This window comes from Peromyscus maniculatus, chromosome 1 (assembly GCF_049852395.1).
Source record: "Peromyscus maniculatus bairdii isolate BWxNUB_F1_BW_parent chromosome 1, HU_Pman_BW_mat_3.1, whole genome shotgun sequence".
Taxonomy (NCBI): domain Eukaryota; kingdom Metazoa; phylum Chordata; class Mammalia; order Rodentia; family Cricetidae; genus Peromyscus; species Peromyscus maniculatus.
Window position 1 is genome coordinate 108453549 of NC_134852.1, and position 229349 is coordinate 108682897.

The 229349-nt window shown below is 40.9% G+C and overlaps 2 protein-coding genes and 1 pseudogene across 11 annotated transcripts; 2 read left to right on the plus strand and 1 right to left on the minus strand.

The window, feature by feature from the left end:
• The first annotated feature begins 22456 nt into the window (after positions 1 to 22456).
• Pak1 (p21 (RAC1) activated kinase 1) lies at positions 22457 to 137340 on the plus strand. 8 transcript variants are annotated; one of them, XM_076547524.1, is made up of 16 exons: positions 22874 to 22917; positions 49143 to 49278; positions 90573 to 90786; positions 95374 to 95474; positions 95977 to 96124; positions 101119 to 101156; positions 107741 to 107857; positions 110516 to 110690; positions 112872 to 112935; positions 116832 to 116880; positions 122585 to 122697; positions 124470 to 124587; positions 127911 to 128010; positions 128970 to 129166; positions 132273 to 132410; positions 136037 to 137340. In XM_076547524.1, exons 3-16 carry the CDS (start codon positions 90597 to 90599, stop codon positions 136121 to 136123), a joined length of 1635 nt encoding a protein of 544 aa, XP_076403639.1. In that variant the 5' UTR covers positions 22874 to 22917; positions 49143 to 49278; positions 90573 to 90596; the 3' UTR covers positions 136124 to 137340. The 8 variants fall into 8 exon arrangements, with proteins under 8 accessions (XP_076403648.1, XP_042136140.2, XP_042136147.2 ...); XM_076547533.1 differs by lacking the exons at positions 22874 to 22917; positions 49143 to 49278 and adding an exon at positions 22457 to 22535; XM_042280206.2 differs by lacking the exon at positions 49143 to 49278 and having other exon boundaries at positions 22499 to 22917.
• On the minus strand, positions 61475 to 61703 carry LOC102928419 (UPF0729 protein C18orf32 homolog pseudogene; annotated as a pseudogene).
• A 6830-nt stretch (positions 137341 to 144170) lies between the features above and the next one.
• Positions 144171 to 228147, plus strand: Gdpd4 (glycerophosphodiester phosphodiesterase domain containing 4). Of its 3 annotated transcripts, none has more exons than XM_042280181.2 (18): positions 144171 to 144429; positions 158458 to 158657; positions 163079 to 163182; positions 169693 to 169786; positions 172701 to 172760; positions 175580 to 175678; positions 175749 to 175842; positions 176611 to 176688; positions 177549 to 177694; positions 178032 to 178114; positions 194930 to 195080; positions 203269 to 203490; positions 205179 to 205333; positions 209761 to 209908; positions 211341 to 211423; positions 212450 to 212505; positions 220485 to 220574; positions 227267 to 228147. In XM_042280181.2, exons 2-18 carry the CDS (start codon positions 158469 to 158471, stop codon positions 227302 to 227304), a joined length of 1890 nt encoding a protein of 629 aa, XP_042136115.2. In that variant the 5' UTR covers positions 144171 to 144429; positions 158458 to 158468; the 3' UTR covers positions 227305 to 228147. The 3 variants fall into 3 exon arrangements, with proteins under 3 accessions (XP_042136115.2, XP_042136109.2, XP_042136120.2); XM_042280175.2 differs by having other exon boundaries at positions 144206 to 144429; positions 158455 to 158657; XM_042280186.2 differs by lacking the exon at positions 203269 to 203490 and having other exon boundaries at positions 144206 to 144429; positions 158455 to 158657.
• The last annotated feature ends 1202 nt before the right edge of the window (positions 228148 to 229349 follow it).

Below are 229349 nucleotides of genomic sequence, written 5' to 3' on the forward strand. Positions count from 1 at the left end.
ACCGGGGCCAGGGTCAATGGTCCTGGATGCTGTCCCTAACCTGGAATGACTGGTGGTAACTATATGTAATAGTTATTGTGAACCACAGAATACATCCACCTCAGCCAGGCTTGGTGGCTTATGCCTAGAATCCCAGCACTCCAGAAGATTGGACAGGATTATCATTGTGAGTTAGAGGCCAGCCTGGGACTACACAGTAATGAGTCCCAGGACAAGCTGGACTACAGAGTGAGGAATAAGAAAAAAGGAAACAACAACTCTGTATCATGTATGCCTATGTCTTTATATCTAGTCTCCAACTCAATAAAAATTCAAGGTATCCCCAACTCCTCTTCCCCTTGGCAGGGTGCTTGAAAATTTGTAGTCACTCCAGTGCCATCCGACCTGCAGAATCACTCCAGTGAAAATCAAAAGTGATCTCCATTGACAATGATGCAACGATTTTACCTTTGCAAGATTTCAGAAATGTACGTGGGAACATATGGTCATACAGCCACGTTGATGCAGCCCTTCTAGGTCCAGGAAGGAGCCTGTGCCAGGCTGGCAAGCTTCAGTCAAAGAGGCAGGAGGTGTCAGAGTCACGTTGCTCTGTTTCAGACTGCAGGCCCACAGGTAAGCTACCATAAAATCAGGACAAGACAAGAAGAAAGGCAGCCGGGAGCAATGAGCAGTGAGAATTCTCCTGGATGCTGCCAGAGTGGCTGTCCTCTTCACAGAGTTCTAAACAAACTTGTTTTCTTCAAGAAAGAAAAGTGTGAGTGTGCGTGAATGTGTGTGTGTGTGTGTGTGTGTGTGTGTGTGTGTGTGAGAGAGAGAGAGAGAGAGAGAGAGAGAGAGAGAGAGAGACAGACAGACAGACAGACAGACAGACAGAGAGAGAGAGAGAGAGAGAACAGACTGAGCTATATAGTGAATTCTAGGTCAGCTTGGGCTCCAGAATGAGACTATGTCTCCAACAATAAGCAAACAAACGAATAATAAATATAGATGGTCTTCAACTTACAACAGTTTGAATATTTCAGCTTCATGATGGTGTGAAAGCAAAACACCACCAGAAACAACATTATACTTCAAATTTTGAATTTGGATCTTTCCCAGGACAGCAGAATGCCGTCCAATACTATCTTATAATGCCAGGGCACTACATTTGCTGTTCCATAGTTCCTATTTTGCCAGCAGTTTTGAAATATGGGTATTCAATAAATGACTTGAGATCTTCAGCGCTTTATTATAAATCAGGCCTAGTATTTTGGTGATTGTGCCCAGTTGCAGCTTAAGTTCAAGCTCCAGCCATGTTGGAGGTGGGCAAGTCTAAGCTGGAGTGTTGGGTAGGTTAGGGGTGTCCAGTTCATTTTTCACTTAGGATAGTCCAGTGGGTTGATTGGGATGTCACCATTGTAAGCTGGAGAGCATTTACACAGACTCATAAAGCCCTTGGGACAAAGCCTCACGTAGAAAGCACTCTGCTGTCCTTCCTCCCTGGCACAGAGCTTACCCAGTCTCATGTTCTGATGACTCCAAAATTCAGCATGTGTGTCTAGGCCACTCTTCTCCAAAGGGTCTTGAGAAGAACTGATAATAACATCTGCCTGGCTAGCCTTTACTAACTTAGGAAATTGCTTATAATAATTAAAAAAAAAACTATATTGAAAACAGTAGTCTTGGAATCCTTGTGTACCATAGGTAGGAATTCTAATAGTGTAGCTACTCAGGAAGTTCCTTAACAATAATTAAAAACAGAATCACCACATGAGGCCGGCCTGGTGGCACACACCTATATCCCTAGTGCTTAAGAGGTGAGGGCAGGAAGGGGATGAATGAGCTCAGGGCCAACCTGGGCTACACGGTGAGTCTCACAGCAGTCTGGGGCTACAGAGCTAGACCTTATCTCGAAACAACAACAACAGAACTAACTCTTGGGGCTGGGGTGCAGTGCAGTAGCAGAGCACTTGCCTAACGTGTGTGGGGTTCTGGAGTCCATTTCCACACTGCTCAGGCAAGCAAGCAGAATCACCATACGGTCCTGCGGTCCCAGCTCTGGATTTGGGATGAAGAGTTAAGTTACAGGGTAGCTTAGAAGGTAAAAGCAGCTGCTACCAAGCCGCTCTTGCAGCTTGTCCTCTGACCTCCACGTGCATGCCATGGCACATGTGTACACACAGACACGTGTATACGCAATGTAATAAAACATTTTTTTAAAAGAAGTTGCAAGCCTACAAAATTGTCCAGTTTTGAAAGATTCTACTCTTATTTTCTAGAAAAGATGTGCCTTGGGTGCTTGATAGGTTGTGCTAAGCAATGATATTTGTGGATCTGGTGGAATCTTGGAGAAGCCTTTTGGATTTCCCCGGGCAGGAGACCATGAAGGGGAAAGTGTGGTGGTATTTGTAATCTAAGAAATAAAGCTTGCCTGAAGATCAGAGGACAGAGCCAGCCACAGAGTTAGCCGCAGAGGTCCGGCAGTGGTGGCACACACCTTTAATCCTAGCACTGGGGAGGCAGAGGCGGGTATTCATCTGGATTTCTGTGAGTTCGAGGCCACACTGGGCTACATGAGATTAATGTAGTCTAAAAGAGGAGCAGCCAGGCAGCGGTGGCACATACCTTTAATTCCAGCATTTGGAATCACACACCTTTAATTCCAGCCCTAGGAAGGTTGAGACAGTAAGTGATATGTCTGGACACAAAAGGAACATGAGGCAGGAGGAGCCAGGAATTCACTGTCTTACAGAGCATCTGTCAGGCTGAGGAGGTGGAGAGGTAAGAAGTGGTGGCTGTGGCTAGCTCTGCTTCCCTGATCTTTCAGCTTTCACTCTGATATCTGGCTCCGGGTTTTTATTATAAGACCATTTAGGATTCGTGCAACAGGAAAGCAGTAATGATCATTTACTTTGTTCCAGGTATATTGTTACCTCAATGAATCCTTAAAACACCAGTGTATGATGGGTAGGATTTTTGCTTTATTTAAACCTTAAAAAACTAAAACAGAGGCATCTCCCCTCAGATCACATAGTGTGATCAATGATCATACAAGGGATCACTGTAATTCTAGAGCACATGTCTTCAACTATAGCATGTCACTTCCTGCTTGGTGGGTGGAAATTTTCTTGTTTCCACATATAAGGATATCAGTGTGTTAGTGCACATATAGGTGAACTCACCATTTTATCATTCTGCAATGGCAGAACATGTAATATCATGGAAATGAATTATAAATAATGTTGTGAGTTAACTAGCACTACTGTCCTGGTAGCTACAAACATCACCACAAAAGTGTTACCACACAAACAGGATTTAGAGAGATAATATTTACACTGATCTCCACAGCAGGGTACAGCTGAGTCACAGCTGAGCTGGTGTGTGCTTGCTTCTCTGAGAGTTTACTTATTAGAAAATGAAGGGACAGAATGCTACTGCTGAAAACATGTGTCACAGTGGGTTCTGTAAAATATAACAAACTGAACCAAAAAAAGAAGCCAGTCCAACAGTAACTAAAAATCAAACAAGAAGAATATTATCAATTTAAAGTCATAATGAAAGCTGGGTGTGTTAGCTCACACAGATCACCTTAACATTTAGAGGCAGAGACAGGAAGATCTTATTGGGGAAAATTATAAAGGCCACTCCACGTAGTTAAAAGGAAGATTTATTTAGTGGATGACTTACAAATGAAGGAATGGATAGGTTGCGGGGGTCTGGGGAAGATGTATCGCAATCCAGCGGTGTTCTCTGGAGCTCTGCACAGTCAATCTCCACCATCCAGGGTCCAGGCGCAGAGAGCGCGCACGAGAGAGCGCTCGCCCATCCAGCTCTTGGGTTTCCAGCACCTCCCCTCGCCCCGCCTCGTAGGCGTGACAGTTGCCAGAGTCTCAATGGGGGTTGGAACTTCCAGATCCAAGCTGGAATGGCTACCCACTACAAGATCTCTTTGAGTTTGAGGCCAGCCTGGTCTATATAGTGAGTTCCAGACTAACCTGGGCTACAATGTGAGACTCCGTCTCAAAGAAAGAAAGGTAAATCAAAGAAAAAAAAAAAAAGTAAAATCACAACAAACCAAGACAGTAGCCAGGATGTGATGCTCTGTTAGCTGAGTCTGCTCCTCAAGTGAAGGCCATTCCTGCTCTGCATCTAAGCAGCAGGAGGTAATTGGAGTTGCCAGGACTGCCCTGGCTCAAAGGCTTCTTAGTGGAATCGCTGAAACTGGACATTGGTAAACGAAGTCCAGTGACATCTCACTCTTTGTTTATGAATGTCACAATTCAGTAGTAGCCACAGTCATCAACTGAGAACTAGTGAAAATGGAAGTTTAAAAACTTATGAGTTTTAGGATCTGATTGATGTAAGATTGAGACTGTTCCATAGATAGCAGTTAATTAAAATCATTTGTTTTTGACAGGGTCTCTCATATATCCCTAGCTGGTCTTGAACTTGCTGTGAAGCCAACAATGACCTTCAACTCCTAATCTGTCTCCCTCCATCTCCCCAGGTCTAGGAATATAGACATGCATCATCATGCCCAGTTTATGAGGTGCTGGGATTTGAACCTAGGGCCTCCTGCACACTAGGTGAAACTCTGTCAACTGAGCTATATCCCTAGCCTGCACACTCATCCATAAAGAACTATTTTTACCTGGTGTCTTAGTCAATGTTCTATTGCTGTGAAGAGACACCATGTCCATGGCAACTTTTATAAAAGAAAGCATTTAATTAGGGCTTGCTTACAGTTCAGAGGGTTAGTACATCATCACCATGGTAGGAAGCATGACAGTGTAAAGGCAGACATGGTGCTGGAGAAGGAGCTGAGAGGTCTACATCTGGATCCGCAGGCAGCAGGAAGACAGAGAGAGCCACTGGGCCTGATTTGGGCGCCTGAAATCTCAAAGCCCACCTCCGTGACACAATTCCTCCAACAAGGTCATGCCTCCAAATCCTCTCAAACAGTGCCACTCCCTGGTGACAAAGCATTCAAATATATGAGCCTACGGCCCCGTTCTGTTAAAACCCCCACACCTGGGAAGAAACAGAGACAAGGCGGTGTTAAGCCATCACCTACCTTTAGATCGTGAACAAGAACCTTAGCTTCTCCCAGGTTTAGTGTGTGAATCAGTCACTCAGCAGTGTGTTATCGATGTTGGAGAGCAAACTGCTAAATTTTCTGCAACCCTACAGGCCAGTTATTAAACTCCTGAACCTCTGGCACCAACCATAGTAGAAGAATTTATTCTGAAAGAATTAATAAATTCTACAAATGAGGGAACTTACCTCCCTAGAGAACACATTTAGTAGTACACAGCCGCAACATGCCCATTCTTTTCCAGTGCACCACCAACTCCTGTGAAGGGGCAGAACGATGCCCCTGTAAGGATGAATGGCTTTGGTACTGAAGCAAACAAAGCCAGGCAATCAATAAGCATTCACTTTATAAGGTGGCCGTGTGGCATCGTCACATTTGTTTGTGGTGACAGCCTTTTTGAGATAGGTGCCGTCACTCCCAAGGATAATCGCCCGTTTCACATACACACAGCATCTAGAATGATCACAAAGTGTAAACCAGAACTGCCTACTTTCTGCCAACAGCTGTCCAGTGGTCCTGCCACATGAGAGTTCAAACCCCTCCTCTTGTCCTCAGGCAGAGTATTGATGGGCAATAGCTGCTGAAACCTGAGCTCAAGTCCCAATTTCCTAGCATGACTTTGGACAAGGTGCTTTAGCCTCTCTGTGCCTTAACTTTCTTATCTCTAAAATGGGGAGAATAATAGTACCAACCTCACATCGTTACTGGGATTAAATTTATTGCTTCATTTGAACCACTGAGAGCCGTGTCTGTCTCTCAGTATACACACAGGACGTGCTCATTTTTATCTGCTCTAGGGTTGGAGTAATGTTTAAATGAATTACGCTCACCGAGGCCTGAGAGTGTGGCAGTGGTAGAATGTGGGCCTAGCCTATTTGAAGCCCTGGGTTCAATGCAGGGCCTCGCATAACTGTTCTGCACTGCCAGATCCTGGCTGCTCCTCTACCTCCTGTATGGCCCTTTCCTCCCTAGACCTGAAGGGAACATGGCTGGGCTCCCCACCCACCCCCCACCCCCCCCCACCCCCCGCGCGCGCAGACCTTGACACTTGACTTGCTCCATTGCTACCACCCTGTTCTAGAGTCTCCGCTTGGGCAACAGGTCTCGCAGCCCTGTCAAGGTCGGCCTGGTTCTCCTGCCTTTGCTCTGTCCCCTCAGAACTGCGTTTACTTCTACCACAGCACTTTATTGTTAAGATTTGATTTTTTAATTTTTTTTGTTTTTAGAGACAGGGTTTCTCTGTGTAGTTTTGGTGCCTGTCCTGGATCTCGCTCTGTAGACCAGGCTGGCCTCAAACTCACAGAGATCCGCCTGCCTCTGCCTCCCGAGTGCTGGGATTAAAGGCATGCACCACCACCGCCCGGCTGATTTTTTAATTTTTAAAAATCATGTGATGTAGGGGTATGTATGTATGTACACATAATTGCAAGTGCCCGTGAGATCCAGAAGAAGGTATCATATCCCCCGGAGCTGGAGTTACAGGCAGTTGTGAGCAGCTGGTCCAGGGTCCTGGGAACCAAACTCAGGTCCTCTGCAAGAGCAGTAGAAAGCCTTGCTCTGGGCAGCTGAACGGCCACTCCGGCCCCATCACAACATGTTCCGTATTCTTATCTCTGATTATTTCAAGTATGGAAACACTCCCATCAACAGATGAATGGATAGACAAGACAGGAACAGGCATACAGCAATTTCCACCCTTACAGGGAGGAAACTGCATCACGTGCTACCACACAATGACTCTCACATAGGAACAAGGCAGTTGCAGCAGCAGAGTTGCGGACTACCAAGAATACCTTAATGCAACTGAGAAGTCTGTTTAAAAGGGTTGCTGATGCGTGTTGTACCACAGTAACAAGCTGGTAACCCAGCCAGTGGGGAGACTGAGGCAGGAAGGCTGAGAGCCTCCTGCCAGCCTGGGCTACATGGAAGGCTCCTATCACAACACCACCACTGATAAAGCAACCAAACCAACAATACAGTCCAAAACCCTCTCCCTCTGCCAAGTCTTAGTGAAGTGTTAAAAGAATAGCCACACTTGTCTGGAAAGGCCGTTAAAATACCCCTTCCTTTTCCAGCTCCACATAAAAGGATGCATTTTCTCTTTCATTAGACTTGCAACAGGCCAAGTGTGGAGGCAGATGTAAGGATGCAGCTGCAAGTTCACAGTCCAGACAGAGAAAAGGTCTCAGAGTACAGGTAATTCTACTGGCTGTTTTTCTCTTTCTTTTTGGTTTAGAAAATGGTTACTTTTCACGAACATACAAAACCTACTTCAAATTAGTAATTATAAAGGATGTAGTAGGAGATTTATTTTATTTTATTTTTGTTTGTTTGTTTCTTTCTTTATTTTAATTTTTTCGAGACAAGGTTTCTCTGTGTAGTTTTGGTACCTGTCCTGGATCTCACTCTGTAGACCAGGCTGGCCTTGAACTCACAGAGATCTGGCTGGCTCTGCCTCCCGAGTGGTAGGATTAAAGGCGTGCACCACTGCCGCTCCGCATAGGAGATTTTTTTTTTTTAATAAGTTAATAACTATGTAAAATCTTTTTTGGCTTGAACTTTTAATACAGTGACTCCTGAATGCTAGAACCCACACGGACACTTCGGGGTTTGTAGTGTAGAGGAGTCCTGGGGTCAGAGTCTGAGAACCGCTTCCCTGCTTTCTACATGAGTCACCACAGTCCCTTTCAGGACAGGGGCCTCCAGTGTGCACCATGACACTTCTGAGATAGAGCGGTCACTCCTGGAGCAGATGAGTTGTCTTTGGTCCACCATGACCGGTAAGAAATTCTGGTTGTGAGTCAACAATATGTCTCTTGGACAGTGGTCCCCAGCAACTGGTTTTAGAACCCACTTTTCAGATTGGAAGATAACATCCATTGCCCTTGCTAGCATCCCTAGAGAGAATCAATAATCCCCTCTTTCAGTGACTCAGGAGCAGATTCATTCTGAGTCAGCCAGGAATTTGTAGGCAGTATTACAGAGCCAGAGAACTCGCAGCTGCTTTTCCAGGAACCAGATAATCCCCAGCCTCACACCAAATCTGAGAAACCCATGTTGTTGTTTTCCGCAGTAAGTTAACCTTTTTCTGTGATAAATCGCACATGCTTATTTAAAAAGTTAAAGGAAAGTTAAAAAAAGAAGTACTTTGAAAAGAAAACTTGGTCAGGATTAGTCCTGACTTTCTTATCTTGGCAGCTCTCCCTTTTAAAGTGACCCTGCATACTCTCTCTTTCCAGAAGGTCCCAGCAAGCACTCTGCTCTGGTCTTGGGGGTTAATTGGTCCCTGCATGTCAGAGCAAGGCAGTTACTGGTCAGTCTAAAGGCCAGTTAGGACAGCTAAGGAGGGACGCTGGGAAGAAATAGGAGGGTGTATGGTTCAGTTATCAGAAGATATGTGAAGCCTCTTCCAGCTGCTGTCCAAGTGGTCAGAGAGGACACACAGTCTCCTAAGGTAGGGGGTGATAAATTTCTTCCTGTATTTTCTTTATGGTAAAATCTGAAATTCCTTTAGAAATTTTACTGCCAAGAATCGGTCCTAAGGAAATGATGAGATGTTTAGACAGCCTGATGTGTCTACCATTATTCATGAAACCTGGAAACAAACTAAGTGTTCATGATAAAAGGTTCATTTCAAAACTCTGTGGTTGTATATTCTATGCTGGCTAAGAAGAATAGGCATTTATGAAGTCTTTAATGACACAGGAAAATCTTTGATGTAGAGTACTGGTAGTCAACTATATACTTAGCATAAATATTTGTTGGCTGAAAACTAAAAAAACATAAGAATAAGAAATTGTACCTATATATACTACATTCTGCTGTGGCATGTTCTGTATGGAAAATGTGTTGCTCTGATTGGTCAATAAACAAAATACTGATTGGCCAGTGGCTAGGCAGGAAGTATAGGCGGGACTAACAGAGAGGAGAAAAGAAAGAACAGGAAGGCAGAAGGACTCACTGCCAGCCGCCGCCAGGACAAGCAGCATGTGAAGATGCCGGTAAGCCACAAGCCACGTGGTAAGGTATAGATTTATGGAAATGAATTAATTTAAGCTATAAGAAAAGTTAGCAAGAAGCCTGCCATGGCCATACAATTTGTATGCAATATAAGTCTGTGTTTACTTGGTTGGGTCTGAGCAGCTGTGGGATTGGCGGGTGACAAAGATTTGTCCTGACTGTGGGCAAGGCAGGAAAACTCTAGCTACAACATTCTTCATTATGTAAATATTTTTGTGACAAAGTAAAGAAAACTTAATCTTTAAAAAATTTTTTCATTTATTTTTATTTTATGTGTATGGGTGTTTTACCTGCATATATGTCTACATACTTAGTACTTGGTTGGTGCCCTCAGAGGCCAGACGGGGGAGTTGTACTCTCAGGAACTTGAGTTAGGGATGGTTGTGAGCCATCATGTGGGTGCTGGGAACTGAACCCTGGTCCTCTGGAAGAGCATCCAGCACTATTAACCACTGAGCTATCTCCGCAACCCTGAAAACTTTATCTTGATGGTTGGCGCCAATGTATGTCACCAGGAGAAAGCTGTCTTTATGAAGACACTGAGAAATGATCAGGTGAAGATTTAGCGGATAGACACCAAGAGGGCTGGAAACTGCTTTGCATGAAGCAAAGACGGGAATTTGGTTTAGTGCTTCTGGAAGCAGGGGTAAGAGGGACTCTACGATTCAAGGCTCTCTCAAAATTGCCAGTTTCAAAGTTTAACCCAATCTGGAAAAACCAAGAAGACCTGGGTACCTGGTTAGACATACTTGGATCCAGATACATTGGCGTCCTTATTTGAGCTCTGCCCTTCCCATCCCATCCCTTCCCTTCCCTTCCCTTCCCTTCCCTTCCCTTCCCTTCCCTTCCCTTCCCTTCCCTTCCCTTCCCTTCCCTTCCCTTCCCTTCCCTTCCCTTTCTCTCTCTCTCTCTCTCTCTCTCTCTCTCTCTCTCTCTCTCTCTCTCTCTCTCTCTTTTAAGACAGGGTCTTCTCACTTAACACTGTGGCAAAAGTAACAACTGAGTTTTTAAACTTTATTTACTTCTCCATGTGTGAATGTGTGTACGAGCATACTTTAACGCCATGGTACACATGTGGAGGTTAGAGGACAACTTTTAGTAGGGTGTTCTCTCCCCAGCATGTGGGTCCTGGGGATCAAACTCAGATTGGACTTGGGATCAGGCACCTTTACCCACTGGACTGTCTTGATGGCTCAGGGCATGCTGGACATGTGCTCTACCACTGAGCTCTGTCTCCAGATGCCCAGAGTGGCATTGAACTCCTGGACTCAGGTGAACTCCAGTCTCTGCTCCAACAGCTGATGTTCTTGGGCTACAGAACACAGGAAGGTGCTGGTTCTCTTCCCATCTCTTGACTCTTTTTTCCTTTATTGGACTTCATTAAAAAAAATCAACCAATCTTGGAGCTGGAGATGGCTCAGCAGTTAAGAGCACTGACTGCTCTTCCAGAGGGCCCAGGTTCAAATCCCAGCACCTATATGGCATCTCACAACCATCTGTAACTCCAGAGGATCCCATACCCTCATACAGACATATGTGTGGGCAAAACACCAATGCACATGAAATAAAAATAAATAAATCATTTAAAAATTAAAATCTCCCTCTCTCTCTCTCTCTCTCTCTCTCTCTCTCTCTCTCTCTCTCTCTCTCTCCCCCCCCCACTCCTCTCTCGCTGTGGGTGTGTATGTCTGATGTCTGTGGTGACAACATAGGACGACTCGGTGTTTCAAAGAGAAGTACGGGCTCAGGATTCACGGCAACTCACTGAAACTTGTTCTTGCTCCTATTATATATATGCAGATGTTATTCCTGAAAAAAGACAGCAGGAAAAATGAAAGCAGGGGACACGGTAACATATCTGTCATCCCAGCACTTGGGAGCTGAGACAGGAAGGGCTAGAGTTTAAGGCTAGCCAAGGCTACACAGCAAGACTTTGTCTCAAAACCCAATCAGACAAAAAACTATTCTTTCCATTATGAAGATGAATATTCTGGTGGAAAACCAGAGTGCGCACTCACACAAAGTCAGAGAGTCAAATGTAACGTGGGACATGGGACAAGGAGGAACCCAGGAGGGAGCAAGCGAGAGTCCTGTTTGCTCTCCCCGTGCTGATGTCCTGAACGGCTCTGCCCTTTGCAGTGGATCTACACACTGATGAGCAGAATTCTTGGCTCCAGCTGCCGTATTGGACACATCACAGGGTAGAAATGACACACAGGGCCGCAAAGCCTCTGATCCAGCTGCTACTACCTTCCCAGTTCCTCTCCTAGTCCCAGCTGTGGCTGCTGTTGGTCAAGTGCAGTTGGTAGAAGCACCTGGGTCTTGGTGTCCTGCCTTGCATGGTTCCCTCGTAGATCAGAGAGGGAAAGTGGGCTGTACAGACCACGTAAGAAGGGTTGGTCCCAATTCTCATTGGCTCTCAGCTCCACAGGGAGTGAAGGGCTGGAACCGAGGCATAGAGAAAATAGCATACAACCCACAGAGCAATAATGCCAATGAGAACTGGGACCAATCCTTCTTTTGTGGTCTGTAAAGCCCGACTTCCCCTCTCCCACTTGGTTCTATGAAGAACCAGGCAAGGCAGGTGCAGGATCTGGTTCTGGGTTCAAACCATCCATTTCAGTCTTTATTCTTACTTTTAGAGTATATGTTAAACTTAAAATTAATGTTTTTATTTTTCTACTCTTGCAAAATCCATATGGCTTGTTTACATATTTATTTAGTGTGTGAAATGTACATGTGGGCACATGTATGTGCAGATGCATACACCCATGTGTATACATGTGGAGGCCAGAAGGTGTCCCTAAGGTAGCCCCTTCACTGGTCAACAAGCCCACCAGAATCCCTTGTTTCCAACTCATTAACTCTGGGGTTACGAATGTGCCAGGGCTGGAAGATGACTCATAGGTTAGAAGTGCACACTGCTCTTGCAGAGGACCTGAGTTTGGTTCCCAGAACCCATGTCAGGCAGCTCATTAACAGCCTGTAACTCCAGCTCCAGGGGGAGTCAACATGTCTGGCCTTCATGAGCATCTGCATTCATGTGCGTTGTGATGGCTTGAATGAGAATGGCCCCCATAGGCTCATATGTTTGAACACTTGGTCCCAAATATTGGTAGACTGTTTGCTAAGGATTAGTAGATGTGGCCTTGTTGGAGGAGGTGTGTCACGGAGGTGGGGGGGGGGGTAGCTTTGAGGTTTCAAAAGCCGAGGCATTCCCAGTGTTCTCTTTCTACCTTCTACTTGTTTATCGAGATGTGATCTCTCAGCTATTTCTGCCACCATGGACTGTGACCCTCTGAAACAGTAAGCTCAGTCAAACGTTCCTTTATGAGTTGCCTTGGTCATGGTGCTTTGTCACAGCAACAGAAAAGTCACTAAGACATGCACATACTCCTCATACACATGCTTTAAATTAAGTAAATATTAACACCACAGCTGTATACCACTACCCTTTGCTTTTATGTGGATGCTGGAGATTTGAACTCAGATCTTCACACTTGTGCAGCAAGCAATTTTATTGAGCCCTTTGCCCCAGCCCCAGTCTAGTGTATTTTAACCACCCTTTTCACCAAAATTATTTCTAGTTTAAAAATAGACACTAACTTTAAAGAAAGTTTAGAGACTTGAAAGATGGCTCAGAGGTTAAGAGCAAGTAGGGGACCTGAATTCAGTTGCCAGTATCCACCGTGGCTCACAGTCCTCTCTAACTTTAGCTCCAGGGGATCCCACATCCTCTTCTAGAGGCTGTAGGCACTGTACTCACATTTGCATATTCACACACAAACACACATAATTAAAAAATAATAAAATATTTTTTAAAGTTTAAAAGACACAAATACTAGCTGAGCATGGTGGTGCATGCCTTTAATTCCAGCACTCAGGAGGATCTCTGTGAGTTTGAGGCTAGCCTGGTCTACATAGAGAGTTTCAGGACAGCCAGGGCTACATAGAGAGGCCCTGTCTCAAAAAACAAACAAACAACAACCAACAAAAGCAAAAAAAGAGAGAGAGAAAGAAAGATCAATAAAACAACAACAAGATGTTATCTGGGCTGTGGTGGTGCATGCCTTTAATCCCTGCACTTGGAAGATAGAGGCAGGGGGATCTTTGTGAATTCAAGCCCAGCCTGGTCTACAGAGTGAGTTCTAGGATAGCCAAGGCTACACAGAGGAACCCTGTCTTGAAAAACAAAACAAACAAAACCCAAAAACCTCAGGCTGTTGGGCTAGGGCACTGGCTCCCTGTGAGATTGCTTGCCTAGCGAGAAGCTCCGGATTTGGTTCTCAGCAATGACAATAAAAACAGCAATCGACACTTTGACCTACCCTGCTTTGTTCCCAGGGCCTGCTTCCAGCTGTTGAGGTTCCAGGCCAGCCTGAGAGGGGATGTCATGCACAAGCCAGGTGCCTGGGCTCCTGTACTGTCTTCTCTTCCTTCCTGGTCTACTGGCCTGCGGGAGGGCAGTGCCTTGGTGCAGTCATTTATCCCAAACCTCTCTAAGAAACCTGTTCTCAGGAAAGACCTTATAGACTCAAAACAGACAACTGTAGTAAAACACAAGGAAGATAAAACGTACACCTTACTGGTTCCAGCATCCAGCTCTGTGATATCAAGTGCATCCGTATTGAGACAGAGCCACACCACTCACAGGTGGAGGTTCTATTACCTTTAACACTGAAACTGTGTATCCATTAAAGCTCCCTATCTCCTTATATCTGGCTGTCCACCATTCTCCTGTCCCTAGGACTCTGACCACTTTACCTTGCATCAGTGAAATCATGTGGAATTTATCTTTTTGGGGGCTGTCTTATTTCACATAGTATAATATTGCCAAGGTTCATTTATATTGTAGCATGTGTCAGGATTTCCTTCCCTTAAAAATTATTAAAAAATGTTTTTTACATTTATTTATTTGTTTGTTTTGCATGTATGTGTGTAGGGGGGACACTGTGCATGCCACAGCACATATGTGGAAGTCAGAGGACAACTTTTGGGAGCCAAGATTTCCTCTTTCCACCATGTGGGTCCTGAGGATCAAACTCAGGTTGCCCAGCCTGATGGAGAGCACTTTTTCCCACAAAGCTATCTTGCCACCCTTCCTTTGTAAGGCTGAGTAATAAATATTCTAGAGTGTGTTATAGGGCGTGTTGCTTCTTCAGTCATCCTTTGATGGATACTTGGGCAGATACTTTGGATGGATACTGTCTTAGTTACTGTTTGACTGCCGTGAAGAGACACCATGACCAAGGCGACATATAAAAGACAGCGTTTGATGGAGGGGGTGTTGCTCATAGTTTCAGAGGGCGAGTCTAGCACCATAGTGGGGCATGGCAGGCAGCAGGCAAGCAGGCATGGTGCTGGAGCTTACATCTTATCCACAAGTTTGAGGCAGAGAGAGAGAGGCTGGACCTGGCATGGGCTTTGAAGTTTCAAAGTGACACACCTCCTCCAACAAGGCCACACCTCCTAATCCTTCCCAAACAGTTCCACTAACTGGGGCCCACCATTCAAACACAGGGGCCTATGGGGGCCATTCTCATTCAAACCACTACAGACATCTTTGGGTTACTGTGAGTAGAGCTGCTAGGAACACGGGCATACAGATGTCATCCTCTCTGTGACTCTGCTTGCAGCTCCTAGAAGTAGAATGCCTAGGTCATATGGTAATCTTATTTAAAAATTTTGTTTTAAGACAGGGTCTAATATTGCAGCCTACATTGGCCTAGAACATGCTATGTACCGAGGCTGCCCTCACATTGATTCTACTACCCCAGTCTCCTAAGTAATGGAATTTAAAGTAGAGGGCCACCACAGTTCATTATTTTTAAAAGTTTTTTTTTGTGGGTGTGTGTTCACATATATGAGGGTACATGTGAACATGTGTGTGCATGCACACATATGTGCATGGAAGCCGGGGGTTGACACTGGGTATCTTCAGTATTGTTCCCTACATTATATTTTGAGGCAGAGTCTTTTACTGAATCCAGAGCATGAGGTTTTGGCTTTAGTGTAGATAAGCAGCTTGCTCTGAGCATGTTCTGGACTTGAGACCTTCTGCGAGAGCAGTATGTGTTGTTTACCCCTGAGCCATCTCTCCAACCCCAATCCAGCCTCATTTAAAAAAAAAAATTTTTTTTTTTTTGAGACAGGGTTTCTTTATGTTGCTGTGGCTGTCCTGGAACTAGCCCTATAGACCAAGCTGGCCTCAAACTCACAGAAATCCACCTGCCTCTGCCTCCTGAGTGCTGGGATTAAAGGTGTGCGCCACCACTGTCCGGCTTCATTTTTAATTTTTGAAGGAAACATTCCTGTAGTTTTCCACAGTGGTGACACCATTTCACAGTTTTGTGGCTTTCCCGAGGGGGGAGTAAAAGAAACAACCATCCATCCTAAACACGGATGACCAAAACAAGTCCAGCCTGGTGGACAAATGAGTTGAAGCCTTGGCGCCTCTCAGGCAGCGGCATCACGGGAAAAGTCCCAGCCCTCTGTTTGCTCCCTCATTTAAGGGAGAATAAGTGCACGTCTAAGAAGAATAAGTGCAGCAGGGCCAGAGGGCGTGGTGATTGGAATCCAGGGAAGGGGCCTGTGAGTTTCTTGTGACCCTCTTACTCCATCTCCTCGAGTGAATATTAACAGTCCCATGATGGTGGATCTAGCAGGGTACTGGCCACGTTCCGGGAGTAGCAGTGAACGAAGCTGTCAAAATCGAACAAAGTGAAGCCCACACTGGAAACTCTCAGAACACACTGTACCACTGAAGAACAGCACCCGACTACAAGTAACAAGGTCCTGAGAAACCACAGCTCACAAACGCCAAGACCGAACTAACCTGCTGCCTCTCTTTCCCTTCACAGGACAGCTGGAGGCAGGTGGCGGCTGATCTAGGGTTGATGACTCAACATTCAGTTGAAGATCTTTGTGATTTTCTTGGCCTTTTCCTCATAGTTTGAGGATGGCTGCTTCAGCTCCAGATCCCACATCTGCCTTTATGGAAAGAGGAAGGAGGAAGAAAGGGAAGACACTATTAGGAAGTTCTTCCCTCCCTGCTCTCCAGTGTAGCTTCTGTTAGTTACAAACCACCACAAACGCAGCTTGAGACACGTTCCTCATGGTTTCTGTGGGTCAGGGCTTGGGTGATGGCGTCAGTAGATTCCTTTTCACGAGTCCCATACGCTGCACTGTCTTCACAGGGTTCCGAGCTCCCTCAGGTTGTTGCAGAAACCCTTGCAGCCTCAGGACCCACAGAAGCATGCTTCTTAAAGACCAGAGTGACTGTAGTTTTAGTTATTTATTTATTTTGGTGTGCATGTGAGTGTGGGTACACTTCCCACAGCACACATGTGGAGGTCAGGGAACAGCTTTCGGGAGTTGATTCTCTCCTTTCCCCATGTGGGTTCTAGAATCGAACTCAGGTTGTCAGGCTTGGCGGCAAGTGCCCTTATCAGCCTAGCCATCTGGCCGGACCCTGGGTGGTCCACAGAGAAGACCCAGGAACAGCTGTATCCTTTATAATGAGCTCACCTGGGCTTTGATAAGAAAACACCATTCTTCACTGAAAAGCATCAGAGCCTTTTCAAGAAATGGCAGTTTAAGCAGCGGGTCACAGGAAGTAGAGGAAGAGCAGAGGCTGGGACATCTCCCACCCGAAAGCAAGGAAGTCCTCAAAGAATGACGGGAATCCATCAAAAGCGCACTAAATTCTACCAGTTTGAAGACCAGTGTGGCTTGTAAAGTTAAGTAGGTGCTTATCCTACAACATGCCTATACTACTTTTAGGGGTTTACCCAATAAACTGTAGGACATATGTACTTGAAAAATCATGGTAGCTTCACTGTAGCCAAATATTTGAGATGTCTATTGAGAGCTAAGTGGATGAACAGATTGTGATAAATATGTAGAATGGAATACTGTTCAGCAGTACAAAGGGGAGCGTAACTGGCAGAGCACGGGTCATCTCAAAAACACAAAGGCTAGTGACGTAGTTCGTGGTAGAGTGCTTGCCTGCAATGCACAAGGCCCTGTGTTCAAGCCCCCACATGGCAAACATGTTATGAAAGAACCGGGTGCAAAGAAATCTTTACAAAATGAAATTTTAGAGCCGGCACAACTGACTCACAGTAACAGTAAACTGATCTTCCATTGCAGGGGTGGGGGGTGGGAGGTTAGGAGATTGACTGCAAAAAGGCATAAGGGAACTTTCTGAGCCAGATGGGCTTTGTGGGGGTTTATGAAGATAAACATTTGTCACTCACAAGGCAAAACATTTAAAATGCATGTACTTTGTTTTATGCAAGTTCTATCTCAATACTGGTAGTTTAAAAAATTTGAACCAAAGATTCAAATAGATACTTTACTAAGGAGTATACCCCACCCGGGCACGGTGGAGGCAGGAAGACCAGGAGTTCAATGTCAGCTTCAACTACATAGTAAGTCTGAGGTCAGCCTGGGCTTCATGAAACCCAGCTTCAAAAAATAGTCAAGTACGGTAGTGCACATCTTTGATCCCAGCACTTGAGAGGCAGAGGCAGGTGGATCTTTGCGTTCAAAGCCAGCTTGTATAGAGAGCAAATTCCTGGCCAGCCAGATCTCAAAGTGAGACCCTACCTCAAATCCAATCAGTCAAATAGCCAATCAAACAACCATCAAAAAGCATACCCAAGGGGCTGGAGAGATGGCTCAGAGGTTAAGAGCACCGACTGCTCTTCCAGAGGTCCTAATTTCAATTCCCAGCACCCATGTGGTGGCTCACAACCATCTGTAATGAGATCTGGCAGCCTCCTCTATGTACATAATAAATAAATCTTAAAAAGAAAAAAGAAAGAAAGAAAAAAGAAAAATACAGGCCAGGGAGTAGTGGCGCACACCTTTGATCTCAGCACTCGGGAGGCAGAGCCAGGCGAATCTCTGTGAGTTCGAGGCTAGCCTGGTCTATAGAGAAAGATCCAGGACAGGCACCAAAACTACACAGAGAAACCCTGTCTCAAAAAACAAAACAACAAAAAACAAAACAAACAAAAAAGCATAACCAAACAGCCATAAACTTATGCACAGATGTTCAGCTACCTTAGCAATCAAAAATACATAAATAAATAAATTAAAGCAAGAACACACAATCACACTATGTACTGCCTATAGTAAATAATATAGTAAAGATTGCTAATCCCAAGTTGTTGAGGTTGTGGAGTAATTAAAATTCACACACCTTCCAGATAGGAGTGTAAATGAGTTTGGCATTATCTACAAAACTTGGTTTATAAGATGAACCTATTAATGAAACCTAAGCAGTTTTCGGCAGACACTTCCTGTATGGCAGTCCCTGAGCCCATGTCTGATTTCAGCTGCAGCCTTGGACAGTTCCCACTCTCTCTTCACTGTGACGTTGACCTGATGTCCACCACACACCTGCCTCACTCTCCTGCAGGGACTTCTCTGATAGCAGATTGTAGGATGGACCTGCAAACAAAGCTGTTAAGTCTAGGGGCATCAACAGCCTGGGGCCAGCCCTCATGTGATGAGGAATTCCTGCCTTAGATAAGGTTCCTCTTTCAAGTGGTCTCTTCCAGGAAGTCCTCTGCATGCTTCTCCAAGGTTCCCATACACTCCCCATTGGCTTTCCCTCTTTCCCACAGCACTCCCGTTTTCTGGGATCACCTCCTAAGTGAATAGCGTTGTTTCCAAGTATTTATCGCAGGCTCTGGTATTTTGGAAACCCAAGCTTAGATAATTGATAGCCAAAATGACTCTACTCTTAGGATGCAATTCTGGAACTTAACAGTCACTGATCAGATGGCAATAAGGGTCTCGTTGTTGATAGCTGAGTAGTGATAAAGCCCCTGGCACACTGTCATCATAAGGGCTAAGGCTCTTTGCCTGATGCCAGACTGGAAGTACAAGTGGAAGGAAGAATTGAATCATGTCACAGGTATTGACAAGATGGTATGGTGGGGAAACCTGCTTGCCACCAAGCCTGATGACCTGAATTGTTGTATGGAAGCCACATGGTAGAAGGAGAGAACTGACTCCTGAAAGTTGTCCTCTGGCTTCCACACACGCATATGACATATGTGACTCCCCCCCCCCCCATAAATAAGTAAATGTTATAAAAAGGAAAAAGAAGTCCTGTCATAGCCCTAGCCTAACACGGGAATTCTCAATCTTCTATTCATTTGTCCTTTTAAGAAGAAAGAATTAAAGCTGTCCTAGTTAGGGTTCCTACTACTGTGATGAAATACAAGGACCAAAAGCAAGTTGAGGAGGAAAAGGTAGCTTACACTTCCACATCATAGTCCATCACTGAAGGAAGTCAGGGCAGGAACCTGGAGCAGGAGCTGATACAGAGGCCATGGAGGGGTGCTGCTTACGGACTTGAGCCCCATGGCTTGCTCAGCCTGCCTGGATCACTAATTAAGAAAATGCCCTACTTACAGCCAGATCTTCTGGAGGCATTTTCTCAACTGTTTTTTCCCTCCTCTCAAATGATTCCAGTTATGTCAAGTTGACATAAGACTAGCCAGCACAAACGCTTTCCTACTCAGATAAATTAAATATTAAATAATAGAGTTTTAATCACACAGTACTGAGCTCCACAGGCCACACACCATTACAATATCTAAAATCTTCTGCCTATGTATGGACCAGATTTCCATAGAGAAATCTCAGCCCTGCTGAGAAAGAGTGCTCTAGTCCTTGAGTGATATAGGGACAGTGTCACAAATCACCTAGTTGGTTATGTTTTGTTAGCAATCTTGAGAGTCTTGAAGAAATTTCAGGTTCAGGTCATTCACTCACCCATTAATTCAGGACATAATGTGAAGTCCAGAAAATTTCCATGGAAGACTGAAAAACAACAACCCCCCCTTTTTTTGGCTGCTGGGAGAGCAGACTATGTTAAAAGTTAAGTCCTGAATGAAGAGCTGCGTGTGAAGTGCCATGCCTGTAGTCCCAGAACTCAGTGTGCTGAGGCAGGAGGATCTTGACTTTGGGGCTCTGAGCTGTATACCAAGACCCTGTCTCAAAAACAAACAACGAAACACAGTGCAATAGGGTGCTAGAGATGTCTTGACTATTTGCTTCAGCAGGGTTTTAGGGACCACACAGCAAGGGGTATCTAACAATTGGGGTAGACGCATTAGGGTGTGTGTCTACCTCTAGCAACCACCTCTTCCACTTTACTAACATAGATGAGCCCTACTCTTGATGGGAGATTAATTTCTTCTGACTGGGGAACAAATTAGTCCTTGTGAAGTGGCCTAAAACAATACACACTCGCTATTTCACAGCGATGTAGTTCAGAAGTGCAAAATGGATGTGTGTGGGTTGAAACCGAGGTGCAGGGAGGGCTGAGTTCCTTTCTGGAGGATCCAAAGGGAGACTTGTTTTCTCGTATATTTTGAAATCTGCTTTCAGAAGCAGAGCATTTCCTATCTCAAAATCCTTATTTACTCACATCTGCAAAGCACTTTGTCATGGAGGGAATGACGTACTGTTCCCAGCGGACAGAGTGTTAACAGTTTGGAAGAGCTCCTGTTTGCGACAGTGCAGAGATAGTGTAGGATAAATTTCCTGGGTTGTGATCCCAGGATAAATTATGCTCTGTGCATATGCTTCAGTTTCTCCATCAAAGGGCAAGGGGAACAGTATGAAACCTCAAAGGGCTGCTAGAAGTTTGTTTGAGGAGATAGTGTTAATGAAGTGCTCAGAAGTAGCACACAGTAAGCAGTTATTAAATACATTTTTTTTTTGATATAGGGTCTCTGGATCTCAGAGATTTGCCTGCCCCTGCCTTTTGAATGCTAGGATTAAATGTCTCTGCCACCCCAGGCCACTAAATATATTTTTAACAGGTCAACTGATGCTATGTAACAAGCACTGCTCCAAGCACTGCGGGGAGGAAGAAGAAAATAGATATGTGTGGAAGGCTTTTGATATTGTTAAGTTCAGGGAACCTTAGAAATATTCGTCAAGTTCCTAAATGGATGTGATATTGGAGTTTCACTTTGTAGAATGAATATGTCATTCAGTCAGATAAGGAAGAACTCCTTGATAGGAAGAAGAAAGTTGAAAAAAATGTTAGTGTTCTGATGTGGCCGGAGCAAAGGTGGAATGCAAGATGAAGCTAGAGAGGGTAATAGCAGCCAGTCTGTATGTGCTGTGTTGAAGTTTGGACTTTATCCTAGAAGCAATAAAGTCTCTCAGACTGTTTAAACAGGGGAAGGAGAGCATTGGTTTTGAAGCTTTATAAAGCTGCTCTGGAAACCAGAGAGCGTAATGGGTTAAATGTTGAGAGACTAAAGGTTGCTTCTGTTGCCTAGGTGACGGTGGTGCATAAGAAGGGCAAGGGCTTGACAACTTTTTTGCAGTTTATAAGCCGGAAGCACAATTTGAAATGAATGCTGAGAATGAGGATCTGGCTTAGAGGGCTGCTGGATGGTGCTTCATTTGCTGGGAACAGGAACGGAAAAGGATACCAGAAATACCCATTATTTTCAAGGATAATGCGTGATAAAATGCAGCTATTATTATTACTATTACTGCTATTATTATTATTGTAAAGCTGAAGCTTAGGGAGGCCAAGTTAGGATAGCCAGGTATTATTTATTATGAAGAAATTATAGGTTAGGAATTTAAAGTCTTAACTTGAACATCTGGGGTGTGAAATAAGGCTCTGAGTTTCAGCTCAAGAGTAATACGGTCTTGGTTTTGGACGTACCGAATCTGAGGTACAGCAGGGGTATGCAAGTAAAGAATGCTGTTTTACAAGTATTGAGAAATACAGAATTCGAGCTCCGGAGAAAGGTTTGCGTCAAAAGTAGCCTCAGTGATGGGAGAAAAGCGGGGAAAAAGAGCCTATTTTTTCCCCATGTGAATTCAATATAGCTCAAACATCTCCGCTATTTCTTCTCCCACCCTTGCCCTGCTTAGACTTCCAACCCCAAGACAGACAGAAAAGTAGATGTCTGGCTCGGAGCTAACCCGAGATCCGACAGTTTTCACACATTCAGCTCTTGGAGAGCTCGGAGATGCGGTGGTGCTTTGTAACCAAGGGGCTACCCGCGTTCCACCCTGACTACACCCTAACCATCTTATACAGCACCCCAAAATTTCAAGGAAAAACGCCGGTCTCAAAGCGGGAGACCGTCCGGGCTCCTGGCCGAAACCCGGCCCCAATGACGTCACATGGCAGCCAGGTGATCCTCGGCCTTTGGCGTCAAGCGCTGATGACGTCATCCCAGCGCTGGGCCTCTCCCCCCCGGCCCTGTTGGCCCGGTTCACGTGGGTCTGTACGGCGCTCCCGCCCCCTCCCACCTGCGGGGAGCGGAGGCCGGACGGAGGGGGCGGGGCTGAGCCGAAGGAGGCGGGGCCTGGGCGGGGCTGCAGGGCGCGGCGGCAGCCAGCCGGGCTGCATACAATAGCTAGGCTGCGGCTGGGGCCGAAGGTACGGCCGCACGGTGGGCGCCCCTCACCGCTCGCCCACACCCTCCCGTCCCACTTCACCCTCAGGCTGCACGGGGTCCCCTCCGCGATCACCGGCCCTTCGCAGTCGCGCCTGCCCCCCTCAGAGCCCGCGCTCGCCACAGTCTCCTCCGAGAACGCTCCCCTCAGCGAGCGCACCCCGCCCCCTCGCAGTCCCGGCGCGCCTCCTGCTCCCCGCGGTCCCGCAGCGGCCCGCCCTCCGGACCCCGGGCCTGGGGGAACCCGGCGGGAGCGGTGTGAGGAGAACGCGGGGCGGCCGCCCGCGCACACTCCCGCGCTCTCTCCGGGCTCGGCCGCCGCCAGGAGGAGGAGGAGGAGGAGGAGGAGCGGAGCGAGCGCAGAAGGTGAGAGCCGCCCCCCCACCCCCCGCCCGGTGCTCCCCGCATCGCGGCGTCCGGCCGAGGGCGCGGGGCTGGGGAAGACGCGGGGGCAGGGGCGCCAGGTGAGCAGAGGCGGGCTCCGCCCCGCGAGGCCGACCGACCGCTCCCTTCGGGCCAACAAAGGCCCCCTGTGCCAGCTCCAGTGCGACCGCGGGTTCCCGCAGTCGGGACACTGGGGGACCCCGAGGGCGAGCACTGGCCGGGGAGGGCCCACAGGTCCGGGTGCCGGACTGATTCCCTCCGGAACTTCGGGGTCCTGGGACGCTAAAACTGGCCCGCGACGCAGACGTTTAGTAAAGCAGTGCCGTCTTAGTCTCCGTGATCGGTCCCGGCTTGGGAATCACTTTTCGGGTTCATGGTCTTGAAAAATAAAGGCTGGTAGTAAATGACTTGTGCCGCCCTTCCCCCACCCCAGGAGTCCCCCGTAACTTGGGAAGTTCCGCATAGACTTGGAAAGGAGAATGAGAATCATAGTTTTTTTCACGCCATTATTCCATTTCAAAAAGCAGAATTACCCCAACCATCACTGTCTTGGGATCTTTTAACGGTAAACAATACTGTGAGTGTTTTGGAAGGATACTCGACAATTATTGGGTGACTTTAAAAAAAAAATTGTAATCTAGTTTCCTTATGTTAAACCCCTTGGATAATTATCTTACCCTTTACAATATTTCTAGAAAAGGTTAATAATCAAATTACTGCTTTTAAGAATTGTTCTTGCGAAGAACTTTTGTCCCTATGTTTAAGGGTCGCTCAACCCTGCCAGGAGGAAAACAGCAGTACAGAGATCCGTCGTTAGGCATCACCTCCTCCTGTGTGACCTTGAACAGGTCACTTCCAGCCTTAAAGTGCCTAGAGTTTGCTATTAGTTTTCAGAAATAAGAAGCTAGCTAGCAGTCATCTCCTCAGCTTTCGAGATTCCACTGAAGAATACTCCCCACTGTGAAGCCTTTGCTGGCATCCATTCTGCCTCCTTCCCGGTAGAACAGACTTCTTCCCGTTGGGGCTCCTAGAGGTCCACAGAGATGTCTTCCGTCTGTACTTGTAACACATTCTATTTGGAAACCCTAAATCAGGTACACTCGAACACAACCCACCTCAACTAGAAGCTACTTTTCAAAAAGTTTTGGCAACTCTGACCCTGCAACATTCCCTGAAGCTTATTCATACTCTTACCTACCACATGAACTCATGGCTTGACCTGATCAATTTGCTTATTTATTCATCTGTTTATCCAACATTACTACTAGGATCTGGAGTGCTACAATGTTTCAAATTGCCTGCTAGGGTCTGTGGATTTCAAGTGCATCAATACCATCAGTCTTTGCTCACCAGACCAAGAGCTCCAAGTTTAGTGGATGAGGTAGACATGTAAACAATGAAAGCCCTCTGGGGGACTCCAGTCGTGCAGTGATTGAGGTTGCTGGACCTGTCTTACAAGTCTTGTCCTGGCCAAAGCGAGTCCTTAGGGAAAGTGACTGGCCCCTTATCTATGCGTGCACTTGATACAAAGCTTATCCAGTTCAATATATATTTTCTGAGTGCCTGCTCTGAGGCCTTGTCCGAGGTTTGCAGGAAGCTGTGCACCTTGAGGGGTCTTTGTAAAACAAAACTGGTCGGATCAGTGCTTCCTACTCCCCACCCCTCCTCTCTTTTCACAGCTGAAGGATCAGACTTTTTAGGATGAAATAAGAAACTCCTGGAGTCCAGACCATTACCTGCTTTTGCAGCCTTAAACTCTTTGTATGGTGTCCCCCAGCCCCTTTTCTGATTTCTTTTCTGTGTGCTGCTTGGCCTGGAGTGCTGCTTTCTACCCCTTACTTGCCTGTGGAAGAGTTCTTTGTTGAATCTCTGAGAAATAGTCCCTCTTCTCTCCTTTTCTTCTTTTGGAATAAGCTGCTCTTCTGTAGGCCTCTTGGTAATCAGTTGCAATTGGAGTCTGCACCTTTTCGCTTTAGCTTCTCCTTTCTCTTTGCTGTCCTTTCTCCCCCTTCCCCCCTCTCTTTCTGTGGCACTAGCGATCAAGTGTTCTACTGCTCAGCTACCTACCCAACCCCTCTCACACTGAACATTTTAGAATTTTGAGACAGGACTGGCCTTAGACTCATTCTGTAGCTCAGGCAATGAACTTGTGATTCTCCCTTCTTAGCTTCCTAACTGGGAGACCACTAGGTTCAGCTGCTTGGGAATCTTTTTTTTTTTTTTTTCTTTTTTCTTTTTCAAGACAGGGTTTCTCTGTGTGTAGCTCTGACTGTCCTGGAACTCGATCTGTACACCAGACCAGACTGGCCTCAAACTCACCAAGGGTTTGCCTGCCTCTGTCTCCCAAGTGCTGGAATGAAAGGCGTGGGCCACCACTACCCTTTGAATGAATCTTTTTTTTTTTAAATCTATTTATTTATATTTATTTATTTATTTATTTATTTATTTATTTATTTATTTATTTATTGTGTTATGAGTGCATGCATGCAAAGGTATGGCTTGTATGAAGATCAGAGGGCAACTTTTGGGAATTGGTTCTCTTCTTCCTGGGGATCAAATTCAAATTCAATTTATCAGGCTTGGAGGCATGCACCCTTTCTTGATGAACTGTCTTGTCAGCTATATATATATATATATATATATGTATATATATATATATATATATATATATAATTTTTTTCTTAAAGATGTATTTATTTTTTATGTACATAGTGTTCTGTCTGCATGTATGTCTGCAGGCCAGAAGAGAGCACCAGATCTTATTACAGATGGTTGTCAGCCACCATGTGGTTGCTGGGAATTGAACTCAGGACCTCTGGAAGAACAGCCAGTGCTCTTAACTGCTGAGCCATCCCTATAGCCCCAGCCCTGTATATTTTGAAATTTTATTTATTGTTATTTTGTGGAGGTCAGAGGACAACTTTAAGGAACTGATTTAGTCTCTCTTTTCACAGTGGGTTTCAGGGGCTAAACTTCAGGCATACTCATTAAAGCAGTGACTTTTTTTTAACCTGTTGATCCATCTCATTGGCTCTACATTTTATTTTGAGACAGGACCAAGACAGGACCTACCTAAGTTGCTCAGACTGGCCTTTGAACTTCATGTATAGCTTAGGCAGTCCTTGAACTTGGAATCCTGCTTCTAATTTCTGAGTAGCTGGGTTTAGAGGCCTGTCTACTAGGCCTGTCTCTGTCTGTGAATTATTTGAGGTCAGGATATATTTAGATTTAGTGTCTAGAAATATTCCTGGTACTTTGAATAAGTGTTTGAATGAGTAACTATGTGAATGAATGAAAGAAACAAGTCCTGTAAGGCTCATGAGCTAGGTTACCTCATCTTTTGGATGGAACAGTTAGTTGTCAAGAGTATGGTCCCTGGACCAGCAGTGTCAGCATAATCTGAGAATTTGTCAGTATATTAGTGAGTCTCATCCCAGACCTACAAAATAAAAAAAATCAGGGTTGGAGCCCAGAAATATCTGCTTTATTAGGCTCTCCACATGACCCTGATGCTTAGTAAGGTTGAGAAATCACTACAGAGTTTAAAGATCTGTTTTTTGGTAAAACCAGCATGGTGTCCATTGGAAGGAGGACACCTCCCTCTCTCTTTTTCTTCCTTATAGTATTTAGACCCTGACAGTTCCTTCTGTTTACACCTCCTGCCTCCAATCTATCTCTTGCCACTAGAATGAAAGCTTCTTGAGGGCTGGAAGTTTTTTCTGTTCAAGTTCATTGCTTTAGCTCAGTGCCTAGAAGAGTGACTAACCACAGCTAGCACAGACACTCAGATATTTGTTGGATGAATAATATGATTTAGTCCTGCTATTTGCTGCCAGCTGCTACATTGGGGTTTTGTTGAAGCATAGTTTGAGTGAAGAGTAATCACATTTCAGTGTGCAAATCCAGAAGAATCTTAACACTTTGGGGCATTCATTTTAGCTTTGGCCACCCTAGTTACCTTCCTCCCCTCCCTGTGTTTTGTTGTTTTTAATGTTTAGTATTACATGAAACGGGTCTGGCTATGTAGCCCAGACTGGCTGTAAACTTGTGCCAGCCTTCCTGTCTCACCTTCTTGAGTGCTGAGTTTACAGGCATATGCCTGACTTTGCCGCCTTTCTACAACAGGAAAAACCTACAGGGTTTTTTTTCCCACTTAGAATATTGTTTTAGCCACGACCTGAAAGCTTTTGAAATATCCTAAGCCAGGATTCTTTCTTGAGAATTTGCAACTTGGTTTTGCAAGTCTAACATGAGCTCTCGAACTTTTGAGTCTGAACTTGAACTGTCTCAAGTGGTTTTTGCCTTTGTCTAGTGTGTTTAAAACTGTATAAAGGCTTACTTGATTCCACACAACAATTTCTCTTCCTTATGAAGCTCTAGAAGTGTTGTGTTTCACTTTCTTTTTGTGTGTGTGTGTATGTATGTATTAGTGTCTTGTATGTTTGTCGGTATGTGTGTGCATTGTGGAGCCACAAGTCTGCTGAGCGTCTTCCTCAATTGCCCCTCTACTGTATTCTTTGAGACGTGGGTCTCTCACTGACTTGAAGCTTAAGAATTCAGTTAGACTGGCTGGCCAGCAAACCCTGGGCATCCTTTTGACTGACTCCCCCGTGCTGGGATTATAGGTATCCCACTGCTCCCAGTGTGTTACATAGGTGCGGGAATCCCAGGTCAAGTCCTCATGCTTGTGTGGAAAGCACTTTACTGAGTTATCTCGTCAGCCCAGTGTTCTCGTCACTGTCTTCTTAGCCTAACACAGGATACCCAGTTTTCCCCTTTCCTAACACCCCTCTGGGAAGGGTGGCTTCATGTATTCATCCTTTACCTTATAAACAGTAATTGGGTTCAACTCTATCATTTCCTGGGGTAGATATTCAGCTATATATAGGGTATAACCCAAGCCCTTAGGGAAATATTGAAATGAATGGATAAATAGAGGGATTTGATGGTAAAGGTCAGTGAAAGCTGCCTTGTGCCCCCCCTCAATTTACAGATAGGTTATTAAGCAAGTGTCATTTTAATAAACATACTTCAGAAATCATTTTGAAGCTGGGAGTGGTGGCCAGTATTTTTAAATTATAGCAAGTGGGAAAGTGGGTTTTTTTTTTTCCCCAGCCCTCAGAATAACCATGTATGATTAATATTGCTGGTATCTCAGAGATAAAGAAGCAGAGGGCTTGTAGTGGTAAAGGAACAAACTCGTTCAAAGGTTTGCTGCATGTAAATGACAAGCCTCAATTCCAGTCCACATCCACCTGACCCCAGCAGCCATGGGCTATTTTCAGTTTCCAGGCTGCTTGAAGTTTTATGCATGGGGGTATAGGAATATTTTACAAGTATATTGCTGCTGTTAGAGTTAAAATAAAAATTTCTTCATTTAGCCTGCCTTTTTTTGTGCATTAGGAAGATTGATAAAGACAGATTTACATCATTCACAGTTAATCATTCATGTGGGAAAAGGATTTTCCTGGGTGTCATTTTCTTCAGTTTTCACAGTAGCCCTGTATTTCCATTTTCTGAGTTAGGAGGCTGAGGATCATGGAAATGTTGGTGTGCTTAAAAAGCACATCATCAGCAAATGCCTGAATATTGATGTGAAGCACATTTTGAAATGCTAGGTATAGTACCTTACTTTTGCCACCATGGTATTGACTTTTGAACTCTATCCATCTAGACTCTGGGACACTAGGAACATCCTTTTAGGTTGCTTCCTGGTTTCAATTTCTTACCCTTAAGAAAATACTAACCAAAGAACACAGTTTGAGCTAGAGAAAAAAAATTGCTGAAAATTTTATGATAGCATACATTTTATGAAATAGAAAAAAAATTTGTTAGCAGCTTGAATATAGCATTTCTTCTCCCGTCTCATATATTTATTAATGTTATGCACTGCCCTTGTCTTAAGCCTTTTGTCAGAAATAACTTTCTCTTCTTTCTTAGAACCCCTCTTTTTTTTAAAAATAATTTTTCATGTTTCTGTTTTTGATGCCATGCATGTTTTATGATCCTCTAGGTTATGCTTTGTGGGCTGGCATGTACTCAGTTGGTAGAGTGCTTGCCTAGCACATGTGAAAACCTGGGTTTGATCCCCAGTGCCATACAGAGCCAGGTATGATGCTGTATGCCTGTAATTTCAGCACTTCAGAGTGGGAGAGGATCAGAAGTTCAGGGTCATCTTTGGCTACATAATGAGTTTGAGGTCAGCCTGGTGACAAGAGACCCTGTCACAGCCAACCAACCAGATTATTCCTAGTCAAGGATCTTGAAGTAATAAGTCTAGGAAGAACTAGAGGTTCTTTAATTCCTCATTACTATGATTTATTATTTTTAAAAGGCAAATCAGTGTTTTTAAATAGTTTTTTCTTTGTTTTAACAATATTTATTTTTAGGGTGGTGGTGGTGGTGGGCAAACACCTTTAATCCCAGTACTCGGGAGGCAGAGCCAGGCAGATCTCTGTGAGTTCAGGGCCAGCCTGGTCTACAGAGCGAGATCCAGGACAAGGACCAAAACTATGTAGAGAAACCCTGTCTCGAAAAACCAGAAGAAATTATTTTTATTTTACATTTATAAGTGTTTTGCCTGCCTGTGCACCCCAGGTGTGCCTGGTGCCTGAAAAAGGCCAGAAGAGGGATTCCGATTGCCTAGAAGTCGAGTGCAGCCTGCTGTGAGCTCCTGTGGGGGTGCTCGGAACCGAACCCAGGTTAAGTTCTCTTAACCTGAGCAGTCTCTCCAGCCCCTCATTAATATGATTTTGTGTGGTATTGATTAATTGTCTAAAATTGATCCGAGTCTGAAGTTATAAAAGTGCATTATGTCTTGGCTCTTGTTCATGGAGTCAGGGTTAAGTAATTTGCATATAGCCTTGGGAAACCATTCTTATTTATGGAGCTGTTTTCATTCTTCCCGTTCTGCTACAGCTCTGTCAAGTTTCCCTTTCCCTTTCAGGCTGAGTAAGTTCCAAGAAGGGGGGGTGACAAGAATGTTTGTTCTCTGTATAGAATCTGCCTTTTCAGTCTTTTGTTATGATAAACGATGATGCCAGTGTCTGTGTGCTTCCACCGTCTTCTGTCTGTACAGACTGGATCTTCAGGCTCAGATTTCCTTTTTCCCGCCCTGTTCCCACAGAGCTGAGGCTGTGTCTTCCTGATTTACACCTTTGTCTCCGTAGTTCTTTGTGTGTTACCACAACATCTGTCGCTTCATAGGAAGGAATTGGATAGAAAAAGGAGGAGAGCACCAGATCTGAAGTTACACAAAAGGCAACTTAGATACTTATTTAAATCTCTAGGTCTTCATTTAGGAAAGAGAAGAAACTCTTAGCTTACATAGTTGTTATGAAAGTTAAATTAATGTTTGTGCAAATCAATTGCAAGATTTTGATCTGTAAGATATTAGGGTAATGTACTTAGAATTTATGTGTAGGTAAAGGTTTTTAATTTTGATTATGTTTGAATTACTTCTCAAGATTAATAAAAACACATCGGTCTGTCTTAAGTTTTTACTCTAACTCTCTTGGTGTGTGTGTGCATGTGTGCGTGCGTGTGTGTGTGTGTGTGTGTGTGTGTGTGTGTGTGTGTGTGTTTTAAAGATGGGGTCTAATGTGGCCCATGGTGGATTCTAGCTGGGTAGCAGAGATGGCTTTGAATTTCTGATCCTTATGCCTCTACCTAGTGATTGTGTTAATATACCTTAGTTAACTCTATTTTAAATGTTTATAGATGATTCTAATATGCAAACCTGGTCGCAAATATAATATATTATTATCTGCTGTAAATGTCTTAAGTACCTGTTACATAAAAAGGAGTGATTTATTGCTATTTGAAGTTCACTCATTTGCTAATCACATTCTGTATTAGGCATTGTCTAGGGGAAAACAGACCAGTGTATAGACAGTTACCTTCTATTGAGACAAAAAACGACACATTAAGATATGTGCAGGTGCTATGTGACATGGGAAGGGAATCTGCTCCACTTGAAATGGGGAGGCTTGTCAACCTGTGTTAAAGGAGTGACACTGTAGATGAGGTCTGCACTGTGAGCAGAGGTTAGTAGTACAGAAATTGTGGAAAGGGGAGAAAGAGAGAAAAGAGTTAGGAGGGTCAGAAAACTAAAAAGCTTTTTTGGTGAGTCCTGGGTAGTTTAATATGTGTGGAAGATAGAGCCGTAGATGGGGAATGGCGAGGGCAGTGAGAGAGGACCCAGATGATGAAATGCCTTTTGTGTGATACACCGTGTTCCTTTACAGTTCTCTGGATTAGTTAGGACAGGTGCTGTTCATCCTTATTTTATAGAAGAGAAAACAGGCAGGTTGATTGAGTTGCCTGTAGCTACATATGGCCTAGCTAAACTTTGAAGCCAGATCAGTCTGGCTTTTGAGCGCTTGCCTTTTTCATTGTACTGTAGCTGGTTTACAGCTTTACAGAGCTCGAGGACAGGCAAGCACCATGAGTATGTGCAGTTTGTAAGCTACAGAGGGCTTGGCTGGTATTGGCTCTTATTTGGGAGTTTGTGGTTGGAGCTTTTATTTTTCCATAAAAATATTAAATGATTTTATACTTATATTTTACTTTATTTTGAGACAGGGTTTCATGTATCCACAATCTTCTTGCTTTATCTCTCAAGTGCCGGGATTATTGGCATGGGCTATCACACTCGGCTAAGTTCCTTTGTCTCATAGTCTGTGGGCATTTCTTAGAATTCTCCTTAATCTCCAAGCTCTCCCCTCCCCCATTGGAGTTGTTAACCAGGATCCAATAAGCTAAAATATTGTCAGCTAATTACTCTTCCAATTTTAGTGTCTTTACCTAAGTCCCCTTTGTTTTCGTTTTATGAATATTTATTTTATTTATTTGTTAAATTTATTTGCTTCTTTTTTTGAGCATTTGGGAAGCAAAGACAAGTGGGTATCGGTGAATTTAAGGACAGCTTGGTATACAAGTTCCAGACCAACTAGGGCTACACAGAGAGATCCTGTGTTTAAAAAAAAAAGAGAAAACAAAACAAACTGGAAAAAAAAATTCAGATTGGGGCGTAGGTGTTGAGGTATTTGGTATAATTGGACAAATTCTTGATTCTTCCTGTCACTTGGAGAATCACTATTTTGTTCTCTATATTTTTTTCATTTAATGTCTCCCTGGAATTAGATTAGCCCAGAATCTGAGGGGTTTGTCTTGTGACCAGTAATTTTCTTTAGTTCAGGTAATTGGGCCCAGGGCTTCAAGTGCTTGCTCTACCACTCGGCTGTACTCTCAGCTCTTCAGAATAGACTTTGCTTGAATAACTGAAGATGTTACCTGTTCGGTGTTAACATAAAAGTAAATAAAAAGCCAGGTAGACACAGTGGAAAAATCCATAATGATATACTTTTGAAAGTCGAGGTTTCTTCAGCAGTGTAGAGATTTTACTCACACACATGGACTTGTAAAGGCGTACATATGTGTATATTCATGTATACATATGTTCACGAGCTCCTGTTGTGTGACACAAAACTTTTCCTGGGGAGACACAACATGTTTCCTCACCTTAGATAGGGATTCCACAGAGAACAAAGTACAGATACCACTAAAGTCCAACTTGATTATCCAGTGAATTTTATTGGTGTTCCTGTAGGGTAAAGGGCCAAGGAAAGAACACCCTGCCCCCGACTTCACCCCAAGCACCTGGGCCAAGGAAAGAACACTCTCCCCCTGCCTTGACCCCAAACCTAAGACCTAGGCCAAAGGAAAAATACCCTGCCGCTGGCTTGACCCAGAGCCTCCTATTGTTCAGTACTTTCCTATTAAGCTCACTGTATATGTTCCAAAAACCCTATAAAAGCCTTTCCCTCCATCCAGCCCTCAGTTGTCCCTGTTCCCAGTCAGAGGCAGCAGCCATTCTGGGTTTCTCTCCAATAAATCTCGTGTGAGGTTTGTTTCTTGTGGTGTGACTGTGGTATTCTTTGGCTCCTGACTGCCAAGATGCTGTTGTGTTGGGAAAACCCTTATAATTACTTACAGCAGTGTGGAGAGGGTGGACTTACAGGAGCAGACATGACTCAAAGACCCCAGCATCACCAAGGCCCACCCAGCATGGGTGACAGCTCACAAAGCTGGGAACCTGGAACACACTGCACAGTCTGCAGGCAGCTCAACAGGTTGGAGAGTGTCATTTCCAAGAGACTCTGGTCTGAACCTCTTCCCTCAGCTTGGCTGGTTTCCGCTTCTTCCAGGCAGCTGGTCTGATCTCAGAGTCTTCTTTACAGCTCAGATTCCTTTTGCTGCTCAGCTTCCTTTTGTCTGAGGGGTCTCTCAGCTTTTATTGCTTCCTCTGGCAGGGAGGGACCTAATGAATCTGGTTAGTTTCAGGGACTTCCTGAAGCTATTTTGAGTAGTTTACCTTCTGGTTTAAGGAGCTTCTTGCAGGATGGAATGTTTCAATCTTAGAGGAAACTGTTACATACAGCTCCTATATATCTAACCTATTACTTAAATTCTATGATATTTCACTGTATTTGCCTACTGCATGCCTGTCCATCTCCCAAACTATTCATATCTATGTTATTTTGAAGCATTTTAAAATAAGTTATAAACATTAGTATTTTACCATTAGACATTTTTAGGATTCATATCATTTGTTTTCACAGAACATACTCATATGCTATTCTGTGGTTTTATTTGATTAATGGCTGTCTGCCCTGCTGGAACCTAAGCTCCAGGGATTCAGTCTATTTTTTTTTTCCTCGAGACAGGGTTTCTCTGTGTAGCTTTGCGCCTTTCCTGGAACTCACTCTGTAGACCAGGCTGGCCTCGAACTCACAGAGATCCGCCTGCCTCTGCCTCCCGAGTTCTGAGATTAAAGGTGTGCGCCACCACCGCCTGGTGCCTGGGACTCAGTCTCTTTAAAACATGACTATTTAAAAGAGAATGAAGTAGGGCTTTTTTTTTTTTTTTTTTTTTTTTTTTTTTTTTTTTTGTTGTTGTTGTTGTTTATATGTTTGTTTTTTCGAGACAGGGTCTTGTGTAGCTTAGGCTGCCTTGAACTGCCTGTGTAGCCAAAGGTGACCGTGAACTCCTTGATCCTTCTGTCTTTACCTCTCAAGTGCTGAGTTACAGCAGGCACTTGACATTTCCTGAAAATGAAAGTAGGATTCCTTTTCTGTTAACCGTTGTTGTACTGGAGCCTGGCGTAGAGTCGGTGTTTAATACCATGTTGTGACTGAGTAAATGAAAGTGGAAGCGGCACACACTGGAGCCCATGTGACTTCTTGAGTAAGAACATGGGTGTAATTTTTCTCCAGTTCAACAAACACCAAAGAATTCTTGTGTATTTCTCCTTTGGAGCTTCTCCCGCGCTTGGGAGTTCTTTCTTACTTCTTAATCTGTGTTCACACTGCTTTAAAAAAATATTTAATATTTGTCTAAAAGATGATAGAGGTTGCTAAATAGATAACTGTTTGGTACAAATACCTCTGACATGAGTAAAAGTTGAAGACTTCCTGATGACATCTGGGAGTAAAAATACTTCAAGGCCACCAAGTTGAGGAGTTAACATATTGAGGCCTTTGTAGTTGTCGGCGTGATGACCTTCTAGGTGGCAGTTTGTTTGGTTTGGTTTGGTTGCACACACGCTAGATATGAACCTTACAGCTGCATTTGCGGTTCTATTCTGAGGGCCAGGCCTTTTATCCCAAGGCAGGACTTCAAAATTGGAAGTTCTTTTATATTAGTATTGGGGTGTTTGTTTCTTTAAAGTACTTTACTCCCCCCCCCCTTTTTTTTTTTGCCAAGGTATCTGTGTTTCCATTTGGCTTTACAACTTTACAATCTAGATCCTCCTGCCTTAGCTTCCAGAATGCTGGGATTATAGCCAGGTACTACCACACCTGGCTTAATGTTATTAACTTTCTTCTGTTAAAAGTAACAGATGGCTCAGCCGGTGAGAGCATTGACTGCTCTTGCAGAGGACCAGGGTTCAATTCCTAGCACCCTAGCACAACTGTCTGTAATTCAAGTTTCAGTGGATCCAACTCCCTCATACAGATACACATGCAGGCCAAACACCAATGTACATACAAAACAAAACAAAACAAAAGGAAAAGATCTGGGGCTGGGGCCCTGGCATAAGTAGAATGCCAAGTTCAGTCCCCAGCACCACAAAAAAACCAACCAAACCAAAACAAATTCCTAAATCCTGTTTTAGCAGCACTATAAAAAAAAAAAACCCAGAACTCTATTTTCCAAACTATATCTTGTTACTACTAAAAATTTAAATAGTTTGAATAAAAATCTAGAGAACGAGATGGGTGTGGTAATAGATGCCATTAATCCCAGCACTGGAGAGGCAGAGGCCAGCCTGTTTTACATAGTGAGACCCTGTCTCGACCTCCCTCCCCCCCTAAAAAAAAATCCAGATAATGTTTGCATGATGTTTTTATCTTCTTGATGTGTCATAATTTCTAAGTTTCCCTTTGTGTTAGTTCCTTTTCTGTTGCTGTGATGAAACACTATTAACAAGGCAAATTATAGAAGAAAGTTTATTTGGGCTTATGGTTCCAGAGGTTTAGAGTCCACGATGGTGCATTGGAGGCCCCAGGCATGCAAGCAGGAGCAAGAAGCTGAGAACTCTTTTTAGAACTGCAAGCTTGAAGCAAATGAGCAAACTAGAAGTCACAAGAGTCTTTGAACTCTCAAAGCCTGCTTCAGTGACACACCTCCTCCAAGAAGGCCACACCTCTTAAGAGTCACCAAACACCACCAAGTGGGGACCAAGCACTCAAATGGGGGACATTTTTCATTCACATCATTATAACCCTCAACCTCTTTCACCACCCTTTCAGTTTATTTGTTGAAGAAACCACATTATTCTGTAGGTTATTCACTGCAGATTTTGTATCCTATTGTTAAAACAACTTCCTTGGTCCTATATATTTATTTATTTTTAAAAATTATTTTAATTTAATTTTATGTATGTAGTTTGCTTGTATGTATGTCTGTATACCACCTGTGTGTCTAGTACCAGAGGAGGTCAGAAGAAGGCATCAGGTCTCCTGGCACTGGAGTTACAGATGATTATGAGCTTCTGTGTGGGGCCTGGGAATTAAAGCTGGGTGCTCTGGAAGAGTAGCCAGTGCTCTTAACTGTTGAGCCATCGCTCTGGCACCCCGTTTGTATTTCTTACCAATGCATAGCTGGGTTTAGAAGCCCAACTCTGCCCTCTACTCCTTTCCCTCTTTCCTCTTCCACCCTCTTCTCCTTCTCTAACCAGGACCTCACACATACATTTAGACAAGAGCTGTAGCACTGAGTCACATCCCCAGAAACTTGGTGAGATTCACATTCATGTTCTTTGTTTGGAAGTAGTGCTACGTCATTGTTATTGGTGTGTTCTTTCATCAAGAGGATTGAGATTCCTGGATGTCTCTCTTTCTGAGATGCTAATAGCTGTAGAATGTTCTTTTTGTTCTTAGATTGCTGGACCTCTCAACCTTTGCCATTCTTGTTGAGTTCCTTCTTTTAAAAAGTCTCCTGGGTTAGCCAAATGACTCAGTACTTAGAGATGCTTCCTGTCAAGCCTGAAGACACACACACATACATATACACAAAATAAGTAAATAAAATACAATTTTAAATAGTCTTCCTTTCCTGGGTGTTATGGCATATATGCACTTAATAGTCCCAGATACTTGAAAGAGACAGGAGGATTGCTTGAGCCCAAAAGTTGGAGGCCTGTGTTAGCATTATTGTTAGATATATAGAATAATTCAATTGTTTAAAAAAAAATCAGCATCCATGCATTCCTTTCTGCTCATCATTAGGTCTGCTCTCACTCCTTTTGTTAGTATGTGCTTTTTTAATGGCAATATATTAGAAGTATATTAATATATATAATATATAATAATATATAATATATCATCTAATAATATGGCAGATTCTAAAATGGAAATTGAAGAATTTTGTGAAGCTGAAATATAGTAATTCTGGAAGATGGCTTGAGCCACACACAGAAACCCTTGACAGGTGAGAATTAGATAAGGTTAGACCACTTTAAAGTTGAAGAGATTGTGTACGGTTAGTATGTTTAAGCTAAAAATTTAAATACAACTTGAAGGAAGGTTAATGTGGGCAATAAGACAACAGGAGATTCAGAAGACATCATCTATTTAAGTAACAAAGGATTAAGAGGAACCTGGGAGAAAATGGTGAAGCTCTTAAATATTTTTACAAAATTGATCTTATCTACATATTTTGGAAATTAAATGTGAAATGACAGATGTTCTTTAAGATTTTTTTTGTTAGTGGCAATTATAACTTAAATTTTAGTAATGGTGATGAAAAATTGATTTTGATTTATTTTGACAGATTATTAAAACCCCTTTCTTCCAATCAATTTACTTTTCTTTTTTTCTTTCTATCTTTCTTCTTCTTTTTCTTTCCTTCTTTCTTTTTTTTTGGGGTCGGGGAGGGAGGTATACTAGAAATTCTGGTTAACTTTTAAGTGATTTTTTTGGGTACTGGTTATCCTTGGATAACAAGAAGCCCTCTAGAGTTTGATGGTTCTGTTAGGTATAGTTCTCTGAGACTGGGATATTCTTTATTGGTTATATTCCTGTGATGCCTGATAAGTGCATAGTGATCAAGGAAGAAGTGAGAAACAACTGATTTGGTACTATATGGTCCAGGGCGTGTATGGCAGAAGTATGGTAGACTTTGGCTGTTAAATGTTGTTAGGTCCAAATGGAGAACCTCTTATTCTTCCTTTTGTTCCTGCCTAGTATGTGCTTTAATATTCAGAATCTGTTCTCTGCTTTAGTAGCTCTTGGTCTCATTGTAATTCTTGCTTGAGATTGAGATGGAAATGAGAAAGGCTTTGGGCTGCTGCCTGGATAGCCACATTCATGAGAATTTAGCAATGCAAAGGGACCAAATGCCTTGACTGACCCAGCCGGTGCCAGGTCAGCCAATCATTGCTTTCCTGCTCTCCCTTTGTTCTCTGTGCCGTTGGCCTTTTATCTGCTGGAGGTTTGTGCTACAGCTGTTTCTACCAATTAATGTAATGCTAATGTGCCCCTTAATGAAGCCATGGACACACATGGTCCCAGTCGGTGGGTAAGAGCTCCATAGCTTTCAGAATATCTTTTCGCTAACAGTTGGACTAGACACCTGAAAATATTTTCATATTCTTTTTGAAACCATAGAAACCATAAGCTGAACATGCTGTTTAGATCTGGGATCTTAACTCCTCATTTTTTTAAGAAGAAAGATAAGAAAACACAACAAAACAAGAAATCAAAAAGGGCTCCTGCCCAATTTATTTCATTGTCTCATACTTTAGCAAAGATGTCTGATTTAAATTTTATCCTCTCTGTATTGTATAGCAGTTAATCTTCTCCCCCTTACCTAACCTGTAAGGCTGTGATGCTGCCATTTCCTGCTAAGTGTTATGGGAGTGCTAAATTCAGTAGTTTCGGTTTCTTTACCCTTAAAATTGTACTGACCATACCTGCTTATAGGTTTGCATTAGGATTACATGACGTAGTAATTATATTATATAACCCTTAGCAGATTTTGACACATAACAAATGCTCAACAGATGCTTGGCCATCATTCCAGTTAAAGAAGCAGCTGGAATGATCTTAAACAACAGTGCCTAATTTATTAGCTATGTGCTTGAAACCTTTCTTCTTAATTCTTCAGTTAGGATTCAAGCCTTGTGAAATCCAGGACCTTTTCTGCTTGCTACCCTGAAGTATCCTTAGCACCTAGAAAAAATAATTTTTTTTGAGACAATAGTTTCATATAGCCTGGGCCATCCTTGAACTCACTGTGTAAGTAGCCAAGGATCTTCCTGCCTTTAACTTCAAATGCTGAGATTACAGGTAAGTAACACTATGCTCAGGTTTTATGATTCTGGAGATGAAAACCAGGGCCTCATGCATGCTAGGCAGGCCTTCTACCAACTCAGTTATATCGCTATCATTTTATAGAACAGTTTTTAATGTAATCATAGATGTTTAATACATACTTATTTTTTTCTTTCTCTCCTCCCTCCTCCTTTTTCTTTGAGACAAAAGTCTCAAAGAAAATCCTTTGTTGGCCTTGAACTCATAGAGATCCCACCTGCCTCTGTTTCCCAAGTTCTAGGATTAAAGGCTTATGCCACCATGCCCAGCTCAGTGAATTTTTTTGAATGAGTGTTTTCTAAATAACATTAAGGTTTAGATACTGCATTGTCATTGGTGCTGTGTTTTTTTTCTTTTCTTTACAGTTCTTTATATGAGTTTGTACTTTTTAAAAAGGTTTGGGCTGGAGAGATGGCTCAATGGGTACTTGCTGCCAACCCCCACAACTGAGTTTATCCCCAGGATCCACATGAGAGAACCAGCTCCCATGACTTGTCCTTCAACTTCCATGTGTATGCTGTGGCACCTGTGTGCCCACATACATACATGTGCACACAAAATAAATTATGTTATGTCTGATCATTTCATGTATCATTCTTAGCCTTCAAGAATGAGGCGGTAGTGCACACTTCTAATCCCAGTACTTTGGACGTGGAGGCAGGAGAATCAGGAGTTCAGAGTCATCTTTAACTACATAGTGAGTTCCAGGCCAGCTAGGGCTACTTGAGTCTCTGTTTCAAAAAAACAAAAACAACCAACACCCCCACAGTCTATCCCTCAAAAAAAATGAAAAACTGTCATCTTTGTTGTAAGAATCTTCCCCATAGCTCATAGTATGGTATTTTTTGTGTAATTTTGAAGATTTAGTAAATATTAACAATTAGTTATAAAGATCATTTGGATTCAACATTAATTTATTAAGCAAAAACTAGTATATGCTGTGGAATCATTCCAAACTCTAAAAGTGAATTTGTAGATGTAATCCTCAGTGGCATGGGGTGCCTTATTGCCTTTATGAAGGTGGTTCTTTTTTTTGTTTTTGTTTTTGTTTTTTTGAGACAGGGTTTCTCTGTGTAGTTTTGGTGCCTGTCCTGGATCTTGCTCTGTAGACCAGGCTGGCCTCGAACTCACAGAGATCTGCCTGGCTCTACCTCCCCAGTTCTGGGATTAAAGGCGTGTGTCACTACCGGCCCGGCAGAGTGCCCGGTTGTTCTTTATACCCGAGCTAACCTTACTTCCTGTCTCTCCTCTGCACAGTGACACTTGTCATTTCTTCAGTACTCTCACTTTTTCCAAGTCTCTTTTCTTCTTTTTCCTCTGTGAGTGCTTTCCTTTCATGTAGGTTGGCTGATTACGAGGGAGGACATTATACTAAAGAGTTGATGCAAAGATATGGGCTAGGTATTATGGGAATATTATAATATGTATTGAATGTTATTTTTAATGTGGGGCTGTTTATCAGAGTCCTTACAAATTAGTAGAGGCAGTAACAGTATCAATTTTAGCAACTTTAAGCAACATGGATTCATTACAGGTTATGAGAGGAGGGCTAAAACCTCCTTGTGATGGCTAGGGATGCAGCTCAGTGATAGAGCATGTGCCTGGCATACTCAAGGCCCCGAGTTTAATTGTCAGCTCTGAAGAAAGAAGTCTGAAGAAAAGTGTCCAGGTTGAATTTATTTGAACCAGCTCTTCAGATTGCATTAAAGAACTGAGCTCCCAAGGATGGCAGTTTTTGCTGGAAGCTGTTGCTATGACAGCTGGATCTAGGATTGTGCTGTCTCTGCTGCAGTTTGTTCCCACAAAAGGATGTTCTGCATTCAATCTTACCCTTTATCTAATCTAGTTTGAAGTTGGGATCTAGTTTGAGAGTATCTACTTGGCAAAACCTAAATCATACTTATAAGAGAATGTAGATAATCTAATTTTATTTTCCCAACTATGTAGTACCTAGAAGGAGATTGAAATAGATTTGAGAAAACTAGTTTACAGATTGGTTATAGAGAGTATTCAGGTGCTAGTGCATTTTTCTAGTACCAAATCTGAAATTCTATTAGTACAAAATTTAAATTTTTTATAAATCATGTTGAAATTTATATCATCATGCTTATGTTACCTTTGTCCCTATGTTGGTGTAGTAAACTGGCTGATGGAGCTATTGGGAAGATGACTTGTTTTGTTCACTAATGGATGTGTGTGAGAGAGGAGGGGAGGAGGGGAGAGAGAGTGAGTATGTAGAGATGATGAATATTTGCAGTCTAGCCACTAATTGGGTCTGGTGCTGGGAATTGAACTGGGAACCTCTGTAAGAAGTGCTCTTAACTACTGAGCCATCTCTTCAGCCTCCTAAAGCTCCCCTCCCCATCTTCTAAAGAGTCAAAGTGTACCTGCCTATCTCTGAATTATAAATTTCCAGGGACACAGCACATGCTGATTGGTTAAACCTAATCACTATTGAGGAACTAACTCCTGCTACCCCTGCCTCTGGAGTGTTTTAATTATAAATGTGGTCCATCGTGCTTGGCAAATTACAAATTTTTGAACCACATCCCAGACCTAAGTAAAAAACTCTAAATGAGCCGGATGGTGGTGGCGCATGCCTTTAATCCCAGCACTTAGGAGGCAGAGATAGGTGAATCTCTTTGGGTTCGAGGCTAGCCTGGTTTATAAAGTGAGTTCCAGGACAGACAGGACTGTTACACAGAGAAACCTTGTCTTTAAAAAACAAAACAAAACAAAACAAAACCCCAAAAAACAAAAAACAAAAACAAAAAAAACCCTCTAAATGTGGGGCCTAATTTTTTTTTTTTTAATCAATTTTCCAAGTGATTCAGATTATATGCTTACTATTTTTGAGGGATGATAAAACATGAGGACCTTCACTTAAGAAGAAGGAAGACAGGTGTAGCTGCTAGGTAGTTTCAAAATTGTAATGTAGATAAGGGACCAATTCATGAGGGATCTTGAATGTGAACTTTATAAAGTTGTGAAATATAAAGTGGATAGTGAATATCTGAGGACTTGTTTGATGAAGGAGACAGAATATAATAGGGGTAAGGCTGAACTCAAGATTTTGGAGGCATGAGATCAGATTTTCATCCTGGCCTCTTTCTCTCATTCAGCTTTAAACTCTCTTTCTATAAACAGAATATGGCCATTAGGATGTTGGGAGAGGAAAAAAAGGCATGCAATTAAGTGGGTAATTTCCTGTAGTAATAGTAAAATGTAGTGCTGAGCACATCACTTTATACTGTAAGTAAAATTACTATTGTTATTTTCCTTTTAGAATGTAACTTTATGTGGAAAGGAAACCAAATAAACTGCTTCTTGTAAACTTATTGGTACTAATTAAAACTTAGATTTCCAGACTTTGGGGGCTAACTAATCAAACATTAATTTTATGGATGAAAAAACTAGGGCTAAGAGAAGAAAAACTATTGACTTACTGTTACATAAGAAGTTGGGCTTAAGACCACATTTTGGTACTTGTGCCTCCTTGTTGAGTACATTTCTACTAGACTCCTTCAAGGCATGGTATAAGAGGATATGTGAGCGAGAGCAGAAAGAGCACAGATTTGAAGATCTGTCTGCATGTAAGTCATAGTTCTGCCGCTTACTGATTTGTTTGAGGCAGTAGTATTACTTCTTTCCCAGTTTCCTCAATTGTAAAATGGGAGTATGCTGCTCCCTCTTGAAACTGCCCCACAAGGCTGTTACTGCATTACAGTGTGAAGTGGAGGTGGTCAGTTTGTTAATACATTTCAACTTGCTCCCCATTTACTGTCTGATTTTGAGAATGTCTCCTAATTTTTTTCGAACTTGGTTTTTCCTCCAAGTTCTCTTTGAACAATAGTACCTGTCTTATAAGATCATTTTTAGGACATGAGTAAATGTAGGGAAAAGCAATGTATTTTCTTCCTATTGCTGGGTTCATAGAGAAGCTTCCATAAAAAAAGGCAGATCAATACAAGAAAATCATATAGACTTTAGTACAAGTTTTAGGTGATATGAACCATTAGAAGGAAATGAAGATCCCTCAAAATAGGTACACTTGTATATTTTTTTTTTTGTTTTTTTTGTTTTGTTTTGTTTTGTTTTTTGAGACAGGGTTTCTCTTGTGTAGCTTTGCGTCTTTCCTGGAACTCACTTGGTAGCCCAGGCTGGCCTCAAACTCACAGAGATCCACCTGCCTCTGCCTCCCGAGTGCTGGGATTAAAGGCGTGCGCCACCACCGCCCGGCTACACTTGTATATTTTTATATTTAGGTTTGTTGAAGAGGTGAGTAAGGGCGAATTATTGGACAAAGTATATGATCTAATAGAAGTGAATTAGGGGAAACTTTGCAAAGATTATTTGTTTGGGTTCTTCTTTATATCCATGTGTCTTCAGAGATGAAGAGGTTCTTTCCTTTGGGAATTCTATGTGGGGATTACTTCTTGAATTAGGATCTTAGAAGAAGATAAAGAAAGGTTTGTCTGACCTTCTTGATTATGCTGTCTTCTCAAATGACAAAAATACCATATTTTGGGAGTAATATTTTATTAAATCTATAAAAAAGCATTTAAAATGATACCTGGCATGTGGTAGTATTGGAGAACGTCTTAGGAGACAGTTCTGTTTTCTCAGAATTACTCTTTTAAAATCTTAAAGTATTTGTTTTTCTATGGTTTTATATTGTTTATTTGTGTTATTTTTTGGGGGGTAGGAGTGCATGTGCATTGAATTCAGAGAGATAAGATGACTTGTGGAGCTGATTTTCAGCCTCTATCTTGTTTGAAAGAAGGCCCCTTGTTTTTACGGCTGTATTGCCATACACTGGGCTAGCTAGCCTCTAAGTTTCTGGATGATTCTCCTATTTTGCTGTAGGAGTGCTGGGGTTATAAATGCCTGCCTCAACATCCAGCTTTTACCAAACTCAGGCTGTCAGGTATGCATGCTGAGTGACTTTGTCTCCTGAGCTGTCTCCCTGACCTTTGATTAGTTTTTACAGTGCTGAGGATCAAAGCCAAGACCTTGTCCATGCTATTCAAGCATTTTATCACTGATAACCACTGCACTCCTATAATTTTGTTGAGCATAGTTCTGGAGTGGCAGTACAAGGAGTAAGGATGCGTTTGGCTGTTAGGTTTCTATTCTAAACTCTAGTGGCCTATAGTCAGGGCTCTTGTTCTGTGAGAAGGGCCATTAGATAATGTTTTCCTTTGGAGTAGGGTGGGTTGGGGTGGGAGAATTTGTAGCTCACATTGGCTTGAACTCACTATGTAGCTGAAGTTGGCTTTAAATTCACAATGACTCTACCTCCCAAATCCTGGGATTATGGTGTGAACAAATACACTCAACTGTAATGATAGGTTTTATGGTACATGGATTGAGAAAGAGGGAGCATTATTTTAGGAGCTGATAAACTTGGGAAGGAGAATAGAAAAGGGAAAAGTATTGCTTCTTTGTGTTATTTCTGTCTGTGGCTCACTGAAGAGCTCATGTCAGGACTTTAGTGGAGAAATCTTTGTGAATTGAAATGAAATCAAATGAAAAGCATTGTGACTGTAAATGTCTCAAAAGTTGGAACCAGGGCTGGAGAGATGGCTCAGAGGTTAAGAGTACCAACTGCTCTTCCAGAGGTCCTGAGTTCAATTCCCAGCACCCACATGGTGGCTCACAACCATCTGTAATGAGATCTGGTGCCCTCTTCTGTATCTGTGTACATAATAAATAAATAAATCTTTAAAAAAAAAAAAGTTGGAACCATATCTATGTCCTTTGTCAAATACCTGTCCCACAGTGGATATGCTGGTATATTTTTATTGTTTTTGTTTTTTTTTGGAAGTTATGTCTGAAGTAGAGAACATCTAGGACCTGAGGGTTTCATTAATCCTAGTGGGGCCCTAATCTCTCACCCTCCATGTTGCATAGATATTTGTGTTTAATCAGGCTTTCATAGTCTTCAACCTGAAGAAATACAGGGTTTGGGGTCTTGGGTTTTTGGCTTAATTCTGATGGCCATTTTCCATTGCTATCCTAGCTAGGCCATATAGCTCTTTACTTCATTCATAGTCACTGTATGTGACCTGCCAGGTTCCTCTTTCTGTTTGTTAACCCTAGGGAAGAGTTTGTGGTTCTAATGCGTGAGAGCTTCAGAACATGAAATCTCACTTTCAGGCAAACAACTTTTCCTTGGAGGGTCCTTGATGATGAGAAAACACAATGCTGAGATGCTGTTCTTCTCTTCTCCCTTCCCAAGATAGTCTCATGTAAGCCATCAGTTGAGTAAATATGTATGTACTACACATTATGGATCAGACTTTTGGGGGGTATGTATGTATGGTGGGGCATCAAACATGGAGTCTTATACTTATTAGTTAGATCTCCAGCCTTTGGAGTTGACATTCTCATGGGTGATTTAAATATATTATTCCCTCAATTACTTACAAATAACATTTTAAGTTAGATTGATCATATTCATGTCATATTGATTCAGTTTCACAAATGAGGAGTCTGGAATTTAAATAAAAGCAATTATTTACTTTAGTTTGTAAAGGGTAAATGCGGGATTTGAACCACTTCTTAGGACTAATTTAAAAAATTTTGTGTATATGCTTGTGTGAGTATATGCCATGTGTGTATGGGTGCCAGAGATGGCCAGAAGAGGGTATTGGATTCACCTGCACCTAGAGTTATAGGCAGTTATGAGCCATTCCACATGGCTGTTGGGAACTGAACTTGGATCATTTAGAAGACCAGCAAATGCTTTTCCAGTTCCTGAATCCATTTTGTTATGACTGCTTGCCTATGAATCTTACCAGAATGGGCACTTGTGAAGTCAGGAATTTTGTCTGGTTCAAATTTGTGTTTGCTCTTCTCAGGATAGAGGTTGATACATAGTATTTTTTATTGGATGATTAATACATTGACGAGTCAAAGACTTAAAAGAGTAGTGCATTTAGGATGAGAATATTGACAGTTGCCTAATTGTTCTAGGTTGATATTTAGTGCTGTGTAAACACCATGACCAAGAACTACTTGGCAGAAAATGGTTTATTTCATTTTACAGTTTACAGTCCATCACGAAGGGAAGTCAAGGCAGGAAACTGGAGGCAGGAGCTGAAGCAGAGGCCATCAAGGAATTCTTACTGGCTTGCTCTCCACAGCTTTCTCAGTTTGCTTCCTTCCTCTTTTTTCCTTTCCTTTCCTCTCCTTTTTTCCTTTTCTTTTTCTTTCCCCCTTCCCTTCTCCTTCGTTCCTTCCTTTGTTCCTTTGTTCCTTCGTTCCTTCCTTCGTTCCTTCCTTCGTTCCTTCCTTCGTTCCTTCCTTCGTTCCTTCGTTCCTTCCTTCCTTCCTTCCTTCCTTCCTTCCTTCCTTCCTTCCTTCCTTCCTTCCTTCCTTCCTTCCTTCCTTCCTTCCTTCCTTCCTCTCTTTGTTTTTGTTTTTGCTTTTGTTTTTCAATACAGGGTTTCTCTGTGTAGTCCTGGCTGTCTGAAAATTCAGAGATCTACCTGCCTTGCCTCTTCCTGAGTGTGGTATAAAGGCATTCACCACCACCACCTGGCTGAGCTTCCTTTCTTATAGTATCCAGGGCCACTTGTCCCAGGGATGGCACTGTTCACAGTGATCTGTCCCATCAATCATTAATCAAGAAAATATCCCACAGACTGGCCTACAGTCCAGGTTGATGGAGGCATTTTCTCAATTGAGGTCTCCTCTTTCCAGATAACTCTAGCTGTGTCAAGTTGACAAAAGCTGTTAAGTACACTAGTCCACACTATTTACCTGGGGAAGCGTAAGTCTTCACCATGAATTTTTGTTTATTTGGAGACAGGATCTCATATAGCTCAGGCTGGCCTCTATCTCACTGATTCTTCTGTCTCAATCTCTCTAGCGTTAGGATTACAGGCATGTACCACCAATTAGTTTATGGAATGTTGAGCTTTGTAATTCTAGGCAGTCACTGCCAACTGAGCTACATTCTTTGCTCCTTAGGGTGAACTGTCTGTCTATCATCTATCTCTATCATCTCTATCTCTATCTATCTATCTATCTATCTATCTATCTATCTATCTATCTATCTATCTATCTATCTATCTATCTATCTATCTACTATCTTCTGTATCGGTCTGCTTGTCTATCATCTATCTCTATGTATGTATGTATGTATGTAGCCTATCTAATCTATCTATCATCTATATCTGTCTGCCTGTCTATCCTCTATCTCTATGTATGTATGTATGTATGTATGTATGTATGTATGTATGTATGTAGCCTATCTAATCTATCTGTCTCTATCATCTATTAATATAAACTATGGTACCAGAAAGGAAAGCATTATTTACTCCAGAAAATCTACAATGATAACTAGCATAAACATCACAAACATACACTTTAAAGATCTTAGCTAGGGGCCAGGAAGACGGCTCAGTGGAATCATATCTAACTAAGCCTGATGACCTGAGTTCATTTCTGGATCCTGGATCTCATGTAAGAAGATAGGTACCATCTGTAATTCCAGCACTCCTGTTTCAAGATGGGAGGTAGAAACAGGAGGATCAACTGGAAGCTCATGGGCCAGCTAGCATGGAGTATACACTTTAGCAATAGAAAGAAGAGAAACCGTCTCAACTAGGTGGAAGAGAGAATTAATTCCTGAAAGTTGTTCTCTGATCTCTAATGCAGGCTGTGGCATATGTGTACACACACACACACACACACACACACACACACACACACTCTTAAATGATTAAGAAAAAAATTTTATCTGGGCAAAGTGATGCATACTTATAGTCCCACCTACTCAGGAGGCTGAGGCAAGAGGTTTGATGGACCTTAGGAGTTTCAAGCCAGTCTGGGCAATTTAGTAAGATCAGTCTCAAAGGAGAGGGTATAGCTTCAGGGTTGATCCCGTGGGTAGTCTGGCAAGTGCTTTATAGCCGCCACTACCACCATCACCACTTCTCACAGAAAAAGTTTCGTTAGGAAAAATAATACTTCTTTTATTGAATAATCTTCCAAAAATTCAAGATGAAAAAGAGCCTATCTGAACTGTGAAGTGTCCTATTGTTTCAGGTCCGTTCTTCTCTGCTCAGTGCCCTCTCTGGCTTCATTCTTCTTATGTATATAAATGATAACTGGATGTTCTCTTTGGCCTTGAGAACTCAGATAATTAGATAATGCTCTTGCTTACTTCCTCTGTTACCATGGTAACAGAGATGTTCTACAGATCCTTTGCCTCGCTTTTGCGCACTGTTTAGTTTGCTTTCAAGTTCATTGCCTGCTTTGTTTTTTTATTTACTCATTTTATTTATTTACTTTTTAACTGTTTCTGTGTACACTTGTGTTCCCTTTTGAGGTTGAGTTTTGTAAGGCCCCAGGAAGTGAAGCACCTTCCTCAAACCTGGTTGCACCAAAGCCCATCAAGTCAAGTCTTGTCCCCAAAGAGGAAGAGAAAGCCAAAGCTTCTTACCATAGAATAAGAGCTTCTCTTTTGAGCTCCCTGGGTTAATTTCTCCACTAACAGAAGGGACGTTTCCTCTTAAGTGACAGCATTTATTGTACTGTGTGTTTTTACTCCACTCTCTTGTAATCATTCTCATACCCTGTCTGCCCCTAAACATTTTCTTACAACCATCAATCCTTCTAAGGTTAGAGGTACTACTGTGTACCAGGAGCTCAATAATGAGGAAATACCATATGCTGAGAGCCTTATTGCTGGTAAGCTCCCAATAAATATTTTCATTTAATATTCACAATGGTCTCTGACATGAATGTTATATCCCTTTTACATATGATGTCACTGAAGCCCAGAAAGATAAAAGTGATTTACAACATCATAACGGATAAACTGAGTTTGCTGACTCCATGCTTGAACTGTAATTAGAACTTTCCTTGTGATTCCCAATCCAGCCTTCTTCCCATGGATACCACAAATACAGAAATTGAGTGTATAGTTTTATTTAATGCAGTGATAGACAGGAGTTCAAATGGGAGCAAGTTGGAATGGAGGGACACATAGGCACAGCACACACTTAATAGCCATATTAAGAAATTGCCCTGGAATATTTATAATGTCCTAATTGGAATTGTGGGCGATCCTATAATTTGGCATTTTGAAATGATTGTTTAGCTGATTAGCAGATATAACACTGCTAACCTTTGAGCATGTTCTGTTCTACAAAGATGAAAAGCTGCTTCTCACTACCAAGGGCAAGGTAGATGAGCTCAACTTTGACTTGAAATAGTATGTAATTCTGTTTTGCCCCTAAACCTTCTCTCTCTCTCTCTCTCTCTCTCTCTCTCTCTCTCTCTCTCTCTCTCTCTCTCTCTCTCTCTCTCTCTCAGTCAGGTGTCAATAACCTGCATTTTCAGTGCTGTAGAATCATCAGACAGTTGGAACACGGGGCTCTTATCCCAGCAGCTTGAGTTCTCACCAAAGAGTCCAGATGTTAAGCACCTTTGTGAAACTGGTTGTTAAAAGGTAGGCCTTGAGACACAGCTCTGCCCCCTTGTTTTGTGGCATGGGTTATTGATTCAGTCTGCAGTCTCTTAAGAGGACTAAGTAATGTTGTATAGAAAGGTAAGAAAAATAACATCTGGGCTCACTCTGTGAGTTTGAACAAATGCTTTCTACTTTCTAGGCCCTTTCCTTCTGTTTTCTAGGCCTTTTTCTTCATGTGTTTTAATGTAGTGATTCTAGGTTACGTATTCCCATTGTCTGTGCAGGGAGAGACTCTGCAGCTTAGAGACCTGATAATATTCTAGACTATAACTTCAATTGTTCTTGAGTCATAACTCCTCCATTTATTATCTGTACTCTAAATATTTGCTGACGTCCCTTACTGTCTGATGTTGTCATCATTGAGGTTTTTACCTTATGTATATTTTAAGCTGTCATTTTAGCATGACTTTGGGAGGAAGCATGGGTAAATACATTTCTAATCTGCAAACTTGAATTAGAAGCAAACTTCAAAAGAAGTTAAAGGAAAGATGAATTTGGATTTGTATCCAGAGTTGCAAAAGATTCACCATGAAAAGGAATGAGATGATAGTAAATGAAGCTGGTTTCCCTAAGGAAGGGATCTGAAAGAGAAGAGAACAATCGAGACAGAAGCCCAGTGCCTGTTATCATCTAGCTTTGGCAGTGGCATGCCATCACTTCGTTTTTATTGTAGTCACACAGGCCAACCTTTTCTGGGTGGGTGAAGAATTCCTTTTGACATTGAGACCCAGGCTATCTACAACATTTATGAAGGAGTGAGCCTTTATAAGCAAGTACCAATTCTGTTCCATTTTCTAGGCTTGGTAGATATGAAGAGAATTCCCATATGTCTTTAAGAGATGGTTTCTGGGGATGAAAGGAGCAGGGACTCCTTCAGAAGCCTCCTGGGTCTCATTTATCTACTAAGGATCTTTCTTAGTTAATAACACAGTTATGCCTCTTTCTACAAACAACAAACAGGACACTAGTGAGAGTTGGGAGTACCAAGGATTTCTTTGCTCTTTGGTACTGTCTGGTGAAATAATTTGTACGAGTATTTTAACCTTTTTTTGACTGTAGAGAAAATTAGCTGAGGGAACTGTACTTTTCTTCAGTAATTGGTATTTTTAAAAACTGGTTTCATTCATCATCTTCTGATCATCCTAAAGGAGAAGTGTGAGGAGATGGAGACTGACTGACCTTGAAGTCAGTGTGGGTTTGCATTGCAGTTTGGCATTGATTCACAGTGTGAGTCTAAGTCACATTCTCTCTCTGACTTCAGGACATTAAGCTAGAGCGCCAGGGCTTTGCAGTAGACTCTCACAGGTTACTGGGTAAATTTGGGAAGTGGGAAGAAGCTGGGGAAGTGGACTTACCCATCTCCATTTCTGACACAGTAGTTCTACTTTTGCTTGTTTAAATGTTGAGGTTATTGTAAGATCTGATTAGAAAGAAAGTTTGAGGCTTTAAAAAAAAGCTTGGAAATGGATTGCTGTAGTGACTAACAGTCTTCAAGTTCTCAGGAGAAAGGGATTGGTTTTTTGATGCCATGGGCAAAGAGCCTAAAGGATGTCCGGGTACCCTCTTTTCTGTATTTTTGAAGATACAGTAATAGAACAATGCACCTAGATGACTCCTAAGAAACCTAAACTTTTAAAAAATGTATTTTAAACAGTGTTTGTTGATACAGGCATTAGTTGCCAATGGATGTATCTCCTGCCCCTAAAGTGATACAGCTTCTTCAGGGAATCTAGGTCTTGAGGGATAAAGACCTTCTTGGAAAGACAGAGGACATGGAACAGGCCTTCCAGGTGGAGTAGGGGAGGGGAGGGCAAAAGAGGGAGGAATTCAGTTGACACTTGCTTTTAACTGTTTAGATCTCTTTTTTCTTTTCTTTTTTTGGGGGGTGGAGGTTTGAGACAGGCTTTCTCTGTAGCACCCTGGCTGTCCTGAAACTAGCTCTATAGACCAGGCTGTTCTTGAACTCAGAGATACACCTAGCTCTGCTGGGATTAATGGGATTAAAGGTGTGTACCACCACTGCCCCCAGCTGAGATCTCTTATTTTTTATGGCTCTGGTGCTTACTGTTATTTCCTTTACTATAGAAAACAGCTGAGTAAAACTAAGATGTTATCCCTTCCCCCTTCTGTTTTCTTACTTTCCAGGTAAACATTCTGTCTGGAATAATGTTATGCCAGCATCATGAGAACCCCCACCCCAGACCATCAGGAGTCTGAGTTCTTATGCAAAAGCAAAGAGCCTTTATTGCAAGCTTGCACTTGGGCTCTCCATCTGTTCTAACAGAGCGGTTGGATCAGGTAGAGCCTTGAGATTAGTGGAGGTAGGGTTTTTAAGGAGTAAAGGTTGGGGGTATAGGGGGATTCTGGATTCAGATGGGGGTTGAACTCCTGATTGGCCAGGAGTGGGGCAACAGAATTCTTGTCAAACAGGGATTGGTACTGGCGTTGTTGGGAGGAAATTGGCAACCTATATACAAGTGATACAAGCTATCCTTTATGTCCTAGAGCATTTAGTACTTGTTTGTCTCAATTCTGATTGGTCCTCTGCAGGGTAGAGTTTGTAGCTTTTCCTGGTTATTGTAATGGTGAGGCCTAATCCCAGTATTGTTAGTCTGTAGTCTGTCATGGCTGCACTAATGTGAAGTTAGGCCTCTTCATTAGAAGCCTAGAAAATACTAGTTTGGTGGAAGGAGGATTGGACTTAGAATCAGTAGAGCTAGGAGAAATTCCATGTCTTCTGTTTATCTGTGTAACTTGGAGAAGTTTGTTGAGTTTGTAACCTGGGAATTGCTGTGAAGATTAAAGGTGGAAATGAGGTACTGCACTGCACTTCTTCCCACACTAAGTGCTTACTGGGTGTAAAATATTTGCTATTTTCATTCATATATCGTTGAGACTTTTGGATACATGCTAATTAAAAATTTAAAGATAGTTTATGCTGGAGTAGCAAAATTAGTACTTGATAAAATTTAGTCTTGTCAGATACATTCATTTACAGTTTGAATTGGCAGTTTGTTTTTGAAATTGTTCAGGCTCTGAGTGAATGGCTCAAGGTCTTCTAGTAGAGGCGCAGGCAGCTCAGCTGATAATCCCTCCTTCTCCAGTGACTGGGGTAGATAGAGCAGTGTGGGTGTCGGGAGCTAGTAAATATCCACACTAGGTTCCTGACTTCTGTTTTGAGGGTTAGTCATCTGTGGATCCTAGAGGCCAGTGGCTGCCTACTGTATATACTCCTACTCTGTTTAGATGTTTTCTCTGGTGTGGCTCTAGGTACTTACCTGCAGATATACCTGGCTCTTTTCCTTGACAGTTTAACCCTCTTTTCCTATAATTTAAGAAAAAGAGCCCTGAAAAGAGAAGACAAGTATAACCATGATGCCCTGGGAGTACAAAAGAGAGAGGAATGCAAAGGATCAGAAAACTCTTTAGGTCTTTCCCTATCTCCAGCATAGTCTATTAAAGGCTAGTCCTTCAATTATTGTGTGGAGAATTTTGAAACTCCCAATTAGGCATTTGGCACAGCCTTTACCGTATGTTGGGATTGCTTTTTGTAGGATACTTACCACATTGTTCCCAGCATCTGTTTACATTCTCCACAGAGAACTGTACTGTGATTGGTGGTCATTTTCATGGCTGGGAATTTTGTCTCTGTCCTGAATATGAAAGTTCATACCACCATGGCTTCTGATCACTGGCTTCTCACATGAGAACACAGGCTCAGACAGATGAACTGATGCTTGTGAAGCAGGCCATTGCTTGAGACTTTTCCATTCTGCCTCCAGCTGAAAGTATCATGCAATGTAGAGATCAAGAAGTTTAGTTCTAGAACCTCAGATCATCCTTGTCTTGGCACAGATTGTTTTACCTAAATTTATTTTTTCATGTTTTCCCCCCTCAACTTAATAATAAAGACACTCACTGATTATGTAGTTTTACTACTGTTTTGTAGATGAATAACTCAAGGCCATACAGAAATTCTCTCATATAACGGCTAGAATTCTGGTTGACAGTAGCAATTCTTGGATTTCTTTCCTTGGACAGTTCTTGTAGAGAAACTGTCTTTCAGCACCATGTGGCCTGTGTGCCTTGAGACTTCTATTAGGAATGAACAACAAGTTCTATTAAAACACAACAGGGCTGGGGATATAGCTCAGAGCACTTGTTTAGCATGTGTAAGTTCCTGAGTTCAATTCCCAGTACTGCAAAACAGCAGAATAAAGCAAAACAAAACAGCACCACCAAAACAGAACACCATCTAAGGTAGATTTCATCCTAAAAGTGTCAAGCTGTTTTTCAACTTTAGGAGAGAAGGTTAAGAATTTCACCCACAAGCATTTATGGATCACAATAGAGTTTCTAAACTGCTTTAGACATAAACAAAATACTGTATTTTAACTTCTGCAAAAACATGGGCACTTCCCAGTCATGTCAGGGAACTTTGCTTTTCCCCGTCACTTCACTTCTTTCCCCCTTTGTCCCCTTATCCACCCGCCCCCCCCCCCAGGGTTTCTCTATGTGGCCTATAGACCAGGCTCGCCTCAAACTCACAGAGATCTGCCTGCTTCTGCCTCCGATGTGCTGGGATTAAAGGTGTGTGCCACTACTGTCCGGCTTACTTTTTTATCTCTCATGGAAGTGTGCCTCATTATAGAAATTACTACATGCATTGGCACTGTGCTGTACTGAAAGAATTTTGACATTTGATCTGAGCAGCAGACCTGGCTTGGATCTTGGATTGGAACAGAATACTAGACATACAGTTCTTGAAATTCTAACTCCTATTGTAATTAGTTTTATTGTTGTTCATGCCTTTTCATCTTTTTTGATCTGTGAGTTTCTCAAGGTTAGTGTTGTTTCAAACTATTAAATATAACTGTTAAATTGTAGATTTAAAGTGCTAGGTTGGTTTTAAGAACCCATCAGGTATGTATGTATACATATACATATACATATACATATACATATACATATACATATACATATACATGTATGGCTCTGCAGGTAAAGTTGCTTGCTGCCAAGCCTAGTGACTTGAGTTGTCCTCTGACCTCTGCATGTAGGCTGTATTTCCCTTCCCCCGCTGTATTGAGATCCTATCATCTTTTATATTTTTGGTTGTGAGCCTAGCCTTTAACGGCTGAGCCATCTCTCCAGCCCTAGAGATCCTATCATCTTTATAAAGACTAAAACTTCCCACATTAAGTTTATCCTAATAACCCAGGAGAAAGTGCTTTTTCCTTTTTCTTTAAGATGTTAGAGATTCTCATTAAAAGTGGGAAGAGCTGAGGCTAAGTAGCTCTCATAACTCTGTAACCTTGATCACATGGCAGACCTAAGTGAATCAATGCATAAGTAAGGTTAAGATTTTTGGTAACATTAAATTTTAAGGATTTGGGAGATGATCAGAAACAAGTATATAAGAATTATATGTTAGATAGCCATATATGAGGAAATATTAGAATGAAACTTCAAATAAGCCTATGTAAGGCCAGATTGTTGCTTAAAACTATGCATTAAAAATTTTCCAGTGGAAATCAAGAGTGGTGGCACACACCTTTAATCTCAGCACCTGGGAAGAACAGGCAAACATTTCTGAATTTGAGGCCAGTCTGGTCTATATAGTGAGTTCCAGGACAGCCAGGGCTATACAGAGAGACCCTGTCTCCAGAAACAACAGCAACAAAAAGTTCCCAGAGAAACCAAAAGATTTTATTATAAATAAATGAAAAACACTCCACTAGGTATACCTATGGTCCCAAGCACTCAAGAGGCTGAGACAGGAGGATTTTGGTGAGTTTGAGGTCAGCCTGAGCTTCATAGTAAACTCTAGACCATCCTGGATACATAGTGAGATATGTCTCAGAAAAAATAAAACACCCCCTTCAATAGTTCAGGAAAGTAGTTGAAAGATGTATTAGTGGACGTTCTGTCTCAAATCTTTATTATAAGGCTTTGACTCTTGCAATTATGGTGGATGCTATTTTCAATCTAGAAACGTATGAAAAGCCGACATTTATGTCTGAGTCTGAAGGCCTGTGAATTAAGGCAGCTGATGTAAATCCTTTTCTGAGACCTAGAAGAAGAGACGACACATCTTTCAGGCTGGCAGGCAGGAAACAAAAGGGGTGAGTTCCCCTTCATTCACCTTTTGTTCCCTGCAGGCCCTGAAAGGATTGGACAGTGCCAATCCACCGTGCAGAGGGCACTGTGCTGAGCCCAGTGATTCAGATGTTAATGTCATCTTGAAACACCCACATACACACCAGTAATATAATGTTTAATCTGGGCAGCCTGTGGCCAGTCAGGTTGGCACATGAAATTAATTACCACAGCAGCCTACCTTTCTGGTGCCTAAAAAGTATAGGAATACATTTCACCTGCAACTTACTGTATGCGTGACCTAAGGCAAGTTAACTACCTCCCTAACCCTCACTGGCTTCATCTCTGAAATTCGGGTAAATATACCTCAGAAACTGCTGTGAATATTGAGTTGAGTAAGCTGTGACCGTGGCTGGCACATAATGAGCACTTGCTTAATAGCCCCCCCCCCCCCCCTGTAGTGAGGCATTTGTTCTTGAAATACTGGTATGAACTAGATGTGAGAAATACCTGTTTATGTTGGTTGATTACTCTCTAAAGCCCATTCTCCATATTTTCTCTAAAGCCCATTCTCCATATTTTCTCTCCCTAAGATACCCACAGTCTTTTTTTTTTTTTTCTCTTCAAAGCCACTTCCTGGGGAGAAAGTCCAAAGTAAGCTGTTACAACTTGCCTTTGGCCCCTCCCTGAGCCCAGTTCATTCCTGTAAGCTGGGAAAAGGAAATGAGTTCACATTGTCCAACCCAAGCTAAACTTTTCAAGCAAAATATCTGCCTAACCTTGAGAAGGAATAGCAGTCGGTGTAGCTCCGCATGAAATCGACCCCTGGGCAAGGTAAGTAGGGAAGCTTTTCTGGTCCACAGCCCAGACTGCAGCTCAAGGGCAACACCGAATATGAGGAAAAGAGGCCACTAGTGCCTGCCCTTTGATGATGGAACTAGATCTTGATTTTAAACCTGTGCAGTGGTGGAGACAGGAGGAGGGGGAAGAGAAGAGAGAATATTCGCAAGGTATCTGAGACACATCTTGGTGTTAGCTCCTGGAAAAAGCAAAAGCCTGGCACAGGAGAAAAGAATAGCTGTTTTCCCACTGGTCTCTGTTCTTTTGTAAATTTCATGCCCATTCTGAGTTTTGGTAAAGGCAGCTCTAAAATGTTTATGCCCATTTAATAAGGTCTAGAAGAAAGATTCATGTGTTAAAACAGTTCACAGATGTTCAGCAGATAGAACTTCTGTTTGACTTATTTTATATATAGACCTTGAACTCATGATTCGTCTGTCTTCTGAGTGCTGGGTTTTACAGTTGTGTTTAACTATATTCATTTCTCAGCCTCAGGATTTGTTATTTCAGCTAATAGAATTCTCTGTTGGGTGAATGTGGCACAGTCTTACTAATATAAAAATCGTGTGCGTGTATGTATGTTTCTGTGTGTGTGTGTATGTGGTAGATTCTGTGTGTGCATAGGTGTCCTTATTGTGTGTGTGTACGTGGAGGCCCGTGGTCAACTTCGGCTATCTTCCTCCATTGCTCTCCCTTCTTTTTATTAAAAAACCAAAACCCCAAAACAGACAAACAAAAACTTACGGTGTTTTATTTGCTTGCCTGTATGTTTACCAGGTGTGTGTGTCTTTGTTGGAACCCCTGGATTGGGGTTATGGATGGTTGTGCTGGGAATATGTGTGTGCTGGGAATTGAACCTGGAACCTCCGCAAGAGCCACAAGTACTCATAGTGGCTGAACTATCTCTCCAGCCTCACCCATCTTATTTTTTGAGACAAGGCCTTTCACTGAACCTAGAACCAGTAAAGCATAGGGGTTTCTCTGTCTATGTTTACCCAGTTCTGGGGTTACAGGTTTGTGCCACTATGTCTGGCCCTTGCCTCGGTGTTGGGGATCTGAACTTAGGTCCTTGTACTGGTGTGGAAAGCTCTTTTCACAGTGAGCCATCACCCCAGTTCTGTTATAAGATGTTTAGCAGTGCCCTTGTCATCTGTCTACTAGAAGCTAATACACTCCTTACCCCACAAAGTCACCCTAATCGGAAATGTCTAGATAACGCTAAATGTCATTGTGGGGGAAAAATCAACTGTAACTGAGACTCAGTACTCTTTGTATATAAGTTATGAGGATAGCTAGAAGATAAGCTAATATTGATATGATCTCCTATAATATTCTATATAATATAAAATGTGCCATAGACAGCCACTGTTCTAAGCCTAAAGTATAATAGCTTGTTTTAATAACTTTGAGTTAAGTACTGTTATCGCAGTTTTATAGATCAGAAAATGGAGGGAAAGAAAGGTTAAATGAATTAATAGGTGCTAATGTTGTTACAAGTGTATGTTGTTAGGGACTTCTCTAAGTCCCTTACCTGTATATTATTTGATTTAACCCTTACACTGTTTAACTACTGTGAGGTAGTTCTGATATTGTTATGGGTTTATAGATTTTGTTGGATATCTGTTGCTAAGAATTGATAACACACTGGGGTAAAGGCTTGATTTCTTTCTTTTTAAGGCTTTAGTCTTGTTTACCTAATAAAACATTTTACTTTTCAGAATACTTTTCTCCATTTTTTTTAAAAAAACTCCAAACAGTACTGGGAAGTATCAGTATTATCTCCATTTTGTGGTTTAAGAAAGTGAGAAAAAAGTGGGAGATTATGGCATATGCCTTTAATTCCAGCACTCTGGATTAAAGTGCTGATCTCTGAGTTCGAGGCCAGCCTGGTTTACAGATTGAGTTCCAGGAAAGTCAGGGTTCCACAGAGAAACCTTGTCTCAGAAAAACAAAACAAAGCAGAAACAGAAAAGAGGGCTGTGTAGGTACATGGCAACTGCTGGAGCTGTCTTGTCTGTCTTGTCTATTAAGGATCGGCCATAATGCCTTCAGCTGAACTGGGTAGTAAGGTGTCAAAGAAATACCGAGCCCCTGTGTGTGTGAGAAGGTGAGCTGAGAGAAGCTACTTCTGGTTTGTAATCTGGGATTTGTTGGTAAAATTTCTACATCTTACCGATTTGCATTGGCTGTGGAACACAGGTTGCAATTATATTATAATTGGAGTGTTTATTTTATTTTTTAAAATATCCAGCTTGAGTATTCTGTCTTGTAAAGTCCATGAGCATAGAGATGGTTTTGTTAAACATAGACTTGCATACAGTAGTTGTCTTATTTGTGAAAATACTGAATTGTCAGTAAGCACATGGGAAGGAAAGTGATTGACAGGTTGATTTAGTCAAGATTTTGATAGTAGTTTAGGACAAGTTCTGATTTTTTTTCTGTCCTCAGGCCCTGAATTCTTTATAAACCGCATGCTGCTTGTTTTTTGTATACTTGTCATGACTAGGGCTAAATGATTTCGTGCTGTTGGCTTATTAAGTTCCTTAGTTTTCTTCCTTTAACAAAAGTGCTAAACAGCTGTTCTTTTTCTCTTTTCCATTTTTGTTTGCTCATAAATAATGTCCTTTTATATAGTCTGTGACCACTGAATAAATGTCTCTGAAGGACCAGGGTGGCTGTGCTGTCTCTGCCAACCCAGAACTGGAAGTCATGTTACAGCTACTATTCTTGACAACTGCTTCCTATTTCAGTGATGACATGGTGGTCAAAGCTTGCCAGCTAAAATAGAAAGTTAGTTTATAGGGAAGAAGGCTTTAAAAAAAAAAGATAGACGTGTACCCTTGGCTGGTCTAGAACTTGCCATGTTGACCAGGCTAGCCTCTAACTCACAAAGACCTGCCTGCCTCCATCCTCTAAATGCTGGGATTAAAGACACTCACCACCACGCCTGGGTAACCTTTTTTGTTGGCAAAGGGGAATGTGGTTAGGGCTGAGTACCTCTATATATACACTTAAAGCTTTCTTACCCTTCAGAGTAAATTTGGAGAGCTGCCCGTTTTCTCTAGCTTATGGAGAAAAATCACAAAGCTACTTAAGTAAAATAAGGAAAATGTTTTTGTCTGTTAGTTTCAGTGGTTTTGGTTATTGATACTAGTGGCAAGGAGTGCCTATCAAGAAAAATAAGTGTCTCAGATAATTTAACTGTATGTAAAGTATTTTCATGTTTGTTTTTTTGTTTGACCCAATCATCTAGCTATTTTGTAAAGGTATGAGTTCCTATTATATCCATATTTTACAGATAAAGAAGCTGACGTCCAATGAGAAGTCATGATTGTATAGGCAGTAAGTGGTAGAGTCAGGGTTTTTAACGGAGGCCTACCTCTTAAGTCCAGTAGGTGTTTTGCTTCTTTACCACAGCTTTGTCAGTGTTATGTTAAATAGCTTTATTTTATTTTTGTTTATTTTTTGAGATAGGGTCTCCTAGAGTCCAGGGTGGCCTCAACTCTCTAGACCAGAATGACTTTGAGTTTCTGATCCTCTTGCCTCTACTTTGCAAGTGCTGGGATTTTAAGAATATGTCATCAAGTATGGTTTTGTGCAGTTCTGAGGATGGAACCCAGGATTTCATTCATGTATGTAGCATGAATTGTTAGAAGGTCTTGTTAATAAAAACAAACCCAAGCTAGGTATTGGGGTCAACGTTGGAAGATCAGAGAGACAGAATAGGCCACAGCTACCTCACCTTGCCAGTTCCTCAGCTGATCCTGTTTCCTCAGACTGGAAGCCTTTGAGTCCTCATCCAAATGGATCTCTGCTGAACTGCTGCTAAAAGCCTAAAAGCTTAACCAGCTCTAGTTCCTTTTCCTCACGCCTTAAATACCTTTCTGCTTCTGGCCATCACTTCCTGGGATTAAAGGCTCTTGTTACCACGCCTCGCTATTTCCAGTGTGGCTTTGAACTCACAGAGATCCAGAAGAATCTCTGCCTCTGGAATGCTAGGATTAAAGGCATTTGTGACACCATTTTCTGGCCTCTATATCTAGTGGCTGTTCTGTTCTCTGACCCCAGATAAGTTTATTAGGGTACACAATATTTTGGGGAACACAATATCACCACACATGTATGCTAGGCAAGTAAGTACTCTACCAACTGAGCCATATCCCCAACCTCTAACAGCTTTATTAAATAGAATTCACATACCATAAAATTCATATAAAGCATATACAATTCAGTGTTATTTTAGTTTATTCAGAGTTGTTAGTACAACCAGTACTACAACCTAGTTTTAGAATATTTGGCCATCTTATGAGAAACCCATTAGCATTCACTCTCAGTCTCTTTTATTTTTGTAGATTTAATTTACTTTTGACATTGCCTGTAAGTGAAGTCATACAATATGTAATCTTTGTTTGTGTTACAGGTGTACATATGTAGGTGCATGCATGGAGGCCAAATGAGGATGTCAGATACCCTTTTTTGCTCTGCTATATTCCTATGGGACAAGGACTGTAGTAGGGCCTTTTTTGTCCCACCAGCCGGCTCCCAAATAACCACATGGAGACTTCTTATTGTTTATGAAAGCTCAGACCATAGCTTAGACTTGTTACTAACTAGCTCTTACAACTTAACCCATATCTTTTTTTTAACAAGTTAAACTGAATGTTTAATGCATTTGTAGGAATAGAAGTACAGCAGAATTAGAATTTATTTGATTGACATTGATGTTGATGTTACATTTTTCAGAGAAGCTTCCCCTAGTTCCTTCTTTTCCAGTTAACTTGGAGCAATAACTATTCCTAAGGACCAGCTCTCCACTATGCTGGACAGTAATTACATCTTTCACACTTCATTCCATCGACTGTACCGTTTTATAGTAAGACTCATCCCACTTAAGTCACAAGAGCCCACAGGAAATGAAAACAGAAGTCAGAATCATGCGAATCGATGCAAAGGCCCAAGGACTTCAGGTTCTAGGTGTCTGCTCACATAAATCTTCTATTTATTCATATTAGTAAAATGGAATAACAGAAATGAAAGCTACCTTAATGAAACAGAAACTCAGGGTGAGGTCATTAAATATAACTACTTACACTTTAAATATAAAGACCATGTCTAGATAAGCTAGCTAAACTGCTTATCTAGAATCCTGGTCTCAGAGAAAAAAGGCAAGAGACAAAGAAGGTGCTTCATATTATTGGGTCCATTTGAAACAGACAGGGGCTTTCAGAAAACCACCCTAGTCTTTATTTTTATCAGAGACCTCTGTTGGTCCTTTTGTGGGTAATCCAATGGTATCTGCACCCTTGCAGTCTACTTTGCCTGTATTTTTAGCATTGGATTCATGTATAGCTTTTTAGGACATATACTGCTGACAACAGGGGAAACCAGAGGGTATATGTATGACTCCAGGAATTTTTTGAAGATCCAGAGCAGAACTGGAATGACAATACAATAATGCACATCATCGTCCCAGGCTTGAGTTCCTAAATGTATGGTTCCAAAGATGAGAACCAAACCACTGCCACTGAAGGGAGGAAGGAAGACACCGAGGTCGATGGACGAAGACTGGTGCCCAGATGTGTGGCAAGGGCAGGCTACTGGCGCACCACACAGCAGTGCTGGACACAGCCACCGGACAGTGTCGCTGACAGAGACCCGACTCCACCAAAAGCTTACGCTAACCCATATCTTTACTCTAAAGGTTCAGTTCCCTTTACTCTCTACTGCCCTGCTGCTTCCTCTTCATCTGCTGGTGACTCCTGGCGTCTTTGCCCTTCTTCCCAGTGTCCTAGGCCTCCAAAATCCTGCCTAGCTATTGGCTCTTCAGCTTTTTATTAAACCAATCTGAGTGGCAAATCTTCACAGTGTACAAAAAGACTATTCCACAACAAAGGACTCTTACTAAACCTGAGGCTACCCGGTTTTTGTTTTTGTTTCTGGCTAGGCTACTGGCCAGAAAGCCCCAGCAATCTTTCTTCCTTTCTCCCTTTATCACTGGAGTTATAGGTACATGTAACTACACCTGCCTCCTTATGTGGGAACTGGGGATTTGAATATTTCAGATCTTCACTGTATTCTTCATATTTTAAACATTATTTTTTTGGACACTTCACAATAGTGATTTATCCTCATTTGATAGACTAAAATGTCCAGATCAGAGAAACACATAACCAGCTCAAAGGACAGAGTCAAGAATCAAAACTGGATTCAACTTCAAAGTCTGTGTTTTTTCTATTTTATTTTATTTCCTTTTGGTAAAGAGATCTTTCCTCTGGTGCGCTCTCCCTTTGAAAAAAGGTCTTGACATTGTGGGTAATATGGGTCCTTTTTAAGGAAGAATAAAATTTGCTCTTGTTGACAGTTCTAGGTTGTCTCCACAGCCGAAACATTTCCGAACACTGGAGGAGACGGTAGGTCTCAGACTAATTTAGTCACTCATTGTTTGGACACTCAAAGGACTGGACTGAAATGAGAACAAGGATCTTTAGAATGACAGAGCTATGTCCCAGTGTAGAAGGGAAATTTAGGGTCATCAGGCTTTGTACCTAATTAGGTGAATCTTTTTTCTACTGAAGTAGGAGAATCTCTTGCTAAGTTCTTCCTCACCAAATGCCAAAAGAAACTAGTATCTTGTAAACCTCACCAAAAAACTAGTTTAGAAGATTCTTTGACTCTGTTGAAGCTGTATCACCTTCTCTTTTCTTTTGTATAACCCTGATGTTTATCAGTACCAGATGTATAAGCTTATCGTCTTTACAAAAGGATTTTTCTTGGTATCCCATAAGCTCTATATAGCATAAAGGGAATAAGCAGTGATTCTCAACCTTCCTAATGCTTTGACTCTTTAATATAGCTCCTCATGTTTGTGGTGACCCCAACCATAAAATTATTTTTGTTGCTACTTCATAACTGTAATTTTGCTACTGTTATGAATTGTAATGTAAATATCTGTGTTTTCTGATGGGCTTAGGCAACCTCTGTGAAAGAGTCGTTTGACCCCCAAAGGGATTGCAGCCCACAGGTTTAGAACCATTGGAATAAGGAGCTTAGAGTCTAGCCTCAGTCTTACTCTTAACATTATTATGTGGCTGTGTGATCCTAGAGTAATGGCTCATTCACTATCCCACAGCAACTACTGTGCTTCAGATCCTCATCACTTTTATTTTTCATCAAACTTTTCTTTGAAATTATCACAGACTATTTTGTCTGGCTAATCTGAACCTTAGTACCACAAGGAGGATATTCTGAGGGGAAGGAGATACTTGATAAAACCTTTCTGCTTTTCATAGTCAGAATTAATGTCCTGTTTCACATGTGTGCTGAAGCACTTTCTACATTCTTCATGTTTTTGTGATTAATTCTGCACATCTGTGTTGCCTCTGACTACTTGGCTGTTCCTTCAGTGTGCTCAATACAGGCACTGCATCCAGCAGATGCTTTCATTTGAAAACCATTCTTATCCCTCACCAAGCTATGAGAGGCTCTAAGTACAGGAACAGGTTTAGACCCTGGGCACCACAGGGTCTAAATGTCTATCTTGTGCCAGAGATCCTTCTGAGATTACATGTTCACACTCTTCTCTGCCTTTGTAAATTCTAAATGCATCCTTTACACCACCCCCCCTCCCACACTATCATCCTAAAGAAGAGAATTCCTGGCCACAAGCATATGGGTATTTTAAGCTGCAAAACCAGGTATGTCACTCTATCAAAAAGTCTGTCCCAGTTTGCCTGAAGGTGCGCATTATGTCACCATGTGACACCTGAAAGCATGTCTACCATCCAGTCTGTCTGCAGAGGCATTAAGGCAAAGGAGGGCTTCAGACTTTCCCAGTGACTTAGTGGCATTGTTCTGGTTTGTGTGGGACCTGTATGGAGAAAGGAAACAATCTAGGCTGAGTTTCTTGCAGGCTGGTGGAGTTGTCTGGGAAAAAAGATAGAGAGAACTGCGTTTTTTAGGGTTTATTGGTTTACTCACTTGTTGAAACCATAGCAGCATGTTGAACCTCTCTGATTTGTGAATCCATTCCTTTAGGCCTTTATCTTTTCCATCCCAAGTTGGAACCTTTTGGATCTGTCTATTAGTTGATGTTTTGTGATAATAGCAGTGATTAGTAAAGAATGGATTGTGCTCTCTGAGCTCAAGTCCAGCCTGGTCTACAAAGTGAGTTCCTTGTTTAGTCAGCAAGGACTAAACAGAGAAAACCTGTCTTGAAAAACAAAACAAACAACAACAACAACAACAACAAAAAGGATTATTCACATTTGTATTACCACTTGTTTTTTTTTTTTTTTTTTTTTTTTTTTTTTTTGCGGGGGACAGGGTCTCACTCCTGGCTGGTCTGGAACTTACTGTGTAAACAAAACTGGCTTTAAACTCACAGAGATCCACCTGCCTCTTCCTCCCAAGTGCTGAGATTAAAGGCATACATCATGATGCCTGGCCTCTCAGTCAAGTTTTTATTATTATTATTGTTATTATTATTACTAAATAATTTTTAAAATTGAGATTAGGAAATTTCTGTCTCCACAGGAATGGAGTCAAGATGTTTATATTTACTATATGGCTAGCTTTTTATTATGATTCATCCTAAGGAACAAGAATATGGCTGCCTGGTGATATTTGAATGTAAAGAGGAATAAAGCTTAGTTTTAGAAATTGGGAAGTAGCATGGAAATCTATATAAGATGATGGAGTGGATTCTATTTCAAGCTGTGGTGTTATTGGGTTTATTGTCTTTTGTCAAGTGTTAAGCTTTCTGTGTCTTGTTTTTCTCATTTGTAAAGTGGAGATAATAAAGCTAATGTGTGTGTATGCGCCCGTACATTTGTGTGTATAAATGGACATGTGCTTGAGTGAGTGTGGAGGTCAGAGGTTGTTGTTGAATCTCCCTTAATTGGTGTCTATCTTAAATAGACTATCTCCCACTTAAGGTAGAGCTCTTCATTTGACTAGATTGATTGGCCAGTGAGCTCCAGGGATCTACCAGTCTCTGTCCCTCCCCAGCCTCTAGTGCTATGATTACAGATGCATATGTGGTGCTGCATTTGTGTTTTACATCAACACTTTACTGAGTCAGCTTACCAGCCCCTAAAGTGGAGTTTTTAATTTTAAAAATATATGTTCATTTATTCATTTGTGTGTGTGTGTGTGTGTGTGTGTGTGTGTGTGTGTGTGTGTGTAGTGACCTAGGTTTTATTAGTATAATATGCCTACACCACACATTTAGAACTTGAAGACCTAAGTGAGAAAGTAATGGGTGCTAAATTTCTTCTAGGGGTTGAGGCAGGAGCATTACTTGGAAGGCTACATTTCTGGCATCAGTGCTTGTGGCTGTGGTAGTGAAGGTGAAGCTGTGGAACCAATTCTGACATCTGGTGAGCTGAAGGAGCTGCAGCAATTTCTTCACTGGACTAGTTCTTCAGTGTAGCTTTGTGCTTTGTCCTGAAAGTTTAGCCTCAAGCCCTTTTCTCCATTTCTGTAGCTTGTGAGCCACCCAATATAAGTAAGTTCGTTTTCTACTTATCATCTAGACTAGTACTTAAAGAATCCTTGGCTGCTGCTTCTGGGACACATCTGACATGTTTCCTGGTTTTGTAGTAAAAGTTTTATTGAATCACAGCTACATTGTTCATTTATATATTGTCTGTGGCTACCTTTATGCTAAGAAAGTATAGTTGAGTAGTTGAGACAGAGATGATATATCCTTCAAAGCCTAAAATATTTGACCTTTTGCAAAACAATCCCCAGCTCCTGCTTTAGTGTTGTCTCTTAACAGAACACTGTTTGCTTTATCAAACAGTGAGTGTTTGGCTTGACTTCCGGTCTCTTCAGAGAATTTGGCCCTGAATTGTAATGGCTGGTTTTAGCATGGGATGTTGGTAGTATGCTACAGTTTTTTTTTTATTACCTGAGTAATATGTTATATTGTTACATATAAATATGTTATATGTATTTTATATGCATAAATATCCTGAAAGTCATTTTAAAAATAGGTGTTAATGTTTATTTTTCTGAAATTTTTTTAAAGGACTTATTGGGAGTATAAAAAATTGTAAAGTATGTTTATTAGTTACAATTCAATTATAAACCAAGCTGGCTTTGGAGATGTAATTGGCTCACTCCTTCTCTAAACCCAAGGATATTGCTAAAAGAAAAGGTTGAGAGATTCTTCAGTCCCATATCAAAAGAGCCCTCTGGTGTGGGACAGAAGGAAACCAATAAAAAGGGACCATTGTCTTCAAGATTCTAATTCTCTCCATGCTCACCCTTGATTTCTCGGAATCCTTTCTTATATATTATGTCCTCTTTATATCCAAACTTTCCATTTTGATAAAAAATAAGTTTTTCCAATAGCAATCTCTGAAGTCTCCAGAAGTAAGATGGGGCCCCAACAACAATACTACCCAATCCAGAATGATGCCATGGTAATCATCATCATCCTACACTTCTTGCTAGAATTTCAGACAATTTTACCCATTACTCTAAGACTTGCTACAGAATCTACAGTTAGTCTAACTGAGATTCAACTATCTGAGCTTTCTCACAATACCCAATAGAGATACCATCACCCCCAAAACAGCAGGAAACAATTCTAAGAAAACGTTGCCCCTTCTCCCTAAAGTTTCATATTTCTCAGGGTTATGGATGATGGTTATAGGGTTGGGGGTGGAAAAAAATATTAAACTCAGTATTCTCCTAAAAAAAAAAAAAGGGAAAAGAAGAAATGGAATGGATAGGTATAAAATATTATGATAGATTATTGTATATACTAGTAAACAAATTTAGTAAAATAGCAGCCTTAGATAATTTACACTGTAATTTGCACTGTTATGGATTCTTATATGTTGATACAAATGTAAACTATTTTTATATTTCCTGTTTAAGATAATTTGTATATTGATATAAATACAGAACTATATTTGTTATAATGTACATGTATTTCTACTCTTATTTGAAATATTTGTATATTGATACAAATGTAAATTTATATCTGTCATACTTTATGTTCTACTTCTGTTTAGGATATTCTGTATATTGATATATATTTAAGATTATTGTCATATTGCATATTGCACTGTATATTCCTACCTCTGTTATAAATATCTTGTATATAGTCACAATTTTGAAGTCATCATTCTTTACCATACATTTGCTTATAGACTGTTTACCTTGTTTATATGAAGCCTTAGTCCTTAGGTTATTTCAGTAGATAAGACATAGATTTATAGTCACCTATGCTTGTCATCTCTACAGTTACATTAGTTAGGTTATCCAGATTTACAGATACATAGGTCAGATGGACAAGTAATCTTCAAACACTTCATAGACCTAAAAAATATGGCATTTAAATAACTTAGAATTCTGTTGACGTGAGACACAATTGCTCCTGGCTGCACCATTTGATCCCGAGAGAATGTTGGGCTTCTAAGACATTTCCATTTGGAAGTTTATCTTCTTGGCACAAAATGGCCTACTGAGCAAAGAACTGCCCTTGCCTCGACTGCTGACAGTATGAATGCAGTGCTGTCCTTTCTGGATAAGCGGGACACAAGGAAAGCGACCACTGTACTCTGCCAAGACAGGGTAAGATGGTCTTTCAGAATTCCTGCTTCTAAAAATGGTCTGTCAGATACTTTAGGCCTGTAGCCAATTTGAATGCACCAATAATGCTGAGAAACATTAGGTGACTATCCAGGCTGCCAGCTGTCTCGGTCTACTCTTACAAAATTCCTGAAAGTTGCTTGCATCCATCTACCATTTCTCAGGTACCATTATGTTCCTTTATGTACCATTATGTTCTCAGGTCTTTGATGGGATTGAAGACTAACAGTTATAGTTAAAGCTTAGTATATATATAAAATATCTTAGAACATATTAATTATTAGATTCAGGTTCTTTAGGATAGGATACTTTTTGGAATGATCTTTGTAACATACCATTTACCTACACTCTAGACTTCTCTGGATTTTAGTATGTATTTCTTGCTTGATATTGTTCTCATTGATTGTAGTTCCATCTTATCTAGGTCATTTTCTGTCATTACTCCTGGACAATATTTGATAATCATTCCTTTATATATAATCTTGTATCAAGTTAGAACCTTCTTATTTAGACAAAAGGAGGAGATGTAGTGGGTAGCCATTCCAGCTTTGGTCTGGAAGTTCCAACCCCTTTTGAGGCTTTGGTAATTATCATGCCTATAAGGTGGGGCCAAGAGAGGGCCCTGAAGACCTGAGATTTGGATGCGCTGCCCTTTCTTGTTTCCTGGTCCCTGGACACTAGAGGTAGACCAAGGAGAGTTCTCCAGAGAACACCGCCAGACTGCGCTGTGTCTTTCCCAGTACCCGGAACCTACCTATCCCTTCATTTGTAAGTTATGCCACTAAATAAATCTCCCTTTTAACTATGTGGAGTGGCCTTAATAATTTCATCAATAATTAGTCCTTTCATATTTACTCTGTAATTTACAGAAATAACTTCTGTAAATCTAATGGTAATAAGAAGAATTCACAGGGGTTGGGGATTTAGCTCAGTGGTAGAGCGCTTGCCCTGGGTTCGGTCCTCAGCCCTGAAAAAAAAAAGAATAATTCACTTATGGTTAGGGACCAGTGGTGACAAACAATAATAATAACAGTAATAAGTGAGGGACAGATGGTTAATAAGAAATTGGCGTTTCTGACTACTAAGAATAATTTTTCCTCATGATTTTTCTGTATTTTGCTGTATTTTACATCAGCAGTATTTTCAGCTGTATGTAGTAGGAAACCTAACAGTAATCTGAAATGTAAAAATTAAATTTCTTTACTCGAGGAATATGATTGATGGCTGGAATGGGTTCAGATCTGCCTGCACTTGGGAAACAGGTGTTTTGTCTTTCTGTACTTCGCTGACTGGGGAGTATTTGTTTTAGGCCTTGTGCTGTGACATCTTGGGACTCCACGAAGCGTGTTTGAGGAAGGAAGAACTAAAAGAGGCAGAATGAGGCAAAGGAGGAACTAGCACCACTTCTATGTCCTGTTTTACAATGAAAAGTAACCATTTCCTGTGAATTCTTAAAAAGCTTCCTGGCCAGAACTGTGTCATAGGAGCACATTAGACCTTAAGGGAGGCTGGGAAAGTGGATAGATGCTCTTCAACTTAAAGTGAAGGGCATATGTAGCCATAAAGCCATCAAATTGTATTTTTTTATTTCAGATCTTTTTGGTGTGTGTGTGTGTGTGTGTGTGTGTGTGTGTGTGTGTGTGTGCGCGCGCGCGCGCGCACTGCTGCATACTGTGGAGGTCAGAGGACAACCTCAATTGTCAGTCCCCATTTCACTTTGTTTTGAGACATGGCCTCTCTTGTTTACTGTTGGACAGGACAGGTCACTTGGCTAGTGAGCTTCTAGGAATTCCTTTTCCTCTGTATCTCGTTTTCCCTGTTGGGGCATCCTGGGATTACAGATGTGTATGCTACTGCATCCATATTTTCTCATGTGAGTTCTGGGAATCTGAACTCAGGTTCTCAGGCTTGCAAAGCAGGAGCCATCTGCTGAGTTCCTTCCCTCCCTCTTTCCCTTTCTTCGTCTTTGCTTTTTTTTTTTTTTTTTTTTTGGGGGGGGTGGGGCAGGGCATCATGTAATCTAAAAAGTTCTCAAACTCATGTAGCCAAGGATGACTCTGAACTCCTGAGTATTGGACTTATTTACAGGCTTGCTCCACCATAAAGCCATTTTAAATAGAAAACATTGTAAATTAAAAGTACATTTAGCCAAGTGGTGGTGGCACACACCTTTAGTCCCAGCACTTGGGAGGCAGAGGCAGGGGGATCTCTGTGAGTTTGAGGCCAGCCTGGTTTACAAATCAAGTTCCAGGACAGCCGGAACTGTTACAGAATGAAACCCTTTCTTGAAAACCAAAACCAAACCAAACCAACAACAACAAAAACCTCCAAAAACATATTAATGCATCAAACTTACTGAACATAATAGATTAGCATCACAGTGCACACTGTACAATATCAGTTGTTTATTCCTGTGATCACATGTTGCCTTGGACAGCACAAGATGTCATGCTACATAATAACCTGTGAAAGATCAAAATTAAAAATGTGAAGGGCATGTTCTGATGATGCATTACTGTTTTGCCAGCTGTGGTGGAGCATGCCTGTAATCTCAGCACCTGAGGAGTGGAGGGTTGAGAGTTTAAGGTCAGCTTGGGTTACATAACAAGAACCTAGGTGGTAGTGTGAATGAAAATGGCTCCCATGGATTCATAGGGAGTGGCATTATCGAAGATGTGGTCTTGTTGAAGTAGGTGTGACCTTGTTGGAAGAAGTTTGTCACTGGGGTGGGCTTTGAGATTTCAGAAGCTCAAGCCAGACTTAGTAGCTCACTTTCTCTTCCTGCTGCCTGCTGATCCAGATGTAGAACTCTCAGCTACCTCACCAGAACCTTGCCACCATACTTCTGACCATAATGATAATGGACTAAACCTCTGAATTGTAAGCTAGCTCCAAGTAAACGTTTTCCTTTATAAGAGTTGCTGTGTACATGGTATCTATTTACAGCAGTGAAACCCTAAGACAACCTGCTTGAGGAAAAAAAAGTATTTGTAGTCTGTATCATTCCATAGTAATGCATGGTAGTGTCTGTGTTTTACTGGCGCTCCAAATTCTGGGCCGGGGGTAGAATATTAAATGAAGAGATGAAGTGTCTTTTTAACCTAGAGATGAGAAAAAGTATTAACAAGACATTTAGTAAGTCAGAATGATTCCTTGGGTAGACTTTTCTAAGGACCATAAATAGAAGTAACTGTTCTGTTTGAGGGATTCTGGGAAGCCATCATAGAGGTAATGATGATATTTCAGTTGTGCCTAAGAACAGGCCAAGTGGACAGTAATAGGTCGGAAAGCATTTTGTTGCTGCATCTTTCCTGATGGTTATAACCTCAGAGACTTTCAATTTCATTACTTGATCCTGTGATTATTGCAATAGTTTTGCAGAATTCTCCATTCCCTTATCCCTCACCTTCTGCTCTTTGGTAAGAGGGCACAAGGTGATTTCTATGACACAATGAGGAAAAAAAAAACACTTATGACATTTTTTGCACAATTCTTTCTTAGTCCAGTTTTCTTTAGGCTCTTCTTGACAAAAAATACAACCTGCTCAGTCTGTTTAATGTTACCTATATGTATGTTTTCAGGGCCCACCAATTAATGTGCTCTTCCCCAAGGAAGACTGTTTCTTCTGTTCTCAGCATTAGTTGATAGGGTTGGATTTTATATAGTAAACATGGGGTCAAAGATGAATCAGACTTTTGGATTAGTAACTTCATGAATTGAATATGAAATATTTCTCATAGCCTCAGTGAACCCTTGGTTCTCAGCTGGTAGCACTGTTTTGGGAGGTTGTGGAACCTTTAAGAGATGAGGCCTAGCTGAGATAGGTCACTAGGGGCAGGCTTACAGTTTATAGCCTGGCTCTGGTTTTAGCCTTATGATCCTCTTCCCCCCACCTCTTCAGCAAATTATACTACCAGTATGCTCTTCCACAAGGTTTACTGCTTCCTGTTTGCTGCTGCAATGTGACTGTTCTCTGAGATGTGACCAGCTGCAAGCTGACAACCAAGGCTGGAGCCCTAGCTTCCATGCCACCTGCATTTTGAAACTGTGAGCTAAAATAAGGCCTTCCTCCTCTAAGTTGCTTCTTGTCAGGTATTTGGTTGCAGCAATGAGCACATCAACATAGTAACTAAAAGAACAAAAATGCCACTTATTGCAGTAGGGAAATAACTGAAAGAGGAAGAGACTTTGGACATGGTATACCTGATGACACTGTTTTGTCTCCTGTCCTAACAGTTATTTGCTGCTGGAGAGTAAGAACTAGGTCTTGTTATCTTTGCATACATAGCAGTGTATCTGGTGTGTAGAACATATTCTTGAATGGTGGCTGAATGATGAGACTATTGTTTCCATGAATGATCAGACTATTTCCTAAACAGGTCATGCTCTTCTCTTTGGGTCCTTATAGATAGTCTCAGTACCTTTGTCTATGAAAATTCTACCTCTTCATTTATTCTGGATGGTCAGCTTTCCTTTAACATATACATGAATAATTCTAAATAATTTCTAAAGAGAAAAGTTTATCTTGGCTTAGAGTTTTGAAGTTTTGTTCCTTTTGGACCTGTGGTGAGGGAGCACACCATTCCAGGGAGTGCATTGTAGAGCAAAGCCATTCTCTTCATGGCTAGGAAGCATAAGCGAGGAAGAAAAAATGGGCTGGGATTCCATTATCTCCTTGAAGAGCACATCTCTCATGCCATTAAGAGATCCTACTAGGTCCTACCTTTTCAAAGTCTCACCACTTCCCAATAGCACCAAGCTGGGGACCAGGCCTCTAACACAGGGACCGTTGGGTAAATTCTAGATCCAAACTGTGATAAACACTCAGCCAAAATACTGCCTTTTTCATGAGGCTTTCCCTCATTCTCCAGATGTAATTTGTGTTTCCCTTCTCTGTTCTTCTTGGCTTTGTTGTTAATTTATGTAACTCTGTGACTGGCTGCTGCCAAATAGATTTTACTTTTTTCATTGGTCTCCTTTTGCTTGTTTATTTATTGATGGTTTCTTGAATCCGAGGCTGACCCCAAACCTACTGTATAGCCAGGGATGTCCTTGATGGTCCTCCTGCCTCCACCTTCCATGTGTTGGGATTATGGTTGTGTGCCACCACACAGCTTCCTGATTGCTGGGATTATAGGCGTGTGTCATCATACAAAATTTTATAATGTAGTTTTAAAGTTGGTAGCATGATGCCTCCAGTTTGTGTGGTTTTTGGTCTTGTGCTTCCATACTGCTTAAAGTATTTTGAAAGCCATTATTTATTTTATACTCTGCCTCATTTCAGAAAGTGTCCTTAGTAGGCCTTGCCATCTAATTACTCTAAGAAAGAATTGCACATTACATGGTTATTTTATACCAGAATTACCATTGTTAACTGACTTTCTCATACATTTAGTCGTGGTTTCAGAAGATTACAATTTCCATTCAGCAAATGTTGAAAATTGTTTGTGGTTGCAAAAGCAAACCAATTCAAACCCTGTGCTGTTCCAGTCATAGTAAGCACTAGGTAAGTACATAAACAGGAAAATGGAAAGCTTTGCTTTCTAAACAAAACCAATTTTTCTAATTGGCATTATTGATCGTTTGCTTTTATAATAGAGGTAGCAGGTGGTACATGCTCATATGCCTACATAGGCCAGGTGTGTGACCTAAAAGGGCCTAGCTAGGTCTAAGAAGACTTCACAGACAAAATATTGCTGTCCAAGGTCCACAGTTTATAATTTGTCAATTATTTACTTTGTAAATCAACGGGCTATATAATAAATGTAAGGAAGTTACTACACAGAACTAACTCATGTAGATTTCAGTAAGTCATATGGTAGCTTGTTGATTTAATTTCTTTTTTCAAATATATAGCCTTATCTCTAAATTCCCTTCTCCTCCTTCAGTTCTGCCTTTTCCCCTTCCTTTCTTCCTTATTTTAGAGACAGGATGTCACTCTGTATCACTGACTGGCCTCGGTCTTGCAGTGATTCACCTGTCTGTGCATCCTGAGTGCTAGAATTGTAGGTGTGCACCACCACACCTGGCATCTCTTTCCATCTTTGATCATAGCTGTTGTTAGTCTTCAGTAGTAAGTAGAGCCATTGTACTCATCAGCATGCCTCAATTCCACAAGTTTGTGCGTCAGAGGGAGCCAAGTTTTTCTTTAAAGGGTCAATAAATATTGTATTTTTTTCTTATCTTTAAAAATTAAAATGTAATTACATAATTTCCCCTTTCTTCCTACCCTTTATGGGAAGGGAGCCAGTTTCTTATATCAGTACTGAAAGTGAGAGGGGACAATGATGACATTTGATTGCCTGTGCTGGTTATCTATAAAAATAGTGTGTTTTATCAATAATTTTTCAGAATTGGCGGCTGAACAGAAGATACCTGAATTTGGTCTTTCCATACTATGTGATAGACTTTTGTTTCTTCTACTTCATTCTACATGTTTGGTTGTCTAGTATATCACTTTTTGGTCTGTTTGTATGCTTGTGGGTACTTTTGTTTTTGTTTTGTTAAGATCTCACTCTGTAGCTGTGTAGTCCTGGCTGACCTGAAACTCATACTGCTGGATTAAATTGTATCTTACCATGCCTGGCCTTCTTGTGTCTTTTTTTTTTTTTAAGATAGGGCCTTATGTAATTTCTTCATCGTTTTTAATCTCTAAAATCTAGTACATGCAAGAGCACTTGATGGACTTGGGCATAGTGCTTCAGGCATATAATCCTAGCTACTGGGAAGGTTGAGGTAGGAAAACCACAAGTTTTCGAGGCTTGCCTGAGTTACAGAGTGAATTCAAAGATAGCCTGGACAACTTAGTGTCATTCTGTCTGAAAAAGTAAGAAGACAGAAAAAAAGGAAGAAAAGTAAAAGAAGGCATAGGGGTGTATTTCATTGCTAAAAGGTTTGTCTGGCATTGGGTCTGAGAGCCCTGAGTTCATTTCCCAGTACTGCAGAGAGACAAAAAAGAGTTCATTATGACTGTTTAATAAATATATCAAAAAACTGCATAATTAATATTTTTGTAGATTTGCAGATGGTAATGACTAGAAGAGAAAGCCACTGTGCTAAATGACAGACTGAATAGATGCCCTGAAGCTGACAAGACGAAATTTAAGAGAAAGACTGTTAAATTCTGCATTTAAGTCTCAACGAATTGGGCTGAAGGAGACTTAACATGATGCTATTCTTATGAGAATGGTGGTTTGAGCTACCTAAGTTCAATGTCATCCAAAGGCATTGCAGTGGCTAACACTTCAATGTAGCTTTTGAATTATTAGAAGTACTAAGTATAGTTAAAGGAGGTAATAGTAGATTGTATTTAAGAGTAATTCCTTGGGGTTTTTGCAAACAGCTCTGTGTTTAGTGGAAGTTGCCCTAGAATGCCACCACTCAAAGTATAGTTTGCACTTTTGACAGTCTGTAGTGAGATAAGTAGAGAAATTGAGAGGTATTTAGATACTTACAGCAATTGACAGCCATTTTCTGTCTAATGAGTTTTGTTTAAAAAAAAAGTGCACATCTTATCCATGTCTTTGTTTTTTCTTAGTATTTTTTCTCTTATAATCATTTTCAGTGCAGTTACAGATTTATTAAAAAATTGAGCAGAATATTCATTGAGCCCTCTCCAGCTTTTAGTTTCCTTTATTATGAGAATTTTACAATACAATTGGTTGAACCAGTATTGAATACATTATTATTGACTGAAGTCTGTAGTTTGAATTAGTTTGCTCTTTCTGTTGTATAGTTTTGTAGGTTTTGAAAAATGCATAATACCATGTATTTATTATTACAGTAGTGTGAGACTCTTTACTCTAAAAATGTCCAATGCTTTACTTATGTATTTGTTAAGCTTTCTCTTCCCACACTTTTACTGTTTTTGTAGTTTGCCTTTTCTAGGATATCAAGTAGTTGGAATCATGCAGTGCTTTTTCTGAATGGCTTCTTTCACTTAGCAACCTGCGTTTAAGGTTTTTCCATGTCCATTTGTAGCTTGATAGTTTCCTTTTTGCGTATGCTATTGTATGGACTTATCATAGTTTACTCATTTAGTAAGAATGTCTTGATTGTTTCCAGTTTGGGGCTCTTGTATGAACTAGGGAGACTTTTTTTGGGTGGGCTGCAATCAATTTTCATTTGGGTAAATACCTAACTGTTCAATTGCTGAATTGCTTAGTAAGTCTATATTTAGCTTTGTAAGAAACTGCCAAGTTGTCTTCTAAAATAATTGACCATTTTGTATTTGAGCAGCAATAAGAGTTGCTGTTGTTTCACATCATCTTCAGCATTGTCAGTATTTGTGACTTTAGTATTGTCTTAGGTAGGAATTAACAGTAGTATCACATCATTGTTTAAATTTGCAGTTCCCTAATGACTTACTATGTTGAGTATCTTTTTGTATGATTGTTGTCTTTGGTAAACCTTTTGTTCAGATCTTTTGCCTCTACCTGCTTTTTAAGATAGGGTCTTACCATGTAGCCTGGAACTCATTGTGCTGGAACTCATGATCCCCTGCTTCAGCTTCCTAAGTACTCTACCAGTATGCAAATAACCCCAGCCATTGTGTTCTCATTTATTGATTTTTTTTTTATCTATATACCTATTTATTTGTTTGTTTATTTTGTGGTGTGGTATGCACATGTCATGTCATGCATGTGGAAGTCAGAGGACAGTTTTGTGGAGTCAGTTCTCTCTTTCTACATTTAAGTAGGTTCTGGGGATTGAACTTTGGTCATCAGGCTTCTGAAGCCAGTGTTTTTACCCACTGAGGCATCTCACTGGTGCTAAAATATTGCCAGTGCCACCTTAGCTCCATAGTTGGTGGATCTCCACCCCACTCACCCCTCATCGTGCGATCGAACCTAAGGCCTTGTGCATTTCAGTCAAGTGTTTTAATGTTGAGCTACAGTCCCCAGCTGCTCCCCCAATTTTTTTAATTGAATTGTTTTCTTACTGCTAAATTTAAAGATTTCCTTGTGTATTTTGGGTACAAATCCTTTATATACTTTGAATATGTACATAAAGTACATTGTGTACATATACTTTGCAAATGTCTTTTTCTTGTCTGTGTCTTGTCTTTTCATTTTTGTTTTGTTTTGTTTTTGATATTCAAGACAGGGTTTCTCTGTGTAGCTTTGGAGCCTTTCCTGGAACTCATTCTGTAGCCCAGGCTGGCCTTGAACTCACAGAGATCTACCTGCCTCTGCCTCCTGAGTGCTGGGATTAAAGGCATGTGTCACTGCTGCCCAGTGTCTTTTCATTTTTTAACATTGTTTTTTGAAGAACAGTTTCATGTTTCAATCAAGTTCAACTTGTGTAGTGTTTCTTAAATGGATTGTGTCTTTGATGATGCATCTAAAAAACCATTGCTAAATCAAGATCAAGTGTTGTGGAATATTAGTTTAAGATGTATTACATTTGTTTATGCTGTGGAATATTTGTTTAATGATGCAATGATGTGTTGTAGTCTTTTATGTTGCCTAAAACACCTGATTGGTCTAATTAAGAGCTGAATGGCCAATAGGTAAGCAGGTGAGAGAAATAGGTGGGGCAGCCAGGCAGAGAGAATAAATAGAGGAGAAATCTAGGGAGACAAAATATTAAAGTTAAAGAGAAATGGGATAATTTAAGTTAGAAAAGCTGGCTAGAAACAAGCCAAGCTAAGGCCGGGCATTCATAAGTAAGCATAAGTCTCCATGTATTTATTTGGGAGCTGGGTTGTGGGCCCCCAAAGGGCAAAAATCAAACAACTACAGTCAAGATTTTCTACTGCATTATACTATAGACATTTTTATAGTCTTGAATTTAGATCTATGATCCATTTTGAATTGTGTGTGTGTGTGTGCGTGTGTGTGTGTGTGTGTGTGTGTGTGAAAACTATAAAGACCATGTCAGATTCTTTCTCTTTTTCTCTCCTTTTCTGTCATTCATCCTATATACATTAGAATGGACAGAGTATGAAGGTGAATGACCATCTTGAAACTACTTTAAGTCTGGGCAGTGATTACATAACTATAATTCCAGCACTTAGGAGGCTGAGACAGAATTATCAGGAGTTCAGGGTCCTCCTAGGGTCCATAAATGAGTTCTAAACCAGCCTGGGTTGACACATTGTTTCATAGAACTAAACCAAATTAAACAAACAAACAAAATGTAACAACAACAAAGAATCTGATTTGAGGAGGTCTAGGAAAGACTCCCTCAGTACCTGACTGCAAACTAAAGCACCGAGGACCTCTGGTTTTCTTCTTGACTCTGGTGCACAGGAGGACTCTGGCGGCTCCAGAAGACCTGCCTGGCACCTCTTGTTGGAGCCTGAGTTGGGAGAACAGCAGAGACAACCAGAACGGTGGGAATGTAGCTGTTTCCCGCCCCTCAGCGCCTCTTCAGAAAGAAGGGGGCGGGATGAGTGCTCTCCCCGCCCCTTCCCCTCCCTTTCTCTGTTCCTCCCTCCCTCCCCGCCCCTTCACTGAGCCACTCTGTCTTTGCTGCCGCCCTACGAGGGCTTGAGTGTGCTGCTCCTCGGGAGCTGGGTAGCTGCGCCGCTGCGCCGGCCGAATCCAGCTTGTCGGGCTGGTTCAGCCTGGGCTTTGTCCCAACTGCTGAGCAGGGAAAGGTGCGGCTCTGCGACAGATACACAAGATCATCAGAGATGCTGGGCCCCATACTCCCCGCCAGGTAATGCTGGCCTTTCCTGGGCCTGGTATAGCTAGGCTTAGCAAGGGTAGGAGGAGGGGGTGTCTTGCTGCCCTCCGGGGTAGAATGGGAAGAACATTACATTCCACTTACCTTAAGGGACTCTTAATGAGGGAAGGGGCCTGAGGGTGGAACCTTGAGATAAGCCCATTCAGAGCTAGGCCTGTGCTGGAATTAGAGATCTGGCTAGGGAAGGTTATGAAGGGGAAGCTGGATTTTTGGGGAACTGTGAGCCTCAGGGGCCCCCTCTCCTTTGTAAGCATGCTTCTGCTTGATGGCCTGGGCGATGCTTTTCTGTTGCCTTGGTTTAGCTGCCAGCTTCCTGGGACCAGAGGTACTGTTCCCTGGTGGGGATGCAGGGAAGATAGGAGCCCCCTGGAGCTGCTCCTGCTTAGGCAGCAGCCTCTGGGAGCCTCAGTTTCCTTATTTGTGGAGAAGGGTTTAACGTTGTTTGTAACTGTGGCTTCCCTAGGCTGCCAGGTTACCTTGCAAAGGTGAGCTAGATAGAGACAGGAGCCAGCCTTCTGTGTATATTTTGCCGGTCTGTTCAGAGCCAGTGACTTCAGGGCAAGACAGGCTGAAATGCTGATGCTCATGTTGGGGGCAAGTGTAGGTGTGCTGACTGTAAGGTGGGGTTGAGAGGAAACAGGTGAGAGTCTGTTACTGTTTTTCTCTGAACTGGTCAATTCTTTGGTACTTAGACCGTTGCTGTAAACTAGGCTGTCTTCTCTGGAGCCCTGTTGTTGATCTACTAAGTAAATGACAGAGCTTGAGATTGTGTAATGTCTTAATCACTGTAATTCCTCATTGTTTGGCACCAAGAAATACAAATACTAACGTACCTTGATTATTTTAGACCTTCTTTCTCATTTCAGTTTCAAAAAAGCTATGCATTTCCTCTGGCAGACCTTCCTCTCCTTCCTCCTCCTGGTCCTTTTTCCTTGCCTGCCCCTCACCCGTTTTTCCACCTCACTGTTTTCCTTTCTTCCTTTCCTTGTCCTCATGCTTTCCACTTCTTGTCTCTTCCCCCTGCATAACCAGTTGTTTTTGTTTTTTGTCTTTTCTTTTCTCCCCTGGATCCTCTCCCTCCTGGTTAGGCTCTCTTCTTTTCCTTTAGAATCTTTGATTGTGCTTTCTCACTGGGAGTAGGTTGCTGGTTTGGGACCTTTGCTGTGATGTTTGTAAGGTCCAAGCATTCTAGTGTCCTTGTTTTTCCCTTAAACTCTATTTTCTGTAAGTGCCAAGCTCTCTCCTCACTGCCCTCAAGCTGTGTTTGGTGCCTCCCAATACGCAATCGTTCTTCCTGGTTCTGTCCCCCATCTTTTCCCTTTAGCCATGGCAGAACGTGGGCCGTAGGGAAAAGCACAGTAGAAAGTCAAGAGCTTGAAGGCTGGAGCTGGAGAACAAGTACAAATACAGCTAGATAAGAAACTTGACCTAGAGTCCCTCATTTAGATGAGGGGCCGGGGATAGCCAGTTACCAGTTGGCAGCCCAGAGGTCTGCTGATTGGAAGAAAAGGAGGTTGTTGACGTGTGTGTGTGTGTGTGTGTGTGTGTGTGTGTGTGTGTGTGTGTGTGAGAGAGAGAGAGAGAGAGAGAGAGAGAGAGAGAGAGAGAGAGGGAGAGGGAGAGAGGGAGAGGAACAGATAGCGCAGTGGGAGGAAGAGGAGAAGGTGGAGTCTTGGGGCAAGAGAGTGTTCTTTTGAAGAGGAAGGTGGCTTTGACATCAAGATAGTGGTTATTTAGGGTGTGGAGGGAAAGGTTATAGGATGTGTAACAGGATCATATAGGCTAATTCTTTTCTCTTCTGACTTAGGGCTCTTCAGAGTGGTTTATTTTTGCTCTGTATTTTCCCCCCCTTGGACAGGGCCTTAAAGTGGGAGAATAAGAGGGGAACAGAGATGAGAATGACAGGGTTATTGTTTCATCAACACTATCTAGAAAATGCAATGTGTGTGTGTGTATGTGTGTGTGTGTGTATGCACATATATACAAAAGATTTCAATGTGGTTTCCATCCATTATTAATTGTTCTTTCTGGCTGGTGAGATGGTTCAGCAGGTAAGGGTGCTTGCCGCCAAGCGTGATGACCTGAGTTCTATTCCCAGGTCCCATGTGGTGGAAGGGGAGAACCAGCTCGTACAAGTCGTCTAGATACTTGAGCCATGGCATGCACTCACCACTACCCCAGCACACACACATAAATAAACAGATGTGATTTTAAGAAGAATTTTTTTCTCAGTCATCTCTATCATGTTAGTTAGGGTGTTGGTTGCTGGGTAAAACTGTGGGATTTAGATTCATTTGCTGCCTTCCGTTGCAGGTAAGGGACGTGGACCCTCATGTGGTAGTGTAGAGGGAAGCACAGGGAGCTATGATGATGCAGTGGAGGAAGACTAAGGTGCAACAGATCAGTGGCAGGGCTGGATTGTAAACTCAAGTCTTCTATAATGGTGATAGGAATTTGCTTAGACCGTGTTATCTCGTGACATTATGTGCATGTGGTGTATAAAGAGTTTTCTTGTTTTTTCTGTCTTTGGGACTAGAGTGTAGATATTACTGACATAGAAAATGAATTTACATGTGGTAGGATTGTGCCATGGCAAAACAAATTCTCAGTACCTTGGAAGGAAACAAACTTTGTCCCTGTTCATTGCTGGCTCCAGGCCATTTAAGTGACTCGCTGCTGAGTACCCTTCCCCTTTGTCTTCCCCGTTTTCTTCAATTCAATTTCTGGCACAAGATAGAGTCCGGAGACCAGATAGGTAGATGTTACATCACTCACTCGTGTAAACTAGAACTGTAACACCGTGTAGGGTTGATGAGGCTCTAATGAAGCAATGAGTGCAGGAGAAGATTCTGTGCCATGATAGACCCATATTATTTCTGTTGTTCCTGGATGCACTCTTAAAACACTGAGAAGATGCTCAGATTCTGTAGCCCAGAAGCCTAAGGATGCCACTGAGTAGTCTCACATTTGAGTCTCATTCTTGGTGAATACAAGAAAAAGAGGGAATACATAGAAAAGGCTTTCAGGATTGATAGTTGAACTCCATGCTCAAAATGGAGGCCAACTGGTAATCAGGTCCTTTATTTAGATCAGAGAGATGGTAGGAGGCCCATATAAAAGATTGTATTTTTAGTGACTCTTTGTGATAAGCAAATTCTTTATTTTAGTAATTACTGGTTATTTGCTTGTTAATCTAAGTTTCATATATAAAGTGAATTTTATATTTTCAGTATTAATACTGAAAAGTTTATTGTAAAGCTTAAATGTATTTTTTTATTAAGAAAAATAAAAAATACAGGGCTGGAGAGATGGCACAGTAATTAAACACATTGGCTTATCTTCCAAAAGATCTGAGTTCAATTCCTAGCACCCACATGGCAGCTCACAACTGTCTGTAACTCCAGTTCCAGGGGATCTGGCATCCTCATGCAGATATACTTGCAGGCAAAACACCAATGCACATCAAAATAAATAAATTTTTAAAAATAAAAATTACGCCGGGCGGTGGTGGCGCACGCCTTTAATCCCAGCACTCGGGAGGCTGAGGCAGGCGGATCTCTGTGAGTTCGAAGCCAGCCTGGACTACAGAGTTAGTTTCAGGAAAGGTGCAGAGCTACATAGAGAAACCCTGTCTTGAAAAACCAAAAAATAAAAAATAAAAATAAATAAAAATTACACAGTTGATAATAGTTATTCATATCCTGCAAAAATAAACTCTAAAGTCACCTCTTAAGAAAGTCTTCCTTGACCGTTAGGGCCTCTCTTCTGGATCTGTGCAGCATGCATTCAATGGTGGTACTTGTCCTTGCATTGCTATGTTAATTTTGCACATTCTCCTCCCATTAGACTGCATTCATTTGAGCGCAGAGTCAGAGTCAGAGTCTAGTACATCTAAAAGTCAGCTAAGTACCTGTTAGTTACTATGTATATGTTAGTAAATAACATATTTAGTTGCTACTGATTATTAAGGAGATGTATACTAAATGAATATAATTAAAATTTGTGATAGTTGCTGTGATAACCAAGAATACCGTTTGGTCATGTTAACTTTAATAGTCTGTGACTCTCTGCAATTTTTACCAGTACCTGCAACTTACCAGAAGTGTAGGTAGAATTGACTGCCTGATAAAGTTATTAATCTGACAGAGAGCTGTTTGGTTAAAAGGTAAAACTTGGGTGTCATGAACAATAAGAGTGTTTATGTAAGGCTTTTGGGCTTAGTGATGTCGTCTTTTGGAGAGTGTTATGTATGAATAAAGGGCCTGGAGTCTTGGACATGTGAAAGATACGGAAGGGAGAAGAGAGGGGAGAAGAGAGGGCAGAAAGATAGAAGGGAAAGAGAATCCAAGAAAGTAGAGTATTTAAAAGAGAACTGAGGTTAATTATATTGACTGCTGATGAGAAGTTGAGCAAGGATGGGACAGAAAAATGATCATTTGATTTTTCAAGATGGAAATGATTGGCAATCTTGACAAGGATACTTTTGGTGAAATAGGAAGGATGCCACTTGGCACAAAAGGGAAGGTAGTAGAGATAGTGCTTTAATATAAATAGACAGTTCTTTAATTCTTTTGAGAAGCTCTGCTTCTGAGGGCAAGCAGAAACACAAGTGGTGTTTGGAGGAGGATGTTGGTGTCAGGAGAGCATGTGCGCACACGTAGGATGCTGTATGGTTTTGTATATGTAGCCATGAGTAGTGTTTGTATATGTAACCATGAGTTCTTACCTTGATTTTTGTAACTTCTTAATGGTTTCTCCTTTATTCTCCCTGTAATCTGTTCTACTCTGACTAGATTATACATCAGATCACTGCTTTAAAACCCAGTGCTTTCCTCCAGTTGCTGTACTATCCAGATTCTTATTGTGGCTTATGAGGCCCTGCACAATCTGACTATATCGCTGATCTTACTGTTTCTCTGCCTCTGTCTCCATCTCCCCGCTCTTTCTGTCTGGTGTTGGGGCCCAAACCCAGGGCTGTGAACAAACTAGGCAATCACTCCATCACAGAATTTGTAGCCTTAATCACTCAATTTCAGTGTCTTGACCTATTTTTTTCTTATTTATTAATTAAACTTTAATCTTGTTGGTCCTTTTGCTGTTTTGGTGCCCAGTATATATAGTTCCATATTCTATATTTGTATTTATGGTTCTATCTGCTTAGAATGGTCGTCTTCTGGGTGTTACTAAAACCTGTCATCTCATTTCTTTCTCTCTCTTTTCCTTCCTTCTTCCCTCCCTCCCTCCTTCCCTCCCTCCCTCCCTCCCTCCCTCCCTCCCTCCCTCCCTCCCTTCCTCCCTTCCTCCCTTTCTCCCTTCCTCCCTTCCTCATTCATTTATTCATTCATTCCTCCCCCTCCCCAACAGAGCTTCTCTGAGTAGCTCTGACTGTCCTGGAACTACCCTGTAGACCAGGGTGGTCTTGAACTCAGAGATCCACCTGCCTCTGCCTCCTGAGTGCTGGAATTAAAATCCTGTACCACCACCACCTGGCTGTCATCTCATTTCTTAACCATTGAGCCATTCAAGGCTTAAGTGTTTCTTCCTCAACAATTCTGTCCTGACCAACCCTGCCCCCATACACGCACATTTATACTTGGCACTGTTTTATTGAATTGCTTATTTTTTGTCTGCATTTCTTACTAGACACATAATTTCCACGAACATAGGAATTTTGTTTTACCTAACTAGATTAGTACCAATACATTGTAAATGCAAAATCAATTATTTGTTACATAACAGCATATCAAATGACTGACTATATCATACAGAAAGCTTGGTATAATTGAAAGGTCATTCTAGGGAAAAAGTCTGGCAAGTAAAGAGTATATGGAAAAGAAAATCATTTTTGAGGGAAGGAATGACATCATGACTTCAGTGTAACTGGAAGCAAGAAGAATATGGTTGCATGTGTAAGGAGGCATGTAGTTTTGGGGGTGGAAAATAGTTTTCCTGTGGAGATTTCTGTTTTATTAAAAATAAGATCATCCACTTAGAGAGGAGTGGGGAATCATATAGTGTCATACAGGAAAATAATCATAACTTTGAAATGAAAGCAGCTAACCAGATTTTATAGTGTTCTTAGACATTGCTACTTCAGTCTAGAGACGTTTGGGAGAGAGTTGAATTCAACTATCTGAACTGGAATTTTGGAAAGGGAGGGAAAGGCAGGCAGGTAGGGGTGTGTGTGTGCGTGTGTGTGTGCGCGTGCGTGTGTGTGTGTGTGTGTGTGTGTGTGTGTGTGCGTGTGTGTGTGTGTGTGTCTAAGTACATAAGTACAGGGCAAGACTAAGTGAAGTCAGTCTTACTCTCAAGTCTTTTCCATTTCCACATCTTTGTTGCCTTTCGTATTCCTCTTAACTTTGGGAAGCCTCTCAGTATAGCACTGTGTCTCAAATTATAATTAGTGTCTAAAGAATACTTTTAAGAGAATCAAAATAATTAAGAAATTAGTCATGCCCATGTCAGTATTTAATTTAGTAAGCTTAGGTATATTATATACCCTGATAGGTTTCAGATTCCCTTTGGTTTGGAATTGGCTGACCCTTCAGAAGCCTTCCAGTTTCTGTATGTTTTCCACCAAGCCAGATTGCCTTAGGAAGTGGGCTGTTGCTCATTACCTGAGGTATTCCATGGCTGTGCTGGGTAGAGGCCTAGAGACAAAGAGATTCATCATAGTTTTGTCCTTCGAGTCGTTCCTTGCCTAGTGACCACAAGCAGTGCAGGTGAAACTTCGACATTGCTTCATCAAAGTATGTATAAAATGCAATTAAAGTTTGAGGGAAGAGGCAAGTTTCTTAGAGGAAGTGAGTTCAGTTATTCCTTGAGGAATGAGCAGGAGTTTGCTAGGCAGACTCACTGAGACATCTTAGCAGATAGAACACAGCATAGGTAAAGGTGGGGACATGAAAATGTATTGATAGAAGGATGGGTTTGGGGAATGGTATAGGTGAAACTGGAAAATGGATGAGGAAGAAACAGGTGTATTTGTGGGACATCTTTTTGTGCCAGGCAGCTGCGAGGCACCGTCTCTTTTAAACAGCTTCTGTGTTTTAGTTCTGAACTCTGAACTAGGTAGTCTTGTTTGTATTTTACTCAAGAGTTGGTGGTGGCAGAGGGTCAGAAATTCAAGTAGCTTTCCTAACAGCTCAAAAGCACCTACAGTTTTCTTCCTGCTGCCCAGCAGTTGCTGTCTTGTTGCCGTACTAGAGCAAGTGGCTGGCGGAAGGCCGCAGAGGGGGAGTGCCTCTGACGCATTAAAGGACATCCCTCAGCAAATTCACGGCTGCGGCATTCCAGGGTCCTGCCAAAGCAAACCTCTTGGCACGATTTAATTAAAGATCAGATTCTAATAAGCAGGCACCAAGGGCATACAGTATTCCTCAGGCCTGCGTGTTGGCCATGCCAGTGTGCAGCTGCTCTGGGTTGTTCAAAGTTAGAAATGTAGTTAGTGTGTGGAGTAGGCTTTATTTCTTCTTCCTGTCCTTCCTTCATTTTGTTGAATAATTTATTGTAAACACCTAACAATTTTTCTTTTTCTTTTTTGCACAGTGGTAGGAATTGAACTCAGCACTTTCATGCTATTCTGCTACTGAGCAACATCTCGCCACCCTCCTTTTTTATTTTAAATTATGATCTGAGGGATTATCTGGGAAATATATTAGAAGATGGGCAAGATGTCTCAGTGGGGAAAGGCCCTTCTCGAGCTGATGCTGCTCTGGGTTTAATTCCCAGAGTTTAATTTCACATGGTGAAAGAGAGAACTGACTCCTACACCTTCCCTCGGACCTCCCCACGCATACAGTGCATGAGCATGCGAACACATAATAAATAAATGTGATGAAGTTGTTTTAAAAGTTAAAGCGAATTAGACGTTGTGTAGTTTATCCCTTTGCTTCTAGAGGTAACAGTGTGGTACAGTGATCACACAAACATTTTCTTCAGGTCCCTGCCTCTTGTGTCCACTATGTGGTATTGTGGGGTGACTGGCAACATCTCCAAAACTATGCTTCTTTGGATTTATTCACTGTTCTATTTCCAGTACGTAACAGAGCTTAGAATGAGAAAAGTGATACCTAGCAAGTAGGTTTCCAAGATTTTATAAATTCTGAAGTATGATCTGATGTTAGTGATTATTAAAATACTTGTTCCAAATAATGGCTGAAATATTATGTATAAAAGTAATTAAACCAGCTGGTTCTCTAGGGAAACTGTTTCATAGGATTTCAGCAACTCAGCTGGGAAATGTAAAGGACTGTCCCAAACCCCAGGTCCCATGTTGTGAACTTAAGACATCCCAGATTTCTCAGTGCAGATGGATAACAGCTGGCTCTTCCTTTAGGAAACACCTCTTTTCTTATTGTAGAATCAACAATGTTTTTTTTTTTTAAATTAATTTTAACATGGGGAATTTACTGTCCAGATCTAAAAACTGCTCAGAAAAGGCCATTTTTCTGCCTATGTGTGAGACAGAACATAGCAGGCCTACAGTGTTCTGCTATGTCCCACTTTAGTTATTTTTTTCTTTAAAAAAAAAAAAAAGACTATATTTTCAATTAATATTCCCTCTCTCTTCCCTCCCTTCCTTTCTTTGTGATAGAGTCTTGCTATGTAACATAGTCTGACCTCAGACCTTCAGTTCTCTTGTTTCTGTGCTGGGATTACAGGTGTATGCATGTGTGTGTATACATGTTCTTATGTGTGGTGACACATGTATGCAAGTACATACACATGTGGAAGCCAGAGGTTGACCTTGAGTTTTTTCCTTGGTCATTCTTGACTTTATTACTGAGGTCTCTCCATAAGTCTGGAGCTCACCATTCTAGCTAGTCTAGTTAGCAGGTTTCCCCTGGGAGATCTCCTCCTCACCTCCCAGATGCCGGAAGTGGCTATAAAGACAGATTAGACTTGTGGAGAAATAGTAGGAAAGGGCTGATTGGAGGGCTGCAGGGAAACTGGAAAGGACTGCCAAAACCTAAGCCCAAGTAAGCTCAGAGGGCAGTGGTCAAGAAAGCAGAGTTTTTGTGAATGAATATAGTTTGAAGGGACTAGGAATGTTCAGCTTTGAGAAGAAAGTTTTGAATGTTTTGAAAGGTTATTTCAAATACTTAAAATTCTGTCTGGGGAAAAGGTTTTCTGAATAGCTCTAAAAGATGATATTCAAGTGTAGAAAGGAATAATTATTGTTGTTTATTTTACTTGATCTTATATTTGTTCATTCTTATGTTCACTATCCCTTTTTTCTTTTATTTTTATTTATTTTTATTGTTTAAAATTAATTAATTTTTCTATTATCAGCTTGATACAGTATGTATTATTATCTTAATAGTGAGATGTTTCATTAAGGCTTGCTCAGTAATTGAGTAAAACCGAAATCTATTATAAGCCACAGTCGTCCTAGGGACCTCCATGCTATATATATAGCCTCCATTATTCTGTGGGTTGTAGTCTGATTGTTCTTTATTTTATATATAGAATCCACTTATGAGTGAGTACATACCAGGTTTGACTTTCTGGGATTGGGTTACCTCACTCAGGATGATTTTTTCTAGTTCCATCCATTTGCCTGCAAATTTCATGCTTTCATTGTTTTTCTCTGCTGAGTAGTACTCCATTGTGTATATGTACCACATTTTCTTCACCCATTCTTCAGTTGACAGGCATCTAGGTTGTTTCCAGGTTCTGGCTATCACAAATAGTGCTGCTATGAACATAGTTGAGCATGTATCTTTATGGTATGAATCAGCATTCCTTGGGTATATGCCCAAGAGTGGGATGGCTGGATCTTGAGGTAGTTCGATTCCTAGTTTTCTGAGAAACCGCCATACTGATTTCCACGGTGGTTGTACAAGCTTGCATTCCCACCAACAGTGGAGGAGTGTTCCCTTTGCTCCACATCCTCTCCAACATTGACTGTCATTGGTTTTTGATCGTAGCCATTCTGACAGGTGTAAGGTGGTATCTCAGAGTCGTTTTGACTTGCATTTCTCTGATGATTAAGTCACTATCCCTTTTTTAATTACCCATTTTTGCCAGGAATGGAGTAAGGGACTGAAAAATATGTAAGATATGAACTTTGTTCTTAAGGGGTCCATAGTGTCAAGTCTAGCTGAGGGTGGTGAAGGGGGAGGCAAGTGTGCAAACAAATAATTGTAGTGCAGAATGAGAGAGACAGAACTAACGTGGGAACTCTTTAAATGGGTGAACAAAGGTAGACTAGGCTGCCTTTTGAGATTATAGATACCCTACTGCTGAAGGTTTCCAGTATAGGCAGGATGACCCAAGCTGGCATCATGCAGTACAAGGTTTTGAACATTAGATTCCAATAGAGTTTTGGTTAATCTACCTGCTCAGAATTCTCCTAAACATGATAAAATGACTAAAAATGAAGAAAAGTATATATCAAGATGGTTGGTGACGCTTTCCTGTCATAATCCTGGCCTATGGCCTAAATGGGAGTTACATTAAATGAAGCTGCTGGTTGAAAGTCTGGGAGGCCAGGGAGAGCCTGTTTTGGGTAGTAGGTAGCTGTGGGAGTATAATTTTGGAACTGGCAGCCTGGAGTAGGAGGGCATTGCCAACTATGACACTGGATGCTTTCTTGGAAGAGTTGAGGAACCTGAGTTAGAGCTGGAAGAGAAGGCAAAAGCAGTCATATCTGGGAAGTGAAAATAGAAGAAATACATAAAAAAAAAATAGTCAGTTTGGATTAACAGAAGTATCCTTACTTATTTTGATATTGTTTGTTCGAAAAGGACCAAAGGTTGGTCAAGATGAATTTTAAAAAAATCCAGTTGAGTTTGACTTTAAAAAGTTAAATAAGATTTTAATTAATCAAGAGAGAAATCATTGACACAGAGCCTGACATCTCCCTGTTCCTTGCTCCTTTTCTCTCTCTCTTCAGTGTGTGTAAGAATATTTGGTGAGGGCCAGATGTGGTAGAGCGCACCCTTAATCCCAGCACTCAGAAGGCAGAGGCAGTTGGATCTCTTGTGAGTTTGAGGTCAGCCTGGTTTACAGAGCGAGATCCAGGACAGCCAGAGCTACATAGTGAGACCCTGTCTCAAAAAAAAAAAACAAAAAACAAAACAAAAAAGAATGTTTGGTGAGCTAGCAGGCAGTATAGACTGGGCTGATGAATGGGCCTGCTCAAATAAGAGCAGGCCTCCTGAAGACGCTAAAGAGCATTAGCTTTTATTCTGGCATGTCAGTGAAGGAGTTTAAAATACACAATAGTAGGTTTCTTTGGATGGAAGAAATCAGATTTTCCATTTACTAGAGAATATTAAAAAGAGTATTACAGAATTTTATAAATTCATGAAAACCATTACTTTTACTGAATATAGTATACTATCAAAGTTCTTTCTATGTCTTAATCTTTTTAATTTTTAGAATGGCAAATTTATTGCATTTTAAAGAATTGATTTCTGAAGCAGTGGTATGCAAATCTGGCTGACATTGAGGCTATTTATTTTCAAAATGCAGAATTCTAGTCTTAACCCAGGCATACTAAATCAAGGCTTATGGGTGTTAGGCCCTGACAATCAATTTCTAAAAGTGACTGGTGATTTTTATGTTTTTTTGGGGGGAAGCTTTTAATTTTTAAAGCACTGTTGCATCTTACTCCAAGGAGACTATATTCTAAGTAGTTGTGATTGAAGATACAATTTCTACCATTACATGCATTAATAAGGAGACAATATAAACTCTGGACACATTCATATCTATCGTTTGTCAAGGACTAGAACATATTTTAAGGTAATAATACTTGTTTTCATTAAAACCCCTTGTTGGCATATCATTGGAGATTTTCCTCTTTTAAATTTTACTCTTTTCCAAAAGCATAGGAAAATGCTAGTAAATTAAGCAGTGTTTGGCTCACAGTAGGGATTTACATCTGGGTTACTGACTAAATAGGCCAGCAGTGTTCATGGCTAGTAGTAGAAGGGCTGTATAATTTGAAATTTAAAACATTGGAAATAGGTATTTCCTTGCGCTAATAAATATTAAGAGTGTTATTATGTTCTTTCTTTTGATTCCAGTAGCTGCTGCTGGTGGTGGTGACAATGTCAAATAACGGCTTAGACATCCAGGACAAACCCCCAGCCCCTCCCATGAGAAACACCAGCACTATGATTGGAGCTGGCAGCAAAGACACTGGGACCCTGAACCACGGCTCCAAACCTCTGCCTCCAAACCCAGAGGAGAAGAAAAAGAAGGACCGATTTTACCGATCCATCTTACCTGGAGATAAAAGTACAGTACCTAATTTACTTTCATAATTTTTGTGCTTTAGGAAGAAAAGGCAAAGCAGAGCATCTTTTCCCCTCCTAATAGTCTAGATGAAAGATCTGACCTTTCCTAACTTAATTCTCCTTCAGTACCTTTTATTTTCTTGTTAACTATTCCCCAAGTCTTTCCTTCCTAAAGTGGCTAAAGCCAAATGAAAATTTGATTTATTGTTTAGTATTATATTTGAACAAAATTCTAAGAATAATTTTGTTCTTGCCAGCTATCAGACAAATTGTAGACATTTGTATGTATCTGTTTCTCTTCTTTTTAACTTTTTAAAATGTTTATGAAATCATAAAACCTAAGGACTTTTGAAATACCTTTGTTTGGAATTTTCTTTTTCGCAGATTGCTTATGTATCAATAGAGCTGGTGCATGTGTGTGGCGTATATGAGTGTGTGTGCTGTATATGCATATGTGGATAGTATGCTCATGCACCTGTCTCATCAGAGGAGGACATCCTAATCAATCACACTCCACCTTATTCCCTTTAAGCAAGATTCTTTGCTGAACTTGGAGCTAGGCAGGCAGTCAGCAAGCCCCAGCAATCATCCTGTTTCTGTCCCCGCAACCTCCCCCCAACAATGATGGGATTACAGATGCACACGGGCATACCTTGCTTTTGACATGGGTTCTAGGCATTTTAACTCAGCTCCTCATTCTTACATAGCCAGCACTCTTATCCACTGAGCTGCCACCCCAGCCCCTTTTGTTTGTTTTTAAAGAAGATTCCCATCTAGAACAACAGGATAGAAACAGCACCGTCATACATCATTGCAACTGAAGGAGTAGTTTTATGTGCCAAGAATCTAGATACCTGGGTTGTAGTCTTGCTTCTTCCACAAGCTGCCTGTCATGTTTGTGTCAGTGACTTCTCTGTAGATGTCAGTGCTTCCATGTAAAAAAACGAGAGCGCCAGAGCCAGTTTCTTTTAGCTCTGCAACTCTATATTTATATAGATGAGATATTGCAAAATGCCATTGGATCAGGCTTGTCTATGTAGGTAGTAAGAAACCAGGCCATTGTGAGCTATTTTTATTGGTGGTAGAGCTGTAGACCTGGAGGTTCTTCTGGAAATCTGACTGAGTACCCTTAGGCCAGATTTGGTCTGAAAATAAATCTTATCCCCAAGATCAAGTCTGCATCTTTGTCAGTTGAAAGCCTAGAGGTTGAAAGCAGTTACAGGAAGTTCTTGCAAGATGACCAAATAGCCTGCATTTTATTTTCTAGCTGTGGGTTTTCTGTAGATTCCCTTAGCACATTGGTTTTACTCCTGCTTTAAGACCCTTGTTAGCTGTTATTAATATATACATTAAGATAAAGAATGGCCGAGTTTCTTCTGTTTAGTTTGGAATGTTCAGTTAGCAATCTATTACTCAACTGCAGGATCTATGACAGTGCTAGCAGTCTTTGCCATGCTCTGCCTTCATATAGCATTTGAAAATTGATACAAGCTGCATAGAGAATTATTCTAGAAATGAACTCCCAATAACCTGTATTGAGGTCTGCTCCCACATTAACTCTATCATTTATTATTTTAAATATCTTAATTATAGAGTCATCTGCAAAATGGGAGTAACATAATTCATGCTCATCTTATGTCAGTAGTAAGCACTTGTATACCACTCTATGTCATGACTGTAAAAGTATTTTCTAAACTATAAAACCATACAGATAAGAGGCTAACTTATTTTAATAAAATCTCATTCATTCTTTTGGTTGATGCCCATATCCAATACCCACAACTTATTTCTAATAAGAAAGCTGAACCCTAAAGAATAGTAAACAGTGACCAAGCTTCCACTGGTGGAAGGTGAGAGGAATATGTATAGAACTAAAGTCTTCCTAAGTGTCTATTGCATCATACTACTGTTAGTTGTCTCAACACTGATTGCGTATTGGACTCATACATGGTGCTTCTAAGAAATGTATATCTGCTCCTACCCAGATGTTGGAGGCAGAATTTCTAGAGATGCAGTGTTGTGTCTCTCAGGGAAACAAGAATGAAATGTTCTTTACATTACAGTAGTGGTTTAGATTAGAGCTGGCAGTGAGTGGTGTCTGTGGTCATTACCTAATGCTGACCTCCAGAATGGCCTCAGTTTACGCTTGATGGATGCATAAATGATTGGAAGGAGAAGCTATAATTGAAGGCTTGTAATAGGTAGTGCTGAGTTGCAGGATTCCATGTGGGAAAGCCTGGTTCCTGTGGTTAGGATTTGGAGCCTTTGGTTTATTCTAAGAAGTCTTATGGCATTTAGTTTGCAATCTCTTTCTGGCTGCATTTTTATGAACAAAGTGAAATTCTCTGAGCTTGGGAAGAGGTTAGTAAAGTTAACTACATCAGGGTTTGTCTTTCTTAAGTTTGGAATGTTTTACTGCCTTTTGCTCAGATTAGTTCAGTTGAGCCAATGAGAGGTGCTGTTTAAAAATAATTTAAAAATAGATCTAATGGCCCTTGCTAAAACTTTAATGTCTGTGGTAAAACATGGAATTTTGTGGTCAGCTGCTTTCCTAAGCCCAGGTTGGACTAAACCAGAGATAGGAGGATGGGTGAGGTTACAAGCTCTTTTTCTACGTAATTTCCTCAAACCTAAGATCTCTACTTACATGAAATCAAGGTAGGTTGGTCTTCTTTCTGTCTTTAGTCATATTTAAATTCTCTATCTTCATCATCTTATTGAGAAATCTTCTTTGGTAGTTGCTAGTATTAATGATAACTCATGTTTTTAAGGTTCTTTACTTTATAAAACCATGTATTTTAATTGATTCACATAATAGTAAGAAAATTAAATTCTCTTGGGTTTCTTTCTTTGCTTTTTTTTTTATGCTTCTTTTCATCGTTTTTATTACTAAATTGTACAGTCTGATACCTTCACTACTGTGTTGATGGGAACCACCCTCATTTTGTTCTTAATTCCAGAGGAGAGGAATCCAATATTTTATACCCTGTATTAAGTAGCTACTAGCTAAGTGGAGACAGGGAAGGACATTCCAGAAACAAACAGAATAAGCAGAGGCCTAGGGGAGTCAACAGTGTGCTCAGGATTTTTCCTGCTTTACACTTACCAGGAAGCCAACCAACTGTGATAATCTCTTACTAGATATATACTATGATTTTGGGATTGAGGAACAAAACATCAGATAAAGAAAATATATGCTTCTGGGGGTCCAACAGCCCAAGGCCACAAACCTCACCTCTCTACTTACTGTAGAAGAAAAAGTGAGCAACAAGTAGGAGGTGGGAGCTTGTGAGGTGTATTCAGAGGCTGCAGGTAGAGAAAAGAGTGGCTGGCAGAGGTAGAGCTAATTTCAGAATTAACCCTGCCCTCCTTATGAGTTACATGGTTTCATTTCTCTGGCACTCTTTTCTATAAACTGCTTGTTCTGCGAGCTCCCTTCCTCGGGATCCTTGCTACCATAATTCCTTCTGGACTTAACAGCCATGTCTGTGATGTTATATTATATACTTTATTAATATACAGTGGAAATAATTTATAAATCATAATATGTATAAATATTACATGTTCAGATCTAAATAGAACGATATAATTGTATTTCTCTAGAACCTTCTAAGGGATTATCTTAGAAGGAATTTAGAAACAGAAAGCCATTTGACACAAAGCACTTCCAAAGCCCTGCCACATGTCCTATACATTCTAGCTTTGAGTAGACAAATGCAGTTATGTCATAAGTGACTGTTCATTCGGGGCCATGGTATAACCCTTAGCCTTCTCCTTCTCAAAGCAGCTGCTCTAGAAGGGAAATTGCCAAGTATATAAATAGTCTAACCCTTAGCAACTGGCATGTAGACAAGACATTCTTATGAAGTTACTGAAGAAAACAATCTTTAGGACAGACCTGCATTCAAATCCCACCCCTTGCTAGTTATATTGATAAATTACTCTGTGTTCTGATCTATAAGCAGGTGGTAGCAGTAGTATTTAGTTTATAAAATTGTAACAATAAAGGAAAACTATGTATAGTGTATATACATGGTAAGTTCTTGATGTTATTTCTCATTATATCTGAGTACATTTTCTTAAATCAATTTGCAGTTCTTCAGCAGTAGTAGAGTAGAAGAATGTAAGGACCTTGGCTTTTATTTCACTTTCATAATGACTAGACTAGGCAGGTCTGTGCCACAATCTCCTAGTCTACAAATGAAAGTTGACTCTCAGGCTTGTAATTATGTGAGATAATGTATATGAAATACCTATTAAAACAGTCTAGTTACAGTGCTTTGAGAGTGCTTATCTTCCTTGTTACATAGACTGTTGTGAAATGTAGAGGCTAGATAGGCCCTTAAGATCATCTTGTCCATCTCATCATTTCGATGAGAAAGCAAAGATCCAGAACTATATATTTTGGTGAGAGGAAGAGGCAACAATGACATGGATTCTAGCTCTTTTACCATCTCCCCACTTTATAGGCTTTTGGGCTCTTTAAATATATATGCATACTATATAGAACTTCACAGGCACTTACTGAAAAGCTAAAATAAGCCTAGAAACTGAATACTATCCCTCTTTTTTAAATTTTATTTTGTAGCAAATAAAAAGAAGGAGAAGGAGCGGCCAGAGATTTCTCTTCCTTCAGATTTTGAACATACAATTCATGTTGGTTTTGATGCTGTCACGGGGGAGTTTACGGTAAGTCCTTGTCTTAGAGTTTGGACTGTATGCTAGTAGGTTCAGTCCTTTCTTGTCTTCCTAAAGCTTCTTTCTCTGCTAGAGACTTTTCAAGAACACTTTCCTAATCTCAGATTTCTCTTAATTTTCTTGGTTTGTGTGTTTGTTTGCAGTATTTGGGATTGAAAACAAGGCCCTGCACATGCTGTGCAAAGGCTTTACCACTGAGCTACATCAACCAACCCAAACAAACCTCTCTTAAGAGGCCCCATGACAGCAAGCTCTAGGTGGGGCACTAAATGCAGGAGTAAATCAGACTTGGTCCCTGCTCTGAAGGAGGTAAAGCCTGGTAATGGAGTAGACCTCTTAAGGAAGATACATAAAAGGAGCTTGTGTAAATCTTGAGGGACTAGGGAAAGGGATAACTAATAGGCTTATTTTTATCTGCTAGCAGACATCGAGGTTTGACATCAGGGTCCCAGTATCCATGTCTCCCTGAAAACTTTTAATGTCTTTTTCTTAGGGGATGCCAGAACAGTGGGCCCGCTTGCTTCAAACATCAAATATCACCAAATCAGAGCAGAAGAAAAACCCACAGGCTGTTCTGGATGTGTTGGAATTTTATAACTCTAAGAAGACCTCCAATAGTCAGAAGTACATGAGTTTTACAGGTATGAAGATTGTGTCCATGGTGATCACAGCAAGAGAAGCTCCCATATGCCTGTTAGTTAGCAAGAAAAAAGAAAGTGCCAACAGTATGATGTGTTTGGAAATGACAACTGAGATGAAGACTTCTGTCTTAGTTGTTTTATTGCTGTGAAGAGACACCGTGACCACAACAACTCTTAAAAAGGAAAAACATTTAATTGGGGCTTGCTTACAATTTTAGAGGTTTAGTCCATTATCATGATGGTGTGACTTAGTGGCATGCAGGCAGACATGATGCTGGAGTAGGAGCTGAGAGTTCTACATCTTGATCCACAGGTAGCAGAAGGAGACTGTGTCACATTGGGTATAGCTTGAGCATAGGAGACCTCAAAGCCCGCTCCCACAGTGGAAGCACACTTCCTTCCAACAAGGCCACACCTACAACAAGGTCACACCTCCTAATAGTGCCACTCCCTATGGGCCAAGCATTCAAACACATGAGTCTATAGGGGCCATACCTAATCAAACCACCACAACTTCTTTTTCTTTTTTTTCCTGAAGTTACATATGTTATTTTTACATTATGTATTTTGTGTGGGATGGGGGCATGTATGCCATGGTGAGCATATGGAGATCAAAAGACAAAAGACAACTTTCAGGAGTCAGCTCTCTCTTTACACTTGAGTAAATTCTTGAGTTTGAACACAGGTCGTCAGACTTGGTGGCAAGTGTCTTTACCCACAAAGTTATCTCACCAGACCCTGTATATGTTAGTTTTAAAAAAAGCAGGGAATTATATAAAAGGAACATAGACTTCTATATAGTTATAAAGCATTTATAGCATGGGCATATATAGCATGGGCATTTAGTTGTCATTGTCATTATTTCTGATATCATTACTTAATAACACTAATGAGTATCTTTTAAGTTGCAAGCCCAGTTTCTTCTTTAAGAAACTCCTTTTGAGCTAGCTCTGGCTGGTTTGGGCTTAGAACTCATGATAATCCTTTAGCATCAGCCTTCAGAGTGCTGGGATTACAGATATGAGCCATCATATCCTGTATAAGGGACTAAATTTTATCATTTGAATGGAAATCGGGTCAGTAGTAATTATATTCTATATATGTACTTTCTGTGTAAGGGATTATGTTTTTTAGGTGTTTTTAGTGGTGGAATTGGGATTAGAACCCAGGTTTTCTCACTCCTAGCCCCATGTCTTTTGAATTACTAGTTGCCTCTAGTAATTTTATTTGGAGTATGCCCTTCCATAGCAGAGATATTTTTCTTTTTCTAGGCTAACTTATAAAAAGCTTGTATTTCTGGAAACTTTTCTTCTTCTCTTTTAAAGATTTATTTATTTATTCATGTATTTGTGTGATCTGTCTTTATGCACACAAGAAGAGGCAGTCAGATCCTATTATGGAGGCTTGTGAGCCACCATGTGGTTGCTGGGAATTGAACTCAGGACCTCTGGAAGAACAGTCAAGTGCTCTTAACGACTGAGCCATCTCTCCAGCCCTCAAAACTTGTCTTCTTTATAGCATCTTAAGAGTGTTGAAAGCAAAGCTGGGCATTGTGATGCATTTTTGTAATCCCAGGTAGATGTGATACAGGAGGATTAGGAATTAAATGTCATTCTTTGCTACTTAGCAAGTTCAAGGCCAACCTTGGCTGTGTGGCAACTTTGTCTCAAAAATCAAATAAACCATAAAAATACAACACAGCAAAAACAAGGGGAAAAATAGAATATTAGACTAAGAAGCATATATATACACCAATTCCTCACTGTTTGCAGATATGAAACACAGAGAAGGTCTTCGTAGTGTGCCTAAATTAGTGCCAGGCCTAGTCTTCTTAGTCTGGTGCTCTTTGTTTCTGCAGCCTCCTTCAAAAGCAGAATTGTTGGAGAAGGTAGAGTCAGGATGAGCTAGCTGACTTTGAAGGACGATTTCCCCAGCTAGTGTCTGGCTCCCATCAAAGGGTACAGATGGTCGGATGATGGACTGCAGCTTCACTCACGCTGCCACAGTAGTACTCAGGAGAAGCCATGCGTCTTCCCAGCAGCATTTCCTTCTCTCATATGTCCCCACTGGGTCTGTCTGTCTTCTTCCATTGAAGAATTAGATCATTCTGAGGAGGAACTGGGGTGAGAGGTTGCTGAGTAGTCAGGAAATTAGAACTTATGTTTAAGGAGTTTATTACAGAGATATCATATTGGAAGCTGTTTTCTATGTCCTTATATATAGACATAAGGAAGCTGCATGTATGCATATGGATCATTGCCGCTGTGGACTTGTATATGGTTGAAATTATAGTCCCTTTAAATATTTACAAGTGAATATGTGTATAGCTATACACCTTCAGGTAATTTCATATACAGTCATCTATGCATGCATATTTATATTATAGTTACTCTATTCCATAGATAAATGTACATACTTTTACTTTTGTGCATTAACATAGACACGTGTGTATGTGCACTCATGTAGGATTTTAAATTTTCTGGTTGTTAAAGACAAGGGCCAACTCTAGGCAAAATTTTATATTTGACACAGTTTGTTTTTAATATGATCTATTTCTTTTTCCTGTTTCCTCTTCTCCCATATTGTTAATTGAGCTGATACCATATCAATTTGTGTATGCTCTCCTGTAACTTATCTCCTGTGATTCTTATGTGGCATATAGGGATTGTCAGGGCAAAGACTTATTAACCCCGTTTTATAGACTCAAGTTAATTAGCTTTAAAGAATTACAACTTGCTCATTATGATGCAAGTGATATGTTTCTTAGTTTTATTTTAGTTAATTTTTTTTTGAGACAGGGTCTCATTATATAGTCATTGCTGGCTTCAACTTCAGAGAGAGTCCCCTGCCTCTACCTCCTGAGTGCTTTGGAAATGTGTTTTTAAATTAGGCCTCTAAACACTCTGCTCTCAATAATCCACACTTTAGTCCCTTTTATTATTTTGGTTAAGTTTTCTGTGACATTTGATTTTCTATACTAGTTAATGTTAGGGAGAAAGTAGACTAAATTAATATCCCACCCAAGGTTTAGCTCTACTTTGACACAAACTTATATGACCTTGAACCAGTATCTTTGTGTTTTTGAAATATAGTTCCCTCATTTGTAAAGTAAAGGGTTTGGAAATACTTTCTATTCTTTTCATTCTGTGCTTTAAAATTCAATTTTGATCTATAGAAATTATACAAATTTTCTGTTTGTTTGTTTGTTTTTTCAAGACAGGGTTTCTTTGTGTTGCTTTGGAGCCTGTACAGATTTTTTAAAAGGAGAGATGTTTACTTAAAATATTATTCATACGTGTGCATGCATACAGGTTTGCATGCCTTAGCACAAGTGTGATCAGAGGCTAACTTACAGTTCATTCTCTCCTACCATGTGGGTTCTATGAATTGAACTCAGGTCATCAGGTTTGAGTGTGTCTTTACCTGCTGAACCATCAGGCCAACCCAGTTACTTGTTTTTACATGGTATCAGAGGCATTTTATAACCACGTTCCTAGTTCTCAAAAGAGCTAGGAGTATTTAAGGTTGGAGGTAGTACAGTTATAGTTTTGTTCTGCTCGGCTGATACCATTTTGTTTTCTGGAACAGCAAAGCAAATTGTTTAAATTATGCCTTGGATTGATTTCTCCAGAGTTTAGCCATTTAGGTTTTTTTTTTTTGTTACTGTTATTGTTATGTTTATAGATAAAATTTTATTTTATATGTGTGAGTTTTGCTATATATTTGTACACCATATTCATGTGTGGTGCCTGGAGAGGCTAGATATCCAGATCCCCTGGAACTGGAGTTAAAGCTGGTTGTGAACCACCTTGGGGTACTGGGAACTAAACCTGGGTCGTCTGCAAGAGTAGAAATACTTTTAATTGCTGAGCAGTCTCTCCAGCGAACAAGGTTTGCTTTAAGAACATATTGTCATAGATTGATTTACTTTCTACTTTATGGATTCTTTATTTGCTGTAGAGCCAAAGAGCCTTACTGGGCCATTTTTATGTGATAGAATTGGGATCTTGGATGTTCTTTATTCTGGGTTCTTGATGACAAATATGTCAGATTTGTTAGAATGTTTTCTTGATCCCATTGGTGATGAACTGGCAAGTAAATTCTTAGGATTTAAAGAAACAACAAAGACAACCCTGGTCTTTATATTTCTTCTTTTCTTTTTGTTAAAATTTCTTATGGGTCTCTGTTTCATCAAGTCTGAGATATCATTGGTTATAAGATGACAGTTGTTTTATATACCACTCAAAGTCCATCAGACTGTGAAATGTCTTGAATGAATGCTGATCCTATGTTACACAAATGTACTTGTGCACAGGACAACCTTGGGTATCATTCTTCAGGTACTCTCTCTGTGTTTTTGAGACAAGGTCTCTCTCTGACCTGGAATTCATCTAGTAGATTGGCAGGGACCTGCCAGTCTCTGTTTCTCCAGTACTAGGATTATGATCATGTATTGTCACACTCAGTTTTGTTTGTTTACATCCTTGCATTTGCACAGCAAGCACCTTACTGACTGAGCTAGTTCCTAGCCTCTGAAAGATCCTTCCTGAATGCTGAAGCTGTAGATTGGTCATGATTTTATGTGAATGACTCAGGAACATAGCATGGATTCCTTGCCTTTATCTCAGACTGTAGGACAGTTTCTTGGCCATTGAAAACTCATGTTGTGGATACTAGAGCATGGTATTTAGAATTAGATCAGAATTCAGGTTTGAATCATCTGTTTAACCTGTGTGTACACTGGGCAAATTACTTAACTTCTCTCAATTATAAAGTCTATTAAAGTGAATATAATAATAATACCTAGAGCCATAGTGAAGGTTAAAGGAGACCTGTTAGGTATATATGCTTGCCATGGCTTCTGCTCATAGGACAAGTTATACTACTACCATTCTGTGGACCTGGCAAGTGCTTGGCCAGATCGTTTCCTTAGCACTCAGAAAAGGATTAACTATACTTGTTTACTAAGTCTCTTGTCTCTCTTCTTTGTACAGATAAGTCAGCTGAAGATTATAATTCTTCTAACACTTTGGTAAGTTTGTGTTTCCTCCATTCTGCCATAAGTGGGTATGGAAGTGAGGTTCAAGATAGTGTGGTAGAGACAGAGCCTGGCCTTGGAGACACTCACTGCCATGACTTAGATTCTCTTTCTGCAGTAAAGGAACTGGAATGATGAACAGTGTTGCCCCTATTTGACAGTATAGCTCTTCCAGCTTTACAGTGGTATAGAAATTCTAACCTTGAAACCAGAAGATGTAGCTTTTAGGCTGTTTCATTTGCAGAACTGAACATTGGGAAACCCAGTATGTCTTTCTGTGGTTCAGATTTTTCAACAGTAAAATGAGAGTGATACATTTTTTCATTAACTTTCCTTTCCTAACTGGATGTGTTTTGAAAAGGATCTCTTCTCTTTCATCAGTAAGGCCTACTAACTGGAGGGAACAGATTCTGTTTATTTAAGTGCGTCATTCTCCCCTCTGAGGTTGTAGTGGTGTTCTATAACTTAAAGGATTGTGAAAGGAATCACTGAAGAATTGGCTGGGAAGCATACCTAGTTGACCTTAAAAAGTACCTCTATGTCCCTCATTTTAAAAGTTGCATTTTTCATGGCAGTTATGAATTTAAAAAATGAAATGCTTATATCTTTGTCATATAAAGAATAATAATATTTGGTCATATAAATAATAAGCTGTGAGACATATAAGAGAATACTATTCTTTATATGGGGTGTTATCTCTTATAGAAAACTGTTTATAGCCAGGGTTGGTGGCCAAGCCTTTTAATCCCAGCTACTTGACAGACTGAGGCAGAAGAATTGAAAGTTTAAGTCCAGCTTGGGCTGTAGAATGAGTTCAAGGCCTGCCTGAGCTACTTACAGAAATGCTATTTCAAAGAAAAAACTTAAAAGATGGCTGGGGATATAGATGAATGGTAGAGTACTTGCTTATCATGTGAGAGGCTGTAGATTCAATCCCCCAGAACTGCAGGAAATAAAACAAAGGTGCTCATGCCATATCGATTTATTAAACATTTATAGAAGCCTCTATTCTCTGCCAGGTCGTGTGTGGAGCAGTCAGACGTTGTCCTAAACTTACACCTCCTAGTCTTATAGAGGATATGAAGGCACATGCAGTTACAGTACAATATGCTATAAACCTCATGAGGTCAGAAGCTATGTCTGTCTTATTAATTGCTTTGTCTTTGGTACTCAGCAAGTTCTGACATTTGTTAAACATTTATTGAATGAAAGATTGGATGTGTCAGTGAAAGCATCTCAATGCTAAAGTCTATGCTGAATGAATTATTTAGAGTAAGGATTAGAGAGATGAAGATATTTCAGACAGAAAATTACATGCACAGAGAAAGAGGTTCACAAGGTATGTGTATTCTGGGAACTGCTAGTAGTTTGATATGTCTGGAATGTAAAAATGTGCCGGAAGAGAGGTTGGCGGTGAGGAGGCATGGTAAAATAGGCCAAGTCATGTAGGAGTTTGGCTTTGTGTAAAAGGTAAATGAAAAGCTTAAAGAATTTTAAAGAGGAGAATAATAATATATAACACAGTACTGAGCCCCTGTCAGACCTTGCTGCCAGCAATCAGAGTCATTTATACTGTTAGCAATTATAGGAAGAAGAGTTTGCCAGTCTGGTGCTTGGCAGTGTGTTGGGTCCTTTCTTATTCACTCTTTTATTTTTCACAGCAGTGTAATGAAGCAGATTATAATCCTTGCTTTATAGTTGATAAACTGAAACAGAGAAAGGCTCATTGTGATACACATTGGATTCCTACTCTGTCTGCCCTGCTTTCCTCTCCATCCATGCTGCTTTGCAGCAAATGGAAGAGATATGATTAAAAGACAGGAAAAGTATTTGCAAATGAATTATTGATCAGTAAATTATTGAAGAAAGGGCCTAAACAAAGTGGAGCTGTAACCCGTGGGTCAAATGTCTATGCTTTTGTAAGAAAAGTGGCTGTTATCTATTATTGAGTGGCTGCTCTGTGCCAGACACTGTGTTAAAATCTTCCTCTTTAGCATAATTAATCCTTACAATTGCCATGGGAAGGAGGTACTGTTGTCCTCATTTCCTGGGCAGAAAAGCAAACCTTCCTGAAGACTCTTTAATAATAAGAACCATATTAGAAACAAGTTGTAGTATAAGCCTATAATCCCAGCACTTGGGAGGTAGAGGCAGGAGGACCAGAAGTTCAGGGTTATCCTTGGCTACACGGTAATTAGACTGGCCTAAGTGACATGAGACCCTGTGTCAAAAAACAAACATATAAAACTATATAAGAACTAGAACCCAAGGTAGTGGTGCACTTTAATCCCAGCACTTGGGAGACAGAGGCGGGCAGATCTCTGTGAGTTCCAGGACAGCCTGGATTCAGAGTGAGTTTTCAGGACAGCCAAGGCTACACAGAGAAAGCCTGTCTAAAAAAAAAAAAAAAGAAAGAAAGAAAGAAAAATAAAAGATAAAAGAAAGAAAAACTAGAACTCTTGTATCTCACTACTCCAGGCCTTTTTTTTTTCCTGTGTCAGGGAACAGAAAGACATAAGAAGGTCTTATAAAGGTGACTGCAGTGAAGCAGCAGCCATGTTGTTAGTGTGGGAGAAGAGCCCTGTGGCTCGTGCCATATGGCTGAGAGGATAACACCTGCTTGGTTTAGTATCTACAATTAGAACCGCTCAGACTGTCAAGGGCATTGCCTTGTTATTGAGAGCATTTCCTCTATAACTCGCTGTTCTATATTTCCTTATTAGTTGCACATTAGTTGAGGATATGATTTTATCATGGTAGCATATTGATTTCTATATTGGTTTTGTATACATTGTTTCATTTCATTTATGAAATAATCAAGCAGAATTACTCTCCATGTTATAGTTTAAGAAAATGTGGCACAGAAAGATTATGAATTCCTTCCTACTGTTGAGTTAGTATAAGTCAGTAAAAAAAAAAAAATTCCATTCTCCTGAACATTCATGCATTTACTCATTTCATAAGTATTTCCTCAGCATTTTCTTTGTGCCAAAGCACAGGCTGCACAAAACTGAATGTGAACCATGCTAGACCTTGAGAAAATCTTAATGGCAAACTGAGGAGGAGATAGGAGCCAAAGGAAAGGGTTGCAAGAACACTGTGCATTGTGCTCATGTTGGATTTGTGACGTGTTCTTTCTCATAGTCGAGGGAAATGTACACGCTAGGTCCTAAAGGTTTGCTCCTTTGACAAACATGATCTTGTAGATCTCTTTCAGCTTGAAACATTCGTATCAAGATGTTATGATATATTTATCATAAAATATATTTAAGACTGATTCTTATTTATAGAATTCATACCAGCCAGGTGTGGTGGTGCATATCTGTAATCTTGCAGGAGGCTGAAGCAGGAGGGTCATAAGTTCCAAGCTAGTGTGGGCTACATAGCCTGACCCCATCTTAAACAAGAGAATATGTATTGTGTGATAGATTCTTTGAGTGCTGAGAAGTTAAGGGCTGGTAAGGAAGGGCTTTGCTCTTAGTCTCACAAGTTAGTGATAAATCAGAACATACAAAAAGGATTTATAACATAATGCCAGCTAAACCTAGGTAGTAAGAAATGGGCAGTGCTTTCCTGTCCGAGGGATAGTGTAACAAAAGTCTGTTCATTAAGGGTTTATCAAAGGTCCAGTATATAAAGCAAGAGAAATTTGAGTTTGTGCTAGAATTAAGTAACTACTTTAAATAAAAGATATGTATAGTTGGATGTGCATTTTAGTCTAAGCCATGTCTTAGAAATATTTCTCTAAAATAAGCTCGGGGAGGGGGGGATGAACTGAATTTAACTAAAAAAAAAAAAAAAGAAAAGAAAAGAAGAAGAAGAACTAAATTCATGTTCTCACCTCTTGTTAGCCTGAAGATATATTTGAAAAGGAACAGTATTCCAAAACAAAAAGCAGGTCATAACTTAGCCACTGTAAAAATTCATAAAAGATGCCAAGCCTGTTAGGAGGAGATCAGAAGCAGCCACAGCATCAAGTAATTAGAAGGCAGGTACATGACACTTGCCTGAAATCCCAGGACAGAGATGAGGCAGGAAGAGCAAAAGCTCCAGCCAGCCTTGGTTCCACAGACCTAGTTAGGGAGTAAGAGAGAGAACCCCTAGGAAGAGAAAAGGAGCTGGAGGGGAAAGTGTGGGGTGAGGGGTTGAGGGGATAGTCCTGGGTCATTTAAAAAGTAAACAAGGGTAGCTTCCCTCTTACCTTTGTGTCTAGGTTAAAATTAGGTATTTTCTAAAAAAAAAAAGCAGACATTTAACTTAAGAAAAACTGCTGTGGCTAGGGAGCCTGAGAGAGAACACACAATCCTAGTCGGAAGATTGCTGCCATGGATATGAAGAGGAACATAGCTCGACAATTGGTGAAAATACTTGTTACTTTATTAAATATATTTTATTTATTTATTGACAATTTCATTTTGTATACAATATGTCATGACTATACTCACCCTCAATTCCTCCTTCCTAGTGCCACCCCAATACCTCCCAACAGGTCCACTTCCCATTTTTATATCATTTCCTTTTTTTTTTTCAACCCACTAAGAGCCATTTAGTGCGGCTTGGTGGGGTGTTTGATGGATCTTGTTGGCTCTGCCTTGTGCAGATCTTGTGTTGGTAACTACAGCTGCAGTGAGCTCATGAACGCAAGTGCCATGTCATATTAAGAAGACAGCATTTCCCAGCATTCCTTCCCATCCTCTGGCTATTACATTCTTTCTACCTCCTCTCTTCTGCTATGTTCCTTGAGCCTTGGGTAGTGTAGAAGGTTGATGTAGATGTCCCATTTAGGGCTGAGCACTCTGACCAGTTATGAGTCTCTGCATTAACTGTCACCCACTGCAGAGAGAAGCGTCTCTGGTCATGGTCAAGAGTAATACTAATCCATCAGTATGCACATAAATATTTAGGAGGCAGTTTGACAGCATAGCCATTTATCAAAACAATGGTAGTAGTCTACTATGGTCTGTGACCTTCTGAATCATGGGGCTTGTGACCAGGTTTACAGTGCCAGGCATCATGAGTTCCTTCCTGTGAAGAAAATATTTTTAAATTCCTGCATCCCAAGAGTAGGTTTCTTATAATACCCAGGAGGAGAAGAACTTCTACCTCATATGCTTTTACACACACACACACACACACACACACACACACACACACACACACACACCTCTAAATATCCTAAAGAAAAATTTGCTAGTAAAACCATTTCTCTGAGCCAGGCAGTGGTGGCGCATACCTTTAATCTCAGCACTCGGGAGGCAGAGCCAGGTGGATCTTTGTTAGTCAGCCTGGTCTACAGAGCAAGATTCAGGACAGGCATCAAAGCTACACAGAGAAACCCTGTCTAGGGAAAAAAAAACAAAAAACAAAAAAAACAAAACAACAACAACAACAAAACCCATTTCTCTGTAATTCACATTTTATCAGACCTGCCATAACTATATTGTTGTTGGAGTGATCAAAGGTTAAAAGAATTCTTAAAATTTAAAAATGTAATAAACCAACAAAGATTAAAGAGCAGTTACACATAATTTTTTTTTTTAATGTTTTTTCAAGACAGGGTTTCTCTGTGTAGCTTTGCGCCTTTCATGGATCTCACTCTGTAGACCAGGCTGTCCTCGGACTCACAGAGATCCGCCTGCCTCTGCCTCCCAAGTGCTAGGATTAAAGGTGTGCGCCACCAATGCCTGGCCAGTTACACATAAATTTTATGCCTTTGATTTTAATGGAATCCATCACAGTATTCTAGGGACTCTGAAAATGTCTGAAATTATTTATGTCAGTATCTGAAAATTCCTGTTGCCTTTCTGGTCCTACCTAATACTAAAACCAGCAATAACAACAAAACAACAACGTGTGTTTTAGATCCACTTATCTTGAGTCTGGTACTTTGTCTAGCTCTATTCCAGTTTGCATGGGAAAATCAAGTTGCTACAGATCATTAGCAAATCTAGTTAGTAGTACTAGTGGAGTTCATTCTGGGACAGGACAGAAGCTCAGTGATAAAGAGAGCATCCACCCTGGCAAGAAACTCATTGTCCTTTTTAGAATGAAAGATCCTCGTGTACCTTATTGAGGCAGGGCCTCCCACATTCACACTGTAGGACATAACAGGGTCAGGAATGTGAAAGAAGGAAAGTGGGAGGGGTGGCTGTTTAGACTTCTAGTTACTGCATTAGGAAGAGCAGGGGATTACAAAGATAAAGCATAGAAAATGAAAACTTTCTTCTCCACATTTATTTTCTGCTCATTATAAAGAGTAAAATTCATAGACTAAGAAGAAATTGAACTTCTCTTCACGTATTTGATTATAGGGGCAGGCAGGGAAGCTGTCAGCTGGCATGCTGTTCCACAGTTAGGCTTTAGGTGAGAAAAGGAAGCACCCAGAGGGGTGGAAAGTGACGGCTGAAAGAAAAGGAAGCTGACTGAGTAGGGCTGCTGACTGCAGGGAAGTGGACAGTCCTGAGGCCGATGAGGCTTTCATAAGGGGAGTCAGAATCGAGTTCCTTCTAGAGAACCAGCAGGCCTGGGATCTGAAGTTCTAGATCTACTGGACAAGATAAATTGTCTTTTCTGCATAGAATGTGAAGACTGTGTCTGAGACCCCAGCAGTGCCACCAGTGTCAGAAGATGAAGATGATGATGATGATGCTACTCCACCTCCAGTGATTGCTCCACGCCCAGAACACACAAAATCTGTGAGTCCTGTAGTCTGGAAGGATATATGATTCATTCAAATAAGGGTGACAGAGAATGGGGAGATGGTGGTATTAAGGCCAGGAGTCCAATATAGGGGTCCGTAGACTTTGGAGCTGGTACAGTCATTGTACGACTTTTTTTCCTCTCATGTTTTGAGACAGGGTCTCACTATGTAGTCCAGGCTGGCCTTGATTCATAGTGTTCCTCCTACCTCACTCACCCAAGTGCTAAGATCACAGGCATGTGCTGCTGTGCCCAACTGAACCACCTGTTTTGAAGGTATTTTCTACATGATTAAAGAGAAGTAGTATATTTGTTATTTCGGCTATTCCTAAAATTCCCTAGGTAATTGATAATTATAGCAATCTAACCTTGGTTTACTTATCTTATTCTTTACAGATATGACAGGAAGGTATATAGAATTGACACATTTTACTTCCAGAATTACATAGAAAGCAGCAAATTATCTGACAAAGATTTTTTCTTTTGTGTTAAATATGTAGTGTTCAGCCTCTCCAGCATCTTTGATGATGCTGAAAGACCCAAGGGAGTTTATAAATACATTAGTGCTATTAATATGCTGGACATTAGGAGTGCATTTTGATGCCGGATATTGGTAGTGATTTCTCGTTTAACTTCCTTTGAGGTTCCTGCATTTCAGAATAGCCACAGTCTCTCCTCCTGCACTTTGCAGAGTCTGTACTTTTGCCTTTTATTTGATTTAGTATCATTGAGCAGTGATTTCCCATCAGATGATACTCTGAAACACTCTACTAATGTTTGTTTCAGCTTTTTATTATGAGGAGAACTCCATAATGAAAGAACCATCTAGGACTTAAGCTCTGTGTTGATTGAATGACTAATGGAAGATGCTGTGGAGGAAATTCAATTAGATGACCTACCTCTTAGCCTAAGAACTTACAAATAGAATCTGTTAGGTTCCTTGTCTATAGGTCACAAATTTACCTTAAGAAAATAGCCTAAATCAGTGAGCTGTCAGTATTTTCCCATTGATGTGTCCTGTTTGTGGTTTGCAGCATATTTATTTAAAACGGTTTTCTCTCTAAACCTATAATGCCTCTAAAGTAGAGGACATCTGTCTGTCTGTCTATCATGTTATCTGTCTTTTAAGTGCCTAATATAGTTTTTGGCACAGGGATCATAGAGAAGGCAGTAAATATTGAATGAAAGAATAGATTGATAAATTTGCTTTTCTTAACATTCTTCTCTGAAAAGTATATAGCTAATTTCTAATTTATGGAAGAACCAGATGGGATATGGTGAGGTAAGTTGATTTATCTACAGTCACTTAGTAAGCAAAAGCCAGGGTTTGAAAGCAGATAATTAAACCAAGTCCAGGTTACATTTCACAGTAGCACACATAGCACATTTTGTGTGTATAACCTACACTGGGAGCCAGTTAAGGATAATGGTATAGAGGGAACAGATAGGATCTCTTTCTCAAGGAACCATAGAGAGAGAAGTGGAGAAGGCTTAAGGTTTATATACCTGGGATCTAATTGTTCTGCAGGTACAAGAGTGAAAATGGAGGAATTATTTTACTGGAGTAGTCAGAAAGTCAGTCTAATTGAAAGAGCTGATCCAGTTACTACTTGGTTCTGGAGAAACACTTTCTGAACGCTCGTTTCTTACTAGGTGAGTAGTCAGTTAGAGGACTCAAGGAGGAATGTCTCAATAGACTCTATAGATGATCAAAAATGATTAGGACTTCTTTAATGATAAAAATCTGATAAATACTGAAAGCATCTCCTGGAAAAGGAAGTACAAACTGGGGGTACTTTCTTCTTAACCTTAGTAGTATGTAGTGGCTCCTTTCTTGATAGCATTTCTCTCTTTTGAATTGTAGCAATTACTTTCTCACTTCCTTCTTCAGAATGAGTAGGGCAGTATTTTGTACAGAGCTAGGCTTACCATAGATTCTCAGCAAATATTTGTTAAACTAGTGAACAGGAAAAACATTGTCTTTAAAAGCTAAAGTTTAAAGGCTTAATATCTGCTGTGCATGGCTCTGTTCATTCACACATGTTGATCTGTTGCTGAATAAGGTAGGTATTACCACCATTTTATAGACAAGGAAACTGGAGCCCAGAGAAGTGAAATAACCTGACTGAAGTCATTCAGGTAGTAATGAGAGCTGAGATTTGAGCCCAGGCTGTTAAGTTCCCAAGTTTGTTTTAAATTACTCGACCCTATTGCCTCTTGAAGTATAAGAGTTCTTAGTAAGAGCTCAACAGCTCATTAACTCCATAGAAAATAATGTTGGAAAGTATTCAAGGGCTACACAAAAGAGTTCATTTCATCTTAGAAAGACAGAGTATCATGGGTGAGGGAGGTTTACATCTAATGATAGAATCTCCTCCTCCAAATTTTTATGAGAGTTGTCTAGCCCTTTTGGAGTGATTTTGGCGCTAAGGCCGTCACTAACCCTTCTTGTACTGTGATAGCAAGGAAGGTCATTTTACCCAAGGCAGATGGGCTGGGGCTCAGAGGAAGAACAATACAGATTTTGACATATAAGAGAAAGACTGAGCTGGGAAGGGGGAAGTTCCTGGGGATGTTCTAACTAGAACATTTAGAAAAGGTTCCATTATGCTAACAAAAGGCTTTGTTTCCAAAATTTCCCACTGATTATGCAGGTATATACACGATCTGTGATTGAACCACTTCCTGTTACCCCAACTCGGGATGTGGCTACATCTCCCATTTCACCTACTGAGAATAATACCGCTCCACCAGATGCTTTGACCCGAAACACTGAGAAGCAGAAGAAGAAGCCTAAAATGTCTGATGAGGAGATCTTGGAGAAATTACGTAAGCACTCTATAGCTTTTTTGAACCTTCCTTTGGTCTGTGACTGGTCAGTCATTGAGGTGGAATGCTACTGCAAAGATCCGGATCTTAGGTTTAGGCTGTGTGCCTGGTTGGCTCTGTGTTGTACCAGAACTATGGGCTGTACTGCTCATCATCTGAACTTTCACCCCTTCTATGTTTCACCAGTTCTGGGTGTACGCTACCTTAGGATAGGGACATAACAAGAGAGAATGTGGACAGCTCACTTTGTGGCTTATAGATATGACAAATAGATGCTGTTTAGTGAGTACTACACGGAGAAAGATTGAGGTATTGATTATACTTGGTGGAAAAGAGTGCTCTTGTTGATGCTTGCTATTGACTTAGGAGAAGACAGTTCTGCCATCGTGGATGTAGAAAAATTAGGAAAGAGAAACCATGTTTTATGAGCCTGCACCATGTAAAAAATGACAAGCAAAAAAGATACTTTCTTGAATTTTTAAATTTTATAATAGTAACTCTGTGAAGATACCCATGGTAATCTTCATTTCTGCAGTTCAGGCTTTTAAGACCCTAAGATTCTAAATACCCTGTCCCAGATCGTCGAGCTGCAAAGAGGTGCAGCTGAGGTTAGATGAAGCTGTGATTTTGTAAATAGAGCGGATTGCCTCCTGCAGTCAGGTATAGGTTGATTTTCCCCCCTTGGAGGAATCATTGAGAAGGGGATTGTCACGACTGCTTTGATCAAGCCTGAACGCTCACGCTGCTTTCTAAAGCTGAGGCTTCTGGCTCTTGAGTTGAGCAACTTCTATTTCTTCCTAATAATTTTCCTAATTTTTGTTTGACTTTTTAAAAATTTGTTTATTTGTTTAGTTCACTGTCTTAAGAATTGCCTTGCAAGGGCCCTCCTATGATGAAGTAAAAGCTACTTTCTGGCATCTGTTTAATCCTATGTTCTCTTGTTCCCTAAACCAGAATGTCCCCTCATAGTAATACAGTGAGTTATAGAAAGCAGACTGCCTAGACAATTTCCTGCTATTCTTTAAGCCTCCTTCCCCTTCACACCTTTTAAATAGTGATACTTATACCTGCTTTTTTAAAAAAATTTATTTTATGTGCATTCGTGTGAGGGTGTCGCATCCCCTGAACCTGGAGCCACAGACAGTTGTGAGCTGCCATGTAGGCTCTGGGAATTGAACCTGGGTCCTCTGGAAGAGCAGCCAGTGCTCTTAACCACAGAGCCATCTCTTCAGCTCCCCCTGATTTGTTTTAAATTAAAGGACATAATAATGTATGTGAATAGTACCAGATCCTAGTGGTTGAGATATTGGTGGAAAAGCTAATTGGATTGAGAGACTAAAAACCAAACTCTGAATCTTAGCTCTGACACCAGTTTACCATATGACTTTGAGGAAGTATCTTCCTCTGTGGGCTGCAGTTCCCTGCCTCTAGAATACTGCCGTGAGACCCATGGGCTCTCTCATCCTTCTGCGTTTTTTATTTAAACTGTCTCCTGCTACAGAACTCTCCTGGCTTTCTTAACCTAGCTGAGTTGTACTTATAAAAATTAGCTTAGACAGGGCCTTTGTGAAGCCTTTGCAGTCTGTTTCTCTGCCTCTTCCTCTATTCCCTGTCCTTACAGCAATGCTACTTGAGAGGAGTGACTGTCTTAAGTGTACCTCATCTTCCTCTTTATTTCTAGCACTCAGCATTTAGTCTGGTATGTAATAAATGAATAAATGTTTAATGAGTTCATTTTAAAATGAATGAGTGGCTCTTAGAAGTTTAGAAATGGAGTAAATTACTATGAATAAACACAATCAAGGATATAAAACTTTTGGTTGTAGCCAGGCAGTGGTGGTGCATGCCTTTAATCTCAACACTCAGGAGGTTGAGGCAAGCAGATCTCTGTGAGTTTGAGGCCAGCCAGGTCTACAAAGGGAGTTCTAGGATAGTCAGGGCTACACAGAGAAATCCTGTCTCAAAAAAAAAAAAAAACCAAAAAACAGATAGAAGGAATAAATAAAACTTTTGGTTGAGATTTCCTGAGGGAAAGTTAATGCCTGGTTAGGATGCTTTGAGGGGAACTGGACACAGTAATGTAAAATTTGTCAACTTAGGGGTTAAAGAAGATCATGGGTTCTCTTGTGCATCTTGATCTGGAACAAAAATGATTCACGGTCTCTCCTGTTTCTTTCAAAGGGAGCATAGTGAGTGTGGGCGATCCTAAGAAGAAGTATACACGGTTTGAGAAGATTGGACAAGGGTTAGTAGGGGCATTCTGTTTCCTTGGAGAAATGACTTAAAATTGTATGTACTGGCATATATGAATTTACTTGTTTTTTTTTTTTTTTTTTGCCTCTCATCAACCTTGTTTTCTTTCTTTACTTTGCCTCACCTATCTGTTATATTAGAATGACTTCCAGATTTTGCAGAATTATGCTTTATATGAGAGATGTGCTATTATCTGGCCATACTAAAGTACCCCTGCCTCAAGAATAAATGAGTTACCTATTTTCTTAGCATGAAAACAGCTTCCCAAACTATAACTGATTTTCCATATTAACCCTGTTTGCCCTAGTTCTGAGACCTATAATCCCTAATATGAAATTTAAAACTCAGTTCTACAGACTTTCAAATAATGGCATGGGACCTATTTTTCTAGGTGGATGACAAAATTTATGAGTTTTACTCTCTATTTCATCTCTACAACCGTATGCTGTCCTCTCGGTGTATTGAACTCAGCAAATCTTTAACTGAGTTTTGTTGTGTGTTGAGGAGTGTGAATATGGCTATGAATCAGGCACAATCTCTGCCTTCAAGGATCTCAAGTTAGCTAGAGATAGAAAGACACAAAAGAATTATAGTGTAGAAGTCACCTTTCGTCTGGGGGGAGGTCAAGTGGGACAAAGAAAGAGGGAATGTTGAGGCCGGAGAGATGGCTCGGGTTAAGAGTACTGACTGCTCTTCCAGAGGGCCCGGGTTCAATTCCTAGCGCCCACATGGCAGCTAGCAACTGTCTGTAACTCCAGTTCCAAGAGACCCAGCACCAATGGCAAAACATCAGTGCACATGAAAAAAAAAATCGTTGAAAGAGCGAATGCTGCAAGAAGCTTAGTGGTGAACCTGAGTTGTGTACATCAAGTTGTGTAAAAATCAAATTATACACACATAACTTAATGCAGAACAAATTCGGTAAATTGTACCTCTATATGAAAAGTGAAAATAAGGAGGTTTCTATGAATGTGCCAAAAAAACCACATGAAATTTAAAAGAAACTGAAAAAAATTAAGTTTGGCTCATAGTTGGCCCTCAGTGGAACAAAAGCATTGTTACTAATTAATTGAAATTTTTGTCTTAGTTTTCTTAGGCTAACAGAAATTTCTGAAAATATGTTAAAGAATTGTAAAATATGGGGATGGGGTGACATGTTATAGTTTGTTATTTACATTGAGTTTCAGTTTGATCCTCAAAGCAACTTTTGGCTGAGCAGATGCCATTTTTCCTGATCCCAGTGGCTTTCCCGCTGATATAATGCCTTTGTGAGTCCAAGCTGGTAGAACAAGATAGCTTACATATTGTGAAGAAATTATTTTGCTTACCTCAGTAATATAGATGGCATTTTTGTTTTTAGGTGATTAAATTGAGTTATTAAGAATGTAGCGCCTGGCGGTGGTGATGCACGCCTTTAATCCCAGCACTTGGGAGGCAGAGGCAGAGGCAGAGGCAGGCGGATCTCTGTGAGTTTGAGGCCACCTTGTATACAGAGTAAGTCCCAGGACAGGCTCCAAAGCTACGCAGAGAAACCCTCTCTCGAAAAAACCAAAAAGACAAAAAAAAAAAAAAAAAAAAAAAAAAAAAAAAAAAAAAAAAAAAAAAAAAGAAAAAGTAGCAAAAAGGGTACACGATCAAGTTTCAGCTAGTTGGATTCCTCTGGGTTTGAGCTTCTTTATTTGTAAATTTGGAGGATTGTGGATTAAGGGCATTTCTCCTCTGAAACATGCCTTTAAAAAAGTAGATGTATAACATCTAGGAAATGTTCTTTGCTTTATTTTGCAGGCCTGCTAAGGTTAAGGCAAGAATGAAATATTTATTAAGCACCTTTGTTAATGTTGTATTTCATAATTTAAAAATATCACACCAGTTTGATGCATTGGTTGGTACTGTTATAATTTAAGCTTGCTTCCTTTTTAGGACCTGAAGATCGTTAAGTGTCTGATCTTATATCTGCTCATGTAGCTTTCTAAAACTTTGTAAACATGAAAGATATAATCTCAAATGTTTAGTCTCTGAGACTTGAACATGTTTGTCCTTTAAGGATGGTGTATATATGGTAGCTAGAGAGATAGCTCAGTTGCCAAGAGTATTTTTGTTTTTGTAGAAGACCTAGGCTTGGTTCCTAACACATACAAGGTAGCTTACACCCAGCCATAATTCTAGTTGCAGGGAATCCCATTTCCATTTCTGACTTCCCCAGGCACCAGGCACACATGCAGTGCACATACACACATGTAGGCAAAATAAAAATACAGATAAAATCTAAACATTATTTTTTAAAAAGAGTGGTGTAAATTGGCAGGAATACAGAGGGCTAGGGTCAGGAAAATAGACACACATTCTGTAACTAAAGATCTCTAGGCAAAGATGGTTAGGCAATGAAGAAATAGCTACAGTGAACATATCTAGTCCTCATTTGAGAGCCAATATCTTATAATTACACTTTACATGCATGTAGCTAGGCTGTCAAGGGGTGGTGGTTAGGGAGCTGGTGACCATAGTTTCTAGCTGGAGGCATACGTCCAGCTGTCTTTTCTTCTTGAATTAACGTGACTTTTATGGGAAGTATAACTTCAGGATTTGCTGGGAACATCTTATAAAAGACCAGAATTAAAAATGTCTACAAATTGCACTTTATATATGTGACATATGTTGTATATACCTACAAATATGTGTTGCAAACTACTTAGGCATATACAGGATTTGTGGTTTTAGGCACAAGATGAGGGCTTTAGTTATTTTATAGAGATAGCATCATGTAGCATTATTTTCAGCATCTCTTTCACTTAACTCCATCTCTTTGTTTGAGCGTGTATATAAATACCTACATGTTCATATGTCTTTTGTGGAGCTAGTCTTACTTTGAGGGTGAGGTAGAAATAATCCCAGATTTTCTGGAAGTATATATATTTGGAAAAGTATGTGCAGTATCATTTTATTTTTGAAAAAAACTAAAAATGCATTTCATTTCAACCATAGAATATGAAACCCTTTTGATCAGTTGTGATTGAAAAGTGTGATTTTAAAAGTGTCAAGGTATCCTATAATAAGGAGAGGAAGGATACTTCAAGATTATTTCAGGCTATTCAGTGTGAGTTGACCAAGTTTTTATAGTTTTTAAAAATCAGTTATACTTTTTAAAGATTAACTGTGGAATAGAATCTTAGAAGCTGAATATCATTCCTTGCAGCCCTTTGCTACCACTTTTTTTTTAGTGTCTTGTCCATCCTTCTCCCTTGGTTGACTGAGTTACAGAATTGCAGGCAGATGTCACCAAAAACAAGCTCTAATTGTAGTTTTTAATATAAATTTTAAGAGAAGATAACACGCATAAGTATATTGCTCAATTAATTTTTAAAAAGTACATACATGAACGTAAGATGCATCCAGGTCAACAAAGAGAACATTACTGATACTCTAAAAGTCTATATTTTAATAAATATATATAAGCCATCCCCCCCCCCCGTTTCATTCTGAACTTCTCCTTGGTCTCCCTTTCCCATCCTGTCACTCCCAGTTGAAAGTATAAGAAATGAAAGCAAGTTCTCAAGGGGAGCAGAGAAGAGGAGAGCAAGCAGGTTTAAGAAATGAATGTCTTTGAACACTTTTGCGTTTTATGGACTAAACTCTGACATATGTGTCTAAGTAAAGCTCAGAGTCCTAAGTTGCTTGAGATGAGACAAAGTAGAAATTCCAGATTGGTTAAGGCCCTCCTTCTTGACTACCACACACTGCCTTTCAGATGTGAGGGGGGGTTGCAGAGGAAGGGGTTACCTTGGCTGCTTTTGCTCACATAGTTCCAGGTTGTGTGCGAAGCTGCATGGACAAACACTACCTCACTGACCATCTGTGTTTATTCTCCTTCCTCCCTTATCTTTCTTTCAGTGCTTCAGGCACAGTGTATACTGCAATGGACGTAGCCACAGGGCAGGAGGTAAGTACTCATCACCAGCTGTTGGACTTCTACTCCTAAAGTGTTTGTTTTTAATTCCATTTGCAGTTAATTTTATCCCCCCATCCCTCCCTTTCTCTCCCTCTCTCTCACTTATCTCTCTCTCACACTCATCTCTCTCTCTCTCACTCATCTCTCTCTCTCACTCATCTCTCTCTCTCACTCATCTCTCTCTCTCTCTCTCTCTCTCTCTCTCTCTCTCTCTCTCTCTCTCTCTCTCTGGCACAGCGGGACATTTCTGTTTTTTTTTCTGTACCATGGTAGGCTCAAATAGGAGATGAATATGAGACTTACAACTTTTGCAAAAGCTACCAAAGATCAGGATGGAGAGCAGGTCAGAGGAGGAAGGATGGACCATGTAAGCCAGGAGATGGTTTTATAATTCCCCATGAGAGATGTAGCTGTAGAAGTAAGTAGAGTTGAGAAATAGTTAGCAGGTAAATTGACAGAACTTAGTGATAGAATGTGAGAACAACTTCCAGATGGCAATATTGTTCAAGGAGAAAGAATAAAGTCAGAGGTATAAGATCAAGAAGGTGGATAGCTGGAAAGCTCTTACTGAACTGCCTAGTTATGGGAGATTTAAACCTGTGGCTGTCAGCTTCTAATCTAGTAACTTCCAGCTTTATGCTTCTGATCCCACTGGACATTGGAGGCTTGTTTATTTGGAGGTTCCTCTTGGCCCTTATGTTATTGAGTCATCAGAATGCTGACCTTGTTGCTAAAGCCCACTGATCCAAGATCAGCAAGAGGAATCCATGAAGGGAATATCAAGTAATTGGAGGTTCCTTGTAGACTACCCTTGATTGTCTACAAAGCAGGAATGCTGACAGGTGGGTTGCAGTTAGTAGCTGCCTGGGAGAAATTCTTAGTTATAAAAAGTATTGGAACTCAGAAAATGAGAGAGGAACTTCTTTCAGTGAAAATAAAAATTTGCTTCTCTGAGAGAGGCTGCTTTGATCTACTTATATATTTTTGGTTATCAAAATCTGGTATCTTTGAGGGATAGTACAGGTTTTATTGGGTTCTAGTTAACTTTTTAGAGGTATAAAAGCCAAATACTGATGTTGTGTGAGAGTAAATCAATTTTTTAAATTACCAGTATGGAAACTGGAGAGATGGCGCAGTAGTTAAGAGCACTCGCTGTTTTTGCAAAAGACTCAAGTTCAGTTCCCAGTACCCTCAGTTGGGTGGCTTACAAGGGCCTGAACCTCCATGAATAGGGTATCCAACACCCTCCTCTGGCCTCAGCAAGCACTACACTCATGTGTACAAATCCACACACAGACACAAACATAATACACATGATTAAAAATAAAATCTTAAAAAATAAATAAAATCATTATTATAGTTAATAATTGAAAATTTAAAGACATGGATGCATGCCTGAAGTTATTTCTGCTACCTTGGGTGAACCATTTGATCTCTTTCTGTCAGGGGTCTGAGTTAGAATTAAATCCTGTGTATTTTAGGCTGTAGAGTCACAGCAGAGGAGCTAAGGTTAGGTATTAGGGCCCTCCTTTTACCATGTTTCTGTCCTCTTAGGCCTTGTAACCTTTCATGGGAGACAGACAGGTGATTGTGTTCCTGGAATTCTTGGAGATGCCTATGTGAGAAGCAGGCCACAGGAAAGAGAAACTTGACTTTGCTGTGTGCTTGTCTTGTGGTTAAAAAACTATGAATGGAAGCAAATCCATTAGAGAGGCTAATGCAGTGTGGTCAGGAAGGCCTCATTTCCTGCCCAAGGGAATATAAATCTGTAGTGAGGCTAGAGTGATGCTCTTAGTCATTGTGAATGATTGTGGGGGTGTTATCCAGCTGGAAGAGGGGAGCTTTTGTCTGTCACATATAGACAGGTTAGCATGTTAGTGCTGGGAAATCTCCCTGTTAGAGATCAGTCATTTTTCAAGCTTGTTTTTAAAGTTAATGTGTATAATAGAAAGAACATATTAGAAGAGCTTTTGGAGTTATACTGGTCTGTGAGCATTGATTATGATCATAGGCAGTTTTCTTTCAAGCCTTAGCTTCAGCATCTGTACCTAAAAATGCAGCACATTACTTTGAAGGGTTGTTAGGTTTGGCTTAGGTAGGTAAGTACAGCAGGAAGCACAGTCATCATTCCTGCTGTTCTGGGCCAGGTACTTGTCAGATGTGTGACTACTATGCTTATCATATTCATTGCTGGCTTCCTTTATTACTTAAATCTTTTACTTACGTGTGAGTGACATGTCTGTTTTTTTAGTACTCAAAACATATTTTGAGTAGGTGAATCATGGTTGAGTTATTATTTTCAATATATTTATAAAGAGATTTAGGGTCATAAAACTGGTGATTAGTCAAATTCAGAAGTTGATAGTCAAGCCTAAAGCTTAGAGCTTTTAGGTTCCAGTCCAGTTTTTTTCTTTTATAGTAGTGTCCTGGATGGACAGGGTTTTATTAGGTCAAGGCATTTGGCCAGAGCTCTAGAGCTCATCAGTAGTGACTAAAAGGGACTCTCAGTGTCTTATCCTAGCCTCTGCTTGCCTTCTGCCTTGCTGCTGCTTCTGATGACCACTGGGAGGTTCACAGGCACCAGCTCATCCTCGAGGATGGCCTAAGGAGCTTCAAGGGACCTTTAAGGCCCCAGTTCTAGTTGTAAAGCCGTACTTCATATCTACAGTAGATTAATGTGTCTCTATCCAGCCCTTAGGAAAAGGTACTCCTCAGCCATTATGGAAAGATGCAGTAAGACCTAAGGCCTGACCTGCTAGGAAACCCATTTCCACACAATTCATTTAGAGTTAGAAATGGAAGAGGTCAAAATGCTTAACAAAATCATTAAAAAAATTTTTTTTATTAAATACTTATGTGTGTGTAAGAGAGAATGTGAGTGTATGTGTGGGTGGGGTGGGTAGGAATGCATGCACATGACCATGATGACCATGTCCTTCATGGCACATGTGAGGATGTCAGAGGATAGCTTAAGGGAGTTTGTTCTTTCCTTCTGTCATGTGGGTCCCAGGAATCAAACATAGGTTGCCAGATTTGGCTGCAAGAACCTTGATCCACTGACCCATCTTGATGGCCCATATGAATTATTTTTATTCTTAATAATTAACTGAGCCTCTTCAGAAGATTTTATTGACCTTGAAGTAGTATTTGACTTCGAAATGTTTGCATCATTCATTTTTTTTAAAGTTTTACTTATTTTTATATGTATAGGTGTTTATCCGGCACGTGTGTCCATACACCTTGTGTGTGAACAAGGAGCTCAGAAGGCAGTGGGTCCCTTGAAACTGGAACTAGATAATTATGAGCTGCCATGTGGCTGCTGGGAATTGAACCGGGTCTTCAGTGATCTTAACCCCTGAGCCAATACTCCAGCCTGCATCCTTCATTCTTACTGCTGCTTCTAAAAAGAAGTTCTATTAGATGGGCATATTCTTGTCTACTAAGCAAGAAAAAAGAAACTATCTCTAGGGAATGAATATTTAGCAAACAGTGTAACCCTATGGAATGTAGTAGTAGTAGTGGTGTGTGTGTGTGTGTGTGTGTGTGTGTGTGTGTGTGTGTTCAAAACAAAGAACTTATTGCTTCTCTTTCTCTCTAAGAACCAGCTATATTTGTTGATCCCTGTGCTTGACATTGGAGTTTTGAGGCTTTTAGTTAAGCTCTGAAATGTCTAGATACATTCATGCACACACATATATACCTGATTCTTCATACAAAGTAATAGGAATAACATGATCTTACAGGGCTTTCTAAAAAGGGGAAAACACACACACACACACACACACACACACACACACACACACGGTTTGAGGATGAAGTTTCCTTTGCCATGATATAAAGCTTCTGACTGTGTAAAATTGGTATGGCCTCTTCTAGACAGAGGTGATCTTAAACAGAGGCAGGAAAAACATGGAACATGTAGTAGAGTGCAGTGGGAAATAACATTGAGAAACTTGGATGTCAAGCTGAGGAATATTTCTAGGCAAATGAGCCATTTTTGCTTTCAAATGGGAAGAGTGTTACCCAGTGTGTGTAACTAGTGGGGGACTAGTCTGTATTAGCAGTATAAATAAAAACCAAGTACCTTTTATGTGTATGTGTATGTGTACATGCCTCAGCACGTGTGTAGGTCAGAGGAAAACTTGCAGGAATTGCTTCTTTCCATCTGCTAAATGGATCCCATTACCTGCTGACCTGTATCACTGACCCAAATGAAATAGCCTTTGAAGAGTCTATTTCTGATTTTACTACTGAATTACTGTGCGTGCAAGTCACGGATCCTCTCTGAATCACAATTTCCTCATTTGTTGAAAAAGTTATATACAAGATACCTCAGATTAAATGAGATAGCAAATTTGGCTAGGTGTGGTGACACAAGCCTTTTAAGTTTAGCAGTTGGGAGAGTTTGAGGCCAGCATGGTCTACATAATGAGTTCTAGGCAAGTCAGATTCAGGACTACACAGTGAGACCCTGTCTCCAAAAAAATAAAAGAAAGAAAGAAAGGTAACAAATTTATGAACACTTTAGAAGAATACCTAATACCTAGGGATCTAAAGTATACCTTATTATTTGTATTAAGTGGTTAAGTGGGATTTTGTTTTATTTATATCAACAAAGAACCCATGAAGCTCTTTTTCGCATGGAAGCATTAGGAATCTTGTCCCCTTTCTTAATATTTCTTAACCTGGTAATCCCTGATTTATCTTTCCATGCCATATGTGTATGTGAGTGGCGGTGGTGGTGGTGGTGGTGGTGGTGGTGGTGGTGGTGGTGGTGGTGGTGGTGTAATGTGCATATAACTACAGGTGCCTGCAGAGGTCAGAATAGGACATCAGATCCCCTGGAACTGGAGTTATAGGTGGTTGTGAGCTGCCTAATGTGAATGCTTGGAGAACCCTGTAAGAGCAGAACATGCTCTTAACTGCTAAGACATCTCTCCAGTCCCATATTCAGAACATATTATTATTTTATTTTTTAATAAACTTCTTTGAACTTCTCATAGCTTCTTTTGTTTTTTTAGTACCATTTTTAAAAAGACAGTTTAACTGTGAAGCCAGGCTGGTCACCAATGTACAGTTCTCCTATCTTAGCCTTCTGGGTGCTGGGATAATAGGTAGTACCAACTCTCTATCTAGTGATCCTTTAAATTTTTTTTTTTTTTTCCGAGACAGGGTTTCTCTGTGTAGCTTTGCGCCTTTCCTGGAACTCACTTGGTAGCCCAGGCTGGCCTCAAACTCAAAGAGATCCGCCTGTCTCTGCCTCCCAAGTGCTGGGATTAAAGGCGTGCGCCGCCGCCGCCGCCGCCGCCGCCGCCGCCGCCGCCGCCGCCGCCGCCGCCGCCGCCGCCACCACTACTACTACTACTACCCGGCTAAAATATTTTTTTATATTGAGATATCAAATTTTGATATGTCAGAATAGCACAGGGGCTTATTAAAACGTATTTCAGTAAGTTTGTAGTGGTACCTGAGAACATTTTTTTCCAACAGTCTTTGAGATTATGTTAAATGCTACCGGTTGAGAGAATTCCCTTTGAAAACCATTTGTTTAACATTGATAAGTTATTAATTACTTTAAGGCTAAGGCCATGTCTTACTCTTCATTGTTTCCTTAGTACTTAAGGTGTAGTGCTGAATGTATGCTTAGTAAATGTTGTGTGACCCTTGGTGTACATTGAATGTACTGGTATTTCAGGTGGCCATTAAACAGATGAATCTTCAGCAGCAGCCGAAGAAAGAGCTGATTATTAATGAGATCCTGGTCATGAGGGAAAACAAAAACCCCAATATTGTCAACTATCTGGACAGGTATGGAGTGGGTGGGTCCTATCAGAAGTTTCAGGCCTTTGAGACTGATGTGTTAGAGGAGAAAATGAAGCCAGCACTTGGAACTGCTTCCATCTAAGTATTTTCTGTGCTGAGCTCCTTGATTGCTGGAAAATCCTCCTGGGTGATGGCTAACCCCACCACCCCTAGCTTCTAACAACTGATTCTTTTACTGTGCTTTCTGATTTAGGGAAGTTCGCCTCTTCAGTCCTCCTGCCTGATGTCTTTATTTCATTCTATATTCCAAACATGTCTTCATCCTGCTCACCCTCCTGAATAACTCCTTGTTGTCTATAAACTCTTAAAACGTGATGCTCACTCCAGCCTTGGTGGTGTTTTGAAATCTGACCACCATGGAAAAAATGGGACTCTGTTTTCTAAATTTAACAAAAGTGCATCCATTTGTTGCCCCCCCCCCACACACCACCCCCATGCCTGTTGTTTCATTGTTAGCTACTAGTAAGTTTGTGGTTAACTGAAATTTATTCCCCCCCTTATATCAACTTGCATTAAACTGAAAACACAGAACATTTTCACTTACCAGCCTCTACCTCCTGATTGCTAGGATTAAGACATGCACCGCCATTTTTAACTTGTCCTATTTATTCTTCACCACCTTAAAAAAAAAATCACCATTGGGTGGAGATGTGGCCCAGTGATAGAAGGATGCTTGGCCAGCATGTGTGAGGCTCTGAGTTTGCTTCCCAGCATCACCAGAAGAAAGTTACAGAAGAACAGGACTGAAGTTATATCTTTGTTTGAGATAAGTCTTAAAATCTTTCAAGTTTTCCCATCTACCAAGTAAGAGGATTACCAGGATGAAGAAAAGATGACAAATCTCATAACTTAAGCCAACACGTGTTTTTTCCAGCATAGTTTCTTTGCAGAAGGTTAATGCAAGTCATTTAGCCTCTTTTCATTTGTCTACAGTGAGTTGACCAGATGGATTAAGTTACCTTTTTATTTATCATGTAATGGGTCTGAGAGATCTGTTCTCTGAGTCAAATTCAGTTCCAACTAAGGTCAGTTTATAACGTGCCAGGCTACCAAACCACAGCTTTGGTTTATTAGAAGAGGCTGGAATCCTAGAAACTCAACATAAAAGTCATTGTCAGCCTAGTAACCTTGTGTACATTTTACAGCTTTTGAAGACCTATCACCACCCTTTCACTTAATATATATATTATAATAATATACGTTTAACATATGTATTATCTTACTCATGGATTTATTCAGTAAATATTGGTATCTACTGTGCTGGACCCTGGGGCTAGGCTCTTGAACCACACCCAGTTTACCTTGTGGATCTCAGATCTAGTAGAACTCTCAAGGAGATCCTGTAGCCCTCTTTTGATGATAGTATGGCTTCCAAATCCCATCCTTTTCGCATGTGTGGATACTGCCTGAATACTTTTATAGCTGTGGGAATAATGCTAGTCTTTCTAATTTTAGGAGGTGTCCTTTGGTATTGCAATGAAATATGATTTTATATTTCAGCATGGTATTCTTAGTTTTAGTGTTTGGGACTTCACAAACCATGTATGTTTTGTTTTTTCCCAGGTGTATCTTCAGGTGATTTAAAATTACTGATTCTGTCCTCCAAATTTTGATTTTTTTTCCTGGAGTAAGGGACCCTAGACTCTTAATCTGCCTGAAGTAGTTTCCTTTATATCCTAGTTCCTTGGTTTTGAAACCCTGCAGTGGCTTAATATATTCTAACTAGTTCTTCTTGCCCTTTATCCGTTTTCCTGCAGTTACCTTGTGGGAGATGAGCTATGGGTTGTCATGGAATACTTGGCTGGAGGCTCTTTGACAGATGTGGTAACAGAAACCTGTATGGATGAAGGCCAGATAGCAGCTGTATGCCGGGAGGTAAGGCCAAGGGTCAAACAGGAAGTGACTTCATATTATTGTCCTTGAAAGTTCACACAATAAAGAGGCTTCAGTCTGGGCTCTGTTGAAATGGGAGAAGTTAGTTCTGGCACTTATCATTCATATTGTATGGTTGTATTTTATAATTTCTGTAATTATGTTCTTTAAAGCTAACTGTTCCAATCATGATAGAAAAACTACAAGTACATACTAAAACAGTCATTTATACTTTGAATCTGTGATTATAGTTGTTCTAACACATAATATTTCTCTTCATCTCTTTTATTTGAACGTACATTTGAACCATTTTTTCCTGCCTCCCTGCTTTGTGTACTGTGAAGGAAATAAAGCTGGTAAGAAGGTAAATGACATGCTTCAGATAGGTAGTCAGAGAAGGTTCCACCTTGGTTTGAATATGCATCTGAATGACATGAAGACATAAGCCAGCAGAATTCTAGAATAAACGGACTCCAGGCCGAAAACCTGAGATGGTGACATTTGTCTGTAATCCCAGCACTGGGGAGGTAGAGGTGAGAAGATCAGATGTTTAAGATCATCTCTGGTTACATAGCAAGTTCCAGGCCAGCTTCGGATACAAGAGACCCTGTCTCAAGCAGACCAAAAGCAATCATAACTCCAGACAAAACAAGCCAGAAAAGGAAAGGCCTAAATAGATATTCTCCTTCCTTGTTGCAGTTAAATATCTAGGGGTCTATAATGCTGTAATAAGCTTTCCAGAAGGTTTCCATGAGAAGCATTATCTGCAGAAGATAGGCACATTTTCACATTTCCAAGTGAGAACGATGATGATGGGAATAAACAGAAATGTTGAAGATACTAGTGTTTTTGTTCTTGAGATACTGAAGTTTGTTCAGTTTTTGTTTTTTAGTTTTTTGAGACAGTTTCTCTGCATAGCCCTGGTTGTCCTGGAACTTGCTCAGTAAATCAGACTGGCCTCGAACTCAGGAATTATCCTGCCTCTGCCTCCCGAGTGCTGGGATTAAAAGCAAGTGCCACCATGCCCAGAACTGAGAGACTGAGATTTTCTAATACCCAAGAGTAGAAAAGTTAGGATATTGAAGGAAGGGTAAGATTAAAAAATTTATGGGGATGAGTGTGATTAGTGTCTGATGGTGGAAAACCTAGAGGCATATGGATGAAATTATAGAGTGCATATTTAGCCAATGTTAATGTGAAAGAAATGCATTAGCAACATTGTAATATAGAATCCCTACAGTTAAATTAATTCCAACCTGTAATTCCTAGGAGTTCTGATTTCATTTGCTCTACCACTAATTCATTATTTTATAATCTTTTAAAAATAACTCTTCCCAGTCAGGTAGTGGTGGCACATGCCTTTAATCCCAGCACTTGGGAGGCAGAGGCATGCAGATCTCTGTGAGTTCAAAGCCAGCCTGACCTATAAAGTAAGTTCCAGGACAGCCAGAGCTGTTACACAGAGAAACTTCGTCTTGAAAAACCAAGAAATAAATAAATAAACAAACTCTTCCCAAGAAGCCCTCCCCATCACATTCTTCCTATGAAATTTTAATACTACAGATATGATGGATAGTTGTGTAGATGTAGCTGCCCTTTGGAGGGTCAAAAATTGTATTATTTAACTTTTTTCACCTCTACCCTTGAAGTGAAAGCCTGGCGACCTGAGTGCACACATAGACCTCACCCCCAGTAAAAATAATTAAATGGCATCTTTGTACAATCCCTGAGTTTGATCCCCAGAACTGTACCAACAGAAAACTTGACAAGAAAGTATAAGTGTTAAATCAGTGGTATTGCTACTCTTAAACTATAATAGAGATCATTACCACTTTGGAAACAGCTTACTGAGATATAATTCGTATGCTATATAATTCATCCCCTTGAAGTATATAATTCACCATTTTTCAGCATATTTATGAAGTGACTATTAAAGGCTATGGATTTTTTTTCTTTTAAGCACTTGGGAACTTGAGAGTATAGATCAGCTGAGTAGTGTAGTATACATTAGGCCCTGAGTTTGATCCCAAAAACTGCACCAAAGCCCCGAGAAACAGGGCCAGAAATTGAAACGTTATATAAATAGGTGGTATTATTATTCTTAAAGTCTAATAGTGATGCCTTCTTCTGACCTCCACAAGCACTGAACATGATGCACATACATACGTGCTGGCAAAACCCTCTCACATAAAATAAAATATATAAATCTACTTTTAAATTCTTTTAAGATACTGCCTTTTATTTAAAAAATTCTTTTGCATTTGTGTATATGTGTGTGTACACATGCATGTATGTGGATGTGTACATGCCGTGCTATACATGTGGAGGTTAGAGGACAACTCCACCTTGTAGATTCCAGGGATCTAGCTTAGGTTATAAAGCTTGGTGGCAAACTGTGAGCCATCTCACTTCCCCAGAACCAGACATTTTCATTGTACCATTTGCCACTCACTCTGTTGGGTAAATATAAGTGTTTAAGTTTGTGTGTATGTGTTGGGGAATCATCACAATAGGTGTTTTGTTTTGTTCCTTCTCTCTCTCTCTCTCTCTCTCTCTCTCTCTCTCAATTTTTCTCATATCCTTTACTGGTTGTGATCATTACTAAACCTTAAAAGTCTATTGGTGCTGGCAGTGTGGGTCAGTGAGAGTATATGCCTGGTATTTTTGAGGCCATAGTTTTACTTCTCAGCACTTAAAAAAATCTGTCTTTGTAAATAATTTGTAAATATCAATCTCTGTATAGGACTTAAAATAAACTCAGGTGCCCACTGAACATTTGTCTTCATGTTTTATAGAGATGTCAAATTCAATGTGTCCCAAATAGTACAGATTTCCTTTCCCAAAATAAGACCGTCTACAAACATCAAATCCATGTGTCTCCTTTTTTTTGACATGGAATATATTGATAGAATATTTTTGATTAAAGGAAAATTATAAGATGAAAGCAGCATGCAGTTTTAAATTAAAATTTAAATTGTGTGTGTGTTTGGGGTGGAGGGTTAGGTGCACATGTATGTGGATGTCCAAGGAGGGCAAAGGCATAGGATCCCCTCAGGTTGGAGGCTGCCCAGTGTGGACACTGAGCCATCTCTTCAGCCTGCTACACCCCCACCCTGCCCCATGGAGTTTTAAAAGAATGCTTAGGAATTTAAAAGAATGTCTTAGGAGACAGAAGATTTGGTTATATGGCTGGCTCTGCCTCTTTATGTGGGGCAGGTCTATTTCTTCCTGGGGGCCTTACTTTATCTTAAAATGAGGAGGTTAGATTATTGTTAGTCTTCTAATTATATGTTTCTTTCTTTATTCTGTGCTCACTACTTCAACAGTGTCTACAAGCTTTGGAGTTCCTACACTCAAACCAAGTCATTCACAGAGACATCAAGAGTGACAACATTCTGCTGGGAATGGATGGCTCCGTCAAGTTAAGTAAGTATGAGTCTTAGAATGATAACACTTTTGTATGTGCAGGGCTATGCCTCTGGTGGGATGGTAATTAAATAATAATAATTATAGCATTCACCAAACAAACTTTGTTATTTCATAAGGTATTATGGGATATTTATATTCCTCTGTATTATCTTACAGTATTTTTTCACTATTTCTCAATTCTTTTATACATTGAAATACTTCCCCCCTGAATGCCTGCTTCTGTGGTTCTCTTATAGACTCTGAGGGTACATTTTATCAGTCTTCAAGGAATTTTCAGTCTCATATGAGAGACTTGTCATGAATTAGAAAAAAGTTTTATGCAACTTCACTCATTCAGTTATTTATTTATTCAGTAACCAATTGCTGAATATCTATTATATGCCAATCCTCTTAGAGGTACAAAGAAGACAGTCTTTACTATCAGGATACTACCAATTTAAATAAATGTGTACTTTCAGTATAATGTGAAAGGACATTTTGTACAAAGGTGTGAAACCAGTCACCTAGACAGACTGTGTCATAAGTGGGTAGACAGTCTGCGAGAGGACTTTGTTAGCATGTAGAGTAAGGAGCTGATAAAATTAGGGCCGTATTTCAGTGTTGGGGGTTGGGGTTTAATTCAGCCCAGAAAATAACCGAAGTAGTTAATTACAAGATTCTGAGGTGTGGAAATGGTTTTTTTATGTATAAAGGGCCAAGCACTTAAGGGCAAAATGACCTGCTGGACTTTAACGCCTTGACCACTTGGTTTGAGGAGAAGGTGGAAGGCTAGCGATGTTCTGTATATCCCTCCTACTTCTTCTCTTCATGGTTGAATGAGGAGTAGACTGCCAGCAGTCAAGTGATTCTGCTTTGGGGAGACAGATTGCAGAGAGCAAAACTTGACGGCCATGTGTGGGTACACAGCACTTACTGATGGACTATCCTAAGTGTGTCTTTCCTCTCCCCGTTTCTAGCTGACTTTGGATTCTGTGCACAGATAACTCCAGAGCAGAGCAAAAGGAGCACCATGGTGGGAACTCCATATTGGATGGCACCTGAAGTTGTGACACGGAAGGCCTACGGACCCAAGGTTGACATCTGGTCCCTGGGTATCATGGCAATTGAAATGATTGAGGGGGAGCCCCCATACCTCAATGAAAACCCTTTGAGAGTAAGTGTTCCCATCTTCTTTCAAATTATTTGGGCTTTTGTCTCTAATCCCAGGAAATTAGATTCAGGCTCTTTCTCTGTATACCTGGCATAGTAACACATTCTTATAATCCTAGACTCACAAGACTGAGATAAGAAGATTGCTAGTTTGAGGCCAACTTGTCTCAAAAAACAAAACCAAGGATCTGGTGAGATGACTCAGTGAGTTAAGGCTCCTATTACCAAGCCTGATGACTTGAATTTAATCCCTGGGACCTACATGGTAAAAAGAGAGAATGAATTATTACAACTTGTCCTCTGATTCCCATACATACTGTGTGGTTCACATGTGCTCACATACACGTGTACACACACTAAATACATAAAAACAATACACATAAACCCAAAGACTAGATACTGTTGAATTTAAAATAAATGAATGTAAACTATAACAGGGTCTGGGGATATAGCTTATTTTTAGAGCTCATTCCTAGCATTGTGGGGTTGGGGGGAGGAAGGAAGGGCTGAGTTCCTATTATATACAAGATATTGTTCTGATAATAATACCAAATTATTATATAGTAACAGATGGTAACTGCTGTTGAAAAAATGTAGAATAAGAATGATTGAAAAAGTAATGAGGAAGGTTTTATTTAAAGGGATGTTTCTCTTGCTAGTTATTTCAGCAGAAAAATGAAAGATTTAGCCTTAGGCAAGAGTTTCCAAGTATCAAGAATGTGATTTGATTTTTGCTTGTTGAGCCCCAAGGAAAATCAAGGAAGCCATTTCCCTGAAAGGAGTGAGGAGAAAGTAGACTGGTAGTCAGAGTCAGGGATGAGAGAGGACCTGCCGCTAAGACTTGTGGGCCAGTGTGAGAGCCTGGCTCTTATTTTGCAGCACTGGAAAGGATTTTCAGCTAGATAATAGTAGTAGGGTACAGTTTGTGCCTGAAATGAATCATGTCGGTTCCTTCTTCAGGAAATACAGTGAGAGACTGATGTAATAATTCAGACAAGAGTGGGAGCTTGGATGGCACTGGTAGGAACGCAGGTGAGAGGCAGACTTGGAAGGTATCTTGACAAGGTGAATCGGAATCAACAGTCACTACAGCCTGAATTGCTGAGAACTTCAAGTGACCTTTGCATTGGTTACTTTCCTGCTGCGGTGATTAAAGTTCTGTGACCAAGGCAACTTGTAGAAGAAAAGAGTTAGTTTGTGCTTATGGTTCCAGGGGTAAGAGTTCTTGATGGGAGGGAGGGGCAGGATGACAGCAGGAACAGGATGCTGAGAGCTTCCATTTAGAACCGCCCATGAATGAACCAGACAGAACAAACTGCAAGGAGGGCAAGACCCGAAGCTCCGCCTCTAGTGACACATTCCTCCAGCAGGGTCTTGCTGGCAAGTTAGCAGAGTGATAGGGACAAACACGTAATTTGAATAAACCCGTAGAAGAGAAAAGGAGGAAACTGAGATGGCATTTATAAATATTTTCCTCCTCTTATATGAGTTTTGTTATGGAGAGTCACAGCGAAATGGAACAATATCTTTAGGTAGAGTTGAGAAGAGGTAGGCTAAAAGTTGTGTTTGCTAATGGTGAAAATGAATTAGTGGGGAGAAGAAAATGACCATCTGCAAGAGAGAAATGGCAACTACAAGAATGATGTCCTTAACCAGATAAGAGAAGCTAGATAGAATAAAGGATTAGAGCATGGACGTGTTTCTGTTTTGTAATGGGAGAGGGAGGCAGAGTATACAACAAAGGTGCAAACAAGGAAGTGGTGATTTTGATGGCTTTTATTTTCTCATTTCATCCATCCTCCTATCTAGTGCAGGAATTCCCCTATAAGGGAGATCCAACCTTGACTACATGCTCATATCACCGCTGGATAGCTCCAGTTCCTGGAAAGTGCTTCATTATCTCAAAATGAAACGGTCTTTAGTTTCTACCCTTTGGTCCCAGCTTTGCCCTCTGACTCCACATGTAACACATCCTCCTTTGCCTGGGATATGAAGGTGATCAGTGTAGTGTGATGGCAATAAGACTGGGATTAGAATGAGTACAGGTGAACACTGAGTGCAACAGGTGTATAGTCTTATGTGAAAGGGGACAGTCATTTGCCCTGCCTCTTACTCAGAGTCACTGTGGTCATTAAAAATGAGACAGTGCAGCTGAGTGTGGTGGCATGTCTTTAATCCCAGCACTCAGGAGGCAGAGGCAGGCGGATCTCTGTGAGTTCGAGGCCAGCCTTGTATACAGAGTGAGTTCCAGGACAGGCACCAAAACTACACAGAGAAACCCTGTCTCAAAAAATGAGAGAGAGAGAGACAGAGAGACAGAGAGACAGAGACAGAGACAGAGACAGACAGAGAGAGACAGACAGACAGAGAGAGACAAAGACAGAGAGAGAGAGATAGAACAAACCTTGTAATCAAAGAGCTTGGTGCTTATAAAAACGTATGTTTCTCTTTATTTTTCAAGAGTTCCTTCATGTTGGGGCAGGGAAGCAGCAGAAAAGCAGTTGATGCTTTTTTATAGTCCTCTTGGGTGACTGAGTTCAGTGAAGGTGTCAGCAGCAATTTCTGCCAGCAACTAAAGGGATGTTTAACTTACCATGCTCAGTGAATAATAAGCCCTTTATATCTGTAATCAAGAAAAAGAATAAACCCTTAGATTATAACACCTCGGAAGTGTACAAAGTACTTTGTAAATGTACTCTTTATTTTTGTGGATATATGAAATATTGTTTTGTTTTTTGTTTTGTTGTGTTTTTCGAGACAGGGTTTCTCTATGTAGTCCTGACTCTCACTCTGTAGACCAGGCTGGCCTTGAACTCACAGAGATCTGCCTGGTTCTGCCTCCCGAGTGCTGGGATTAAAGGTGTGCATCACAATCACCCAGTGAAACATTGTTTTATTAGCAAAGAAGTTGTATATTAGGTGCATATACATGGTCACATGGCCTTGAAATGTTAAACTTGACCCTTGGGTTAGTATATTCTCTGCAGAACATCACAGCTGCCTCATTGGTCCTAGAGCATGCCCCAGCTGGCTGTACTTTTAGAGGGTATGTCTTGAGACCAAGAGAGAGCCTCAGTGAAAACAGTATGATTCTTCATTTGTATTGCCAGGCCTTGTACCTCATTGCCACCAATGGGACCCCAGAACTTCAGAACCCAGAGAAGCTATCGGCTATTTTCCGGGACTTTTTGAACCGCTGTCTTGAGATGGATGTGGAGAAGAGAGGTTCAGCTAAAGAGTTACTGCAGGTAACTGTCCTTCTGCAGGGAGCCGCCTCGGTGAAAGAAGCACTAGCTAAGCCTTTGAACCTTATTTTTGTCTTTGAGGTTGCTTACTAAGGACTTCTCTCCTACTGTCTCCCTTTGTATTTCTAACTCCCTGACCATCACTCCTGGGCCTTTGCTTATCCCTTAGTTTCTTCCTCAGTCTATTTAAACCTTACACATTTTCCTAGGCTCCACTCAAAGTCTAATTTCTGAGCTTCTCTTGAAGTTTTTTCTGACATTCAGACGTCTTTTATTTTGCCTAAATTAGCCTATCAAATTTGGGTCTTGAGAAGTAGCTCTCTGAGAAGTTGAATTTTGTACAAGTTACGTTTTACTGGGATACATGAAAACAATACAGAGAAACAGCGATCTGGGGCAGTGGTTCTCAACCTTCCTAATGCTTCGATCCTTTAATACGGTTCCTCATGCTGTGGGGACCCCCAACCATAAAATTATTTTGTTACTACTTCATAACTGTAATTTTTACTGTTATGAATTATAATGTAAATATCTGTATGGGACTCTCCCAAGAGGTTCACGCCCCACAGGTTGAGAATCGCTGGTCTGGGGGATAGTGCAGTTTTGGAGTCTTCACAGACACAACACTGCAAACTTCAGATGGTGGCAGCAATACTCTGCTTGGAGTGAGACTCTAGAAGGGTGTAGTGAAAACCCAGAGTTGGATTTACCAAGTCTTTTATAGAAAGTACTTTATCCTGCAGTCACAGCTTAGTTTATATAAAGGTTTCAGAAATTACTGTTAGCAAGTGACATCATTTAGAGTTAGCATTTATTTTAATACAATTTCTTATTTCTTGTCATTGTACTGAACTGCAAACTGTTAATTTATTAGGAAGTATCACATTCAGCTTTATGGAGGTGAGAGTGTATGTCTGCAGATTAATCAGTTACTGTGTGTCACTAGGCCAGAGCATGACTGAGCAGAATAGACAAAATGGGACCTTAGCACACTGCCCTGTATTAGTTACGTATGAGCCTCTCTGTCTTGACCACTCTACTGTAAACTCTTTTGTTACTCTCTGGATTTCTTTTTATGTGGGCATCTGACTGAGAATTAGTGCTCAGGAAATATTTATAGAGTTGAATAGAGATGTTTACTTACCTGCATTTTTAACATCTGTTTGTAATTGAGGCTACTGTTCTGAGCACTGGTCTATTAGGTATGGGATCTGGGTTCTGCCAAGTATAAGACATTATTTGTAGGATCCTTTGGGATGAAAAGGCTCCTTAAACACAGGTACAATGTAGAATCCTTTTTGCCTTTCATGTGATTTGTGTGTTGGAAATTATAGGCATTGGGAAATGTACCAATACTGTGCTAAGTCTGTTGTTATCGAAAACATTCTTAATTAGGTACCAAAATGTAGCTATTAAAAGTGCCCTCTGGGCCGGGCGGTGGTGGCGCACGCCTTTAATCCCAGCACTAGGGAGGCAGAGCCAGGCGGATCTCTGTGAGTTCGAGGCCAGCCTGGGCTACCAAGTGAGCTCCAGGAAAGGCGCCAAGCTACACAGAGAAACCCTGTCTCAAAAAAACAAACAAACAAAAAAAAAAAACAAAAAACAAAAAAAAAAAAAAGTGCCCTCTGGAGTTTTCTTCCTGATACAGCAGTGTTACTAAATAATAAGTGCATTATAGTGACTGTCCCATTCTGTCTGTACTCAGCAGTAAGACATACCTGTTTCTCACAGCAACCCTGTGAATTATAGGATTGGTTATTCCCATTTTTGCAGGTGAGGAAATGTACTAGTATGATTAAAGTAGACAAATAGAGGATATAGGGTTTCAGCATGTCTGTTCGCCTCCCAAGTATACATGCTCTTGATCACTGCTTCTGTAGATTCAAAACATGTCAGAGCTGGAAGGTTTATAGGGCTTACTTAGTTTACTTTGTTGAGAGAATTAAAAGGAGGCTTCTTAGTTGAGTATTGGATGATACTGCTTTCTTACTGCAGAAGAGTCAGAAAAATAGGCCCTCGACCCCAGCTCTTTAACTTGCCATTGTTATCTGGTAAATATTCAAAACCTAGACTTTTCAGAATCTTACATCATGAAGTTTCACATCTGTTTCTCCTGTGAGAAGACACATAAGGACAGAAATATATAGGATGAGACAGAAATGTAGAATCCCAATATGGGATTCATAGCTTCTTTAGCCAAGATCATTCATACTTCCCAGTTCCTCTGTATATCCTGTATCTGTCCCAGTAAGAGCTGAATCAACTTCAGCCAAGAATATAGATGTATATGCCTCTATGTATGTGTCTCTACACATATATAATAATACTAATTAAAGTTATTATCAGCATGGTAGAAGAACCAGATATGTTAGATAACTGTAAATATCACATTTGCTCAGAAAAAGAAATGTCCTCTGATATTTATTATCAAATGGAGGAAACAGTCTCTATCCTCAAGACAATTGTAAAAAACAAAAACAGAAACAACCCACCATTCTAGGTAAGGGACTCTGTGTTACATAAAGAATTGTTTTCTATAACATTTTCATATGGTATTTTCTCTTAAATGATTTATTTTTTTAGTTGAAAGTATGGCTCAAAGTCTATTTTAGTGAAAGTAATTTTGGAAAGGACCAGACTATTGAAATCTTACAGGAACACTTAGCCTTGCAAGAGTCAAGGATTTAACAAGAAATTCTCAGCTAGGTATGGTGTATGCTTATAGTCCTGGCTAATAGGATAAGGCTGTAGTTTTAAAACTAAACCTCAGTGTCTTCTCCAGAAATACTAGTTACCAATAGTTTAATTTTACCTAGGAAGAAACAAAATCATGCAAAATGAACTCTTTTTGCCTTACTTCTCTCACTCAGAATCTCTATGGATAAGAGCTGGGCGTGGAGGTTTACACCTTTAATCCTAGCAGAGGGAGGCAGATCTCTGTGAGTTTGAGGCCAACATGGTCTATAGAGCAAGATACAGGACAGCCAGAGCTGTTACACAGAGAAACCTTATCTCCCCCCCCCAAAAAAAAACAAAAAAACTTATGGATTTATCCTGCTTTTAGTGTGTCAATTGCTGTGTTAATATTCTGTATGATGACATGAACATAAAGCTATTAGTTCTTCCTTTGGATTTTTTTTTTTTTTTTTGGTTTTTCGAGACAGGGTTTCTCTGTGTAGCTTTGCGCCTTTCCTGGGACTCACTTGGTAGCCCAGGCTGGCCTCGAACTCAGAGATCCACCTGGCTCTGCCTCCTGAGTGCTGGGATTAAAGGCATGCGCCACCACCGCCCGGCTTGGATTTTTTATAAGTATTGACTATTATAAGTAAAACTTGTATACTTAGTATGATAGCTTACTGGGTATGAGTACCTGCTGCCAGGTCTGACAGCCTGAGGTCATTTACCCTCTACCTGTAATAGTGAAGAGAACTGATCTGGTAAGTTGTCTTGTGACCTACACACACACACACACACACACACACACACACACACACACACACACACACACACAAAGTATATTTTTTTCCTTCAGTTTGAGGATGATCTGACATGATGCCCTTATTGACTTAAAATGGTTGCTAAGTACGAATGGTCAATAATCGTATTCTTTTTCCTTTTTCTCCTTCTAGCATCAGTTCCTGAAGATTGCCAAGCCCCTCTCCAGCCTCACTCCACTGATTGCGGCAGCAAAGGAGGCAACCAAGAACAGCCACTGAAACCACGTTCACCCCAGCATCATCGTGCCAAGCCTTCTAGGAAAGAAACACTCGTTTCGGGAACTCCCACCCCTCATGTCCTCCTCTCCTTGCCTTGCTTCTCCCATTTCCTGATCTAGTGCTCTCAAGACTTTGATCCTTGGAAACCATGTGTCAAGCACTGACGAGAACTGCAGACTGGGTGACCTATCCAGCACTGGCCGTTTCTAAATAGAAATCCCTTCCAGTTCGTGGGCATGGGGAGGTGACTTACGAGCAAGGGTTACCTGAATAATCCTGTTTCTACGAAACAGAGATCTCAACCATCCCATTCCTTACTCCTCACAAGCGGTTCTTGACCACATAAATTTATGGTTTGATAGCATTATCAATTTGCAATCAGTTGAGATTTCTTTAGTGCTTTCTTTCTGTGACCAAATTGCCCAAACACCTCATTGTATCTGAAAACCGTAACAGCTTTGGAATGCCATGGGGCCTGATAATCTGCCAGGGACATGAAGTGGCTCTGTTTCCTGAACCAGACCTTGGTGCAGCTGATCCTGACATGGGAGAACTGCCATGTTTTTCTCTGTGTGTGCTTCTAGCAGCTGTTTGGGAGAACCATGATCCAGTAGTGTTCCCTGTGCTATTTCTAGTGAAATGGTCTTAGCTATGTAGCAGCTTTTGATTCCCTGCATCCCCTAGGCTGCTGCCTGCATTCTGTTATAAATCTTATTTATAGCATTGAGAGATTTCCTAGAGCACATGCTGAGGAAGAGCAGTGTGAGAAGTGAGAGGGCAAGAGGAGCTACTTTTAGCACGTGGCTGGGCTTCAGCACCTGTCTGGCTACACTATGTGATATTTCAAGATCTCAGCCTCTGTTTCTACCTGGGGTAAGGAGCTGAAAGATGAACTCAGATCTTCTGGTAGCTTAACTATTTCAGTCAAAAGAAAAGGTCTCCAAATCTGAGATGATGTGCTACTAGTGATAAGGGGACCCTCCTTTTAAATGCATGACCAAGCTCTCTGCAAATGGACATGCTTTCTCTGGGTGTTGGGGATATTTGCTACCTCCTGCTTATTTGTGGTTTTGGTTTTCCCGCTGTGGTAGGATGCTTGGCCAGCGTTGTGGCTTGTCATGTCAGCCCCACTGACTATTTTGTCATGCTCAGAGGCACTATTGCCTTGGCAGCACAAGTTTCTATTTCCTTCAATAAAAGGAAATGAAAATACGCTACATGGAGTGTGTCTTTTTCCCCCCTTCTTTTCTGTTTTTTCCCCCTTTCTCATGAAATAATGATTCCTCATGAGCCATTTGAAGGTGAGTTGCAGATAGGATACCCCTTTACCATTATAGACTTCCATTTGCTGTCTTTTCTTTGTAAAAACATTTTTAGTTTAAATATATATCAAAGCACTTGGCAAAAACAAAACAAACAACAACAAAATGTGCATTGTTTAAAGAATTATTGTAAACACACAGAAGAAACAAAATACTTCTGATACCCAAGAACGGTCTCCATCTTGCCATTCCCTTATTCCAGCCCCACTCTGGGTGGTAACCACTGATCTGCTTGGGTGAAATCATATGTGTCTGTTCTTTCACAATATACAAATATATTCCACAGCAGCTCATTCTGCCAGGTTGGTGTCTCCCCCTCCCCCTCAAGACTGTTTAAGAACTATGTAGTTGTATATAGGTCTAGCCTAAGAACTAGGAGTGCTGAGGCTAGGCAGATCAATATTCCAACTTAGTTAAGATGAGCACAGACTCAGCTTTGAGTTGAAAGAGAACTCTGAGGAGACCAAATGCAATAACAGTTGCTGTCGGTCTAAAGTCTAGGCATACCGTGGTTTGATTTTTCTGCTCAGGCTCTATGTCATCAGGGTACAGTTAAGGGTCTGGGGCTGTGTTTCACATGGTGCTCGGAATCCTCTCCCAGGCTCACTAGTGGGTGGTAGAACTCACTTCCATCCTAGAGGGCAAACATCTAGGGCAGTGGTTCTCAGCCTTCCTAATGTTGGAACCTTTAATACAGTTCCTCATGCTGTGGTGACCTCCAACCATAAAATTATTTTCATTGCTACTTCATAACTGTAATTTTGTTACTGTTATGAATTATAAATATCTGTATTTTCCAATGGTCTTAGGTGACAGGCATAGGTTGAAAACCACTACTCTAGAGGAAACAGGTAGCATAACGTAACTAAAACCAATTGAGCATGTTTGACTGTGGCTTACTCACAACATGTATGTCCTTGGATAAGCTACTTCAGTCATCTAACGTTCAACTTCTGGATCTGTAAAGTAGGCATACTAATAGTATCTACCTCTAAGTTTCTGAGGAAGTAAAATTTATGCAGAGCGTTGGGTACCGTCCCTGGAACATGGCAAATTCGGTCCTATGTTGTAATGCTTGAAGTGACCTGGTTTGTCAGAAGACTGTGTGCTAATTCTGACTCTCACTGGCACTAAAATAGGACTCTTACATAAGAATCTATATCTGGGAGTCTCAGTTATGCTTTGACACTTTGGTCAATACTGGTTTCTAAACGTAAAAGCAACAGTCACTTAAACGTTGGTAAAAACTTGTGTCTGGCTGGGCATGGTGGTAAAGGCCTGTAATCCCAGCCCTTGGGAGGCAGATGCAGGAGAACGGCCTGGGCTGCAATGTGATATACTGTCACAAAACCAAAACCAAAATAATAAATTGTATATAATCAAGCCTGCTTGACAATACTTAAAAAGGAAGAAAAGCAAAACCGAGCCTCCTCTTTGCCTGGTGAGTTGCTAAGTGATGAAACATCTACCATTAGTATTTTATGTCTCTTTTAGACATGGAGTTCAAGTTTCTTTATTAGGGTTGTGTCAAAAGTAAACAATTGCAGGGCATTTGTGGTGCACACACCTTTAATCCCGGCAGAGGAGGAGGATCTCTGTGAGTTCAAGGCCAGCCTGATCTACAAAGTGAGTTCCAGGACAGACAGCCGGGGCTTTTACACAGAAACTGTCTGGGAAAACAAAAGAAAAATCAAAGGATTGATTTTAATGTTCTTGCATTTAAAAGGAAATTGAAGGGCCTGGGGAGGTGGCACAGCAGTTAAGAGCTCTTTCAGTGGACCTAACTTTGGTTCCCAGCACCAGGATCTGACTCCCTCTTTTGGCCTCTGTAGGCATCTGCACACATGGCATGCACTCACACAGACATACACATACACATAAGAAGTAAGATTCAGAGGTCAGTAAGATGCTCACCAGGTAAAGACATGTGTGCAACCTGCTGACATGAGTTCCAAATCACACACACACAGTAAAAAATTAAAAAGGAATAAAAGATTTTTTTCTTTTAATAAAAGACTTGTCAAGCAGGAACACTGTACATGCTTAACAAAAGCTTTGTCCAAGTTTTGGGCTTGATGCATTACTGCTGGATGGTTGAGTAGGGTCTGGCACCAAGCCTCAGCGTGCTGCCAAGAAAAATCAGAAGCTGGCACAAGACAGGTGGCATCTGTGCTCACAAGTCTATCCCTTTTTTCATGTCTCCTTTCTCACTTCGTTGATTTAGATAAATGCCACTTAGAACAACCTTTGACTGTTTATTCATTCTTCAGTCCAAGAACTAAGTTGTAAAAATGCTTAGTTATAACTGGTTTGGAGAACTATCTCACCCAACTTAAAACCACAGGGAACTTAGGGAACTGGCTGCAGTTTTAAAATTACCAACATATATTTGGCTGAGAAATCTCTAAGCCAAGGGAATGTCTATCGCTGTAGATGTTTAAATGTGTGTTGGTGTTTGCATGTTTGTGATTATGTCTCCCAACTGTTTGAAATAGATAGGCCTTAGCATTGACAGGAAACTAAAAACACTCTTGTGTTTTCTTTTTGTCAAGAGAGGATTGTGTGCAGGCTGGCATGTAGCTCAGCAGTGAAGTACTTTCTTAGCGTGTGCAAGGCACCTTGAGTTACCCCCCCCCCAGCATTGCCAAAATAAATAAACAAATGAGTGAAAGATGAAAAGATAATGTAACAACCATCAGTAGAAAAGGTTTTATCTGGAGTTTTCTTATAAAAATCGTTGAACTAAGATGCTAAAGACGCTGGAGTTTTAAGGAAACTAATGACAGACTTTCAATTTTTAATTTTGAGAGAATTAAAAGAAACACAGTTTCTCCAAAGCCAGTGAGGTGGCTCAGTAAGGAGACGTGGTTGCCACCAAGCTTGAGAACATGAGTTCAGTCCCTGAAACTCCAAACGTTGTCCTCTGACTTCCACATATGTGTGCACATGCCTGCACATGCACGAACTAAATCAATGTAAAAACAACATATATAAACAAAAGCAATATATATAAACAAAACCATATATATTCATATATTCATTACTGATTTCTAACAGCCAAATGTTAACCCTCCCATGGAAACTTGTTAAATACATCCATTCTTTGAAAAAAAAAATAATGTTGTAACTTGATTAATTTGATCAATTCTTTGATATTCTTTTCAGTCTGTTTAGAATGTTTTAATTTTGTCTTGCTTGACTGTAGATCTTGAAAATTAGGACTGATAGGATCAGGCTGTCCTTGCTCACACCCAAGACACTGGCAGCTACAGCCCATTTCAGGGTCTCCTGAACTCTTCAGGTGGTGAGGGCAAAAACCTCCAAGAAGCAGTCAGAATGGAATGTTGAAAAAGTCTGCACATCACAAAAGACTGCTTAACCCTTTGACAGCTACCCAGTCTCAGGGGGTGCCAACAGCTTAGACCTGCTGTGTCAAGGGTTAAATGGGGGGTTTCAGAATCAAATTGAGAAAAAAGGGTAAATACTTCAAGGCTTAAACTTTTTCATGTGCACAATCATCACTCCATCCACCTGACACCTGGCAACTAGAAGGCATACTCAGGGGAGTTCAGGGCAGTCAGAAAAGAGGCAGCCACTGCATGCGGTTTAAGGGCTGGAGGGTCTGCAGCTTCCAGGGACTTACTGAAACAACCACTAACTGACACTTGCCAAGAATTTCAGTTGGCACTGGTAGTAAAGAGATAAGTAGATGTCTTGGTTATTTTTCTATTGCCATGACAAAACACCATGGCCAGAGCGATTTATAGAAGGAAGAGTTTACTGGGGGCTGTTTGCGAGGGTGAGCCTGTGACTATCGAGGCGTACATGGGGATGGTGGCGGCAGGCCTGGCGCTGGAGCAATAGCTGAGACCTTTATTTGACTTGGAGATAGCTAACTGGGAATGGGTGGGCTTTTGAACCTCATAGTCTACTCCCAGTGACACAACTCCTCCAACAAGGCCACACATCTTCTTTTGAGGGGGAGGGGGTTGTCCCAAGACAAGATTTCTCTTTGTAGCCTTGGCTGTCCTGGATCTCCCTCTGTGGACCAGGCTGGCCTCAAACTCACAGAGATCCGCCTGCCTCTGCTTTCTGAGTGCTGGGATTAATGGCGTGCACCACCACCACTCAGCACTGAGGCCACACCTCCTAAATCCTTCCCAAACAGTTGCACCAACTGGGAACCAAGTACTCACACTTGAGCCTATGAGAGCCATTCTCATTCAGACCATCACAGTGGTCTAGCCAGTAGCAAGTAGATTACAAAACCTCACCAAACAAAGTAAGTAATTACTACCAGTGTGGCTGATGCAGTAATAAAAGGTTTATTTGGAGGAAGCTATGGGGTATTTAGGACAAAGGACATAACTGAGTCTGTTGACGAAGCATAGCAATGAAGAAGGTTTTCCTGAGCTGAGCCTTGCGTTAAGATTTACCCAAAGGTGCTGGAGAGATGGCTCACTGGTAAAGAGCACTGGTTGCTCTGTAGAGGATTCAGGTTTAATTCCTGGCACCCACACGGTAGCTCACAACCGTCAGTAACTCCAGTCCCAGGCAATCTGACACCCCCTTCTGGCCTTCAGGGGCATTGCATGCACATGGTACACTTAGATACATTTGAGAAAAATACGTGTGTGTGTGTGTGTGTGTGTGTGTGTGTGTGTGTGTGTGTGTGTGTATAAAATAAAAATAGGAAAAAATGAAGAGCTGGGTAAAAGTTGGGAGCTGGAAGAAAGTCTGCCAGTAAGTACACCATGAGTAAAGACACACGACAGCCTAAGAGATCTGATCAAGACTTTGCAGACGCCACTGTCCCCTGTTCTGCGTGCTGCAGCCATGGTCAGTCCCACTCTGTTCTTCAATGTCACCGCTGGTGGCGAGCCCTTGGGCTGCATCTGCTTTACATTGTTTGCAGATAAAGTTCCAAAGACAGCAGAAAACACTCATGCTCTGAGCATTGGAGAGGAAGGATTTGGATATAAGGTTCCTCCTTTCACAAAATCATTCCAGGATTCATGTGCCACGGTGGCAACTTCAAACACCATAATGGCACTGGTGGCAGGGCCATCTATGAGGAAAAATTTGAGGATGAGAACAGGATGAAGTATAGAAGGCATGGACATTATGGAATCCATGGAGCATTTTGGGTCCAGGAACATGACCAGCAAGAAGATCAGCATTGCTGACTGTGGACAACTCTGACTTTCCTGACTTGCAGGCATCTTACCTACCAGACCATTCCTTCTGTAGCTCAGGAGGATGCCCCCACCCAATGTGCTTGTAATACCCTGTAATCTCTGCTCTCACTGAAGTTCTCTGGGTTCCGTATTCTCCTCATTCCCCTCATTCCCCTCCCAGTCTGGCTGGATTGTAGGGTTAAGTTTATGATTATGAATAAAAACTAAATGAGAAAGAAAAAAAAAGAGATCAGTTCAAGATGTCTGGTGTTGCTGGGAGTCAACGGAAGAGGGAAGGTAAGGATGGAGAGAGGGGCAGAATCCAAGTGAGAAGACTAAACTTTAACTCTAGGGATGCATTTTAAGCACAGTCAGTGTTGTTAGAAGGTCAGCATGGCCCGCTCTTTGGAGGACTTTGGAGAGTGTGAGTAATATGACTAATTGTCTCTTAACTGGTTGATGCAGACTGAGAAATTTAGGGGCCTAGTGGGCTTTGAAACACAAGAAAGTGAGTAGCCGGGTGATGGTGGCACATGCCTTTAATCCCAGCACTCGGGAGGCAGAGCCAGGCGGATGGATCTCTGTAAGTTTGAGGCCAGCCTGGTCTACAGAGTGACATCTAGGACAGGCACCAAAACTACATGGAGAAACCCTGTCTCTAAAAACCAACACCCCCAAAAAACAAACAAAACAAAAACAAACAAAAAAAGAAAAAGTGAGTAGCAGAAATGGAGAGAAGTGGACAAAAAATATTACAACAAAATTTGCCCACTCTGCCAGACTTCATAGGAAAGGGAAGTATCAGAAAAGAGACTCTGGTTTCAGACCATCATTAGAGCCACGGGAGATGGAACAAATTTGAAAGGAAAGTAAATGAATTTAATCTAGAGTTGACAGAGTTTGAAGTCTATACAACAGCGCACCATTGAGGAGAACCAAGATGCAGTCCAGTATTTCTGATTGAGCGAGACACCTTGTCCTGAAGGGATAAAGCCAGAGTAACAGAGGAAGACACCAGAAATCTGCTTTTAGCCTCTGCATATGCATGTGTGTTTGCCCACTCTGGTGCGCGCACGCGCGCGCACGCGCGCACACACACACACACACATACCAAAAAATACTTTAAATAAAAAATGAACAAACCCAAAGATAAAATGGCCCATTGTCATGTTTGAAACAGATTTGCTTGCTTTCCTTTAATGGGGCAATAAGAGAATTAAATGGCGATCTGGATAATTTCGCTACAAAAAAATAGCTACCATGAATTAAGCAAACAATAAGAACTAAGCTTATTTTATACCAATCATAACAAATTAGAGAGCGTTTACCTTAGAAGGCACAATAAAAGCATGTTGCTCCGGGCTGGAGAGATGTACTCAGCCCTGAAAGGCTAGGCTCACAACCAAAAACCATGTTGCTCCGAGGAAATCAGTTCTAACCCCAAGCATCACCCAACAACAACAAACCAACTGCGGTGCTTGGTCCTGAGGTTGGGGGTCTGGCCTCCCTGGGTTTTCCCAGGCATCCGCCCTGTGTGAGCGTGACCACGCCCTCCCAGCGAGTGGCCACGCCCCCACGCATGTGCCCCTCGGGTCAGCGGCTCTGCCTTGCGGGTCCTCCATCTTGAGAGGCGCTGGTCTTCATAGGTGTGAAACCCAGATTTGCGTCGGGGGCTGTAAAGTCCCTGGAAGTAGTGTTACCCATTTCTGTGGAACTCCCAAACGTCACCCAAAGCAGGAGGCTACCTGAGGGTTACAGCCCGCAGGCGGACCCGAGGGCCTCGGACCCGGGTTGCCCATCTCTGGAGGTGAGCCTACCCGCCGTGCTTCCACAGCCCAGGGAAGAAGGGGTTTCCTCTCCACAGCCGTCAGGAGACAGACGCAAAGCTCTGCAGCCCACGGGTGTCCACGCTGGCCACCCAGAATGTCACCGTGAAGTCCTTGCAGGCTTGTTTCTCTGTCTGAGGATGCCAGGCCTATGTCGCCTGTCCACGTTTCGTCCATCTCTAGTTGTCGTGGAAAGGTCTGCTCTCGGTCCCTGGCGTCTGCTGTTCCGCTCAGTCAAGCTGGTGAACGGTGCTGTCTTTTAGACTGAGACCGGACGGACTTGTGGAGGATTTGGGAGGGTGATTCGTGGTTCAGTTTGACACATATTTATTTTGAAGTACCTGTGAGAAATCTAAGTGGAGATTTCTTCAGGCTGTGGGAATGAGTGAGTCAAGAGGCCTGGCATGGCAACAACTTTAGTCGATCCCCTGCTAAGTATTAGCGGTTCATGTGAATTCAGCCACCCTGGCTAGTGCACGAACTCAGAGGATCCGTGGGTGCGTTGAAATGCTGGCGGTAATGATTCTGGGTAAAAAGCTGTCTTTGTTCACATCGGCCATTAGATTTTCTAGTATTTGCAACTAGTCACACCAAGATATAAACGCATACACACACACACACACACACACACACACAGTGGTCTCCTCAACTAACTTGTTTCTCCTTTCCATTGTGATTATTGTGTGTTGACTCGTGATTTTTTTTAATAAATGTATGTAATTGCCAAATTAAAATATTCTTAGTTATCTGTTTCTTACTGATTCATGGATACATTTCTCTGTTGTTAAAAAACCAAAACAAAACATTTTGATTTCCGAAAGAGCAATCTGAGGGTAGGCCATTTGAAATAAGATTTTTTTTTTTAAATAAGATTTACCTTCCTTGATGTATATGGTGAATACAAGAGGCAAGAAGTGGAGCTGCACAGAAAAATCAAAGGAAGAAGGAACGGGAAATGGCTCGTCAACCGTGCACACCCTTTGCAAAGGCGTCAGTGAAGGGGGGAAACAATCCTTCTACCCATTGCAAGGCTTAGCCTTCACCTGTGGCCTCTGTATGTCCCCCACTGACTGCTCCCCAGAGTTGTATACATCGTCTGTGTTAGCATGCAGTGTTTGCATTTGTTTTTTTATTGTTGAAAAAGATACTAAAATAGACTAAATCTGGCTTCTAGAAAAAAAATATATTGTTGCATGACTTAATATAACTTCATTTTTTCCTGTCCTGGGGATTGAACCCAGGACTTCACAAATGTTACGCAAGTATTCTGTTACCTAGCTATACTCCAACATAGTCACTTGATATGTGATCACTGAAAATTTTTAAAACAAGTTTTCTTATGAATTACGTTTTTAGCTGAATATATTGTTCTATAAATGTTAATTAAGACTAGTTTGTTGTAATCATCTTTATATAAGTTTTAAGAAACTATGCCTTCTGCATATATGTGTATATACGTAATATTGTGTGATTACAGGGGCACATGTGCTATGGCTCGTATGTGGAGGTCAGAGGACAACTTTGGAGAGTCCCCTCCTTCCACCGTGGGTTCTGAGAAGTAAACTTAGGTCATCGGGCTTGTGTGGCAGGAACTTTTACCCACTGAGCCATCTGACTGGCGTTTTTGTTATTGTCTGTTTATTCTGTCCTATATAGGTGTGTTCCGCCTCCTACCCCACATGACTATAGATATGCTTATTTCTCTTTTGGAGACTATGTGATTGATTAAGTACATGTAAATTGAAAAGAATTTTTAAATTATTTTTCAACATTATGTTCTTTTTTTGTCTCCATTTTTTTTTGGGGGGGGGGGTCTCATATTTACTTGGTTGGTCTTTAGTGGAGTAGTCTGTATCATTTGGCCCTAATTCTTCATCAATCAAGTCCACATCTTTTAAAGATTTATTTTTATTTGTGTGTGTGTGTGTGTGTGTGTGTGTGTGTGTGTGTGTGTGTGTTGCCGAGACTGAACCTCTGGCCCTGAACATCTCTACCACAGAATCACATTCCCAGCCCTCTTTTCCTTTCAGTTTCAACAAACAAAACACTTGTGCTTGGCTATCTATTTGTAGTTAAACAGACTTCGGCTTGTTTTTAAACTGAAGAATTCACTACATTTACATTTAAAGTAATACTGACATTTGTAGGCTTAAATCTGGCTACTGCTTGAGGGAAAGATCATTTAGTAGGGTAGATTATATTATTTATTTTCTGTTGTCCATGTTCTTCACTATAATCTGGCTTTCCTTTGGATTGTTTAATTAATTAATTAATTAATATAATTAATTAATTAATTTTTTCAAGACAGAGTTTCTCTGTGTAACAGCTCTGGCTGTCCTGGAACTCACTCCGTAGGTCAGGCTGGCCTTGAACTCAGAGATCAACCTGCCTTTGCCTCCAGGTGCTGGGATTAAAGGCATGAGCCACCACCACTTGGCTTGAATCTTTTTTTTATTCTAGTTTCTTTATTTGTTTTAAAACAGGGTCTCTCTGTGAAGCCCTGACTGGCTTGGAACTCACTTTGTAGACCAGACTGGCCTTAAACATAGTCACTTGCCTCTGCCTCCTGAGTGCCTGTATTAAAGGTGTATACCACCATGCTGGGCTCCTAGTTTCTTACTTTATTCGGTTTTTTTAAAGCTTTATTGAATCATAACTATATATAATAAGCACACATTCAAAACATATCATTTTTGTTGGGCCTGGTGGCTCATGCCTATAATCTTAGCAATTCAGAATTCTTAGTCAAGAGCATTGAGAGTTTGAGGCCAACCTGGGCTTCATAGCAAGACCCTGTCTCAGAATGCATGCCAATTGGTTGTCCAGTGTGAGATGGTCAGCCCTGAAAATACATACACACATTATATGAGCTGAGCAGGTTATATTTAGGAATATATGTGTATACATATATATGTGTGTGCATATATATATATATATATATATATATATATATATGCAATAGCAATGAAAAAATGGGCCATGCATTTGGAAGAGAGTAGAGAGGGTATATAGGAAGGTTTGGAGGGAAGAAAGGAAAGGAGAAATGTTGTAATTATGATCTCAAAAGGTTTTTTTTTTTTAAAGAATAAAACAAAACAAAGAAGTAAGATTATTTTGAAATAGAGAATAAATTTTGGAGGGCAAGTGTGAATATAGAGCAATTGTTCAGGAGGCTATTGGAGTGCTTAGGTGAGGACCCAGTGGGGAAGTGGCCAGGGGGTGAAATCATGAAACAAGAGCATCTCCAAGGGTTCTGTTAGTTCTGTGGATTCGCAGGCTTTAAGAAGAAAAACTGAGTAGTCTAGAAATTGACTATACTGGTCTAAATTATTGGTACTCCAAAGATACCTGCATCCTACTCCTCAGAATCTCTAAGTCCTGTGCTCTCCTGTCATGGAAGCACATGGCAAATAGGATTATGTGCAGGATCTTGAGTTAGAAGAGTGCCTGCTTTATGCAGATGTGCCAGTACCAGCCTTGGCTATAGAGCAAGTTTGAAGCTTCCCTTTGTGTAAATTTCTAACTTGCAAAGAAAAGGTAAATAAAGAAAACCCAAAAGATACAAAAACTAACCAACCAAAACCTAACTATCCCTCTCCAGTGAATTACCTTAATATTTTATCAAAGATTAATCAACCCATATGTTTTCCTTTTCTCTGGTTCTGTACATCATAGTTACTCTATCTTTAAGTCTTAACTCAGTTTGAATCTCAAAACATATTGTTTGGCTTATATTTCCTTTGTTTTTCTTTACAAATCTTACATTGCTTTCTATATTGCATTCTATCAAAAAAAAATCCACAGAGGTCCTGGTGGGAATTGGAATTGTGTTGAACCCATAGAACCTGGGATAAATTAAGATCATATTTGATCTTCCTTCCCTTTCTGTTCTATAAAATAGCTTGAGAAACGTAAGTGTCAGCTCTTCTTTAACGATTTGGTAGAATTTGGCAATGAATCGTCTTGGTCCTGGACTTTTCTTTGTTGGAGAGACACTTGATTACTGCTTTAATCTTGTTAATGGTTATGAATCTGTTTAAATGTACCACATTTTTATTATCCATCCATCAGTTAGTGGACATCTAGATTGATTCTAGATCTTTACTTCTGTGAATAGGGCAGCAATAAACATGCATGTATCTCCGTGGTGGGATATATAGAGTCCTTTGGCTATGTGCCCAGGATTGATATAGCTGAGTCAATATGGAAGTTCTCTCTTTAGTTTTTGTCTGTTTTTTCGAGACAGGGTTTCTCTGTGTAGCTTTGGAGCTTTCCTGAAACTCACTCTGTAGCCCAGGCTGACCTCGAATTCACAGAGATCCACCTGCCTCTGCCTCCCGAGTGCTGGGATTATAGGCGTGCACCACCACTGCCTGGCTCTCTCTTTAGTTTTTTTAAGAAACTGCTTACTAACTTTCATGGTGACTGCATCAGTTTATGCTCTGCCAAACAATGAATAAAGATTCCCTTTCTTGACATCCTCAAGAACATTGTTGTCGTTTGATTTCTTGATGATAGCCACTCTAACTAGAGTGAGATGGAATTTCAAATTCCACTGCCCTGGTGGATAAGGATGTGGAACACTTTTACAAAATAATTATTAGGCCTTTGTATATCTTCTTTTGAGATCTCTGTTTAGTTCCTTGGCCTTTTGGTGGGGGGGGGATCAGGTTGTTTTCTTGTTTCTTTTCTTTCTTTTAAAAGTTTTTTTTTTTAATTTTGGGTATTAATTCTTGGTTAATTATATAGCTGGCAAGGATTTTGTCCTATTCTATAGGTTACCTCTTAATTTAGTTAACTATTTCCTTTTCTGTATAGATTTATGTAACTTCTTGAGGTCCCATTTGAGGTTGGTTGCTGGCTTTATTTCCTTAGCACTGAGTTCTATTCATAAAGCCCCTACCTATACCTGTATTTTGTACTTTTCCCTCTTAGCAGTTTCAGAGTTTGGGGCCTTACATTAAGATTTAGAGTTAATTTTTCTGTAGAGTGAGAGAAAAGTGTTTAGCTCCATCCTTCTACATGTAGATACCCAGTTTTCCTATCCCCATTTATAAGAGGCTCTTTTCTCTCAATGTACATTCTTAGCATCTTTGCCAAAATCTTTTTGGCTGTAGCTGTGTGGGCTCAGATCTGGGTCCTCAATCCTCTTCTGTAGGTCCATGTGACTGTTTGTGTGTCAGTACTATGCTGTGTTTATTACTGTAGCTGATCTGTAGTATAACTTGAAATCAGATAGATTACCTTGAGACAAGGATGTCCACTCTATTCTACTTGGTATAGTGCTTGACTATAATAATAGGACAAGAGAAAGATTCTTTTTTCTCAAGATTGCTTTGTTTATCTGGGGTCTTTTGTGCTCCCATATGAATCTTAAGATTGTTGTCTCAATCTCTGTGAATAATAGTGTTGGGATTTTGAGGGAGGGATTTCACTGAATGTAGATTGCCTTGGGAAGGACAACACTTTTCACAATATTAATTCTCCCAATATAGGAGCATGGAAAGTCTTTCCATCTTCTAGTGTCTTCCTCAGTTTCCTTCTTTAGTGTTTCCAAGCTTTTGCTGTAGCAGTCTTCACTTCCTGGGTTAAGTTTGCTCGAATGTATTTTCTAGGCTGTTCTGAATCGAGTTCTTTCCTTTTCTCAGCATGCTTGTCATTGGTTCCTAGGAAGGTACTGCTTTCTGTTGAAGTTTGCATCCTGCCACTTTGCTGCACGTGTCTGTCAGCTTTAAGAGTGTTTTTCACAAGTCTTCATAGTCTCTTATGTATAGATAGAGTCATCATCTGAAAAGAAGGATATTTTAATTGTTTTCCTACTTGTATCCATTTTATTCCTTCTCTTGTTTTATTCCTGATCTTGGTGGAAATGCTTTGAGTTTTTCTCAGTTTACTATTATGTTGGCTGTGGGTTTGTTATATAAAGCCTTTACTATGCTGAGATACAGTCTTTTTATTCTTGTTGTGAAGGGATTCTTCATCTCTTGAGATGATCATGTGATTTCTGTCCTTGAGTCCATTTGTGTGTTGATTTGTGTATATTACATTATTCCTCCATCTTGGAATGAAGCCAAGTTTATCATACTTAATGAACTGTCTGATGTATTCTTGAATTCAGTTTGTAAGTAATTTGTTGAGAATTTTTTTTCACTTTTCTTCATGAGGGAGATTGATCTATAATTTTTTTATGTTGTATACTTAAAAAACAGTTTGGTAGCAATCCTTTCTTTTCTCCTCTATGAATAGTTTGAGAACCATTGGTTTTAGTTCTTCTTTAAGAGCCTGGTAGATTTCAGAAATGAATTCATCTGGATGTGGAATATTTTTAGTTGGGAGAATTTTTGTTTTATTGATGCTTCAATTTTGTTGCCTTTTATAGATAGATTTTGTGGTGGTTTGAAAGAAAATGGCCCCCAAAGGGAGTGGCAGTATTAGGAGGTGTGGCCTTGTTGAAGTAGGTGTGGCTTTGTTGGATGTTATTGTAGGGGTGGGCTTTGAGGTCTCTTTTGCTCAAGCTTCATTCAGTGTGACTGTCCACTTCCGGTTGCCTTCTAGTTGTAGGACTCTTAGCTCCTCTCCAGCACCGTGTCTGCCTGCACACCACCATGCTCCCTGCCATGATGATAATGGACTGAACCTCAGACCTGTAAGCAGCCACCCCAATTAAATGTTTTTCTTTATAAGAGTTGCCATGGTCATGGTGTCTCTTCACAGCAATAAAAACCCTAACTAAGATAGATTTAAATGTTTTATATTGTTTAATTTGGGTAGGCCATATGTGTTGGGAAATTGATCTATTTCATTAAGATTTTTCAATTTAATCAAATGTAAGTTTTTTGTTTGTTTGTTTGTTTTGAGACAGGATTTTTCTGTGTAGCTTTGGAACCTTTCCTGGCACTCACTCTGTAGCTCAGGCTGGCCTCAAACTCACAGAAATCTGCCTGTCTCCTGCCTCCCAAGTGCTGGGATTAAAGGTATGCACCACCACTACCTGGCCCTAGAATGTAAGTTTTTAAGGTATTATCTACATAATGAGTTTCTGAATTTTTTTTGGTATTTGTTATAATGTCTCTAGTTTTATCTCAAAGTGTATTAAGTTGAGTTTTCTTTTTGTTAGTTTGGCTAAGGGTTTGTCAATATTGCTTTAAAAACATAATTGTTTTATTAATTTTGTGTATTTAATTTTTTTCCTTTTCATTAATTTCTACCCTGATGTGTGTGTGTGTGTGTGTGTGTGTGTGTGTGTGTGTGTGTGCATGTGCATGCACATTGGTGTTTTGCCATGGGTGTCGGGTCCCCTGGCACTGGAATTACAGACAGTTGTGAACTGCTGTGTGGGTTCTTGGAGTTGAATCTGGGTCCTCTGGAAGAACAGTCAGTGCTCTTAATCACTGAGCCATCTCTCCAGCCCTCTACCTTGATCTTAATTATGTCTTTCCATCAACTAATTTTGAGTTTGGCTTGTTTTTATTTGTTCAAGGCCCTACCTAAGGTGCATCATTATTTATTTGAGATCTCTGAATTTTTTTTTTTTTTTTGGTTTTTCGAGACAAGGTTTCTCTGTGTAGCTTTGGAGCCTTTCCTGGAGCTCACTTGGTAGCTCAGGTTGGCCTCGAACTCACAGAGATCCGCCTGGCTCTGCCTCCCGAGTGCTGGGATTAGAGGCATGCGCCACCACCGCCCAGCCCTGAATTTTTATTAAGTACTTTTCACTAAAAACTTGCCTCTTAGGACTGCTTTCATTGTGTCCTAGGTAATTTTTCATCCAATTTTGGGATTTTTACATTTTTATTCTTGATTTTTTTCAATGACCCATTTGTTATTCAGTAGTATATTTGGCAATATCCATGACTTTATATATGTTCTGTTGTTTTTCTCCATGTGGACTTCTAGTTTTGTTTTATAGAATTCTTCTGTTACATGAGCTATAAGAAATCATTTCAATTTTCCTACATTTGTTATATTTTGATTTGTACCTATTATATTAACTATTTTAGAAAATGTTCCATGGGCTGCTGAGAAGAATGTGCATTCTGAAGTGTTTGAATAGAGTGTTCTGCAGTTTAGCTGGAATGTTAGATCCATGATGTTATTTAATTAGATGTTTCTCTATTTTTTGTCAACATTATCTATATTGGTGAGAGTAAGTTATTAAAGTCACCCTCTATTATTGTGTTTGAGATTAATGTGTCTTTATAATTAGTAGTATTTATTTTCTAAAATTGGATGCACCTGTGTTTGGTGACTATACGTTTAAAATTGTAATGCCTTCTTAATGGATTGTTTTCTTAATGATTAAGCAGTGAAAATTTTAACCTCTTCTGATTTAGATTTCAAATCTGTTTTGTCAAATATTAGGATAGTGACAGCTGCTTGTGTCCTAGGAACACATTTTTTTTTATTCTTTCATCCCAGTATTTCATCTGTTTTTAATGGCAAGGTGTGTTTCTTGAGGTCAACAAATAAATGGATCCTATTTTTTTAATCCAACCTGCTAGTCTATCTTTTGAGTAGGAAATTGAGGCCATTAATACTCAGAGTTATTGTTGAAATGTGTGTATTAATTTCTGTTAATTCATTGATCTTGTAGTGTTTGATGTTTTCCTGTTCCTCATTTGCTTAACTATACTGTGATTTCTTATGTCCTCAAGGGTGTATTTATCTTTCTTTTCAGTCTGAAGGATTCCTTCAAGTAGGTTTTGTAGAGCTGGCTTAATGGTAGTGAATTGCTTTAACCTGTGTGGGGTTTTTTTTGTTTTGTTTTGTTTTGTTTTTTTATCATGGAAAGTTTTTGTTTTCCCTGCAGATATTACAGTTTGGCTGAGTATAGTGGTCTGAATTGGCAGTTGATGTCCCTTAGAACCTGAAATACATCCTTCTGAGCCCTCCTGACTGTTGACAAGTTTGCTGTTGTTATGATGAATGCACCTTTAGACATGGCTTGATGTTTCTCTATTGCAGGTTTAAGATGCTGTCTTTGCTCTGTTTATTTAGTATTTTAACTGTAATTTGAGGAGGTTCTTCTCTGCTCTTGTCTCTTTGGTATTCCAAATTCTTCTTGAACTGAGATGAGTGTCTCTTCCCTTAGATTTGGGATATTTTATGCTGCAATTTAGATGAAAATGCTTTGTCTGCTTTTAGCATGAAAGTATCCTTATTTGTGTTCATGATTCATAGATTTGGGTTTTCCGTAGTGTTCTATAGATATCAAACGCTCTATTTGTAGTTTCTTTATCTTTGTCATTGTCTGAATGCTCCAATTGCTCTACATTGTCTTCAAGTTCTGATATTCCATTTTCCCCTTGATCCACTACGTAGGTGAGACTTTTCATGGAGTGTGTTTGTGTTGCATGGATGTGAATGTGGGGTGTGCGTGCATGCACACACATAGGCCAGAGCAAGACACCAGATATATTCTATTACCTTCAGACTGACTGCTTTAAGACAAGATCTCTTACTGAACTTGAAGTTTACTTTTTTTGGTAGATACCCACCAGTGCTGTAGTTACAGGCACACACAAGCACGCCCAGCTTTTCACATGGTGCCGAGGATTCAGACTCAGCTCCTGGAGTCAGGCTTGCAGAGCACTGCCCTTCCTCACTGTGCCATCTCCTCACACCCATATGGAACTTGATTCAACTATTGAGTTTCTCATTTCCATTATTTCAGTTTGGTTTTCTTCAATATTTCTGTGTCTTTGTTGGATTCCACCTTCATATCCTATATTGAATTTCTTATTTCATTCACTTTTTTGTGTTCTCTAGGAATTCATTCAGAAATTTGTGTCTTCTTTGTTTTTTTTAATATGCCTACAATCATTCTTTTTAATTATTTGAGATTTTGTCTAATTCACTCTCATTGGAGGCCATTAATTTGTGAATTGTTCATTTTTGGAGGAGTTGCACTTGTAGGGTTAAAAGGACCAAGGAAAGCACATCCTGCCCCTGACTAAGACCTGAGACCTGGACCGGAAGAAAACACCTTGACTCTGACTTGACCCCCGGACCAGGGTTTGAAACCCCACCAATCCCTGAGCTTGCCCCAGAGTCAGGCTGCCGAATCCCACCAATCCTTGAGATCCCCAAGTACAAAATCCCACTCACCCCTAAGCATGAAATACCACCAGTTCCTGATCTTGCCCCAGAATCACACCACAAAAATCCTTTAGTCCCAAGCCACCCTGGAGAGCTCGGCCTCCAAGAATCCCTGTATAAGCTCTGTACCCTGTTGAGTTTGGTGCTTCTCCTCACCCTAGAGGCAGCCACTCTCCTAGATTCTTCCTTCCCAATAAATCTCTTGAGTAAGGTTTGTTCTGTGGTGTGACATTTTTGCTGGAGTGGAGCCCAGCTGTAACAATTTTTGAGCCCAGCTGTAACAATTTTCGCTGGAGCAGAGCAGAGCAGAACTGTAACCTGTTTGCCGGGGAAGCTTTTCCCTGGTGGAGCAGAGCTGTAAGAACATCTTAACAACTTTGCTAAGGAAACCCTCCCCTGCCTGGGCAGAGTGGTTACATTGGGGAAATCTTTCCCTGGAGCAGAGCTGCAAGCTCCTATGCTTATAATGACTGTGGTGTTCCTTGGCTCCTGGCTGCCAGGATATATTATATTTCCATAGGAGCTGCAATGCTTACAGCATTGTTTTTGATTTTTAAGGTTTCTTTGTTTTGCTTTGGAACTTATGCATCTAGGGGCAGGTGGTCGGTTGGATTGCTTTTAATCATCCACATTCTTTCAGGGGAAGTTATCAGCATTCAGTTGTAGACTCAGGAGTTAAACACATTCTTCTCCCTGATTCTTTTTTTTTGTTTGTTTGTTTTTCGAGACAGGGTTTCTCTGTGTAGCTTTGCGCCTTTCCTGGAACTCACTTGGTAGCCCAGGCTGGCCTCGATATCCACCTGGCTCTGCCTCCCGAATGCTGGGATTAAAGGCGTGCGCCACCACCGCCCGGCTTCCCTGATTCTTTTTTGTCTGCTTAATTTTGGGAGGCTACCAGCATCTACCTACATTTTCTTTCTTGGTGCTTTGACCTCATAATCCTATACATACTGTAAATGGGTAATTAATAATATGTCCCTTGCTTTTCCCTTGGGGATTCTTTATTATCACTGACTATTTTCTAATAATGTCTGAAAAGTATTATTTTATACATTTCCTTAGGTTTTAGTCAGTTAAGGTGGAAGGGTCTCTATGATTCTTGCTACTCTATTTTGGTCAAAGTAGAAGTTCAGACCGGGGATTTTGTTTGTTTGTTTGTCTGTCGGTTTTTAAAGGTGTGTGTGTGTGTGTGTGTGTGTGTGTGTGTGTGTGTGTGTGTGTGTGTGTGTGTGTTGAAGCACACATGCATGTGTATAGGTACTGACAGAAACTAGAAGAAGATGTCAGATCTCCTGGAGTTGTAGTTATGGGTAGTTGTTAGCCTCCCCAGTGTGGGTTTTTGGAATTGAAGTTGGATCTTCTGGAAGAGCAGCTGTAGCATGAATTGTTAGAAGGCCTTTTTAATAAAAACAAACCTGAAGCCATGTATTGGGGTGAATGCTGGAAGATCAGAGAGACAGATCAAGCCACAGCTACCTCACCTTGCCAATTCCTCAGCTGATCCTGTTTCCTCAGACTGGAAGCCTCTGAGTCCTTATCCAGAATGAATCTCAGCTGAGCTGCTGCTAAAAGCCTAAAAGCTTTACCAGCTCTAGTTCCTGGTTTTCATGCCTTATATACCTTTCTGCTTTCTGCCATCACTTCCTGGGATTAAAGGCATGAATCACCATGCCTGACTGTTTCCAGTGTGGCTTTGAACTCACAGAGATCTGGATGGATCTCTGCCTCCCAAGTGATAGGATTAAAGGCGTGTGTGCCACCATTTTCTGGTGTCTATCTAGTGGCTGTTCTGTCCTCTGACCCCAGATAAGTTTATTAGGATGCACAATATATTGGAGAACACAATATATCACCACAAGCAGCAAGCAGTCTTAATCACGGAGACATACTGCCAGGCCCCCTAGGTTAGAGATTCTTCAGTACAGGCCTAGAGTGATATTCATAAAACAATTGGAACGTGGCTGAAAGTTTCAGTAATCAAGGCTGTTGCCTAGCATCAGATCTTACAACGAGTTCTATTATTATTATTATTATTATTATGTCTTATTTTCTGTTTGTTTTCCTCATGACCTTGTTTGTTTTTAAATATTTGTGTCGTTCCCCCACCCCGAATTTTATGTTATTTGACAGTCCTTTGGTATGAGAACACTTTTAACTTTTTAAAATTACATTTTGTTTGTAGTGTGTGTGTGAGTGTGTGTGTGTGTGCACATGTGCCACAGCACAAGAGTGGTGGTCAGAGAAAACTGTGTGGGAGTTGGCGGTCTCCTACCATGTGCATACTGGGGATCAAACTCAGGTGTTTGGCTTGGTGGCAGGTGCCTTTACCTGCTGAGCCATGTTGCTAGTCCAAGAACTGCATTCTCAATCATAATACACTGAGACAATTTAGTAGCTGTTTCCTCAATATCTGCCTGCTCCCCTTTTTCTTACCAATAAGAAAATGTCGGAGTGAAACACCATGTTTAGCTTCTCTAAAAATCTTTAGAGTAAGGCAGAGTTCTCTTCCTTGTTCTTCTATTTTCTGCTAGCTGGAGTTTGGAGTGATGACTACAGCCTGAGTAGCCATTGTAGACGGAGAAGGCAGTTCTGTATTGAGAAAGATGATCAGGGAAGTGTAAGGTGCAGGCCTGTGAAGCCACATGCCCTCCCTCCCTCCCTCCTTCTTTCCCAGTTTCTCTTTCTCTCTTCAGATCCATTTCTAAGACATGATCTGACTGTGTAGTCCACATCAGCTTCAGTCTTGCAGTCCTTCTTCCTCCTCAACCTGAACAACAGATGCTGGGTTATAGGTGTGCACCACCACGCCCAGCTTATACGTTGTTCTAACTGTATAACCTCTGTTTTTGTTGGCAAAAACAAAAAATAAATGGTATTTTTCAGCTGGGCAGTGGTGGCCCATGCCTTTGTCCCAGCATTTGGAAGGCAAATGCAGGTGAATCTGTGAGTTCAAGGCCAGCCAGGGTTACACAGAGAAACTCTGTCTCAATAAAACAAAACCCAGACCAAAAGTGTATTTTTTTCAACTGTTGCTGATATTCTACCATGCACAGTTGAAGCTCACTGTGACTAAGACATAGAGAGTGTGCTGGATAGGTTTATGTCAACTTGACACAAGCTAAAGTCATCTGAGAGGAGGGAACCTCAATTGAAAAATACTTCTATAAGATGGGGCTGTAGACAAGCCTGTAGGGCATTTTCTTAATTAGTAGTTGATGAGGGAGGGCCCAGCCCATTGTGGGTGGTGTCATCCCTGGGCTGGTGGTCCTGGGTTCTACAAGAAAGCAGGCTGAGCAAGCTATGAGGAGCAAGCTAGCAAGCATCATCCCTCCATGGCCTACCTCCAGGTTCTTGCCATGTTTGAGTTCCTGCCCTCACTGCTTTTGGTGATGAACTGTTATATGGAACTGTGAGGGAAATGGACCCCTTCCTCCCCAAGTTGCTTTAGGTCATGGTATGTTATAACAGCAATATTAACTCCAACTAAGACACAGAATAAGAAAGGAAAGGGGCAGAGGCGGGGTTTGAATCACATATTCGTTGAGGATGGCATTTTTCCTGTATTCACCTATGCCTTTAGCATCCTGGGTTATCTCAAGAGAACACTGCAGTTAGATACTATGTAATTTGCTGCTTTGAGCACCTTTAGTGTCCTAGGATAGAAATACGATCTCACTTCAGAAGCAAGAGAGCTATCTATGCCTAGGTGGTGCAGGGCTGCAGTGTTCAGCAAATTAGTCAGAAAGCTTGGGTGCGATTTTTAGTCCTCTTCTCGGAATCCCACATTTGGTCCTTGATTGTGAATGAATTTTCTTAGCTGTCTCTCATTGATAGACTTGTCTGTAGATGGCAGGCTAGAGTAAATGAACAGGGGCTACACTAGGTTCTGACTATTTTCTTTGTCCTTCCAGCAGAACGGTGAATCATGCATGAGGACATCCTAGCTGAGTCTGGGAACAAGAAGACGGGAAACTCAGATGAGAACCCCAGTCCGTGGCTAGAACGCTGCTTCAACCGCAAATGCTACATCACCTTCCTGACTGGCTGCTACAGTTGCCACTGGCAGTACAGAGAGTGGGAGACAGCTGAACTTGGATCCTGTTGCTGCTCCTGGGTACAGAGATGGAAAGGAGCTGGACTGCACTTTCTTAGCTGTGGGTGTGGGTGGGTCCCCAAGCACCGGAGTACTCACTGCAATTTCCAAGTCAGGTGCACTAAGCTCCAGTTTTCCTGTCAAAGTACCGTGGCAAGTCTAGAGCCAGAGTTAAACATACTTGCTGCCTTCCTCTTCCTCCCTGCCTCCTCTTCCCCCTTTCCCTTCTTCCTTCTTTTGTTTTACAGGAGATAAACTGAGGATCTTTTGCATGCTAGGCAAGGGCTGCAATGCTGAGCCACACTGAAGGCCCTTTTGTTTGTTTCCTGTTTGCTTCCTTCCCTGCTCCCCAGTGTTTTAAAGCAGGGTCTCTTGTAGCCCAGACTGACCTTGAACTTACTATATGAATGAGCCAGACCTTGAACTCCTGATCCTTCTGTCTCCACCTCTGAAGTTCTGGGATTATAGCCATGTGCCAATGCACCTGGCCAGCCCCTCAATTTTATTTTCTTTCTTTTTTCTTTTTCATGCTGTTTTTGTTACGTTATTCATTCATTCATTCATTCATTCATTCATTCATTTGCTCGTTCATCTTTCATTCACTTTTACATTTATTGAATTTTGAAGACTTGGATGCAACTAGATGTTTATAGGAAATTACAAGAATGCTCAAACGAAGTAACCATCTTATTAAATAAGAAACACAGAGCCAATGTAAAGATAAAAGCCCAAGAGGTCAGAGCTAAGAGCCTTACCCTTCCTGCTTCAGCGATCCTCTTCAGCCAAGAGAGCCCTATTTCCTGTGTGTTTGTCTTTATATAGACTTTCTGTTCTGCCTTCTCACTGGTTGTAAACCCAACCACATGACTGCCTTGTCACTGCCTGTCTGTACAGACCTCCAGGTCTTCTATGGTTGGTAATGAGATTAAAGGCATGTGTCTCCATGCTGGCTGTATCCTTGACCACACAGAGATCTACCTAGCTGTGCCTACCAAGTGCTGGGATTAAAGGTGTGCACCATGAACACCCAGCTCTGCTGTGGCTTACTATTAGCTCTGACCCCCAGGCAACTTTATTTATTAACATACAAATAAAATCACATTTCAGTACAAATAAAATATCACCATACTCAAATCTTTAATTTTCATTTTAAAAATTTCATCAGTGGCAATCCTTGTCTGAATCTTAAATTTGTGTGTGTGTGTGTGTGTGTGTGTGTGTGTGTGTGTGTGTGTAATGTGGTGATCAGAACTTACAGGAGTTGGTTTTGTCCTTCCACCATGTAGGCTCCAGGGATTGACCTGAGGTCATCAGACATCCTTACTCACTAAGTGATCTCACCAGCTCCGTAAATCTTTAATTCTCTAGTCTCTGTCAGTTTCCAAGGGGAAAGTATATTCCTTGGTGGTGGGGGTGGGGTGGGAGATAGGGAACCTAATAAGTAGGAAACAAGATATTCTTTATTCCTGGCTAAGTAAGTCCTTGATTTTCACTAACATAGAGCTCTAGTGAATGTGGGTGGTAGCATGAAGCATAATCTAACAAAAAGTCTCTTTGTTTCTCTTAGTGGTATGTCATGGAACCCTCTGGTTAGCAATGTGGTATAAGAGATCAAATGATGAGCACACTTCAACAAAAAGAGGGACAAATCATGCACCTTCACTTGATTGTTAAACATAGTTCAGCTAAGGTCTAAGAATTTCATTAATTAGATCTCTAATTTCTTGTTCTTGTATTTTATTTTATATGTATGTATGTATCTACCTAACTGTCTGTCTTTGGGATTTTGATGATTGTGAACTAAGGCCTTGCACATACTAGGCAAGTACTCTACCACTGAGCTACATACATCTCCAGTCCTGGATTTTTTATTTCTTATGTCTGGTTTGAATAGCTATATGTGAAAAAATGTAGGTAATGGGAGGCTTCCCTGGAGTAATCAAGAATGTTCTTTTGTCCCTTATACTTTCCATGCCCAGATATTTGGTTTTTATGCTAGTCACAAATGTGCTTCAGGTATGCTACTCTCAAAGAACTCATGTTGTGCTGGGGGAAGTTAAATACATTCACATTCTAGCATAGCAACAAGTGTATGTGTGTACACACTGGCATATAGTCAGGGAGAGGCCAAAGACCATGAAGGGTGATTGAGAATTGGCTAGGTAAAGAATTGGAGGTGGTATGGGAAATGATAGTAGAGGAGTCCAAGTGAACAGAGAGTGTGTGATTGGTAGGTTTGTTTTATGGGGAGCAGAAATGAATAGAGAAGTGCTGAGAAATGAAGTTGGAGATTAATGGGTCAGATAATGTGGTTTTAAGAACTTACCCCTGTTATATAGGAAGTAAAGAATACCTGAAGAGGGCTGGGGATATGACTCAGTGGTAGAGCATATGCTTAGCATGTATGGAGCCCTGGATTTGATCTCTATCACCAGAGTAGGAGGGATACTTTGATGATATGACCTGGGCTATGTTTTGGAATGGTTATTTGAGTGTATGGAGGATATATGAGAAGGGCCAGTGCAGGAAAGCCTCTGCATTCAAAGGGAAGACTGTGGCAGTGCTCCAGAGAAGAGATGTGGGTGGATGGATCAGAGTGGTGAAAGCAGGTATGGAGACAGAGGGTAGATCTGACAGGTTATTCATTACTTGGGGATGAGGTTACAATCACTTGAGATCTACAAAGGATGTGGAGTAAAATATAAAGGAAAGCTGTATTGAAAAGGGTAGCATTTAGGACAGTCTAGTGTAATGGTAAAAACACTGGACCAGAACTTTGGAGTATGTATGAGTTGTAATTGTAACTGTAACTTATGGTTATGTAGTATGCCAGAGTCTCTCTGTAGCTAGAAAATTGAATTAATAAAGTCACTAGATAATTTTCAAGTCCCCTTTCTACTCAGATGGAGTATAACATAAAGGGAAAGACCACTAGATCCAATTTATGGCTTTGCTACTGACCATCCCTAAATTAGTGACCCATTGTTATAAGATCTTAGGCAAACCACTTAATATCTCTGTGTTTCAGAATCCTTATTAGAATAAGGGAGACAGTAACAGCAAAACCCACCACAGGAGTTGCTATGAGAATAGAAGAGATATTATGTAGAATATACTTTGAATTGCACATGATACACAGTTAATACTTGATGGATATTATTACTGTAATGTTCTTAGGGTCACTGATTTGGTGTAGCTGGAGTTTTCTCCAGTCTTGCACAGACCCACGGATCCCACGACTACGGGAGCTTGGCGGGACCTGGAGAGAAACTCTCCAGCTACAATTTGGAAAAGTGATAAACAGAAATAAATACATAGAAGAGAATTCAATGTGTTTGTGTGTGTGTGTGTGTGTGTGTGTGTGTGATTAACCAAAAATCTAAATACAGAAAAGCACAATGGTATGTTTAAGGAAAATTAGATTTCCAATGCTGAATTTAGGGACATTATATAAATAATAATTAGGATCAGAAAACAAAATTTAGATGAAATTATAACATTAGACTAAAAAAAATTGAGCTTTATCCTATAAACAGAGAGTAACCCTTGAAAAATGTCAAGCCAGAGTTGTGATGAGATTAAAAGAATAGAAACAGATTTATTTAGCAGAAAGATATTAAGCTTATCAGATACATATACCACAGTAGCCAAGACAGCTGAAGTCTTCCTCTGGCCTCCACTAGCTTAAATTCCAGTGGGATAAGTTATACAATAAATAATAGATGAAGAAATGCTTTCAAATAATAAGATCTTTGAAGATAAAGTAGGAAAATATATTAGAAACTGGGAAAGGGGAGTAGTTAGAGACCTATGAAAAACAAGTCCTTTGTTCTATCTCTAAATGGATAGAGCCAGCCTTGTGTTGGGACAAATGCACTCTAGGCAGACCTATAAGTACCTGGCTTCAGAGTAGGGATGACATTTGATATGTTACAGAAAGCAGCTAGTGTGGCAGACCTCTGGAAAGGAAGTCAGTTTGAGAAGATGTGAGGTGGGGGATGGGATAGGGCTAATCCTATACAATCTTGTAAGCTACTGAAGGCTCTTTCGATGGGGGTGATATAATAGCCGAGGAGGCTCTGGGAGGGTTTAAGAAGTGCAGAGACATTATTTGCTAACATGCTTTTAAAGGTCCACTCGGGTTTTGTGTAGGAGTGGTGTACAAGACTGAGTCAGCTCCTGTGCTCATCACCTAACTGCACTCCTGGTAGTGGTTTGCTGCCTCAGGGCCCACAAGGTCTCTTCAGCTTGTCAGGATGCCCTTTCTATGTATGTTTGCAATCTTAGTTTTTATTCCTACTCCTTATAAAACCTCAGATTATTCTAGCCTAGGGAGGGTAATGTCCAACACCAGAACTATATTGGCCTTTGGCAAATGTAGACAAGAATTATTGAGATAATATGGACAAATGGAGCTAAGTTAGATTTCTTTCTTTTTCCAGAAAGAGCAATTTTCTTATCTGTGCCTGATAATTGCATTCGTTTTGTCTGCGATTTTCCTGTTCGTGTGGGCAGAAACCTCCAATGAATACAACGGCTTTGACTGGTGAGTTCAATTTCTGGACTTCTATTGGTATATGGGCTCCTTTGTTGGATAGTCACTTGGGTTCTTCCAGGTTGAAAAGATCTGATGGTTTAGTAGGGTGGACAAAAGTGGATTTTGCAGAACAGCTTGTGGATAAGAGGTGTAACTCTAGGGCAATAGTCAAATGTTCAGCATCCAAACTTACACTTCCCTTCCACCCGTGCTAAGTCACACACTGCAGACCAAATGGTGTTCGCAGCTTTCTCTGTGCCTTGAACATCCCCAGCTCTCAGAGAAGGCTTCTCTGTCCTCTTTATTCTGGAGTCTCTTTGTCTGGTTGCTGATGCCCAGACTTCTTGTTCTGCATGATTTATGGCCCTCAGCCCTGATTTCTCTGCTTTTCCTACAGCCTTTGCATCCTTCTTTTGTCTTTAGGGCTCCCTAGGAACTCTGAACAGAAGGACAGATATTCCTTGTCAGCTCCTTTTCATGGCTAAATTACTCCCCGACCACTCTCAGACAGCTCAGCTTTTCTGGCCTAATGCCTTCCAACATTGTTGTAAACATTATCTATTACTTGGTGTTTGCATGTTTAGGTATGTGGCTTCCTTTTTTCTCCTTGATGAAATGCAATTTATTTTTATTTATAAAAGTTAAATCTAGTTGGTTATTTTAAATGTAAAAAAAAAAGGGAAGAAAAACTAGGGCTGGAGAGATGCTCAGTGGGTAAAGGCATCTCCCACAGATCCTGATGGTCTGAGTTCGATCCTCAAGAATCATGGGGATTCTTGGTGGAGAGAGAGGACTGATGTCCTCTGACCTCACACATGAGAACATATCTGCACAATGAATAGACTGTAATAATTTTTTTCCCTTGGTTTCTCGAGACAGGGTTTCTCTGTGTAGTTTTGGTGCCTGTTCTGGAACTCACTCTGTAGACCAGGCTGACCTCGAACTCACAGAGATCCACCTGGCTCTGCCTCCCGAGTGCTGGGATTAGGCTGAAATAATTTTTTAAATGCAGAAAATTGGAAAATATCTAGTCACATTTTCAAGTGACAGTCACAACCCAGCTTTTTCCTGTGCTTATTTTATATTGTTAGGTTTATACTATTTTTATAACTTTGCTTTGTCTTGTTACATAAAATAATCATAAATATTCAATAAACTATTAAGACTAATGTTGAATATTATTTTAAATGATTTCAAAATATGCATGAAGATGCATGAACTTTGCTTTCTGTATGTGGCAGGTGGTAGGGCAGGGACAGAGTCTTGCTTATGAAGTTCAGGCTGGCCTCATTGTCTCCTTTCCCATTTTCTAAGTGCTGGGATTACAAGTCTCTGCCATCATGGCTAATTAGCCATGGCTTTTTGTTTGCTTGTTTGTTTGTGGCTAGGCTGAACATTTTTAATATTCATGTCTTGATAAGATAATGATACAGTGATGTCTTCATATTTTGACTATTGTTCCTCAGAATAGATTAATACAAGTGGCATTAAGTTAAGAAGAATGAACATTTAAAATCAGTTCTGGTTTTTGCTAAAGTACTTTCTCAAAAGGTTATGGCCAGTTCCGCTTACAGCAGAGGAAAATGACAGTTAAGTGTTTTAAGCTACCAATGGCAGCATTAAATATCCCAGTTTTGATGACATAAAAAAAGTCTTCTTAATGGAGTAATTTTGTTTTAATTTGAGTCATTGTGTTTCAAAGCAGTTTTTTAAAAAAATATATTCTCTTTAGAAATGTTTTTTCCTTTGTACTTTTTATGCATTGAGCATGTTCAATAAGTTTTATCAGTTTCTACACAATCTTTATTATGAATAGTTCTGAATTATTCTTCAGCACATGTATTTCAATTGTTCTGTGTATGGATTTTAAGATATCTGGCATTGAGATCTATAGAGGACTAAGGCTGTAAAATGTCTAATAGTCACAGGGTTTTTTTGTTTTTTGTTTTTGTTTTGTTTTGTTTTTTGCTTTTCCCCACCCCTTGAGTGGGATCAAAGTCCTTTAGCTAAGCACAGCAAAAGTTGTATGATGGTGACACACATACAGACCTTGAATTTCCTTTAATAAGAATCTTCTGGGGACTATTTCTGGAAGTTCCTATTTTTTTGAAGATGGCTGTGTTTCATCTTTATCCTTGAAGAGTATCTTAGACAGGCTTAGAATCCTAATTTGCAGTTTTTCTTTTAGCACGGTGATTCACTTGCTCTTTTGTCTATTGCTTTGTCTATGTTGAGAAGTATGCTGTCTGCCTATGGTCTCTTGAACTCCATCTGCCCTTGAAAAATCTGTCTGGCTTTCAGAGTTTTCCTTTCTTTGCTTCCTGCAATTTTATGATGATATACATGTGTGGTTTTCTTTCTGCTTCAAGCTTGCTTTGCTTCTTTAATTTGCAGTTTGCTATCGGTAGAGACTTCCTATTGTCAACTTGTTTAAACTGTACCTTAATTTCTCTTCACTGTACAGTTTCAGTTTCAGAAGTCATTGGCATATGGTTTGGAAGGCAGATGTGAGACAACAGCCAGTTTTCTGTTTCGAAGGTTGACATCACTAATATGCACCAATCTGTTTACCTTGTTGATATGTGGAATGCTGAGGTCTGCCACTCCCTTTCCTTTGCCCAGACCTTCTATAACTTGTTTGAGTGTTGTATGAGTTTTTATACAACTTTGTGGTGAAGATTCTTTGGGTTGCTCATGCTGTCAAAGCTCGAGGTGGTAAGTAAGTCATGGCTTTGCATTTGTTCTTAAGGGTTCCAGTACATCTGAGGAAGTTCTAGTTTGTTTGTTGTTTTTTTTTTAAAGATTTATTTATTTATTTATTTATTTATTTATTTATTTATTTATTTATTATATATACAGTGTTCTGCCTGTGTGTGTCCTTGCAAGCCAGAAGAGGGCACCAGATCTCATTACACATGGTTGTGAGCCACCATGTGGTTGCTGGGAATTGAACTCAGGACCTCTAGAAGAGCAGTCAGTGCTCTTAACCACTGAGCCATTTCTCCAGCCCTCTAGTTTGGTTTTAGTCTTCTCAGTTCATGGTTTTCTTCCTGACTGCCCTGTCTGACTAATAGTGACTCAAGTGAAACCTAACAGCAAACACAGGGCAGCAACTTCCCATGCAGATCCCTCTGTGTTCCCATAACTAGGAGGTATAATCCCTATAATACATTTTCTTCTGGACCACTCATAGTGGTTCTGTTTCCTTGAACGAATCTACACAGAACATATCCACAGCAGTATAGCAGTTCTAGGAAAGTACAATCTTTTATTTTAAAAATATTTATTTTTTAAAATTATGTTTATGGGTGTTTGTGTATATATGTGGGGGGGTATGTTCACTTGAGTACAAGATTTTTAGATGAAAGGTTGGTGTTTAATGAGGCTGCATATAGAATGCCATTCAGATTATTTTAGGAGACTCATATGGGGCAGGCAAGATGGCTCAACAGGTAAAATACTTGTCACCAAGGTTGACAACATAAATTTGATCCCTGAATCCCACACAATGTATGGAAAGAACTGACTCCCACAGGTTATCTTTGGAATGCCACATGCAAGATGTGACATGTACCTCCCGCTCCCACAAAATAAATACATATAAAGAATATTTTCAAAAAGAAGACTCACATTTTCCTCAGACTGCAACTCTCCAGTGCAGTCAAAAACTTCTCAGAAAACATAAGTAGGAAGCAACAGCTTAAATTGGGCCAATCCATGTAGAACGAGCCCACTGTGCGGTCATCAGCATTATGTAGTCCCAGTTTGAAGAAGTGGTGGCCAAGAAGAGAGACTTCCCTTTTCAGGTTCCATTGTGTATAAGCAGTCACATAAGCAAGCTTCTCTTCGTTCTAAATGCTGCCTCCTTTTGTCCTGCCACCACCTTTATGAAGAGTGAGCACAGATGACAGAGACAGAAGAGGTAGAAGAGGGAGAAAGACCCCTGTTCTGCCTTTCCTCTGGTTCATCCATGGCAGAAATGAGAGCAGTCCCTGCACTTGTCTGTGTGAGAGCAGCTCCTGCACTTGTCTGTGTGAGAGCAGCACCTGCACTTGTCTGTGTGAGAGCAGCTCCTGCACTGGTCTAGTGTGGGAGCAGCTCCTGCACTGGTCTAGTGTGAGAGCAGCCCCTGCACTGGTCTGTGTGAGAGCAGCTCCTGCATTTGTCTAGTGTGAGAGCAGCCCCTGCACTTGTCTATGTGAGAGCAGCCTCTGCACTGGTGCATTTGTCTAGTGTAAGAGCAGCCCCTGCACTTGTCTATGTGAGAGCAGCCTCTGCACTGGTCTAGTGTGAGAGCAGCCCCTGCACTTGTCTGTGTGAGAGCAGCCCCTGCACTTGTCTATGTGAGAGCAGCCCCTACACTTGTCTATGAGAGAGCAGCCCCTGCACTTGTCTGTGTGAGAGCAGCCCCTACACTTGTCTGTGTGAGAGCAGCCCCTGCGCTTGTCTGTGTGAGAGCAGCCCCTGCACTTGTCTGTGTGAGAGCAGCCCCTGCGCTTGTCTGTGTGAGAGCAGCCCCTGCACTTGTCTGTGTGAGAGCAGCCTCTGCACTTGTCTGTGTGAGAGCAGCTCCTGGGCTTGTCTGTGTGAGAGCAGCTCCTGGGCTTGTCTGTGTGAGAGCAGCCCCTGCACTGGTCTAGTGTGGGAGCAGCTCCTGCACTGGTCTAGTGTGAGAGCAGCCCCTGCACTGGTCTGTGTGAGAGCAGCCTCTGCACTTGTCTGTGTGTGAGAGCAGCCCCTGCACTGGTCTAGTGTGAGAGCAGCTCCTGCACTTGTCTGTGTGAGAGCAGCCTCTGCACTTGTCTGTGTGAGAGCAGCCCCTGCACTGGTCTAGTGTGAGAGCAGCCCCTGCACTGGTCTAGTGTGAGAGCAGCCCCTGCACTGGTCTAGTGTGAGAGCAGTCTCTGCACTTGCCTGTGTGAGAGCAGCCCCTGCACTTGCTCAGTCAAGTGGGTAGTGATACTCAAAAGTAATCAAATACCTTAAAGACAGCTTTTTTTGTGTTGAAAAGAAATAAAAATAAATAATATAATTAGCAAAATGATTATGAAGAAAGATACCCCATTAAATATCAATTAAGTTTTCTTTGTCACTTGGAAACAGTCAATATCAGCATTTGATTACTGTTTGAGTAATAATTTGGCCTCATGTAAACCACTATTAAGGCCATTTTTGATCTTTTTTATTTCAACTTTTTTCAAGGTCTATTTGATTATTTAATTACAGGGCATAGGCTTTTCTTAAGTGATACTATTTTTGTTCTGTAAATCCAAGTCTTCTCTGAAAATCAATTTTTAAAACTTTTAAAAAATATTTATTTATTTATTTATTTATTTATTTATTTATTTATTTGTGTGTGTGTGTGTGTGTGTGTGTGTGTGTGTGTGTGCATGTATCACAGTGCATGTGTGGAAGTGAGAGGACAGCCTACAGAAATCAGTTCTCTTCTTCCACCAAAGGGGTTCCAGGGGTCAAACTCATGTCTGGTGACCAGCACCTTTACCCACAGAGTCATCTCACCAGTCGTGGATCTTAGATATATTTTTCTGAATCTTTTCTGATTGTTCTATTAATTGTGTTTTGTTAGGCACAGTTTCATCTATTTTGAAAGCTTCATTGGGTCCATTTTTTACCTCCACCCACCCTCTGAGAGACCCAGGCCCTCATATGATGGACACATAGTTATCACTGAGCTACATCCCCACCTCCTTACCTGAGCTCCCCTTTTTAGAGTGCCCTTCCCTCATAGCATCTTTACCTGAGAAGCTTCTTACTATAAATGTTACTTGTCTGTTTCTTCTTGGTGTGTCTTATAAACCCTACCAAATGAGCATTTCCTTTAATATTTTTAATGTGATTATATGCTCATGTTACATATTTTATTTCTTTAACGTATTTCTCTAGGTTCTGAGTGGAAAGGAGGTCATTTCTGTTTTCTTAAAATGAGAAGTATAGATTCTTTGACATAGAAAGCCTAGACAAATATAACATTGTCTCCCTAATGAGTCACAGAAGTAGTTTTCCCACAGATGGTACTTTAGGAGCAGAACGCTTAGGACATAGATTTCATACACATAAGAGCAATTGACATGGTGGTTATGAGTGCAATTATGTAAGAAGGCATATGTGTACCTGAACGAGGAGCTTGAGAGATAGAAACGAGTGGTCATACTGTTGTAATGAATTTAGGGGATAATTCCCCTTTTTTTTTTGGATAGTGTTGAATTTCCACATCACATTGTTTATTGAAGATGATATAAATTTGGATATATATTATAAATAACTTTATAACATCTCTCCACTTATAGAGGGTACATTAATATTGCTGGTTGCTTAGAGTACAAAATTAAAATTAAAAAAAAAAATCCCCAAAGCACTCACAGATCTGTTCACAAGGTGCTTCTCTTCTTGTCCCTCCATTTTTTAATACCTCATTTAGTCTGTTCTTGTCTCTACCCTTAATGTAGATACTGTTACTGATTCCTACTATATTTTAAGCATTGAAACATTTTTTTTCAGGGTTGTTTATCTAGGGACAAAACGCTGGTTCTTTTGGTCCATTATTATGTTGAGTACAGCTGGGATCCTGACTGCCTACACTTCCTTGCTTTTGGTGAGTGATGATGCTTCTCATTTTTCATTTCTTGAGCAGCCTCATGGGTTGCTCCCTCCTGTGCTATTGTATCTATCTGGAGTCTTTGATATTAGTAGAGTCAGAGTTAACTGCTTCGGTTTTATGCAGAAGCAATGGTTGAAAGAGATTTATGCTGTTTAGAGGATGTGTCTAATCAAGTCGGCCCTTTGAGAGGGTGACAGAGCACGCTTTTTTTTTATTTCCCCCATTTCATACTCTATCCATTGGTTCACTAAATATTATCATTTAAACACCCATAGCATTACACCCACAGTCTGAGACTTATACATTAAACCAGTTTTACTATGCAAATGCTAGTCACTTAGCTCAGTTGCAAATTATTTGTGTATGACCCTGTCTCTGTTGCAAACATGGTAGAGTCATTTTGCATGAAAAATACATGTGACAGAACGATCCATGGAAATGGAGAAACTAAAGAAAGATAACTTTAGCTTAAAACTTTATGCTTACTTTGATTTCATAATTCTGTGTTTCCACTGATTTCCTCTCTGACACACAAGAGTCCAGCCCTTGAATATGTTGCCAATTGCAATGTTTTTCTTCTAAAAATGTATTAATTATTATGAGAACATTGTAATGAGTACTGATTATGTAAAAATCAATAAAACTAAAGCATGTAGTTTCTGTCTTCATGTCGAGCTCTCGATAAAGGTAATGTGTTCATTCCGTTCTCATTGCTGGGACAATATACCCGACAAATGCAACTTGAGGTAAGGTTTATTTGTTACAGTTCGAGAGAACGTAGCCTTTTGAGAAGGAATGGTGGCAAGAGGCAAATGTAGGAGGCATCTGTCCCATTGAATCACAGTCAGGAAGCCAGGAGAGACTCTCACCTCAGCTCAGCTGTCCTTTTTATTCAGTCTGGGGCCTCGGCCCATGGAATATTGCTGCCCACATTCAGAGTGGATCTTCCTTCCTAAGTTAGACCTTTGTGTAACAACTCTTTCCATGGTGATTTTAAATCTAATCAAACTGACCATGAAAAGTAATTACAGACTGATGAAAGATAAAGCTGTGATTGCTTCTTCATTTGGTGTTTGGAATCACAGGGGAAGTCACTACTACAGATGGAACTTTGTAATTATCACTATCAGTTCCTGAATGAAGCTTGTCAGGGTTCTGAGAAGGAAGAGCTAACTGCCAGCAAAAATACCAAATAAAACTTCTGAGAAGGGGTAGAATTGGAGGGCTGGGGACACAGCTCAGTCAGGAAAGTGTCTGCTGTGTGAACATAGGGACCTGAGTTCAGATCTCCAGAATCAAACCCAGTGCTGCAGTGGAGACAGCGCAGTGAGAGCGAAGTCCCTGAAGCTCATTGACCAGATAGCTTAGCTGAAGCAATGAGCTTAGGTCCAGTGAGAGGCCTTTATCCAAAGATAAAAGTGGTCCATGAGCGTGTGTATATGCATGCATACACATGACCACATGTGCACACATCCATACTGACAAGTACACACACAGATACACAGACACAGACACACACAGACACACACAGACACACACACACACACACACACACACACACACACACACACACACACACAATAGCAGCATGGGATTGGGATCTTGAATAGATCACGGGTTTGGACATGGGGGACTGAAATGTGAAGGAACATTGTGGACTGAGAGAACATATTGTGAGAGAGTAGCAAGAGAGAAATAGATTTGACATTTTGTTAGGAAGGGAGTAATGTAGCCTAATGGGGAGACACAACTTGTGACAGATTTCAAAAGGCTTTGAAAGTAAGAGTAGGATAACTCAGTAAACATGGGTTTCCATTTTAGGAAAGTCATTCTGGAAGTTGTGATGTGAAGGTAGAGAGACCAGCTAAGAATCTTTCTTTTCAGTGAGGAAGATGCAGATGTAGTGTATGCTCTAGGCTAAATTCTGGGCCACTGAATTGTACCATGTATATACACAGTTAGTGGGAGATGGGATTGTTAGCTTCCAGTGTGAGAATGCTAGTGTCCAGCAGCGTCACCATTTTAACAGACGCTCTACTTTAGCCTTCCTCTTTTGGACAACAATGAAAAGGGAGAGAGGCCTGGCTTTGCTTTTTGAGTTCTTACTTTGAGAGTTCAGTGTGAAACTGAGTGGTGAGAATGCTTGTGCAAAGCCCAAGCATTGGTTCCCAGCAGTGAAAAAAAAAGGTTATTTACTTAGTAATCTTGGTCAAGTTACATGCCTCTTCTAAGCCTTGGTTGCTTTTTAATTTTCAAATGAGGATGATAATATTTAATAAAATGATACTTTTATAGAGCTAAATAAAAAATAAAGTCATGTACACAAAATAATTGTAGTAAAAGGCAAGTGCTTTGTACATTAATATGTTAACATCTGAGGACTCGAGTTCTCAGTTTCTGTGTTCATACCTACTTGAAGACTGGTAGCTTTAGACTTACATCTCAAATGTATTGAGCATAGACCAATGTTAATGACAGTCACAACATCAGCACCAGCCTTGGAAAGAGCTTTTAAATGACCCTTCAGAGAGTTGGCTCTTAATCTCTGTTCTCTTATAAGTGAATCTAAGTAATAGCAGGCATGAAGTCCATCACAGGGAAAGGAAATGGCAGGAACTCAGGAAGCATCAGCGGTAATGGTTGTGCGATCCCAGGGGAAAGAGTAATGAATTCTTCCCAGAGTGTTGGTGGAAGCTACAGATAGGAAATGACATTTGAACTGGCTTTAAGGGTTAGTAGCATGGGGAAAAAGAGCCTAAAAGGATGAGAAGTAACATGGCAAGGGAGAATAAAAAGTAGCCCAGGAAGTGAAAGTGGTGCCCATTGTGAAAAGTCGCTAGAGCTACTGAACCGCTGTGGGCAGGATTTAGTCACTTCAAAACAACCACCTGTCTTCTTTCCTTTGCAGTTAATTGGGGCTTTTTTGCTCTGGGAAAGGATTGAACTATATCTGCATCCGTGTCATAAGGTAAGTGTTCAGTCCTCACAGGAGACCGTACACAGGATGGCGGGAGCTCCGCAGCATCCGGTACCACTCATGCAGCTGGCCTTCTTTCATTGTTCCCTGGACAGACCTGCTTGTGCAATTTTTTTTTTATTTTAATTTTTTTTTTCAAGACAGGATTTCTCAGTGTAGTCTTGGTGCCTGTCCTGGATCTCGCTCTGTAGACCAGCTTCGAACTCACAGAGATCAGCCTGGCTCTGCCTCCCGAGTGTTGGGATTAAAGACGCATGCCACTACCACCCAGCTATTTTTTTTTTGGGGGGGGGTTGCAATTTTAACTGAAATTAGTAAATTTCTTCTCCTTCTCCTTCTTCCTCCTCCTCCTTCTCCCCTCTCTTTCTGGTCATACTCACCTGCTCTGTTCTTCCTGTCCCAGTGAAATCTTAGGCAAATCTCACCTTTGCAATCCTTTTCCATCCCAATAGCATTTTCATTTCAGTCATTAGAATTGTAGTTCACTGTAGTAACCCAATCTCCAACCTTACAGATCTAAACCTTCTTCTTCTCCTATTTGGGCTTGACTTGCTTATGCCTGGCATGGTGGAGAGGGCAGTAGGGGCAGTCATTTCCCTGATGACATATTTTTTCAGGTCAGTGCCTGCTTTTCTCATGATTCCCTGAAACTTCTTTAAGATCTGACTGACCTTTCCTTGGTTTGAATCCCTTTGAAGTGATTCCACCATGGCTTCTCTCAAACAGTTCATACCTGGTCCCCAAGAACAGGCAACCGTATTCCACTCTCTGTGGACCAACAGCATACTTGCAACATGGACTTTCTGACTTGGGCTGGATAAGCTCAAGTAGCATAGCCCCCCTTTTTATAGACCTTCTCAAATATGGTTGTGACTGTATGCTAATGTTTCTCCAAGACTGGGAACATGTCAAGTCTTTTGAGTGGCATCCTTAAATCTCCTCTTACTCATATGAGAAATTCAAATTGGATGTGTAAACTTAAGTATTATTATAATAAATGGGAGTTGAAATCATGAGCTCTTCCATGGGAAGAATGTATATAGAAAAGAAAAAAAGAATTGCTTGGTGGTGGTGGCGCACACCTTTAATCCCAGTGCTCGGGAGGCAGAGCCAGGCTGATCTCTGTGAGTTCGAGGCCAAACTCACAGCCTGGTCTACAGAGCGAGCTCCAGAACAGGCACCAAAACTACACAGAGAAACCCTGTCTCGAAAAAAAAAAAGAAAGAAAAAGCCTTATTGCTAATATCAATAAGACTTTGGACACTATTATGAATTAACACCAGAAGATGGAAGAAACTTATTAGTCCATCAACCCCTTCTCACTAAATCTTTGACCAAGAAATTGTTGGCACCCCACTTTCATTAAGCACAGCTACCATCTTCAGTCAGGAACAGCTACACTTAAGCTCTCAGCTAAATCCTAGCCACAGATCTTACCCTTTCCATACACAATCAACAAGACATTATTTTGTTAGCCTCTAAAGAGAGGATGCTAGTGTCCATTTAAGTCTTATGTTTTAGTGAGCTTTTTATTCTACCCTACCTCTTTTGGATACATGTAATGAATCAGTTTCAGACAACAAAATGTTGTTTAATATTAGATTCTGGTATTCTGAAACTAAAATCTCCGATATATGTTCCATATTAGTAAAGTTAGACTGGTTTAAAATTATGCTTTCTTTTTGTCTAGCATCATCCTTAAAACTAATTCCTATACATCTTCAATGGAATTTTTGTTCATTCAAGTTAATAAAATCTTGCCATTATTTTCTCAACTTTCTTGTCCTGTATTATTTTGGGATCTACTTGCAGTTATGAATCTGTGGACAATGAGAAGAGATGGAGGGGGATTATGAAAGGAAGTGACCTTCCCTTGGAAGGTAACTCCTTTGGTTAGGCCTTCAAATCAGCAAGAACAAGGCCTATGGAGTCCGCTTCTATTGACAAGGGAGATTTTTAGGGGCCTGGGAGTTTACTTTCGTCATTTTTCAGAATAACCCAGAAGGGATAGGATTAGCACCAGGTCTAGAATCTCTTGATCACCCAGGGATACCCAGAGAGCACTTCAGATTACAGTTATCAGTCAGAACTCCTTGTAAATATGCTAATAACTTGACTTCCTTATAACCTCCCCCTAAGGTATAGTTAGCTAGCAATAATGGGATGTCTCTGTGACATTTTCTAACAAGATAGACTTAATGTATCTCAGGTGCTTTTACTTTAAATAAGCCTGGAATGTGCAGGTTTTTATGATGGCAGAAGGACTTCTGGAGTTGTGTAGTTAACAGAGTGACAGATAAGGACGTGCCATACACAAAATGGCTCCTTCTGTGAAGCAGCATTTCTATACACTTGGCTCAAAATTCACCTCACAGTCTGAGCTCAGAAATCAGAATGCCTTACAAATGCAGGAGAGTAAAGACCTTTCATGAGTAGCTGTATTTTACATGACCAGGTTTCCCCAAGGGAAAATAGCATGGTTTTTTTGTACCTTATGATTGCTTCTATTCTTTAAATCATTTGTAAAGTTTGGTGTTGGATAAGAGATAAATTCAACAGTTCAGCTGTTACGTTGTGATGCATTTGGTTTCCTAATAGGCTAGTAATTTTGCATTAATGTATTTGAGATCTTGACATTACAAATGAGGGTGAGTTACTGGAGCCACCCTTCACTGAGGACTCACTTGCAAGACAGTTAGATTGAAAAGACAAGGGTCCATGGTAGTATAAATAATCACATGCAATTAACAAGGACAGTTATGATCCAAATATGGTGGCTAGAAGTTAAAAAGCCCTTTCTGTTTCCCTAGGTCCTCGTTTTGCTAGTAATTGCGCTGTGCTCCTTCTTATTATCTATTTTAAACCAATACTGGAGGGACAAGTGGCTGATAGCTGGGCTCTCACTGAAGGTAAGCATCAGTCTGTAGTGCTTATCATTGTGTCCAGATGTGTCTAGTCTGACTTTTGGCTTTTCCCCAGGTCTTTGCTCCCTTTTTGCACATGAGCCTCATAACTGTGATGATTATCATGTCCTGGCCTCTAGCCATCTGTGTGGCCCACTTGGAATCAGAAGGTATGTCATGTGAAGTGGAATCTTGCTTGATCTCCCCAGCTTGTATACTCCACTCAGAGAAACAGAGATGGTAGCTAGCCACTCTTGTGCCTCTTTGAAAGTTCTTTAGTGTGTTATGTAGGCAGGTTCTTTATAGTCTCACTTACCAACCCCTGGGCCTACCATAGTATTTCTATGACTAAGTCATCCTTCTAAGAAGGATTCTTTTAGAAAAACATCATTTTCCCTTTGCACATCATTTATCTGGGGCAGATGGGGACAGCAAAGGGCATCCCAATTTTGTTTTGACCTGAGTGCTCCTATAAGACTTAGCCTGTTCATACACAAGCACCACTGATTTCAATTAATTCTATGTCCAGTGATCTTTGGTTACATCAGGTAACTCAGAGAAGTCCCCTGTGACCCCTGCCATACCTAGGAACTTAAAGAAGCAGGAATGGCTGCCTCTGCAGCTGGCTTCCTCTCTATTCTTTTGCAATGTTGATAAAATCAAGACAGTGAGTTCTGGATGAAGAACTGCTTTGCAAATGGAAAGATGTAGGATCTTCTTTCTTATCTCCCTTTTCACTATTGGTCATATAAAAGGCACTTGCTTCCTGGCTTGTGGGAGGATTCAGGCTAGTGAAGGGTTGGTTTAATAGGGGTGCTGGTTGTGTGTGTGTGTGTGTGTGTGTGTGTGTGTGTGTGTGTGTGTGTAGTAAATTTTAGAAAATATTTCTCAGATAGGAGCTTAAAGGGAACAATAATAAACTATTTTCTTTATTTTAGTTAGAATAAGAAGATACAAGATGGCAGGTTACGAGCACGAAGTCCCGGAAAGTTGTAATATATTCACAAGGTTAAGAGGTTAGAACTGGAGGTCTCAATTTGAAAGTCACTGAAGCACATAGGTAGTAACTTAAAAATGTACAAATGGGTGGGATCCCCAGAGGTCTGAAACCGAAAGTGTTGGAAAGCAATTGATAATAGGAATTGAGGATGGGCTGTGTGGTGTGGGAGATGGGTGTGGGTGAAGGTATGTAGGGTGAAAAATAGGAAGAAGGAGAAAAATAAAACTAATATTTATCAGCTGCTATGAGTCAGCACTGTTGTAACAGCTCTGTGAGGTTAATGTTAGCTGCCAGACAGACCTAATTTACAGAAAAAGGATGAAGACTCCAAGAGGTTACGTCACGTGTCCTTGGTTACAAGAAGTGATAGAGCTTAGCCTTGAACTCACATTTGCCAGTGCCCTTTCCACTGCTCTGCCCTAAGTTAGAGGGTTTCTTATGATGATCTTCACAGTCAGCAAGGCTCTCTCAGAGCCAGCCAAGCTCCTCCTCTGAGAAGCTGTGTCTTACATTTCCTTCTTTCCTTTCTTTCTCCTCATCCAGCCTTCCCTCCTCCCCTCCCACCCACCTTCTGTACAGTTTTTCCATTTTTCACTTCCAAGTTTCAGCAATATTGCCTTAATAATGTCTTTGTGTGAAATGTAGGTTAGTGGTAGAGCACTTGCCTTGCATACGTAGGACCTGGATTCAGTACCCAGCACTGAAAATAACCTTACATCTGAGCAGTCCTGTGTATTCATAGCTAAACCCCTGGAAGGGAGGATGTTGCAGACATAGAAAGTAAAGCAGCTGCTACTTTGGGGTAGTTAGCTGTGTGAAATGGTTCTCCACCCTCCTTTCCTTTTTACCCACTTTTCTCCCCTTCCAACCTTTCAGCTCTACAAATAGCTGCTGGATTGCCCTTCCTTCTTATTCTTTTATGTCTTTATTTGATGCCACTGGGAATTTATTCTCCCTGCATTATGAAGAAGGAGAATTTAGGGCCTAAGCCTAAATTCTTTGGACATAGAGGTGCACCCATGGTAGGTCTGATCATAATGAGCATGGATGAATGCAGGTATGTATGGGGTATGTGGGACAGAGAAGGAACCCTGGAGAGGAAAGGGGATCTTGACATGACAAGAATAAGGAGTTAACTGTGTACATTGCATTTGAACTCAGGTCATCTAGCTCCCATCAGCTTCTCTTCACTGTGCCCAGTGTTCGACTGGGTACAGTCAGCCTCTTTGAAAAGACAGCTCCAGGATTCAAGCTCTGCTTCTCAAAGCCCTTTCATCCCCAAGCTCTATGCCTACCATGAAAGAAATGTTGGGAGGAGAGACTCCAAGGCACAAGGCTTGATGTTCCTTTCTTCCGTAGTTGGCACCAGAGAATACCATGATGTCCTTTGAGAAGGCCGTTGAACATGGTGCCTCTGGCCTGGAGACTGATGTGTACTTAAGGTAGGAGAATAGGGACTAGAGTGGAGGGCAAGAGGGGGTTTGTCTAGGGTCAGGGGAAAGGACCAGCTTGGCCCAAGGAGTAAAAAGAATAAGCCTTGAAGAAGTTCTTCTATGTTTATATAGCACATCTGTACATGCCACATATATGAAACACATCTCCCTTTCAAAATATTCCCTTTACCCCCATGGTCTTCACCATAGGCTCACAAACCATGTGTGAGTCAAATTTGTTTCCAGTATAAACCATGCTTGCACCCTAACCCTGTGTACTACTCTAGGAACTCACTTATTAACATTCCCTAGATATCTGCTATATTCTAGGCTGCCGTCTGAGTGTTCAGGAGATGAACTTGAGTGAGACATATGTACCTTCCCAGTGGGTGAAGGAGATGTGGCATAGTTACAGGTGACCACAGAGTAAGGCCATCTGTGATCAAAAGCCTTTCAGAGAGGAGTTAAGTCACTTGCAGAGGAGCCTCAGTGGAGGAGAGGGCTGCCTCCTAGTCTGTGAAAGAAATCATCTGGATATACTCAAAATTATGTTTGGGTTAGCCTTAAAGAAAAAGAGTTTGCTAAGCAGAGATAGGGGCATTCCAGACAAAGGCATCAACCTATTCAAAGGCATCTTAATGAGCAATAACAAATCATAGAGCTCCGTAAATGTTTGATGGGTAGCCAGGGTAGGTGGCAGAGACTAGATGGCCTATTGTTTTATTGTTGTTGTTAATTTGTTTCTTTCTGTTTATTTTCTAAGTTTATTATATTATTGTTTGTTTGCTTGCTTATATATGTGTACATGTATGCCATGTTGTGTGTATAGAGATGGGAATATGGAGTTGGTTCTTTCCTTCCATCATGTGGGTCCCAGAGATCAAATTCAGGTTGTTACATTTGGTGACAGTTCCCATTGGCTACTGAGCCATCTCACCTGTATTTGGTTTTTATTTTGTTTGTTTTTTGTTTTGGGAAGCCAGATCTTATGTAGCTAGGATGGCCTTGAACTCACTATATAGCTGAGGATGATGTAAACTTCTGACCCTTCTGCTTCTACTTCCTGAGTGCTGGGACTACAGGTATATACCACCATGTCCAGCTTGTTTTTTTTTTTAAATAAATTTTAATTTCAGATTTTACAGTGATGGAGATAGGACTCAGGGCCTTATGCATGCCAGGAAAGCACTTTGCCACTAAGCCATACCCCAGTCCATTGTTGGTTTTGGTTTTTATATGCTTTGGAAAGAATTATTAAAGTGTTGGCTAGCAGTGTGAAGCAATGGTCCAAAGAAAAACAAAGGGATATTTGGATTAGAGCAGGTCCAGGAAAACACACACACACACACACACACACACACACACACACACACACAAACATACACGCGCACGCACGCGTGCGCGCGGGGGTGGGGGGAGATAGATAGATAGATAGATAGACAGACAGACAGACAGATAGAGAGAAGCATTGCTATATTCTATAGAATTTATGTATCTAGGCATCTTAGGAGGTAGAAAGGCTTTGTGTTACTGTGAATGTATTAGTGTATGTGCTGAGCACATAGACTACAGTCCTGTCACATGCATTCAGTGAGACAAACAGAAAAATGAGCACCCAGTTTAACAGAGGAGTAACCTGGGTTCGAAGAAGGGAAATGTAGCTCTGGTCATGAGGCTTAGAACGTAAGTGGTAAGGTAGAGATTAACACTTGCTTGCCAGACCCCAAACCGGGATTTTTGGCATAATTCATTGAAACTGAGTATTTTAATGGAGTTCTTTGTGTCATTTCTGGAAGCACCCAATGGCCATGGGCTTAATATGGTAAAGGTTCTGGCCCAGTGAACCCTTAAAACATGGTCTTTATTCTCAGTTGTGATTTTGACTCTGATATAGATGATCCTTCCAACGTCTTATTGCTCTGCTTTCTGACATCTCTTCCCAAAGATTATCTCTTCCAAATGCCTCTACCGCTTTTATAGTCATCCCTAAAGCTTCTACTGCATGTCACCTGGGATCCACTTAGGACATGAAATCCACATCAGGAATTTTAACAGGGAAAATACAATATAAAGAACTGCTAGATACTGAAAGAGGATTCCAAAGAGTATAAGAACAGAATGCTTTACAGCATAATTTTAGGTTTTACATGAAATAGCATAAAATAGGTTTTACAAAAAAACCTAGCATTTCCCTGTTAATATCTGATTTGAATAACTCGTGACTCCTCTTTCTTTTGGTTAGTTTGTCTAAGGGCCTATTAGTTGTGTTTATTTTTAAAACACCCAGATCTTAGAGTCATTGTTTTGTTTTGTTTTGTTTTTTTCTACTTTATTTATATCTTCCCTGGTTGTTATTTCTTCCTGTTTACTGGATTTGGGTTTGGTTTGCTCTTGTTTTACCAAACTCTTGAGTTGCATCATTGAGTGGTTTGTTTGTGCTCTTTTTGATTTTTTAATGTAGGCCCTTGGAACTAAAAGCTTCCCTCATAGGAAATTTTGGTGTGTTGTATTTTCATTTTCGTTTATTTCAAGAAAGTTTTTATTCCTTCTTGATTTGTTTTACCCACTCATCATTCATAGTGTGTTGTTTAATTTCTATGAGTTTGTGTAATTCTAGAGATTCTTTTGCTGTTGATTTCAAGCTTTATTACATTGTGGTCAGATAGGATACATGTAGTTATTTCAAATTTCCTGTATTTGTTGAGATTTGTTTTGTGTCCCAGCACGTGGTCTGTTTTAGAGACAGTTCTACGGGCAGCTGAGTAGGAGGTAGGGTGTTTGGTGTTGGGGTGGACTATTCTGTAGACATCTGTTAGGTCCATTTGATGTATGGTGCCATCAGTTCCTATGTTTCTCTGTTTATTTCTTGTCCTGATGACCAGTATGGTGGAGAAAGTAGTGTACTGAAGTCACCTACTGTTACTGACTTGGGGTTAATCTGAATCTTGAAGTCCAATAGAATGCTTTTAAAGAAATGGGATGTGCCAGGGTTTAGTGCATATATGCTTAGGATTATAATATTTTCTTGGTTAATTGTTCCCCTGACCAGAATGAAGTGTTCTTCTCTAATTCTTTGGATTTATTTTGGCTGAAAGTCTAGTTTGTCACAATTAGGGTAGTAATGCTCATTTCCTGGTTGTCCCAACCCCAGTCTTTCACTCTAAGGTGATACCTATCCTTGAAAGCAAAAGGAGTTTCTTATAGACAACAAAAATATGGATTTTGTTTCTCATTCTGCATTCTGTTCATCTAACCTTTTATCTTTTGATTAGAGATTTAAGGCCACTAATATTTAAAAGTTATTGTTGAAAAGTGTGTGTTGATAACTGTTTTGTTGCCATTTTGCTGTTTGTGTTCTTAGTCCTGTTTCATATTTCAATGATTACAACTTTATCTGTTTTCTTCCTGTAGTCTTTTGGCCCCACTCCTAGATGAAGATCCCCAGGCAATCAATGGCCATTGAGAGTGGGAGAATCGTTTTTCTCCAGGGACAGCCTCTTGATAGTTATTCCTCCCCTGGTCCCTAAACACATGTACATGTGAGCAACACTAAATAGACTCAGTATATTTATTTATATAATATATAAATATCAGTAATAATTATAGAAGAAGATGTCATGAATTCAAGAGAAAGTGCACATAAAAAGAATTGGAGAAGAGAGATAAAGTAGTGGAAATGATGTAAACATAGTACTCATGTATGAAATTCTAAAAAAATTAAATTAAAAGAATAAAAAGAAAAACCATTATAAGAGTGCAAAATATTGTTAAAAATAAATGAACCAGTTAGAAAATGAGCAAACGGCATATAGGTATTTCATACAGGAAGATATTCAGGTAACAAATTCATATGTGGAAAGATTTTCAACTTCATTAGACATGAGGAAAAAACAGATGGTCCTAATATTGCTCCTCTATTGGAATGTCACAGGAACTAGAGCAAGGTGGCAGCTGAGTCAAATCCTCTAATGATAATCTTACCATAGACATACCCTTTTGGACAGCTATTTCTTTACAAGAGCTAAGAAAGCCAGGTAAGAGACCATACTACCTGGTTTTAGTAGAATAATAAGGAAGGATGATGCATTGAAGAAGCAGGAAGAAAAGAGTTGCCCCATGAGCCCTCCTTCAACTCCAAGAAGCATGGAGAGAGAAGAGAGAGGGAGCGATGGGAGGAGAAAATTCAAATCTTGTATCGCCAGGGGAATCCAATGCCAAAGTCCCATAAGCCCTGTCCCCAGGCCAGCACTCAGGACTGAGCCACTTGAACTGCGTTAACTGGCTAAAGGATTACCTCTCCCTAAGTTGAGTATCAGAGAAGAAAGCGAGATTCTACTTTCTGGGAGCAGAGCACAAACACTACCACAGGACTTTGCCTACTTTGGAGAAGACCTGTGTCAGGTAGAAACTAAACCCCTACACAACCCAGATCTTAGATGGAGCCTCTAGGCATGCTTGAGCGTCAGGAAAGGGACATGAAAGTCAGTAGGACAGACACGAGTTTTGGCTTAGACCATCATCAGCCTTGGGTTGGGCTTGTTCACTACCACTCAACACCCAGACTGTGCAGGTCCCTGTGGCTGTTAGACTCAAGTGCATCAGCCTTGGCAGCCAAGAGGCTTCCTGTAATATCTATTCCCAAACCTTGGACTGCACAGGTATACCTAGGCTAGTACTCACAGATGGAGCTTTAGAATTTCCCTAGATCTGTACGCCAGGGGGGCAGATTTGTCTTTGGCTTGATTCACCAGCAGCTGTAATGTGGGCCTGCATACACCTCTGAAGCTTTGCAGGTCCTTATGGAAGACTCAGCTATGACTTAGGGTACACATCACTAGTGGCATGGCAGATGTAAAGGGTTCATCTGCAAGTACTAGGACAGAGATATCTGTACTACCAGAGGTGAGCCACCAAAGCTGGATCATAACTTGGGATGGTGTACATTAGCACTGTCCCAACCTTGGGGAGCAAGACTATGCTGGGGAGAGGGTGGGGCACTAAGCATAGGCTTTGCCTTGGAGGTCAATCCTGGTGTATGCAACACAACACTGGGCAGAACCTAACAGCCCCTGTCCTCAGGCCTGCCTGTGGAAAGCCCCTAGAACAGTCCTGGTTTATTGGTCTTCTACCCAGAGTCACCTGTGCCTGATTGCAGTAGTCTCTGGCCATGAGTTAGCAGTAGGCAGTCAACAACAGTGCGGGCCTCAGCTCCTGGCAGTCTTTCAGCTGCGAGTGTGACAGTATTGCAGTTTTGGTGATCCTACATAAGGATGGCATAGAAGCCTGGGGCTGGTCCATCCACAGTGCTTCTATTCAGAGTGGGCAGAGTCCTGCAGTGTCTGAATATCTGCTGGTCACTGGGTGATGTTTGGGGACTAATTTAGCTCTATGCAGGGGTTTGGGAAGACAGACTAACTTTTTTAGCTACTTCTTTAGCTCATGTTGTGAACAAATTACCGTCTGGGGATTTGAGGTGAGTAAGCCTGGGCTTGGATCACCCTCTAGTGTTGAAATGGTGGCGGTCCTCTAGCAGTGATCCCAGCACACATGGTTGCAGAAACTACTATAGACTAAGGGAAAATGCATAGCCTACTTAGAATGTCTAGAAAAGCAAGCACAAAGCCAGAGTACAAAAACTGAAGCAAATACATCACGTTAATAAGCATCAAGACATCCATGGAACTGTAACCTCCCCTGAAAGGTGAAATAAGGTACAAGGAGATGAACAGCCAGTAATTAGTATAGTCTTTGATGGTGAAGTTAAGGCATTTAAAAGTGAGCTTCAAAAGAAAACAGAATGATTCAGTACTCACAGAAACTTGACAGAGATGGAAGCATTTTTTAAAATAAAGCTTAGTTGAGTTGGAAAAAAAATACAGTGAGTCATATTAAAAATATAGAAGGTAGAAGAGACCAAATACAGAAAAGAAGTAATGAACTCACAAAGAGGCTATTGAAAAATATATAGTTAGAGGATACAAACTGATGAAAAATGTGAAGAATGCTTGTATAGCCTTAGAACATAATTAAAAGAGCAAATATTCACACTATTGGGTTTCAAGAGGGATTTAGTAATTCCAAAGGGTTATGAAACTTATCAGTGAGTCAGTAATCAAATCAAATCAAAACAAAACAAAAACTTCCAAATCCACAGGAGGAAACAAACATCCAGGAACAGGAAGGTCAAAGTTCACCAGTCATTCAACAAACTCTACCCCAAGGCATGCCATTATCAAACTCTCAAAAGTTAAAGGCAAAAAGAATATCTTCAAGGCAACAAGAGTTCCCAGTGTCCCTAGGACAGATTCATCCTTGTGGGCCTGGAGAGCAGCATGTGAGTTCTAAATGCAAAAGGGGAAAGACTTACAGCCAAGGTGAATGAATGCACTAGTTACTTTTCTCATCAGTGAGACCCATACTTGGCCCAAACAGACAGGAAAAGGCAAGATTTGGTTTAGGGCTGGCTCACTGTTCCAGGGGATCCAGTCAATGATGGCAATGAGGACACAGTGGAGCTGGCTCCTTTATCCTGGGTCAGACAGCAGAAAGAAAGGGAATGCCAGCATGTGTCTGTGTGCCAGTTGGTAAAGTTTTGTAAACTTGATATAAACCTAGACCTATCTGAGAAGATGGAATCTTAATTGAGAAAATGATTCCAGAGGATTGACCTGGAAGCAAGTCTGTAGGGCATTTTCTTAACTATGATTGATTTGGGAGGGCCCAGCCCATCATGAGTGGTTCCATCCCTAGGCAGGTGGTCCTTGAGTACATAAAAAACCCAAACTGAACCAACTGGGAGAAGCAAATCAGCAAACAGTACTCCACCATGGTCATAAATGTAAATGGATTAATTGTCAGTTAAAAGACAGAATAACTGTACACTCCCCAACTCCAAGTTGTTTCTACCAAGAGCTCACTTTACCTCTGAGGACACACATAGATTGAAATCAGTGAGGAATGGAATAAGATATTCTATCCAAGTAGAATCTAGAAGAAATCAAAAGTACCCATACTCAGATCAGATACTATGGACTTTGAAATCAGAATCAGTAACTCAGCAAGGTAAAATAATTTTAAATATATGTATACCAATATCTCAATACTCAAATAATAAGACAAATGTTAATAGGCCTAAAGGTAGAGATAGACCCTAGTACCATAACAGTAAGAATTGTAGCCTGTATTATCAGCGATGGATGATCATCCAGAGAGTGTCAATAAAGAAATGGCAGAGCCAGCTTGTGCCCCATGCCAAATGGAACCAACAGACAGCTATAGAACATGTCATCACACAGCTTCAGAACATAAACCCTCAACAGCACATTCTCTGGGATAATCATATGATAAGCCATAAATCAAGTCTCAACACATTTTTAAAAATTGAAATTATATCAGCTTTTTTTTCTAAATATCTTCCTTCCTGCCCTCCTTTCTTTTTTTCTTTTTTTTAGCTGTCACATTTTTATTTTATTTTATAATTTAATTTTACATATCAGCCACGGATTCCCTTGTTCTCCCCACTCCTGCCCCCCCTTTCTTCCCCCCAGCCCACCCCCCATTCCCATCTCCTCCAGGGCAAAGACTCCCCTGAGGACTGAGTTCAATTGAGTTCAACCTGGTAGATTCAGTCCATGCAGGTCCAGTCCCCTCCTCCCAGGCTGAGCCAAGTGTCCCTGTATAAGCCCCAGGTTTCAAACAGCCAACTCATGCACTGAGGACAGGTCCCGGTCCCACTGCCTGGATGCCTCCCAAACAGATCAAGCTAATCAACTGTCTCACTTATCCAGAGGGCCTGATCCAGTTGGGGGCTCCTCAGCTATTGGTTCATAGTTCATGTGTTTCATTCATTTGGCTATTTGTCCCTGTGCTTTATCCAACCTTGGTCTCAACAATTCTCGCTCATACAATCCCCCCTCTTTCTCACCAATTGGACTCCTGGAGCTCCACCTGGGGCCTGGCCCTGGATCTCTGCATCCAGTTCCCTCAGTCATTAGATGGGGTTTCTAGCACGACAATTAGGGTGTTTGGCCATCCTATCACCAGAGTAGGTCAGTTCGGGCTGTCTCTCGACCATTGCCAGTAGTCTATTGTGGGGGTATCTTTGTGGATTTCTGTGGGCCTCTCTAGCACTTTGCTTCTTCCTATTCTCATGTGGTCTTCATTTATCATGGTCTTTTATTCCTTGTTCTCCCTCTCTGTTCTTGATCCAGCTGGGATATCCCGCTCCCCTAAGCTCTCTTTCTCTCGACCCTTGCCCTTCATTACCCCCACTCATGTCCATGTTGTTCATGTAGATTTCATCCATTTCTCTGTCATTGGGTGATCCCTGTGTCTTTCTTGGGGTCCTGTTTTCTAGGTAGCCCCCCTGGAGTTGTGAGTAGCAGTCTAATCATCTTTGTTTTACATCTAGTATCCTATGAGTACATACCATGTTTGTCTTTCTGAGTCTGGGTTACCTCACTCAGGATGATTTTTTCTAGATCCTTCCATTTGCCTGCAAATCTCATGATGTCATTGTTTTTCTCTGCTGAGTAGTATTCCATTGTGTATATGTACCACATTTTATTTATCCATTCTTTAGTTGAAGGGCATCTAGGTTGTTTCCAGGTTCTGGCTATTACAAACAATGCTGATATGAACATAGCTGAGCAAGTGCCCTTGTGGTATGATTGAGCACTTGTGGTATGATTGTGGTATGATTCATTGGGTATATGCCCAAGAGTGGTATAGCTGGGTCTTGGGGGAAGTTGATTCCCAATTTTCTAAGAAAGCGCCATATTGATATCCAAAGTGGTTGTACAAGCTTGCATTCCCACCAGCAGTGGAGGAGAGTTCCCCTAGCTCCACATCCTCTTTAGCATAAGGTGTCTTCAGTGTTTTTGATCTTAGCCATTCTGACAGGCGTAAGGTGGTATCTCAGAGTTGTTTTGATTTGCATTTCCCTGATAATTAGGGATGTTGAGCAATTCCTTAAATGTCTTTTAGCCATTTGAGTTTCCTCTGTTGAGAATTCTCTGTTTAGTTCTTTAGCCCATTTCTTAATTGGACTGTTGGGCATTTTGATGTCTGATTTCTTGAGTTCTTTATATATTCTGGATATCAGTCCTCTGTCAGATATGGGGTTAGTGAAGACCTTTTCCCATTCTGTAGGCTGTTGCTTTGCCTTATTGACCATATCCTTTGTTCTACAAAAGCTTCTCGGTTTCAAGAGGTCCCATTGATTGATTGTTTCTCTCAGTGTCTGTGCTACTGGTGTTATATTTAGGAAGTGATCTCCTATGCCAATGCGTTCAAGACTACTTCCTACTTTCTCTTCTAGCAGGTTCAGAGTAGATGGATTTATGTTGAGGTCTTGGATCCACTTGGACCTAAGTTTTGTGCACAGTGACAGATATGGATCTATTTGCAGCCTTCTACATGTTGATATCCAGTTATGCCAGCACCATTTGTTGAAGATGCTTTCTTTTTTCCATTGTACAGTTTTGGCTTCTTTGTCAAAAATTATATGTTCATAGGTGTGCGGATTAATGTCAGCGTCTTCAATTCGATTCCATTGGTCCACATGTTGGTTTTTATGCCAGTACCAAGCTGTTTTTATTACTGTAGCTCTATAGTAGAGCTTGAGGTCAGGAATCGTGATGCCTCCAGAGGTTGTTTTATTGTATGGGATTCTTTTGGCTATGCTGGGTTTTTTGTTTTTCCATATGAAGTTGAGTATTATTCTTTCCAGGTCTGTGAAGAATTGTGTTGGTATTTTGATGGAGATTTCATTGAATCTGTAGATTGCTTTTGGTAAGATTGCTGTTTTTACTATGTTAATCCTAGCTATCCATGAGCACGGGAGATCTTTCCATTTTCTGACATCTTCAATTTCTTTTTTCAGGGACAAGTTCTTGTCATATAGGTCCTTCACTTGCTTGGTTAGTGTTACCCCAAGGTATTTTATATCATTTGTGACTATTGTAAAGGGTGATGTATCTCTGATTTCCTTCTCAGCCTGTTTGTCAATTGTATATAGGAGGGCTACTGATTTTTTTTAGTTGATCTTGTATCCTGCTATGTTGCTGAAGGTATTTATAAGCTGTATCAGTTCCTTAGTTGAATCTTTTGGGTCACTCAAGTATACTATCATGTCATCTGCAAATAGGGAAAGCTTGACTTCTTCCTTTCCAATTTGTATCCCTTAATCTCCTTATGTTGTCTTATTGCTCTGGCTAGAACTTCAAGTACTATATTGAATAAGTATGGGGAGAGCGGACAGCCTTGCCTCATTCCTGATTTTAGTGGAATCGCTTTGAGTTTCTCTCCATTTAATTTGATATTGGCTGTTGGCTTGCTGTAAATTGCCTTTATTATGTTTAGGTATGTTCCCTGTATTCCTGATCGCTCCAAGACCTTTATCATGAAGGGGTGTTGGATTTTGTCGAATACCTTTTCTGCATCTAGTGAGATGATCATATGTTTTTTTTCTTTTAGTTTGTTTATGTGGTGTATTGCATTGACGGACTTTCGTATGTTGAACCACCCTTGCATCCCTGGGATGAAGCCTACTTGATCATGGTGGATAATTGTTTTGATGTGTTCTTAGAGTCTGTTTGCCAGTATCTGCCCTCCTTTCTTCCACAAAATTGCAAAATATAAAATCAACATACAGAAATCTGTAACACTGGGCTGGGAATGTAGAACATGTTTGGCATTTTTGAGGTCCTAGGTCCAATTCCTGGGACCACACTCAATCAGTAGCATTGCTATTTGCTAGTAGGTAGTTATAGTAGAAATCAAGAGGTGGGGCCTGGATGGGTGAAGTGTTTGTTGTGCAAACATGAAGACCCAAGTTCTAACCCCACATAAATGCTAGACATAGTAGCACACATCTGTAACCCCAGTGCTGGGAAGCAGAGATAGGAAGATCCTTAAAGGCTAGCCAGTCTAATGCCGGGTGGTGGTGGCACACACCTTTAGTCCCAGCACTCGGGAGGTAGAACCAGGGGGATATCTGTGAGTTCAAGGCCAGCCTGGTCTACAGAGTGAGATCCAGGACAGGCACCAAAACTACACAGAGAAAACCTGTCTTGAAAAACCAAAAACAACAACAACAAAAACCCAACAACAACAAGGGTTGGGGATTTAGCTCAGTGGTAGAACACTAGGCCCTGGGTTTGGTCCTCAGCTGGGGGGGGGGGAGGGATGGGACAACAACAAAAAGGCTAGCCAGTCTAGCCAGTTGAAGAGCTCCAGGGTTCATGAGAGACCCTTCTTCAAAGAGTAAGGTGGAAAGAGATAGAGGAAGATACCTGATGTCAACCTTTGCCCTCCACATATGAATACATGGGATAGTTTATTTGTACATACACATACAAAAAATTAAAATAAAAAATGAAATCAAGAGCTGGGCATGGTAATACATACTTAAAATCCCAACCTTGAAAGGGAGAGGTAGGAGAATCATGAGTTCAAGGTCAACTTGCACTACATAGTAAGACCCTTTCTTAAGCAAACAGAATCAAGAAAACATTACCATTCATGTTAGCTGCAAAGCAATAAAACACTTGGGAATAAGTTTAAAGAGGTAAAAAATCAGCCAGATGGTAGTGGCAAATGCCTTTAATCCCAGCACTCAGGAGACAGAGCCAGGCTGATTTCTGTGAGTTTGAGGCCAGCCTGGGTTACAGAGTGAGTTCCAGGAAAGGCGCAAAGCTACACAGAGAAACTTTGTCTAAAAAAAAAAAAAAAAAAAAAAGGTAAAAGATCTCTGTCCTTCCCTCAACCCTGTAAAACACTGATGAAGAAATGGAAGAGACACACAAAGCAAACACATTCTAGATTTCTGGAATGAGAGACTCAGTGCTATTTAAATGTCCGTAGTACTAAAAGGACTCTGGATTTATGTAATCCTTCTCAATCTACCAACGACACTTCATAGACCTAGAAAACGGAGTTTTAAAACTTGTATGAGACTACACACATACACACACACACACAAAAAAAAAACCCTTAAACAACAATTTAGAGCAAAAAGAACAAAGAAGGAATTACACTATCCAACTTCAAAATCTATTACTAAGCTATGGTAATCAAAATAACGTTGATAACAAAGTGTGGTGGTACATGTCTTTAATCCCAGAACTCATGAGACAGAGGCAGAAGGATCTTTGATTTTGAGGCCATCCTAATCTACATAGCAAGCTCCAGAACAGCCAGGACTACATAGAGAGACCTTGTCTCAAAAACAAAACAGAAAACAAACAAACAAAAATAAGCAAACAAAAACCCAAACAAACAAAACAAAAATACAGTACTGGCATAAAAACATCCACAGAACAGTGAACCATAATATATTCTATACCTATATATCTATAGTTATCTGGTTTTCAGCAAAAGTTCTAAAAACACAGTGAAGAAAGAAACCTTTCCAACAAATAGTGCCGAGAAAATTGAATAGCTACATGCAGAAGAAAAAAAAAAAAAACAATGCCTGTATCTCACCAGTTAGAAAAACCAACTCAAAATAGATTAAAGACCTATTTATGCATCCGAATCAGGGCCCTTAACCTTGTGCTCATCCAGAGGGCTGTGACCAAAGGGCAGACATATGGGGAGGAGTAAGAATGCTAGGCCCTCACACGTGGCCAAAAAAGAGGACAGCTTCCAACTGCTGTAGGAAACAGGTTGGTGGTAAAGGAGATAAAAATATGTCCACCAAGAAACCACAGATGAATGTCCACAGCAGTATGATTCACAACTGCCCAAAGGTAGAAATGGCACAAGCATCTGAATGGATGAATGGATCCAAACATTCAGCCGTGAAAAAGGAAGGAGCCTCTGACACATGCTACAGTGTGATTGACTTTGAGGACATTATACTCAGTGGAAGAACCAGATGCAAAATGTGGTAGTTTGGTAGGAAATGTCAAAAGCTGGTAAGCCCAGAGATCAGATGTAAGAATGACTGTTTATGCAGAGCTGCGGTGGGTGACATATAGTTTACAGATAATAAGACATATTATACTCTTTAAAAATTGTAATTGGAAACCATGGAAGAAAACTTAGGGGAAAGTGTTTCAGGACATCAGAATCGGAAAAAATGTTTTGGACAAGATCTCCAAAGTGTAGAAAACAAAAATAAAAACAAATTGTATGTGAAACTGAAAACCCTTCACACAGCAAAGGAAACAATCATTGGAGTGAAGAGATGACCTACAGAATGGCAGAAGATACTTGCAAATTATGCATCTGACAAGGGGTTTAATGTTCAGAATATATAAGGAGCACAAATAGTTCAATAGTGAGCTGGCAAGATGGCTCATCAGGAAAAGGAAGAGTAAAGCTGACTGATTTTGAGTCCTAGAAGCCACAATGGAAGGAGAGAACTGACTCTCAAAAGTTGTCCTCTGGCCTCCATACTAGCACCTTAGCTTACATGCATCTTTTCTGTGCGTGTGTTGCAAGACACAGCCTCAAAAATAAATAAGCAATTTCTTAAAACTGATTATCTGTTATCATACGTTAATCATATTTCCACCACTGTGACAAATACGTATGGTAAATTAGTAAGGAAGACCCTTTCATCCTGCTCATGCTTTGAGCAGTGTCAGCCCACAGTTCTTTAGTCCTCTTACCTTTGGACTCGTGGCAGGGAGCACATGGGGGCAATAGCTGCTTGCCTTGTGGCAGGGGACAAGAGAGAAGAGGAACTGGGGTTCTGATAACACCTTCAAGGCCACACTTTCAGTGTCCTACTTCCTGAAGGTTCCACTGTCTCCCAGTAAAACAGTTACTGGTATACCCAGTAACCCAGTGGTTACATTAAGGGAAAATGTATTCATTTACAGTTTCCCCACAACTGGGCTGAGAGCCGTTCTCATCCAGACTTTACCTTTTACATTACATCATTAATTGTATATACATATGGGCAATCATGTGATGTTCATATAAAATATATACAACTATAATATTTAAATCAAGTTAAGGATATTTATTGCAAAATTTTATTTCTTTATAGTGAAAATGTTCAGAGGTCTACAGAGCAAGTTCCAGGACAACCAGGACTACACAGGAAGAGCAAAAACAAAACAACAACAACAACAACAACAAACTCCAAGAGCCATGAAATATACTAATACAGACTTAGCTCTGAGTCCCAGTTACTGGAACTGAAAGTTAAACCATTCTCCTGGCTTTGGGGGCCAGAGCTTCTGGGTTCTATGCTTCGTTCTATTGCTACATCTTCAAATTCACTGCTCTTTGAATGGCCTGTTTTACATTTGTATGTGGTAGTAGTAGAAGTGTTCACCTGTGTGGGCATATGTGGAGAGCAGAAGTTGATGTTGGCATATCTTCCTCTATCACTTTCTACAGTCCTGACTCATACCAAATCTCTTGCTGAACCTGGATTTCATTGTCTAGATTAGATTGGATGGCCAGAGAGCCCTCAGGATCTACCTGTCTCCACTTTCTGGTGCTAGAGTTACAAATTGTGCTGTGATGGGGTTTTATGTGGGTGCTAGGGATCTTAACTTAGGTTCTCATGTTTGCACAGCAAGTACTTTACCAACTAAGGCACTCGCCAGCCTCAGTTGTAAACTTTATCCAGAATTTTCATTTCAGTTTTTATAGTTTTTGTTTTCATCAAATTTCCATTTCTTCCTTATATTACACACACACACACACACACACACACACAAATACACACAAATATGCTGTTGCCTATAGGCAAGGTTGGCCTTAAACTTGACATCTCCTGCTTCAACCTCCTGATTGTTATCCACCAGATAACAATATCTACATACGTGTTTTATATTCATGTTTCTTTTGCATGCTATTTTCAGAATTTATAATGTTACTCTATATTATTTAACACCCTTGTCTAATCCTATCACCTTTATTTTTGTATTTGCCTCTGTCAAAAGATCTCACTGGCATATATTCACATTTTCTTGCATCTTTGTATCTCTAGTAAGTTTTTAATATATGCTAGACATTGTAATTTTATGCAGGTGGGGGCCATGTTTTATTGTATTGCTTTGAAGAATATTGGACTTTTTTTTTAAGCAGGTAGATGAACTATTTCTAACTAGTTTGATCCTTTTGAGGCTGTCATAAGCTCTCTTATGGAGGTACTTCAGTGGATGTACATTGCTCTAGTTCTACATCATCTTCATTTCTAAGGTGTGGCCTTCTAGAGTCTCTAAAGAATACCCATGCAATTATTGAGGTCTCTCCTCTCTTTCTGAATGGAATTGACTAAGTCACACTTCACGTGAGTTCTGTAATTTGGGAGATTCTGATAATTTTTCTTTTCTTGAAAGTTTTTTTGTGTAGTCGGAAGTTTTTCTGTGTCCTGCCTGGTCCCACAGCCATTCGGACCCAAGTAAACACACAGAGGCTTATATTACTTACAAACTGTCTGGCCTAATGGCTCAGGCTTCTTGCTAGATAGCTCTTACAACTTAACTGAGCCCATTTCTATTAATCTATGCTTTACCACATGGCTTCACAGCTTACCAGTACTTTCACATCTTGCTTCTCCTGGCAGTGACTGGCACTGTCTCCCCTGACTCCACCCTTCTTTGTCTTGTCTTCAGTTTGAATGTACTGCCTAACTTTGTCCTGCCCTGCCATAGGCTCTTGCAGCTTTATTTATCAACCAGTCAGAGTAACACATATTCACAGCATACAGAAAGACATCCCACAACATTTTTGCTTAAATTTTTTCTACTACATTTATTTACTTGTGTATTTATATATACATAGCACATGTGTGGAGCCCAGAGGACAACTAATGGGAATCGTTTTTTTTTCCTTCCACCAAGTGGGTTGTGGCGATTGAACTCAGGTTGTCAGGCTAGGCAGTAAATGACTTTACCACTGAGCTGTGTCACCAGCTCAAAAGTTGTTCTTGCTAAGCTCCATAGAGTTTCATGTGTGTAGATTGACACTTAGTCATGGACTCGAGCTCTCTGTATGCATTGCCCAGGAACTGATTTGCTTTGTTTTTTGCATAGCTCAATCCTCCATGGGACTCTATTTGACAAAATGAAAGTTTCTTTATCTATTCTGATCTCTTTCTCCCCATTGCAGCAAGACAGTTAGGCCTTTGGGCTCTCCCTTCTTGTATAAAACTCTACTACTCACTTACAGGAAGGAAGCCCGTGTAATGGTATAGATTCATTAATTTCCCTCCATTTCTCAGAGGTATAAGACTATAATCCCAGATGTTCTTTAGTTATGTACTCCCTTTATTTTGTTCAGTGTTATAGTTAGAACAAGTTAAATAGCCCTGATTACCTTATGACCATTGTAGATATTCTCTTGATGCTTATTTTAGTGAGAAAGGAAGAGAGAGTCATAAAGTGAAGGCGTCTACAAAGCAACTAGGAAGTAGAGGAGTCAGGAATTTGTTTTATGATAATATCCAATATAGAGTGTATAGAGAAGCAGGTGCCATCCTGGAGAAAAGTTCAGAAAAACTCAAGAAGTCTGTGAGGAAGCATGTGTAATGGCCCTAGGTACTCTGCCTTATACCCATTCCCATTTACCTTATTCTTAGGCCATTACTGTACCTTCTGCTTTCCTGGTATCAGGAATCTTCTAAATAAGGAAGCTACTCTTTCAGCACCACTGATATAAATACATATATATGAAAGATTCATTTGGGGCAAAAAATGCATAAATGACGGGCACTTAGCCCTTTGCTGAGGTGTGGGAGAGTATGAGAAGGCCTTGAAAGGCCTGCAGCTCTGAAGGGCTTTGGAGTATCATTTCTGCCATGGTGGCTAGATTCATACTCTGTACCTCTTCTCCTCTGTCCCCTTCTGTCTGCAGTTGGGATGAGGTGCCTTTCCTCATGCATGACTATGACCTGAGTAGAACAACCAATATCAGAGAGGTCCAACCATCATCTGCTTATAATCACACTGCCAACTTCAACTGGACATTCCTGTCAACTCTGAATGCTGGCAAATGGTTCATAAAGGTAGGACTCACACCCTCTGGTTCTGTGAACTTGTGTTTAAGCCCTTCTCTGTTCAGGTTTATGTGCTGCTCCTGGAGATAAAGGTGAAGGATGAAGGCATATAAGAACATACATTGTCCCTCCTAGTTTAGGAGCAGGGCTCAGACCACTCTGTCGGCATTTATTAGAATGTTGTCAGCATTTACTAGAAAGGCTGATGATAAACTTGTAAATTCCACCTTTATTGTTTAATTTATTTTATCCAAGCATTTCATAGTCTTTAATAGTGTGTTTTCAATGCACATAGCATTTCCCTAGCTATTTTGAAAATCTCACAGTCTTCATGAAGCAGACTAGGAAGCATTTATTCCTCAATTCTTGCTATTCAACAAATATGTGTTAAGTACCTACTGAGTACAAGACACATGGAATATAATGATGAGTAACCCAACTGGAGTATAAGAAATATACTGACAGCCCAAAGGGAACAGTGTGATAAGCGCCAACTAGAGTAAATCTCTTGTTGTTTCAGAAGCATGTAAGAGCAACTTCTGACTTAGTCTAAATAATGAGGATGGGAGATTCTGGAAGAAGACGGGCTAATTAAGGGAATAGTAAAATATAAAGCATATATTAGATATGATATAATTTTGAGTCACCTTTTTCTTGAGGAAGTTGGAGAATGCATATTTTACATTAAGGTACTATTTATGCTACAGGGAGATTGTTACCAATGGGAACCATAGGTGATGGTAGTGATGTATTTCAGAGATACATTACACTAAAGCCAATGTGTGTATAAGGAGGCAGGAAGAAGGATGAAGGAAAGAATAGGAAAATAAGGGCAAGGGAGGGAATAGTTGTGAGAAGAATCAAAGTTGTGCAGAAGAAAGATTTGGTGATGCTGAAATAACAAGTTAGAGTGAGTATAATTCCCCTTTGATGACTTAAAAGAGGTAAAGAGCTTGATGAAAGTTCAAGACTACTGTCTCAAGATAAAGAAAGTAACTTATATTTTCCAGCTTGTCTTATGACTGGGGAAAACTCATGAAGCCTACATTCTACTCAACCGGATATAGACATCAGAGGCTTTGATTTTGAAAATAACCATCTTACTAGGATAAACAGCAAATACTCATTCTAAGGGCTGCCTGATCATGCTTCATGTAAAAAACAGTGAAGACTCATGTAAAGATGGACTTATCTTTACAGACTCCAGATTCACACTCTAACTGCTATTAATGTAAGAGATAGCTGGAAGTAGATTTGTCACAACCATGTCTCCTCAGAATGTTTGTCCCTGTAGGAGGGTGTAACCTGTGCTATTTCATTATATGAAGAGAATGAGATAACCCAGGTGTGGTGGAGCATACCATTAATCCCAACTCTTGGGAGGGAGAGGCTGTGGGATCTCTGTAAGCCAGGGATACAAGGTGAGACCTTGTGTCAAGTCTCAATCATAATAGTAATGATGAAATTATTACAAGTTTCTATATGTATGTAGGCTATGTGATTCTTAAATACATGAGTACACAACACCTGAAATGCTCTGTTAGCATGCACATTGGGTTTGTGTGTCATAATTAATGTTTTTATCAATTCTTTTTTACATTTCATTTATTGTGTATGTGTGTGGAGATCAGAGGACAACTTGCAGGAGCTGGTTCTCTTCTACCATGTAGGTCTCAGAAGTCAGACTCAGGTCATGAGGCTGGACGGTAGGGGCCTTTTGTTCTAGGTGCCTTTACAAGTTGAGCCACCTTGCTGGCCTGGTTAATGTTTTAACAACGCACCTTCTACGTGAAAAGGCTCTTATATATCGGATGCATACAACATTGCGCCTAAGAGTCTTATTCGGGCTTGTAGGATTAAGCATAGACCTAAAAATGAGCCAAAGTTTCATCAAACTGAGATGTTTGATGGAACTGTAGAGTTCATGAGTTGAGTGGGTGGTATTTTAATTAATGGGTAAGTTTTCTGTGTTGTTCTTATTGGAACTTTATGGTCCTTATTACCAAAAGTTAACCATAATTATTTTCCTTGGTTTGATACCATCTGGGCCTGGAGTTTTCTGGAAGTTTAAGTTGTGTGTGTGTGTGTGTGTGTGTGTGTGTGTGTGTGTGTGTGTGTGTATTTGCACATGTAGAGGACAGAAGAGAATGTCAGGTATCCTTCTCAGTCACTGTCTGCCCTATTCCCTTGAGATAAAGTCTCTCACTGAACCTAGAGCATGCCAATTTTGTCTATAACCCCAGGACTCTGGAAGCTGAAGGAAGAGATGGAGATGGGGTGCAGACCAAGATCCTGTCTCAATTTTTTTTTTTAAAAAATTAACGAAAATGGGTATCTCAGAGGTAGAGTGATTGTTTACCACGTGAAAGGCCCTGGATTCAATGCCTGAAATAAAACAAAAACTGAAACCAAAACAAAAAAGAAAGAAAGAGAATATGTATTCTGTAACTATTGGGTAGAATATTATATAAATGTCATTAGAGGCCAGGTGGTGGTGGTGATGGCACACACCTTTAATTCCAGCACTCAGGAGGCAGAGGCAGGCAGATCTCTGTGAGTTCAAGACCAGCCTGATCTACAGAGTGAGTTCCAGGACAGCCAGAAAAACCCTGTCTTGATAAAACAAAACAAAACAAAACAAAAAATGTCACTAGATCCAGTTTAGTACAGTGATTAAACTGTCTCTGTTCTTATGGATGTCCTATCTGTTCATTCTCAGTTACTGACTAAGGCATGGTGAAGTCTTCAACTGTAATTGTTGGTTTATTTTTCTTTTCAGACCTGTTAGGTTTTACATCATTTGAAACTCTGTTGTTAAGAGCATACACATCTAAGATAGTTATTTCTTCTCAAAGATGTGCATGCCCTAATTCTTGGAATTTATTAATGTGTTACCCAGCATGGTAAAAGGCTTCTGCACCTGTAACTGAGGTTATGGGCCTTCAGGGGAGAAGATTGTACTGATTTTCCAGATGAACCCTATCTGGTCAGGCTAGTACTTAAAGAAGGCTTTCTTAGATGTGACCAGAAAGATTTTACCAATGGACAGAGAGAGATGAGAGGTATGAAGTGTGACATGGATTCACCATCAACCACAAGCTTTGAAGATAGAAGAAAGAGCCTCTGAACCAAGGAATACAGATGACCGCTAAAGGACGGAAAAGGCCCTCAACTTACAGAAGTTCCCCAAACCACAGGGAACTAAATTCTGCCAATAATGTTACTGAACATGGATGTTCTCTAGAGACTCTGGAATGGTGTGGAACTTGGTTGACACCTTGATTTAAGGCACATGAGATCCATAAAGAACTTCTGATCTATAAAACAAACAAGAAACAACAGAAAAATGATCTGTGTTCTTTTAAGGCACTAAGTTTGTGGTAGTTTGTTATAGTAGTAATACAAACTTGGTCATGGTCGGGTATGGCAGTGCATGCTCTAGTCCCAGCACTCAGGAGGTGGAGGAAAGATCACCAGTGTAAGGCCAGCCTGAGCTACAGTGAGCCCCAGAGAGCTGGAGCAATACCCTGTCTCAAGAGTGAACTCATCATAATACAGCTTTCTTCATCCATCACAGTGATATATGGACCCAGACAGAAAACACCTCAACTAAATAAAAGCTCCTCAATTCTACAAACACTGGGTCAATGTGAAAACTCCTTTTTTTTTCTTCTTGAGATAGGGTCTCTTTATATAGTCCTGGCTGTCCTCAAACTCACAGAGATCTGCCTGCCTCTGTCTCCTGAGTGCTGGGATTAAAGGTGTGCGCCACCATGCCTGGCACGAATACTCTTTCAATGTAATTTACCATGGTAATAATCTAAAGAAAAACCATGTGACCACTTAAATGTGTGTATCAAAGCATTAAATAAAATTCCATTTATGAAAAAAATGCTCGTGTGTGTTGATGTATGAGCACATGTGTGTATACATATGGCAGCCAGAGATTGTGTTTGGATTATCTTCCCAAAGCAGTCTCTGCTTTATCTGAGACAAGGTTTCTCAATGAACCTGGAACTGGCCAGTGAGCCCCAGGAACCCTCCTATCAATGCCTCCTCCGCACTAGGATTGAAAGTGTGCATTGCTACACCTGGCTCTTTATAGAGGTCTGGGGATCAGAACTCAGAATCTCATGCACCTTATTGACTAGGCCATCCCCCCAGTTCCTATGATGAAAACCTATTAATGAACTAGGAGTAGAAGATAAAGAACTTCAGAAAACCTTCAACCAACACTATCTCCCCATTGTGAGTAGATGAACAATGGCCTCCAAATGGGGATTAAGCAAAAGTGTCCCTCTTCACCGCTCTCATTGGCAGCACACTGGAAATCCTGTACAGTGTATTTGATAAATAAAAAGAACTGAAAGGCAAACAGACTAGTGGATTCTGGAGAGAAGAAAACAAACTGTCTATTCACATACAACCTCATTCCCTATATAGAGTTCCAAAATAATACATTTAGAAATTTCCTAGGACTAATAATTTTACTAAGGCCATGGGATGTAAAATCTATAGGCAAGCATCATTTGTACTGCTATAATCCTGTAATGAAGAATTGGAATTTCAAATTAATAAAATAGGAGTATACTGGCACTAAAAATCAATTATTTGTGTATAAATATAAAAAAGTCACATGTGCATGTGGTTTGTATATGGAAAAGTACAAAAGAAAGAATCCAAAGATGTAAACCACTGGAGAGACACATTCTGTTCATTTATTTAAAGACTCAGTGTTGTTACCAGTTTGATTGATAGCCGCAGTATAATCCCAATTTCAAAAGTCAAGCAAACCTGTACCAGGCTTTTTCTTTTAGGCCACCAATCGGCTCCCAAATCATAAGAGGGAGACTTCTTATTAGTTATGAATGCTTGGCCTAGCTTAGGCTAGTTTCTGGCTGGTTCTTTTAACTTAACCTGTTTCTCTTTGTCTACCTTTGCCTCTGGTAATTTTCCTTTTTTCCCCCTTCTGTATATCTTCACTGCTTCTGATGTCTGGCTGGCTGGTGGCTGCCTGGCTTCTGTCCCTGTCTTTCTCCCTCTTTCTCTTCTCCTTTTTTCTTCTCTCTCTCCTGTTTATTCTCTCTGCTCACCAGCCTTGCCTATCCTTTCTCTGCCCAGCTATTGGCCATTTAGCCCTTTATTAGCAATCAGGTACCCTAGGCAGGCAAGGTGAAACAAATGTAACACATCTTTGCCCAGTTAAACAATGCAGCACAAACAAATGTAACACATCTTTACACAGTTAAAGTAATATTCCACAGTACAAACAAATGTAACACATCTTTGCCCAGTTAAAGCAATATTCTACAACACAAACCTATTGTTATTGTTAACCTTTTAGCTGACAAAAATCGTGTATTAAAAATGAGCTGGGGAGATAGCTCAGTCTGTAAAGTTCTTGGGGTGCAAGCGTGGGAACCTGAATTTGTACATCCAGCATCATGTAAAAAGCCAGATGTGAGGGTGACTATCTCTGCAGTCCCAGCACTGGGGAGGCAGAGACAAGAGGATCCCTGAGGCTTGTTGTTCAGTCAGTCTAGCATACTCCAGGGTCCATGAGAGATCCTGCCGCAAAAAATAAGGTGGAGAGAGATTTGAGGAAGATGTTCAGCATCAACCTCTGGTCTCCACATGCACCCATCTCCCCCCTCACCCCCCCATGAATAATATTCTCATCCACACATGCACCTATACCTGCACACATGTCCACACACCTAAACATATCACACATACACTAAAAATAATAAAAACGGATTTTGTATACTTATGGTGTATAACAGTCAGTTTTTGTTTGTTTGCTTGCTTGCTTGCTTTTGCAGTGCTGAAGATCAAAGCTAGGGCCTTCTGTATGCTAGACATGTGCTCTACCACCGAGCTTCATGTCCAGTCCCAACAGGCTGCTTTGAAATAATGTCTGCATATGTAATGGATAGATCAAACTAATTAACCTAAGTTTTACTACACATAATATTTTTGTGTATGATGAGAATGATTAAATTGTGCTCTAGCATTATTATTTCAAGAATTAGTAAGTTTTTAAGCTATAGTCAGCACATAGTAAAGCAAAGTTCTTGAAATTATTAATGTCTTGATGAAAATTTGTATGCTTTGACTAACATCTCCCTATCATTCTACTACCACCACCAATTTTATAGTAATCACTATTTTATTTTCTGTCCTTATTAGCAAAACCTGCTTAGATTCCACACATAAATGAAACTAGCATTTCACTTAGCATGATGTCCTGCAAGATGATCCATGTTATCTCAGATGACATAATTTCTTCACCTTTTAAGACTAAATAGTATTCCAGCCATTGTTGAGTACAGATTGATTTCATGTTTGTCTATCACGTATAATGCTCCTAATAACATGGGGATATAAATATCTTTACCTTTCTTGGTTATATCCTATTTGTCCTTGGATGTTCTGTTCTGATAGGCTTCAGTCTTTGGTGCCTTTTGGTTTTGGTGCCTCTTGATTGTGGAAGTTTATCTCATTCAACCTTCAACTTCATAGATTCTTTTTCAGTATATCTAGTCTACTAATAATCCTGTAAGATACATGCTTAATCTTCAAAATAATCCTAAGGGCTGGTTGGGGTATCACAAATCTATAACCCCAGCAGTCAGCAGGATTATAAATTTAAAGCCAGTCTAAACTACATAACAAGATCTTGGCTCAAAAAAAAAAAAATCTTAAGAAACGCATCGATTACTACGTTGCTTTCCTGTTTTACAATTTGGGCTACTAAAACTAAGAATATTGAACAAGGATAGTATCGATGTTAACTTGACAAGATCTACAATTACCTAAGAGATAAACATCCTGACAAGGTTATGAAGAATCATCTAGATTAGGTTAGCCTATAGGCATGCCTGTAAGGGATTATCTAGATTAGGTTAATTGAGTTGGAAAGAACTACATTAACTATGGGGAGCACCATTCCCTGGGCTAGGAGAAAGCTAGCTGCGCACTGGCATTCCTTGCTCTCTGCTTGCTGACTGCAGACACAATGTGACAAGCTGCCTCAGGCTCCTGCTGCTGTGACTTCCCCGCAATGGTGACACAGTAAACCCTTCCTCCTTCACATTGCTTATTGCTAGATATTGTGTCTAACAATGAGAAAAGAAATACAGAACATTGGTCCTGAGATGTGGGGTCCATTGCTCTGACCATGTGGTCCTCAGGCCTTTGGAACTAGTTTGCAGGACTGTGGAGAATTTTAGTACAGCCTAGAAAAGTTTTTGAACGCTGCAAACAGAGCTTAATGGTGATTCTGTTAGAAGCTTGGAAGACAGGAATGAGAAGAGAAACATGGATAGTGGAGGTGCACCTCATGAGGTTTCAGGGAGAAACAAGGACTTTATCCAAAACTTGGCTAGAGGCCATTTATATGGTGTGCTGGCAAAGAACTGGCTACATTGTGCCAGCATCCCAGCATCCTAAAAACTTGAGTAAGGTTGAATTTAAAGATGATGAGCAGCAAGAAGCATACTGAGTGAGGATTTTTGTTTTGTTTTGTTTTGTTTTTGTTTTTCAAGACAGGGTTTCTCTGTGTACTGAGGGAGGATTTAAGCTGTGGTCTAAGATGTGTATGAATACATCAAGTCAGAACAAAGACATAAATTTACAGAAGCACAATAATGGACCATCAAAACTTGCTGTCAAAGTCTCCTTAGTTCAGGAGTATTTAAGAAAAGCTCCAAGAAGGACGAAGCATTTGAACAGGCAGAGAGTAGGATTTTAGTGGTTGGTATGGTGAACAAGTGGAGTGGTACAGCTAGGGTTAGACCCAATGAACCCTGAAACCAAAGCATGCGTTCTTTCCATTATGCAAAACTGTGACAGCAAGATCCTATGTGGTAAGACTACAGTATGATAGAAAGGGGTGGGTGCTGTGAGGTGCAGAATAAAAGGCTAAAAAGGAAAGTTAAGAACATGGAGAGCCTTTGGTACATGTATAAGAAGTCTAGACTATCAAAGAAATCATTCCAAACCCTAGAATCACCAATGGAGATGACCTTGTATTTCCCTTGGGTTTCAGAGTTCGTATGTCCGAGGGCATGGTGGGCTGAGGGTAATGGAGCAATTTGGAGGCAGAACCACAGAGCAGGAAACCTGGGGGGTACTTTTGACCAAAGCCAATGTTTTCTTTGATACATTTATTTTTAAATATTATTTATTATTTTAGCATAAGCCGTTTTTTGGCATGCAACCTTTATCAGAGGCTGATGAAAGAAGAGCAAGCAGCCAAACAATTCCATCGCTGGCTGAGTTATTGGAACTTGCCAAAAATGAAAAAAAGTTTGTGATATTTGATCTTTTCGGCCCTCCACCAAATCATCCTCTCAGAAAAAATTTTGTTCGAAGAGTAGTAAGGGTCATCCTTGACTCCAAAATTGAGCAACGTCTGGTATGTCTTTCTTAGTATTTATGGCAAAGGTTGGGAGGTGGGCAGCCTGTCCAGGAGCACAGGAGTTGAATTCAACCTACCATGTAATTTTTCTCTGAGATCTGTAAGTGATTTTGTTTCCTTTGGAAATAGAGTTTATTGCCTATACAGCTAGGGGTGGCAATCTGAGAATGATCTAGTTAAAATTATCCCTGTGGGGGAAACATTGAGACTGTTTACTCTTCTAAACCAAATATAGTATTAGTGCATTGTGAAGGAATGATAGAGCAGTTGAGGAGACAGCTCAGTGCATGACACACTTAGCACACAAGCATGAAGGTGGGAGGCAAGGTCTTCAGAAACCAGGCAAAAGCTGGACAGGCACGGCAGCCAGCAGTCATTCCAGCTCAGGAGGCAGAGACAGGGCAGGGCAAGCTTGCTAGCTAGACTAGCTGGAACTGGCCAACTCCAGGTTCAGTGAGAGACCCTGTCTCAAAAAAAAAAAAGTGGAAAACAAGTTGACTAGTGTCAACTTTTGGCTTCTACACATATGCACGCACATATGCACACATGTGCATTCACATAATTGCATATAATAATTCTGATGTGACCTGCCCCATGGTCAACATAGACCTATAAGGCTTCATGACAATACAGCTTTGAGGACTTTAGCTTTAAAGAATGATCTAGAAAGACCAGTGGCTCTTAGTTGAGTAGAGATTTACTCCTCGTTTTTTGGTTTTTATTTTAGAATCACTCTCTTTATTTGCAATTTTATTTTTTTTATTTTTTATTTTTTTTTGGTTTTTCGAGACAGGGTTTCTCTGTGTAGCTTTGCGCCTTTCCTGGAGCTCACTTGGTAGACCAGGCTGGCCTCGAACTCACAGAGATCCGCCTGGCTCTGCCTCCCAAGTGCTGGGATTAAAGGCGTGCGCCACCACCGCCCGGCACAATTTTATTTTTTAAATCACTTAGTTTCTCAAAATACAGCAATGTTATGAGTAAAACAAATATGTGTCTCTTTGCAAATGGAGCTCTTTCCACAGATGAGTTAGTCACAGCAGCATCCCTGTTACCAGGAAATACCTAAGTAGTTCCTCTCAAGGATGGCTTTTGGCATCAGCAACTGGGGATGGTTCTTTTTATTATTATTATTTATTTGGATTTTCAAGACAGGGTTTCTCTGTGAAGCAGTCCTGGCTGTCCAGGAACTCATTCTGTAGACCAGTCTGGCCTTGAACTCATAGGATCCACCTGCCTCTGCCTCCCAAGTGCTGGGATTCAAGATATGCACCACCACTGCTTAGCGGAGATTGTTCTTTAATGTTCATATCTACCAATTTCTTTCTCTGCAAAGTATCTAATTCATGGTCTTGCACAAACTAGGAAGGTGCTCTACAATTGAGCTACATTTTTAGCCCTTCATTTTTTTTTGTATGACTCTTTTTATATGCTTAGGGCCTTGACCCTTACTGTTACCTGAAGGATGGGAAAAGCCTGGGAAAACTCAATTCCACAGCAGCCTTCCACATTTTTAAGAGTTTGTTAAACAATATAACTAATTTGTTTGCTTTACCAAGGGCTAGAATCTTTCTCTGCTTCCTGTAGACTACTGCCAGTGCTAGAATGGAGCTTCATTCGTTCTCCCTGGGCTGTTTGTACCAGGACAGTTGACGATACACTGAAGGACTGTCTGTTTCTCCTTGCAGATATTTTGGTTGCCAGGTTATGATAGAAAATATGTCAGGTTCATGGCTCCTGGTTTTCAGCATGTGGGTCGTTTAAGAACTCTTGAGGAGCTTGCAAGCGAGAATATGACTATAATAAATGTTGACTATAAGAGGTTATTCTACAGTGGGTTGAGGTAAGTGTTTGACCACCCCTCCTGGCATCATTGTTGCTATAACATTTACAAAATATCAATTCTACCCAAGTTACTTAACTTCCTCTTTCCTTTCTGTGGTTATCATCTTTGAATCCTCTGCTTTCTCATTGCTTCTTCTCCCTTCCTTTTTTTGCCAACAAACATTTACCATGTGTAGAACATGCTCCTCCCTTGTACTCTAATTCCTCACCACTCAATACATATTTTAAAGATCCATTTTATTTTATGTGTAGGTTTCCTTGTGTGTATGTTATCACATGTGTGCAGTACCCACAGAGGCCAGAAGAGGGCATAAGATCCCTTCGAACTGGGGTTACAGGTGTTGTGAGCCTCCATGTGGCTGCTGGGATTTGAACCAGGGTCCTGTGCAAGAGCAGACAGTGCTCTTATCAGCTGAGCCATCTTTCCACCCTCTCCACACATATTTTTATAGGCTTGGTATATATGTTTTTCGCTGCACTTTTGTAAGGTTGACTCAGATTCCATGTTTAAGTGAGATCATACAATATTTGTCTCTATACCCCAGGTTTATTTTACATAATATAGTGTTTTCTAGGTTCATCTATATTGGAGCAGTGAACAGAATTTCTTTTTTTCAAAAGTTGAGTAGTATTCCATTGTACATAAGCACCTTATTTTCTTCATCCATTCATCTATTGGTAGATACTTCCTTATGGTGGCCAGTGTGAATAATGTGACTGCAGTGAAGACGGGAATGAAAACAACTGCTAAACTTTCATCCCAAGTACCCTTGATTCTGCCCTTTAATAGCCACACTATGTCCTTCCATCCTTTCCTCCCTAGCCTAAAGTCTCAACCCCATAGAATGGCTATAATGTTTTATTTCAAGAAGGAACAAACTCCTATTATATGTAATCTTTGGGGATTGGTTTACTTTTTCACTCATCCTAATTGTCTTAAATTTTATCCAAGGTGTTTCTTTTATCCATAATTTGATCCTTCTTGTTGCTGAATAGTGTTCAATGGTGTGTATACCAAAGTTTGGTTAATCAGTTACTAGTAGAAGGACATCTGGTTATTTCCATCTGTTTGCCTGTGGACTTTTATGCAAACATAGTCTTGATTTTTCAGGGATAAATGCCCATGATTTCAAATTCTGGGTTATAGTGATTGAATGTTGCATAAGAAGCAGCCAGACTTTTCCAGGAAGACAGTACCATTTTACATTTCTGCCAACACCATGACCCAGAGTTTCTACATTCTTGATAAATTTTGATGTTTTCACTTTTTAATCATATCTACCCTGATGGGCTACTACAAGTAACATCAGTTTGCTTAAACCTATATTCTCCAAAGGCTAATGATGTTGTGTTTATTTGCTTGTGGGTCTCTTAATTTAAATTCTTTTTCTTTATTGTTGAATCTTGAGAATTCTTTTCACCCTTTGTTGGATAGGATTTGACAGCATTTTCCTGGGACTGGAGAGATGGCTCAGTGGATAAGAATGTATATGTACTGCTCTTCCAGAAGGCCCAGAGCTCCCAGCCCCTGTGCTGGAGGCTCTAGGGGATTTGACACCCTCTCTAGGATTCCATGAGCCTCTGCACACAAATATCAGGCATACACATACATAAATAAATAGATAAAAATAAATCTTTATAAAAAGGAGCACGTGGCTGGGCGGTGGTGGTGCACTCCTTTAATCCCAGTGCTTGAGAGGCAGAGTCAGGCGGATCTCTGTGAGTTCGAGGCCAGCCTGGTCTACAGAGCGAGATTCAGGACAGGCACCAAAACTACACAGAGAAACCCTGTCTTGAAAAACAAAAAAACAAAAAAAAAAAAAAGAAAAGAAAAGAAAAAATGGAGCATGTTCTCCTAATCTGTGATTTACTTGTGGGGTATTCTTAACAGGGCACAAAGTCTCCAAAAGCAAGAGAGAGCAGTGTTTCTATTTTGACAAGGCTGGCTCCTGAGTGCTCAATTCTGAGCACTCCCTTTAAGGAAGTGAGCATTTAGTTCTGACCCAACTCTTTGCTCAACTCCAGACCTGACAGTTCTTCTATGTTTTCTATAAGATATATATGTTTTTTTGAGACAAGGTTTCTCTGTGTAGCTTTGGAGCCTTTCCTGGAACTCACTCTGTAGCCCACGCTAGCCTCGAACTCACAGAGATCCGCCTGGCTCTGCCTGAGTGCTGGGATTAAAGGCGTGCGCCACCACGATCCGGCCAAGGTTTATATATATATTTTATAATATTTTTATTTTATAATTAACTTAATTTCACATATCAGCCACGGATTCCTCCGTCCTCCCTCCTCTTACCCCCAGCCCTTCCCCCCAATCCACCCCTCATTCCCCCATTCCCACCTCCTCCAAGGCAAGGTCTCCCCTGGGGAGTCAGCCCAGCCTGGTAGACTCAGCTGAGGCAGGTCCAGTCCCCTCCTCCCTACACCAAGGCCGAGCAAAGTGTCCCAGCATAGGCCCCAGGCTCCAAAAAGCCAGTCCATGCACCAAGGACAGGTCCCAGCTCCCCTGCCTGGGGGTCCTTACATTATATACTCAAGCCTGCAAATCACCCTGAGTTCATTTTTATACGTAGTGTGAGGTTTTGGTTGAGAATTTAATGTTCTTTTGGGAGAGTGCCTCTGGCCTTCCATATCATTAGTGACATTTGTTGAAAATCTACTCTTCCACTCACTTAATTTGACAGCTTTGGCAAGGGTTATTTGAGCAAATTTGTATAGGTCTATTTCCAGAGTTTCTATTGAGGACCACTAACTTATGTGTCTATTCTTGCTGTGGTACCACTGTCTTGATTACATAGTTATATGTAGCTTTCACTTACTCTTTTTTCCAGATTGAAGAATGTTTTCCTCAGCATATAGGAAACAGGGCAGCCTGGACTACATAGTGAGTTTGAGACCATCCTTCACTATAGAGTGAGACGATGTCACACACCGTACAACCCCCACCAAAGACTGAATTTTCCCAGAGTTGTGCCTTTGCGTATGTGCTTTGGATCAGCTGACCTAATTGCACAAACAAACCTTTGCTGGCCTTCCTAGGACTCCCGCTGACATTACAGATCAGCTTGGGAAAGCTGGCAGCTCTGCCCCAATGAGTGCTCGGTCTATGAGTGAACATCACTCTGTTGCCTTGTCTTCTTCGACTTCTCCATCAGTATTTCATCACTTTTAGGACTGTATCCTTAATGCTTCTTTACATTTATCCCCCAACACTTCATTTTCTTGGGAGTAATTGTTAAGGGCATTATGATTTAAATTATAGTTTCTACATCCCTTATTCATATTTAGAAACATTGAATTATGAGTTATAGTTTCAAATAGTACAGAAAAGTAACTTTTTACTACTTTTCCCCTTTAAGTTCTTTCTAAAATTCTAGGTGACCTGTAGAACTTTCTTAGAGGCAGTTCTTATCTGCGTGTAGGAATCTGACCACACCTCCAAAAGGCATAGTCATTATCTTAAGTCTATGCTCCAATGCACAGAGCTTGCCAACCTAGTGTATGGCAGACATACTTTCCAGTGTGATGCTGGGCCAGGGTTCAAAAAGACTTGGGGACGCACTTGCACTTGATCTTCTTAGCCCACTGGCCAAGCGGCAGTAGGTGTGTTTTCTGAGAACTCGAATTCTGAAACAACTAGTCTTACCTTGCTAGTCCTTCCTTTACTTATTCTCTTCCTTCTCCATAGGTCAGGCAAAAGGTCCACTGACACGAAGTGTCTTATGAAAATCTGGGTTTGATTTCCCCATGCAATTCTTGTTTTTTAAAAAAGTTCTTTATAGTTAAATGTTAAAGCGTTCATCACACCAATGTTTACTCTCTTCTTTCAGTGAATACTTATACTTACACAGCTAGGTGTTGAGCTAGCTCTGGGTACACAGAGAAGGATGGGGTGACAGTAGTTTCTGCTGTAACTCACTTAAGTCAAAGCAAGAAAATGGTAAGTGAGCAGGCCATCAGTCAGGGTGGGAAGTGATACCCGAGGTGACAGATAACGGCTTGTAGAATCAGCCATTCCAGAGCCAGGTGCTCCTCCACAAATTGGTTTTCTCAGCTGTAACTTGAAATTGGCTGTCGTGGGAATATTTGCAAATTTGTAAATGCTGCAAAGAAGGAGTTCCTGTCTGCTATCGTTCCCCCATTCTTTCTCTTTTTCTCTTTCTTTGTTTTGCTACATCCCACCACCCCCATCCCTTTTGGACATTTTGTCACCAGCACTCTGCTACAACCCGTGCTACAGGGGCAGGACTAGTCCAGCCCATACCTGAGCCTAGTCTGTCACAGTAAATCTTAGGCTGTCCTTGGAGCAGCTGTCTGTCCAGTGATTTAGGCAGTAGCTTTTCACAAACGTGGTCATTCCCCTTTCATTATTAAGAGGACAACTGAGCTGAAATCCTTTGTGGGCTGTTTTTGTTCCAGACACTATAAGGCAGCTAAAATCCACATCAATGTGTACACTGTCAATGAGCCTTGGCTCTTCTCGTTGGCCTGGTGTTATAGGATCAACTCTGTGACCACAGACAACATCCAGGTCCTGAATCAGCTCAGTCACCCTCTCTTCTTCATGGTGAGCTGCGTGTCCAGATCACTCAAAGCTTGGTACGATTGTGCTGTGTTCCCTACCCCTGGGTAGTTCCCTGTTAAACTACTTCGGAATAGAGACATCTGTGAGTAATGGAGATGTGCCTTCTCCCTTCTTCAACCAGACTCTTCTGGGTTCTTTATTTATTGAATCTTTACAATGCGCTTTACATGCTGCGTGCAATTTAAGCTCCCGAATTTGACACTGTTGTTATTATACCCAAGTTTTTAGGAAACTGAAGCTCCCAGGTGTCTTGGTCCATGTTCTCATGATGTAAGATTCACAGTGGGGTCTGACTCTAGAGCTTTGTTTTTGTAGGCTTGAGCATGTGCAAGCACATTCACACACACACACACACACACACACACACACACACACACACACACACACACACACACGAGGTATGGCAGCAACAACAGTCACAGGAAATACTATGGGAAGAAAGCTGGGACTATAAACACACTCTAACATCCCCACTAGAAAACAGTCTAGGAATTGAAGAGCTGGCTCAACATTAGTTAGAGTGCTTACGCTCTTCTAAAGGACTTAAGTTCCGTCCCCAGCACCAATATCAGACAGCTTGCAACTGTCCGGAAGTCCAGTTCCAGGGGATTCAGTGTCCCCTCTGGATTCTGCAGAAGCCTGTATGTACACATGTGGCAAGAATAAAACTTTTTTAGAGAAAAGTTTAATTTTGCTCCTTTGAAAGTTAAGCATTAAAGTGGAAACACTTAAAGACTAAACAGTACCAGCTTCTGTAGCATCAAGTAACCCTGGATGGGAGCCATGAGGAGAGGGGGGAAATCAAACCAGAGATTAGGAAATTCGTGTGACTCAGTACAGGAGACAGAGCTCCCAGAGTGCTGGGGCCAAGAGTTGGTCTTGGCAGAATCTTGAGGGGCAAGTGTGTGAGTCAAAGGGGATCACATATAGTTCAGCATTTCTGTGAAGAATGTTAAGTCAGAACAGTGGTGCCAGATGCTGGTTCATAGACCAGTTGCTTCCATCACTTGGGGCTGCTGAACCTGATGGTTTTGATCTCTTAGGTCTATAGGTAGCACTAGAAAACTGCATTACTGAAGGCTACCCAAACAATATGGATGTGAGCTAGATTTTGGAGATCATGTTACAGAAACAGAGTACAAGATGTCAGATGGCATGGCGTGGAGTTCTGGGTCCAGAGCAGACTTGGTGTGTGACTTCTCTGCGATTGCTACAGATGTCTACCTTGATAATGAAGGAAGGCATGGCACCTTTTAGCCCTGGCAGATCCCTTGCATGTATGTGGGTGACAGACTAGCTGGAGAGAGTCTCGATGTCCCCACTTCCTCTAGGCCCTCAGCCTGAGTGATGAGCAAGGGACTTCAAACCTTCCAACCATCAAGTTCTTCGACTTTGTTTTGTTCATGTTTTGCAGACGCCAGGAAACTATACATTTATATGGTTTTTCATGGTTTCAGCTTCTGCGATTATCATTGGCTTTGTATTTTGTTATCACTGGTAAGTATATATTTATAATTCTAAGTGAAAAGTTTCTCTAAGTAAAAGTAATAAACAAGTTCTTACAGAAAATTGAGGAAAAGATTATTTTCTTCTGAGGCCTTCCATGGTGAGGTGGGTTGCAGTCCGAGCCTCTTATTTCGCTCTGTCTGCAGCCCTCCCCCACCCCCTTTTCAAATGAGGACTCTCACTGGATCCCAGTCAGCATTTCCTATGGACTCAGTTGACCTGGTGAGAAAGAGCAGGGACTGAAACTGTCCAGAACAAGGGCCTCCATTCCCCTCCTGGTAGGAACTGGCAGAGCAGGGCACACAGACCAGGAGCACTGGGTTGTAGCCCTGGCTTCATGTCTTAGTTGAGGGATGACCTTGAGAAAAATTGATTTTTCTTTCTGGACCATACTCTTTTTTATGTCTGCCTAGAAAATGACATTTAAGAATCCTTGCAGGCAAAAGATACAGGATTTTGGTTTAGTTTGTTTTTAATATTTTACTATTGTGTGTGTGTGTGTGAGGGGAGGTTGTTTGGTTGCATGTGTGTCTTTGTGTGCCTCCTGTGTGCCTCATACCCACAGAAGCCAGAAGATGGCATCAGATTCCCTGAAACTGTAGTTACAGATGGGTTGTGAGCCACCAGATGAGTGCTGATAATCAAATCTGGGTCCTCTGGAAAAGCAGCCAGTGCTAAGAGCTGACCACTGAGTCATCTCTGCAGCCCAGGATTGTGGTTTTGAGATGAAAGAGAGAACTAACAGCCCAGAAGAGGGATGAAAGTCAGGGTAGACTGTGGCTCTTCAGAACGATCATTCTGATTGGCAACTTACCTTCTAAAGGGGGGAGGCATAGGCACTCGCTCAGGTGAGAGTCTGGATGGGTAATGAGTCTCTTCTGTTACCTTCTAAAGGGGGGAGGCACAGGCACTCACTCAGGTGAGAGTCTGGCTGGGTAATGAGTCTCTTCTGGCCACTGCCTCGATGGTGCTGTTTCAAGAGGCCTATGAGCTGACATGTGGTATGCTTCCTTCTAGGATAAAAGAGCTTAAAAAAGAAAGGTGGCTTGAAGAAGCTACTACTGCACCTGCAGGTAAAGTCAAAAGCCTTGTTCCTTCCTTCCTCTCTGTCCCCATGGCCTCAAGAAGACAGTCGGTCCTGCTCTTCAGGTCCCTGATGAGAGCTGAGAGTGTGTGGGAATTGAGAGTTGGGGACCAGGGAGAAGCAGGGAAATTTAGTCAGTCCCCTTGTTCTTCAGTTCCCATCTGCAAACTCACCCAAGCCCCAGTGGAAGCCAGAGTGAAGTTGTTGCTGATATGGTAATGTAGTTAGGCCTGTGAGGCGGGCTGGTTATTGAATACACAGCTTCTTGCCGTCAGTCCTCATCACTTCAGAACGCGGTACTTTCCAAAAGCAGCTTGCTTACCTTATTTTACCATTGAGCAAACATCAGAGAGTGCATTTAATAAAAACCTCTGTGTGTGTGTGTGTGTGTGTGTGTGTGTGTGTGTGTGTGTGTGTGTACTGCTCCTAGGGCCAAGATAAACGAAATAGTATGATATTAAATAAATCATGTGAAAAATGATGTAGGTAGTCTTGAGACTTGACAACGTGAAATTTAGCTGTCTGGCTTAAGTAGCATGTGAAAATAACAATAAAATACATAAATATGACAATGCAGCCATGTGTTATAAACTATACCTGTTATGTAGCTGGCACCCTCATACCTGTGTACTAACTACACTGTGCTCTAAGTCAAGATGGCATCAGTGTCACTAAATAAGAATTTTCAGTTCTGTTGTGACTTTTTGTAACCAGTTCAACTCATGATGACTGAAACATCCTTATAAGGCACATGACTGCATTTCCTAAACCACACAGTGTAGCTATTTATATGGCATTTGCATTATTTTGACACTTCAGATCATCTAAAGATGATGTAAAGTATATGAGAAGGTGTGCATGGGTTTATATGCATCTTACAGAAGAGATCTGGATATCTACACTTTGTTTCCCTAAGGAATCACAGTACCAATCCCCTGCAGACACCAAGGGACAGAACTATATAAACTGGAATAGGTTCTGGAGAACTCTTCACTTCAGACTGCAGATGGCTAAGCACATATCCCTGGGAGATTTCTAGAACACTTGTTTATTTGCTCATGTGTTTGTATGTTCATGAGTTACATTATTGGGTACCTACTCTGTGCCGGGAAAACCTAGAGCAGTTGAAGAGAACTGGAAATGCTCTGTGCTGGGTGGCCCAAGAGAGAGCAGGGGGTGTCCCATTCAGCCAGCGAGGAAGAAAGCAAATGCTGCAGTTGATGTGAATGAACCAGGCGCCCAGGTCCAGGGCAGAGTATCTACCATGCCTGTGAGGGCCAGTGGTGCTTTATTGGGCTTTACGTGCATGGTGGGTGTTACAGAGTACGTAAAGAATACTTTACAGGCCCTGGAATGTTGGGCTGTAGTCTAGTCTCTGCTGCCAACAGTAGGAGATGACGAATGAGTTCGAACAGGGAATGATAAAGCTAGATCTCTAGGAAAGGATGGTGTTAGGTCTCAAGAAATTCCTTTTCCCAAAGTCTGGCATTTAGACAAAAGCCAGCATTCCCTCGGGGACTGAAGAAGATAATGCCTAGTTTGCTAAAAATAGTAATTTTCTTTATCTCTGGCAAAAGGGACAGATGGCTCTTCTGTTAACCTATACCTGTGGTGCCTATTAGCACACCAAGGCCTATGCTCTGGCTGCCTTTTCCCTCATCTCTACAATGAACCTTCTCCTCAGCTAGTCCTAGGAGCAGTCATGTCCCCATTTTTTTTTTCATTCAGATAAAAAATGTTTTACAAAAATATTTCAGGAGAAAGCTAGCTTAGCTGAGGTGGTTAAAGTGTCGTTGTGACAAGAATTTCCATCCAGGTTTCCCCAAGCAGAATGGGAAACTTGTCAGAGAGAAAAATGTTCTGAATCCCAGAGGAAAGACATTGTCCCTTGTCCTTTACACTGGAGCCCACGGGGGAGAAAGGAAACCCCCAGTCCACTAGTGTGGCTTTCGGAGTAAAAGTAGACAAGGCACTGTCTCCCTGTCACTGTCGTGGCACTTCTCCAAGAGAAGGCAAGGGACGAGAGCAGGAGAACAGGAGATGCCCACAGGGGTGTAGCAGGCCAGAGGCACAGCAGGCTGCAGGAGCCAGAGAAACATTGAAGGCCTAGCAGCCAAAGCCCAGAAAGACGAGCGAGGCAAACAATTAGAAAGCAGGCAGAGGTAGGCAGCAGCTCAAGAATCTGACTCTAGAATTTGGAATCAAATTATGTGGTGGCAGAAGCCAGCAGAAACAGACAAATGACTCATCCATGCCATAGGAGAGTTGGGTCAGCAGCTTGCGTTGGAATGACCAGTCCTTTGAGAGGGAACTCGTTTATGCCACTTCTGGGTTTCAGCACCAGAGGAATGAAGAAAAAAATAAAAGGAAGGACAAGTCTGCTCCTAGGTATGGTTTATTGTAGCTAAAAGGGAGAGAGAGACAGGCAGAGACATCTGGGAGAGTCCAGAGTGAACATGATCCTGAGCCAGGCCATGTGAGGAGAGGAGGGAGGGAGAGCCAGACCAAGAGGCCGGGAGGGTGAAGGGTAGACAAAAAAGCCAAAGGACCAGTGTAGCAAAATAGCTCGATTATGTAGGAAAGGGCAGCAGGGGGAAGGGCAGCCCAGCCCCTGGGTCGGGAGCAGGGTATAGCAGCCAGGAGGGTCCTGTAACATGTAGGGACTGAGGGATGCTGGGAGAACCTGGCTGCCAGGTCCACTTCGGTATGTTAAAGAGGCACCTGAGCCATTTGCCCCAGGTTTGAAACCTGTCACTGAGGAAGTTAGATAGGCCCAGCAAGGGAGGGGAAGGGAAGTGAGTGTTTAGTTCTTAGAGGCTGAGTAATCTCACAGTGAATCATTAATTTTAGAAGCCACGTGTGATGGTTAATTGTTCTTGTCAATTTGACAGGATTTTAGAATCACCCAGGAAGCACACCTAGTGTGTGCCTGTCAGGGTGTGCCTATGAGAACATTTTCAGACAGGTTTAAGTGAGGAGGGAAACCCCACCCTAAGCATGGGCTAGGTGCCCAGATGGAATAGAAGGAAGGAAAGGAGCAGGAAAGCTGGGTGGCCATCAGCAACTACCCCGCTCTTCTTCTTCCCTGTGGTCTCAGTGTGACCATCTGCATCATGCTCTCTTTGCCACACCTTCACAGCCATGATGGACTGTCTCCCACAAATCATGAGCCAAAACAAACCCTTCCTTCCTTGACTTCCTCTGGCCAGGTATTTGAACCATTGAAAACAGCAATTACTTTAGATTTATTTTCTACTCACCTTATTTTCTTATCAGCATTTCAATGGAATGGGCTCAAGTTAAACTTGGTAATTTTTCTAAGGCATGAGTGCAACCTCTATCATTCAGATTTACACAGTTCTTAAAATAGTTCATAGTTACAGAAACTAACTTACCTGATCTAAGCAGAAAGTAAATGTAATAAAAAGCCACTTTGGAGCTCCATGACATATCCAGAGGATACAGGACCAAATATAGAGTCAGAGAAGAACAAAGACTGGACAGAGTCAAGACGTTGGCAAAAACCACAGCCCAGATCATTCTTGGCTGAGGAACAAAACAGAGTGTCACGGCCTTCTTAGACAGGCCTCACCCTGGAGCCCAGGATAGCCTCCAAGTCTTAATCCTCCTGACTTTGCCTTCTGAATGCTATAATCACTGATGTGAGCCACCAACCAGGGTGCCACATCTTACATCACAGCTACGTAAAAGATGCCACCTCTGCCCTCAGAGGGCATCTGCTACCTCTGTCTTCAGTTTCATGAAATTTTTCAACTGTTCAGGTTTTTGGTCCTCTGTGACGTGCCTATTTTTTCCTCTAGCTGGTTTTTGAAATTGTTCCTTTTGTGACTGATTTTTGGTAATTAGACTATAATTAATCTCTATGTGGAAGACACACATACAAATACAGATTTGTATCCTGCTTAGGATTTGCTGAAAATTTTGTATCTATCAGTATAGTTTTTTTTAAATCAAATTGGATAGATTTTTAGTCTTTTTATTTTCTCCAAAAACCTGTTTCCCCCCTCTTCACAGGTTCTAATTCCAGTTACATGGATTTTTAGAGACTGTTAATCTTTATTTTTAACATATTTAAATTTATTTGCTTTATTCAGGATAAATTCTATGCTGTGTGCATTAGTTCCTTTCTTTCTCCCTTTTCGGGGGGGGGGGCTTTTAAGACATGGTTTCTTGTGTAGCCTTGGCTGTCCTAGAACTCACTCTGTAGACCAGGCTGGCCTCAAACTCAGAGATCCACCTGCCTCTGCCTCCTGAGTGCTGGAATTAAAGTTGTGCGCCACCACCGCCCTGGTGTATTAGTTTCTTATTACTGACCTGCTTCCATCACATAGCTTGAGTTTTCCAGAAGTCTATGTAAACAGAACCAATATTATATAGTAGTTTTCATCTAGCTCCTCTCGTTCAGTGTAATCACTTCAGATTTTCCATGCTGTCTGTGTCAATAGTTCCTTCTTTCTTGTGCTGTGATTTGAATGTAGTTTATTTTCTAGAAGTTATCATATTGATTCTCATTATATTGGGGTTAGAAGACAGTGAAACCTTTAAGAAAGAGGAGCCTAGTAGCAGATGATTGAATCTCTGGGGGTACTATCTCTACCTACCTATCTATCTATCTATCTATCTATCTATCTATCTATCTATCTATCTATCTATCTATCCATCCATCCATCCATCTATCTAATTTATTTTAATGTAGTACCAGTAGGGTGTATTTTGTTACAGCAGCAGCAGAAACCAAAATTTAGTTATCTGGTCACACATTAACAAACATTTAAGTTGTTTCCAATCTGGAGACATAAAAAAATTGCCATGAATGTTTGTATATAATGTGTATCATTGTCAGACATAAGCAAGTCTGAAAAGGTGAGAAAACTTGCCGGAATCAATTCTTTCTTTCCACCATGTGAGTCTTGGGGATTGAATTTAAGTTGTCAGGCTTGGCAGTGAGCAGCTTTACACACTTTGCCTTCTTGTTGGCCTATCAACTTCTACTATTCTTATTGTGCATGCACACATACACACAATAATAATAAATATATTTTAAGGCATTCTGGGGTTTTATCTGTAATTATGTCAAAATCTGTACATCAGTTTAGAGAAGCATGGTATCTTAATTATATTCATTTTCACAGTGCATGAATAGAGTGCAGTTGTGGTATCTGTAGGGAATTGAAAAATACCAAAATCCATGGGTGCTCCAGAATGTCTTAGTGTCTTGAAATAACCCCTCACACCAGGCAATAGTGGCACATGCTTTTAGTCCCAGCACTTGGGAGGCAGAGGCAGGTGTATCTCAGTGAGTTTGAGGCCAGCCTGGTCTGCAAAGAAAGTTCTAGGACAGCCAGGACTGTTACACAGAGAAACCCTGTCTCAAAAAATAAAAACAGAAACAAACAAACAAAAAGAAATAGCCCCTCCCATTCTCTCGTGTTCTTTAAATATTCTGCATTACTTGTAACATCAAGCACCGTGTAGGTAGGATGTAGGGAGGATAAATAGTTGTCATGCTGTGTTATTATGGACAAAGGGGAAGAAGCCTGTGCATGTTTAGTACAGGCACGATGTTTTTAATGCAGTTGTCTCATAATCTAGTGAATGTAGTTTATCTAGTTGAAACTACAGTTGTGAAATGTAAAGATATTGAAAGCTGGATATGCATCTCTTTATTTACTTAGACTTTCTGAAATTCTTTTTAGCAAGACTTTGTGATTTTTACACCTTACATAACTGTAGCATGAATCTTAAAGAGTCTTATTAATAAAATCAAACCCGAGGCCAGTTATTGGGGTGAAATGCTGGAAGATCAGAGAGACAGAACAAGCCACAGCTTCCTCACCTGCCCAATTCCTCAGGTGGTCTTGTTTCCTCAGACTGGAAACCTCTGTGTCCTCATATCTGAATGGCTCTCAGCTGAACTGTGCTGCTAGAAGCCTGAAAGCTTAACCAGCCAAATGCTTAACCAGCCAAATGCTTCTAGTTCCTGGTCCTCATGCCTTATATACCTTTCTGCCTTCTACCATCACTCCCTGGGATTAAAGGCTCGCTTTCTGGGATGAAAGGTGTGAGTCACCATGCTTGGCTGTATCCTTGAACACATGGATTTCTGCCTAGTTCTGCCTCCCAAGTGCTGGGATTAAAGGTGTGTGCTACCACTGCCTATCCTCTATGTTTAATATTGTGGCTGTTCTGTCTCTGACCCCAGATAAGTTTATTAGGGTGCACAATATTTTGGGGAACACAATACCACCACACATAACTATCAGATTTATCTCTATGCTATTAAAGATGATATTTTAAAATTGTAATTTCCAATTTATTGTTGAGTATCTAGAAATGCATTTGATTATCATCCTCATATTCTGAAATCTTATGAAGCTAATGTATTAGTTCTAATGAGTTTATTTTAGGTTCTAGTTTCCTACATATGTAGTCCATGCCTTCTATGGAATTTCACTTCTTCCTGTCTGGATGCCTTTGTTTTCTTTTTCTTGCCTTATCACATTGGCTAGAACTACAACTAATTCGTGAGTGGTGAGAGTGGATGTCCATGCCAATAGAAAAGTCTTTGGCATGACAGAACCTGAAGTTTTTCCATAAATACCCCTTATCAGGTTGATTGAAAAAAACCTTCTTTTCTGTGACTAATGTGTTGAAAAAAAAATTCATGAATGTACTTTGGATTTTTCAATACTTCTTCTGAAGCTGCTGATATAATTGTTTCCTTTTTAAATACTTTGTTCTCTTTTAGTGAGTTGTATTGATTTGTCCAATGTTCAAATGACCATGTGTCTTTGGAACAGACTGTACCTGATGTATGTGGATTTTTATTTGATAAAATTTTCTCTGGGGTTTTGTGTCTGTTTCCATGAGCAATATTGTTGTGTATTTTTCTTGTAATTTCTTTGTTTTAATGTTAGCTGCTTAGAACGTACTCTCCTCTCTTCTGTGAAGCCATCTATACCTGGTGTTTTCTTCATAGTAAAATAATGGGATTATTTCTTCAGTGGTCTGTATCTTTCAAGGACATTTTAAAAACACTCCAAAACTCAGATTTATCAGCACAGTATGTTTTAGTCTCCTTTTATATATTTACATTTATGAGTTCTTTCTTTGTAAATTTAGTGGAAGTTTTGACACAGAGCCTCGCTACGTAGCCCAAGAGGGGCTCAGAATCCCAACCCTCCTTCCTCTGCCTCCCAAGTGCTGGGATTATCGTAATTGTTGCTGTGCTCAGTTCTTATGCTCTTTTAATATCTGTCCTTATCTGTTCTTATTTCCTCCAACTTATTCCCAATATTGGTATTTTATGCCTTTTTGGTTTTTTTTTTTTTTTATTTATCAGCTTAGCTAGAGTTTAATCAGTTTTTTTGGGGGGAGGGGCATCCTTTTAAAAACTCAGCTTTGGGTTTTGGTTTTTCTCTTATCCTCATTTTCTCTATCCTGCTTTAGGGTTGATCGGCTCTTCCTTTTCTAACTTATTTTCATTTATTTTATTTTTTAGTTTTTCAAGACAGCGTTTCTCTGTGTAGTTTTGGTGCCTGTCTTGGATCTCACTCTATAGACCAGGCTGGCCTCGAACTCACAGAGATCTGCCTGGCTCTGCCTCCCGAGTGCTGGGATTAAAGGTGTGTGCCACCACTAACTTCTTAAGGTGGTGGCTGGAGTTGTTGATTAGAGACTTCTTTTCCTACAGTCTTTTAAAATACTGCTTCCATGATCCCGTGGTCACATCATGTTGCTGCTATAGTTGGAGTGTGAGTGTCCCTCTAAAATTCCTGTGCTGGGACCTATACCCAGTGTGGTCATATTGAGAAGTGAGCATTGGAGAAGAGATTAAACATGAGCACTTCACCCTCACGGGAGGCTTTGATACTCTTAAAAAAGAAGCCGAATGTAGTGCCCTCATACTTTTCTGTCCTTCTGTTCCCCCCACCCCTGCAAATTCAGGTTTATTGAATTTGGAGACCATAAGAGAAGGTACCACCATGGAAACAGAGGTCCCTCCCCAGAAGCCAGATGTGCCACCCACTAAGAAAGGTAAGCTTCTGTTGTCTATAAACTTCCTGGCCAGTGATGCTCTTTCACAGCACTGAGAAGGGACAGAGACCACTGTGGGTTCATTTTTATTCATTTTGATGTCCTTTCTAATTTCCTTTTCCTTAAAAAAAAAAAAAAAGTCTGAAAATACATTGCATTTTACCTTATTTATTACCTGTGTTGGGTGTGAGTATGCATGCCCCACAACATGTTTGTGGCGGCCAGAAGACAGCCCAGTGGAATGGTTCTCGCTTCCCATCATGTGTGTCCTGGGGTTGAACTGAGGTGATCAGGTGGCCCATACAAGTTCTCGTTCATGCTTCAGACACCTAAAGTATTTAGCTCTGCGGAACCCTGCAGCCTTTTCAGGGCTTGTGCCCACTTGGAGGAGCTCCAAGATTGTCACCCTGCCATACTTCCCCAAACAGAGCCCAGACAACACCAGGCTTTCCTTCCACTCAAGTTCTTGCTACAGAGGACTGCCTTGAGACCTTGACCCTCCAGACCCATGAAGTGGTCGCATGGCTGTGCCGCAGCCCCACAAACTCAACCCTGCAGCCCTGGAGACATTGGGGCCCCATGTAGAAGCCCCCAGCAAGTAGTCACATGGCACCCTCTATTGTCCTGAAAGCAACCAGGTGACCCAGGCTTGAGAGGTTCTGTCCTCTAAGACCTGAAAGCACCCAAATGGCCCTATCCACCAGAGGCCCCTGAGGGTAACCAAGAAGACCTTCCTGAACGGCATGTCTAACACTCCACCCCCCTTACAGTTTTTGAGACTCAGTTGAACATCCAGTTCTCAACTTAGCCTACTGTTACCTGAGCAGGTTAGCATGAAAGAACCTTAAAGTCAACTTGTGTAGCCCTTGGATACCAATATTCCTGCTTAAGAGAACTGTATCTAAGCTATTGTCACAATCCTACAACCTCTTCATCCCAGGCAGAGATATTCGATGTCTTTGCAAATGTGGATTACAGCCAAAGAAGCTACACAGGTACAAAGCATCCACAATGGATCAACCAATGAAGCCTATTTTCTATGAAAGCCACTGTTATAGGCTAGATGTGGTAGCATATAGCTGCAATCTTAGTATTCAGGAGACAGAGACAGGGTAAGTGCAACAAGTTTGAGAACAGTGTGGTCTCTATGGCAAGTCCTATGTCAACCAGTCAACCAGTGCTATATAATGAAACGCTGTCTCAAAACAAAACAAAAAGCCACTCTGCAGTGTTGATAGAGGCAACTATTGACCCATCACATTCTTTCCTGTAGAAATATAAGAAGGATGATAAAAACAATTATACGACAATGTAATTCCTCAAGATGTACAAAGTAACACTCTACAACAAACCCCAGTGGAAAAGGAAATAAACAGATTACCTAGAAAGAATTCAGAAAAGTGAGCTTAAGGAAACTTAGTGAGATAAGAAGACAGTTTATGATATGAATGAAAAACTCATCAAGGGGTATAGCATGAAAAAGAATCAGTAAGAAATACTGGATCTGAAGAACTCAATAAATGAAATTTCAAGCATGGTAATGAGCTTCAACATAATTGATCAGGTAGAATAAAGAATTGCTGAGCTTAAAGTCTTGAAATAATCCAGTAATTTTTAAATGGAGAACACTTTGTGGATTTATGAGACAGCATTATATAAGCAAAGATACATTATAGGTATTTCAGAAAAGGAGCTAAGGGAAGGCATAAAAACGTCTTCTCACTGGACGGGAGCGATGGCTCAGCAGTTAAGAGCACCTACATGGTGGCTTAGGACATCCATAACTCCAGTTCCAGGGAATTCAGTACCTTCTTTTGGCCTCTGTTGTCACAGCGTGCATACATATATTCAGGTAGTCACATGAATAAAATAAAAGCTAAAATATTTTTGAAGAAATAAATGAAAAATCTGTTCAGTAAAATGAATTGCTGGAAATTTTCCAAATCATGGGGAAAACTGTCCATAAGGCCCAAGAAATTCAAAGGACACCTTAATAAATTTGACAAAAATATCCTTTCTGATTTGTATTATGGTCAAACTGCCAAATGACCAAGACCAAAAAACTCTAAAAGCAGTAAGAGAAAAGCATTAAATACCTTAGAAGATTAACAACAGACTTCTCAACAGAAACATTAAAGGTTGGAGGAGAATGGGATATGTTCAAAGACCCAAAGGAAAAAATGTCAAGTAAGAATAGCATGGATCTGGGCAGTGGTGGTGCGTGCGCACTTTTAATACCAGCACTCAGGAGGCAGAGGTAGGCCAATCTCTGTGTGTTTGAGGCCAGCCTGATCTACATATCGAGTTCTAGGACAGTCAGGGCTACAGAGAGAAAACCCTGTCTCAAAAAAAAAACAAAAAAACAAAAAAAAAAACAAAAAAACAAGACAAACAAACCAACAAAGAACAGTATGGGTCAACAAAGCTGCCCTTCAGAAGTGAAGGAGAGATACAGATTTCCCAGGATAACTAAAGCCTGAAGGCATTCAGCGTTACTAGACCAGCTTTATGAGAAATACTAATGGGAGCCTACAACAGAAGCAAAAGATAATAACCATGACAAAAACGTGCAAAACTCAGCAGTGGAGTAGATGCACGAAAGAGAAAGGAAACCAAGTCCCATGAATACAGGAACCCACAAGAGCACAAAGATGGACAAGAAAGGAACAAAGGATGTACAAAACAACCAGGAAAGTTAACAGAACAACAGGAAAATGTCTTTAATTATCAGTGATGACCTTGAATGCAAATGGATTGAAATTCCAATTAAAAGACTGGCTAAATAGATTTTTTAAAATTATTTTTTGTGTGCGTACACATGTTTTGCTTGCATGTATGTAGGTGTACCACATGCATGCCTCTTGCCTGTGGAAGCCAGAAGAGGATATCAGATCTCCTGGAGCTGGAGTTACAGATTGTTGGGAATCACATGGTGTGAACTACACCTTTCAGGTGCTGGGAATCAAACAAGGCTCTCTGGAAAACCAGCTGGTGCTCTTACCCACAGAGCGATCTCTCCAGCCCCTGGAAAAACAGAGATACACTGCCTATGAGAAATTATCTTTACTGGTAAAGAGATGCATAGGCTGAAAGTGAAGGGATGGGAAAGGACTTACCATGTAAGTGGAAACGAAAAGGTGAGCAATTATGTTCCATAAAACAGACTACTTAAACAAACACACTAAAAAGAAAGTCACCACTTAACAATAATAACTGGATCAATTCAAGAAAAGGAGGTGTAATCCTAAATGTATATATGTACCCAGTGCTGGAGCAACCAATTACAAAGAGCAGACAGTGGTTATGAAAGAGGATGGACTGCAGTCCACCACCACACATTCATCTATGAACAGACAGATCGTCCACACACAAAATCAGTGGACATTAGAATTAAAGCCTGTAATAGACCGAACAGACCAAGGAGTTGCAGAACATCATGTCCCACAGCTACTGAATATGCCTTCTTCTCATCCACACACAGAGCATTTTCAAGGATACCTCATAAAAGTTAGACAAAAACAAGTCTCAACAAAATTTTTAAATTGAAATCGTAATATATATCTTTATTGACATCAATAGACTAAGACCAGTAATTAACAAGAGGAATTAAAAAAAGAAAGAAAAGCAATAACAAGCAAACCTAAAATTAGTAGAAGACAAGAAATAATAAAGATCAGAGCAGAACTGAGACTAAAGTACACAAATAATCAGTGAGCTCAAATTAGCTTCTTGAAAAGATAAAAGACTCAGTTTTTAAATTCAGCAATGAAAATTGAGACCTCATAACAGCACCACAGAGTGAAAGGAATCATTGGGGCAATAATGGACAATTATGTACAGCAAATTGGGATACCTAGAAGAAACAGACTTCTGGGCATAGGCAACCACCAAAATTGAACCATAAGGACATGGAAAACCTAAAACAATAGTGAGTATTGAGACTGAATTGGTCTCTTGTATTAATTCACTAGTTGCTGTGACCAAATACCTGACCAAGCAAAAGCCTTTAATGGAGGAAGGGTTTATTCAGCATGTGGTTCAAGGTGATACAGTCCCTGTGGGCAGGGAAGGTGTGGTGGATGCAGTTTGAGGCAGCTGGTCACGTTGCATTTCTGGTCAGGAAGCAGATATTGATGCATTCTAGAGTTCAGTTAGCTTTTTCTTGGATTTGCAGTCTGAGTCCTCAGCCCATGGCATGGCACCACCCACATTTAGGGTAAGTCTTCCTACCTCAGTTAACCTAATTTAGATAACCCTTGACAAACACACCCAGAGGTGTGTTTCCAATGTGATTTGAAATCCAGACATGTTGACAGTAGAGATTAACCATCACATCTCCAAAGGAAAGTCAGCATCTTAATGGCTTTACTCCTGAATTTCATCAAACTTCTGAAGAACTAATACAACTTCTTCATGAACTATTTCAAAGGATTGAAAGGGAGGGAGCCTTCCAAACTCATTCTTAGAGGCCAGCATTGCACTGAATCCAAAGCTTGACCAGGCTACAACAACAAAAATTCAAAATACCAATATCCCTGATTAACATAAATTCATATTGGGGTAACCAACTGCTCCGTGATTGGATTGGAGGCCAACTCCATAGAAGGGAATACACACCTCAACTATAAACTTGGTCAAAAGCCTATGGCTGAGGAATTCATGGGCCCAAAGGAAGAACATACTACCATTATTTTCCTAGATGGATAGATGCCGTCAAATGTTCTTCTAAATAAATACTTACATTTATATCACTAGACTAGTGCCACCCTCAGCCTGGGGCAGAAAAATTCTTTTTTTCCAGCAGGCAATAGTTAATGCAGAGATGCAGAACTGGTCAAAGTGCTGACAGTAAGTGACTGTTAAGTGATTGCCCCCAAATGGGACATTTGTCTCAACCCCTCAAGACTCAGAAACATCAGTGAAGAAGGATAGAAAGAATGTGAGAACCAGAGGATGGGGCAGAGAGCTGTGAAATGCTGTCTTCTGGACCTGCCATCATCACTGCAGTCCAGAACTCAGGTAGCTATGGTTACCTTGTACAAGACCTACACAAGATCAAGCCAGTCAGTAAACATTCCGGCACGTGTAGAGAAGGGACTTAGGTGGTTCCACCCATAGCTGAGGAGATATTGATAATTGATGGCTAATAGGAATGGAGGTGTGACTTCAGGGAGGATGCCAGGCTCTAAGGAATGCCCCCAACATCCTGCAAGACTAATTAGACTCAATGAGCTATTTTTAAAAAATAGAAGAGAACATTAAGTTGAGAGGAAGAAGTATTGGGGAGGGTCTGGGGGGAGTCTTATGGGGAATTTGGGTTGGGTATGATTAAGATACTTTATATGTGAATGAAATTGTCAAAGAATAAATAAAAATATATTTTAAAAGTGAACTATATCTGAGGTACTAGATAGGTAGTTACTATGACCTGGTTACATACCACATACATGTATTAAAATGCCACTGTATACCCCATATATACTATTTTGATATGTCAAAAAAACTGAACTTGTTTGTTCCAGATATTAGAGGATTTTCCAGATGTGTTTGGGGGAATTCTTAGTGGAGGCTGGGGTTGAAGCTCAGGTTTTTTTCTTGCTAAGCCCACATTCTAGTTCTGAGCTATACCCACAGCTCCAACTTCTTCAGACATGTTGCTATTGCTTTCTAATTTAATTTTATATTTCCAGAGAATATACTTGGAATGATTTTAGTATCTATCCATCTATCTGTTTGTCTATCTTAAAGACAGGATCTTTTATGCCTAGAATATAGCCTACCTTTATAGATTTTTCTGTGTTTATATGAAAATAATGTGTTTTGTAATTGGACAGGGTATACTATGAATATTAATTAAGTCAATAATAAAACAACCTTCATTATTTTCGGTAATAGTATTATTCTGAAATCTAATTAATATGATACTAATAGAAACCCTGACTTTTCATTAGTGTCAGTATGACCTCTTTTAGAAGCATTTACCTTTATCTGTGTTTTTAATAGCTAAAATGAGCGTCTTGCAGGAAGCATACAGTTGGAAATGAGCGTCTCTCCTTGAGTTATTACATTCTTCTTTATTTAGGTCCCACAATTCCTTACTATATTGTTAGCTATTAAACAACTTTAACAAGTATTTTCTTTATACTTAACCCATGTTTAAAGGTGATTTTCTACATGAAGGTAGATCTAAATTCCCTGGCTCCCCACTATTAGTCTTTCCATCAACAAAGCAGGAGAATGTATGGTCTCTAGTATGTGACATTTTTCTGGGCATTGGGAACATGATGGTAAGCAAGTCAAAGTTCCTCCTAGAAACTCCCATTTTTGAGGGATAGATTGAAACGGGGCCTCACTCTGTAGCCCAGGCTGGCCTCAAACTTGTAATCCCTCCTACTTTAGCCTCCTAAGTGCTAGGAATTTAGGAGTATGACATCCCAGCTGGCCACTTGAAGCCAATGTCAGTCCCGCCTTCTGAGCACTTCCCTGGATCACACAATCATTTTTCTGTGTCTGGAGGAACTGCAGGGTTATCTGTAAAGTTTTCACAAAGTTGTGCAGGGATTGGAAATTTAGAATAAGTCCATGGTGGAAACAATTCTAACATACAAGCAATGACTGAGCTCACTATATAGCAAACAAAAATCTGGAGGATGACAGCTGAGAAATCTGTTTATCTTTTCTCTCACCCACAGGACTTAAGGAAACAAAGAATACAAAAGGAAAGTCGTAGAAAAACTCTGGCCACCTTCCGGCCATCATGGAGCAAAAATCAAACCAAACTGAGATAATCAAGCACTCTACTTCACAGCGGTCTTCAAAGAGGAGGCTCTGAAACCACCAGATTTTCCCCAGTGAGAGCACTGACCCATTAGGACTTGCCAAGAAGAACCTCAACCATCAGTATCTCCCCAAAGGAGATGTTAGTGTCATGCCACCAGTTACCCCCATGGGAATACTATACTTCAAGGGCCCCCCCAAAGAGGACATTGCTCTGTCAGGGCTCTTCGAAAGAACCTTGAACCACCAAAGTTCCCCAAAAGTCCCACTAATGCTTCCCCCCAAAAGACCGTGTCTTCCAAGGAGAATATCAAACAACCAGTGTTCCTCTAAGGAACAAAAACCCTCCCAGTTCCCGTTTAGGGGCTCACTAAGCAGAATCCTTACTGAACAGCGCGGTGGCCCAGGTATAGCTAACTCCTCCTCTCAGGAATCTGTTTATGTGCTATACTTCTCCTCTATCATGTCTTCCTTCTCCCACTGGAGAAAATTTAACCTCACCCTGCCCTGCCCCCTTCTTCTTCCTCTCTCTGTCTAAGTATGGTGGTGGTAGGGTGTGGTCAGGAAGGCTCACACAGGGGTCATTGAGGTTTTCAGGAGCAGCACTCCAGCCCAAGCTCTATAAGGAGTGCACCTCAGGAGACCGGCCAGGGCAACCAATAATGCATGGCCATGAACCTGGAGCTGGTTGCTCTCTGGGTTTGCAGGTTGTCTCATTTATACTTCTGTTGTATTTCCTGCTGAAGGAGTGACTGGTCACTTCAGCTTGTAATTAATAAAGGCAACTTCTCAGGAAGCCAGTGTATTGTTTGCCTCCCTCTGTGGTCACCCAGGCTAATGAAGACTGTGGAACTGGTGCCTTAGTGATATTTTCCTCAGCCATGGAAGGAGAATTGGCATGGGCATGAGCTGGGCAAAGCTCTCAATCCCACCCTCATTTTCTGATGTGCGTGCAGTAGGTTGCTTCCTAATGTCTGAGGTTTACAATTCATGCTCCCGCTGGGGGGTGATGGCGCACACCTTTAATCCCAGCACTCATGAGGCAGAGCCATCTCTGTGAGTTCAAGACCAGCCTGGACTAGAGTGAGTTCCAGGGAAGGTGCAAAGCTATACAGAGAAACCCTGTCTCGAAAAAACCAACCAACCAACCAACCAGCAAACAAACAAACATACAATTCATGTTCCCATAGCACTAAATAAACAGCCTTGGCCTTCTCAGGAAAACAGAGCTGAGAACAATCATCAGAAGTCCCTCTGTCTGGGAGCCCACTGTTGGAAATAGTGAGTTGAGTTCTATGATGTGACCTTCACCCATTCATACTCCCCCTGGACCTCACCCTTCTGCCTCAGCATGACGATACAGGGTAAACTGTACCCTCAACTTCTCCCTGGACCAGATTTATCCTGGTTAACCGTGAAGCCATGTGAATGTTACAGGGCAGGCCGCCTCCCTCCTCCCCAACAGCCGCAGCATCACTCCATAAAAGGAGGCTGCTTGGCTTGGGACCTCCATTTGTATAGCCAGCCGCCCTAGCCTCACATGTAGTGCAGCGATCAGGAGCAGCACGCCCTGGGGTGGGCACACAGACAGACAGGGCTGGCCTGGATGCTTAAGGTGATGTCTCAGAGAGACCCTGATGGAAGTCCCAAACATTACGAGCTCAAAGGGATTCTCACTGTCACATCTGTAACTACTCACTCCAGCCACTGTCCTGTCTGAAACCCCTGCCCCAGATCTACCCAGTCCCTCCCAGACCTTACTGTCTCATTTTGGTCACAAAGCACCATCACGGGATGTAAGCATTTCACCCAAGGAAGTAGTATTATTCTTAGGTATGTCTTGATAAACCAGGGAGAAGCTTCTGGAACAATGTGAGGGCCATTCTGCCTCCACTGACCCTGGTTAAGAACTAGGAAGTGATCCCTCTCCTAGACTCTACACTCCACACACACACACTCTTTTATAAACACACACACTCTTTTATAAACACACACTTT

What these genes read in the sequence shown, in the direction of transcription:
- Pak1 (XM_076547533.1), top strand. Translation starts at nt 90,597, where the DNA reads ATGTCAAATAACGGCTTAGACATCCAGGACAAACCCCCAGCCCCTCCC. An exon ending in ATTGTCAACTATCTGGACAG is followed by an intron (nt 122,698 to 124,469) that starts GTATGGAGTGGG and finishes GTTTTCCTGCAG; the next exon opens with TTACCTTGTGGGAGATGAGC. An exon ending in TCAATGAAAACCCTTTGAGA is followed by an intron (nt 129,167 to 132,272) that starts GTAAGTGTTCCC and finishes TTGTATTGCCAG; the next exon opens with GCCTTGTACCTCATTGCCAC.
- Gdpd4 (XM_042280181.2), top strand. Translation starts at nt 158,469, where the DNA reads ATGCATGAGGACATCCTAGCTGAGTCTGGGAACAAGAAGACGGGAAAC. An exon ending in CCTACACTTCCTTGCTTTTG is followed by an intron (nt 169,787 to 172,700) that starts GTGAGTGATGAT and finishes TTTCCTTTGCAG; the next exon opens with TTAATTGGGGCTTTTTTGCT. An exon ending in TATATTCACAAGGTTAAGAG is followed by an intron (nt 176,689 to 177,548) that starts GTTAGAACTGGA and finishes CCAACCTTTCAG; the next exon opens with CTCTACAAATAGCTGCTGGA.